General features: G+C 40.8%; 1 protein-coding gene across 5 annotated transcripts; it reads left to right on the forward strand.

Annotated features, from left to right (window-relative positions):
* Nucleotides 1–7,658: 7,658 nt before the first annotated feature.
* gabrg2 (gamma-aminobutyric acid type A receptor subunit gamma2) lies at nt 7,659–231,497 on the forward strand. Of its 5 annotated transcripts, none has more exons than XM_034178011.1 (10): nt 7,659–8,173; nt 71,522–71,658; nt 96,795–96,862; nt 104,992–105,212; nt 108,339–108,421; nt 118,804–118,941; nt 192,346–192,498; nt 199,177–199,382; nt 219,388–219,411; nt 230,519–231,497. In XM_034178011.1, exons 1-10 carry the CDS (start codon nt 8,037–8,039, stop codon nt 230,798–230,800), a joined length of 1,449 nt encoding a protein of 482 aa, XP_034033902.1. In that variant the 5' UTR covers nt 7,659–8,036; the 3' UTR covers nt 230,801–231,497. The 5 variants fall into 5 exon arrangements, with proteins under 5 accessions (XP_034033902.1, XP_034033903.1, XP_034033905.1 ...); XM_034178012.1 differs by having other exon boundaries at nt 230,522–231,497; XM_034178016.1 differs by lacking the exons at nt 7,659–8,173; nt 71,522–71,658 and adding exons at nt 78,455–78,459; nt 86,927–86,932 and having other exon boundaries at nt 96,794–96,862.
* The last annotated feature ends 56,861 nt before the right edge of the window (nt 231,498–288,358 follow it).

Here is a 288,358-nt window from a genome sequence, read left to right on the forward strand (position 1 = left end):
GATGTAAGCAAGATTTCACCTAAAACTGTTAATATCTTCAGGGATAATACTATTTTCCATTCATCACTTTTTTGTTTATTAGATTGTTTTGTTTATTTTCGGAATGTTTTAACCATTTATTATTTCATTACAAACAGTATGAACCCAAGCTATATATATATATATATATATATATATATATATATATATATATATATATATATATATATATATATATATATATATATATATATATATATATATATAATGTTGTTAGCGTCCGTCTGTCTCGGAAGACAGTGGAGTCTTTGCACCTGGTAAAGTCAATCTGTGGTTAAGTGGCAGTGCCTGCTGTGGATGAACAGGCCGATTTGGGAGCGGCAGATCCTGTTGCAATTTCTGCAGGTGTATCTCGCATCAGCCTCTCCCGGTACTGCCACTGATGTTGCATTCTGTCATCTGCGTTGTCTTTTCTCCACCCACTTGTCCTCTCTTCTACTCTCGCACAGCTGAACGCTGCTCTTCACTGTGATCCTCCAGGCGTCTCGGTCAGCAGCTTTGGATTCGAGGTCGACGGGGCGGATGTTGCCAAGTTTCAGGTCTCTCTTACAGACATCCTTAAACCTGAGAAACGGTCTGCCGGTTGGTCTGGTGCTAGTAGCTAGCTCGCCATACAGAATGTCTTTTGGAATTTGGCCATCCTGCATGCGTACGACATGACCGAGCCAATGTAGACGTCTCAGGGAAAGGAGGGCAAACATGCTTGGGATTTTTGCTCTGAAAGCACGTCCTTGTTAGGGACACGGTCCTGTCAGGTGATGCCCAGAATCTTTCTGATACTGCACAGGTGGAAGGCATTCAGTCTGCCCTCTTGGCGCGAGTACAGGGCCCATGACTCACTGCTGTAGAGGAGCGTACCCAGAACGCAGGCCTGATACACTCATCTTGGTGTTAGTGGTCAGCATGGTGTTGTTCACACCCTCTTTGACAGGCGGGCCGTTGCTGTGCTGCTTTGCCGACACTCAGCTCAGTGTCCAGTGAGAGGATGCTGGTTATGGTGGAGCCCAGGTAGGTGAAGTCCTCCACCACTTCCAGTGTGTGGTCACCAATTGATATGCAGGGGATGCTGCTGACGTCTTGGCCCATGATGTTAGTTTTCTTGAGGCTTATAGTTAGTCCAAACTCATTACATGTGTGAGCGAAGCGATCTATGAGTTGCTGAAGGGCTTCCTCAGAATGTGCGGCAAGGGCAGCGTTGTCTGCGAGCAGCATCTCCCTGAGGAGGACCTTGCAAACTTTGGTCTTGGCACGCAGGCGGGCCAGATTGAAGAGGCTCCCATCACTCCGAGTGTGGAGGTAAATGCCGTCTTCACTCTGGTCGAAGGCGTTTTGCAGCAGGATAGAGAAGAAGGTGCCGAAGAGCATCGGGGCAAGGACACATCCTTGTTTCACGCCGCTGAGGATGGGGAAGGGTTCTGAAGATGAGCAGTCGTACTTGACAGTACCTCTCATGTCTTGGTGGAAGGAGACTATCTTCCTCAGAAGCTTGGGGGGGATCCAATCCTTTGTAGCGCGAAGAGGCCACTCCTGCTGACCGGGTCGAACGCCTTCGTCAGGTCAATGAAGGCGAGGTAGAATGGTTGTCTCTGCTCACGACACTTCTCCTGCAGCTGTCGTAGTGAAAATACCATGTCTACAGTTGACCTTCCTGCTCTGAAGCCGCATTGCGCCTCTGGGTAAACGCGTTCCGCGAGCGGCTGGAATCTATCCAGCAGAAGCACACGTGCAAAGACCTTGCCGACGATGCTGAGCAGGGAGATACCATGGTAGTTATTACAGCCACTGCGGTCTCCTTTGTTTTTGTACAGCGTTGTGATGTTGGCATCACGCATGTCCTGTGGGACTGACCCTTCCTCCCAGCACTGGAGCAGAAGTTCATGGAGGTGGTCGAGGAGAACAGTCTTTTTGCCGGCCTTGATGACTTCAGGTTGAATGCCATCACTACCTGGAGCTTTGCCACTGGCGAGTGTGTTGATGGCTTTGCTGAGTTCCTCAAAAGAGGGTGGGGTGTCAAGTTTATCCATGACTGGCAGGGGGGTGATGCACTCGACTGCTGTATCAGTGACGATGTTCTCCCGTGAGTACAGTTGCTGGTAGTGCTCCGCCCATCTCTCCATCTGTTTGCCGTGGTCCGTGATGATATCTCCTGAGGCAGACTTCAGCGGTGCGATCTTAACGGTGCTTGGACCAAACACCTTCTTCAGTCCCTCGTACATCCCATGGATGTTGCCGCAGTTGGCGGAGAGTTGGATGCCGCGGCATAGGTTCAGCCAGTAGTCGTTGGCGCAGCGTCGGGCGATCCTCTGGCTGTCACTTCTGGCCTTTCTAAGTGCAGCAAGTGTCTTCTCAGAGGGGTCTCTCTTGTACTCAAGCAGTATATATGTATATATATATATATATATATATATATATATATATATATATATACACTCAACAAAAATATAAACGCAACACTTTTGGTTTTGCTCCCATTTTGTATGAGATGAACTCAAACATCTAAAACGTTTTCCACATACACAATATCACCATTTCCCTCAAATATTGTTCACAAACCACTCTAAATCTGTGATAGTGAGCACTTCTCCTTTGCTGAGATAATCCATCCCACCTCACAGGTGTGCCATATCAAGATGCTGATTAGACACCATGATTAGTGCACAGGTGTGCCTTACACTGCCCACAATAAAAGGCCACTCTGAAAGGTGCACTTTTATCACACAGCACAATGCCACAGATGTCGCAAGATTTGAGGGAGCGTGCAATTGGCATGCTGACAGCAGGAATGTCAACCAGAGGTGTTGCTCATGTATTGAATGTTCACTTCTCTACCATAAGCCATTTCTAAAGGCATTTCAGAGAATTTGGCAGTACATCCAACCAGCCTCACAACCGCAGACCACGTGTAACCACACCAGCCCAGGACCTTCACATCCAGCATGTTCACCTCCAAGATCGTCTGAGACCAGCCACTTGGACAGCTGCTGAAACAATCGGTTTGCATAACCAAAGAATTTCTGCACAAACTGTCAGAAACTGTCTCAGGGAAGCTCATCTGCATGCTCGTCGTCCTCATCGGGGTCTCGACCTGACTCCAGTTCGTCGTCGTAATCGACTTGAGTGGGCAAATGCTCACATTCGCTGGCGTTTGGCATGTTGGAGAGGTGTTCTCTTCACGGATGAATCCCGGTTCACACTGTTCAGGGCAGATGGCAGATAGTGTGTGTGGCATCGTGTGGGTGAGCGGTTTTCTGATGTTGTGGATCGAGTGGCCCATGGTGGCGGTGGGGTTATGGTATGGGCAGGCATCTGTTATGGATGAAGAACACAGGTGCATTTTATTGATGGCATTTTGAATGCACAGAGATACCGTGACGAGATCCTGAGGCCCATTGTTGTGCCATACATCCAAGAACATCACCTCATGTTGCAGCAGGATAATGCATGGCCCCATGTTGCAAGGATCTGTACACAATTCTTGGAAGCTGAAAATGTCCCAGTTCTTGCATGGCCGGCATACTCACCGGACATGTCACCCATTGAGCATGTTTGGGATGCTCTGGACCGGCGTATACGACAGCGTGTACCAGTTCCTGCCAATATCCAGCAACTTCGCACATCCATTGAAGAGGAGTGGACCAACACTCCACAGGTCACAATTGACAACCTGATCAACTCTATGCGAAGGAGATGTGTTGCACTGCATGTGGCAAATGGTGGTCACACCATATACTGACTGGTATCCCCCCCCCCCCCCCCCCAATAAAACAAAACTGCACCTTTCAGAGTGGCCTTTTATTGTGGGCAGTCTAAGGCACACCTGTGCACTAATCATGGTGTCTAATCAGCATCTTGATATGGCACACCTGTGAGGTGGGATGGATTATCTCAGCAAAGGAGAAGTGCTCACATATATATATATATATATATATATATATATATATATATATATATATATATATATATATATATGCAAAAATTAAAAAAAGCTTTTCATATTGTCATTATGGGTTATTGTGAATTTTGGGAGGGAAAAATGAATTTCATCCTTTTAGGGAAAAGGCTGTAACACAACAAAATATAGAAAAAGTGAAGTGCAGCAAATACTTTCTGAATACTTTCTGAATTCTAGAAATGACAAAGTATGGTTGTGTCCACAGTTGCTAGCAGCCACTGTTAACAGTGACCATCTGGACCCAACACCCACTAGCTGTCACTCAAAATGTCTCATTTTATGGCCTAAAATTGGTTGAACTGATGAATTATATGAAATTTCACACCCTGTACAGTTGTCATGAACGGGCAAACTTGTAATAAAGACCAAAACTTCTATTTGATATTAATGAAAGGAATATTGCTTTTGTTGTCTTCTGCCACCATCTCTGTGCATGTTCAAAAAATTAAAAGCACCTGCTTAGGGCACAATCCAGAAAAAACAAGAAGTTTTGCATGTGTGCGACTGGGGACAGCTGACATTGGTCAAGAATGAACACTGTGAAAACAGAAAGCTGATAGGACTAATATTTTTTTTAGAAATTAGCAATTTTGTGCTGCAATGCTCCATGGGAGTTCGGGGTTTGGGGGTTTTAAATGTTGTTATTGTGGTTCATGTTATTTTAACAGTGTCATTTGTGTTATTGATTTTTTGTGTTTAAAAGCTCATTAAAAGTCTGCTAATGAGTCTTTCATTGGATTCAGGTGTGTTGGAGCAGGGAGACAACTAAGAGTGTCAGGAATGTGGCTCTCGAGGACCGAACTTGGCCACCCCTGCTGTAGTGGTTAAGCGTTGAGCTTGAAACCAGAGGATCCTCAGTATACAAGGATCCTCCTTGTATGGCAACACCCTCACATCAGGGTGAATGTGAGGCTTTACTTTAACGCTTTGAGCATCTGATGTAGATGGAAAAGAGTAATATAAATGCAGTTTATATTGACATTTGCTGTTTTGTATGCGTGTGCATTTTGGATCAAGGATGAACAGTGCCAAAGTAAAATGTTGACAGGACTAATATTCTTGGAGAAACTATGGATATTAGCAAACATTGCTATTAACATTCTGAACTAACATGCCATTCCAGCAGGGGCCAGTAAATCATGTTTTTATTAAAAATGTAACTGCGTGCGTGCGTGGTTTTATTTAGTAAGTTCAATGTATATAATTGTAAATATGTTAAATATACATTGTTGTGTGGGCCGCTGAAGAGGAGGTACTGCTGGCCCACCACCACAAGATGGCGCCCTGCTTGAAGTGCGGGCTTCAAGCACGAGAGGGCGTCGGAGCAACCAGGAGTGACAGCTGTCACTCATCATCCATACCAGCTGTCACTCATTCACTTCTCATCACCACCACCATAAAGGCCGGACTGCAACTCCACCTCCCCACCGAGAAATCAACTACCATTCAGGTAATTTCTCTGCTGACTGACACTGTGTGTGTTTAACCTGAACTTCTATTGCAGCCGTTTTCCTGGAGTGTTTCCTTATCTGGAGGATTGGCGTTTGGTGTGACAGTGACGGCTTCGCCTCACACCCCAACTCAGATAAGTGGTTGACCAGGAGCTGCATGAGTGTGTGTGATTGGAGGTGGAGGTTCTCCCTCCTTTACTTAAGACAGACTGTGGGATTACTGAGTGTGCGAACTCACACTCATCTGGACTGTCTCTGTTTTCTGCCAGCAGTACCGGGTCTGACTGCTGAAGACAGCGGCCACCTGGGGCGCAGGGCTTGGCGGCTCCGGTGTTCTTCAGCTCCGTTGGTGGTGGAAGCTGTGTGGGGATCCAGCTCTTCTCTCTCCAGGCGTCTTCTATCGTCGAGCCTGCCCACACGTCACCTGGTGTATGATTGACAGTCCACCATATTGTTATTGTCTGTACGTTGTTGTGCGATTCACAACATGAAATTGTTACTTTTGGCTTATCCATTGTCCGTTCATTAGCGCCCCCTGTTGTGGGTCCGTGTCACGTCACTTTCACAACATACATGTTCAAAAAAGGATTTTTAAATGAATTTTTAAAAAAGATATTCCTGCCACCTGTAATATATTCACATTCTTTGTGCAATTAGTTCAGTTACCAGCACCACACATCAACAAAAATGTCTTTGACAATTTCATTTTGCCCAAAAGATAATGTGTACTTAGCTCTACTGTGGTATAGGCTAAGTAGTAAATGACTCAAATTACTGACCTGATCTCATGAATGCACGATTTTCTCAAAGTAAGGTTTTATTTTATGTTGGGTCTTTCTGAATGCCTGATGTTTCTGAACGCAGCATCAAAGCAGACATGATGTCATTCACAAACTTGGTGAAAAGTGACTTTTGCTGTTGTTCATCAACTCAAATGGAATGAAAGTTGCCAAACTTGTAAAATGTTGCCAGATTTGTCACTAGTTGCTAGATTGCATTTTAATTTGCTCGGGGAGGTCAAAAGGCCGCTAAATGTAGTGACAAAGTCACTAATTTGACAACACTGACTGCAGGATTGGGATGTGTTTGGAATTCTTCGTTCTTCACATCCAGGTCATGCTGGTCCTGCCCATGCCCACCTCTTTTCCCAATGATGGCTTGCCCCAGTGTTAAGCCCAATTTATGCTACTCTGTATCTGCAGCTCCGTAGCCACACACAGCCCTCTGCATCGTTGCAAACCCTCTCTGAGCCACTCTCCGTAGCCTGACATGCACCTCCCAAAAACTGTAACTAAATATCAAGACAACAGAGACCGCATGGGGTGTGATTGGTCCACTAACTACACCATTTCTGGAATCGCACTTTTCCGGTTTCACACTCAGTGATTTTCACGACCATAGACATCATGGTAGACCCGTCTTCATGAAAAACGTCATGCTCCCCACTGTTCTGGCAGTGAATTGCAATGCAACACCCACCAAGGCCTTAACTCAGATGGAGAACTTCAAAAGGTTTAAGCCTGCCTTGAACCATTGCATGGCCACGGAGTTATGGAGTAGTAGATGCATGAAAAAGGCGTTTAGTTAAAGTTCAGCATTTGGAGCCACCTTATTTGAGCTTCAAATCCTTCAGAAAAATGATGAGTGACATCATGGAGAGCTTGTCCATCCAGCACAGATGGGCATGTGGGATCATGTCTTTGCTTTTTTTTTTTTTTCTACTTAACATTAAGATTAAAAAAAAATAAAAAAATAAAAAAAACTCTTAGGCTGATGGGTAGGGAGTGTTCTGTCCTTGTCCTCGCACGTCACTTTTCCATCATGTGCTCTGATCAAACAGATGACAGCTGTCCTTGGTGCTGGGCTGGAGCTCTGTCATGCAGACGGCACTAACGGAGCTGTCCACGGTGCTGAAAGTCTGACTACCTCCCATCGTGACATCAACAGAAGCAAAGGTGCGCGCTTCCGAAACGCAAAAGAATTATGATCCGTGTTCCCTCCATGCTGTTATGAACTTTTGTTTCTGTGTGTGCGCGTGTGAGAGAAAACGATCGCAAATCCTGCATGACATATTACAGCTCTCACGTTAGTTTGCAGTGCGCCACCCCCCCCCCCCCCCAAAAAAAAAACAATAACCTACATCTGTCATTCTTCACGTGACTGGAGCCTAACACATTTTCTCTGTGGCTCTAAGCTAAAAGACTGACCGATCTGATGCGCTTCCTGGTGAGAGCGCGCATGTGTGGATCGGTGCTGCGGCAGCGTGCGTGCGTGCGCGCGTTTCGCTCTGACCCCGCCGTTAATCTGCGCCCGACGCTTTCGTCAGTCGCAAAGACGCACCAGCGCCTTATTGTTACGAGGAGCATCGTCTTCACCGGAAGGATTCAGGGCCTGCCGATTCTTTAAGAGAGAGAGAGAGAGAGAGAGAGAGAGAGAGAGAGAGGCTTCGAACTCGCATCGATTTGTGCTCCGGCTGCTTTTCAGCGCGCGTCCACGTTGGGTCTCCAGATTCCCGCCACCGTGCGCGTAATGTGTGGCACAGAAGGAAGACAGTAAAAAAGAGGGACTCGTCCATCTGCCACACCAAGATTAAGATGATGATGATAAAGATGATGATGATGATGATGTCTTCATCAAATTCCGCGTCCAAATGCTCTGCAACAAAGGCGAAGCCATCTCTTCCCGTCAAGCTCTTTCTCTGGGTGTTTATTTTGGTTAATCTCCCCACAAGGTAAGACATTATAAAATATAGTCTTCCAACTGTCTTTATATTGATTTTTTTTTAATATATATATATATATATATATATATATATATATATATATATATATTAGATCATCAGATCTGTTCAGATGATATCAAGGATTTTTTTTTTATTATTATTCTTTTTTTTGGTGTATGTGCATCCTCATAGAATTGTTAAAAAGTGTGATATGAATTCACTCATGTTGCCTCTCTGTCTTGTTTAATTAATGTTGCTACATGTTACAATATTCTGTATAATGGAATAATGAAAGGCAAAAAAAAAAAAAAATGCTGTGGCTTGCATGAAATATCAGTACTATAAAATGAATATTTAGCATTTTGCAGCATGCCCTTCCTCCACTGTCTGCCAGTGTAGCCTGTGTTAGAAATAGCAGCCATGCTAAGTTGATAGAAGCTAAAGCTACAATGCTAATCTGCCTTCAAGGATCAGGTCTATTCTAAGAGTTAAAATCCTCGTGTTTGTTGGATCTGGCTCAAATATCCTGTCTTTTTAAAATTTCTCTTTCAATCAGAACAGCTCTTGCATGAATTCATCCAAAAGTAACAGTGCTTTCAAAATGGCAGACCCCCACGTCAGGGAGCGTAAATGCACAGTAAGGGTAACACATCTGGGCTGAGCCTTTGCCTGGCTGCCATTTCGGCTCTGATCTGAGTGCCTGCAAAAGAAGCCGTTTAGTTGTTGTCCTCGGCGAGTCATTATTCCCTTGTATCGAGACATGCAGAGCCGAGCAAACGGTAGGTGCCCTCGCCGCTTTCGCCTGGAGCTGCCGAGCGGAGGGTGAAAAATGGAGGCAGATAAATCAACAGACGTTCAATCACCATCATGCTGATCACAAAGCTCCAGGCTCTCCGCCAAGCCTGCATTTGTCAGCCCTGTGCTTTTGGAATGCTGTGTGAACATGTCACACCCGGTCCTTGGTTCCACACATCTATGGCTAGCTGATAAGTTCTGCATGAACAGCTGAAATATGACTGCAACACAATGTGCTTCTTAAATCATGAGAAGCCTGTTTAATATCGATGGATCAGAACTGAAATAGCATTCTGTCAAATGTAGCTGTCCAGCTAAATGGTAGCTAATGTCCTGCAGCTTCCAGTGGAAGTTGGATGTGTGATGACATCTAACAACCTGTTTTTAGAAAACTGCACACTTTTAGTCACTTGGGCAAAGCTAACCAAAAAGCTAGCTTCAATACCTCCTCATATGCTAACTGAAAATTTCACTGTGATGATGTGGCAAAGCTAACCAATGAGGTAGCTTCACTAGCTGCTAATATGCTAACTTGAAAAGTTCACTGTGATGATGCATGAACAAGAGTTGTCATACTCAACACAACTTTCTTTTTATTATTATTATTGTTTTTATTTTATGATCAAACTGATTTTTTTCAATTATTTATTTATTTTTGCTACGTTCTTGGCATTTTGATTAAGGTGTCTGTGCGTGTGTGTCTGTGTGCATGTGTGTGTGACTGAGTGAGAGGGAGAGAGAGGTTGTTCTAAGACTGTTTATTTTATTTATTTACATGTGTGAACTTGGTGATTCATGCAAACATCCAGTGATGGCAAACAGGGAAATAATATTGTTCACTGTATTCTTCTCAAAAGCACCACATTCAGTACGAGCAAAGTTTTCCAACTGACTTCATATCACCACCAGCCAGCAAACAAACAAAAAGAAAAAAAAAAAAGACTGGAGTGGAGGCACTGACCGACACAACACGAGCTGTTTTCAGCTCTGTCTTGTCAAATGCACTGCGTACGTTACAAAACAAGTTCACCAAGTAACTTTAAATACCATACAAACCAAAACAGAGTAAAATTGAAGAAACATTAAGGAGTACTGACACAGCAACATGAGCTAGAGTCAAGCCAAGGAAGGTCTGGGTGCAGAGATGTGTGTGTGTAGGGAGGGGCAGGCACTGTGGCCAATCACAGAGCATGAATACAGTCAGTTAGCCAATCAGGATTTTCCTTCAGCACAAGCACAGATATTGATGAGTTTTACTTGGATCATGCTCATGCTCGTCAAAAATGCTTTATCAGTACCGGATACTCGTCTGAAACGAGTATCCGGCTCAACCCTAATACTCAGCATCACTCATCTGGTGGTTTCCCCTTTACACGCTGCTAATTCCAAGAAGGTCATGGGATTGATTCCCACCTGTCGCCTTTCTGTATGGAGTTTGCATGTTCTCCCTGTGTTTATGTGGGTCTCCCACATCCAAAGACATGCAAGTTAGGTGAAATGGAAACAATAAAAATTGCCCGTAGGTGTGTGTGCAGGTGTGAATGCATTTTGTCTCTGTCAATATGTGGCCCGGAGACAGACTGGCATCCTGTTTGGGGTGTGCTCCTCACACCCTATGACTGCTGGGATCAGCTCCAGTTCGCCCCTCCCCGTGACCCGCAGTTGAAGATGAGTGAGTGGGAGTAGATCATCCTGTTGAAAACTTTGCAACAGATTCTTAACACTGTAAATACTGATACAGCAGATTTCTGTTAACATTACATGGCATAATTTTTTAGATCCCAGTTATGACCCCAGCCAAATCCATTCACAAGATTGAAAGTGCAACATAAATGAGGGAACAATTTTCCTTTAAAATGGAAATATTTAAATCCCTCAGTGCACTGGGCTCATTGAAGCTGTATATGCCACTTGTCATCACTGGCAATGGGCTTTGAAACATAACTTATTCTGTTATGAACACATATTTGTTTTATTCTGTATCACCAAGTAACCACTGGAATATAGCTGTTTTCAACTTAGGCACATTAAAATTATTTTACATATCAGTGGAATGTGACAGCTGTCCTTTAGAGCATTGTATTCTTCACACATGAGGTATTAAGGTCAGAGAGATTTTAGGTTTTAGGGATAGTATTAAACATGTTTGGACAAATCAGAATTGTGATTAGTTACATCTCATGAATACCACAATGAAGGATTATGTGTATTATGTGAGTTTTTTTTCCATGGTATTGTTGAGAGTGCGTTGTGTTTACTCGTAAGAGCAAACCATGAAAACACTGAGGCGACGGGCAGGCATGAACGATGTGGTCGCTGTGACAGTTTCGTGCACACGGAAACGCAGTGCAAGCAGCTGCACGATGTGTAATCACATTGCGCAACTGCTGTGAAAAAAAACATAAAAAAGTACATGCTGCGAGGGTTTCGTGCATGTGGGAACACAGTGCAAGCACCTGCGCAATGTGTAATCACATCGTACAGCTGAGGGGAAAATAAAAAAATAAAAAATACATTCCACCCACAGGACTCGAACCTGCGCTCTGATTGCCAGCCAGAAACTTTACCACTGAGCTACCATCGCTGTCCTGTAAAAGGTGTGGGAAAATGCCTGTTATCAAGAAGGACATGGACGTATTTAAGAAAAAAAAACACACACACACACACCATATGAAAACACTACATTTTACTGAATCTCTCTTATCACAGACGTACAGTCATGAAATGACATGAATGAGAAGCAGGACACTCTCATCATATCCACATCTGCTGGCGGCGTGTCCAGCTGGCCCGCGCACGTGTTCTGCCTGACACACGTGTCTTGTGGACGGTGCGCCACAGGACAGACACTGCGTCATGTGGAATAGAGCTCATGTGGGTGACGTAACATTCAGATTGCTGACTACATGTTATGATCTGACAGTCTGTTTCACCTGGGGTAGCCTGTCAATGTGCACATCGTGTGGGCGCTCAATGTAGCCCATTGCAACAATGATATGTTTTATGTCTGTCCATGTGAGGACAGCAAACAGACACGAGCGCCACAGTGGATAGTTGTTAGTTCATGTCTGTCCAAACACGTTATGTGTTCCCCAGCTGTGACATCCAGAACCACAGATCTCCACAGCTGTTCCTGTTGGCGGACACACCCCCTGTCAGTTCAGCACACACACCATTGTGTCACTGCATCTGTTTGCAAAGCCACACTCGTAGGGGCACTTATGCCACATTCACAACGAATGCCACGCAAGTGACTGCGGCGAGAGGTTGCCATGTAATCCGTATGGAAGGACGCATTGTGGCACCACAAAAGTCCAAGCCATAGCCATATCCATAGTCCAAGCCAAGTAATACGACACGATGGACTCGAATAAAGCGATTTTGAGCAATTGGCTTGTTTGTGGCGCGATATCACGTTGCATCACGTCGCGTTGCCCTCTTCACCAAGTTGAAAAATATGAACTTTTTCATCTTGTCATGCCACGATTACCAATCAGGGACTGGATATGTAGTGACGTGGAGATGTCTGGAGTTTATACTTGATGTGGACATGTCCTGTCTCTGGCAATCAGCCTGTGAGCAGTACTTATGTCCCTTTTGTCCTTTATTTATTTAATACAATTATGACAGAGTTGGAGAGGAGAGCAATGAACTGCAGCAGCAGCCACTTTTTTTTCACATGTGCGCGTGTGAATGAATCGTACGTGAAGATAATTTTATTAACTACACAGATGTATAATAAAACAAATGGTGACTGGTTTATAACACAGTTGGAGAGGAGAGCGAGGAACTGCAGCAGCAGCCAGTGTTTTTTTCTTTGTTCACATGTGCATGTGAACAGGACAGGAGGTCCTCAAACAGAATGACACACCGGGCGATGGTGGCACGTCCATTGCCAGGTGAGGGATGCGAATTTGTGGCGTCGCGTGGCGTCGCCATTAGACAAATTGTGGCATTAGACAAATTGCACATCCAGCTCAACAGTAATCGTCTGCTGACTGTTGTCGTGCTAATAGCGTGAATGGCCACACATTTTCTAAGTGCCAAGTGAGCTGTTCATGTGTGTCAGCTGGAATGTGGCCGATACCTGCTGCGAGAGGGTTTGATAGGCTCTCACAGTGCACACTCTGTCTTTCAGGCGCTGGTGTGCACAAATAGTTGTAGCAACAGGTGCATGAGGTGCTGGAGGCAGCTAAGATTTTACATGTATTGCATACGATTCCTGCTTCATGCGCACTTCATGCACAATTCAACCAAATTTGTACTATGTGTGAAGGGGCCCTAAGCAAAGTTTCTATAATGAATTGGAATGGTGTGTGAGTCCGGAATGTTTTTAGAATGTTAGCTCTCAACAATTTTTAGACGGTGAACTCAACCCTTTTATTTCCTATTAATTATGTAATTTTTTTTTAAATGTTCATTTACTGTCTCAGTGTATTTATTAATTGTTTAGGTTGTTATCATATACACACAATTATTATTATCATTATCATTGCTGTTATTATCGGTATTATTGTTATTATTATATTTTATTATTATTTCTATTTTGTCATTTGATTTGATGCAGCATGGTGGATTTGTCGTTAGCACTGGTGCCTCACAGCAAAAATGTCATGGGAACACTTCGCACACTTTCTGTTTGGAGTTTCCATGTTCTCCCAGTGTCTGAGTGGGTTTCCTCTGGGCACTCCAGCTTCCTCCCACAATTAAAACATGCTTATTTAGGGTCTGCTCCTTTCTCTGCCGTTGACTAAGGCAGTGTCTCTACATCTGGAGTTGGTCCCTGGGCACCGGACTGTGGCAGTCCACTGCTCCTAGTGGTTAGATTGTGTCTAACTATAATTAGGATGGGTTAAATGCAGAGGACAAATTTTGTTGTATGTATGTATCAATTCAATTTCATTTCAATTTCAGTATAATTTAATTTATATAGCGCCAAATCACAACAGAGTTGCCTCAAGGCACTCCACACAAGTAAAGTCTAACCTTACCAACACCCAGAGTATCAAGTATCAAGTAAACTTTATTAGCCCCCCAGGAGCAATTTGTTGTGCAGCCAGCAGTAGAACACATTCGGACATACATAGACATAACATGATCTAAAATATAGCATAAAAACTCACCATGAAAACTCACCACACAGTAAACAAAATAACTCAATAATAAGAAAACCTAGTTAAAAACCACTCATGTGATAGTGTTTAAAAATCTAATATCAATAGGATCAAAGGAGTTCTTATACCTATTGGTCTTACATTTCTTAGACATAAATCTACGACCAGATGGAAGCATTGCGAACTCAGGGTACAGGGGGTGACTGGAATCGTCCATGATCAACCTCGCCTTCTTAATTAATCTGTTTTTATATATAGATGGCAGGTCGTTTAAGGAAACGCCAGCAATCTTGTTGCACTCATTTACAATACGATCCAGACGGTTTTTGTTTTTCAAATTTAAAAACCCATACCAACAGATAAAAGAAAAGGTAAGAACTGATTCAATAAAACAGGAATAAAACTGTTATGTGTCGGATGCAGCTCGGAGAACCGACCAGCGTTTGAAGGACCCAGTATGAAATAAGCAGAGCACGGTACAAAGGCTAACTGAATTTAATACATAACAGTGATACAAAAATAACAGAAAGTGCGGTCTGGCGTGGTGCGCTCCCAGCAGCGCTAACGGTCCGGAGCCAGAAGCTGTTTGGACCCAAGGACCCCGCCGACACCCCCCAGGTGGCCGCAACAAACCGAGTCTGTGAAAGAAGGAACCATTATGTGAGTCCACACTCTACACACAGAGAGAACACTTAAAGGTGTACAAACAGCAAACACTTCCTGGCTTGATTACTAATCAGCTTCCCAACCTGCAGGCATGGAACATCCAGTTCACAAAACTCCACTGCAGTGGAAGCCGATACATGACTAACATACAGCTCAATATAATAAAAGTGTGAGGGACACCACATTTACTGACTGTATAAATGTTAGTGACAAAATCTAACGTACCTCAGGAAGTGTGCTGACGAGTGTGAGACCTCACCCCCTCCTCTTTCACAGACCGTGCATCAAACCCTGGACGTTCTCTGCATCCACTGATGATGAGATGGCTCCCGAGACGACGATCTCACCCGTCTGGTCACAAGGTAGAGTCTCTGGCAAATACACACTGTATACTCCAGTCTTAAATGCCACCATGTTCCAATCCATATAGATGCACCTCAGCTGTGAGTCCTGACGAGCCGCAGGTGATCAGGGTGAGGTCCTGATAACCTCAGCAACACAGCCACTCAGTCCCAAATGCAAGCCACCTGGAAGGAAAAACAAAAGACAGAAACAAAAAGGCAGCCAGGCCCCCCAGCCATACAACAGTACCCCACCCTCACGGGAAGCCTCCCGGCGACCACACAAACCTGGCCCAGGAGAAACACCCCCCTCCAGGGACCATGGCTGGAAACTGCATCTGCATTTGTCTTCCAACAGAATGGTTGATGTCCTCTCCTCTGGCTGCATCCTTGCCTTTGTTTCAGTCAGTCACTTAGCACAGGTGTGGCCAGGAGTTCTTAAACCTGTGCGGTCAGCCTTTATCCAACCATGTTCGGTCTTTAGTCATAAAACAAAAAAGACAAACACAAACAACCAAACCACCCCCCCTCCCCAGGGGACCGTCCCATCAAACCTCGGGAAGAGGAGAAAAGAAAAACCCCAAACTTAAGCTTACAAATAAAAGTGCTAAAACACCCCCCCCCCCCAAACGACATGTAGGGACCAACACCCCCCAGAGGACTTCCCGCCAGCTCCAGGAGTAATAACCACAGCCGAGGTCCCTCTGGGATCCAACGTCACCCACGGGGACTCCCAGCGCCTCCCAGAGGACCACTCGTCAACCCCAGGAGACGCCTCCCCTCACGACCAACGGACCCAGCCCCGGCCGTCTATGGCTAGATGGACCCACAGCCCTTTCCCCCCCAGAGGACACCACAGTCAAACCCTGAGGGCGGAAACTGGGGGGAAACACCCCCCCCCCCCCCAGGTGCAGAGGTTACCAGGGAAACGCCCAGCATAACCACACTGCACCACTCCAGCAACGCCGACACTACGGCTCACACGGCTGGAGCCAGAGGAGAAGAGAGGGAACAAAAAGAAAATACCCAAACCCCCCCCTCCCCTCCCGGGTGCAGAGGTTACCTGGGAAACGCCCAGCATAACCACACTGCACCACTCCAGCAACGCCGACACTACGGCTCACACGGCTGGAGCCAGAGGAGAAGAGAGGGAACAAAAAGAAAATACCCCAAACCCCCCCCTCCCCTCCCGGGTGCAGAGGTTACCTGGGAAACGCCCAGCACAACCTAACTGCACCACTCCAGCAACGCCGACACTACGGCTCACCCAGCTGGAGTCAGAGGAGAAGAGAGGGCATAACAAAACAAACAAAAAAAAAGAAAAAAAAACCCAAGTACCACCCCATCACCCCCCAGGGGACCGTCCCATCAAACCCTGGGGAGGTGAAACAAAAAGAAATAAAAAGAAAGACTAACAGACCAACATACAGTTGTTTGGGTCTTTTTTTTTTTTTTTTTTTTGGCAGAACTGCAGGGTCACGACCCCAGACACTAAATAGTGAAAAACAAAAAATAAAATCCCACACAAAAACCAACTCAAAAAACACCCACACAAAATGAACTAACACAAAACAAATAAGTGATTTATACCGTCAAGCTCCAACAAATGGAACACACCTGTTCCAACTTAAGAGCTTGACGGTAATGTGACTCAGTCACCAAAAGAGGGAGCCAAAGTGCTAAAAATGAACAACCCCCTTTGATGACAAAAACAAACGAGCTGCATCTCCGTGCGCAGCTGTGTGCAACACACAACCAAAATGTGCTCAACTAAATAACGCCGGAGCTGATACAACAGACGCAGTAGTTATCTTTATCCGGGGAAACGGGGCTACAACTGTAACACAGGAAGCTCAGCGACCCGTGCCACAGAGCTCCGCCGTGCGCGTGCACCCATTACAGACACACTCTTGCAGCTCCCGTTTAAACCTCTTATCCGGGTCGGAGCGTGACGCGAAGCCGTCGCCAGTCACACTCCACCACGACCCACGGATAAGGCACAAACACAGGAACACGGCTGCAAGAGAGCACAAATCAGTATTCAGTAATGGGTCTCAAACACGCACCATCCGGGCGGAGAGCACCCGCAACTGATCCGGATAACTACTGAACGTCTGCTGCCGCCTTCCCCGGCGCGTTACCGTCTCTGCTACCGCTGGGTCCGTGATGTTTGGCCAGAGACTACTGTTATGTGTCGGACGCAGCTCGGAGAACCGACCAGCGTTTGAAGGACCCAGTATGAAATAAGCAGAGCACGGTACAAAGGCTAACTGAATTTAATACATAACAGTGATACAAAATAACAGAAAGTGCGGTCTGGCGTGGTGCGCTCCCAGCAGCGCTAACGGTCCGGAGCAGAAGCTGTTCGGACCCAGAGACCCCGCCGACACCCCCCAGGTGGCCGCAACAAACCGAGTCTGTGAAAGAAGGAACCATTATGTGAGTCCACACTCTACACACAGAGAGAAACACTTAAAGGTGTACAAACAGCAAACACTTCCTGGCTTGATTACTAATCAGCTTCCCAACCTGCAGGCATGGAACATCCAGTCACAAAACTCCACTGCAGTGGAAGCCGATACATGACTAACATACAGCTCAATATAATAAAGGTGTGAGGGACACCACATTTACTGACTGTATAAATGTTAGTCACAAAATCTAACGTACCTCAGGAAGTGTGCTGACGAGCGTGAGACCTCACCCCCTCCTCTTTCACAGACCGTGCATCAAACCCTGGACGTTCTCTGCATCCACTGATGATGAGATGGCTCCCGAGACGACGATCTCACCCGTCTGGTCACAAGGTCGAGTCTCTGGCAAATACACACTGTATACTCCAGTCTTAAATGCCACCATGTTCCAATCCATATAGATGCACCTCAGCTGTGAGTCCTGACGAGCCGCAGGTGATCAGGGTGAGGTCCTGATAACCTCAGCAACACAGCCACTCAGTCCCAAATGCAAGCCACCTGGAAGGAAAAACAAAAGACAGAAACAAAAAGGCAGCCAGGCCCCCCAGCCATACAACAAAACATCTTCATAAATGTACTGTCCACATTAAAATGCCTGAGTTTACGGTAAAAATGCATGTGCTGGTGAGCTTTCTTACATACCTGGTCAATCTGGTGCTCAAAGGTTAATCCACTGTCAATAAAGGTTCCAAGGTACTTATAGTTCTGTACAACTTCCACAGCCAGTCCATTATAACTACAGGAGAAATGTCATCCTGCTTTTTCTTAAAATCAATTAACATCTCTTTAGTTTTGTTCACGTTGATATCTAAAAAGGATGACTTACACCAGCTGATAAATCTGACACCACAGGGCCATGGTCATGATCATCTGAATTTAAAAGAGACACAATGACAGAATCATCAGCAAATTTAAGGATAAGTCGACCTTGATGTTGACTTTGACACATGTTTGTATATAGAACAAATAAAGAGGTGAAAGGACACAACCCTGTGGAGAACCAGTGGAAGAAATTAGAGCATCAGATAAAATGTCATTGACTCTAACACACAAGCCTAGGCTAAGCATTACCTGGTCAAATTGATGTCGATATCTCACTGGACCATGAACCATCATTTCAGTCTTATCAGAGTTTAAAATTAGGAAGTTTCTAGACATCCAACTTCTCACTGATGCAAGGCAATCTTCTAAGGATTTTATATGAACGAGATTACCAGCAGTTATCGGCATGTACAGTATAAATGAGTATCATCAGCATAGCAGTGAAAGGTAATCCCAAAATGCCGCAATATGTGCCCAAGGGGAGCTACAATATATAAAGGGAGAAAAGCAGGGCATGTATATATTTACAATGACAAAAAGGCTCTTCTTTTAAATGGACCACAATGGAAATAAGTGTTTGTTTTTTTTTATTTGCTTCTCTCATCCATGTATTTTTAACTTATTTACAATTATAATATCTACTTACATTGAACTTGATAAATAATATCACACACACATGCAGCAACGCACCCACCCACACACGCAAGGTCAAACCCTACGTTCCAGCGTGGTTCTTGCGTTCGCAAGGACCCTTGTGTGTTCCAAGGGTGAATAAAAAGTCTGTGGGGTATAGAGCTTTCTCTTACTTAATTTATTATGTTTTTATATGTTTGCTTTGTAATTTGTTTTTATTCTACTATGTTTTTACCTTTTTACTGTGCCCTTTTTGATTTAATTCACTTTGTGCTGCTATGAATTGTGTGTTGTGTGAAGCGCCTTGAGGCGACTGTGTCGTGAGATGGCGCTACAAAGATTAATAAAATTGAAATTGAGGACAGTTCTCTTTGGTTTACATCAAATCAAGATTTTAATGGAGATTTTCCAACAGTAGTGACAGCTCATTTTTCTCCTGTTGTTAGAGCGCTCATGTCTTGATTGTTATATATGCAGCAGATGAACTCAATCCCGTTTCTCTGTGATGGCATTAAATCTGACAAGTACAATGTATGAAACAATACTACATGCATGTACACAGAATTCACAAATAGTCATGCGCAAAAAAACAGACATGAATACAATTAAACACGTCAAACACTTTCATGCAAAATTCACATGCAAAAGCCAGCACACTTCTCTCTGCAGACCTTCAGGTACTGAATTAGCAGGCAAAGCCTCAGATCTCCCTGCAGTGGCGAACACATGGCTCTTCCTTTGATCTGCTCCTCTTTGGAGCATTTCCATACAGAGAGCGGATTCGCGAGATGAATATAGATGATAAAACTGCAGCAGCATCTAAAAAAAAAAAGAAAAGAAAAATGCCAGAGGTTTTCAAGGATGTGTTTCAAGCATTTTTGGCTCTGTTATATATCTGTAGGTCTCTGTCTGTCCGTCTGTCCAGCCATACTCACATTAATGCGGTCCTCTGAGTCACCCAAATGATTAGAGAGGTGATATTGTGGATATTCAGCTTTTATCTACGTACCTATTCAGATTAATATGCTTTGGGCTTCATGCTAAAAATCCTGAAACACAGAAAATGAGCTTCAAGGTTTCAGATAGTATTCCTGGGCTTTCAAAAAGTCTCAGCATGATAGATCAGATCAGATAGATAGATAGATTAACACAATAACTCAAAACAATATGTTGTAGTTTGCCCCTGTTAGTGCCCCATTAAGTGTTATCGTGTTTGGTATATTTGCAGAATGGTTTTGTGTGCTAATCTTCTGTTGCACTCCCTCACTGGTTTGACTTCTTCTCTAGTTTTTGGTTAATGAACTTCCTTGTGGTCATTGTTTAGTTTTGTTGCATTGTGTATTGTACAGTGGTGGGCGCAGCTAACTAAAAGGTTAGCTTTGATAACTTTTCAGTTATTGGATTAATGGTTATCTTTTATGATGATAAACTGCTAAAAAAAAATATATCTTTATTACATTTAACCGATAACTTTTATCCGGGCGCGGCCACATCAGATTGCACTGTCGGCTTCTGATAAACCAGTTTCACTTTAAGTGCCGCAGGGGCTTCTGGGCAAATTCAAGAATCACAAACACAAAAAGAACACACAAAAAAATTAATGAATAAAAAAATAAAACCTTAAACACTGTCATCATCTTTTAAAAGCAGTAAACACAGTATTAGAATTTCAATTTCAATTTTTTGATTTATATAGCGCCAAATCACAACAAAGTTGCCACACAAGTAAGGTCTAACCTTAGCAACAGTGGTAAGGAAAAGTCCCTCTGAGGAAGAAACCTCAAGCTGACCAGACTCAAAGAGGTGACCCTCTGCTTGGGCCATGCTACAGACACAAATTACAAAACAATTCACAAAACAAACATACAGGAAAAATTAGATGTCACAGTTTATCTCGGCATTATATACACCATTATTTACAAACTAAAAGATGCTGCATTTCACACGCTTTGAACCCTGCAGCTTAAACAACTGAAATACATCCATTAATGCTAGATTGGCAGAGTAAAAGACACATAGTAAATATAAATTCTTATCTGTTAGTTCAGTGGGGTTCAATCAATTCTGAAGAAAATATTCCACCTAAAGCGTCCTGATTATCCAAAACAGTGTGTAAACAGTGAAGAGAAGTCCTTGCAGCTGTGCCATGAGAGCTCCTCTCTCCCACAGTCTTGCCGATTAAATTATCCCGTGCCACAAAGAAATAAAATTAGTCAGTTTTGTTTGTGTCGAGTGGACGGTAACAGTTTAACGTCCACAGTTAACCTGAACTACACTACCCACAATGCTCACTGTGTCGACTGGCCAATCATGTCTTGTGCTTAATGATGATGTCATCAACAAGTGACAGCCAGTCTGCCATAAACCACTGATCTACACATGACAGGGATTCAAATGTTTGATTTTAGAGTTTACAAACTTTTGACTGTTAAACTTTGCTGACTCTACCAGCAAAAAATGGTAGCGGACTGAAAGTTATCGGAACTACATTTATCGGGAGATAATTGGTCCAATGATGGTTTTAAAACTTATCTGAAAAGCTAATCTGCTAACAAAAAACATTAGCTTTGATAATTATCAGTTATCAGATTAGCTGAACTGTGCCCACCACTGGTATTGTAGCACTCTTATTTCTATTCTGAGCCCCATGTTGCTTTTCTGTTAGATACCTTCACTTAGTACCTTTTGATCACCTTTTTAGGTGTTTGTTGGCTACACCTTTAAGTTCCATGGGTTCTGGGTACGTGTAGTATTTGTATTTTGGTTCTTCAGAGTTTGATATTTTTTCTTGTAAGTTCCTTGTTTGTTTGTTTTTTCCTTTCCTCACCCATCCATATATTTTGAGTTTTTTTTACCACCTTCCTGTTTGCCACATGACCTTTGACCATGTCACACATCAGTCCTCCATTTTAATCAGTCTTTTCCTCATGTGCACTTCCTCTTTCCACTGATTTCCACATGCACCTGTTGTTCCTGCCTCCTCAGTTATGCACCTGTGCTGAGTTAATAGTTTGCTATTTAAGCCCTCACTTGTTCACCCCCACCCCTTGCTGGTTTATTCATTCACATTTGTTTGTGTTGCCTGGATGTGAGTATTTGTTTTTTTCCCCTTATCCATGTTCCAGGATTTACCCCATGTTAAATTGTTTCTCAGTGAGTTAGTATTTTTCTTTTGTGTGAGTTGCCTTCTTGTGTGCTGCCACCTGCTCCCTGTTGTTAGTCTCCTGTTAGTTTTTGCACCCCTAGGAGTTTTGTTTGTACTTTGATTGTGGATTATCACCTTTGGTTTTGAACCGTGTTTTCTCTATGGTTTGGATTAAATAAATCACTTGTTTTATTCCCCTACCATCCATCATGTTTTCTGCCATGCATTTTGGGTTCCATCAGTCTTGTGTTAAACCATAACACAATAAATACTACCATTGTTTATATGACCAAATAAAAAGGGTATAGAATGAGGAAAGACTCATTGAAATGGGGAAGAATGATGCACCTGTTTAGTTAAAAAACTGAACCTTGGTTTACAAGTGCCATATCCCACAGACATCTCTGCCACCTGCTGGATGTTTAGTAGTTGCTGGATTGATGAGAGAAAGACATTCAGAGAGAAAGACACTGTTTACACACAGAGGTGTACTAAATCAGAAAAACACATAATACAAAAATGTGTAAACTGTTATTTTCTGTTTATTGCACAATTGTTATGTTGCAAAACTCAAGTGATGCCTCCACACAGTCCTGTGGAAAAGATTTAGCATGAATTCAACCACAAAAGAAAAAGCAAGCAAGGGAAGTGGTTGAGAGAGCATTTCAGTATTATTCTTTTGTGAGGGCTTGCCACCCATGTGACTGATCCCAGGAACCACTGTAACCTCTCATGATGCACTGTGTGGAAAACAAAGATTGCAGTATCTGTGTAGAGGCTGATTGGTCACACTGAAGTGTTTTCTGTTAGTAAGGCTCTTTTTGTACAAACTTGCCTTATTTTGCTTTGAAATGCAGTAAAAGCAATACATTGTTCTTGTGTGGTAATACTAATTTTAAATGTCACATTTTATACTGTTGCTACCTATTATTTTATTTATTGTAATGACGTATGTTCTAATTGTATATATGATTAGGGATGTCCTTTTTTTTTGTTCTTTCTGGTCCAAGCCATTTAATACTGAATATACAGTAGTGTTCAGAATAATAGTAGTGCCATGTGACTAAAAAGATTAATCCAGGTTTTGGATGGATGGCGTCTTGCTCCGCGGTGTGCCTCAGGTCGCTTCCTCCTGGGTTGTCGGCACTGCGGATCCAGTACAGCAGGGAGTTTCTTCTTCAATGGAGGGATTCATCTTCTGCCGACCCTCCCTTGGATTTGTTTTTGCCGGGTGTTGATCCAGCGGATTATGGAAAAAGCCGGCTGAATTCCTTTGCGTGGAAACTAGGAAGCGGGGGAAAAGGGGCGGGGCATGTCAGAGACTTCGGAGACAGAGCCTAAACCGTATCCCATTGCCCTCTATGATGTTAATAAATGCACAGTCACTCAGAAATAAGGTGGACGAGTTGCAAGCACACGTCAGATTTCAACATGAATACAGAGATGCATGCCTTCTGGCTATTACAGAATCTTGGCTTACAGACCATGATGTGGATGCGGATCTGGATATAGACGGTTTTGGAGTGCCTTTCCGCCTCGACTGGGATGCTGGGGTTACTGGCAAATCACTGGGAGGGGGTATGTGCCTTTACGTGAATGAGCGCTGGTGCAAAAATGTTCTTGTCAGAGATAGTTGATGTACAAAGGACGTTGAGTTGCTGGCTGTCTCCCTTCACCCCCATTACCTGCCCCGGGAATTCCCACAAATATTTGTCATGGTGGTATATGCGGAGCAAATGTGGATAAAGCATCCGAGGCTATATTGAATGAGACTCAGAAGCTGCAGTCTAAATGTCCTGATGCGCCCATTTTTGTCCTTGGTGATTTTAATAAATGCTCTCTTAAACAAGTGCTGAGGAATTTTTACCAGTATGTGACATGTTCAACCAGACATAACAAAATACTGGACATGTGCTATGGCTCAGTGAAAGGAGCATATAGATCTCTCTCTCTTCCCCCGTTGGGCGGGGCTGATCATAACTGCGTGCAGCTCATCCCGGTGTATTGCACCATGTTGAGGAGAGGCAGTGTCCTGACCAGGCAGATAAAGCAATGGACAGAGGACTCTGTTGTGCGTCTGCAAGGTTGCTATGATTGCACGGACTGGGAAATATTTAAGGAGTCGTCTACTGATATCAATGAACTGACTGATGTTGTCAGCAGTTATGTTACTTTTTGTGAAGATTTTGTGATTCCCAAAAAGACGGTTAAAATCTACCCAAACGCTAAACCTTGGGTCTCAAGAGCACTGAAAGTCCTATTCAACAAAAGAAAAAAGGCATTTCGTGAGTGAGATCTCCCAGAGTTAAACAGATTAAAATTAGGACAGCAAAATACAACTACATAGCCAGGATCAAGAAACAATTTACCCAAAATAAGTTAGGCTCTGCTTGGGATGGCCTAAATACCATTCTAGGGAAAAATAGTAAAAAATCTAAAGTCATCCTGGCTGGGGCTAAATCGGACAAACAACTCGCCCAGGATTTTAATCAGTTTTATAGTAGATTTGATACACTAAATTTTAGTGATGAATTATTTAAACTAAAAAATGATTTGCGCTGTCCTGGTTCTCCACCTTTTGATGAACGTTCCTTGATCAGCTTCTTTAAATGTACTAAAGTTAAAAAAAGTCCAGGACCCGATAATATTTGTGGTCGTTTGCTGTCTTCTTGTGCGGAGCAACTAGGCCCCATTTTCTTTTATATTTTTAAACTGTTGCTTGCTCAACAAAAGGTTCCAAAGAATTGGAAACAGAGCATAGTAATACCTGTGGCTAAAAACAAGCATCCCAAAGTTTTAAATGACTTTAGACCAGTAGCCCTAACACCTCTTGTTATGAAGGCATTTGAAAGACTTATGAAACATGAATTGCTTTCACATGTAGAGTCATTACTAGATCCCTTCCAGTTTGCCTATAGGGCTGGCTGTGGAGTGGAGGATGCTACTGCCACACTTTTAAATCTTGTTTTTAAACACCTTGAGGGCAACAAAGCACATGCCAAACTTTTATTTCTTGACTTTTCATCTGCTTTTAATACTATCCAACCTCACATTTTAATTGACAAGCTTGTGAATAATTTTTCTGTAGATTTTAATATTGCTGGTTGGATTTTAGATTTTTTAACAGACCGATCACAGTGTCAGAGTAAATGGGTGCATGTCAGACACCCTTTTGTCCTCAACAGGATCTCCTCAGGGCTGTGTCCTTTCACCACTTCTGTACATATTGTACACTGATTGTCAAAGCCATCACGAAAATCGTTTTATTTTGAAATTTGCAAACGATACTGTCATTGTTAGTCTCTTACATAATCATGAGAATAATCATGGCCCGGTGGTGGAAGATTTTGTAAAGTGGTGTGATAAGTCATATTTACAATTAAACGTGGCTAAAACAAAAGATATGTCTGTGGACGTCCGACGACAGCTCACACCAGCTCAGGCTACCTTCATTAAGGGCCAGCAGGTGGAGTCTGTGGAAACGTATAAGTATCTGGGGACTATAATTGATCACAAGCTAAACTTTAATGTTAATACTGACATGTTGTGTAAAAAGGGTCAACAATATTTGTTCTGTCTTTGTAAATTGTCTTATTTTCAAGTGGATAAGACTATTATGATTCTTTTTTACAAATCTTGTATTGAGTCTGTTTTAACCTTTTCTATGTTGTGCTGGTATGGGAATCTCAGTCTTAAGACTAAAAATTCACTGGTTAAAATAGTGAAGGCCTGTGGAAAGGTACTGGGAGTACCACAGAGTACATTGTCTGACCTATACCATAGACAAGTAAAGAGGAAAGCATTGAGTATATTGTCGAACTCTGCTCACCCTCTTTTTAGTGATTTTCAATATTTACCTTCTGGCTCACAGCTCAGGTTTCCCTCTGTGAAGGGTAACAGATTTAAGTTCTCTTTTGTTCCTGCAGCCATTGCTGCTTTGAACGCAGGCCAAGGAAGGAGTTAAAACTGGAATCATTTTAATGGACTGTATTTTAATGTTTGGACTGTAATTGTTTGTGATGCTGCACCATGGTAATGGTACTGGTGTGTGTTCTGTGTGTCATGTGCTTTTGATGTATTCTCAGGCTGCAGAACTGGTTGCCCCATGGGGGACACAAATAAAGTGAAAGTGAGTATATTTCTTATTGTTACATGGGAAACAAGGTACCAGTAGATTCTCACAAATCCAACAAGTCCAAGCATTCATAATATGCACACTCTTAAGGCTATGAAATTGGGCTATTAGTAAAACAAAGTAGAAAAGGGGGTGTTCACAATAATAGTAGTGTAGCATTCAGTCAGTGAGTTCATCAATTTTGTGGAACAAACAGGTGTGAATCAGGTGTCCCCTATTTAAGGATGAAGCCAGCACCTGTTGAACATGCTTTTCTCTTTGAAAGCCTGAGGAAAATGAGATGTTCAAGACATTGTTCAGAAGAACAGCGTAGTTTGATTAAAAAGTTGATTGGAGAGGGGAAAACTTATACGATTATATGATCTCCAATGCTTTAAAATGGACAAAAAAAAAAAAAAAAAAAAAACAGAGACGCGTGGAAGAAAATGGAAAAAAACATCAAAATGGATAGAAGAATAACCAGAATGGCAAAGGCTCACCCATTGATCAGCTCCAGGATGATCAAAGACAGTCTGGAGTTACCTCTAAGTGCTGTGACAGTTAGAAGACGCCTGTGTGAAGCTAATTTATTTGCAAGAATCCCCCACAAAGTCCCTCTGTTAAATAAAAGACATGTGCAGAAGAGGTTACAATTTGCCAAAGAACACTTCAACTGGCCTAAAGAGAAATGGAGGAATATTTTGTGGACTGATGAGAGTAAAATTGTTCTTTTGGGGTCCAAGGGCCATGGACAGTTTGTGAGATGACCCCTAAACTCTGAATTCAAGCCACAGTTCACAGTGAAGACAGTGAAGCATGGTGGTGCAAGCATCATGATATGGGCATGTTTCTCCTACTGTGGTGTTGGGCCTATATATCGCATACCAGGTATCGTCGATCAGTTTGCATATGTCAGAATACTTGAAGAGGTCATGTTGCCTTATGTTGAAGAGGACATGCCCTTGATTGAAATGGGTGTTTCAACAAGACAATGACCCCACGCACACTAGTAAACTTGCAAAATCTTGGTTCCAAACCAACAAAATTGTTTTGGAGTGGCCTGCCCAATCCCCGGACCTAAATCTATTTCAGAACTTTTGGGGTGACATCAAAAAAGCTGTTTCTGAAGCAAAACCAAGAAATGTGAATGAATTGTGGAATGTTAAAGAATCTTGGAGTGGAATAACAGCTGAAAGGTGCCACAAGTTGGTTGACTCCATGCCTTGCAGATGTGAAGAAATCATGAAAATTGTGGTTATACAACTAAATACTAGTTTAGTGATTCACAGGATTGCTGAAAAAGCAGTTTGAACATAATAGTTTTGAGTTTGTAGGGTCAACAGCAGATGCTACTATTATTGTGAACACCCCCTTTTCTACTTTTTTTTACTAATAGCCCAATTTCATAGCCTTAAGAGTGTGCATATCATGAACGCTTGGTCGTGTTGGATTTGTGAGAATCTACTGAATCTACTGGTACCTTGTTTCCCATGTAACAATAAGAAATATACTCAAATCCTGGATTAATCGTTTTAGCCACATAGCACTTCTATTATTCTGAACACTGCTGTATGTCAATAGCAATCTGATACTTGTATTTTCCTCAATAATATTACATTTGCATAAAGAACACTGCAAGAACATTAAAGTCAATCCAATATATATGCTGAACCGCTGAAGAAAGAAAGCTATCTTCATTCAAAGCTGCTTAATGTTATACATTCATATATCTTTGTATTTTAATCTAATAACAAAATAAATACACTGAATTTATTGCATGGCTCATCAATTCCACTCTGTACAGCACTGCATTAGTGTGACTACAACAATCATTGTAAGACTGATTGTACAACTTTAATGGCCCATTCACACATAACATGAATGAAGCTGGCTTGCACATGAAGGAGGACTCGCATGCCCAGCCCAGTCTTATGTTTGTTTGTTTGTTTTTGTGCTCCCGTCATGAAATGAGTCAAATTTTCGTGACAGGATTTTATTACTAAACTACTACCCTAACAACCCTAACCTTAACCATAACCACCCTGACCCCCCGCTTCACTTTTAATTTCGTGCAGCCATCACGGAATGGATTAGAATAAATTTGTGATGCTGTGACGAAAATGAGGCGCTTTTCATCACAATATCACGAACCAATAGATTAATGTATATTTCATGCGGCTGAATCACGATGCGCCATGAGACTGGGTTGCATATGCTACTTGTGAAAAATTGGAGCCTTCTCAAATGCCACATATAGCAGTCGCCACAACCATTCGGGCACGACACATGCTCTCTACAGTCGCATGGTGATCACGGAGGAAACCCATTCAAATGGTGTGCAAGATGAGGACGCACTGCTATCTGATTGTGTTCACAGTATTTGCATGCCGTGTGGAACATAGGTTGGACATATCGTGCCACAGCCGAGATGCTGAACGAAATCATCGGCCATATCGCACTGTGGCTGAATGGCGCGATCAGGCAGCCTTCACACCTGTCGGCAAATCCCAGACAAATGGCTATTTGACCCACTCTCGGCTGGAGTTGGCCAAAGTCCAGGCACCACTCACGAACATCCAACGACATTCACCAACACATAGAAAAGGCGGAGCTATTCGCATAGCCAGCACGAGAGTAGAGTGCAGGCGACAACTTTCAACCTGGCGTGAGGAGTGTGTTGTTGCCCCCCCACACATACACACACACACACATACACAATGATCCAACATTGTCAGGTGCGGCTGAGGTCACCAGAGTGTGATCGCTGTCCAGCACTGCATGCATGTGGATGGTTGTAATGTTCAGCTGGAACAACTGACCTCTGTGCACTCAAAACTCTGCTGGAGATCATATGTCATGCCATCAACAACAGGCCACGCAATGTACATATGACATGCTAATAATTATGTACAGACAACATCACATGGGGACCGGTCAGCCACATATGAGCACGCACAGCATGGTGTGAACTTCGGCCAGGCTCATGACCCTTCCACCATGTAAATTGTAGTCTACATAACAGACAGAGTGGAAAATAAATAAAACATGGGGAACTCATTCATGTGTAATCACTTTGCTCATAGCGCTGTGGACACACAGGGCCTTTCAGCTGGTTGCTGGCCAGCAACTCATCTGTCAGCTGGAACTGACAACGGCTCAGTGCACATGACATGTTAAATTACAAACACAGAGAACACAGTCAGGACAAATGAAAATAAATACATACAATAATAACTACATACATAATTACATAACAAATACATAAAATAAATAATCACAGAACAAAGGAACGGAGAGCTGAGATGATCCGCAGAGGTGGGCGTGTCTGCACCATTCGCTGCTGTTGAGATCTGTCACAGGTCACAGCTGGAGAACACATACCATGCCATGAAGAATATCACCTGACAACACTTCACTGTGAGGCATGTGCATGGGCATGCTGGCCTCACGTGGAAATGCATACAAACACATATCACCTTTGCAACAGTGACCGCATCAGCATGCACATCAGGCTCCCCCATGTGCAAGGACCCATCTGATTATGTGAACACTCATCTGGCAATCTGAATGTCATGCCCACCACATGAGCTATGGTCTACATGACGCCGTGTCATTCAGCGGGCTGCTCGCTGGACACACGGCGCTGGCTGGACACGCAGGGCAGGCAGATGTTGACATGATAAATTGTCCACATAAAACTGGTCTTTTTTTGTGGCCTGTCTAATGCACATTTGGGCAATAATCATGCTTTTTAATCAGCATTTTGGTATGCAACAACTTGCCAGGTGTCTTGGCAAAGATGAAATGTCCAGACCCAGAATTTAATACATTTGTAGAAAAAAAAAAATTAAGAGAAATAAGCATTTTGCTTGCACAGAAGGAACTGTAGATGGTTTGCTTCAACTTGTGAAAATGGTAGCATAAACAAAACTTTTATGATTTTTGCTGTGCTGAGCACACAGACATACACATACACACATCTATATGAGCTCTCTGAAAAATTGTACAATATGACATCTTTAATGGAAATTCATAATTCACAGAATGGGTTTCTCTGGAATTTTTCCCTCAGTCGTTTCAGTAAGGCACTTCTAAGAGGTTGTACCTGGAAAACATAATGGAGTTTTAATGTGTTCAGCGCATGTGTTAAGGTGGGGATGGATTGCACTTAAAGGCACTTAATGCATTCTGGGAAAGAGCATGAGTGAAAGCATAAAGTCTGCATCCAGAGAATGCTGGCAAGGCTTTTGTCCTTCCTGTAGAAACTATACCCTTTTGGGTCTTTTATGACTTGATTCAGAAGTTTTTTTTTTTTTTTTTTTTTTTCCTACTCTAAAGCTTTGCTTAAACCTGGAAACTTTTTTCAAGCTTGATGTTTTGTGCTGTCGCCCATCTCCATCATCTGAATCCATGGTTACTGGAGTTGCACCTGTGATACAGACCTGTGAGTGCTTCAGAAGACATTGGTTTTGCACTTATGCACACAGACATGGAGATTACAAAAACAGGACAAGGCTTTTTTAGTTCATTAGAAAAGAAAAACATCAAGCGAGAAAAAGAGATAGTCGAAATAAGAACAGTTCACGTCTGTGTGGAGGCTGGTCTTTCTATGTAACGTGGCTGTAATGAGTGAGGAGTGCCTCTTCTTCATAATGATATATTTATAAGATTCTCTGATAATGTGGTTGATTGTCTATTCTGTTGGATATTGCCACAGCTCACGCATTCTGTAGTCTCTTTTAACATAGGAAATGGCTTTTTTCTGAAGATGAGGCACAAATTTGTAAGGACTGTGCAAAGGTCGTATATGCATCAAATGCACTTAATTCTTAAAAAAAAATGAAGACAAGGTGCTTAGTATGTACCATTTACTAATATAAACATGAAAAATGTATGACCATGTTTCATCTTTAATAATACCTGGAGAGGCTAATATATACAGTACCAGTCAAACGTTTGGACACCCTTTCCCATTCAGTTAAATGGGAAAGGGTGTGCAGTAGAGGTGTCAAATTGCATGTGTTTCTGTTGAATCATGCGGTACACACAATGGTTCAGTGCCAAGAACTGTACACACAATACACGGTATGACTCTGCACAGTATGATTATACACTCTTGCATTTTTGTTTCCAGTCACCCACATTTCAGTGAGTAGTGCTACTTATGTCCACAGACTGTATCCCGCTTGTCTAGTGTTTTTCCTCTCATGTGTGAGCCGATGAGACAGAACAGAGCCAGCTGTTTCAAGGAAGCAATGGCATTATTCCACCCAGAAACTTTGGAAACATAAATGGAATTGGCTAATTTACCTTTTTCACATCCCAACAGCCAGAGGCTGTGAGTGCGGACCACAGAATCTCATTTCTGCTGTTTGCGGATGATGTGGTCCTGTTGGCTTCGTCAAACCAGGACCTTCAGCATGCACTGGGGCAGTTTGCAGCTGAGTGTGAAGCATCCGGGATGAAGATCAGCACCTCCAAATCCGAGGCCATGGTTCTCGACCGGAAAAAGGTGCCTTGCCCTCTTCAGGTCGGTAGGGTGTCCTTGCTTTAGGTGGAGGAGTTTAAGTATCTCAGGGTCTTGTTCACGAGTGAGGGACAGATGGAACGTGAGATCGTTTAGACGGATCGGTGCAGCATCTGCAGTGATGCGGTCGCTGTATCGGACCGTCGTGGTGAAGAGAGAGCTGAGCAGGGGGCAAAGCTCTCGATTTACCGATCGATGTATGTTCCGACCCTCACCTATGGTCATGAGATTTGGCTCATGACCGAAAGAACAAGATCGCAAGTACAAGCGGCCGCGATGAGTTTCCTCCGCAGGGTGGCTGGGCACTCCCTTAGAGACAGGGTGAGGAGCTCTGTCACTCAGGAGGAGCTCGGAGTCAAACGGAGCCAGCTGAGGTGGCTCGGGCATCTTTTCCGGATGCCCCTGGACGCCTTGCTGCTCACAGATTAAAACTACTATCTATAAGTTTTAAACAAGGGAGCAAATGCTACATCCATGCAATATGAATGTATTTTAAACCTTTTAGACATTATTTATGACCTATGCATAACAAAGGCATGGTGAGTGATTTTATTTTACATTTATTTGCATTGGTAACCCCATTTTGAGGACTAAAACAGCTCTTCCGCATTAGTAAAGGTGTATTATGAATAAAGATTTGAAGAATTTTCAAAAAACACACTCGTACTGAACTGTGATTCTAAATTGAGGTGTGCACAAACTGTTAGTTCTGTGTATCATTAATGGACTGCATTCATATACACTTTTCTATCTGCATCAGCTGCTCAAAGGGATTTACAACTATGCCTCACATTGACCCATTCACACAAACACACCCATACACCGATGTCACCAAGGGCCCTTAGTGATTTTCCGGTCAGGCCCGGGTTTGAATCGAGGATCCTCTGGTCTCAAGCCCAATGCTTAACCGCTAGACCATCACCTCCCCTGAATTAGTGGGAATATAACAAAATATTTACTCCAAGATGTATTTAATTTACCTTCCCCCCCATCCCGATTAATCATAATTCCTTTTGTTTGTTTTGTCTGTCCCCTTTTTTTTTCTTGGGCCACCAGGACATATTCTCTTGTGTTGGTGGAAGATATACACAGTGGTGGGCACAGTGCCGATAATCCGATAACAGACAATTATCGAAGATAATGTTTCATTATCGGATTATCTTTTAGCTAACTTTTAAAACCATTATCGGACTATTATCTTCCGAAAAAAATTTTTAAACTGATACGTAGTAAACAAAGCTGAACAGCGACAACATTTTTAAAGTTTAAAATCTGTTGACCACCTACCTGTTAAAAGTTTCAGAACAGATGTATAGTTCTATTCTCTGCAAACAGAAGAGAGCTGCTTCCAGGGGACACACACACACACACACACACACACACACACACACACACACACACACACACAGAGAGGCATACATTTACAACTTATGGTTCAAATTTTAACCAAACTAATTTCGGACAAATTATTTAAAATTACTGTCATGTCTGAAGTTTTATAAAGTGAAAATATCACATAAATGTTGTAGTTTTAAAGTAATGCACCAATTTTTAAGGTTTTAGTGAGCACATGCTGTGCCCAGCAGTGCATTATGGGTAGGATAGGGTAATCTCAGTACGTTCACGACAGTACAAATGCATTTAAGACACTCTGTTCAGGCTCCATGGACAACAACATTAAACTCTAGTGCCTAAAACTCTCATGAATATATTATTTGGCTTTATAGACGTTGTTGTTGTATTTGCGTTTGTTAAATTCCACGCATCTTAAATGTAGCAGACACAGCTTATCTGGAATTTTGTTTTTGCAAGTTTTCACAGTCTGTACTGCCATCTACTGGCCAGTAGTGTTCATGGCAGTATTCGTCCTGAAGCTGGGCAGACATTGTATGATATTTTAATCACTGTACTCGGTTTCAGTTCAAACTGTACCACAGAACCGCACGGTGTAAAAGTTCAGTGCGCCCAATTTATGTTCTCCCACACATTGTACGTTCAGAAACCACACGTTGAACTCGTGTTTCCAGAAGCGAAACGTAAGCTTTTTTCAAACTTAATTTACAAAAACTCTCGATGGGAGACATCAAAGTTTAAAAACAAAACAACAACAACAAAAAAACATTACAAGACAGGTCTGCGTGTTTTGCACAGGCACAGTGCAAGCAGTTGGATGCTTGTAGCTCTTCAGCAGCAGGATACCCTCATGACGGCTGACCAGAATAATATCAAACAGGTTTGATTTTCATTCGACCATACGATCGGCGATCAGGAGGTGGTTGTGAGATGTTAAAGACAGCTTGTTACTCCATGTACACTACACAATGCAGGACTTGTGATTAACCTGAAACTTGGTCCAAAAAATTCTCACATGAATGAAAAATCATCTGAAAAAGGGCCAAAACTCACACAGTGTAAAGCCACCATTTATGTGTCAAGACAATATTGAGTGCACGTTTTACAGGTATAATAAAACTTGTGCACAACATCATAAAAACATGCGCACATTCTCTCCACATGCAAACATTTTGCAATTAACCTTCCAGGGCTCCATAAAAATGCCTATTTTACAATAAAAAATGGAATATTTTACAAGCACATTTATCTGTAAACCACCAACACTGACACACGTCACATTAATGTGTTGGGTTTACATAATGAATGACTGAACCAATCAGTGTTTAGCAGAGGCACGTTTACCCAGAATCCTTTGCGATCTGTGTGTTTGTTACAAAACCTCAGAATTAGTGCATTATTCAACATACAAATGACAGAATTGACATTAATGGAGTCATTCTATCGGTATTAATGTTATTTATAAATCAAAACCATAAGTCAGCACTGCTTTATTTTCCAAGATCTCCGCCTGACCGGAGCGTTGTGATTGGGTAGAGAGCTGGCTTTGTGGCTGCTCTCAGGTCGCATCTGTGCTGGAAGCTGTGTAGTAAACAAGAGCTTCCAGCAGGGGCAAAATGCTCAAAGACAGAAGTGTGGGCTCATTGTTTGGGTCTGTTGTTGCTTTTGATGCTACCAGAAGCGATCATGGTGTTAAAACTCAAATTCAGTTTATTAGTAGTTGCTGATGTACCAGAGACAATCCTGGAATTTATCGGTTATCTGTAACTCCCAATACATTTTGGGGTGGTTTATGTTTTATCTTTATCAAAGATAACTTTTCAGTTATCTGATTATCTGTTATTGAAGTTAATTTTTTGGTTATCTGTGCCCACCACTGGATATACACATAGGTGTTATAACAATAAATATGAACAATGACAATGAGCATAACAGATTCCAAGGTCAGAAACTGATGTCACATCTTTCCAAAGGGTCTTTAACAGTCAGTTGACTTTGTTAAATATGACCTTAAATATGTTGTATTCATCTTTCCTTTTCATGTGGAAGACTTTATCTTTTGCTCCAAAGGAGTTTCTATAATTCACTGCCTGGCTTGGTAAATTCAAAGTGCTGCTGGGTGAAAAATGCCTAAAACATTCTTCAGTGGAAGCAAGGTTTTTTTTTTTTTCTCTCTCTCTCTCTCTCTCTCTCTCTCTCTCTCTCTCTCTCTCTCTCTCTCTCTCTCGTTCTCTCTCTCTCTCTTTTGAGCTTGTTTCCCCTTTGGCAGCAGACAAAAAGCAGAATGTTCATTCTGCAGAGCAAACTACACACACTCTTACAGCTGTCCCAGATTCATTTTCTCTGTTGTTACAATCATGATTCATCCTGGGTGATGGCCATCAGTCTTGGGACTCTTAAGACACATATTAGTTTCAAATTACAAGCTGTGATTTAAAAATTCTAAAGTCAGTAATTGACCACATTCATTGAAAAATGGTCACCTAAAAATTTTGGAAGAAATCATCTGTAGTTTTCTTGAAAATCATGTTGACAGACAAAATTCTTTATAAAGAAATTTAATACACATTTAAATAATTAGGATAGAAAATATGCAGTGTTAAACTTGGTGTCCACCACGCCTAGGCTTTGGAAATGAAACAAAATGACAAACAAGATTGTTTTAAACTACACATAACTTCATTCACTCCTGTTCCTAATTTCCATGATTCATGTGATGAAATATGATTATCCCCTACAAGCCCTGGTATAAAGTATTCAGTAAGTGGAACACAGGTATATGTCATGGAAACAAGCTTGCTTCTGCAATCGAGCTGGTGCCACATTGTTCATGGGATTTTAATCAGTTACCCCTCATTGCTTTCCTTTAAATATGCAGATAAACAAGATACTTGCATTTCTTGTTTTTGAGCTATTGTGTTACAATAACTAACTGGAGGTGATTGATTATCTATTTATTCACTTACTGCAATTTAGGACCTTGGTTACCTTGGGAATCACTTTGTGTTAAATGAGCGGTTACTTAGGGAGATGATGATGATGAGTATCACTTGCATTGTGAGGGAGTAGTAGGGAGTAGTGCATGTCCCCAGACTTGAGATGACTGCATTTTATAGAGTGTATGCTTAAACGTTTGCCAAAGCCTCAGGAAAAAAAAAGAAAAGCAAACAAAACTACAGGGTGCTAAACAAAGCACATACTATACCTCTGCCGAAATCCAGCAAGGTTCTTTTTGTCTCTATTCAACCAAGATATAGTGCAAATGCAGGCACTATTTTAGCAAAGTACAAGTACTATCGATATTTGGGAGTCATCATGAAAAAGGAAGGAAAAATATCTCAGAACCACATCTTGTTCTCATTGAATCAATTTTCTTCTTTGACCCAATGCCAACCTCTCCAACAAATTTTATTGAAATCCCTTCATGTATTTTTAAGATATCCTGCAAACATATTGATTGGTGTGACATGGCTCTCACACCGTGTGTGCTTCTGTGCCCAAATCCATCATATATACATACATGGCCAGTCAATGCCCAAGCTTTTGATTGTATTTTCATTTAAATAGATTAGAATAGATTTTCATTTCGAATAGATTGGTGAAAATGTCAAAAACATCCTATCTTATGATAAATAAAGGGAAAAATAATTCCAATGTGTTTTATCCAGACCCACTGTAAAACTTTCTTGAGAAAAATGCCCTTCCCGTGCCACTACCACTTCACTACATTTCATGAAAATTGGAGCAATAGTTTGTGAACAATTGAAAATGTAAAAAAAAAACTTTGAATGCTAAAGGGACAAAAATAGGGAAAAAATATTTTGGAGCTGCTCCAAAATGCAGTGGCTTCATTCCAGGCCGATGCCCCATCGCTTTTTCAAGTTTAATGAAGATTGTTTGTGCTTTCAGAATAATACTGCAAACACACAAGCCAAACAGAGCCAAAAACAGTACCAACTTGGTGGAAAGAAAGGAAATGCGTGCAAGATATACTGGGCTTTTACAATGATGACAGTGCCCTCACAAATCATGTAATAATACACACTAAAAACTGTAGAATGTCTCACTCAAAAAATGTACCAAAGTCGAGAATCCCTCAGAGGATGTTATATAGGGGAGGGGTGGTTGTAGAGGTAAGAGGAGCAGACTTCACATTAAAAGACACTTGGTTGTTTCCCCTTAAGACAGGTGCTGCAAGGTCCTGAATCTCCAGTTTTGCTCTTTGTGTGCAGTGGCACAACTTGCATGGCAGCATGCTGACACAGTTATATGAGTTATGGATGGATCTGAGTCATCACTGTAAAACACTTTGAGTGTTTGCATCAGGGAGGAAAGTGCTATTTACCAGAGTATACCGTAGATTAAAATCCCCTCAGATACACTGTAATTTCTATTAGCTAGAAGCTCTATATATTTATTTTTTTACATGGGTCTGAGGCTTGTGCATCATGAATTTGCATTTCATGTTGTGAAACAGAAATAAAAAAGATATTATCCAGTCATATAAAATGTAAAGCAGAAGCAGATTGCTATTATTGTTTTGGATATTTTTTCAAACATCAAATCTGTTGCTAATGGTCTTGAATAGCGGACACATTACCAAGCAACCTCAGTGGTCCGAAAACGTTCATAATATCTGACAGGAATGTGAAAGTCGTGCTGTTGGTTTTACATTATGACAAATGTATGAGATGAAATATCTGCAAGAGGAAAAAAAGCCTACTTTTTGCTAAAATCAGACAAGAAAGGGACTTGGATGGATGGAAAAACAGACAAACCATCAGCTGTCTCTCTGACATGAGATTAAATTTTCATAAGGCTTCCTTTGCTGTCTCCAAATGTACCTTAATAAGGAAGAGAGGAGAAAGGGAATCACTCACTCTCCATTAAAAGGAAATTATTGATTGGTTGAATTTCTTCTCTCCACAGCTCTTTCCAGACTGATGAGGACGACGTGGCCAATAAGACCCTGGGTGCTGACTCCCAAAGTGTATGAGAGTGACGTCACACATATCCTAAACAGCCTACTCGATGGATACGACAACAAGCTCAGACCTGACATCGGAGGTTGGGTGCCGATTTTTCACATATACATACAATCAGTCATATATTGTACATATACATATTTTCTTAAAAGTAGACTCTGCGTTGAAATAAATGCAGTCAGATCTTGGACCAAAAATTACATATTTACACATAAGATCCTTCTGAATGTAGTTAAAGTAAATCTGCAAGCCCAGATCTGTCATTCAATGGAGGAAATCTTCATTTAAAATGACAAATTTACCACTAAAATTTAGCCCTCCGCAAAACTGTCATCACATCCGGGACGCTGCCGAGACGTCAGGGAGAAGACCCTATCCCAGCATGCATTGCGCATGCCAACTGTAATTTGTGGATTTACGTCAGTTTGCATCTGCACCTTTTTCTTGTCTTATACAGAAGGATCTACTTTTTTAAAACTTCATATTGTCTTGCGTCACGTTTGGTGAGTACACATTTGTTTTATTTGTGCTTGAAAATTATTTTGGGAGACTTTTTCATACGCCCGTTTGATTGAGTGGTGTCGCATTGAAAATCTACTGTCTTTCGCCTCCGGTGTTACTGTCGCGGGGTACGGAGGCGAGACCCGCAAAGAATCCAAGACATTAAAAAGATATAAACCTCTACGCAGCGGCCACGGAGCTCTGCAGTTCCGATACCAAGATGTGCAGCGCTGCGGAAAGTCTGTCCTTGCAGCAACAGGTGTCACCGGCCGCTCCGCATCAAAACAGCGAGCGTAGTCTCTGGACTTTTGCCAAGTTGCCAACCTCCATTCAGTAGACAGGAACGTGGTGCCGGCTGCACAGCAGACACGGGGGTGATGTGAGTGGCCCGCTTTGACATTTACCAAGCACGCAGACTCAGTAAGCACAGCAGAGGCAGAGAGCGAGGCGTCGGGGTAGAACGTCGCCCGCTGTCGATGTCGCTCGCCACTGATCTGAGCATGCAGAGCTGTATCTCACATTCATTGCAGCTTACTTTTGGATGCTGAAACCAGGATGTGTATAAACAGTAACATTAGTAACAGATAAAATCAATTTCAGTGCAGGATCGGACCTGAAGGCGGGAGTGCTCTGTCTTCTGCCAGACGTCACTGCAATGACCCGGATGTACAAACAGTTTTCGCTGAGGGCCAAATTTTAGCTGCAAATTGTCATTTTTAATGAAGACTTCTCCGCTGAATTACAAAGTTGGGCTTGCAGATTTACTTTACTGCATTCATTAGGGTCTTATAAATATGAGGTCTATTAGAAAAGTATCTGACCTTATTTTTTTTTCAAAAACCATATGGATTTGAATCACGTGTGATTGCGTCAGACAAGCATGAACACTCGTGCGCATGTGTGAGTTTTTTCCACGCCTGTCGGTTGCGTCATTCGCCTGTGAGCAGGCTTTGAGTGAGGAGTGGTCCACCCCCTCAGCAGAATTTCATTGTCAGGAAATGGCGGAATGATTTGGGCTTTTTTTCCATCAGAATTTTTTCAGAAACTGTTAGAGACTGGCAGCTGGAAACCATTCAAAAAAATTATCTGGCTTTCGGTGAAAATGTTTCAGGCTTCACAGAGAATAGGACTGTTACTACAGCTTTAAGGACAGCTTTAAGGGACAGCCTTAAGGACGCTCGGCGCGCCGCGCTCTGTGCCGCCATCGGAGAGCCCCAAACCACCGGATCATTTCTAAACGGATGGCGCTGTGGAGCCGGGACCGGTCGTGTGCCATTCTCTGGTTATCACAAGAGCTGGACATTAGCCATTTTTCCGGCAGATTTCACTTTACAAGAGATTTGTCATGGAAAGCCAGGCGGAGGCTTCGCAGCGTCACGACCGATTTGCGGATGGAACAAGACAAAACCTCCTCCGTTTTGGTCTCACAGGACGGCTTTGAGATGGCGTTCAGACAGCTGTTGGTGGTTTTTCCATCGAGTGATTATCCGAGAATTGTGGATGTGCCTGGACATGCCAGAACATGTCCCGTGAGGCTTCATCATGGCGTACTGTGCGCCATGCGGCACCGCCACGACGCGTGAAGCCTCCACTCCTCTTTCATGACAAAAACTCCTGTAACAGTGGAAGGTGTCGTTCATTTCCAAACTGGACGCTGTGTTTTATCCGGGACGTCATCTGACTAGCACAGGATTGTGAAAAGACGTGGACATCAGCACTTTTTTCGGCACATTGAGGACAGACGTGCGGAGGAATTATGCGCGTCACGGCGGTGCCGCATGGTGCAAGCAACACCGTGATGAAGCCTCACTGGACATGTTCTGGCATGTCCAGGCACATCCACAATTTCTCGGATAATCACTCGATGGAAAACCACCGACAGCTGTCTGAACGCCATCTCAAAGCCGTGCTGTGAGACCAAAACGGAGGTGTTCCTTTGTCTCGCCTCCATCAGCAAATCGGTCGTGACGCACGAAGCCTCCGCTCGGCTTTCCATGACAAAATCTCTTGTTAAAGTGAAATCTGCCGGAAAATGGTTGCTGTCCAGCTCTTGTGATAACCAGGGAAAGTGCACACGACGATCCCGGCTCCACAGAGCCATCCGTTTAGAAATGATCCGGTGGTTTGTGGCTCTCGATGGCGGCACGGAGCGTGGCTCGCCGAGCGTCCTTAAAGCCGTCCTTAAAGCTGTAGTAACAGTCCTTATTCTATGTGAAGCCTGTAAAATTTTCACCGAAAAGCCAGATAAAGTTTTCGAATGGTTTCCAGCTGCCAGTCTCTAACAGTTTCTGAAAAATTCTGATGGAAAAAAAAGCCAAATCATTCCGCCATTTCCTGACAATGAAAATCCGCCGGGGGGGTGGACCACTCCTCACTCAATGCCTGCTCACAGGCGATGACGCAACCGACATGCGTGGAAAAACTCACGCATGCGCACGAGGGTTCAAGCTTGTCTGACGTAATCACATGATTCAAATCCATATGGTTTTTGAAAAAAATAATAAGGTCGGATACTTTTCTAATAGACCTCGTACATATCAGCTATTTCTTTCTGAGATCTGACCACATTTATTTCAATGCAGGTCTACTTAAAACAAAAACAGTAGATCTTTTTTATTAACAGTTCATTTTGTACAACTAGGAGAATGTGATTGCTCAGTAAGCCACGCCCACTGCGACTGTGGTCTCCGTGGTCACTACTGGTGGGCACAGCTAACTGAAAAGTTAACTTCAATAACCATTAAAGCGCGAACCTAAAAGTAATTTTTGTATAACACTAGACCAATAAACCGCTAAAACATTTAGCCGAAGTTACCGCAACTGCAAACTTTTAGCATTGACTGTATGCCTTTGGAAGTGGGAGGAACCCGGAAAGGGGAGGAATGTGGCACAAACCCTCACAGACATAGGAGAGAACATGAAAACTCCAGCCAACACCCTCCAAATCACATGGCACATACAGCGGACAAATCCGAGGAACTTAAACACAAAGCAGTGAGAAAAACAAAACATTCAGGGTTGGTGCTTATCCCCAGATATTTTAATGTGAAGCAGATAAGAGTCTACAATTTTCCATGGGCAGGACTCCAGTCCATCACACATACTTCCCCAGCCATCATTGGTAACAATTTACAACTGAGTGGAGTGGGAAAATGCAGAAGAAAAGTCACGTTAGATTAGATAGAACTTTATTTATCTTTTGGGAAGACTCCCTCAGATAAACTGAGGTTCCAGCAGCATTGTATAGCAGCATGCAGGGTAAGAAGCACACAGAGTATCAAAAGTGAGAGTAAAAAATATAATAAATAAAAAAAAAAACAGTTTGCAAATAGTTTGTGTTCAAGGACACAAACAGAACCACACCTCAGTCTATAAACTTCTTGCTCTGCTTTAATGGTCATACATCAGATTACATAAATGTTCACTGAGTGCAGCACACTGTCATTCTATGCAGCATTTGTATCCACGCTATATGTCTCCATGTTGTCTGTTAGCCAGTGGTGGGCACAGGTAATACAAAACTTAGCTTTAATAACTGGTAATCAGCTAACTGAAAAGTTATCTTTTTTAACGCTAAACTGATAAACTGCCTAAAAACTTAACGGAAGCTACAAATAACTGATAACTTTCAATTTTGTCTCAAATACACTCTCAGCTACTAAAAAGCTGATTTTGAGTTTAAACACCATCAAAGCTTCTAACACAACCAAAGGCGATCACAAACCCAAACAGCCAATGAGCCAGCACTTGTCTTTGTGTGCTCTGCCCCCTGCTGTAGGAAAGCATCATTTACCCTGATAGGATACAGTGGTCCAGCGATGAGGCAGAGGTCTTAAAATGGAAAGCAGGTTTGAATTATGGTTATGCTTTATGAATAAAATTATTCCGGATAGAATAACTACATTAATGTAAACTCTTAAAATGTACAAAGTGATATATAATACATATATGTTAATTTTAAAATAATGCATTAATTCTGAAGATTTTAACATTAACACATAGAAGCCCAAAGGGATTATGGGTAAACTAAGCCTCCACTCATACTGATTGGTTGATTCATTCATTCTATGTGAAAACCAACACAAGTGAATCAATGTAACATATGTTGGTGTTTACAAATAAATGTGCTTTTGTAAAATGTCATTTTTCTCATGTGTATAAAAAAAGAAAGAAATTTTAAAGATCCCGCTAGACAGTGCCTAAGGGCCCTGTCCCACTGGGGAGAGGATTAATTGCGCATGAATTGAGTACACAAATTATGGGCGTTCGTTGTCGTCCGCAACAAAAATGGCCAAAAATGACAAATGTCCCAGTATGAATTACGGATATATTAAATATATAGTGAATATATGATGAACAATCACGGTTATATAACGCATGTAGTGAGGAAACTGATACGAGACATTGAAATTATCACAGCAGTATTACGGGTGTATTATGAATGCATCACGCACATGTTGCGCGTGCACGGCATCTGCATTGCAGTCATACAATAAGCGCACTCGGGCCGTCGGCATCACTATTCACACCAACAATACAGCCTCTGGAGCATTTGCTGGACTTGGACAAGTTGATCACAGAGTTTGTTCTTGTTGTCATGCGAGGGTTAACTGTTCATGAGTTTGGGCGGGTGTGAGATGGTGTTTCTTTTTTTTTTTTTTGAGAGTGTCACAGACAGCGTGAGTTGTGGCTACACAGCAACTCTTCCTTTGTTGGTGTTAAATAAAAGTCCTGGATTGCAGCAGCTACGTCTTTGTGGATTTACAAAGCCGGATCGGCACTGACTGGCAGGTATGTCGCTTTCTGCCACACTTTGGGTTTACGTGACGTGTTTGTTATGCATTCACAGATTGTCCGCAAATCAGCTGCAAAGCAGATGTAATAAAAATGCTTTATTTGTGGCCAATCTGTGATGGAAAATGGTTGATGTCCAGCTCTTGTGACATGATGGGCATGCAATATATCTGTTTTACACACTGTCCCGGTCCACTGCCAAGCCGCAAATCCCCGTCAGTTGCGGATATCAGCGGTTAATGGCAGGTACACAGCGCATAGAGTGAGTATGTATTGTGTATGAATTGAGTATATATGGAGTATGTAAGGCGGATATTATCCACATCCATTTTTGAACAGCTCAAAAATCCTGGCTGCGGACATGCGTGCCTCTGTGGATGATCAAGGGCGTGTTCGGATGACGGCCGACTCATACAGGCATGTTACATGGATATTGCGGGTGTTTCGCGAATATGGGCCAATTCTGTGTGCAATCCATACGCAAATCCTCCTAAACACCAGTGGGACAGGGCCCTAAGCGCACGCATGATGACATCACAACTCTATCTGTTTAGGGAGACAAGGTTTCTTTCAATAACAAGAACTGTCAAAAAACTTTCTCGTGTGTGGTTGGAGTTGTGTGGCGATAGGAATCACCTTTTGAATGCTTGAATAATGATGTCAGTCACACAAAGAAATCGAATAATAGTGAAAACATGTTCGGTGCGGTGCTATAACGCATCAATCAGTCGCTCCGTGAGGTGTCATAATATCCGATCGATTAGCGGCTCTGTGCCGTGTTATAACAAATCAATCAGTCGCTCCGTGAGGCATCAAGCCTGGTTCACATGGAAAGATAATTAGGCCGATATCGGACCTGATCTTCCCTTTCCGACAATCTTAAGGACGCCCCAACAATCGTGATGATGCTAAATATAATCTTATCAGATATTCCTGCCGTGTGTGGTGTGTTAAGAAGGACGTGAGGAGCTAAATGTGACATGCAGCCAATCAGAAAGCGAGGTGTCTGATCTTGAATGTTTGTGTGTGAACTCTCTTTGTGTATGTTGTTTTTACCGTGAGGCTGACACCACACACTGTACAACTAAACCTGTCAGATCTATAATTTTATTATTTTTTTCTATCCCCACATGTGTGGTCTCTCAGGTTTTGGAAACCTAAAGATATTTTTAAATCCTGCGTTCGACAACACTGTGATATAACCGGTCGCCAGTAGATGGCAGTGTTCTATGCATTTTGATGCCGGTTATATCGTTATAACGTTTCAGCTTTGAGAAGCAACTTGGGCTTCTTCTGGCACTTTTACATCAAACAAACACAATAACAATGTCTATAAACCCAGAGAATATATTCACGAGAGTTTAGGCACAATATACAAAGAGTTTAATGCTGCTGTCCGTGTGGAGCCTGATCAGAGCATCTCGAATGCATTTCTTCTGTCGTGAATGTACTTAGATACCCATAATGCACCTGGACACAGCATGTCCACACTAAAACCTTCAAAATTATTGCATTACTTTAAAACTAAAACATATTGCTGATATTTTCACTTTATAAAACTTCAGACGTGACGTTAATTTAAATAACTTGTCCAAAATTTGTTTGGTTAAAATTTTAACCATAAGTTAAAAGTATATGCCTCTGGATGACTTGGATGATATTGCCAGTGTATTACTATGCGGTCAAATAAATGAGCTATTTCTTTTCTGTAACCAGTTCTCCTTTGCCTGCAGAGGATAGAGTGGTTTCTTCTAGAACCAGCTCTCCTCTGTTTGTAGAGGATAGAACTGTGCATCTACAACAAAAAGCTGTGTATGCAAAAATGTTCGCGGTCTAAAAATGATCAGACCGAACTTATCAGAAGATAATTGGTCTGATGATGGTTTTCAAAATTATCTGAAAAGCTAATCTGATAACAAAAACATTATCTTTGATAATTAGCGGTTAGCGGATTATCGGGACTGTGCCCACCACTGCTGTTAGCAAGCAGGATGACTGCTCATACATGTGTTATGGTCAGAGCAGTCTTTCATGATCCTGTCAGTGTGTAATGTTGGCCAGAATCTTGTTCCCTTAACTTTGATGAACAGTTGGAGGGAGTGCCATTATCTACACAAGTGGACATACATGTGAAAGCCTGTCATGTCCATTTGCAACAGCAGAATATTATATTCACTTTCCTTGAATAGTTGATTCATGTCTCCAGGGAATCGTTTTGAAGTCTAGATATGCTTCACACTCTAAAAGAATGATTAAAGATGCACTCACCAGGCCCACTTTGTACGCCAGTGTGAATTGTGGCTCAGTCTACAACATAAGAATGTGGGACACTCACTGATACAGTGCTACAGCTGTGTGTGCCACTGCACTCACTGCAGAGGTTCTTGTAGTATATTCTGCACGTCTGCACCAAAACCTATATTATGCCATATGTCGGGAACTTCTTAATTTGTGGTCGTAATTTTGGTGACAGAAACTGAAGCATTAACCTCATAATGGCCAAAATCATGTTTTATATGGATTAAATCTATTGAATACATTATCAGCAATGAATATGGATATACATATATTTTCAGTGAAAAAATTAGAAGTATTTTTTGGACGACGGATTACAACTCGTGTCAGTTGTGTGTGCATAAAAAATGTAAAAACAAAAAACAAAAATTGAATTACAAATTTATTAATTTGCCATAATAGTCTGAGTAACAATGTGCCTCAATTGATTTTTCCAAGCAGTTTTCACCTGGTGACATTATTTGATAGATTTTTTTGCTTTGTTTTCTGTGCAAGGCACATCTGGGCACCACGGTGTCACTGACTGCCTTGTTTCATCATGTGCATGGCTCGTGAAGGCCCAATGCATCCTTGTTTCCATCTTTTGTGTCCAGGCAGTCTTCTTGATGAGTTTTTGTGTGGGTGGCAATAAATTTGGACACAGAGTTGTGCATAACTGTGGCTACCGGGCCTTTGGGCCCATTGAATACCAGTACAATCAAAGTGCTGTTTCACATACAAATAAAGACTCCCCACCATCATTTATTTGTGTACTCTGGTTGACACTTCTGACACATGACAGTTTGATCTCCTGGGAAATCCCTGGTATGAAGGATTAAATATAATTTGCCTTATATGCACAAATAATGTCTGTGTGTGGCAGACTGCTGGGGCTTCCCATACATCAAGATGTCAGTCAGCCATTGGCAACGCCTACCCAGAGCACACCTCGTGAACAAAGTGAACAGTTTTCACCTTATCATTAACAGTGCTTTAAGTGATGTGTCTTGGAGTGGACTTGTCCTTAATATTTCCATTAATCCCATTCCATTATGGCTAGCATTCAGGCATGCAACCTCCTTTCTGCATATACTGAAACAAGACAGTATAAGTTGTTGACACAGTATATGACTAAAGCCAGTGTCCCTCCCATTCATGGGTGCAATTTGGTGAGGGATAGGGGGACATGTCCCCCTCACCTTTTCAACCAGAGGGGACAGAATATGGTTTGTCCCCCCACCTTCTGACATATATGTGTGGTACTTGAAACATTCTATGCCAGTCTTACGAGTGTAGGCTGAAAAGTTCTAAGGCTCCCCATGAAGGAGTAATGTATTAACTGCATTATAGTGAGCCTTAGAACTTTTCAGCCTACCCTCGTATGTGCAAACCATGTCAGTCTTATGTGCAAAACCATGTCAGAATAGTATCTTTGTTTCTGCAAGTTTGTATTTTTAGCAGCATTGACATGTTTACAACACCTGTTTCTTGTTTGTCACATTCGGAATTTTCTGGGACTGCATTTGCCCAGATTTGAAACCAAAAATAGTTACCTCTAGGGACTAGTGTTTACACATAAGTATCAATGGACCATATGCTAATTTACTAAATTCTGAAAGTTAGAAAAGGAAATCAGAAAAGCTATCTGGGACCTCAGAAAGCCCATCTGCAATTATTGCTTGATCTCCAAAATCAGTCTATACATGTGAAATTATGTTCAGTATGAGTGTTGTCATTAGTGCCATAAGTCAAATGGTGTCCACTTTATGGTCTTCTCAAAACATTAAAATTACTGTTCTGGATGCTCAGAATGCATCTGAGCTTATCTACAAACCGTTGGCTTCTGTGGGCCTAAAGCGGCCCCCAGACCCCCGGCCTATCAGCTTCAGCCCTGCAGGCCTCGCACTTTGTCTCCCCCAATTTATAGTTCTAAATTGCGCCCTTGCTCCCTTTGGTGATTACCTTCCTGATTCCAAAAATATGGAATTTGGTTGTGATTCATTACAAAAGCAGTCTACATTAATGTGTTGTACAGTTGTGTATGATGACAGGTGTTTAATGCAAACTACACCCAAATACAGAAGCGGCCCTTATCAGTAAGTATCTGTGGACACAAGCACTTGTGTCCACAAGATGGAAACAGGCACAGAAATACTCTGTACAACATATACGTTAACTTGGTGGTCATTACCACACTATTACACAAAGCAAATTGTTAATGTCTCAAAACTGCCTTCTGCTGAAGAGTACAACATGTGTTTCTTGGGATTTATCTTACAGAGGAGAATCAGAAGGCAACTTTTGCTCAGGGAGAGGTCAGTCCCTGTCTTTGCATTTTCTACCCTCATCTCTGCACTCACAGAGAGTGTTGTGTGTCTGATGGAGCTGTGCTAATCTACCCCTGCTCCTCTGTGCACAGCCACTACACACTGCTGCACACAATTGCTGCCTGCTCTGTTCAATGAAATCACTCACTGCTCACTGCTACAATCTGCATTGTACTTTAAATTTAGCTTTTAATTGTAGCCTAACATGTGCAATTGTAGCCTGACAAGTAACTTATCAGTCAAACCCACATTCAAACAGCAATGATATATTTCAAGATGCCCTGAGGAAATAAAATCTAAAGCCATCTGTAAAATTAAAGTCAAAGATGAATATTACCACTTATCTACACAATTTCTGATATATAATTGTAAACGTTTTGTGGATCACAAATTTTTGGAATATTCTTGAATCCTTCCCAGTTTGTCACAGCTTTCTACAATGGGACTGTTATCACAGATTACCCTGTTTGGGTATCTGATTGTTTTTCTTTTTTGCTCCAGAAAAGTACAGAATTAGCTGTCAAAAATCAGTAATGGGAGACAGGTATGTTGGTCAAATTTAGATTTTATGGATGATAAATGAATTGACTCAATGTAAAACAGATGAATAAAACAGATGTGCATTGTCACACTCTCAACTTTTTCCAAGCACACCACAAGAACCAGCATAAAAAATTACAGAATACATTTAAAAAATTATCAATTTCAGTTCCTCCAGACTCCTTTGTGCTGCTGTGAAGACAGCTACTGCTCCTGGCACAAAGCAAATTGTTTAAGTCCTACAATCTTATTTTCACAAATGGCCCAGCCTTCTTTACCATCTTCAGAGTGCATAGCAGACTGCAGATGCTACTTCACAATGCTTAAAGCCCAAGCATATAGAGCCAGCTGGGTGGGAATGACCCTATTTTGTTTGTCAGGCGTTAGTTATTTGACGGTGGCCATTAAAACAGTGATTTGTATTAACCCTCTGGGGCCGATGCCGTCGTATACGGCTAAGACCAGTCTTTACTAAATTATAAAAAACCTTTTAATGATATGAGATAGAAACTTACTTTTTTTTTTTGCTGAAAGTTAACTCCGCGGACTTTCAGCCAGCCATCGGCCATCTTTGTGCTCCTCATAGAAGCTGTGTGATGATGTGCGCAATGTGAGTGTCCAATCGGAATTGGTTCACCGTCACATGGTTTTCCAAAATCCAATCGTAGGCAGATTTACCTCACGTGAAAAGCCAAATATTGTTTTCAGGAGTGATATTTTACTAGCTGGCCCATTTGAATAGGCCCCTGGGTGCTCCATGATTACATACTATTAGTACATACTCAGTGTGCCCTGTGCCATTACGCACAGCGAAAGTGAACAGACGGAGAGCCTCTGATGACAATCTCATGTGCTCAAAGAATGTATAACTATCAGGATTGCTCCACTAGTTTGCATGTGAATGTTACTGGATAACTCTGTTGCTTTTCTGCGTAAAGCACTGTTTACCATATCAATGGACAACAAAACGCATAGACCATTTTGTATATATTGTTCAAAATGTGCATTTGTGTTTATTGTTTGAACCTTTTGTTGTACGGCTTTCACACAATACCTCAAATTACCTTTATAAAGTGTCAAACAGTTGTTTATTATAGTTTGCTGTGTTTTGAATAAATGTGTTTGGAAAATTTTTTTCGTTTTATTTTTCCTTTCCTATTTTTGATTGTAAACCTTTATTACAGTTAAAAACAACAAAAAACTACATATTCTGAAAGCACAGGTTGTCCACACTACGGCTCACCCAGCTGGAGTCAGAGGAGAAGAGAGGGCATAACAAAAACAAACAAAAAAAAAAAAAAAAACCCAAGTACCACCCCATCACCCCCCAGGGGACCGTCCCATCAAACCCTGGGGAGGTGAAACAAAAAGAAATAAAAAGAAAGACTAACAGACCAACATACAGTTGTTTGGGTCTTTTTTTTTTTTTTTTTTTGGCAGAACTGCAGGGTCACGACCCCAGACACTAAATAGTGAAAAACAAAAATAAAATCCCACACAAAAACCAACTCAAAAAACCCCACACAAAATGAACTAACACAAAACAAATAAGTGATTTATACCGTCAAGCTCCAACAAATGGAACACACCTGTTCCAACTTAAGAGCTTGACGGTAATGTGACTCAGTCACCAAAAGAGGGAGCCAAAGTGCTAAAAATGAAAAACCCCCTTTGACAAAAAACAAACGAGCTGCATCTCCGTGCGCAGCTGTGTGCAACACACCCAAAATGTGCTCAACTAAATAACGCCGGAGCTGATACAACAGACGCAGTAGTTATCTTTATCCGGGGAAACGGGGCTACAACTGTAACACAGGAAGCTCAGCGACCCGTGCCACAGAGCTCCGCCGTGCGCGTGCACCCATTACAGACACACTCTTGCAGCTCCCGTTTAAACCTCTTATCCGGTCGGAGCGTGACGCGAAGCCGTCGCCAGTCACACTCCACCACGACCCACGGATAAGGCACAAACACAGGAACACGGCTGCAAGAGAGCACAAATCAGTATTCAGTAATGGGTCTCAAACACGCACCATCCGGGCGGAGAGCACCCGCAACTGATCCGGATAACTACTGAACGTCTGCTGCCGCCTTCCCGGCGCGTTACCGTCTCTGCTACCGCTGGGTCCGTGATGTTTGGCCAGAGACTACTGTTATGTGTCGGACGCAGCTCGGAGAACCGACCAGCGTTTGAAGGACCCAGTATGAAATAAGCAGAGCACGGTACAAAGGCTAACTGAATTTAATACATAACAGTGATACAAAAATAACAGAAAGTGCGGTCTGGCGTGGTGCGCTCCCAGCAGCGCTAACGGTCCGGAGCCAGAAGCTGTTCGGACCCAGAGACCCCGCCGACACCCCCCAGGTGGCCGCAACAAACCGAGTCTGTGAAAGAAGGAACCATTATGTGAGTCCACACTCTACACACAGAGAGAACACTTAAAGGTGTACAAACAGCAAACACTTCCTGGCTTGATTACTAATCAGCTTCCCAACCTGCAGGCATGGAACATCCAGTTCACAAAACTCCACTGCAGTGGAAGCCGATACATGACTAACATACAGCTCAATATAATAAAGGTGTGAGGGACACCACATTTACTGACTGTATAAATGTTAGTCACAAAATCTAACGTACCTCAGGAAGTGTGCTGACGAGCGTGAGACCTCACCCCCTCCTCTTTCACAGACCGTGCATCAAACCCTGGACGTTCTCTGCATCCACTGATGATGAGATGGCTCCCGAGACGACGATCTCACCCGTCTGGTCACAAGGTCGAGTCTCTGGCAAATACACACTGTATACTCCAGTCTTAAATGCCACCATGTTCCAATCCATATAGATGCACCTCAGCTGTGAGTCCTGACGAGCCGCAGGTGATCAGGGTGAGGTCCTGATAACCTCAGCAACACAGCCACTCAGTCCCAAATGCAAGCCACCTGGAAGGAAAACAAAAGACAGAAACAAAAAGGCAGCCAGGCCCCCCAGCCATACAACAAAAACATCTTCATAAATGTACTGTCCACATTAAAATGCCTGAGTTTACGGTAAAAATGCATGTGCTGGTGAGCTTTCTTACATACCTGGTCAATCTGGTGCTCAAAGGTTAATCCACTGTCAATAAAGGTTCCAAGGTACTTATAGTTCTGTACAACTTCCACAGCCAGTCCATTAATAACTACAGGAGAAATGTCATCCTGCTTTTTCTTAAAATCAATTAACATCTCTTTAGTTTTGTTCACGTTGATATCTAAAAAGGATGACTTACACCAGCTGATAAAATCTGACACCACAGGGCCATGGTCATGATCATCTGAATTTAAAAGAGACACAATGACAGAATCATCAGCAAATTTAAGGATAAGTCGACCTTGATGTTGACTTTGACACATGTTTGTATATAGAACAAATAAAAGAGGTGAAAGGACACAACCCTGTGGAGAACCAGTGGAAGAAATTAGAGCATCAGATAAAATGTCATTGACTCTAACACACAAGCCTAGGCTAAGCATTACCTGGTCAAATTGATGTCGATATCTCACTGGACCATGAACCATCATTTCAGTCTTATCAGAGTTTAAAATTAGGAAGTTTCTAGACATCCAACTTCTCACTGATGCAAGGCAATCTTCTAAGGATTTTATATGAACGAGATTACCAGCAGTTATCGGCATGTACAGTATAAATGAGTATCATCAGCATAGCAGTGAAAGGTAATCCCAAAATGCCGCAATATGTGCCCAAGGGGAGCTACAATATATAAAGGGAGAAAAGCAGGGCATGTATATATTTACAATGACAAAAGGCTCTTCTTTTAAATGGACCACAATGGAAATAAGTGTTTGTTTTTTTTTATTTGCTTCTCTCATCCATGTATTTTTAACTTATTTACAATTATAATATCTACTTACATTGAACTTGATAAATATCACACACACATGCAGCAACGCACCCACCCACACACACGCAAGGTCAAACCCTACGTTCCAGCGTGGTTCTTGCGTTCGCAAGGACCCTTGTGTGTTCCAAGGGTGAATAAAAGTCTGTGGGGTATAGAGCTTTCTCTTACTTAATTTATTATGTTTTTATATGTTTGCTTTGTAATTTGTTTTTATTCTACTATGTTTTTACCTTTTTACTGTGCCCTTTTTGATTTTAATTCACTTTGTGCTGCTATGAATTGTGTGTTGTGTGAAGCGCCTTGAGGCGACTGTGTCGTGAGATGGCGCTACAAAGATTAATAAAATTGAAATTGAGGACAGTTCTCTTTGGTTTACATCAAATCAAGATTTTAATGGAGATTTTCCAACAGTAGTGACAGCTCATTTTTCTCCTGTTGTTAGAGCGCTCATGTCTTGATTGTTATATATGCAGCAGATGAACTCAATCCCGTTTCTCTGTGATGGCATTAAATCTGACAAGTACAATGTATGAAACAATACTACATGCATGTACACAGAATTCACAAATAGTCATGCGCAAAAAAACAGACATGAATACAATTAAACACGTCAAACACTTTCATGCAAAATTCACATGCAAAAGCCAGCACACTTCTCTCTGCAGACCTTCAGGTACTGAATTAGCAGGCAAAGCCTCAGATCTCCCTGCAGTGGCGAACACATGGCTCTTCCTTTGATCTGCTCCTCTTTGGAGCATTTCCATACAGAGAGCGGATTCGCGAGATGAATAGATGATAAAACTGCAGCAGCATCTAAAAAAAAAAAGAAAAGAAAAATGCCAGAGGTTTTCAAGGATGTGTTTCAAGCATTTTTGGCTCTGTTATATATCTGTAGGTCTCTGTCTGTCCGTCTGTCCAGCCATACTCACATTAATGCGGTCCTCTGAGTCACCCAAATGATTAGAGAGGTGATATTGTGGATATTCAGCTTTTATCTACGTACCTATTCAGATTAATATGCTTTGGGCTTCATGCTAAAAATCCTGAAACACAGAAAATGAGCTTCAAGGTTTCAGATAGTATTCCTGGGCTTTCAAAAAGTCTCAGCATGATAGATCAGATCAGATAGATAGATAGATTAACACAATAACTCAAAACAATATGTTGTAGTTTGCCCCTGTTAGTGCCCCATTAAGTGTTATCGTGTTTGGTATATTTGCAGAATGGTTTTGTGTGCTAATCTTCTGTTGCACTCCCTCACTGGTTTGACTTCTTCTCTAGTTTTTGGTTAATGAACTTCCTTGTGGTCATTGTTTAGTTTTTGTTGCATTGTGTATTGTACAGTGGTGGGCACAGCTAACCAAAAAGTTAGCTTTGATAACTTTTCAGTTATCGGATTAATGGTTATCTTTTATGATGCTAAACCGATAAACTGCGAAAAAATGTATCTTTATTACAGATAACCGATAACTTTTATCCGGGCGCGGCCACATCAGATTGCACTGTCGGCTTCTGATAAACCAGTTTCACTTTAAGTGCCGCAGGGGCTTCTGGGCAAATTCAAGAATCACAAACACAAAAAGAACACACAAAAAAATTAATGAATAAAAAAATAAAACCTTAAACACTGTCATCATCTTTTAAAAGCAGTAAAACACAGTATTAGAATTTCAATTTCAATTTTTTTGATTTATATAGCGCCAAATCACAACAAAGTTGCCACACAAGTAAGGTCTAACCTTAGCAACAGTGGTAAGGAAAAAGTCCCTCTGAGGAAGAAACCTCAAGCTGACCAGACTCAAAGAGGTGACCCTCTGCTTGGGCCATGCTACAGACACAAATTACAAAACAATTCACAAAACAAACATACAGGAAAAATTAGATGTCACAGTTTATCTCGGCATTATATACACCATTATTTACAAACTAAAAGATGCTGCATTTTCACACGCTTTGAACCCTGCAGCTTAAACAACTGAAATACATCCATTAATGCTTGATTGGCAGAGTAAAAGACACATAGTAAATATAAATTCTTATCTGTTAGTTTCAGTGGGGTTCAATCAATTCTGAAGAAAATATTCCACCTAAAGCGTCCTGATTATCCAAAACAGTGTGTAAACAGTGAAGAGAAGTCCTTGCAGCTGTGCCATGAGAGCTCCTCTCTCCCACAGTCTTGCCGATTAAATTATCCCGTGCCACAAAGAAATAAAATTAGTCAGTTTTGTTTGTGTCGAGTGGACGGTAACAGTTTAACGTCCACAGTTAACCTGAACTACACTACCCACAATGCTCACTGTGTCGACTGGCCAATCATGTCTTGTGCTTAATGATGATGTCATCAACAAGTGACAGCCAGTCTGCCATAAACCACTGATCTACACATGACAGGGATTCAAATGTTTGATTTTAGAGTTTACAAACTTTTGACTGTTAAACTTTGCTGACTCTACCAGCAAAAAATGGTAGCGGACTGAAAGTTATCGGAACTACATTTATCGGGAGATAATTGGTCCAATGATGGTTTTAAAACTTATCTGAAAAGCTAATCTGCTAACAAAAAACATTAGCTTTGATAATTATCAGTTATCAGATTAGCTGAACTGTGCCCACCACTGGTATTGTAGCACTCTTATTTCTATTCTGAGCCCCATGTTGCTTTTCTGTTAGATACCTTCACTTAGTACCTTTTGATCACCTTTTTAGGTGTTTGTTGGCTACACCTTTAAGTTCCATGGGTTCTGGGTACGTGTAGTATTTGTATTTTGGTTCTTCAGAGTTTGATATTTTTTCTTGTAAGTTCCTTGTTTGTTTGTTTTTTCTTTTCGTCACCCATCCATATATTTTGAGTTTTTTTTACCACCTTCCTGTTTGCCACATGACCTTTGACCATGTCACACATCAGTCCTCCATTTTAATCAGTCTTTTCCTCATGTGCACTTCCTCTTTCCACTGATTTCCACATGCACCTGTTGTTCCTGCCTCCTCAGTTATGCACCTGTGCTGAGTTAATAGTTTGCTATTTAAGCCCTCACTTGTTCACCCCCACCCCTTGCTGGTTTATTCATTCACATTTGTTTGTGTTGCCTGGATGTGAGTATTTGTTTTTTTCCCCTTATCCATGTTCCAGGATTTACCCCATGTTAAATTGTTTCTCAGTGAGTTAGTATTTTTCTTTTGTGTGAGTTGCCTTCTTGTGTGCTGCCACCTGCTCCCTGTTGTTAGTCTCCTGTTAGTTTTTGCACCCCTAGGAGTTTTGTTTGTACTTTGATTGTGGATTATCACCTTTGGTTTTGAACCGTGTTTTCTCTATGGTTTGGATTAAATAAATCACTTGTTTTATTCCCCTACCATCCATCATGTTTTCTGCCATGCATTTTGGGTTCCATCAGTCTTGTGTTAAACCATAACACAATAAATACTACCATTGTTTATATGACCAAATAAAAAGGGTATAGAATGAGGAAAGACTCATTGAAATGGGGAAGAATGATGCACCTGTTTAGTTAAAAAACTGAACCTTGGTTTACAAGTGCCATATCCCACAGACATCTCTGCCACCTGCTGGATGTTTAGTAGTTGCTGGATTGATGAGAGAAGACATTCAGAGAGAAAGACACTGTTTACACACAGAGGTGTACTAAATCAGAAAAACACATAATACAAAAATGTGTAAACTGTTATTTTCTGTTTATTGCACTTGTTATGTTGCAAAACTCAAGTGATGCCTCCACACAGTCCTGTGGAAAAGATTTAGCATGAATTCAACCACAAAAGAAAAAGCAAGCAAGGGAAGTGGTTGAGAGAGCATTTCAGTATTATTCTTTTGTGAGGGCTTGCCACCCATGTGACTGATCCCAGGAACCACTGTAACCTCTCATGATGCACTGTGTGGAAAACAAAGATTGCAGTATCTGTGTAGAGGCTGATTGGTCACACTGAAGTGTTTTCTGTTAGTAAGGCTCTTTTTGTACAAACTTGCCTTATTTTGCTTTGAAATGCAGTAAAAGCAATACATTGTTCTTGTGTGGTAATACTAATTTTAAATGTCACATTTTATACTGTTGCTACCTATTATTTTATTTATTTGTAATGACGTATGTTCTAATTGTATATATGATTAGGGATGTCCTTTTTTTTTGTTCTTTCTGGTCCAAGCCATTTAATACTGAATATACAGTAGTGTTCAGAATAATAGTAGTGCCATGTGACTAAAAAGATTAATCCAGGTTTTGGATGGATGGCGTCTTGCTCCGCGGTGTGCCTCAGGTCGCTTCCTCCTGGGTTGTCGGCACTGCGGATCCAGTACAGCAGGGAGTTTCTTCTTCAATGGAGGGATTCATCTTCTGCCGACCCTCCCTTGGATTTGTTTTTGCCGGGTGTTGATCCAGCGGATTATGGAAAAAGCCGGCTGAATTCCTTTGCGTGGAAAACTAGGAAGCGGGGGAAAAGGGGCGGGGCATGTCAGAGACTTCGGAGACAGAGCCTAAACCGTATCCCATTGCCCTCTATGATGTTAATAAATGCACAGTCACTCAGAAATAAGGTGGACGAGTTGCAAGCACACGTCAGATTTCAACATGAATACAGAGATGCATGCCTTCTGGCTATTACAGAATCTTGGCTTACAGACCATGATGTGGATGCGGATCTGGATATAGACGGTTTTGGAGTGCCTTTCCGCCTCGACTGGGATGCTGGGGTTACTGGCAAATCACTGGGAGGGGGTATGTGCCTTTACGTGAATGAGCGCTGGTGCAAAAATGTTCTTGTCAGAGATAGTTGATGTACAAACGTTGAGTTGCTGGCTGTCTCCCTTCACCCCCATTACCTGCCCCGGGAATTCCCCAAATATTTGTCATGGTGGTATATGCGGAGCAAATGTGGATAAAGCATCCGAGGCTATATTGAATGAGACTCAGAAGCTGCAGTCTAAATGTCCTGATGCGCCCATTTTTGTCCTTGGTGATTTTAATAAATGCTCTCTTAAACAAGTGCTGAGGAATTTTTACCAGTATGTGACATGTTCAACCAGACATAACAAAATACTGGACATGTGCTATGGCTCAGTGAAAGGAGCATATAGATCTCTCTCTCTTCCCCCGTTGGGCGGGGCTGATCATAACTGCGTGCAGCTCATCCCGGTGTATTGCACCATGTTGAGGAGAGGCAGTGTCCTGACCAGGCAGATAAAGCAATGGACAGAGGACTCTGTTGTGCGTCTGCAAGGTTGCTATGATTGCACGGACTGGGAAATATTTAAGGAGTCGTCTACTGATAATGAACTGACTGTTGTCAGCAGTTATGTTACTTTTTGTGAAGATTTTGTGATTAAAAGACGGTTAAAATCTACCCAAACGCTAAACCTTGGGTCTCAAGAGCACTGAAAGTCCTATTCAACAAAAGAAAAAAGGCATTCGTGAGGGAGATCTCCCAGAGTTAAACAGATTAAAATTAGGACAGCAAAATACAACTACATAGCCAGGATCAAGAAACAATTTACCCAAAATAAGTTAGGCTCTGCTTGTGATGGCCTAAATACCATTCTAGGGAAAAATAGTAAAAAATCTTAAGTCATCCTGGCTGGGGCTAAATCGGACAAACAACTCGTCCAGGATTTTAATCAGTTTTATAGTAGATTTGATACACTAAATTTTAGTGATGAATTATTTAAACTAAAAAATGATTTGCGCTGTCCTGGTTCTCCACCTTTTGATGAACGTTCCTTGATCAGCTTCTTTAAACGTACTAAAGTTAAAAAAAGTCCAGGACCCGATAATATTTGTGGTCGTTTGCTGTCTTTTTGTGCGGAGCAACTAGGCCCTATTTTCTTTTATATTTTTAAACTGCTTGCTCAACAAAAGGTTCCAAAGAATTGGAAACAGAGCATAGTAATACCTGTGGCTAAAAACAAGCATCCCAAAGTTTTAAATGACTTTAGACCAGTAGCCCTAACATCTCTTGTTATGAAGGCATTTGAAAGACTTATGAAACATGAATTGCTTTCACATGTAGAGTCATTACTAGATCCCTTCCAGTTTGCCTATAGGGCTGGCTGTGGAGTGGAGGATGCTACTGCCACACTTTTAAATCTTGTTTTTAAACACCTTGAGGGCAACAAAGCACATGCCAAACTTTTATTTCTTGACTTTTCATCTGCTTTTAATACTATCCAACCTCACATTTTAATTGACAACTTGTGAATAATTTTTCTGTAGATTTTAATATTGCTGGTTGGATTTTAGATTTTTTAACAGACCGATCACAGAGTCAGAGTAAATGGGTGCATGTCAGACACCCTTTTGTCCTCAACAGGATCTCCTCAGGGCTGTGTCCTTTCACCACTTCTGTACATATTGTACATGATTGTCAAAGCCATCACGAAAATTTTATTTTGAAATTTGCAACGATACTGTCATTGTTAGTCTCTTACATAATCATGAGAATAATCATGGCCCGGTGGTGGAAGATTTTGTAAAGTGGTGTGATAAGTCATATTTACAATTAAACGTGGCTAAAACAAAAGATATGTCTGTGGACGTCCGACGACAGCTCACACCAGCTCAGGCTACCTTCATTAAGGGCCAGCAGGTGGAGTCTGTGGAAACGTATAAGTATCTGGGGACTATAATTGATCACAAGCTAAACTTTAATGTTAATACTGACATGTTGTGTAAAAAGGGTCAACAATATTTGTTCTGTCTTTAAATTGTCTTATTTTCAAGTGGATAAGACTATTATGATTCTTTTTTACAAATCTTGTATTGAGTCTGTTTTAACCTTTTCTATTTTTGTGCTGGTATCTTCTCAGTCTTAAGAAAAATTCACGTTTTAAAATAGTGAAGGCCTGTGGAAAGGTACTGGGAGTACCACAGAGTACATTGTCTGACCTATACCATAGACAAGTAAAGAGGAAAGCATTGAGTATATTGTCGAACTCTGCTCACCCTCTTTTTAGTGATTTTCAATATTTACCTTCTGGCTCACGCTCAGGTTTCCCTCTGTGAAGGGTAACAGATTTAAGTTCTCTTTTGTTCCTGCAGCCATTGCTGCTTTGAACGCAGGCCAAGGAAGGAGTTAAAACTGGAATCATTTTAATGGACTGTATTTTAATGTTTGGACTGTAATTGTTTGTGATGCTGCACTATGGTAATGGTACTGGTGTGTGTTCTGTGTGTCATGTGCTTTTGATGTATTCTCAGGCTGCAGAACTGGTTGCCCCATGGGGGACACAAATAAAGTGAAAGTGAGTATATTTCTTATTGTTACATGGGAAACAAGGTACCAGTAGATTCTCACAAATCCAACAAGTCCAAGCATTCATAATATGCACACTCTTAAGGCTATGAAATTGGGCTATTAGTAAAACAAAGTAGAAAAGGGGGTGTTCACAATAATAGTAGTGTAGCATTCAGTCAGTGAGTTCATCAATTTTGTGGAACAAACAGGTGTGAATCAGGTGTCCCCTATTTAAGGATGAAGCCAGCACCTGTTGAACATGCTTTTCTCTTTGAAAGCCTGAGGAAAATGAGATGTTCAAGACATTGTTCAGAAGAACAGCGTAGTTTGATTAAAAAGTTGATTGGAGAGGGGAAAACTTATACGATTATGATCTCCAATGCTTTAAAATGGACAAAAAAAAAAAAAAAAAAACAGAGACGCGTGGAAGAAAATGGAAAAAACCATCAAAATGGATAGAAGAATAACCAGAATGGCAAAGGCTCACCCATTGATCAGCTCCAGGATGATCAAAGACAGTCTGGAGTTACCTCTAAGTGCTGTGACAGTTAGAAGACGCCTGTGTGAAGCTAATTTATTTGCAAGAATCCCCCGCAAAGTCCCTCTGTTAAATAAAAGACGTGCAGAAGAGGTTACAATTTGCCAAAGAACACTTCAACTGGCCTAAAGAGAAATGGAGGAATATTTTGTGGACTGATGAGAGTAAAATTGTTCTTTTGGGGTCCAAGGGCCATGGACAGTTTGTGAGATGACCCCTAAACTCTGAATTCAAGCCACAGTTCACAGTGAAGACAGTGAAGCATGGTGGTGCAAGCATCATGATATGGGCATGTTTCTCCTACTGTGGTGTTGGGCCTATATATCGCATACCAGGTATCGTCGATCAGTTTGCATATGTCAGAATACTTGAAGAGGTCATGTTGCCTTATGTTGAAGAGGACATGCCCTTGAAATGGGTGTTTCAACAAGACAATGACCCCACGCACACTAGTAAACTTGCAAAATCTTGGTTCCAAACCAACAAAATTGTTTTGGAGTGGCCTGCCCAATCCCCGGACCTAAATCTATTTCAGAACTTTTGGGGTGACATCAAAAAAGCTGTTTCTGAAGCAAAACCAAGAAATGTGAATGAATTGTGGAATGTTAAAGAATCTTGGAGTGGAATAACAGCTGAAAGGTGCCACAAGTTGGTTGACTCCATGCCTTGCAGATGTGAAGAAATCATGAAAAATTGTGGTTATACAACTAAATACTAGTTTAGTGATTCACAGGATTGCTGAAAAAGCAGTTTGAACATAATAGTTTTGAGTTTGTAGGGTCAACAGCAGATGCTACTATTATTGTGAACACCCCCTTTTCTACTTTTTTTTACTAATAGCCCAATTTCATAGCCTTAAGAGTGTGCATATCATGAACGCTTGGTCGTGTTGGATTTGTGAGAATCTACTGAATCTACTGGTACCTTGTTTCCCATGTAACAATAAGAAATATACTCAAATCCTGGATTAATCGTTTTAGCCACATAGCACTTCTATTATTCTGAACACTGCTGTATGTCAATAGCAATCTGATACTTGTATTTTCCTCAATAATATTACATTTGCATAAAGAACACTGCAAGAACATTAAAGTCAATCCAATATATATGCTGAACCGCTGAAGAAAGAAAGCTATCTTCATTCAAAGCTGCTTAATGTTATACATTCATATATCTTTGTATTTTAATCTAATAACAAAATAAATACACTGAATTTATTGCATGGCTCATCAATTCCACTCTGTACAGCACTGCATTAGTGTGACTACAACAATCATTGTAAGACTGATTGTACAACTTTAATGGCCCATTCACACATAACATGAATGAAGCTGGCTTGCACATGAAGGAGGACTCGCATGCCCAGCCCAGTCTTATGTTTGTTTGTTTGTTTTTGTGCTCCCTCATGAAAGTCAAATTTTCGTGACAGGATTTTATTACTAAACTACTACCCTAACAACCCTAACCTTAACCATAACCACCCTGACCCCCCCTTCACTTTTAATTTCGTGCAGCCATCACGGAATGGATTAGAATAAATTTGTGATGCTGTGACGAAAATGAGGCGCTTTTCATCACAATATCACGAACCAATAGATTAATGTATATTTCATGCGGCTGAATCACGATGCGCCATGAGACTGGGTTGCATATGCTACTTGTGAAAAATTGGAGCCTTCTCAAATGCCACATATAGCAGTCGCCACAACCATTCAGGCACGACACATGCTCTCTACAGTCGCATGGTGATCACGGAGGAAACCCATTCAAATGGTGTGCAAGATGAGGACGCACTGCTATCTGATTGTGTTCACAGTATTTGCATGCCGTGTGGAACATAGGTTGGACATATCGTGCCACAGCCGAGATGCTGAACGAAATCATCGGCCATATCGCACTGTGGCTGAATGGCGCGATCAGGCAGCCTTCACACCTGTCGGCAAATCCCAGACAAATGGCTATTTGACCCACTCTCGGCTGGAGTTGGCCAAAGTCCAGGCACCACTCACGAACATCCAACGACATTCACCAACACATAGAAAAGGCGGAGCTATTCGCATAGCCAGCACGAGAGTAGAGTGCAGGCGACAACTTTCAACCTGGCGTGAGGAGTGTGTTGTTGCCCCCCCCACACATACACACACACACACATACACAATGATCCAACATTGTCAGGTGCGGCTGAGGTCACCAGAGTGTGATCGCTGTCCAGCACTGCATGCATGTGGATGGTTGTAATGTTCAGCTGGAACAACTGACCTCTGTGCACTCAAAACTCTGCTGGAGATCATATGTCATGCCATCAACAACAGGCCACGCAATGTACATATGACATGCTAATAATTATGTACAGACAACATCACATGGGGACCGGTCAGCCACATATGAGCACGCACAGCATGGTGTGAACTTCGGCCAGGCTCATGACCCTTCACCATGTAAATTGTAGTCTACATAACAGACAGAGTGGAAAATAAATAAAACATGGGGAACTCATTCATGTGTAATCACTTTGCTCATAGCGCTGTGGACACACAGGGCCTTTCAGCTGGTTGCTGGCCAGCAACTCATCTGTCAGCTGGAACTGACAACGGCTCAGTGCACATGACATGTTAAATTACAAACACAGAGAACACAGTCAGGACAAATGAAAATAAATACATACAATAATAACTACATACATAATTACATAACAAATACATAAAATAAATAATCACAGAACAAAGGAACGGAGAGCTGAGATGATCCGCAGAGGTGGGCGTGTCTGCACCATTCGCTGCTGTTGAGATCTGTCACAGGTCACAGCTGGAGAACACATACCATGCCATGAAGAATATCACCTGACAACACTTCACTGTGAGGCATGTGCATGGGCATGCTGGCCTCACGTGGAAATGCATACAAACACATATCACCTTTGCAACAGTGACCGCATCAGCATGCACATCAGGCTCCCCCATGTGCAAGGACCCATCTGATTATGTGAACACTCATCTGGCAATCTGAATGTCATGCCCACCACATGAGCTATGGTCTACATGACGCCGTGTCATTCAGCGGGCTGCTCGCTGGACACACGGCGCTGGCTGGACACGCAGGGCAGGCAGATGTTGACATGATAAATTGTCCACATAAAACTGGTCTTTTTTTGTGGCCTGTCTAATGCACATTTGGGCAATAATCATGCTTTTTAATCAGCATTTGGTATGCAACAACTTGCCAGGTGTCTTGGCAAAGATGAAATGTCCAGACCCAGAATTTAATACATTTGTAGAAAAAAAAAAATTAAGAGAAATAAGCATTTTGCTTGCACAGAAGGAACTGTAGATGGTTTGCTTCAACTTGTGAAAATGGTAGCATAAACAAAACTTTTATGATTTTTGCTGTGCTGAGCACACAGACATACACATACACACATCTATATGAGCTCTCTGAAAAATTGTACAATATGACATCTTTAATGGAAATTCATAATTCACAGAATGGGTTTCTCTGGAATTTTTCCCTCAGTCGTTTCAGTAAGGCACTTCTAAGAGGTTGTACCTGGAAAACATAATGGAGTTTTAATGTGTTCAGCGCATGTGTTAAGGTGGGGATGGATTGCACTTAAAGGCACTTAATGCATTCTGGGAAAGAGCATGAGTGAAAGCATAAAGTCTGCATCCAGAGAATGCTGGCAAGGCTTTTGTCCTTCCTGTAGAAACTATACCCTTTTGGGTCTTTTATGACTTGATTCAGAAGTTTTTTTTTTTTTTTTTTTTTCCTACTCTAAAGCTTTGCTTAAACCTGGAAACTTTTTTCAAGCTTGATGTTTTGTGCTGTCGCCCATCTCCATCATCTGAATCCATGGTTACTGGAGTTGCACCTGTGATACAGACCTGTGAGTGCTTCAGAAGACATTGGTTTTGCACTTATGCACACAGACATGGAGATTACAAAAACAGGACAAGGCTTTTTTAGTTCATTAGAAAAAGGAAAAACATCAAGCGAGAAAAAGAGATAGTCGAAATAAGAACAGTTCACGTCTGTGTGGAGGCTGGTCTTTCTATGTAACGTGGCTGTAATGAGTGAGGAGTGCCTCTTCTTCATAATGATATATTTATAAGATTCTCTGATAATGTGGTTGATTGTCTATTCTGTTGGATATTGCCACAGCTCACGCATTCTGTAGTCTCTTTTAACATAGGAAATGGCTTTTTTCTGAAGATGAGGCACAAATTTGTAAGGACTGTGCAAAGGTCGTATATGCATCAAATGCACTTAATTCTTAAAAAAAAATGAAGACAAGGTGCTTAGTATGTACCATTTACTAATATAAACATGAAAAATGTATGACCATGTTTCATCTTTAATAATACCTGGAGAGGCTAATATATACAGTACCAGTCAAACGTTTGGACACCCTTTCCCATTCAGTTAAATGGGAAAGGGTGTGCAGTAGAGGTGTCAAATTGCATGTGTTTCTGTTGAATCATGCGGTACACACAATGGTTCAGTGCACAGAACTGTACACACAATACACGGTATGACTCTGCACAGTATGATTATACACTCTTGCATTTTTGTTTCCAGTCACCCACATTTCAGTGAGTAGTGCTACTTATGTCCACAGACTGTATCCCGCTTGTCTAGTGTTTTTCCTCTCATGTGTGAGCCGATGAGACAGAACAGAGCCAGCTGTTTCAAGGAAGCAATGGCATTATTCCACCCAGAAACTTTGGAAACATAAATGGAATTGGCTAATTTACCTTTTTCACATCCCAACAGCCAGAGGCTGTGAGTGCGGACCACAGAATCTCATTTCTGCTGTTTGCGGATGATGTGGTCCTGTTGGCTTCGTCAAACCAGGACCTTCAGCATGCACTGGGGCAGTTTGCAGCTGAGTGTGAAGCATCCGGGATGAAGATCAGCACCTCCAAATCCGAGGCCATGGTTCTCGACCGGAAAAAGGTGCCTTGCCCTCTTCAGGTCGGTAGGGTGTCCTTGCTTTAGGTGGAGGAGTTTAAGTATCTCAGGGTCTTGTTCACGAGTGAGGGACAGATGGAACGTGAGATCGTTTAGAACGGATCGGTGCAGATCTGCAGTGATGCGGTCGCTGTATATCGGACCGTCGTGGTGAAGAGAGAGCTGAGCAGGGGGCAAAGCTCTCGATTTACCGATCGATGTATGTTCCGACCCTCACCTATGGTCATGAGATTTGGCTCATGACCGAAAGAACAAGATCGCAAGTACAAGCGGCCGCGATGAGTTTCCTCCGCAGGGTGGCTGGGCACTCCCTTAGAGACAGGGTGAGGAGCTCTGTCACTCAGGAGGAGCTCGGAGTCAAACGGAGCCAGCTGAGGTGGCTCGGGCATCTTTTCCGGATGCCCCTGGACGCCTTGCTGCTCACAGATTAAAACTACTATCTATAAGTTTTTAAACAAGGGAGCAAATGCTACAATCCATGCAATATGAATGTATTTTAAACCTTTTAGACATTATTTATGACCTATGCATAACAAAGGCATGGTGAGTGATTTTATTTTACATTTATTTGCATTGGTAACCCCATTTTGAGGACTAAAACAGCTCTTCCGCATTAGTAAAGGTGTATTATGAATAAAGATTTGAAGAATTTTCAAAAAACACACTCGTACTGAACTGTGATTCTAAATTGAGGTGTGCACAAACTGTTAGTTCTGTGTATCATTAAATGGACTGCATTCATATAACACTTTTCTATCTGCATCAGCTGCTCAAAGGGATTTACAACTATGCCTCACATTGACCCATTCACACAAACACACCCATACACCGATGTCACCAAGGGCCCTTAGTGATTTTCCGGTCAGGCCCGGGTTTGAATCGAGGATCCTCTGGTCTCAAGCCCAATGCTTAACCGCTAGACCATCACCTCCCCTGAATTAGTGGGAATATAACAAAATATTTTACTCCAAGATGTATTTAATTTACCTTCCCCCCCATCCCGATTAATCATAATTCCTTTTTGTTTGTTTTGTCTGTCCCCTTTTTTTTTCTTGGGCCACCAGACATATTCTCTTGTGTTGGTGGAAGATATACACAGTGGTGGGCACAGTGCCGATAATCCGATAACAGACAATTATCGAAGATAATGTTTTCATTATCGGATTATCTTTTTAGCTAACTTTTAAAACCATTATCGGACTAATTATCTTCCGAAAAAATTTTTAAACTGATAACGTAGTAAACAAAGCTGAACAGCGACAAACATTTTTAAAGTTTAAAATCTGTTGACCACCTACCTGTTAAAAGTTTCAGAACAGATGTATAGTTCTATTCTCTGCAAACAGAAGAGAGCTGCTTCCAGGGGACACACACACACACACACACACACACACACACACACACACACACACACACAACACACAGAGAGGCATACATTTACAACTTATGGTTCAAATTTTAACCAAAACTAATTTCGGACAAATTATTTAAATTACTGTCATGTCTGAAGTTTTTATAAAGTGAAAATATCACATAAATGTTGTAGTTTTAAAGTAATGCACCAATTTTTAAGGTTTTAGTGAGCACATGCTGTGCCCAGCAGTGCATTATGGGTAGGATAGGGTAATCTCAGTACGTTCACGACAGTACAAATGCATTTAAGACACTCTGTTCAGGCTCCATGGACAACAACATTAAACTCTAGTGCCTAAAACTCTCATGAATATATTATTTGGCTTTATAGACGTTGTTGTTGTATTTGCGTTTGTTAAATTCCACGCATCTTAAATGTAGCAGACACAGCTTATCTGGAATTTTGTTTTTGCAAGTTTTCACAGTCTGTACTGCCATCTACTGGCCAGTAGTGTTCATGGCAGTATTCGTCCTGAAGCTGGGCAGACATTGTATGATATTTTAATCACTGTACTCGGTTTCAGTTCAAACTGTACCACAGAACCGCACGGTGTAAAAGTTCAGTGCGCCCAATTTATGTTCTCCCACACATTGTACGTTCAGAAACCACACGTTGAACTCGTGTTTTCAGAAGCGAAACGTAAGCTTTTTTCAAACTTAATTTACAAAAACTCTCGATGGGAGACATCAAAGTTTAAAAACAAAACAACAACAACAAAAAAAACATTACAAGACAGGTCTGCGGTGTTTGCACAGGCACAGTGCAAGCAGTTGGATGCTTGTAGCTCTTCAGCAGCAGGATACCCTCATGACGGCTGACCAGAATAATATCAAACAGGTTTGATTTTCATTCGACCATACGATCGGCGATCAGGAGGTGGTTGTGAGATGTTAAAGACAGCTTGTTACTCCATGTACACTACACAATGCAGGACTTGTGATTAACCTGAAACTTGGTCCAAAAAATTCTCACATGAATGAAAAATCATCTGAAAAAGGGCCAAAACTCACACAGTGTAAAGCCACCATTTATGTGTCAAGACAATATTGAGTGCACGTTTTACAGTATAATAAAACTTGTGCACAACATCATAAAACATGCGCACATTCTCTCCACATGCAAAACATTTTGCAATTACACTTCCAGGGCTCCATAAAAATGCCTATTTTACAAATAAAAAATGGAATATTTTACAAGCACATTTATCTGTAAACACCAACACATGACACACGTCACATTAATGTGTTGGTTTACATAATGAATGACTGAACCAATCAGTGTTTAGCAGAGGCACGTTTACCCAGAATCCTTTGCGATCTGTGTGTTTGTTACAAAACCTCAGAATTAGTGCATTATTCAACATACAAATGACAGAATTGACATTAATGGAGTCATTCTATCGGTATTAATGTTATTTATAAATCAAAACATAAGTCAGCACTGCTTTATTTTCCAAGATCTCCGCCTGACCGGAGCGTTGTGATTGGGTAGAGAGCTGGCTTTGTGGCTGCTCTCAGGTCGCATCTGTGCTGGAAGCTGTGTAGTAAACAAGAGCTTCCAGCAGGGGCAAAATGCTCAAAGACAGAAGTGTGGGCTCATTGTTTGGGTCTGTTGTTGCTTTTGATGCTACCAGAAGCGATCATGGTGTTAAAACTCAAATTCAGTTTATTAGTAGTTGCTGATGTACCAGAGACAATCCTGGAATTTATCGGTTATCTGTAACTCCCAATACATTTTGGGGTGGTTTATTGTTTTATCTTTATCAAAGATAACTTTTCAGTTATCTGATTATCTGTTATTGAAGTTAATTTTTTGGTTATCTGTGCCCACCACTGGATATACACATAGGTGTTATAACAATAAATATGAACAATGACAATGAGCATAACAGATTCCAAGGTCAGAAACTGATGTCACATCTTTCCAAAGGGTCTTTAACAGTCAGTTGACTTTTGTTAAATATGACCTTAAATATTGTTGTATTCATCTTTCCCTTTTCATGTGGAAGACTTTATCTTTTGCTCCAAAGGAGTTTCTATAATTCACTGCCTGGCTTGGTAAATTCAAAGTGCTGCTGGGTGAAAATGCCTAAAACATTCTTCAGTGGAAGCAAGGTTTTTTTTTTTTTCTCTCTCTCTCTCTCTCTCTCTCTCTCTCTCTCTCTCTCTCTCTCTCTCTCTCTCTCTCGTTCTCTCTCTCTCTCTTTTGAGCTTGTTTCCCCTTTGGCAGCAGACAAAAAGCAGAATGTTCATTCTGCAGAGCAAACTACACACACTCTTACAGCTGTCCCAGATTCATTTTCTCTGTTGTTACAATCATGATTCATCCTGGGTGATGGCCATCAGTCTTGGGACTCTTAAGACACATATTAGTTTCAAATTACAAGCTGTGATTTAAAAATTCTAAAGTCAGTAATTGACCACATTCATTGAAAAATGGTCACCTAAAAATTTTGGAAGAAATCATCTGTAGTTTTCTTGAAAATCATGTTGACAGACAAAATTCTTTATAAAGAAATTAATACACATTTAAATAATTAGGATAGAAAATATGCAGTGTTAAACTTGGTGTCCACCACGCCTAGGCTTTGGAAATGAAACAAAATGACAAACAAGATTGTTTTAAACTACACATAACTTCATTCACTCCTGTTCCTAATTTCCATGATTCATGTGATGAAATATGATTATCCCCTACAAGCCCTGGTATAAAGTATTCAGTAAGTGGAACACAGGTATATGTCATGGAAACAAGCTTGCTTCTGCAATCGAGCTGGTGCCACATTGTTCATGGGATTTTAATCAGTTACCCCTCATTGCTTTCCTTTAAATATGCAGATAAACAAGATACTTGCATTTCTTGTTTTTGAGCTATTGTGTTACAATAACTAACTGGAGGTGATTGATTATCTATTTATTCACTTACTGCAATTTAGGACCTTGGTTACCTTGGGAATCACTTTGTGTTAAATGAGCGGTTACTTAGGGAGATGATGATGATGAGTATCACTTGCATTGTGAGGGAGTAGCAGGGAGTAGTGCATGTCCCCAGACTTGAGATGACTGCATTTTATAGAGTGTATGCTTAAACGTTTGCCAAAGCCTCAGGAAAAAAAAAAGAAAAGCAAACAAAACTACAGGGTGCTAAACAAAGCACATACTATACCTCTGCCGAAATCCAGCAAGGTTCTTTTTGTCTCTATTCAACCAAGATATAGTGCAAATGCAGGCACTATTTTAGCAAAGTACAAGTACTATCGATATTTGGGAGTCATCATGAAAAAAGGAAGGAAAAAATATCTCAGAACCACATCTTGTTCTCATTGAATCAATTTTCTTCTTTGACCCAATGCCAACCTCTCCAACAAATTTTATTGAAATCCCTTCATGTATTTTTAAGATATCCTGCAAACATATTGATTGGTGTGACATGGCTCTCACACCGTGTGTGCTTCTGTGCCCAAATCCATCATATATACATACATGGCCAGTCAATGCCCAAGCTTTTGATTGGTATTTTCATTTAAATAGATTAGAATAGATTTTCATTTCGAATAGATTGGTGAAAATGTCAAAACATCCTATCTTATGATAAATAAGGGAAAAATTAATTCCAAATGTGTTTTATCCAGACCCACTGTAAAACTTTCCTTGAGAAAAATGCCCTTCCCGTGCCCTACCACTTCACTACATTTCATGAAAATTGGAGCAATAGTTTGTGAACAATTGAAAATGTAAAAAAAAACTTTGAAATGCTAAAGGGACAAAAATAGGGAAAAAATATTTTGGAGCTGCTCCAAAATGCAGTGGCTTCATTCCAGGCCGATGCCCCATCGCTTTTTCAAGTTTAATGAAGATTGTTTGTGCTTTCAGAATAATACTGCAAACACACAAGCCAAACAGAGCCAAAAACATTACCAACTTGGTGGAAAGAAAGGAAATGCGTGCAAGATATACTGGGCTTTTCAATGATGACAGTGCCTCACAAATCATGTAATAATACACACTAAAAACTGTAGAATGTCTCACTCAAAAATGTAACAAAGTCGAGAATCCCTCAGAGGATGTTATATAGGGGAGGTGGTGGTGTAGAGGTAAGAGGAGCAGACTTCACATTAAAAGACACTTGGTTTGTTTCCCCTTAAGACAGGTGCTGCAAGGTCCTGAATCTCCAGTTTGCTCTTTGTGTGCAGTGGCACAACTTGCATGGCAGCATGCTGACACAGTTATATGAGTTTATGGATGGATCTGAGTCATCACTGTAAAACACTTTGAGTGTTTGCATCAGGGAGGAAAGTGCTATTTACCAGAGTATACCGTAGATTAAACATCCCCTCAGATACACTGTAATTTCTATTAGCTAGAAGCTCTATATATTTATTTTTTTACATGGGTCTGAGGCTTGTGCATCATGAATTTGCATTTCATGTTGTGAAACAGAAATAAAAAAGATATTATCCAGTCATATAAAATGTAAAGCAGAAGCAGATTGCTATTATTGTTTTGGATATTTTTTCAAACATCAAATCTGTTGCTAATGGTCTTGAATAGCGGACACATTACCAAGCAACCTCAGTGGTCCGAAAACGTTCATAATATCTGACAGGAATGTGAAAGTCGTGCCTGTTGGTTTTACATTATGACAAATGTATGAGATGAAATATCTGCAAGAGGAAAAAAAGCCTACTTTTTGCTAAAATCAGACAAGAAAAGGGACTTGGATGGATGGAAAAACAGACAAACCATCAGCTGTCTCTCTGACATGAGATTAAAATTTTCATAAGGCTTCCTTTGCTGTCTCCAAATGTACCTTAATAAGGAAGAGAGGAGAAAGGGAATCACTCACTCTCCATTAAAAGGAAATTATTGATTGGTTGAATTTCTTCTCTCCACAGCTCTTTCCAGACTGATGAGGACGACGTGGCCAATAAGACCTGGGTGCTGACTCCCAAAGTGTATGAGAGTGACGTCACACATATCCTAAACAGCCTACTCGATGGATACGACAACAAGCTCAGACCTGACATCGGAGGTGGGTGCCGATTTTTCACATATACATACAATCAGTCATATATTGTACATATACATATTTTCTTAAAAGTAGACCTGCGTTGAAATAAATGCAGTCAGATCTTTGGACCAAAAAATTACATATTTACACATAAGATCCTTCTGAATGTAGTAAAGTAAATCTGCAAGCCCAGATCTGTCATTCAATGGAGAAATCTTCATTTAAAAATGACAAATTTACCACTAAAATTTAGCCCTCCGCAAAACTGTCATCACATCCGGGACGCTGCCGAGACGTCAGGGAGAAGACCCTATCCCAGCATGCATTGCGCATGCCAACTGTAATTTGTGGATTTACGTCAGTTTGCATCTGCACCTTTTTCTTGTCTTATACAGAAGGATCTACTTTTTTAAAACTTCATATTGTCTTGCGTCACGTTTGGTGAGTACACATTTGTTTTATTTGTGCTTGAAAATTATTTTGGGAGACTTTTTCATACGCCCGTTTGATTGAGTGGTGTCGCATTGAAAATCTACTGTCTTTCGCCTCCGGTGTTACTGTCGCGGGGTACGGAGGCGAGACCCGCAAAGAATCCAAGACATTAAAAAGATATAAACCTCTACGCAGCGGCCACGGAGCTCTGCAGTTCCGATTACCAAGATGTGCAGCGCTGCGGAAAGTCTGTCCTTGCAGCAACAGGTGTCACCGGCCGCTCCGCATCAAAACAGCGAGCGTAGTCTCTGGACTTTTGCCAAGTTGCCAACCTCCATTCAGTAGACAGGAACGTGGTGCCGGCTGCACAGCAGACACGGGGGTGATGTGAGTGGCCCGCTTTGACATTTACCAAGCACGCAGACTCAGTAAGCACAGCAGAGGCAGAGAGCGAGGCGTCGGGGTAGAACGTCGCCCGCTGTCGATGTCGCTCGCCACTGATCTGAGCATGCAGAGCTGTATCTCACATTCATTGCAGCTTACTTTTGGATGCTGAAACCAGGATGTGTATAACAGTAACATTAGTAACAGATAAAATCAATTTCAGTGCAGGATCGGACTGAAGGCGGGAGTGCTCTGTCTTCTGCCAGACGTCACTGCAATGACCCGGATGTACAAACAGTTTTCGCTGAGGGCCAAATTTTAGCTGCAAATTTGTCATTTTTAAATGAAGACTTCTCCGCTGAATTACAAATTTGGGCTTGCAGATTTACTTTACTGCATTCATTAGGGTCTTATAAATATGAGGTCTATTAGAAAAGTATCTGACCTTATTTTTTTTTTCAAAAACCATATGGATTTGAATCACGTGTGATTGCGTCAGACAAGCATGAACACTCGTGCGCATGTGTGAGTTTTTCCACGCCTGTCGGTTGCGTCATTCGCCTGTGAGCAGGCTTTGAGTGAGGAGTGGTCCACCCCCTCAGCAGAATTTCATTGTCAGGAAATGGCGGAATGATTTGGGCTTTTTTTCCATCAGAATTTTTTCAGAAACTGTTAGAGACTGGCAGCTGGAAACCATTCAAAAAAATTATCTGGCTTTCGGTGAAAATGTTTCAGGCTTCACAGAGAATAAGGACTGTTACTACAGCTTTAAGGACAGCTTTAAGGACAGCCTTAAGGACGCTCGGCGCGCCGCGCTCTGTGCCGCCATCGAGAGCCACAAACCACCGGATCATTTCTAAACGGATGGCTCTGTGGAGCCGGGACCGTCGTGTGCCATTTCTCTGGTTATCACAAGAGCTGGACATCAGCCATTTTCCGGCAGATTTCACTTTTAACAAGAGATTTTGTCATGGAAAGCCGAGCGGAGGCTTCGCGCGTCACGACCGATTTGCTGATGGAACAAGACAAAACCTCCTCCGTTTTGGTCTCACAGGACGGCTTTGAGATGGCGTTCAGACAGCTGTTGGTGGTTTTTCCATCGAGTGATTATCCGAGAAATTGTGGATGTGCCTGGACATGCCAGAACATGTCCCGTGAGGCTTCATCATGGCGTTACTGTGCGCCATGCGGCACCGCCACGACGCGTGAAGCCTCCACTCCTCTTTCCATGACAAAAACTCCTGTAACAGTGGAATGTGTCGTTCATTTCCAAACTGGACGCTGTGTTTTATCCGGGACGTCATCTGACTAGCACAGGAATTGTGAAAAGACGTGGACATCAGCACTTTTTCGGCACATTGAGACAGACGTGCGGAGGAATTATGCGCGTCACGGCGGTGCCGCATGGTGCAAAGCAACACCGTGATGAAGCCTCACTGGACATGTTCTGGCATGTCCAGGCACATCCACAATTTCTCGGATAATCACTCGATGGAAAAACCACCGACAGCTGTCTGAACGCCATCTCAAAGCCGTGCTGTGAGACCAAAACGGAGGTGTTCCTTTGTCTCGCTCCATCAGCAAATCGGTCGTGACGCACGAAGCCTCCGCTCGGCTTTCCATGACAAAATCTCTTGTTAAAAGTGAAATCTGCCGGAAAATGGTTGATGTCCAGCTCTTGTGATAACCAGGGAAAGTGCACACGACGATCCCGGCTCCACAGAGCCATCCGTTTAGAAATGATCCGGTGGTTTGTGGCTCTCGATGGCGGCACGGAGCGTGGCTCGCCGAGCGTCCTTAAAGCCGTCCTTAAAGCTGTAGTAACAGTCCTTATTCTATGTGAAGCCTGTAAAATTTTCACCGAAAGCCAGATAAAGTTTTCGAATGGTTTCCAGCTGCCAGTCTCTAACAGTTTCTGAAAAAATTCTGATGGAAAAAAAAGCCCAAATCATTCCGCCATTTCCTGACAATGAAAATCCGCCGGGGGGGTGGACCACTCCTCACTCAATGCCTGCTCACAGGCGAATGACGCAACCGACATGCGTGGAAAAACTCACGCATGCGCACGAGGGTTCAAGCTTGTCTGACGTAATCACATGATTCAAATCCATATGGTTTTTGAAAAAAATAATAAGGTTGGATACTTTTCTAATAGACCTCGTACATATCAGCTATTTCTTTCTGAGATCTGACCACATTTATTTCAATGCAGGTCTACTTAAAACAAAAACAGTAGATCTTTTGTTATTAACAGTTCATATTTGTACAACTAGGAGAATGTGATTGCTCAGTAAGCCACGCCCACTGCGACTGTGGTCTCCGTGGTCACTACTGGTGGGCACAGCTAACTGAAAAGTTAACTTCAATAACCATTAAAGCGCGAACCTAAAAGTAATTTTTGTATAACACTAGACCAATAAACCGCTAAAACATTTAGCCGAAGTTACCGCAACTGCAAACTTTTAGCATTGACTGCATGCCTTTGGAAGTGGGAGGAACCCGGAAAGGGGAGGAATGTGGCACAAACCCTCACAGACATAGGAGAGAACATGAAAACTCCAGCCAACACCCTCCAAATCACATGGCACATACAGCGGACAAATCCGAGGAACTTAAACACAAAGCAGTGAGAAAAACAAAACATTCAGGGTTGGTGCTTATCCCCAGATATTTTAATGTGAAGCAGATAAGAGTCTACAATTTTCCATGGGCAGGACTCCAGTCCATCACACATACTTCCCCAGCCATCATTGGTAACAATTTACAACTGAGTGGAGTGGGAAAATGCAGAAGAAAAGTCACGTTAGATTAGATAGAACTTTATTTATCTTTTGGGAAGACTCCCTCAGATAAACTGAGGTTCCAGCAGCATTGTATAGCAGCATGCAGGGTAAGAAGCACACAGAGTATCAAAAGTGAGAGTAAAAATATAATAAATAAAAAAAAAAAACAGTTTGCAAATAGTTTGTGTTCAAGGACACAAACAGAACCACACCTCAGTCTATAAACTTCTTGCTCTGCTTTAATGGTCATACATCAGATTACATAAATGTTCACTGAGTGCAGCACACTGTCATTCTATGCAGCATTTGTATCCACGCTATATGTCTCCATGTTGTCTGTTAGCCAGTGGTGGGCACAGGTAATACAAAACTTAGCTTTAATAACTGGTAATCAGCTAACTGAAAAGTTATCTTTTTTAACGCTAAACTGATAAACTGCCTAAAAACTTAACGGAAGCTACAAATAACTGATAACTTTCAATTTTGTCTCAAATACACTCTCAGCTACTAAAAAGCTGATTTTGAGTTTAAACACCATCAAAGCTTCTAACACAACCAAAGGCGATCACAAACCCAAACAGCCAATGAGCCAGCACTTGTCTTTGTGTGCTCTGCCCCCTGCTGTAGGAAAGCATCATTTACCCTGATAGGATACAGTGGTCCAGCGATGAGGCAGAGGTCTTAAAATGGAAAGCAGGTTTGAATTATGGTTATGCTTTATGAATAAAATTATTCCGGATAGAATAACTACATTAATGTAAACTCTTAAAATGTACAAAGTGATATATAATACATATATGTTAATTTTAAAATAATGCATTAATTCTGAAGATTTTAACATTAACACATAGAAGCCCAAAGGGATTATGGGTAAACTAAGCCTCCACTCATACTGATTGGTTGATTCATTCATTCTATGTGAAAACCAACACAAGTGAATCAATGTAACATATGTTGGTGTTTACAAATAAATGTGCTTTTGTAAAATGTCATTTTTCTCATGTGTATAAAAAAGAAAGAAATTTTAAAGATCCCGCTAGACAGTGCCTAAGGGCCCTGTCCCACTGGGGAGAGGATTAATTGCGCATGAATTGAGTACACAAATTATGGGCGTTCGTTGTCGTCCGCAACAAAAATGGCCAAAAATGACAAATGTCCCAGTATGAATTACGGATATATTAATAATATATAGTGAATATATGATGAACAATCACGGTTATATAACGCATGTAGTGAGGAAACTGATACGAGACATTGAAATTATCACAGCAGTATTACGGGTGTATTATGAATGCATCACGCACATGTTGCGCGTGCACGGCATCTGCATTGCAGTCATACAATAAGCGCACTCGGGCCGTCGGCATCACTATTCACACCAACAATACAGCCTCTGGAGCATTTGCTGGACTTGGACAAGTTGATCACAGAGTTTGTTCTTGTTGTCATGCGAGGGTTAACTGTTCATGAGTTTGGGCGGGTGTGAGATGGTGTTTCTTTTTTTTTTTTTTGAGAGTGTCACAGACAGCGTGAGTTGTGGCTACACAGCAACTCTTCCTTTTGTTGGTGTTAAATAAAAGTCCTGGATTGCAGCAGCTACGTCTTTGTGGATTTACAAAGCCGGATCGGCACTGACTGGCAGGTATGTCGCTTTCTGCCACACTTTGGGTTTACGTGACGTGTTTGTTATGCATTCACAGATTGTCCGCAAATCAGCTGCAAAGCAGATGTAATAAAAATGCTTTATTTGTGGCCAATCTGATGTGATGGAAAATGGTTGATGTCCAGCTCTTGTGACATGATGGGCATGCAATATATCTGTTTTACACACTGTCCCGGTCCACTGCCAAGCCGCAAATCCCCGTCAGTTGCGGATATCAGCGGTTAATGGCAGGTACACAGCGCATAGAGTGAGTATGTATTGTGTATGAATTGAGTATATATGGAGTATGTAAGGCGGATATTATCCACATCCATATTTTTGAACAGCTCAAAAATCCTGGCTGCGGACATGCGTGCCTCTGTGGATGATCAAGGGCGTGTTCGGATGACGGCCGACTCATACAGGCATGTTACATGGATATTGCGGGTGTTTCGCGAATATGGGCCAATTCTGTGTGCAATCCATACGCAAATCCTCCTAAACACCAGTGGGACAGGGCCCTAAGCGCACGCATGATGACATCACAACTCTATCTGTTTAGGGAGACAAGGTTTCTTTCAATAACAAGAACTGTCAAAAAACTTTCTCGTGTGTGGTTGGAGTTGTGTGGCGATAGGAATCACCTTTTGAATGCTTGAATAATGATGTCAGTCACACAAAGAAATCGAATAATAGTGAAAACATGTTCGGTGCGGTGCTATAACGCATCAATCAGTCGCTCCGTGAGGTGTCATAATATCCGATCGATTAGCGGCTCTGTGCCGTGTTATAACAAATCAATCAGTCGCTCCGTGAGGCATCAAGCCTGGTTCACATGGAAAGATAATTAGGCCGATATCGGACCTGATCTTCCCTTTCCGACAATCTTAAGGACGCCCCAACAATCGTGATGATGCTAAATATAATCTTATCAGATATTCCTGCCGTGTGTGGTGTGTTAAGAAGGACGTGAGGAGCTAAATGTGACATGCAGCCAATCAGAAAGCGAGGTGTCTGATCTTGAATGTTCGTGTGTGAACTCTCTTTGTGTATGTTGTTTTTACCGTGAGGCTGACACCACACACTGTACAACTAAACCTGTCAGATCTATAATTTTATTTATTTTTTTCTATCCCCACATGTGTGGTCTCTCAGGTTTTGGAAACCTAAAGATATTTTTAAATCCTGCGTTCGACAACACTGTGATATAACCGGTCGCCAGTAGATGGCAGTGTTCTATGCATTTTGATGCCGGTTATATCGTTATAACGTTTCAGCTTTGAGAAGCAACTTGGGCTTCTTCTGGCACTTTTACATCAAACAAACACAATAACAATGTCTATAAACCCAGAGAATATATTCACGAGAGTTTAGGCACAATATACAAAGAGTTTAATGCTGCTGTCCGTGTGGAGCCTGATCAGAGCATCTCGAATGCATTTCTTCTGTCGTGAATGTACTTAGATACCCATAATGCACCTGGACACAGCATGTCCACACTAAAACCTTCAAAATTATTGCATTACTTTAAAACTAAAACATATTGCTGATATTTTCACTTTATAAAACTTCAGACGTGACGTTAATTTAAATAACTTGTCCAAAATTTGTTTGGTTAAAATTTTAACCATAAGTTAAAAGTATATGCCTCTGGATGACTTGGATGATATTGCCAGTGTATTACTATGCGGTCAAAATAAATGAGCTATTTCTTTTCTGTAACCAGTTCTCCTTTGCCTGCAGAGGATAGAGTGGTTTCTTCTAGAACCAGCTCTCCTCTGTTTGTAGAGGATAGAACTGTGCATCTACAACAAAAAGCTGTGTATGCAAAAATGTTCGCGGTCTAAAAATGATCAGACCGAACTTATCAGAAGATAATTGGTCTGATGATGGTTTTCAAAATTATCTGAAAAGCTAATCTGATAACAAAAACATTATCTTTGATAATTAGCGGTTAGCGGATTATCGGGACTGTGCCCACCACTGCTGTTAGCAAGCAGGATGACTGCTCATACATGTGTTATGGTCAGAGGAGCAGTCTTTCATGATCCTGTCAGTGTGTAATGTTGGCCAGAATCTTGTTCCCTTAACTTTGATGAACAGTTGGAGGGAGTGCCATTATCTACACAAGTGGACATACATGTGAAAGCCTGTCATGTCCATTTGCAACAGCAGAATATTATATTCACTTTCCTTGAATAGTTGATTCATGTCTCCAGGGAATCGTTTTGAAGTCTAGATATGCTTCACACTCTAAAAGAATGATTAAAGATGCACTCACCAGGCCCACTTTGTACGCCAGTGTGAATTGTGGCTCAGTCTACAACATAAGAATGTGGGACACTCACTGATACAGTGCTACAGCTGTGTGTGCCACTGCACTCACTGCAGAGGTTCTTGTAGTATATTCTGCACGTCTGCACCAAAACCTATATTATGCCATATGTCGGGAACTTCTTAATTTGTGGTCGTAATTTTGGTGACAGAAACTGAAGCATTAACCTCATAATGGCCAAAAATCATGTTTTATATGGATTAAATCTATTGAATACATTATCAGCAATGAATATGGATATACATATATTTTCAGTGAAAAAAATTAGAAGTATTTTTTGGACGACGGATTACAACTCGTGTCAGTTGTGATGTGTGCATAAAAAAATGTAAAAACAAAAAACAAAAATTGAATTACAAATTTATTAATTTGCCATAATAGTCTGAGTAACAATGTGCCTCAATTGATTTTTCCAAGCAGTTTTCACCTGGTGACATTATTTGATAGATTTTTTTTGCTTTGTTTTCTGTGCAAGGCACATCTGGGCACCACGGTGTCACTGACTGCCTTGTTTCATCATGTGCATGGCTCGTGAAGGCCCAATGCATCCTTGTTTCCATCTTTTGTGTCCAGGCAGTCTTCTTGATGAGTTTTTTGTGTGGGTGGCAATAAAATTGGACACAGAGTTGTGCATAACTGTGGCTACCGGGCCTTTGGGCCCATTGAATACCAGTACAATCAAAGTGCTGTTTCACATACAAATAAAGACTCCCCACCATCATTTATTTGTGTACTCTGGTTGACACTTCTGACACATGACAGTTTGATCTCCTGGGAAATCCCTGGTATGAAGGATTAAATATATATTTGCCTTATATGCACAACATAATGTCTGTGTGTGGCAGACTGCTGGGGCTTCCCATACATCAAGATGTCAGTCAGCCATTGGCAACGCCTACCCAGAGCACACCTCGTGAACAAAGTGAACAGTTTTCACCTTATCATTAACAGTGCTTTAAGTGATGTGTCTTGGAGTGGACTTGTCCTTAATATTTCCATTAATCCCATTCCATTATGGCTAGCATTCAGGCATGCAACCTCCTTTCTGCATATACTGAAACAAGACAGTATAAGTTGTTGACACAGTATATGACTAAAGCCAGTGTCCCTCCCATTCATGGGCGCAATTTGGTGGGGGATAGGGGGGACATGTCCCCCTCATCTTTTCAACCAGGGGGGACAGAATATGGTATCTCTCCCCACCTTCTGACATATATGTGTGTGTACTTGAAACATTCTATGCCAGTCTTACGAGTGTAGGCTGAAAAGTTCTAAGGCTCCCCATGAAGGAGTAATGTATTAACTGCATTATAGTGAGCCTTAGAACTTTTCAGCCTACCCTCGTATGTGCAAACCATGTCAGTCTTATGTGCAAAACCATGTCAGAATAGTATCTTTGTTTCTGCAAGTTTGTATTTTTAGCAGCATTGACATGTTTACAACACCTGTTTCTTGTTTGTCACATTCGGAATTTTCTGGGACTGCATTTGCCCAGATTTGAAACCAAAAATAGTTACCTCTAGGGACTAGTGTTTACACATAAGTATCAATGGACCATATGCTAATTTACTAAATTCTGAAAGTTAGAAAAGGAAATCAGAAAAGCTATCTGGGACCTCAGAAAGCCCATCTGCAATTATTGCTTGATCTCCAAAATCAGTCTATACATGTGAAATTATGTTCAGTATGAGTGTTGTCATTAGTGCCATAAGTCAAATGGTGTCCACTTTATGGTCTTCTCAAAACATTAAAATTACTGTTCTGGATGCTCAGAATGCATCTGAGCTTATCTACAAACCGTTGGCTTCTGTGGGCCTAAAGCGGCCCCCAGACCCCCGGCCTATCAGCTTCAGCCCTGCAGGCCTCGCACTTTGTCTCCCCCAATTTATAGTTCTAAATTGCGCCCTTGCTCCCTTTGGTGATTACCTTCCTGATTCCAAAAATATGGAATTTGGTTGTGATTCATTACAAAAGCAGTCTACATTAATGTGTTGTACAGTTGTGTATGATGACAGGTGTTTAATGCAAACTACACCCAAATACAGAAGCGGCCCTTATCAGTAAGTATCTGTGGACACAAGCACTTGTGTCCACAAGATGGAAACAGGCACAGAAATACTCTGTACAACATATACGTTAACTTGGTGGTCATTACCACACTATTACACAAAGCCAAATTGTTAATGTCTCAAAACTGCCTTCTGCTGAAGAGTACAACATGTGTTTCTTGGGATTTATCTTACAGAGGAGAATCAGAAGGCAACTTTTGCTCAGGGAGAGGTCAGTCCCTGTCTTTGCATTTTCTACCCTCATCTCTGCACCTCACAGAGAGTGTTGTGTGTCTGATGGAGCTGTGCTAATCTACCCCTGCTCCTCTGTGCACAGCCACTACACACTGCTGCACACAATTGCTGCCTGCTCTGTTCAATGAAATCACTCACTGCTCACTGCTACAATCTGCATTGTACTTTAAATTTAGCTTTTAATTGTAGCCTAACATGTGCAATTGTAGCCTGACAAGTAACTTATCAGTCAAACCCACATTCAAACAGCAATGATATATTTCAAGATGCCCTGAGGAAATAAAATCTAAAGCCATCTGTAAAATTAAAGTCAAAGATGAATATTACCACTTATCTACACAATTTCTGATATATAATTGTAAACGTTTTGTGGATCACAAATTTTTGGAATATTCTTGAATCCTTCCCAGTTTGTCACAGCTTTCTACAATGGGACTGTTATCACAGATTACCCTGTTTGGGTATCTGATTGTTTTTCTTTTTTGCTCCAGAAAAGTACAGAATTAGCTGTCAAAAATCAGTAATGGGAGACAGGTATGTTGGTCAAATTTAGATTTTATGGATGATAAATGAATTGACTCAATGTAAAACAGATGAATAAAACAGATGTGCATTGTCACACTCTCAACTTTTTCCAAGCACACCACAAGAACCAGCATAAAAAAATTACAGAATACATTTAAAAAATTATCAATTTCAGTTCCTCCAGACTCCTTTGTGCTGCTGTGAAGACAGCTACTGCTCCTGGCACAAAGCAAATTGTTTAAGTCCTACAATCTTATTTTCACAAATGGCCCAGCCTTCTTTACCATCTTCAGAGTGCATAGCAGACTGCAGATGCTACTTCACAATGCTTAAAGCCCAAGCATATAGAGCCAGCTGGGTGGGAATGACCCTATTTTGTTTGTCAGGCGTTAGTTATTTGACGGTGGCCATTAAAACAGTGATTTGTATTAACCCTCTGGGGCCGATGCCGTCGTATACGGCTAAGACCAGTCTTTACTAAATTATAAATAACCTTTTAATGATATGAGATAGAGCCAGCCATCGGCCATCTTTGTGCTCCTCATAGAAGCTGTGTGATGATGTGCGCAATGTGAGTGTCCAATCGGAATTGGTTCACCGTCACATGGTTTTCCAAAATCCAATCGTAGGGCAGATTTACCTCACGTGAAAAGCCAAATATTGTTTTCAGGAGTGATATTTTACTAGCTGGCCCATTTGAATAGGCCCCTGGGTGCTCCAATGATTACATACTATTAGTACATACTCAGTGTGCCCTGTGCCATTACGCACAGCGAAAGTGAACAGACGGAGAGCCTCTGATGACAATCTCATGTGCTCAAAGAATGTATAACTATCAGGATTGCTCCACTAGTTTGCATGTGAATGTTACTGGATAACTCTGTTGCTTTCTCTGCGTAAAGCACTGTTTACCATATCAATGGACAACAAAACGCATAGACCATTTTGTATATATTGTTCAAAATGTGCATTTGTGTTTATTGTTTGAACCTTTTTGTTGTACAGGCTTTCACACAATACCTCAAATTACCTTTATAAAGTGTCAAAACAGTTGTTTATTATAGTTTGCTGTGTTTTGAATAAATGTGTTTGGAAAATTATTTTTCGTTTTATTTTTTCCTTTCCTATTTTTGATTGTAAACCTTTATTACAGTTATAAAACACAACAAAAACATACATATTCTGAAAGCACAGGTTGTCCTGAAAAAAGAGACATAAAACTTGATTGTGGGATGCAGGGATAGCTGATAACAGCAATAATAAAACATTTATGCCAGGCGAGTGAACTGTCCAAAAAATGCCCTCAGACCCCAGAGGGTTAATTAAACTCTTTAAAATCCCAATAATTTCTTTACTCATCACTCCATAAGAATCTCTGAGGAGGTTTTGGGATTTACCTATTTAAAAAGTCCTGCATGTGCAGAAAGCATCGAAGGAGACACATTTCGCCAGTTTGCACAGTTTGTTCCACCAGAAATAAAAAAAAAATATTTTCCATTAAAATCACTATATATATATATATATATATATATATATGCCAACTCACATTTCCATGTTAGTGGTACGAAATTAGTACTCAGGTCCCGGTTATTTAAAAAAAAAAAACTATAAATATAACGTAATAAAATAAAAGCCAAAATGAGCCATATTTAATACCAAATATAAGTGTGAACAGCAGTAGACTGTAATACTGCACTGGGAATACAGTGAAAACCAATATTGCACATATGTTGCACACAGCAGGTTTTTGCACATGGGCAATTAAAGTGGTTTTAGTGCAGTCTGTATGTGATGGTGTAAGTTGTATGGAGCACGGCTCGAGTTCAACAATCTGACAGCCTCAGGGAAGAAGCTGAGCCTGGTAGTTCTACTCTGAATGCTCCTGAGCCACCTGCCTGAGGGAAGGGGCTGAAACAGACTGTGTGCGGGAAAGGAGGACTCTCTCAGAATGCGGAGAGCCCTTCCTCTGCACCGTGATGAGTAGAGAGCTGAGGTGGTGGGAAGGCTGCTCCCTACAATCCCCTACCTATCATTTACCCACCCTGCAGCTCCCCTATATATATATATATATATATATATATATATATATATATATATATATATATATATATATATATATATATATATATATATATATATATATATATATATATATATATATATATATATATATATATATATATATATATATATATATATATATATATATATATATATATACGAGGTATCTTATAAAACTAACCGGCAGTTTTATAAAAAAAAAAAAAAACTATATGGATTTGATTGACATGCGATTACACCAATCATGCTTGAACCCTCGTGCGCATGCGTGAGTTTCTTCACGCGTGTCGGTGACATCATTTCCCTGTGGGCAGGCCTTGAGTGAGATGTGGTCCCGCCCTCTCGGCTGAATTCCTTTGTTTCACACGCTGCTCGAGACGGTGTGCGTTGCTTTATCAAACTTTTTTCTGGACCTGTGAGGAATATCCAAGTGGACACTATTCGAGAAATTAAGCTGATTGTCGGTGAAAAGTTTAACGGCTGATGAGAGATTATGGGGTGTTTCTGTCGCTGTAAAGACTTCCCACGGACCGGGACGTCACGCAGCGCTTCCAGGCGCCGTCGTCGGCCTGTTTCAAGCTGAAAACATCCTAATTTAAGGCTTAATTCACCCAGGACGTCGTGAGAGAACAGAGAAGATTCAGAAGAGGCCGGCATGAGGACTTTATGCGGACATTCCACTGTTTAAGGACATTTTTGAATGAAAGACGTGCGCGCAAATTCACCGAGTCGTTTCCGTGACGACTCGGCGAATCTGTGTGCGCCACAACAGGAAAAACACCTCCGTGTTGAAAACCATTTGTAAAATTCAGGCGGCTTTTGATGGCTTTCAACAAGAGAGTAACTGAGAAATTGTTTAACAGCTTGGGCATGTTCCAACTTGCCCATTAAGGTTTCCAACGGAGGTGTTTTTCCTGTCGTGACCCCCCGCATGTCCGGCCAGACATGCGACTCTGCCCGCACGTTCTTTCATTACAAAATGTCCGTTAACAATGGAATGTCCGAATAAACTCCTCATGCCGACTTCTTCTGAAAGTTCTCTGTTCTCTGACGACTTCCTGGGTCAACAGAGCCTGAAATGTGAAAGTTTTCAACTTGAAACGGTGAGACGCTGCCGCCTCGAAGCGCAGATCGAAGTCAGGCGCCGTGGGCCGTCCTTAAAGTGACACTACCAGACCAAAATCTCTCATCAGCCGTTAAAATTTTTACCGAAAACCAGCTGAATTTATCGAATGGTGTCCACTCAGTTGTGCCTTATAGTTTTGAAAAAATTTTGATCAAACAAAGCAGCAGTCTCTGAGCCATTCCTAAACAATGAAAAAATCGACGAGAGTGGGCCACTCAATCAATCAACTCAATCAACTTTTTTCTTGTATAGCGCCAAATCACAACAAACAGTTGCCCCAAGGCGCTCCACATTGCAAGGCAAGGCCATACAATAATTATGAAACACAGTCTACGTCTAAAGCAACATAACCAAGGGATGGTCCAGGGTCACCCGATCCAGCCCTAACTATAAGCCTTAGCGAAAAGGAAAGTTTTAAGCCTAATCTTAAAAGTAGAGAGGGTATCTGTCTCCCTGATCTGAATTGGGAGCTGGTTCCACAGGAGAGGAGCCTGAAAGCTGAAGGCTCTGCCTCCCATTCTACTCTTACAAACCCTAGGAACTACAAGTAAGCCCGCAGTCTGAGAGCGAAGCGCTCTAATGGGGTAATATGGTACTACGAGGTCCCTAAGATAAGATGGGACCTGATTATTCAAAACCTTATAAGTAAGAAGAAGAATTTTAAATTCTATTCTAGCATTAACAGGAAGCCAATGAAGGGAGGCCAACACGGGTGAGATATGCTCTCTCCTGCTAGTCCCCGTCAGTACTCTAGCTGCAGCATTCTGAACCAACTGAAGGCTTTTTAGGGAACTTTTAGGACAACCTGATAATAATGAATTACAATAGTCCAGCCTAGAGGAAACAAATGCATGAATTAGTTTTTCAGCATCACTCTGAGACAAGACCTTTCTGATTTTAGAGATATTGCGTAAATGCAAAAAGGCAGTCCTACATATTTGTTTAATATGCGCTTTGAATGACATATCCTGATCAAAAATAACTCCAAGATTTCTCACAGTATTACTAGAGATCAGGGAAATGCCATCCAGAGTAACGATCTGGTTAGACACCATGCTTCTAAGATTTGTGGGGCCAAGTACAATAACTTCAGTTTTATCTGAGTTTAAAAGCAGGAAATTAGAGGTCATCCATGTCTTTATGTCTGTAAGACAATCCTGCAGTTTAGCTAATTGGTGCGTATCCTCTGGCTTCATGGATAGATAAAGCTGGGTATCATCTGCGTAACAATGAAAATTTAAGCAATACCGTCTAATAATACTGCCCAAGGGAAGCATGTATAAAGTGAATAAAATTGGTCCTAGCACAGAACCTTGTGGAACTCCATAATTAACTTTAGTCTGTGAAGAAGATTCCCCATTTACATGAACAAACTGTAATCTATTAGACAAATATGATTCAAACCACCGCAGCGCAATGCCTTTAATACCTATGACATGCTCTAATCTCTGTAATAAAATTTTATGGTCAACAGTATCAAAAGCAGCACTGAGGTCCAACAGAACAAGCACAGAGATAAGTCCACTGTCCGAAGCCATAAGAAGATCATTTGTAACCTTCACTAATGCTGTTTCTGTACTATGATGAATTCTAAAACCTGACTGAAACTCTTCAAATAGACCATTCCTCTGCAGGTGATCAGTTAGCTGTTTTACAACTACCCTCTCAAGAATCTTTGAGAGAAAAGGAAGGTTGGAGATTGGCCTATAAATAGCTAAGATAGCTGGGTCAAGTGATGGCTTTTTAAGTAATGGTTTAATTACTGCCACCTTAAAGGCCTGTGGTACATAACCAACTAACAAAGATAGATTGATCATATTTAAGATTGAAGCATTAAATAATGGTAGGACTTCCTTGAGCAGCCTGGCAGGAATGGGGTCTAATAAGCATGTTGATGGTTTGGATAAAGTAACTAATGAAAATAACTCAGACAGAACAATCGGAGAGAAAGAGTCTAACCAAATACCGGCATCACTGAAAGCAGCCAACGATAACGATACATCTTTGGGATGGTTATGAGTAATTTTTTCTCTAATAGTCAAAATTTTGTTAGCAAAGAAAGTCATGAAGTCATTACTAGTTAAAGTTAATGGAATACTCAGCTCAATAGAGCTCTGACTCTTTGTCAGCCTGGCTACAGTGCTGAAAAGAAACCTGGGGTTGTTCTTATTTTCTTCAATTAGTGATGAGTAGAAAGATGTCCTAGCTTCACGAAGGGCTTTCTTATAGAGCAACAAACTCTTTTTCCAGGCTAAGTGAAGATCTTCTAAATTAGTGAGACGCCATTTCCTCTCCAACTTACGGGTTATCTGCTTTAAGCTACGAGTTTGTGAGTTATACCACGGAGTCAGACACTTCTGATTTAAAGCTCTCTTTTTCAGAGGAGCTACAGCATCCAAAGTTGTCTTCAATGAGGATGTAAAACTATTGACAAGATACTCTAACTCCCTTACAGAGTTTAGGTAGCTACTCTGCTCTGTGTTGGTATATGACATTAGAGAACATAAAGAAGGAATCATATCCTTAAACCTAGTTACAGCGCTTTCTGAAAGACTTCTAGTGTAATGAAACTTATTCCCCACTGCAGGGTAGTCCATCAGGGTAAATGTAAATGTTATTAAAAAATGATCAGACAAAAGGGAGTTTTCAGGGAATACTGTTAAGTCTTCTATTTCCATACCATAAGTCAGAACAAGATCTAAAATATGATTAAAGTGGTGGGTGGACTCATTTACTTTTTGAGCAAAGCCGATAGAGTCTAATAATAGATTAAATGCAGTGTTGAGGCTGTCATTCTCAGCATCTGTGTGGATGTTAAAATCGCCCACTATAATTATCTTATCTGAGCTAAGCACTAAGTCAGACAAAAGGTCTGAAAATTCACAGAGAAACTCACAGTAACGACCAGGTGGACGATAGATAATAACAAATAAAACTGGTTTTTGGGACTTCCAATTTGGATGGACAAGACTAAGAGACAAGCTTTCAAATGAATTAAAGCTCACTCCTCACTCAAAGACTGCCCACAGGCGAATGACGTAACCGACAGGCGTGAAAAAACTCTTGCATGCCCACAAGGGTTCAAGCATGTCTGATGTAATCACACGTGATTCAAATCCATATGGTTTTTGAAAAAAATAATAAGGTCGGATACTTTTCTAATAGACCTCGTGTGTGTGTATATATATATATATATATATATATATATATATATATATAGAGAGAGAGAGAGAGAGAGAGAGAGAGAGAGAGAGACTCAAGATGGTATTACAGTTTTCAACAGACAGTTGAATGACATATTAGCTTTGGTCTGTGGCACAAAATATGCATTTGACTTTCAAAGTTAAACCCTTAAAATGGCAAAATTTAAGTTTAATTTGGTCATAAATTGCATATTTGTTTAATTCCCCCTACCAGATGTAGTCACATCTGGGCTACTGTAGGGGGCGCATTATTATTATTTGCCTTATATTGAAGAGATTTACAGCCAGCCATTCTTCTGGTTGTGCTCTAACTGGAGCAGCCAGTGTTAAAAATATATCCAACAAATGTAGCCCGGACTGGACAAACTAAGTAAGAAATAATAAATGCATACCTTACTACGCAACTCCATCTGATTTTACTTCTTAAGCAGCACACAGCAGTTACAAAGAATACAACCCCTGGCAATAATTATGGAATCACCGGCCTCGGAGGATGTTCATTCACTTGTTTAATTTTGTAGAAAAAAGCAGATCACAGACATGACACAAAACTAAAGTCATTTCTAATGGTAACTTTCTGGCCTTAAGAAACACTATAAGAAATCAGGATAAAAAATTGTGGCAGTCAGTAACGGTTACTTTTTAGACCAAGCAGAGGGGAAAAAAATATGGATTCACTCAATTCTGAGGAATAAATTATGTAATCACCCTGTAAATTTTCATCCCCAAAACTAACACCTGCATCAAATCAGATCTGCTCGTTAGTCTGCATCTAAAAAGGAGTGATCACACCTTGGAGAGCTGTTGCACCAAGTGGACTGACATGAGTCATGGCTCCAACACGAGAGATGTCAATTGAAACAAGGTTGTTAAAGGCAAACATACTGGTAGACCAAGGAAGACATCAAAGCGTCAAGACAGAAAACTTAAAGCAATATGTCTCAAAAATCCAAAATGCACAACAAAACAAATGAGGAACGAATGGGAGGAAACTGGAGTCAACGTCTGTGACCGAAATGTAAGAAACCACCTAAAGGAAATGGGATTTACATACAGAAAACCTAAACGAAAGCCATCATTAACACCTAAACAGAAAAAAACAAGGTTACAATGGGCTAAGGAAAAGCAATCGTGGACTGTGGATGACTGGATGAAAGTCATATTCAGTGATGAATCTCGAATCTGCATTGGGCAAGGTGATGATGCTGGAACTTCTGTTTGGTGCCGTTCCGAGATTTATAAAGATGACTGCCTGAAAAGAACATGTAAATTTCCACAGTCATTGATGATATGGGGCTGCATGTCAGGTAAAGGCACTGGGGAGATGGCTGTCATTACATCATCAATAAATGCACAAGTTTACGTTGATATTTTGGACACTTTTCTTATCCCATCATTTGATGGATGTTTGGGGATGATGAAATCATTTTTCAAGATGATAATGCATGTTGCCATAGAGCAAAAACTGTGAAAACATTCCTTGCAAAAAGACACATAGGGTCAATGTCATAGCCTGCAAATATTCCGGATCTTAGTCCAATTGAAAATCTTTGGTGGAAGTTGAAGAAAATGGTCCATGACAAGGCTCCAACCTGCAAAGCTGATCTGGCAACAGCAATCAGAGAAAGTTGGAGCCAGATTGATGAAGAGTACTGTTTGTCACTCATTAAGTCCATGCCTCAGAGACTGCAAGCTGTTATAAAAGCCAGAGGTGGTGCAACAAAATACTAGTGATGTGTTAGAGCGTTCTTTTGTTTTTCATGATTCCATAATTTTTTTCCTCAGAATTGAGTGATTCCATATTTTTTTTTCCCTCTGAGTTTAACATGAGGGCCATTAAATATCCGATAGCCATCATCACCTTTGTGCTTATTAATTCTTTCAATTGTCCAGGCACAGTCAATAAGCCAGTAAGCATAAACATCTTGAAGGCCTAGCACTGCTAACTGCTTTAAAGTCCAATGTCCACACCACAGCTGTTCTGTTGAAATTGCTAACCATATGTCACTTCCTGTCCAAGTCTTCATGGTGACACTCTTGCAAAATTACATAAACTTCAAATGCTTTCTCATAGATGGATGTCAAATTAAAATGTGGATGTCAAGCACTCTAAACAATGGGACTGGAAAATCGGCTGTGAAAAAAAAAATGGATGCTAACAAAGCAATGCATTCTGGATCAATTTTTCCTACATGCGATGGGTAGAATTATGTAGTCCATTCAAACTGTGATCTACAAATTGTATTTGGCCAAATGCCATTCATAATGGAGCCCTCCTCATTCATCTGGGCTTGGGACTGGGACTGTTACTACTTGTCCAGTTGTACACCCCAGTGGCCATGGACATGTTTTGACAATGGAAACAGTATTGATTGAGATGTTGATTTACCACATTTTAATTCCAGATATCCTTCCAGATGCAACACCAGAGGTACATGGAGAATGACTATAGTGGGACTTGAACACAGGCATGAGTGTGAAACACTGCCCCACCATGCTAAAATGTCTTTTTGCAACACTTATTAGACTATGTTTAGCTTTCTAGAACTAGAGTTAGAGCTGAAAAAAAACTTTAAAATGAAATACAATTTCACAACAAACAGCAGTACACTTGGTGACCACAAGGACCTGACAATTAGCAACAATATTTCACAAGCCAATTGATAGGTCTGTCTGCCTATACGTTGACCCAAATAATTGGCCCTGTTGACCCAAAATAACTAAAATATAACCCCAAAAGTTTATTTACAAATATAGCCCAAAATAGGAGGTTCACTTGTCATCACTTGTGTGTCTGATCAAAACCGAATGATTGACCATCCATCTTGATGCTTGCCCTACAATTTGCAAGGAATAGCTTTCAGAATTTGAAATTATTTTAATTTTCCTTAACAGTGGTCATGGTCAAGTTTGGGTATGGTAACAAAGAATTTGGAGCACATTTAATCTTGCAGGTAATGCACATTCAGCTTACATACGATGAATGAATGGCTGACCACCCCTGCTTTGCTGCCCTTCTGCTTTTGCCATAAAATGTTCTTGTCTTAAGCTGCTCTTTCAAACTGCCTTGTGCAGTGCACTTCATTAACCCTTGTATGGTTTTCAGGTAGGTGGGACCCGTTTTCAATTTTTATTATGAGAAAATTTTTTTTTTTTTTTTCAAACTCTGATTCACTGGTCTTGGCTCATTTTCTGTGAAGAACATTAAACAAAAAAACTTTTTCAGTGAACACTCACTTCACCTCCATCACCACCACTCATTTTTATCACACATGGATTCTTTTGGTCCGTTGGGCCCAGGGTCATAAAAAATATAGAAATAGCTGTTTGTGTGTTTGAGTGTGAATGTGTGTGTTTGGGGAAGGGGGGGGGGGGGCATGCATCAGTGTGTGTGTTTGTGTGAGGTGTCAGAGAGACAGAAAGTGTGACAGAAAGACAGACAGAGAGACATAGAGAGGGAGAAGTAACACCCAATCAACATGCTTTCATCATTCTCGGTTGCAGCAAAAACACGTGTTGGTGATGTGTATTCCTGCATCAAGTGCAAGAAATACATTTGCAACACACACAGTGAAACTCTGCCCCCCATGTGTTTTGCATTCTCAAGTGAAAAGGCTGTGTTCAATGAGGCTGACTGTTGTTTATTGGTAGATAACATAAATGTTACCCTTAATTAGCTAATGTTACTCAGTTAAGCTGTAACTTAAGGCAAAAGAAACTCGCTAATGTAAGCATTCATTTTTAGATTCTTGACATGCTGTAATTAAGAACCTCTGAAGATAAGAATGCAGTGTGTATTAAACAAGCTAGATAGCTGCTTACCTTTGGATTGTGCCACTTAATGGACCATAGACATCAATGAAATGGGTGTAAACTGTAAAAGTATCATGCTTATGTACATCTATATGTATATATTTGTTCATACATGTGCACATATAGCCTGCAGAGGCCAGTGTCTCTCTGTCACACTCCAGCTTTCCATCCCTGTATGTCTCACATCAAGCCTGAAAGTGGTTGACTTTTAACCTGACACTCCACTGGTCCACTCATCCATAAACATGCACATGAGATAGTGTGGAAGTTGATGCAGGCTGACTCAGAGGATCTGACAGAGCACGGATGTCTGTTTGACACCAAGCTGTCCAGCTTCTTCAACTGTACTTTGTGTGATGGATAAACCAGCGTAGGAAGTAGACACGCAGAGCTGTCACACTCAGAGATGGACACAAGTAGAGAGAATCAGTTCACTTACATAAAGGCTTTTTTCTTGAACCTGCTGCACTAATATTGAAAAAAAAAATGTGATTTCCTCTGTTGGGGTGTAAATTGCTATTTTGTTTCGAAATAATATTCAAAACATTTATTTCTGGGATGCTTATTTTTGTTCCAAGATGTTAAAATGTGTGACATCGTCAGAAATGAGGATCTTTGGCATGGGTATAGTAACATGAGATTTTCTGCAAGTTTGGGTATGATGTTTTTAATACCATTGTAGTCAGACACTCTGTTGTGTTTGAGATGAGATGAGATATACTTTATTGATCTCACAGTGGAAAAATTATGTTTACACTCCAGTTACCTCCGACAGCAATTAGTCCACATAAAAGCAGGACAATTTGTCCTTCAGGCTGTTGTGGTTGAGCAGTGAAAAACACTTGTTAAAGCTTCACTTGAACAACCAAATCCCAATTATGAATTAAAAATATTCCCAATTATGAATTAAGAATATTCCCCGGCCTCCGAAATCTTCATCTGCAAGGCACGTATCTGCTCCAAGATGTCATCCAATTTGCGTCTTTGAGTATTTGAGTTCAAGAGTCATCGCAGTGTGAGAATGCATTGCCTTGCCCACCTTGTTAATCATGATGGACAAGCGAGGGGCCGTGGTTCTTGATGCCGCCGTCTTGCCAATTATCTGGTAGATCAGGGCAGCACATAAGCCAGAAAGTACCAGCCCTGCTACCATAAGACCAAATATGAATAAATCCTCGACGTCCTCCACAGAGAATGGCACAAAGCACGCAAACATGCCACAACCCCCAGGAGTTGAGAACATAGCCCGCAGGATACATTCCATCTGGGCAGGTAGGATTCCCCCGTCCTGATCGTCTTGTAGAAAAGATGTTGTCAATAGCGTTCAGAGACCAGCTGATCAATTCCATGGTTAATCCAATAGTAGTCCAATAGATCCAGTATCCAATATAATTTGAGGAATTCACAGTCTGGTGAAGTAGGGACTTGAAGGTTAAGGCAGAGAGCAGAGATAAGGGAGAGTGGAGGCCCCTTCACACATAGCACGAATAAGTAGGAATCGGGGCGAAACAGGCCAGACAAAAACATCGAGCCAACATCGGGAGGGACACACGGTCAGGCAGGTGTGAACGATTCCACTGCGATGGTTTTGTAAACGAGCGTGCATAAAACTGTTGCAGCAGGAACACAAAGCAGCTGGAGCGTGTGGAACGACATTGTGCAACTTCTGTGGAAAAAAATACATGCCACACATGGGATTCAAACCTGCAATATAGAAAAGCTCTCATTGACAAACAGAAACTTTACCACTGCACTACCATCACTGTCCTATAAAAGGTGTGTAAAATGTCTGAAATCAATAAGGAGATAAATGTATTTAGAAAAAAAAACACACACCATAAAAAACACTGCATTTTATTGAATATCTCTTATCAAGCGGATGATACAAGTATGAACTGTCTGTTCCTCTGTAGATGACCCATGGTCACAGACGTACAGTTATGAAATGACATGAATGAAGCAGTTGATGCGCTCTTATCATGTCCACATCTGCTGGCCCGGCATCTCTAGCCAGCCCGGCCCGTGTGTCTGGCCCGACACGCGTGTCCTGTGGATGGTGCGCCGCAGGACAGACACCACATCATGTGGAACAGAGCTCACGTGGGTGACGTGACATTCAGGTCACCTGCTGTGTGTTATGATCTGACAGTCTGTTTCACCTGGGGCAGCCTGTCAGTGTGCGTGACATGTGCTCCCTCGCTGCAGCCTGTGACAACAGCGATATATGAGGTCTGTGAGAAAAGTATTCAACCTTTTTATTTTATGCAGAAAATATATGGATTTGATTCATATGTTTTTACGTCAGCCAAGCTTGAACCTTCGTGCGCATGCGTGAGTTTTTCCACGCCTGTTGGTTGCGTCATTCGCCTGTGGGCAGGCTTTGAGTGAGCACTGCTCCACCCCTCTCATCGTTGTTTCATTGCGAGCAAATGGTGGAATGATTTGGGCTTTTTTTCCATCAGATTTTTTTCAGAAACTGTTAGAGACAGGCAGCTGGAAACCATTTGAAAAATTTATCTGGTTTTTGGTGAAAATTTTACGGGCTTCACAGAGAAGGAGTGTTACTACAGCTTTAAGGACAGCCCACAATGGCGCTCGGCACGCCGTGCTCTGAGCCACCATCAAGAGGCAGAAACCACCACATCATTTCTAAATGGATCGTTGTGTGGAGCCGGGACCGTCGTGTGCAATTTCTCTGGTTATCACAAGAGCTGGACATCAGCCATTTTCCGTCAGATTTCACTTTTAACAAGAGATTTTGTCATGGAAATCCGTGCGGAGGCTTCGCACTTCATGACGGAGCCGCTGATGGAGCAAGACAAAGAACGCCTCAGTTTTGGAGTGTTAGAAGACAAGTTTGGACAAGCCTATCTCGGCTTTCAGTGCTTACCAGTCGAGTGAGTATAAGAGAAATTGTGGAGAGCTGGACATGTCCCAACTTGTCCTCTAACACTCCGAAACAGAGGTGTTCCTTTGTCTCGCTTCATCAGTGAATCCGTCGTGACGCGCAAAGCCTCTGCGCGGCTTTCCATGACAAAATCTCTTGTTAAAAGTGAAATCTGCCGGAAAATGGCTGATGTCCAGCTCTTGTGATAACCAGAGAAATTGCACATGAGGGTCCCGGCTCCACACAGCGATCCGTTTAGAAATGATGTGGTGGTTTCTGCCTCTCAATGGCGGCTCGGAACGTGGCGTGCCGAGCACCATTGTGGGCCGTCCTTAAAGCTGTAGTAACACTCCTTATTCTCTGTGAAGCCCGTAAAATTTTCACTGACAGCCAGATAAATTTTTCGAATGGTTTCCAGGTGCCTGTCTCTAACAGTTTCTGAAAAAATTCTGATGGAAAAAAAGCCCAAATCATTCCGCCATTTCCTCGCAATGAAACAACGACGAGGGGGTGGACCAGTGCTCACTCAGCCTGCCCACAGGCGAATGACGCAACCGGCAGGCATGGAAAAACTCACGCATGCACATGAAGGTTCAAGCTTGGCTGACGTAAAAACATATGAATCAAATCCATATATTTTTTGCATAAAATAAAAAGGTCAGATACTTTTCTCACAGACCTTGTATGTTTTTATGTATGTCCACGTGAGGACAGCAAGCAGACACACGTGTGTCACAGTGGACAGTTGTTAGGTCATGTCCTTCAAAACACAGTATGTGTTTCCTAGCTGCACTGTTCAGAACCAGAGATCTCAACAGCTGCTGCTGTTGGCGGACAAGCCCCCTGTCAGTTCAGCATACACACCAACGTGTCACACAACAGTGTTCTTAACCCTATAAAGCCCACCCCATGAAATAATTGTCAAAAAATTCTAATTTTTTGAAACAGGAGTCTTTACTGGACCTTTTAACAACTCCATCAAAAAAAGAAAAAATACTTTTTGCACATATGAATTATTATTTGTATCACATTTGCTACATTGGGTGTTCTAGGATTAAAAAAAAAAAACAAAAAAAAAAACATCCATTTTAAATCCAGTGCAAACATAACATTTCAAACCTATAAAATGCTGGACTTTCTTAGGGAAATTGCTGAGGATCACTTGTTGCAGGCAGACATTTTGAATGTCTCAACTGAAGGCCCTTTGATGCATAAGGTACTGACACCTGGTGGTTTGCCTGTGCACTACAAGTGTGTCATTGTATATGATGGGTTTTTTTGGGGGGGGGGAAATATAAGATAATTATAATGATTATTATTACCATTTTTAGTAGTAGTGCCATCTAGCGGACTGAGGAAAAAAACATGAAATCCTTCATGAGGCCTCAGTTGGCCATCACTCATACCAGCTGTATTAACTGCTGTTGCACAAAAGAGCATTTTTCTCCTCACTGGACATTTGAATGAGACAGAACATATTTTTTGTCTGTAAAATGATAGACATTTAAATATTTCAAAACACCCAGTTTTTTGTATACACCCATCTCTCATTTTTCTACATAAATATTGATAATTGCAATCATGAGTGATTTAAAAAATATAAAAGCTGTTTCTCCAAGTGTGTATGTTCATTTCTAAAATGAATGTTCTCTCTCTTTTGCAGTTAAGCCAACAGTGATCCATACAGACATGTTTGTCAACAGCATTGGTCCAGTAAATGCCATCAATATGGTGAGTAATATTGGAACATGTTATTTTTGTCATTTTTATTAATCATCTGTCATAATCATGCAAGGACAAATCAGTCTAATCAATAAATAAACACTAGAATTATAAATAAAAAAATAACTTTTGGAGAATCTTCATTTTACCAATTTTTACAATTTTTTTAAGCATGATATTTTTTATTTGTGATTTATTTCTGTATTGACTTATTTTTGGAAATTGCATTTATCTGATTTGACAAATGGACTTTTCATTGCTTCCATGATGTGTGCTTAGCCTGCTTCCATATTCATATTTAGACAGCATAATAATCCAAAGAAGGCAGCATCTTTAGGAACTGGCAGTCATTCAGTGTATTGTCTAAAGCACTTTGAGCAGGACAGATGCTTACTGTCATGAAAGGGTGGTTGGTCCCACTAATCACTCTAAAATCCCACAGTGCAAGTGTCAGTCAGCTACATAAAACTGAATTGGCCTTTGCACTGCAGTAGATAAAGGCTGAAGATTTAAAACATCAGACTGCAGACTCATCGTAACAGGAGTTGCATTGCAACACAACCTGTAATGCACAAACCAACACCTTTGATGCACCTAGCTGCCTCCAAAAAAAATTCAGAAGCTCCAACATAAGGTGTAACCTGCTGAAGCACTTTCTCAGCTATTTAACTACATACACAAAATTGTTATTACTTGCCTCAGATATGACATTTGGGGAGGGGGAGTAATCCTTTTAGTCTGTTTTTACAGATTGAGTATCACATAAAATGGTACCCCAGCTATATTAAATATTAAATGGTAAATGGACTGCATTTATATAGCACTTTTCCATCTGTATCAGACGCTCAAAGCGCTTTACAATAATGCCTCACATTCACTCCGATGTGAGGGTGCTGCCATACAAGGTACTCACTACACACTGGGAGCAACTAGGGGATTAAGGACCTTGCCCAATGGGCCTTAGTGATATACCGGTCAGGCTGGGATTTGAACCGAGAGACCATCACTGAGAGACCAAACCAGTAGACCATCACCTCCCCTATCCCTAAATCTGTTGTTTTCTATAAAGGTTCCATTAATATGTGCATACTGTACAAACAACAACTACACCACATGCACCAGTACTTTTACATCATGTTGCTGGCTGTTGAAATTTTATCAAGTATTTACCATCTGCTTTGTGCTGTTCTGTGCTGGCATGGTTTGTTTGTTTGTTTGTTTGTTTAAATCCTAACATTCCATGGCTTTTGACAATTTTGACATCATAATTGGCATGCATATATATTTTCATCTACTAACTAATTCATGTTCATTGGTAATTTGGTTAATGGTAATGGCAAATGGGAACTTTTCTGTTTCCTTATATATGATGTGAGGTGAAATTATTTGTGCGACTTATCATATAGAGAAAGCATGCCATTGTCATGTGACCAACAGGGTGAAAATAAGCCTATCACATGACTTTTACTGAAATCATATATGATAAGGACATATACTTATCCCAGGACGTATACCGGCTCAGGACTAGGAAGTGAGCTGGTAACATCTTTGCAGACCCCTACCACCCTGGACACATACTTCTTAAAGTCCTCCCCTCTGGTTGACGTTACAGAGCTCTGTATGTCAAAACAGTCAGACACAGGAACAGTTTCTTTCCACAGGTCATAACACTGATGAGCAATTTAACCTGCCAAAAAAACTCACTAATTCAAATACCTCATGTACAAGGTCAATCTGTTTGTCTGTTTCTCCTTTGCACACATTTTTTATTGCACATTTTATTTAATTTGCACATTTTTACTGTGAATCATTCAGTATTTACTGTATACTTATACATGCCCATAAAGAGAGAGGGTAACTCAAACCAGAGTCATATTCCTTGTGTTCTTGTAGATACTTGGCAAATAAAGGCAACTCTGATTCTGATTCTTCTGATAAGTGACAGGACAAATACATGTGTAATTACAACCCCAATTCCAATGAAGCTGGGATGTTGTGTGAAATGTAAATAAAAACAGAATACAATGATTTGCAAATCCTCTTCAACCTATATTCAATTGAATACACCACAAAGACAAGATATTTAATGTTCAATCTGATAAACGTTATTGTTTTTGTACAAATATTTGCTAATTTTGAAATGGATGACTGCATCACATTTCAAAAAAGCTGGGACAGTGGTATGTTTACCACTGTGTTACATCACTTTTCCTTCTAACAACACTCAATAAGCGTTTTTTGAACTGAGGACACTAATTGTTGAAGCTTTGTAGGTGGAATTCCTTTCCATTCTTGCTTGATGTACGACTTCAGTTTTTCAACAGTCTGGGGTCTCCGTTGTCATATTTTGCGCTTTATAATGCACCACACATTTTCAATGGGTGACAGGTCTGGACTACAGGCAGGCCAGTCTAGTACCCACACTCTTTTACTAAGCAACACTGTTGTAACACATGCAGAATAATCTGTGGAAAATATAATTTTGTTCTCTACAGTTATTTCATGAAAGGTTTTAAGTAAAATTAAACTCTACATAGAGGCCTATGTAGCATGCAATTTACAGATGTAGCTATAGGTTTTATGTTAACAGACTTAACGGACGAGATAATGGTGGTGGGAACATTACTGAGCAGCACTCATATCACCCTCATTACCATCATTAAAGTTGCCTTGCTCCCAGTGAGCAGCTGTGCACCTTGCATACATTGCATAGTGCTTTGGGAACCTGTGTTAGGTGTAAAACTGCTGTAAAAAATCACTCCAATTATTTGTGAGAGTGTAAACAAAGTTGCAATATTGGGGAGACTGTGGTAAGCAGTGCCAGACAGACTGTGGCAATACACCTCTGGAGACAGTGGTGGGGCATCAGGGCCAGCAATGCCTTCTGTGCTGACCTAGAAATGGTCAGTATCAGAAAAATTATATTCATATTTCCAAAGAAGTTCATATCAAAGCATCTAGATCAGCTCCTATAAATCAGATTTTCCCGTGCCATCTCTGGGTGGAAAATCTTCTCTGAGGCCTTCAGAATTTGACTGAGTCCCTCTGCTGTTAAAACAAATGGGGTTGTTGTTGATTGTCATATTCTTTAATCTATCAGACTTTGAGTTCACTATGTTGAGCATGTTCTTTGACAGTCTGTAGCCTTCTAGCTGTCTTACAACTATGCCAACAGTGTGGACTGGTCAGAAAGCCTGTTACTGAAATGTACATAATAGGAAAGTTCTAATTCAACTCTCTTTCTTGGCATTTAGATTTTAAATGTAGTGGGACCTTTTGTCACATTTGAATTAATTTCTCTTCTTTAACCCTCTGGGGCCGACGCCGTCATATACAACGGCTGAGACCAAGTTTTACTAAATTATAAATAACTTTTTAATGATATGAGATAGAAACTTACTTTTTTTTTTTTGCTAAAAAGTTAACTCCGCGGACTTTCGAGCCAGCCATCCACCATCTTTGTACTCCTCATAGAAGCTGTGTGATGATGTGCGCAATGTGAGTGTCCAATCAGAATTGGTTCACCGTCACATGGTTTTCCAAAATCCAATCGTAGGGCAGATTTAACTCGCGTGATAAACCAAAGATTGTTTTTAGATTCAATATTCAATTCAAGATTCAAGATTCAATACTTTATTGCCATGCAACCAATGCAAGTTGCTAGGGATTTGTTTCAGTGTGCTCGTAAACAAGAGACTTAAAAAGCATAAGCATACACACAATACTCCAATACAATACAATTAGGAGTGATGTGTTACTACTTGGCCCATTTGAATAGCCCCCTGGCTGATAGCTCCAATGCGCCCTGCGCCATTATGCACAGTGATCAGTGAAAGTGAGCAGACGAAGCAGACAGAGGGCCTCTCATATAATCCCACATGCTCAAACAAAGAGTGTGTGATTATCAGGATTGCTCCTCTAGTTTGCCTGTGAATGTTATTGAATAAGCCTGTGGCAAGCTCTCTTACTCCAGCGTAAAGCACCGTTTACCATATCAATAGAGTGAGGGGGCAGGGGCCGCTCCTCAAAGTGTGAATGGGCTTCGAAGTGTGAAAGCTGTTTTCAGAGCAGCAGAGAACAAACACACAGTCATCTTCAGAGAAGTAGAAGTTTGTGATGTAACCTTTGTGTAATAGCATGACAGAAATTGCTTAGAGATGAAGACAAACAAAACGCATAGGCCATTTCATATATATTGTTCAAAATGTGAATTTGTGTTTATTGTTTGAACCTTTTTGTTGTACAGTCTTTCACACAAGACCTCAAATGACCTTTATAAAGTGTCAAAACAGTTGTTTATTATAGTTTGCTGTGTGTTTTGAATAAATGTGTGTGGAAAATTATTTTTCCGCTTTACTTTTTGCTTTCTTATTTTGAATTGTAAACCTTTATTACACTTATAAAACACCACTGTAGCATATATATTCTGAAATGCAAATTGACTGAAGGAAGACAATAAACAGAAATGGTGGTGTTAAGAGGAACTGAAGATTAATGATGTTCTATATGACAGTGTCACTGAATCCTTCAGTCAATTCAGTCAATCAATTTTATTTATATAGCGCCAAATCACAACAAACAGTTGCCCCAAGGCACTTTATATTGTAAGGCAAAAGCCATACAATAATTACAGAAAACCCCAACGGTCAAAACGACCCCCTGTGAGCAAGCACTTGGTGACAGTGGGAAGGAAAAACTCCCTTTTAACAGGAAGAAACCTCCAGCAGAACCAGGATCAGGGAGGAGCAGTCTTCTGCTGGGACTGGTTGGGGCTGACGGGAGAGAATCAAGAAAAAGACATGCTGTAGAAGAGAGCAGAGATCAGTCACTAATGATTAAATGCAGAATGGTGCATACAGAGCAAAAAGAGAAAGAAACACTCAGTGCATCATGGGAACCCCCCAGCAGTCTAAGTCTATAGCAGCATAACTAAGGGATGGTTCAGGGTCACCTGATCCAGCCCTAACTATAAGCTTTAGCAAAAAGGAAAGTTTTAAGCCTAATCTTAAAAGTAGAGAGGGTGTCTGTCTCCCTGATCTGAATTGGGAGCTGGTTCCACAGGAGAGGAGCCTGAAAGCTGAAGGCTCTGCCTCCCATTCTACTCTTAAAAACCCTAGGAACTACAAGTAAGCCTGCAGTCTGAGAGCGAAGCGCTCTATTGGGGTGATATGGTACTATGAGGTCCCTAAGATAAGATGGGACCTGATTATTCAAAACCTTATAAGTAAGAAGAAGAATTTTAAATTCTTTTCTGGAATTAACAGGAAGCCAATGAAGAGAGGCCAGTATGGGTGAAATATGCTCTCTCCTTCTAGTCCCCGTCAGTACTCTAGCTGCAGCATTTTGAATTAACTGAAGGCTTTTCAGGGAACTTTTAGGACAACCTGATAATAATGAATTACAATAGTCCAGCCTAGAGGAAATAAAGGCATGGATTAGTTTTTCAGCATCACTCTGAAACAAGACCTTTCTAATTTTAGAGATACTGCGCAAATGCAAAAAAGCAGTCCTACATATTTGCTTAATATGCATATTGAAGGACATATCCTGATCAAAAATGACTCCAAGATTTCTCACAGTATTACTAGAGGTCAGGGTAATGCCATCCAGAGTAAGGATCTGGTTAGACACCATGTTTCTAAGATTTATGGGGCAAAGTACAATAACTTCAGTTTTATCTGAATTTAAAAGCAGGAAATTAGAGGTCATCCATGTCTTTATGTCTGTAAGACATTCCTGCAGTTTAACTAATTGGTGTGTGTCCTCTGGCTTCATGGATAGATAAAGCTGGGTATCATCTGCGTAACAATGAAAATTTAGGCAATGCTTTCTAATAATACTGCCTAAGGGAAGCATGTATAAAGTGAATAAAATTGGTCCTAGCACAGAACCTTGTGGAACTCCATAATTAACCTTAGTCTGTGAAGAAGACTCCCCATTTACATGAACAAATTGTAATCTATTAGATAAATATGATTCAAACCATTTTTTATGAATCCTTCATAAAAAAGAAAGAAGGATGGAATTTGGTCTTCCAGTATTGAGCAGGTTTGTTTATAAATGATTTTTTTTTTTTACCTATTTGTACTTACTATTGCTTGTTATTTGCTTCAGATCATTCTTGCTGGTGCAAATGATATATTTGGCCTGGCTGAACTGGTATATGAGAGGTTGTTGCACATATACAGAGCAGTTTGGTCAGAATCTATTGAATTTTGACTGTTATTTGTGTTATTGGCATTTTTGCTTGCTTGGTGGTCGAATGAGTAAATGTGGCTGGGTGTTTTGAGTTTTCCTTTTGACTTTCGTAATGACAGTGATTTTGGGATATGTGATGCTGTGAAATGTCCCACTGTATTTCACTGCAGGAGGACAACTGTGAAGGACTAGGTCTAAAATGCATAGCCCACCACTTCCTGTATCTTACTTTATTTTATTTTTTACATCACCAGATATTACATAGGTACAGGATATATTATTTGAGTTTTTGCTGTGAGAAATACACAATAAAACATGAACCAAATAATAAAAATCCTGTCATCACAGTAGTGCATGGTGGTGACAAATGTGCTTACTGGGATAGAAAAATAAAAATGCAGTGTGTTGCAGTATTCACTTTGGCATATTACCATTGTTTTAGTTACACATCTCTGTTTGGGACCAGCTCCTGCTGTAATTTGGCAGAGCACTGTGCATGACGGGGTTCTGTTTGAGTTCTCCTCAACTAAAACTCTCATCGACAGTGCCGGTGTATTTGCAGGAGCAGCTGTGTTAAGGTATGTGTATGTGAATGTGTGTATGTCTGTGGAATAACAAGTTCTGCTGACATGAAAGGTTGACTGATTGCTTTTGCATTCATGTGTAATCAGCGCGGCTGGACCGTTGCCTTCATACGATGACATGACAAATGCGGCGAGGTTAGTTGATTCTTCTGAAGAGTGGAGAACAGACCGATGGTGCGGGGGTGTGCATCTGAGCATTAACACAATTATGAATTCTTAATTACGCATTATGGCAAACGTGCAAACTATGTGAGCATTACAGAGGAGGACAAAACAGAGAAGAGCAGAGAGAAGGAGCGACAGATTGAAGATGAAAAAGATTAATAAATTCAAGCCCCCCACCAGGGCAGAACCGTTCTTTGCTGTAAACGTATGCAGCTGTTTGAATCCAAAGTGGTGTGATTCTGCAGTCGCACAGTAAATAGGTTAACAGGAAAAGAAAAATGTTTATCCCACTCAGCAAGCCCAGATATACATCCTGAGGCATTCAAACTTCCTCTCGTCATTCGATTTGAGTTGCCTGTCATTCTTTTTCAGGGGTTGAGGAGGATGTTGAAAAGATGGGAATGCTGCCTGGTGAAAATGCTTTTCAAATCTCCTTTGGGTCTCTGGCGTGGATTTAGGCTTTATTGTTGTCAGGAAGTCAATACCTTGTTGCTGTTTTGCACCAAAATCCCCAGATTTCTTTTCTTTTTTTTTTTTTTTTACTTGAACCTCAGGGCTTAACCAATGCAAGTAGCAAAATAAATAACAGGACTGATAGGTTGGACTCACCCCACTCTGCTCCCTCTCATATCCTTCACAGATTGGAGCACATCATGCCTTTTCTACTTTTGTCCATGCCTCTATCCCCGATTCATCCCGTATATCCTCATCATAGCTCTGCTCTCACAAGGGCAGAACATGAGATAGACGGCACTGCCAGGCTCAGGTCACACCGCTGCCAAGGCAGTGGGTTATGATGGTAGATAATACTTGAGCCAAACAATGGGAACTATTAATTGCCCAGCTGAACATTTAATTTTCAGGTTGAGGGCGTCAAGATGTTCTTTTTCTACACTGGTCTTCAATAGGTGCCAAAAGATTTTGCAGTCAGTGCACACACAGTCTTGTCTGAGGAAAAGTGTTTTTCTTGGCATTGCAAAGTCATCTTCAGGCAACCAGCAGAGAGCTTTTCCATCCCAGATTTAGATTTGATCTCACCATGTCTCAATGAAAAAAGGGGAACACAGAGTATCCGGTGTTGAATATTAACAGTTTTCTTGGCAGAATTTTCCCTGCAGAAACCTTTTTCTCACATGATACAGCATTTACAAAAGTATTTTAACATAATGTATGTGTTTTGTTTGTCAACAGGAATACACTATTGACATCTTTTTTGCCCAGACCTGGTATGACAGAAGGTTAAAATTCAACAGCACAATGAAGGTTCTGCGCCTCAACAGCAACATGGTAGGGAAGATCTGGATCCCGGACACATTTTTCCGTAACTCAAAGAAAGCCGATGCTCACTGGATCACCACACCCAATCGGATGCTTCGGATTTGGAATGACGGGAGAATTCTTTACACCCTCAGGTACAAATCTGAAATGCCTGAGATGATAATTAATGTGAGGGTTTTTTTTAGAGATTGTTTTAGCATTTCCCTCAGGAATTTCTCATTTGTAAACAACAAATGTTTGGTTATGTAACTCTGGGAGGTTAAAGGCTATCATTATCGCTGAGAATTAGTATTCTGTTTTTCATGTTTAAATCACAGACTAAGTACCGTGCCTGCCTTGATGAAAATAATTATAATGGATAATTATAGCCATTTCCCACTCACTCTAATAAAGACACAGTTGCATTGAAATGTTAGTCATTTTCATGACTAAACACTATAAATTTATGACTGGGTTTGAATCATCTTGTTTTCTCTAACACTGGTTACCCCAAAGAGCCGTAAACCAGTTAGGTTGAGCCTCTTTGGGCTTTCTTATTATTTTACAGGCAGAAACCTCAAGCAGACCAAGCTCAATGTGGTGACCATCTGTGACCGCTTTCAAACAATTCAGTTCAATTTATTCATATAGCACTAAATCACAAAAATCACCCCAAGGGGCTTCATTTTAACTTTACCAACCCACCTGAGGAAACACACAGGCAGCAGTGGAAAGGAAAAACTCCCTCAGGTGTTTTTGAGGAAGCAACCTCAAGCAGACTAGACTCAGAGAGTTGGAACAAGACAAAACATAAAGCAGAACAGAAGATTGACAGAACATGCAATAACAGAAATGTTGCAACTAAACACCCATATATAAAATCATTGTTTTCAAAACAGTTACAGTGCACATACACCTTGCTGGCCTGCACATACTGTATCATCACCAGATATGGTGCATTAGAATGAGGGCATATTTTTGCCACACACACAAAACACACTTCATCATGAACATACAATAAAAATATGGCAATGTTAAGCCACATTTAAAGCTGTTACATGGCACTAATGGCACTTTTCATATCTATCCACACACATAGATATGGAAAATTCATGATATGGGTGATTCTTTAACTACGGGCACTATTGGCCATGTAAATGTAATTTCCACCACACCATTGCCTTACAATATAAAGCGCCTTGGGGCAACTGTTTGTTGTGATTTGGCACTATATACATGTGCTCTGATGTCACTGTTTATCTCCATAGAAACTACCCAAACAATCTTTCATACAAACTGTTTAAAGGGACATTACAGTGTTGTGGTGGAAATTACGGCAATAGTGTGGGACAACTACATTTTGTTTAAAAAAAATCACAACAGTTGTATGACATTGAATACCCCAATTATGTTTTGATTATTTTACTGGTATTTTATTCAGAGATATTTTAAAACATTAGAAAAAAAACGTTTGAAGATCAAAAGTCTGGGTGTGGGACAAGCACAAAACGGCAATATTTGCATATAATGATGCTGAAAAAAGGTGAAAAAGTCATCATAGACTACTAGAACAAATTTCTTAACACACTTTCATTGTAAAGATAACTATAAAAGTGTGAAATTTCCCCTTTTTTCTGTTTTTCATACAATATGATCAAAGGACATAATAAGTGCCCGTAGTCTAAGAATCACCCATATATTCTTTGCTTCTTCACCTCATGGAGCCTTGCATCTGCTTTCTCAGTACCACGGAGCTGTGCACCTTGCACTTTTCATCAGTATGTGTCATGATACTTATTAATCAGTACACTTCGGGTCCATATGGACCCCACCAGAACTTCTTTTTTATTTATACCATTCTTGCAGGTATCTGCAATGTGACTTGATAGGGTGACTTTGCAGCTATTTTCAAAAAATAATTTTGAGTATATGGCTGTCAAAATGCATTTCATTTTGAAAGACTTTTTAAAATGTTTTTCCTTTTTGAGCATTCCTTTTCAATAAAAAAGGAAAAAAAAAATCCACACCAACCCCTGTTCCTTGCAGTTGCTCTGATAGAAATAACTGGAATAACAACTGCTCTGATAGTTCAGTAGTTTGGATAAAATTGACATAAAGCTCAAAATTTTGCTATGGAGTCTGATGAGATACCACTGTATAAAACTGGCTGTATAAAACAATTATGGAGCCAAAGTATTTAATCAAACTGGCTTAAAATAAATATGATTGAAGATAACTGTATAGGTGACAATTACATAAAATTTCAGTTGAATAAGTATAACGGTTCAGAAAATACAGCACTTCCTTAGTAAACATACCTGTGGGGTTTGCTTGGACCGCAGGTGTACTAAATAAAGTCAAAGGGATGGACATGGACTGGTTGATATTACGTTTGGACTACAACATGCCCTTGTCTAAAGAAGATGGTAAAGCCAATTCCTTTGTGTCCTTTCCCCTGGTTTGTGCTGTTATGACTTGCTGCTTAATAGTAATGTGCACTGGGACATGCCACAGTGGATTTGCACTGTCTGCGCAACAGTCATTTTTTTTATTTCCGCCATGAAGATAGAGCACTTAAGGTGTGATATGTAAAACAGGATAGATGGAGACAGGGGAAAATTAATTTTGCTTATTATGATGTAGACATACTGGTGTCCTGTCCTGGGTGTACCCCGCCTCGCGCTCTATGACTGCTGGGATAGGCTCCAGCCCCCTGCGACCCTTGATTGGACTAAGCGGTTGAAGATGAGTGTGAGTGAGTGTGTGTATTATGATGTACAGTATTGTGTGCTTTAATAAATATAGCAGACATTACTCTGACACTGCAATGCATCATTGGTGATAATAAGAGAGACAGTGAACTCTGGACTCAGTCAAGCCATGATGGATGTTCCACTATGCAGAAGACTACTTCTCCACTTCATTAATTTGTTAAGGAACTCTGAATATAACCACTAGTTAATTAGGATGACCGCTGTGATACCGAGGACAATGACACATAACAATGGCAAGTGCATGGACATTTAAAGTCAGTGAAGGTCATTATCTCATTAAGATGATATTTAATGACTTTTCCTTCAAACTCTTTCAAGAGTGAAAGGACGAAGGGCTGGTGTGATGCAGCGAGAGATTTTGTTTCAATTTTGAGAAAGTTTAACGACAACTATATCCTGGAACTGTTTGTGTCCTATTTGAAGTCATGCTCCACTACAAAGTTGCATTTTATAATCAGCTGGCATGCAATTTAAGTATACGTTTGCACATATTGTGTCTCTCTGCAGGTTGACCATTGATGCCGAGTGCCAGCTTAAACTGAACAACTTCCCAATGGATGAGCACTCATGTCCCCTGGAGTTTTCAAGCTGTAAGTTTGGCCATATGCTGATACCCGACTCTCTCATCCTCCCCCCTCATACACACACACTCAGACAATGAACATATGAGCCCAGTAAGGAGAGCATTAAAGGCATCATTATACCCCCAGGACACCGAGCTGCAGAAGTCATTGGATTTCTTTCAGTGCTAACCAAGGACCTTCTTCTGTCGCACCAAAAACCTGCATGCCTACCATCACCACATCCATAAATCTCCTGTTTGAGTTTCATCTTCTCCACCTCTTTGGCAGCTCCACCCTCAGCATCTTTCTCTGGATATACCTAATATCACCCATCTGTACATTCACATCTCATTATCACCATTCACTCTTTGTTTCCAAACCATTGTACCATCCATCAGACTCAGTCCTAATTGCAGTATCTTCTGCAGTGCCCCTTCAGCAACACCTTGCGTTTGTCAGTACCACCATCTCCAAGCAACACAACAAACATTCCCTTTCACAGATGTACTTCTATCAGAAATAACCCCTGCCACTCTTCTGTGGGGAAGAGTGGCAGTGACTCTTTTCTTCACTTATCTATCACACACTCCATGACTTTGAACACTAGACCCCAAGTATATAGTCGTCTGACATCTCCACCTCTACTCCTTACAATCTCACTATTCCACCAAGCTCCCTCTCATTCACACAGTGTTTTGCTCCTACAGACTTTTATTCTCCATCTTTCTGATGCCTGCCATCTACCTACTGTCACTAGAAATCAGTATGCCACAGTTGTCATCACAAACATCATAGTCCATGGAGACTCCGGACTGATCTCTTCTGTCAACCTGTCCATCACAAAGGGCACCTTCACACATCGAATTGCACATGAAGCAGGAATCGTATGCAAAATGTGTAAAATTGTACCTGCCTCTAACACCTTGTACACCTGTTGCTACAACTATTTGCACACACCAGCGGCTGAAAGACAGTGTGCCCTTTGCGAGCCCATCGAACCCACTCGCGGCAAGTGTCGGCCAAATTCCAGCTGACACACATGAACATCTAACACCGCTCGCTTAGCACTTATAAAATGTTTGGCTATTCGTACTATCATCACGAAAACAGTCAGCAGACAATCACTGTCAAGCTGGATGTGAAATCTGTCTAAGTGCCCCACGACTGTGGAGATACCAAGTGCAAATGTGATGTGCCAGAGTGTCGGCTCCCCCCACAACACATGTGCGTGTGTCGCGGGCTTCCCCCCCCGCTCTCCCCCATAACACGTGCATGTGTGTGGTTCGCTCCTCCCCCCCCCCCCCCCCCCACAGGCGAGGCACCTCTCATCTGATCAGAGTGACATCTTGGTCTGTGCACTGAACGGACGGGGGTGTGGGAGCTGTTGACAACTCTGGATCTGGACATCAGAGCTGCAGAACATGCACGGTGTTTTGACTGACATGCGCATGCGTGTGTGCTTGCTGTCCTCACATCGAAATACATAAAAAAACACATATCACTTCTGTGAAGGGCTTTTTTTTGAAAATACGTTTATCTGCTTGTTGATTTCAGCCATTTTATGCTCCCGTTATAAGACAGTGATTGTAGTGCAGTGGTAAAGTTTCTGTCTGGTAATCAGAGCATGCAGGTTCAAATCCTGTGAGTGGCATTTTTTTTTTAACCAGGGTTATTTAACCACTGGGTTCTGTATTGGGTCCCCTTTTATGTATTATTTATATCAACCCAGCTTATATAGCTGTTTTGCATTTTATTTCCCTCCACATCAGTGGTATGATGTGGTGCAACTTGCCCCAGCTGCAGCTGCTCGCACTGTTCCTGCTCAAAAGACAATTAAATACACCACAAAGACAAGATATTTACTGCTCAAACTGATAAACTTTACTGTTTTTATTTACATTTCACACAATGTCTCAACTTCATTGGAATTGGGGTTGTAAATAATCTAATCAAAAACATCACTGTCATTTCTACTAAACATCTCCCTGTTTACACCAGTATGTTATATCTGGCCCAATGGCTTTTTTCTCCTGTTCTGTGAGACAGATGGTGTGCACAAGGTAGTATGCAATTTGGATGCTATTCAAGCTCAAGGTCATACTCCAGGGTTTTGACTTGTTTTTTATTGGTCAAAGGTCACACATTTGCAAAATTCACCTTCTTCTTTGTCTTTCGGCTGTTCACCATTTTCAAATTCTCATGATGGAGCATGACAGAATTAATTAGCATGTTATTCAAGCTCAAGGTCATACTGCTGGATTTCACAGTGTGGTGTTGATGATGATTCATGACTATCCAGTTATGAATGATATGACTCATACCATGTCATTATGCATTTGTTATACTTTTGTTTTTGCAAGTTACAACAGCATATATGTGATAAAACTGTAGAAACAGAGTTGTGCTCTATGAGTCACCCTCTTGAGTAAACGCCATAGAATACTCTGTCAGTCAAAGCATTGCTCTGTAACAGAATTGTAAAAAAAAAAAAAAAAGGTTCATATGTTGAAGACAAAACATTTGTTAAATCTTTTATTCATTGAAGATTTTGTCACGGCCTAGTAATGAATGTTTGACTGCCAGCTCGATCAAACCCAAAGGATCAATGGATTTGCTTGCAGTTTGTCAATATTTTACTTTGAAGACATTTCAAATGGTGACACAAATCCTCTGTGCAGGGACAAGACGGGGGCAAGTTATGCTAATCACACTGCTAGGGATCTGCAGAAAGATGCACCATGGGATATTCCCCTGAGAGAATGCCTCCAAAATAGCTCTGTGTGTGTGTGTGTGTGTGTGTGTGTGTGTGTGTGTGTGTGTGTGTGTGTGTGTGTGTGTGTGTGTGTGCGGGGGGATGGGGGACTTTAGACCTAAAAGCAGCAGAGCATTCATTTAAATTTGATGAAAGCCCTGGATCTTTTCAGAAGTTTGAAAATTGCTTGATGTACAGTGCCTGAGCTCAAATCTCCAATGCGACAGCCAGTGCCGTGTGTAGCAATTTGTCACGTGTTATATTTTCTCAGCACGTGCCACAAGAACCAATCCCCACTCCCCAACAAAGTGGTGCATTTTTACACTTTTATCAGCAGTCAGATTTAATCATACAGTTTTTATTTTAAGAATAGTGTGACAATGCTGTATTTCACATGTAATAGATTAATATTTTGCATGAATATTGCTAGAATTTGCTCAAACATAGGGAGGAAAGGGAGGTAATCATCAACAGGTTAGAGAGGTGGGCTTGTGACTAGAAGATCCTCAGTTCAATTTCCTGTCAGTCAGGAAAAGGATTATAGTCCCTTGGGTAAGGTCCTTAATCCCCAGGTTACTCCCCATGTGCAGCTGAATGCTCTGCGTGGCAGCACACTGACATCATTGTGTTAAAGTACTTTGTGCATCTGCATCAGATGGAAAAGCACTATAGAAATCCAATCTATTTATCACTGAAACACACAGTGCTTGTACATTTCAAAGTATAACAACCACTAAGACTCAACAAACATCACAGCTAAAGTGAAATTGCGACTTTAAGTTCCATAACCATTGTTCTAGCTTATTCCTGCTTTCCAAATGGACACTGAATCCATAATTTGTCTTGGAAGCAGTGGCAGTGACGGTGCAAAGAGCCGGTCTGGCTATCTGCAATGTGCCAAATGAGCCGGTCCTTTCATCCCGTTCCTCTGCGGTTAGCGCTCAGCATTACTGGATGTCTGAAAGCACTTTACTTATAAAACCATTTAAAGTTTCAACTGAAGAAAGTTCATGTGCATAATTTAAGCCCCTCCTTCCTCGGCTGATTTGTGCTCTGTCTAGACTGAAATATAAAGAGAATTAGCTGGAGATCATTAAGAGAGGGAATTCAACACAGGGGAAAGAGCATTTATTCACAGCATAACGAGTTTAATTCCCATTTTATCTGCAACCAGATTTATGAGAGGCTGTGCCATTTTTCAGATTTGGACACCAGACTGATTCAATCCATCAGACTTCGATGATTAGATTATGGTAATGCATGTGTGCGTCTTAAGTGAATCAGTGTCAGATAGCTGAGATTACTGTTACCACTTTTACAGTCCTGTGTATCCTGTTGATTGCAAAATCGGTAAAATACAAGTAATAGCTAGACATCCATTTGCCCATATTTGATTTTTAGGATGGCATAAAATAGAGGAAAAAAATTTATCTTCACAGATGGACTGGATACTTTTTATTTTCTCAACATGTTATGCAAGAGCCCATTATATAATCGTCTTTTTTTGGCCTGAAAAAGCACATTTTTAATTTAGTTTTCTTTGTCGATGACAATTTCTCTAAAATAATATCTTTATAAATATACTGTATGCAAAAAAGGAGGAGGGGAGTTGGCAGGATACATCTCCTACAAAGTCATAATTATTCTACTACTATCCCAGCCACTCATCAAGGTGACTTTTCAGTTTAGCTTTTGTGATCCTCTATTTGGTAAAGTCATTCTTCAATCTTGCCAAAAAAGGAAGATATTGTAAACACCAGATGTTTTTGTGCACATACTGGTGAATCTTCACACCACTTTCTTCTACTGCTGTTATTTAGCCCAATCCTTGATTTCCACATGGTTTCAACCTCATATGTATCCAAGCGAACGGCCCCAAAATACTTTGGTGGTGCTGCTCTGATTTTGCTGTAATTCTTCCTGCTCTTTGTCTTGGGGGTTCCACTATTGTAGATCAGAAGATGATGAATAACTCTACAACTTGTACACCACTTGGAATTCAATTTTCATCAAACTTCAACCAAATTCACATTTGATCATGGTGCCATTGAGCCTTCATACGAGGTCTGTTAGAAAAGTACCCGACCTTTTTATTTTTTGCAAAAACCATATGGATTTGAATCACGTGTGATTTCATCAGCCAATCTTGAACCTTCATGCGCATGCGTGAGTTTTTTCCCACCTGTTGGCTGCGTGATTCGCATGTGAGCATGCTTTGTGGGAGGAGTGGTCCAGCCCCCTTGGCGGATTTTCATTGTCAGGAGAATGGCTGAGCAAACTCTGAGAGACAGCCAGGTGGAAACCATTCAGAAAATTCAGATGGCTTTTGGTGAAGATCTTATGGGCATCATACAGATTAAGGAGCATTACAACCAGATTAAAGACAGCCCACAGCGGCTGAGGGCACGCCGCGCTTCGAGCAGCCATCGACAGGCTGAAACGACCAGATCATTTCCAAAGTGAAGGCTGTGTTGATCCGGGACATCATCTGACTACCAGAGAAATGGCAAGAGAGGTGGACATAGCACTTTTTCGGCACATTACACTGTTACAGGAGATTTTGTAATGAAAGACGTGCAGCGGAATTCACGCATCAGGACGGAGCCGCGTAATGGCGCAGAACAAATAGAACAGATGAAATTATCAGGAATGGGATCTTGATGACAGATGTTAGCGATCATTTACCAGTTTTTTCAATATTTAAATATAAAAATAGGTACAAGAAAAAAACTGTTATAAACTTTAAAAGAGATAAGTCAGTAAAAGCCTTAGAGGCATTAAAATATGATCTTAAAAATCAAAATTGGGAAGAAGTTTATGTCAGTGATGTTAATGTAGCATATAACTCATTTATGAAAATATTGATGAAATCATATAATAAAAACTGTAAATTAATAGAAATTAGTAATAAAAGAGTAAATAAACTATGGCTGACAAAGGGGATTATTACAGTGAACAATTAAATAAGAGTAAAGATAATATGAGGGCAACATGGGGAATTATAAAAAGTGTGATTGAAAGTGATGGAGCGGAAGAAACTTTTCCAAATTACTTTGTCAAAGAAAATAAAGAGATATATGACAAAAGAGAAGTGGCAAATGGGTTTAATGATTATTTTTCAAATGTAGGATCAAGTCTGGTGGGAAATAAACTAATAGTAGAAGATACATTACATACACTTGTAAATATGGTCAATAGTATTTTCCTGGACAATGTGGAAAAAGATGAAATAAGAAATATTGTAAAAAACTGTGTAAGCAAAAGATCATCTGACCATGAAGATTTAGACATGATTACTGTAAAAAGTATAATAGAAACTGTTATTGAACCATTCACTTATATTTGCAATCTGTCTCTGTCAACAGGGATTTTTCCAGATGAAATGAAAATTGCCAAGGTAGTCCCATTATATAAAAATGGAGACAAACATAATTTCTCTAATTACAGGCCAGTATCATTGCTTCCAGTTTTCGAAAATTATGGAAAAAGTTTTTGTGACAAGGTTGGATAAATTTATTGAGACACATCATATTTTAAATAATGCTCAGTATGGATTCAGAACAAAACATTCGACAGCTATGGCAATTATGGAATTAATAGAGAAAATATCAACAACAATAGAAAATAAGGATTATTTTGTAAGTATTTTTAATGACTTGAAAAAGGCTTTTAATGTTATTGACCACTCAAGATTGCTTCACAAGTTACAACAATATGGAATAAGAGGTATTGCACATCAGTGGGTAAAAAGCTACTTAGAAAACAGAAAGCAGTTTGTTCAGATAAATAATACCAAATCAGAATTGTGTAATATTACTTATGGAGTACCAGAAGGATCGGTACTTGTACCCAAACTGTTTATTTTGTATATCAATGATTTTGTGAATGTATCTAATGTGCTTGGTAGCATTTTATTTGCTGATGATACGATGCTGTTTTTACTGGATCAGATATACAGGAAGTAGCACAAGTGATAAATACAGAATTGGAAAGGGTTAAACATTGGTTTGATATAAACAGACTGTGACTATATTAATAAGACAAATTTCATATTGTTTAATGACAGAGCAAAAAATAACGTGTCATTACAAATAGATGGAATGGATGTACAAAGGGTAAAAGAAATGAAATTTTTAGGAGTCATGATTGATGAAGATCTTACATGGAAGTCACACATAAATTACATAAAAGGAAAAATAGCGAAAGCCATTGCTGTTTTGCATAAAGTAAAATATTCATTAAATAGTTATGGTTTATTAACATTGCACAATTCATTGATTTTCCCATATTTAACTTATTGTGTAGAAATCTGGGGATCAACATATACAACTTATATACAACCTTTGTTTATTCTGTAGAAAAGGGCTTTAAGGGTGATTAGCAACAGTGGTTTTACAGATCCATCTAATCCATTGTTCATTAAGTATAGGGTACTTAAATTTTGTGATTTGGTCGATTTGAAAATATTACAAACAATGTACCAAGCTAATAAAAATGCTTTACCAACAAACATTCAAAATATGTTTGAGAAAAGAGTAAGTAGTTATAAATTGAAAGGAATAGAAGTCTTTAGAAAACCAAGATTTAGAACCAAAGTAAAGGAACGGAGTATTGCAGTAAATGGTGTAAAATTATGGAACAATCTCAACAAAGAAATTAAAGAATTAAGGTTGCTTAAATTATTTAAAAAACATATTAAACTAGATGTATTAAGTAAGTATGAAACTATGAAATAAGTCAGTGGGCTGTAAGGAAGTCAAAAAGGTAATTTGTTAATAATGTTTAAAATGTTTTAAGTTTAAAAATGTAACCTGTCAGAGATGTAATCTATTAAATAATGGTCATAATTATGAAATAAGTCAGTGGTATGTGACAAGTTAAAGAAATACAATCTGTTAAATGATGTCGAATAATGACGCTGGATATTGAAAGATTGTATTGTAAAAAGGGGCAGAAAATATAACACTTGTTCTTCTCTCTGCTCTTTTTCATTCTGGTAATTGAGATGCTTTATTTCTGCTTTTCTGTTTTGTTTTTTTTTCTTTTAAATGAATGAAATAAATATTGAAGAAAGAAAGAAAAGAAAGAAAGAACAAAAAGCACCTCCGTGTTGGAAGTCTCACGGACATGCCCAGTTCTTCCACCATTCGGAAGATTCAGACGGCTTTGGGTGGCTTTTCAGTCGAGTGAGTATCCGAGAAATTGTCGAAGAGTTGGGCATGCCACAATATGTCCTGTGAGACCAACACAGAGGTGCTTTCGTTCTGCGCTATTAGCGGCTCCGTGGCAAATTCCTCCGCTCCTGTTTTCATGACAAAATCTCCTTTAACAGTGGAATGTGCCGGAAAAGTGCTGATGTCCGCCTTTTCTGCCATTTCTCTGGTAGTCAGACGACGTCCCGGATCAACACAGCATTCAGTTTGGAAATGATCTGGTCGTTTCAGCCTGTTGATCGCCGCTCGGAGTGCGGCGCGCCCTCCGCCATTGTGCGCCGGCTGTAACACTCCTTAATCTGTGTGATACCCATAAAATCGTCCCTGAAGCCATCTAAATTTTCCAAATGGTGGTCCACCTGGCTGTCTCTCACAGTTTCTGGAAAAATTTGATGCAGCGCTGCTCCAGCTGTTCAGACATTTTCCTCACAATGAAAATCCGACGAAGGGGGAGGACCAGTGCTCACTTAAAGTCTGCTCACAGGTGAATGACGCAACCGACAGGCGTGAAAAAACTCACGCATGCGCACGAAGGTTCAAGCTTGGCTGATGCAGTCACACGTGATTCAAATCCATAAGGTTATTGAAAAAAATAAAAAGGTCGGATACTTTTCTAACACACCTCGTATAACAGCCAGTTTACGCAAACAAATGTTTATCACATAAACCAAAAGCAAAGAACAAGATCAAAAATAATACTAGCTTTATTTGTATAACACATAAATGTTAGGTGCTTCACAGCAACATTACAGCAAGACAACAATGGAACATGGACAAAACAATATGGAATTAATCAATCAAAGATACATCAATTAAAAATTCATTGTAATATTATGAATGCGTAATTATTAACCATAATTTAGGGGAAATATGGCATAAAGTGTAGAATAAGCAGAATAATAAGCAGAACAAGCAGCAGAAATTTGATTGCATGAAAAAATGTTGGACATGAATTCTGTTTTAAACTGATAAATGTTCCATGTAATTCTTGAAGGCAGCATATTTTGCTGTAAAATCTCAGTGTACGTTTCTGAATGCTCCCATCATAGAAGTATGAATTATCTTTGCTAGGTACACTGACACCATCCCATACCATGACAGACCAACCTGGTCTCACGGCAAGTCATGATTCAGCAGCACAAAATATACATTAATCTATTGGTTTGTGATATTGTGACGAAAAGCACCTCATTTTCATCACGGCAGGACAAATTAATTCTAATTCATTCTGTGATGGCTGTACGAAATTAAAAGTGAAGTGGGGGGGGGGGTCAGGGTGGTTATGGTTAGGGTGGGGGGAAAGAGTAATATTGGGTTAAGGTTAGGGTCGGGGGTAGGAGTAGGGTTAGGAATAGTGAATTAAAAAAAGTCACGAAAATTTGACTAATTTGGTCAGGGGACCACGAAAAAAAAAAAACCTGAGACTGGGCTGGACAGACCCTGGCTTTTGCACATGTCTGGATTGTCCTTTTCATCTTTGGTCTGAAGCACATTTCTTCCAAAAAACATCTAGAATACTGATTTGTCTGATCACAATTTGTATTTCAACTGCATGATGGTCCATCCCAGATGGCTCTAATCCCAGAGAAGTCAAAACCACTTCTGGAGAAGGTGACCATAAAGCTTGTATTTTGCACAGTGAGACTTTTCGTGGCATTTCTGAATGTAATTCCATCAAGTACTGCTTGACAAAGGTTTTTCAAACTCACCTCTTGCCCATGTGGTTATATCAGCTATTGATGAATGGAGGTTCTTGTGCGATCTGAAGAATTGGAGCTCATGAGCGTTCAGCTTCAGCTTGCTCCCTTGCCCTTTACACAATGAAATTCCTCCATCTTTCTTGAATTAATTAATGGTTTTATTTAGTGTAGAAGGTGAAACTAGCAAATCTCTTCAAGTACCTCATTACTAGCCCTAAATTGCCCCTGTCCTAATTTTTTTGGAATGTGTTATAGGCCTTAAATGCAGAAAAGATGTATTTATACAATTGACAACACAAAACATGAAATATCTTGGGTTTATACTGTCTACAATGAAACAGAAGTCAAAGTAATTGTAAATATCACTTTTTTTTTTTTGTTTCATTCTCTAAATTGTCCCAACATTGTCTGATTTGGGGTTGTGTATCATTTAAGAACTATTTTGTGTGAGAATATCTGAAACATTTTAGTCTGGAAATAAAGAATAACACAACAATTTCTGAGTTATACTAGAGGACTTTAGCTGTCTTATTAACTTGGTTATTAATTACATCAACAAAGAAAGATGCCAGTGGTCAAAGTCACTGCATTTTCCCTTAATTTGGCCATATTATGCGGTAATGGGGCCATGGCCTCCAGTGCACTCCATATGCCCTAAACAGAATATTAATTAGCCTTTGCTAACATTTTTTTATGATCTTTGTGATCTAAATTAACTCTGAACTGTCTTGCTTGATATTTCAGATGGATACCCCAGGGAGGAGATTGTGTACAAGTGGAAGCGGAGCTCTGTGGAGGTTGGGGACATTCGCTCCTGGAGGCTTTACCAGTTCTCGTTTGTGGGACTGAGGAACACCACCGAGGTTGTCAGGACTGTCTCAGGTAAGGAAACCAAGCAATGTCTATCTGGTTCTGTGCAAATGTTGTTTTAGCCTTTATTTGAACATTGGAATCTCACTGAACATACTGCACAGCTGTGAAATGTGTGCATTTTGAACAAAATTATTACTAACCAGTAAACCAGACGTCGCTACATATGATGCCATATGCCTCTCCCGATGTCACTCTCTTATTTACATTCTCTGTCTGTTTCTCTCTGTCTCAAAATTGCCATACCGTATCCAATTTTGATCGATTAACGATAACTGTATCACTAGAGAACATTGCTGAAAAAGGGACAACAACAGTAAATGTCAGATCAACAGGAACACAACTAAGAAGATTTTTATCTGTTTTTGTTCTGCCTCAAGGAAAATCCATACAGACTACACAAAATTCATTTTTGCAGTATACAGGTCAGAGAGATTTTTCCACAGAAATATATAATTGCTGAAAAGAGTGGAATGCTGCATTTATGAAATCAATTGATGTATTATAAGAGCTGGATCCAGTTTTGAATGAAGAAGTAAGTCCTATATAGGCCTTTATCAGAGGTGGTTAATCCTGACATCAGTGAGTAAAAGTACTCTTTATATTTGTTCTATCCACCCAGCTAAACCAGCTAATTTTAATCAGTTCAACTCTTCAGGCAGGTGGACAAGCTAATCAGTGAAATCACATGTCTTTGGAGCACAGGTAGAAACAATACATGGTCTGACTTTTACTCATTGAATCGTGGTTACCCCCTTGTGGCCTTTATCAAGCACATGCAGTGGCTGAGGGACTAGATAGGACTTGCTTCTTTCTTAAATTTTGACGTTGACATTTTGCTTGGCCTATATATGCCAATCCACAAGGACATTTTAGAAGGTATACTACGTACATGTGTAGTGTTACAGTTGATAAATGAAGAAATGGAATATTGCTTACCAGTACGGGGATGAGAGAAGCACTTGGTGGAATTAGAACATTGTGCACAATTACTGCATCTAAAGAAACCTTTCGCTGGGCTGGAGAGCCAAATAGTCGAGACAGGAGTGGTCATATTTGAAAGAACCAGTCGAATCATGAATATTACGTGCACGTCTGAATATAAATTCGGGCAGCTCAGCACAGATGTCTGTAAGTGTCGGATCACTCTTAAGAACGTGCCAATATTTGAAAATTATGTTTTTTATTCTCCCCACCAGTGGAGTATAGCAGGTAGAAAAAAAACAATTTAGATGTTGAAGAAGATTTAGATTTCTTCTTAAGTAAAGAGGCAAGATCAGTATTTAGAGCTCTGTCCCATGCTTTGATAATATCAGTTTTATCATAACCACATTGTTCAAACCGATGTGCTAAAAGAGCTGCTTTTGACATAAAATCAGTAACAGTACTACAGTTTCTTCTAACTCACAAAAACTGACCCACTGGTATGTTACGCACTAAATGAGGTGGATGATTACTGTCTGCTCTCAATAAAGTATTTCTACTAAGGGATTTACGATTGCAAAAAATTATTACCATCCTCATAAATAGTGAGATCTAAGAAGTCAATGGAGTGAAAATTATAATTCATAGTAAAAGAAAAGATAATCTGTGGTGGAATTAAAATAATTCAGAAATTGATGTAACTCAGTAAAACTCCCTATTGCAGAAACAATAGGCCGTAAAGGGGGATAATCCAATTGTTTATGAATTTTGGGTAAACCGTAGAATACTGGACAAGGAGGGTATTCACAAAAGAAAAGTCTTCTCTTTTTCTGTAATCCAGCCTTTCTTATAAGATGCATCAATAAATTCATGAATCATACTGTTGATATTAGAAGTGGGATTAGAAGATGGAGGTTGATAGTGTTTTACGTTATTTAGCAGTTTCAAAATACCACATTCATAATTCTCTAACTCCATGACAACACCACAACCCCCATTGTCGGCGGGGCGAATGATGATATCCCGTCTGGATTCCAAAGGTCGCAACATGTCCGATTCACTATTTGTCATATTTTTATCTTTAGATGGGCATAAAGCAACAAACTTGGAAAAATCCCACTCAAGTAACTGGCTGAAGGTCACTATAGTAGGATTTAAATTTGAAGAAGGCAAGAACCTCAATTTCTTTTTAAAAGGGGTCATTTCTCTTAAAGACTCACTGATATTAGAGTCCAGATCATTACTTGCAGTGTTATTATTAGACAAAACATTAAATTTAGAGAAAAAATGTTTCAAATGAAGCTGTTTGAAAAATTTAAAAGAATCAACTTCAAGAGAAAAAGAATCAAAGTAGTTAGAAGGCGCAAAGGAGAGTAGCTGTGAGGACAGAATCAGAGATGTTAATCACAGTCTCCTCGGGTGTGTCCGCAGGGACCAACGAGTGGGCAGCGGGGGTTCTCTTCTTTTTCCCCCTTGTGCCCTACCTTGTCTTAGTCTTTGAGTGTGACCTTGATCCAAAAAAAAAAAAAAAAAAAACTACTGCTGGATTGGGAAAAGCCGCGACCTCTGACGTCAGCTCATCAGAGGAATTTCTCTCACTCACGGTGGAAAGAGACATGTGCCTGTGCGTATTGAGGAGGGGCAGGCAATTGTTCCTTAAAAAAACTTCCTCTTTTTCCCCATGCCAATCATAAACTGATCCATCTATATAGTCTTTTGTGTCCTGTTCATATTTTGTTATCTTATTTGCCTGTAGGTCTTTCACAAAGGACGACACAGTAATGGAGGTTTTCTCTATAACCTCAGCAAATGCATCAGCATTAACTTTGCTCTTCATTTCTTCTTCCACCCGCAACACTCTTGTTCAGACTTAGTCTTCACAGTTATCAAAAGCATAAGATCAAGAGAGCATTTGTTTAAAATTTGCTCCCATTTCAGCATGAAGAGTTCATCATTCAAACCAAATGATGAAGTTTTATTAATGCACAAGCCACGCAGAATGCGATTAGCTCTCCAATATTCAGACAGAGTTATAGAATGCCACAAAAATCTGGATTCTGATTTCTTCAGATCTTCTCGTTTTTTTGGTCAGGGACGGTATATTGGACTTTGAAGACTTAAATGTATCCTTAAATAAGGAGTGCGGCAAAACAATGCCCATGACAATGCACCAGCAGTGTATGAATACACATCATTTTCAGATTAACATGATACATAAGTGCAAGTACACTAACTATTTAAATAATATCAACCCGGTGTATGAAGATAACAACTGCCACAAATGTATCACATCAGTGACATCATGCCAAGTGGAAGAGTGAACACAGGGCCCCACACATTCTTTACAAAATGGTGGTGGTTTTAGACCCTGGTTTCCCATGAAAGCCATGTTATGTCTAACCTAATGCTGGAAAGCACAGTTTAGCACAAACAGTGATGTAACAACAATCAGCATAAAATATGTCTTAAAATTGTCTGCACATACGTACTTTAGTAGCATCATCCAGAAATAACTTCACAAGTTGATGTTGCCAGATTAACTGGCGCCTTGCAGTTATGCTACTGAATATGCCTCCTCACACATTTAGCCATACATCTGTGAATGGTTGCAATTCAAAGGACAATGAGATTCTTTCATACTTCCATGAAAATGTATTGTTTTTTACAGACATTTTGACCACAAATCATATCCACAAACTATTTCACAACAGAAAATCAAATATGTTAACAAAGAAATGCTTATAAAACAATACAGTTGCATGATCATATTTGTTTTTAATTTCTTGCCTTTAATGTTTGCGCTATGCATTTGCGCAAATGAGGTTTTTACTGTTCATGCAATAATCCTGCATGTGAAATTAATGACCTCACCACAATGTCTAATACAATAAACGATGCCTTCTGTAGCCTCTCTTGTAAACTGATGAGGTGCAGCCAAGAAGCGTCCATTCCACTCTGATCGATACTCACCTAAATGGGACGAGTGGAATTAATTGATTATCTCATAAAAATAATTCACAGTTATGCCCAGCGAGGAAGAAAAGATCACCACATTTATAATAAATGGGCATACATATGCCAGGCTTTGTAATAGTAGCAACAGAAGGTAGAACTTTAGCTGTAGTAACTACAACATGAAATGTCTGTACCTTCTAATTAAACTGAGTTGATGAAATAGTGTGGGATTTATGAGGTGCTCTTTTAGTCCAGTTAGAAGAACCTAATTGAAAAAATTGAGTCACTTCCTGCAGCTCATCTAATGAGGATAAATTCCACACGGGTAGCACTCTTGGATAGATTTCCTTCGATTCACACCACAGACAAAGCCCAGGTCTCATTAGGTATACATTCTATTTCGTAGCAATGCATACCTTATATAAATGAACTGCATGTGAAAAACTAGACAATGCAGGCAAAACAATACTGGTTATTCTCTAACACATTACTGTCAGAGGAATTAAGCATCCATCTCTAATGCATAGTGTTGTATCCAGACATTATTCCTGAATTTAATGCATTCAGCACACAATGAGTACTGCATGTCAGGATTTGGGTTTTGTTTACTTTTATTTCTATGTTTTATTTTGTTCTGTTACTTTCTGTTATGTTTAGTCTCTTGCTGGGGTTTTTCCTGCTTGAGTCTGTCTGTCCCTTTCTCTCGTCTGTCTCTGCTAACTCGTGGTGGTGGTGAGTGTTTCCCTCTCTCTGACCACATCCTCTTTCTGGAGCGTTCCACGCACACCTGTTGCTAATCTGCACCTCATCACCTGGGTGTTTTTAAGATCCTCATTTTGCCTTGCTCCCTTGCCAGATTGATGCATCTAGTGCCTTCTCTCCAGCTCTGTTTTGTGTATTCTCGACCTGCTTGCCTCACATGTGTTACGAGTACCTCCCTATATCCTCGACCACATCTTTGTGTGATGTTCTTGGTTTTGTTACTCTTGTTGGACCGCCTCACTGTGTACCAGACTCCATTTACTGTTTCAGTAAACTGTTTGTACCTACAGAGCTTGTTGTCTGAGTCCTGCATTTGTGTCCAGCCTAACCTGTTACCCAGACCTGATACTGCATAAATGAATGAAATATACCCTCTTTTTGCTGTTATCCAGTACAGACTATTTACAACATGTACATCACCCTTTGATACAAAGTGACATAGAGGACAGCTGACCTGGGCATAATGAACTGATGTAGAAGCAAAACAGGAAAGAAACTGAAGTCAGTCTGTAGAACGAAAAACAGCTGGTGCAACACAGAAGTAGGTGCTAAAAAGTTTATTAAGGTGCTAAAGACACAGAAAAACACATCTTCATCAGAGTCCTGGAAAGACCTGGATGGTTCAGCCTAAATACTAACAGGAGCCAGGTGTCATGATGCGTAAAGGGGGCGTGACCATCTGTCAATCAAGGCACTCACTCAATTTATAATTAGTTCATAATTAGAGACACACCGTCCCAATTAAAAAGAACAAACATGACAGTAACCCAGAGTAAAAAACATAAATGTTAATGTTAAAGAAAACAAGTAAAGTTCAATTCTTCATTCAGATCAAACAGTTCCAAAGTGCCCAAAGTATAAATCCAAAATGCTTCTCTACATAAAAAAATTTTTAATGATGTCACCTCCTCTGGGTGGAAGTGTAATTTTCTCAATCCCCCAGAATTTTAAAGACAGGCAGCAGAACGCAACTGCACCATCATATATATATATATATATACACTCAACAAAAATGTAAACACAACATTTTTGGTTTTGCTCCCATTTTGTATGAGATGAACTCAAAGATCTAAAACTTTTTCCACATACACAATATCACCATTTCCCTCAAATATTGTTCACAAACCAGTCTAAATCTGTGATAGTGAGCACTTCTCCTTTGTTGAGACAATCCATCCCACCTCACAGGTGTGCCATACGAAGATACTGATTAGACACCATGATTAGTGCGCAGGTGTGCCTTAGACTGTCCACAATAAAAGGCCACTCTGAAAGATGCAGTTTTATCACACAGCACAATGCCACAGATGTTGCAAGATTTGAGGGAGCGTGCAATTGGCATGCTGACAGAAAGAATGTCAACCAGAGCTGTTGCTCGTGTATTGAATGTTCATTTCTCTACCATAAGCCATCTGCAAAGGCGTTTCAGAGAATTTGGCAGTGCATCCAACCAGCCTCACAACCGCAGACCACGTGTAACCACACCAGCCCAGGACCTCCACATCCAGCATGTTCACCTCCAAGATCGTCTGAGACCAGCCACTTGGACAGCTGCTGAAACAATCGGTTTGCATAACCAAAGAATTTCTGCACAAACTGTCAGAAACCGTCTCAGGGAAGCTCATCTGCATGCTCGTCGTCCTCATCGGGGTCTCGACCTGACTCCAGTTCGTCGTCGTAACCGACTTGAGTGGGCAAATGCTCACATTTGCTGCCGTTTGGCACATTGGAGAGGTGTTCTCTTCACGGATGATGCGAAGGAGATGTGTTGCACTGCATGAGGCAAATGGTGGTCACACCAGATACTGACTGGTATCCCCCCCCAATAAAACAAAACTGCACCTTTCAGAGTGGCCTTTTATTGTGGGCAGTCTAAGGCACCCCTGTGCACTAATCATGGTGTCTAATCAGCATCTTGATATGGCACACCTGTGAGGTGGGATGGATTATCTCAGCAAAGGAGAAGTGCTCAATATCACAGATTTAGACTGGTTTGTGCACAGTATTTGAGGGAAATGGTGATATTGTGTATGTGGAAAAAGTTTTAGATCGTTGAGTTAATCTCATACAAAATGGGAGCAAAACCAAAAGTGTTGCATTTATATTTTTGTTGAGTATATAAATATGTCATTATTATATAAGTGAACTAATACTTGACCACTGAGTTAGTGTAGTGCAACAAGACAAATATAACACTAGGAATAGCTATAAAACAAAACAAACATTTCAATGTAAGATAATACAAAATAATAATGAGAGTACAGCGGTGCCTCGTTTATCGCTGGAGTTATCTTCTAAAAATAGCCCGCGATAGGCGAAATCCGCGAAGTGGCCAGCGTTATTTTTTACAATTATTATAGACGTTTTAAAGCTGTAAAACCCCTCACTACACACTTTATACACTTTTCTCAATCAGGCATGAACATTTTCTCACTTTTCTCTCGTGTGTAAACACTCTCAAAGTTCAAACCTGAGTAGAAAAATAAGACCAACCTGTTTTCAGGCCCAAACATTTGTTTGAGAAATAAAAATAGAACGTTTTCCTGTAAATAATTATGATGGCTTTTAGAACTAACAAATTTAATTTTAACGATCAACGTACGAGGTTGGACACATAAGAAATTATTAATAGTGACTGACCAGTATTTCACAGTTCCTCTGATTGTGCCTCTTTGTCCTGGTGCCACGCCTCTGTTGCATCTTTTTCCACTGACTCACACCTCGCTGCAGGTGTATTTTTCCGAGTGAGCGACAATATCACCTCAAAATCTCTCATCAGCCATTAAAATTTTCACCGAAAACCAGCTTAATTTTTCGAACCGTGTCCACTTCGATGTGCCTCACAGGTTTAGAAAAAATTTTGATCAAACAAAGGCCAGTCTCTCAGCAACTTCAGACAAAGGGATTCCGACGAGGGGCTGGATGACTCCTCCCACAAGGAGTGCTCACAGGTGAATGACGTCACCGACAGGCGTGGAAAAACTCACGCATGCGCACGAGGGTTCAAGCATGTCTGACGTAAAAACATATGAATGAAATCCATATAGTTTTTGAAAAAAATTAAAAGGACCTATACTTTATTGACAGTCCTCGTATGTATGTATGTATGTATGTATGTATATATATATATATATATATACGAGGTCTATTAGAAAAGTATCCGACCTTATTATTTTTTTCAAAAACCATATGGATTTGAATCACGTGTGATTACATCAGACATGCTTGAACCCTCGTGGGCATGCGAGAGTTTTTTCACGCCTGTCGGTTACGTCATTCGCCTGTGGGCAGTCTTTGAGTGAGGAGTCGTCCACCCGCTCGTCGATTTTTTTCATTGTTTAGGAATGGCTCAGAGACTGTTGCTTTGTTTGATAAAAATTTTTTCAAAACTGTAAGGCACAACTGAGTGGACACCATTCAATAAATTCAGCTGGTTTTCGGTAAAAATTTTAACGGCTGATGAGAGATTTTGGTCTGGTAGTGTCGCTTTAAGGACGGTCCACGGCGCCTGACGGCGATCTGCGCTTCGAGGCGGCAGCGTCTCGCCGTTTCAAGTTGAAAACTTCCACATTTCAGGCTCTGTTGATGCAGTAAGTCGTCAGAGAACAGAGAACTTTCAGAAGAAGTCGGCATGAGGAGTTTATTCGGACATTCCATTGTTAACGGTCATTTTGTAATGAAAGAACGTGCGGGCAGAGTCGCATGTCGGGCTGGACCCGACCGCGGGGGGTCGCGGCAGGAAAAACACCTCCGTTGGAAATCTTAACGGGCAAGTTGGAACATGCCCAAGCTGTTAAACAATTTCTCAGTTACTCACTTGTTGAAAGCCATTAAAAGCCGCCTGAATTCTACAAATGGTTTTCAACACGGAGGTGTTTTTCCTGTCGCGGCGCACACAGATTTGCCGAGTCGTCACGGAAACGACTCTGCGAATTTGCGCGTACGTCTTTCATTAAAAAAATGTCCTTAAACAGTGGAATGTCCGCATAAATTCCTCATGCCGGCCTCTTCTGAATCTTCGCTGTTCTCTCACGATGTCCTGGGTGAATTAAGCCTTAAATTAGGATGTTTTCAGCTCGAAACAGGCCGACGACAGCGCCTGGAAGCGCTGCAGGACGTCCCGCTCCGTGGGAAGTCCTTACACCGACAGAAACACCCCATAATCTCTCATCAGCCGTTAAACTTTTCACAGAAAACCAGCTTAATTTCTCGAATAGTGTCCACTCGGATATTCCTCACAGGTCCAGAAAAAATTTTGATAAAGCAACGCGCGCCGTCTCGAGCAGCGTGTGAAACAAAGGAATTCAGCCGAGAGGGCGGGACCACATCTCACTCAAGGCCTGCCCACAGGGAAATGACGTCACCGACACGCGTGAAAAAACTCACGCATGCGCACGAGGGTTCAAGCATGATTGGTGTAATCGCATGTCATTCAAATCCATATAGTTAAAAAAAAAAATAAAAGGGTCGGTTTATTATCTAAGAGACCTCGTATATATATATATATATTTTTTTTTTTTTTTTTTTTTTTCCTGAAATATTGCATAACTGTGTCACTATAAATGACTGTTCTCCACCCTTCCCTGTTGGCCAGTCAGATATCTGTGCCTAATTTCATCAGCAGTTTTACCAGCTCCAGGTTCCCATCAATGACAGACCGGTGGATCGCTGTCTGTCCTTCTGGGCTGAAGGAGTTGTTAAATTTGCAGTTTTTCATGTTCTGCAGCAACGACTGCAGCTCCTTGATGTTGTCTTTCTTCGCCGCTTCTTGGAAAACCCTCTGTGTGTGTAACAAGTTGACATGTCTGCCTGGCTCATGATTGCAGCTCGGGTGAAAGGTGTTGGACAAAGTAATACTGCCTGCATCCTGAAGCTGATAATAATCATCTTCCCCTGTTGAGCATCACAGGTGGGTTCAGAGCAGTCTTTAATATCTTTAATATGATGCAAGCGCGCAAAGCACATGAGTCAAAACTTTTTTGAGTAGCACAGTTCCTGCAAGTATCTAATTTTACTTTCACCCCTGCTGGTAATAACGGCTGTGGGTGTGCATGTCGGAGATCACATGCCTGTAATAATCTGATGACACATGCACTCCACTGATGCAATGGTCAGGGAAACCTGGTTTACATGTAATCAGTCCATGGGTTGCATATCATTCGACACCCAGCAGTGTGACATGACAGGACTTCAAAAGAGCAGATCACAGCACTCGCCCTGCCATGCCCCCCCCACCAGCTTGCTTTCCACCCATACCTTGGGTGGCATGTATGGCATTGGATGAGCATTTTGGATATTCCTGCTGTATTGTGGAATTTTGTGCTGTGTTGTTTTTATTATTTGTCCTTTTTATTTTATTCAGTTTTTTTTCATAGGGGAAGGTTTATGTCCACATTAGACTTGCATTCTGGGTAGCTGATCTCGATTCTGGAGCTGCTGCAGTCGGAACTGTGCAAATCATTCGAGCCAGTTTCATGCTACATTCTGGGTATTCATACGGCATTCGTACAAGGCTGTACAAATGTCTGTCCCATACGAATGTAGCTTGAATTGTTTGTTTTTACAATTTGTGTGATTTGTATGGCATTCGTGCGCTAGTGTGATAGGGCTCTTAACATTGATGCACCACATCACCACGCTTAATATCTCACAGGCTGCCACCTGCTGGACATGCCTGGGTGTGTTCCAGGTCATCGTCTTACACCATATGCCTGCTGGACAGGTCAAAGGAAAGTTATCTCATCACCTGCATGATGAACATATGGAGCAGGAGTGCATTAAGTTACTCGTACAAGGAGCTTGAAATGAGCTTGTTTGTCAGTTTCTTTTACTTCCAAAGCCTCAATGTGGTGGTATAGAACTTGCTGAAGAACAGCCATATGCACACATGCACACACACTCACACAGAGGCCACTTGGTTATTATAATAGAAATTGTGCCATCCTTTCTTGGAACCATCAACTTATCATGGTGCAGAAGTTTGTGTGTCCCAATGATTTTTAAAGCTGTGTTGTCTGGAGCATTCATGCTCTAGGTAGGGTCTGTCATGGAAAATTGGTCTCAGGCTTACGGCCGGCCAGGCTAAGAATAGCGCATAAAGACTCCATGGGCAAACAAGGCAGAGGGAATGTAACCCAGCTTGGAGGAAGGTCGTGGCCCATGTCAGGAGCCAGGCCTGGAGAGTTGGTCCATCAGCGAGCACATGGTGGCCGCGCTTGCCACAGAGCCTGGCTGGGCTCAGCCCAAAGAGGCAATGTGGCCTTTCCATCAACACCCTGTGGGTATTTATTTTTTTTCAGTTCAAACCCCACCCCTGCTACCTTGTCTATGTAATGTGGATTTTCATAAGGGAAGGGCACCGGGCCTAAAACCTGTGTCAGTGCAACATGCAGAGTGACCTTGGGTTTGCTGTGGCAACCCTGAGAGCAAACAAGGGAGCAGGCAAAAGGACTTACTTTATTACTTCCGCCAAGGAGGTTATGTTTTCGGTCGTGTCCGTTTGTTGGTTGGTTGGTTGGTTTGTTAGCAGGATTACTCAAAAATCCTCAATGGATTTCAATGAAATTTTTACCAGGGGTGTATCTTGGCCTAACTTAGAAGTCATAAAATTTTGGTAATGATCCGGAACACGATCTGGATCCAGTAATTTTTTTAAGGATTCCTTATCATTGCAGGTTAGGGCCAATTTCAACATTTTTGCATCTAACTTCATGAAGACGGGTCACAAAGGCTGAACAAAAATTAAGGTACGACACCACAATAATTTAGCATTTGTTTCTCCTCTCCTAGTTCATGCAGTTTCTCTTTATAAATACATTTGCTGAAGATCTAAGGGTTTATGTTGTGAAAGTGTAGTGACACGGACCCACAACAGGGGGCGCAAATGAACGGCCAATAGATGAGCCAAAAAGTAACAATTTAATGTTGTGAAACGTGCACAACGAATATACAGACAATCTCAGAATATAATTACAGTCAAATCACAAAGGTGATGTGTGGGCAGGCTCGAGGATAGAAGACGTCTGTCCTGAGATGAAGCGGAACCACAAGATTTCCTCCGCCACCGAACCCAGAGAATACTGGAGCCGCCAAGTCCCGAATTCCCAGGTGATCACCGTCCCCGACTGTCGGATCTGGTACTGCTGGCGAGAACAAAGACAGTCAAGTGTGGGTGTGTGTACACCCAGTAACAACAGCGGTGGGAATGCCACTTCCACCTCTCACTCAATATGCTGATGTGTTTGCAGTGATCCCTCAGAGAAAAAGAGTGCCGTCCTGCACTCACTCAGCTTCCACAAAACAAGGGACCGGTACGCCTGCAAACACTCACAATGTACAGATTACAGATAAACACAAAAAGGCTGAGGATATTACCTACAATGAAGTACGATATCTCGGCAACGAGGTGGAGATGACGTCTGGTCTTTATGGAGTGTGATGATGAAGAATGTGTGACAGCTGTCAGGAATTGAGTGACAGCTGTCACTCCCGGCTGTGTCCGTGGCGGCAGCGCCCTCTCGTGCCTGAAGCCCGCACTTCAGGCAGGGCGCCCTTTGGTGGCTCCAGCTCCAGCTCCCGGCTTCACTGCGGATCCACCCGGTGTTCCATGTTTCACTGCGGCAGGGCTGAGGACTTTTAGGATTTTGAAGGGTCCAATGAACCTGTCCATCAGTTTTGGTGACTGTACTTGTAGAGGGATGTCCTTCGTCGACAACCACACCTCCTGCCCGGGCTGGTATGCAGGGGCCGGGGACCGCCGGCGGTCTGCATGGGTCTTGGCCCTCGTCCGGGCCTTCAACAAGGCAGAACGGACGGTGCGCCACACCCGACGGCACCTCCGAAGGTGGGCCCGGACCGAGGGCACACCGACCTCTCCCTCCACCACGGGAAATAATGGGGGCTGGTACCCCAAACACACCTCAAATGGGGAGAGGCCGGTGGCAGAAGACACCTGGCTGTTATGCGCATACTCGATCCAGGCCAGATGGTTACTCCAGGCCGTCGGGTGCGCGGATGTTACGCAGCGGAGGGTCTGTTCCAGTTCCTGGTTGGCCCGCTCTGCCTGTCCGTTCGTCTGTGGATGGTACCCGGACGAGAGGCTCACGGTGGCCCCCAGTTCCCTGCAGAAGCTCCTCCAGACGTGTGAGGAGAACTGGGGACCACGATCTGAGACGATGTCGGTGGATATCCCATGCAGATGGACGACATGGTGGACCAGGAGGTCTGCTGTCTCCTGGGCTGTTGGGAGCTTCGGGAGGGCCACGAAGTGGGCCGCCTTGGAGAATTGGTCCACTATCTTGAAGATGGTGGTGTTGCCCTGGGACGGCGGGAGGCCCGTGACGAAATTCAGGCTGATGTGGGACCAGGGGCGATGAGGCACGGGTAACGGCTGAAGAAGTCCTTGGGACCTTTTATGGTCTGCCTTGCCCCTGGCACAGGTGGTGCAGGCCTGGATATATTCCCGGACGTCGGCCTCCATAGACGCCCACCAGAAGCGCTGCCGGACAACTGCCACGGTCCTTTGCACCCCTGGATGACAGGAGAGCTTGGAACCGTGACAGAAGTCCAAGACTGCAGCTCTGGCCTCTGGTGGGACGTACAAACGGTTCTTCGGACCGGTTCCGGGGTCCGGGCTCTGTGCCAGGGCCTCCCGGACGGTCTTCTCCACGTCCCAGGTGAGGGTGGCCACGATAGCGGACTCCGGGATGATGGGCACCGGTGGATCCGACAGCACCGTTTTGACTTCGTCTTCGTGTACTCGGGACAAGGCATCCGATCTCTGGTTCTTGGTCCCAGGGCGATAGGTGATCCGGAAGTCAAAACGTCCGAAGAACAGTGACCAGCGGGCTTGCCTGGGGTTCAGCCGCCTGGCGGTCCTGATATACTCCAGGTTCCGATGGTCAGTCAAAACCGTGAATGGCACAGACGCTCCCTCCAACAGGTGTCTCCACTCCTCAAGAGTCTCTTTCACTACAAGGAGTTCTCGATTGCCGACGTCATAGTTCCATTCAGCTGGGGTCAACCTGCGAGAAAAGTAGGCACACGGGTGAAGAACCTTATCGGTCTCTCCGCTGTGGGATAGCACGGCTCCTATCCCTGAGTCAGAGGCGTCCACTTCAACCACGAACTGGCGGCTAGGGTCGGGCTGCACCAAAACTGGCGCAGTAGAGAACCGTCATTTCAACTCCTTGAACGCGGCTTCGCACCGATCCGACCAGGTGAAGGGGACTTTTGGAGAGGTCAGGGCTGTCAGGGGGCTAACTACCTGACTGTAGCCCTTAATGAACCTCCTATAGAAATTAGCGAAGCCGAGGAACTGTTGCAGCATCCTACGGCTTGTTGGTTGGGGCCAATCTCTCACCGCCGCAACCTTGGCCGGATCAGGGGCGACGGAGTTAGAGGTGATGATAAACCCCAGGAAGGACAAAGACGTGCGGTGAAACTCGCACTTCTCGCCCTTCACAAACAGTCGGTTCTCTAATAACCGCTGCAGGACCTGATGTACATGCTGGACATGGGTCTCAGGATCCGGAGAAAAGATGAGAATATCGTCCAGATATACGAAGACGAATCGGTGCAGGAAGTCCCGCAAGACATCGTTAACCAAGGCTTGGAACGTCGCGGGGGCGTTGGTGAGGCCGAACAGCATGACCAGGTACTCAAAGTGACCTAACGGGGTGTTAAATGCCGTCTTCCATTTGTCTCCCTTCCGGATCCGAACCAGGTGATACGCATTTCTAAGATCCAGCTTAGTAAAGATTTTGGCTCCATGCAGGGGGGTGAACACGGAATCCAACAATGGCAACGGGTATCGGTTGCGAACCGTAATCTCATTCAGCCCCCTGAAATCAATGCATGGATGGAGTCCGCCATCTTTCTTGCCCACAAAAAAGAAACCTGCCCCCATCGGGGAGGTGGAGTTCCGGATCAGCCCGGCAGCTAATGAGTCCCGGATGTAGGTCTCCATTGATTCTCGCTCAGGTCGTGAGAGGTTGTACAGCCTGCTGGATGGAAACTCAGCTCCTGGAACCAAATCAATGGCACAATCGTACGGACGGTGCAGGGGAAGGGTGAGTGCCAGATCCTTGCTGAAGACGTCAGCAAGATCGTGGTACTCAACCGGCACTGCCGTCAGATTGGGAGGGACTTTGACCTCCTCCTTAGCCTGTAAACCGGGGGGAACCGAGGATCCTAAACACACCCGATAGCAGGTTTCGCTCCACTGAACCACCACCCCAGACGGTCAATCAATCTGGGGATTGTGCTCCAACATCCATGGGAAGCCCAAAATCACGCGGGAGGTAGAAGGAGTTACAAAAAACTCAATCTCCTCCCGATGGTTTCCAGACACCACCAGAGTTACTGGTTGTGTCTTGTGTGTGATTAAAGGGAGGAGGGTGCCATCTAGTGCCCGCACCTGCACTGGCGAAGGAAGCGCCACCAGAGGGAGCCCTACCTCCCTTGCCCATCTGCTGTCTAGCAGACTCCCTTCTGACCCCGTGTCCACCAGTGCTGGGGCTTGAAGGATTAAATCCCCGCTCAGGATTGTAACTGGGAGTCGTGTGGCAATCTGTGTGTGTCTCACTTGAATGTTTTGACCCCCCCTTAGCCCAGTCTCTAAGGGCGAGTGTTGTTGTTTTGGCCGTTTGGGGCAGTTTTTCTGTGTGTGCTCAGTTGAGCTGCAGAGAAAACACTCTCCATGGATCAGCCTCCTCATTTTGGCCCTGTGCGTTTCTCTAACAACATCAGCAGGGGGAGCTGTTGCCCCACGGAGCGCTGTGGCTGTGGAGCGTGGGGAGGGCGGCGCCTTTTCGAACCTGGAAGGGAGAGGGGCGGCGCATATCCGGTCACGTCCTTCGCCTCGCTCCCGACGGCGTTCCTCCAACCGATTGTCTAACCGTATAACGAGATCGATAAGCCCATCTAAATCCCGCGGTTCCTCCTTAGCTACCAGCTGCTCCTTCAGAACCAACGACAGTCCGTTTATGAAGGCGGCGCGGAGCGCAACGTTATTCCAGCCGGACCTCGCAGCCGCGATGCAGAAGTTGACTGCATAAGCGGCTGCGCTCTCGCGTCCCTGTCTCATTGACAGCAGCACTGTTGAAGCGGTCTCTCCTCTGTTAGGGTGATCAAACACTGTTCTGAACTCCCCCACAAACCCAGTGTATGCTGATAACAACCGTGAGTTCTGTTCCCAGAGCGCCGTAGCCCAGGCGCATGCTTTACCCCGAAGCAGAGCAATCACATAAGCTATTTTACTAGCATCTGACGCGTACATGACGGGACATTGTGCGAAGACGAGCGAACACTGCATAAGAAAGTCCGCGCACGTCTCCACACAACCTCTGTACGGCTCAGGAGGGCTTATGTATGCTTCAGGGGATGGTGGGAGGGGTTGTTGAACCACCACTGGAACATTTATATCCTGCACAGGGTCGGCAGGAGGACGAGCTGCAGCAGCGCCCTGAGTGCTCGCTGCCATCTGTGCAGAGAGAGCCTCCACCCTGCGGTTCAGGAGGATGTTTTGCTCAGTCATCTGATCTAACCGAGCTGTAAAGGCGGTGAGAATGTGCTGCAGCTCACCAATCACGTCTCCTGCAGACGCCTGCGCTCCCTGCTCTCCCATTGGTTGTTCAACAACCGGGTGACACCCCTCGGAGTCCATGACGCTGGTCGAGATATCCTGTTGTGAAAGTGTAGTGACACGAACCCACAACAGGGGGCGCAAATGAACGGCCAATAGATGAGCCAAAAAGTAACAATTTAATGTTGTGAAACGTGCACAACGAATATACAGACAATCTCAGAATATAATTACAGTCAAATCACAAAGGTGATGTGTGGGCAGGCTCGAGGATAGAAGACGTCTGTCCTGAGATGAACCGGAACCACACGATTTCCTCCGCCACCGAACCCAGAGAATACTGGAGCCGCCAAGTCCCGAATTCCCAGGTGATCACCGTCCCCGACTGTCGGATCTGGTACTGCTGGCGAGAACAAAGACAGTCAAGTGTGGGTGTGTGTACACCCAGTAACAACAGCGGTGGGAATGCCACCTCCACCTCTCACTCAATATGCTGATGTGTTTGCAGTGATCCCTCAGAGAAAAAGAGTGCCATCCTGCACTCACTCAGCTTCCACAAAACAAGGGACCGGTACGCCTGCAAACACTCACAATGTACAGATTACAGATAAACACAAAAAGGCTGAGAATATTACCTACAATGAAGTACGATATCTCGGAAAATAGGTGGAGATGACGTCTGGTCTTTATGGAGTGTGATGATGAAGAATGTGTGACAGCTGTCAGGAATTAATGAGTGACAGCTGTCACTCCCAGCTGTGTCCGTGGTGGCAGCGCCCTCTCGTGCCTGAAGCCCGCACTTCAGGCAGGGCGCCCTTTGGTGGTGGGCCAGCAGTACCTCTTCTGGCGGCCCACACAACAGTTTAATCTTCTGGGGCCAATGCCGGCGTATACGATGGCTGAGACCAAGCTTTACTAAATTATAAATAACTTTTTAATGCTATGAGATAGAAACTTACTTTTTTGGCTGAAAAGTTAACTCCGCGGACTTTCGAGCCACCGTCAACCATCTTTGTACTCCTCATGAAGCTGAGTGATGACGTGAGCAATGTGAGTGTCCATTCGGAATTTGTTCACCATGACATGGTTTTCCAAAATCCAATCGTAGGGCAGAGTCACCTCACGTGATACACCAAAGATTGTTTTTAGGAATGATGTGTTACCAGTTGGACCATTTGAATAGGCCCCTCCCTGGCTGCTCAAATGCGCCCTGTGCCATTACGTACAGCAAAAGTGAAAGTGAGTAGACAGAGCAAATAGAGAGCCTCTCATACAATCTCACATGCTCACACAGAGTGGGTGAGTATCAGGATTGCTCGACTAGTTTTCCTGTGAATGTTACTAGATAAGCCTGTGGCAAGCTTTCTCGCTCCAGCATAAAGCACTGTTTCCCATATCAATGGAGTGAGGGGAGAGGGGTCGCTCCTCAAACTGAATGAGCCTCAAAGTGTGAATCTTGTTTTCAGAGCAGGAGAGAACAAACACACAGTCAACTTCATAGTAGAAGTTTGTGATGTGACCTTTGTGTAATAGCAGACAGAAATTGCTTTGAGATGAAGACAAACAAAACATATAAACCATTTTGTTTATATTGTTCAAAATGTGCATTTGTGTTTATTATTTGAACTTTTTGTTGTACAGACTTTCACACAAGAGCCCAAATTACCTTTATAAAGTGTCAAAACAGTTGTTTATTATAGTTTGCTGTGTGTTTTGAATAAATGTGTGTGGAAAAAAATTGCCGCTTTACTTTTTCCTTTCTTATTTCTGATTGTAAACCTTTATTACACTTATAAAACACAGCTATAGCATGTATATTTTGAAAGCACAGGTTGTCCTGAAAAAAAGGACATAAAACTTTATTGTGGGATGCATGGAGCTGTTAACAGCAATAATAAAACATTTATGCCAGGCGAGTGAACTGTCCAAAAAATGCCCTCAGACCCCAGAGAGTTAACCACTGAATCTGAAACATGACGGTAGATGCGTGAAACGATGTGGAACAAGTGTCTTTGCAAAAGGGTATTCCATGTGACGTCAGTGACCCTATGGCCTTGGTGGAGGTTTGTGCTCTCCAAGTGCTTCTAGTTAAAAATAAAAAAACTAAGAAATCACATGTACGTAAGTATTCACGGCCTTTGCTATAAAGCTTGAAATTGAGCTCAGGTGCATTCTGCTTCCACTGATCATCCTTGAGATGTTTCTACAGCTTAACTGGAGTCCGTCTGGCATAAATTCAGTTGATTGGACATGATTTGGAAAGGCCCACATCTGTCTACATATGAGGTCCCACAGTTGACAGTGCATGTCAGAGCACAAACCAAGCCTGAAGTCAAAGGAATTGTCTGTAAACCTCCAAGACAGGATTGTCTTGAGGCACAAATCTGGCAAAGGGGACAGAATAATTTCTGATGCTTTGAAGGTCCCAGTGAGCAGAGTGGCCACCGTCATCCATAAATGGAAGAAGTTTGGATCCACCAGGATTCTTCCTAGAGCTGGCTGCTCATCTAAACTGAACAATTGATGGAGAAGGACCTTAGTCAGGGAGGTGACCAACAACATGATGGTCACTCTGTTACAGCTCCAGCATTTCTCTGTGGAGCGAAAAGTTCCAGAAGTCAACCATCTCTGCAGTAATCCACCAATCGGACCTGTATGGTAGAGTGGCCACATGGCAGCCTGCACCTGAAGGACTGTCAGACCATGGCAAATAAAATTCTCTTGTCTGATGAGACAGTGAAGTATGATGTTGGTAGCATCATGCTGTGGGAATGTTTTTCAGTGTCAGGAACTGGTTGAGTAGTCAGGATTGAGGGAAACATGAATGCAGCAATGTACAGACACATCCTGGATGAAAACCTGCTTCAGAGCATTCATGACCGCAGACTGGTGTGACAGTTCATCTTTTAGGACAATGACTGTAAGCAAACACCCAAGATATCAAATTTGTGGTTTCAGGACAACTCTGTGAATATCCTTGAGTGGCCACCCAGAGCCCAGACCTGAATTCAAACAAACATCTCTGGAGAGATCTGAAAATGACTGTGCACTGACACTCCCCATCCAACCTGCTGGAGCTTGAGAGGTGCTTCAATGAGGAATTTGCAAACTGCCCAAAGATAGGGGTGCCAAGGTAGAAATTTTATAGTCACTTAGTTGTAAAACTCTAATAGCATGGTCATACCGCTATACAAAACCTGTTGAGAGACCGCTGCATTAGACTTCAGCCCCCATTACCCTTAAGTAGAAAATGCAGGTTGAGAAAGGATGGATGGAAATATAGATTATTTATACTGCCAAAACAAGAAAAATTGAAATTAGTTACATCCAGGATCATGTGATTAGTAACAAGGTTTCATAAATCACATGCAAAAAAAGTCGTACTTTCCATGTAACTGTCTAAAGATGCCCAGACATGTACCATGCTGCTAATATTACAATTTAAATATAATAAATGTTGAATAATGGTCACAAGCAGGAGGCTTGCTGATCCTCGCCTGCATCTATCAAAATATTTTAAAGCTGATTATGTGTAAGCTTTTTTTTTTTTTTTTTTTTTTTTTTTTTTTTTAATAGAGTTATGGACATAAATGTTATGGATCCACTCAGTGACTCAATGACTCCAAGATGCCTATTGTTGAGCAAAACACAAGGAATTAATTATAAAATACTTCAGACTGCTTTTAAAAAAACAGCCCAAACATCACAAAATGTAATACATCAAACACCCCAACACAAGTATGACAATAGTTAGCTCACAGGACTCAAAATATGACATTCTTGAGTGCAAAATTACACAGAGGAGCATATTGTGCTGCAATTATTATTTTTTTTTAAATAGACAAGTCCAGAAGAAAGCAAATAAAAAAGGAAAAAATGAAAAACAAAACATGTTTAAGCTATGCAGTAATAACAACAGCATACAGTGCATCCAGAAAGTATGCACAGCTCTTCACTTTTCCACATTTTGTTCCAGCTTTATTCCAGTTTGGAGTAAAATTCATTTTTTCCCCCTCAAAATTGTACTCACAACACCCCATAATAAAATGAAAAAAAAAAATTGCAAATGTATAAAAAAAACACCAAGAGGCCACATGTACATAATAAGTATTCACACCCTTTGTTCCATGCTTTGTTGATGCACCTTTGGCAGCAATTACAGCCTCAAGTCTTCTTGAATATGATACCAGAAGCTTAGCATAGACAAGACTATCAAACAATGGGATAGTAATGGTTTACTTTTAGTTTACGAAATAGTACATTGTTTTGTGGAAGTGGTCTATCACAATGACAACCACACCTGCTCCTAATTCATCCTTAATCTAGCATCGTTTTGACTATGTTAAATGCGTGGTCTGCAGAGTAAAAGGTCAAGCAATGTCAATGCCCATTGGATTCTATGACATGTGACATATATTACCCTTTAACGTGATAACTAAGTATGGCACATGGTGCAAACTATTCTTTTTCCCTGTTAACTCAACCAATAATTTGCATCACTTTTTACCAAAATTGAAGCAACTTTAACTTTGACCCCTGTACAAACCGGCATTGAACTTTGTCACCATTCTTGCTGTTTTTACCCCGCAACTCCATAACATTTAGTCATACATAGTCCAAACTATACCTTTTTGAAATCTTTATGTTCAGACAAATAATGTGCTTTAGTTTTCAATATGAGTGGAGCATTTTTAAAATTGACCCTTGTGCAAGTGACCCCTACGTGGCCGACTGTTGAAAATTCAGATACCCAATTCATTTTTGTTTTTTTAAAGAGTAATGTCTAAGGAGTATTTGTGCTGAAATCGGTGCTTACCTCACCATTTGAAGGATTCCTCTGTAAATATTCTGTTATCTGTGTTGGGAAAGTGTAGGAACACGGACCCACAACAGGGGGCGCAAATGAACGGACAATGGAACAGGTCAAATAACAACACTTTACTGTTGCGAACGTGCACAACAAAAACAACAAATTACAACAATGGACAAAGTTCAATTCACAAAGGTGTCGTGTGGGCAGGCTCGAAGATAGGAGACGCCTCTCCAAAGTAGAACCGGAACCACACGGTTTCCTCCGCCACAGGACCCCGGGAATACTGGAGCCGCCAAGTTCCGAACTCCCAGGTGGCCACTGCCTCCGCGTGTCGGACCTGGTACTGCTGGCGAGGAACAAGAACACAATTAAACGTGGGCGCGTTTGCACCCAGCAACCTGCACGGCAGGGAAGCTACCTCCACCTCTCGTTGGAGAAAAAAAGTCTGCAATCACTCACAAAAATCACAAAGGTTACTGTCAAGCAGTCAGCTGAGATTATTACCTTCCAGGTAGAACGATATCTCGGCGATGAGGTGGAGATGCCGTCCTGCTGATATACCCCAGTGATAATTGCCGTCAGCTGTCTCAGGTGATGGGTGACAGCTGTTACCGAGGCAGCTCCTGTGGGGCGGCGGCGCCCTCTGGTGGTGGTGGGCCAGCAGTACCTCCTCTTCAGCGGCCCACACAACAATCTGTTGCACTAATCTGTGAAACTTCCATCCATACATCCATCCATTTTCTTCTGCTTTATCTGGAGTCGGGTCACAGGGGCAGCAGCTCAAGCAAAGCTGCCCAGACCTCCCGATCCACACACACCTCCCCCAGCTCCTCCGGGGGAACCCCAAGGCGTTCCCAAGCCGGCCGAGAGACGTAGACCCTCCATCGTGTCCTGGGTTTTCCCCGGGGCCTCTTCCCGATGAGATGTGCCCGGAACACCTCTCCAGCGAGAGCAAGAAACAAAGTAAATAAACATAACCATACACAACCAAACAAAATAGTAAATATAAAGAAACACTATACAGTTTATATATAAAAAAGGGGAAAAAAAATGGGAAAAAATTATGGAAAAAAAACGCCCGAAAAAATAAGTTATTTAAAGTTAAGCTTTTGTGGTGTCTGAAAAAAGCTGTAGCTTTATTTGGTAGAAAAAAAAAAAAACAAAAAAAAAAACAACCATTTACAAATTAAAGCGTTCACTCAGATCAACTGTGTTAAAAAGGCTAAGCTGAGGTTAGCCGATCATTAAACCTTCACAGCAGTTCAGTAAACGTCACATTTTATTTTTACAATATTCTCACCTCGATAAAGCTGCAGAACTAAACTCCGTTGGGCAAACTGGGACTTTGCATATATCCAAAAAGTGGGAGATTTCGGACTGAGTGGGTTTGCTCCATCACCCCGGCTGCCTGCCTCGCTCTGCCCAGGAATGATGTCTGAAGGCCGGCTTCTCCGTGCGGATTGGCTCGCTGTCACGGTTCGATCGATATCCCACCAAGTCTTCAGTCCTCCCTCAGTCGGCGTCACTCCGAAAAGTAGCTGAAAAAAAAGCTTCTCCCAGCAGGGTAATGGGACAATCATTCTACTGCTGTTTTTTAAAGCTTTTTTGTGGTTCAGGTGACGCAAATTCAAGAAGGCGATCGCTGAACTTTTTTCAGGTTGTGGAAACAGCCAGAGTGTGACGTAGCAATCCCGCCCCCTTGCCACTTCTGAAGCGACGCATCTGACATCATGCGTCTTGGGACACGTTGACGGATTGGCCTGATCAAAGGTCCTTAAATCATTTCACTCGATTATACAAGTTTGGAGATTGTTTGATACAAATATCGATATCGCGATCGAAATTCGGTTAATTGCACAGCCCTATCCTCACCCTATCTCTAAGGGAGCACCCAGCCACCCTGCGGAGGAAATTCATCTCGGCCGCTTGTACTCGCAATCTCGTTCTTTCAGTCATGAGCCTTTATATAGTGAAACTTTATATAGACAAAACAAATCTAGGTCATAAAAGCTGACCAAATTTGAATGTTTGTTCACATTATTTATAGCATTTTGTTTATCTATCTATCAATCTATCGATCTGGATCCGGATCTTCTCTCGCCAGACGTCTTCTATCTTCGAGCCTGCCCACACGTCACCTTGTGTATAATTTACAATCCACATTATTGTTATTGTCTGTATTTCATTGTGCGATTCACAACATTAAAATGTTACTTTTGGCTTATCCATTGTCCGTTCATTAACGCCCCTGTTGTGCGTCCGTGTCACTCCGTGACACCTTCCCAACAGTTTATCCTTCAGAAAGTGCCTGTGGTCAAATGATCTTTTTTGGGATCTGCTGGTATGTACTTCACTGATGTCTTTATAAGTGAGATTCGGAAACTTTGCCAGCTCCAGGTTCCTATAGCTGACTTTTATGTGTTTGACCTTTCTGTGTAAGAAGACAAGTGGGAAATATTGTGATAAATAGAATTATTCTTGAAAACAGAAAGTTGTAAGGCCTTTCCAGTTCAAGCACTGTGTTAACGTGCATTGCAATAGGTCAACAGAGGGACACGTTATGGTAAGCGAGGCCGACATGTAGCTAGGTGAAATAGCCCAAGCAAGACAATGATGACTGCAGTAAATAGCTGGAGGAAGAGATTCCCATTCATTCTATGAGACAAGCCTGCCTCTCTCTCTCTTCTTCTCTCTGGCTCAGTTAGTCACACGACTGCTCTTCGACATTTATGTCTTTGCGCTTGTATGCAGAGATGAATAGCAAAGCATGATTAAAGAAAGACTGAGCGTTATAGCGTCGAAGAGGGGGTTGGAGTGACATGCCATCTGCTTTTGTGTTTCAGCATTTTTTGAAGCCTGTGTCCATTTTACTTGGCTTCACTTAATACCTCCACCAATATCCAAAGGCTTCATCTGTTGACTTGTCACCTCAAATTAGGGGTGCCTGGAAGACCCAGAAGCCTGTACCTGGATTTACAAACACTGATGTGCACATTTTCAGGAAGCACACGAGAACAATAAGAGTGTGGAAAAAGTTGTGACAGATTTCAAAAGGGATGCAGATTTCACTGTTAGACAGCCAAGGGATGAGATTAGCAGTTAAAGTTGTTGTTGACCTCAAAGTTAACCCCTAGGTGACTGGGTTAAGATAATTGCTGTGAGCCATGCTCTCAGCCATCTGCCAGATTGGAGTTCAGGAAAGATTAGAGACAGAGAGATAAAAGAGGAAACAGGAGACAACAGGAAATAGAATGTCACATTTTATTCACAGTGCAAAGCAAAATCTGCAGAGCAGAAAACTGAAAAAAAAGGATAAACTATCTGATCCATATAATTCCAAGTTATGTGGTTTGCTTTGTCATCAGTAGACACTACAAAATGTGTTGAGGGTTGATGCAGTGCTTCACTCAAGTTAGCTCAAAACAACACAAATGTGTTACCTCACAAGCGCTTATAAATTACTTCATCAAGTCTTCAGCAAACTATGGACAGAGAAGCAGCACAATGTCACACTAAAGAAAAAATACACTGGAATGAAACCAGTCAAGGCAAGCAAAGCTCTGACATTACCACTTTGGTTGAATAGGCTCCTACAGTAGTTGCATAAACACAGACCTTTTGTCCAATGATAGAATGGCTTGCTCACATAGTGTTTTCACATGTTTAAGTCCACTTATAAGTACTAGCGCCTGTGGTCATGAAAACAATTGTAGTAATCTGAGATTTGAAACCAGTGTCCTTGACCTGCACCTAAATGATTGACCTTTAAACTTCCGAACACAATTGTACATCACCCTGTGTTCCTCCTTCTTCTTAAAATAAATACTTACCACTGCCATTTCTGTCTTTTTTTTGGGGGGGGGGGGGGGGGGATTCTACCACCATCTTCCCATCCAAGTTCATCTCCTTGATCCCATATCTAGTACACCTTACCTTCTCATCACGTCTATTACTTTCACTGACATATCCATTGAAGTCCACCCCAGTGTCTACTCTTTAATCCTTGGGTTCACTCTCTTTCATATCATCTACCAGCAGTCTTTCACTCACTCCACAAATGTTGTTTCTCCTTCATCTCACAACTGACCCGTGGGGCATATGTGCTGATGACATTCTTCATCACCTCATTAAATTTCTAACTTCACCATCAAAGGTAGTAATGAGTTGCCATAATAACTGTTAATTGTTATTGATATTCACTCTCTAGTTGTTCTGTTGACATCATGTAACATGCACTATTTGATAGCATGGCATCTTGTAATTTTAGTGTACTTACCACAGTGTGTGTTTGACATATTTGTTGTGTTTGAAATACATAAAATATGAAATCTCTCTCCCAGCTTTTATCCAACAACAGAGAGCTTGCACAGGCATTAATACATTATAAATGTGAGGGTTTGATCAATGCAAAGTAAAGCAAAGCTTAAAGAACAGACGTTGTGGCAGAGCTGAGAAAAGTGGGTGATATATTTCATGCAGAAATGAGCAATATCTGTTTATGTACAAAATCACTGATTAATGTAGTCCATTTGTGGCATCACATGCTATCACAGGGATCTCTGTGTTGCAGTACATTAGTGGAATGGAAATGAGCTACAAAAATCATTGCTTAGTTGGGGAGGCGGCTTCTGCCCAAGCATAAAAAGAATCAATGACGTTTGCTGTGTTTTATGTTTTGTTTTGCCCTATCCTTGCTTTTCTCAGCAGTGAATCATGGCACCAAGAGAAGGTTACTCACTTTCCTTTTAGCCAAATGTTTGTGTATCAGCCAGCAGTGAATCTCTGTTTCTGTAGCATATCAGAGTGGTTTGGTTGGGTGTGTGAATTAATGTTTGGTGAATTAGGGTTTGTATGTGTTCATTTTCGTGTATGCAGTGACTGTAACTGAAAACTGTTCTTGGTGTGACCTTCCAAACGTCATGGCATGCATCTCCATTGTCTGTGTGCATCCGCCTATGTGATTCAGTGTGAGTGGAGAAAGCCCAGGGACACTCTCTTCCGATTACTAAGCGCTGCAGTTCACAGATGATTCTTTGATAGGGCAAATAAGGAGCTGTGGTGGAAAGGAAGTGGACCAGTAATGGGGAAAAAAGTTCAAAACAAATGAATAAATATCTGTGTGAAGCAGATTTGAAGCTTGTTTATGTAAGAGCCATCTGTGACTTACATGAAATTTTTTTTTAAAAAACATGGCAGCGTTCATCACTTTTTGATGCAGTGAAATAAAACAAGATGGAATGGTGAAATCGAAATGGAAACTAGTGTTGGCGGAGGTTTGCGCTCTATGAGCACGGTGCTCTAGTTTAACACATTTATGATTAGCAGTCTGTCTTCTTCATGACACTATATCAATTAAATAATGTAGGTGTTGCTCACAGGTAGTGGTTGAACAGAGGTACATGGGTTTACAACATAATTTGTAGTTTTAAATAATAATCTTGGATGATGAGAGCCGCTCAAAATAATGAGATTTTAATTATTTTGAGGTTTTGCCTCCTTTACAGCCTTCTGGTAGTTTGTTAGACTGTCCCTGAGAGATACATTTTTGTCCTTCTTCCACCTTTGTTCAGCATGTCTCCAGCATTGCCTGAGGGCATGGGCCATAGCATTTAACCAGGCATCAGTTCTTGATTTGGTGGATTGGCATAGAAAACAGGTAACACAGTCCAGAATCACAGAGCATGTGGAGTGGAAGAGAGAATGTTATCTGGGAGTAAGGGAGAAACCAGTCAATTCTTTGGAATAAGACTGAGTGTCCATGGAAGCAGCAGTAAATTCCCCCAGCCATTGAGGAGGTGACCAAGTGGCAGCAAAACGCAGGAATAAGAGGTTTACTAGCAGATGGAGTAGTAAATTCAAAAGTAATAGGAAGGTTAACTGAATTAACATTGTCAGATATTTCTCGAAGGGAAAGTGAGAGCCCATGGGAGATAACAAATATCCGAAGTTGTTATCCATCCTGAGATGATGTATTGGTCCATCCACTGCTGAGGTTGGACCAAAAGAGCTCAAAAGGCTTTTAAAATTATCAGCCAATTGATTTAGTGCAGCAGATAAGAGAATATTTAGAGGGGAATCCTGCAAATGGTGATAAAAGCATCAAATTTGGCAGAAATACTCCTCAGACAATCCTCTTTTGAAAAAAAAAAAACAAAAAAAAAACGATTGGCCACTTGACTTTTCAAACGATGGTCAGGTAGGGGTCAACTGAAGAATTACACAGAGGTCAAAATTAAAAGATGCTCCAAACATATTGAAAAATATTCCACATTATTTGCCTGATCATAAAGATTCCAAAAAGCTATAGTTTGGACTATCTGTGACTGAATTCTATGGAGTTACTGGAAAAAAAACAGCAAGAATGGTGACCAAATTTCACAGCCAGCTCGAAAGTGGTGGCCGGGTCACTGTTTTTTTGTGCTGACAGCGTGAATGGCCAGACATTTCCTAAGTGCTCCGTGAGCAGTATTAGATGTTCATGTGTGTCACCTGGAATTTGGCCGACACCTGCTTCAAGAGGGATCGAATGGGCTCTCACAGGGCACTCTGTCTTTCTGCCGCTTGTGTGCGTGAATAGTTGTAGAGACAGGTGTACGAGGCGTTGGAGGCGGCTCCAATTTTTCACGACTGGCATGCAATTCCTCCTTCATGCATTTGCCGACTTCAGTTATGTGTGAATGCCCACCCCTTATACCAAAAAAGTATGTATATATATATATATATATATATATATATATATATATATATATATATATATATATATATATATACTCATAACAACAAAGGCCAAAGATATATGCACAAACAATATAACTTAATCAATGCACTAAAATTCCCAAACACAACCAAACAAGCAATAGTGTGCAATCCCACAAACAATAACTAAATCAGTAAACCTAATTATTCAAACTATAACAAGTAATTTTAATTTTTTGTAAAGCTTTTTAAAACCAACTAAGGTATCAAGTAATTTAACATTTGATAATTATGCCATATTAAATAATAATAATAATAATAGAATCCTTGATTGCATGTCAACCTGCAGTATCTGTAAAATAATATTAAGTTAATTTGCAGCCTTATTGTTTTCCCTTTAGTGGGAATCAAGATGATGTTGAGGTGTAAACCTTTTTAAAACTACAAATGGGGAAGGAAGGTTCAGTTTAATGAAACTGAATTATTTTTCCCCCCCTTCCTAGTAGTGTGGGTCTGTGTATGTTTTGTGAGATGTGTGTTAAGAGCATGTTGTGTAATGCTGGGTTTTATCATAGCTTTGTTGCGAGTTATTGCTGCACAGCCAACCAGAAGAAGCTGTTCCTTCAGGAAATCCACTTAAAGTGAAATGGGACAGACATCTAGTAATATTGTCTCAGCATCAGGAGGACTTGTGAAATCCCCCACCAGAAACACTGCTGCAATGGGTGTAGCACACACAGGCTGAAAAGCAAGAATGTAAAGCATATTTAGGAGAAACTTTTATCAGATTCCTTGAAAAAAATAATGCCAAGGACAAAAGGACACTTGTCACAGCATGGTTTACTCGTAATCAAGAAAAGTTAAGTCGAGACAAAAAGCAATAAACCAGCATGTCAGTAGTTTTATTGTGACTGAGCCATTGCATCCCTGATCAAATAAAACATCTCTAACAAGTCAACCTTACTGGATGAAATTATTCTGCTGTTCCCACACAAGAAATTGCCTTGATGAGTAACACTTTGTTCTCAGAATAATGAGAGAGAAGAGATACGGAATGAGAACACATTGAGATATTATTCTGCAGATGCATTGCTGTTATGCTTGTTGAGTATAATTCTTTTGTACCCTGCGTACAAACATGATACACTAATAAAATGTACATAAAACTTAGAGGAAATGCTCAGCTGTGTTCACAATGTTAGTCTTTTGATCAGTGTGACTTATTTGTCTTGGCAGGTCTTTAGCAATGCTGAAAAATCTGTGTTACCATCCATTTTTTCTCCTTTGCTTCTGCTATGATTATTTAACTGTTTTCAGACAGTGACAAAATTTGTGTTACTGTTCATTGTACCTCTCACTATAAGGTCCTTAGAGTTGTCAGTACAACCGAAGAAGGCTAAAAGTAGGCTGAGATAAATACATAAATAAGTAAATGTATCAGACAGTTAGCAGAAACCTTCAGAGTTTCCAAATTAACAACTGGATGCCGTCTTAAAAACGGAAGCAATGTACCAGTGAGCTATGCAACCTTAAACTGCCTGTAAATCCATGGAACCATGGTCAAGTATAGTCTGTCATTATAGTATTCTTGGTAACACTTTACATGAAGGTATCATCATAATAGTGTTATGTCACTGTCATAAATGTTACATGACACAGTCATGAAGGTGTCATAAAGCTTATGTCAATGTCATAAACATTTATGACTGCTGCCATTAAGTGCCATTCAGTTTTCGTAGTGACAAGTTGACAAATTGGCACACAACTGAAGACAAAAAGGCCAAAGACAACTTCTGGTCATGTCTCTTTGATTAAAGTTAAGCTTCATGACTGTGTCATGTAACAGTTATGACAGTATCATGTCACTATTACGACAATACCTTCAAGTAAAGTGTTATCAAATTCCTTCCGTTTTGAAGAAAAACCCTACCCCTGATGAACTCAAGAACACTCTGGAGGAGGTAGGTGTGTCATTGTCAAAGTCTACAATGAAGAGACACCTTCATGAATCTACATACAGTGAATTTGCAGCACAGTGCAAACCACTGGAGAAGGTATCTTGACACTTTAACAAATTTGCAATCTGGTGTGCTAATGAGTAAACTCCTCGTCAACTGCTGTAAACTGTGTGAACAGTTTACAGCAAAGAAAATTTTGAAATGTTCAAAACTTCTGGCATGCATTAATTTTGTGAACTAGTCGTGAACATTATGCAACCTATTCAAAAACACCGCGTATCAATGAATGTCAATGTGCGCAGGGCATCTGAATGATTGTGATGAGATGTTACATCTATAATAAACATAATTTTAGAGATACATTATCTAACTCATAAGAAGGAATGTACCAATCCATTACAATATATATATATTATAAATAATTACCTTTGAAACAAGATTCCAAATGCATTCTCCACCACACGACATGCAGGAGACAACCTGCAGCTGTAGATAATTTCTCTGTGATTCTGAGGACGATGAACGAATGGTTTAGTCAGCCAAGTTCTGAGAACAAGTGCATCATTGGATAGGAAATTATTATTTTATATAGCGTGGCATCCAGCATTGTCACGACAAACTGCATGGCAGTATGGGGATCAAATTCATGCAAGTGTCAAGGTGCCTTAACACTCAAGATCAGCAAGGCCATGCTAGACTTTTCAAGAAACATCAATAAATAAAAGACCTTCTCAGTTCTGGAACAAGAGTCTTTGGACAGATGAGATAAAGATTAATTTGAACCAGAATGATGGGAAGAGAAGATAAGGAAATATACTACACCATCTGTCAAAAATGGTAGCGGCAGTGGCTGCCAGTGGATATGGCTCACTGGTGTTTATTAATGAGGGCCGACACGGTGCAGGTTTTTATTGTAGGAACTGACACCAGCATGCAATTTCATTGATTAACATCTCAGCAAATCAATTTGTGATTTCAGTTTGTCACTGAAATCATATGGTGGAGTCAGTATTCCAGAGAAACCTGCATCCTCTTGGCCCTTTGTGGAATCTCTTTGGACACCATTGGTATAACGTAATAATATATGTTCATATTCACTCAAATGGTGCAAAACTGATGGCAGAGTGCTTTACAATGCAAATGGATAATGACCCAAACATGCTGCTAAAGCAATCCAAGAGCTTATCACATTAAACAATGGAATATTCTTCAGTGGATAAGTCAGTCTCCTGACCTCAACCCGACAGAGCAGATTTAATTAATGAATAAAAACCTGTAGGTAGGAAGACCTAAATTAAACAGCATACGAAGGATGCTGTGGTACTGGCCTGGCAAAGCATCTCATGGGAGGAAATTAACAATACTACATTACTCACAATAACCCTGATGTTTTGATTTGTCCCAGACTGGCTGTAACACTGGTCTACAACAAAAATGCTTCAGAAAATAAATGCATTGAAACTTCACTAATTTTGAGCCACTGAGAAGAAATTGTTGATTAGCTCTAGTTTTTACATAAGCTATGTTGTTACTATGCTACTATGTTATCCATTTGCTGATTTCCAAAGTGTTACAAAAAGAGAACAAGTGAAAAATTATTTTATAAACAATTAGAAAAACATGAAAAGACCTATGTTAATGACTTATCATGGAAACTATATTATGAACACAATATAATCATGCAGATGCCAAATGTAAAAAATATTCATTTGTTTGTTTTTTGTTTGTTTGTTTTTTTGTCATTAATAGCACAGTTTTATTTCTGAAGCAGACAACTTCAGAGCTTCTGTGTGTGTGTGTGTGTGTGCGTGTAACCTCAATCACTGAGAAACTGTGGAGATCTGATATTTGCTATTTGGTATGCTTATTTATTTTGGGTCAAGGATGAATGCTGCCAAAATGGAATGTTGATAGGACTAATATTTTTAGAGAAGCTACGGCTATTAGATGACAACACTGAACAATGGATGTTGCTAGCTACATTGTGGACTCAATTCAAGCAGTGGATGGTAAATCATCTTTATATTAAAGCGTGAGTGCGTGTGTGCATGTGTGATTTTATTTAGTAAGCTTAGTGTAAGTACATAATATAATTGTAAATATGTTAAAATGCATGGATGACACAAGAAAATGAAAACACTTATTTCCACTGTGGTCCATTTAAAAATCAAATGACAAAATAGAAGTAATAATTAAATAATAATAATAACAATAATAATAATAGTAATAATAACAGCAATAATAATGTGTATATGATAACAACAACCTAAACAATTTATAAATACCTTCACAGACTTGTAACATATATCAACTAGTGATGCATCCTGGACACATCAACAGTGATGTTACCTGGGATCACAGAGTGTTTCGGGTCTTTCAAACATCATACACTCTCCTCCGGGCGACCCAGCCAGGGGTGATCAATCCCCCAGCTTGTGTCCAGGAAGCGCTACCCTACCCACGGATCTCCTTGCCTGATCCACAGCCACCTTGAGGCAACCTCTGCCGCCTCTGTGGCTTCCTTAATGGCTCTACGCTTATTGACCCCAGTGATGCCCAGGATGTTGTACACCCTGCAGAGGGACTGGCCTGCGAACCCTCTGCATCCCACCTCAATGGGCTCACATCTTTCTCGCCATCCGTTGCGACGACACTCCTCCAGCAGATCCTGGTATTTGGCCCTCTTCTGCTCATTGGCCTCCTCGATACGATCTTCCCAGGGGATCGTAAGTTCTAGGAGCACCACCTGCTTGGAGCTCACTGAGGTCAGCACCACATCTGGCCTTAGAGATGTTTTGGCTACATTCTCTGGGAACCTTAATTGCTTTCCTAGGTCCACTTTCAGTTCCCAGTCTTGTGCTGATGCTAGAAGGCCAGCAGAAGAGGTCCTGGCGGCAGCTGTTGGTTCTTCCCCAGCTCTGACGAAGCTTGCACTGCGTAATCCCCATGCAGATGGTGTTTTCTACGGCCTTCAAGACCTGGTCATGCCGCCAATGGTAGCGCCCCTCGCTCAGGCCTCTCGGACAGCAGCTCAAGATGTGCTCCAGGGTCCCTTTCTTCTGGCACAGAGCACATGCTGGAGACTCCACCTTCCCCCACAAAAACAGGTTGGACGGGCTTGGCAGTACGTCATAGACAGCCTGGATCAGAAATTTTATGCGCTGGGGCTCGGCTCTCCACAGCTCGGTCAAGTGACTTTACGCTCCACTGCCTGTTCCCATCGCGTCCAGGCTCCCTGCTGCCGCATTCCCACCATCCTGCCTGCTCTCTCTTCTTCAGCTGCCGTTCGCACTTCCTCCAGGATCAGTGCTCTCTTATCTTTCCCCTTTGCCTTGTCGTAGCGAGGTGTTGTCCTGCAGCCCAGGCCTGCTCTTCCCCGCACCACTGTCCCCACCAGAGCTCTGTGCTACAGCCGTGATTCGGCGACATCTACGGCCTCTGCTGCCCTCCATTTCCACCCGGTCCTGAGTTCAATCCCAGCCTGAGAGATTTTTGGGTCACATGACTCTCTGTATTGCAGCACCTGCCTAGTGCGGCTCACCTTGAATTCCTCATTCAGGCTGCTGATGGGGAGCTTCAGCATGTTGTTTTTCCCATACAGGGCGATGCTGCTCAGACTTCGCAGCAGACCCAGCCACTTCCGCAGGAAGCTACTGACCCTCTTCTCAAAGCCTTCGACTGTGGAAATCAGTACCTCATACACTAAAAGGGGCCAGAGAATTCTTGGGAGGATACCATGCTGGTACACCCAGGCCTTGAACTTGCCCGCGAGACCTGACTTGTCCATGGTGGTTAACCAAGCATCTAACTCCTGGTTGGTCAACTGGATGGCTGCTGTATCTCTCAGGCTGCAGTCAAAAACCTTCCCCAGGCTCTTCACTGGCTTGTTGGTGATGGATGGAATCTGGGTGCCTCCAAGTGTAAAGTGGAACTTGTTGGTAACATAGTATGAATGTGGTCGAATTGCACATGAATTGCACATGAATCAGGAATCGTATGTAATATGTGTAAAATTGTAGCTGCCTCCAATGCCTTGTACACCTGTTGCTACAACTATTTGCACACACCAGCGACTGAAAGACAGAGTGTACCCTGTGAGAGCCCATTCGTTCCCTCTCGCGGCAGGTGTCGGCCAAATTCCAGGTGACACACATGATCATCTAGCACCGCTCGCTTGGCACTTAGAAAATGTGTGGGCATTTGTGTTGTTAGCATGACAACAGTCAGCAGACGATCATTTTGATCTGGATGTGAAATTTGTCTAAGTGCCCCACAAGTGTGGCATTGCAAAAAGCAACACACATTTGGTGCATGTGTCTCGCATGTGTGCACGCGTCACACACCCCCGCTCCCTCTAACATGTGTGGTGGGGGGAGTGGGGTGGGGTGGGGTGCCGGGGGGAGCACACTTGCATAAAATGCTTATGTATGTACAGATCTGATCACATGGGGGCCAGACAGCCAGGTCTGATCGCACACAGCATGGGGAGTTGCCTGTCAGCTGATCACAGCACACTGACAGCTGGATGACGGCTCAGTGCACACATTACAAACACAGAAACCACCACCAGGACAGTTATATAAATAATTACAACAATGCCTACATACACAATTACATAACAAGTAATGGAAATGAATGACAACATAACACAGAATGACACGTTAGTCTGGGTACTGAACAGACAGGAGGCGTATCCACCCACAGCCGCTGCTGTTGAGATCTGTGCTCCTGGACGTCCCAGCTGATGAAACTAATGAAGCTAATGAAACTTATTCCCCACTGCAGGGTAGTCCATCAGGGTAAATGTAAATGTTATTAAAAAATGATCAGACAGAAGGGAGTTTTCAGGGAATACTGTTAAGTCTTCTATTTCCATACCATAAGTCAGAACAAGATCTAAAATATGATTAAAGTGGTGGGTGGACTCATTTACTTTTTGAGCAAAGCCGATAGAGTCTAATAATAGATTAAATGCAGTGTTGAGGCTGTCATTCTCAGCATCTGTGTGGATGTTAAAATCACCCACTATAATTATCTTATCTGAGCTAAGCACTAAGTCAGACAAAAGGTCTGAAAATTCACAGAGAAACTCACAGTAACGACCAGGTGGACGATAGATAATAACAAATAAAACTGGTTTTTGGGACTTCCAATTTGGATGGACAAGACTAATGGTCCAGCTGGAGAACACGTACCATGTTTTGAAGGACATGAACTTGCAACATTCCTCCGTGAAGCACGTGTCTCTGCCTGCTGTCTGTCATGTTCACGTTTGAAGGACAAAGGATGAGGCTTTTTTGTATTTGCAGAAAAAGAAAAAGGCAGCCAGATTTAATCACAGAACCTGCAGCTGCAGCCATCACACACATTGCTGTTCACCTCTTCTACTGCTCACATTACCAACACAGTATTCAGTAGCAGCGCCCTTGTGTGGGAACACATGTAACTACAACTGATCATTACATCCCCCTTTCTTTGAAGATAAATACTGTGCATTAAACAAAGTTATCATTATTTTACAGCTTATTACCACATTGTTTTTTGTGTGTGCATGTGTTGTTTTTTTTTTTTTATAAAAAAAGCATTAACCAATTAATATCTAGCAACAAACCAAGTCAACACAGGAACATGCTGACAACAAATATTGTCCAATAAGTGCATTGAACAACTTTATCTCCTTCTGTGTTTATTCTTATAAGTTAGTCTGTCAGGTCTCTTTATTTCTCAAGTTGACCTTCTTAGATCAGGTTGTTGTGGTAAAGTTTCTGTTTTACAGCCTGTCGGGGAGTCGTAACAGGCAATCCTTTGTGACCTCCAGTGGGCACATTGGTGGTTGGTGGTGTTTTTAGGAGACTGTGTCTGTTACGCCTGACAGTTTGACTATCCTCAGTCTGCACTGTGAAGGATCGCAGTGCCACTTCCTGTAACATGGTACATTTTGTATTCCAATCCGTTGGTGTCCTCAGTTCGCACTGAGTCAGTGCTTGCCAGTGGAGAGAGAATTTTGTATGAAATATGATAGAACGCCTTTTGTCTCATTGTAACTATGGTGCCATTGACCAGTAAAGGAGCTATCCATTTGTCATCTTTGGCACTGCTGTTCACTTTTTGTGGCTCATCTTCACAGTTGACAATGCCTACAAAGAAAGTGTCACTTAAGTCTGTATCCTCAATCACATTTACAGACTTGCCTTTCTTTCCTTCCTTTGCTTTTGAAAAGCATTGTTTGGCAAAATGTTTTGTTTGTTTTTTCATGACATTTGGAGCATACTTTGCCAAAGGCTGCCCACTGTTGTGGTTTGTGCTGTGACCCACAGCATTTGCAGATGAATATTGCGTTGTCGGTCCGCTGTGCAGTACTGGTCTGGTTGTGGCGCCTCCCGTGGAATGACAATGTACCAACCGCCGTAGCTGCTCTGTCACTTGTGTGCGCCAATGCAGTCTATACATCTCCAAATGTCCTCATATGCTTTTGGGATATTTCATTTGCTTGGCATATTTTTATGGCCCCATCAATCAATCAATCAATCAACTTTTTTCTTATATAGCGCCAAATCACAACAAACAGTTGCCCCAAGGCGCTCCATATTGTAAGGCAAGGCCATACAATAATTATGAAAAACCCCAATGGTCAAAACGACCCCCTATGAGCAAGCACTTGGCCACAGTGGGAAGGAAAAACTCCCTTTTAACAGGAAGAAACCTCCAGCAGAACCAGGCTCAGGGAGGGGCAGTCTTCTGCTGAGACTGGTTGGGGCTGAGGGAAAGAACCAGGAAAAAGACATGCCGAGAAGGGGGGCAGAGATCGATCACTAATGATTAAATGCAGAGTGATGCATACGGAGCAAAAAGAGAAAGAAACAGTGCATCATGGGAACCCCCCCACAGTCTACGTCTAAAGCAACATAACCAAGGGATGGTCCAGGGTCACCCGATCCAGCCCTAACTATAAGCCTTAGCGAAAAGGAAAGTTTTAAGCCTAATCTTAAAAGTAGAGAGGGTATCTGTCTCCCTGATCTGAATTGGGAGCTGGTTCCACAGGAGAGGAGCCTGAAAGCTGAAGGCTCTGCCTCCCATTCTACTCTTACAAACCCTAGGAACTACAAGTAAGCCCGCAGTCTGAGAGCGAAGCGCTCTAATGGGGTAATATGGTACTACGAGGTCCCTAAGATAAGATGGGACCTGATTATTCAAAACCTTATAAGTAAGAAGAAGAATTTTAAATTCTATTCTAGAATTAACAGGAAGCCAATGAAGAGAGGCCAACACAGGTGAGATATGCTCTCTCCTGCTAGTCCCCGTCAGTACTCTAGCTGCAGCATTCTGAACCAACTGAAGGCTTTTTAAGGAACTTTTAGGACAACCTGATAATAATGAATTACAATAGTCCAGCCTAGAGGAAATAAATGCATGAATTAGTTTTTCAGCATCACTCTGAGACAAGACCTTTCTGATTTTAGAGATATTGCGTAAATGCAAAAAGGCAGTCCTACATATTTGTTTAATATGCGCTTTGAATGACATATCCTGATCAAAAATGACTCCAAGATTTCTCACAGTATTACTAGAGATCAGGGAAATGCCATCCAGAGTAACGATCTGGTTAGACACCATGCTTCTAAGATTTGTGGGGCCAAGTACAATAACTTCAGTTTTATCTGAGTTTAAAAGCAGGAAATTAGAGGTCATCCATGTCTTTGTCTGTAAGACAATCCTGCAGTTTAGCTAATTGGTGTGTATCCTCTGGCTTCATGGATAGATAAAGCTGGGTATCATCTGCGTAACCATGAAAATTTAAGCAATACCGTCTAATAATACTGCCTAAGGGAAGCATGTATAAAGTGAATAAAATTGGTCCTAGCACAGAACCTTGTGGAACTCCATAATTAACTTTAGTCTGTGAAGAAGATTCCCCATTTACATGAACAAACTGTAATCTATTAGACAAATATGATTCAAACCACCGCAGCGCAGTGCCTTTAATACCTATGACATGCTCTAATCTCTGTAAGAAAATTTTATGGTCAACAGTATCAAAAGCAGCACTGAGGTCCAACAGAACAAGCACAGAGATAAGTCCACTGTCCAAAGCCATAAGAAGATCATTTGTAACCTTCACTAATGCTGTTTCTGTACTATGATGAATTCTAAAACCTGACTGAAACTCTTCAAATAGACCATTCCTCTGCAGGTGATCAGTTAGCTGTTTTACAACTACCCTTTCAAGAATTTTTGAGAGAAAAGGAAGGTTGGAGATTGGCCTATAATTAGCTAAGATAGCTGGGTCAAGTGATGGCTTTTTAAGTAATGGTTTAATTACTGCCACCTTAAAGGCCTGTGGTACATAACCAACTAACAAAGATAGATTGATCATATTTAAGATTGAAGCATTAAATAATGGTAGGACTTCCTTGAGCAGCCTGGCAGGAATGGGGTCTAATAAACATGTTGATGGTTTGGATGAAGTAACTAATGAAAATAACTCAGACAGAACAATCGGAGAGAAAGAGTCTAACCAAATACCGGCATCACTGAAAGCAGCCAAAGATAACGATACATCTTTGGAATGGTTATGAGTAATTTTTTCTCTAATAGTCAAAATTTTGTTAGCAAAGAAAGTCATGAAGTCATTACTAGTTAAAGTTAATGGAATACTCAGCTCAATAGAGCTCTGACTCTTTGTCAGCCTGGCTACAGTGCTGAAAAGAAACCTGGGGTTGTTCTTATTTTCTTCAATTAGTGATGAGTAGAAAGATGTCCTAGCTTTACGGAGGGCTTTTTTATAGAGCAACAAACTCTTTTTCCAGGCTAAGTGAAGATCTTCTAAATTAGTGAGACGCCATTTCCTCTCCAACTTACGGGTTATCTGCTTTAAGCTACGAGTTTGTGAGTTATACCACGGAGTCAGACACTTCTGATTTAAAGCTCTCTTTTTCAGAGGAGCTACAGCATCCAAAGTTGTCTTCAATGAGGATGTAAAACTATTGACGAGATACTCTAACTCCCTTACAGAGTTTAGGTAGCTACTCTGCTCTGTGTTGGTATATGACATTAGAGAACATAAAGAAGGAATCATATCCTTAAACCTAGTTACAGCGCTTTCTGAAAGACTTCTAGTGTAATGAAACTTATTCCCCACTGCAGGGTAGTCCATCAGGGTAAATGTAAATGTTATTAAGAAATGATCAGACAGAAGGGAGTTTTCAGGGAATACTGTTAAGTCTTCTATTTCCATACCATAAGTCAGAACAAGATCTAAAATATGATTAAAGTGGTGGGTGGACTCATTTACTTTTTGAGCAAAGCCGATAGAGTCTAATAATAGATTAAATGCAGTGTTGAGGCTGTCATTCTCAGCATCTGTGTGGATGTTAAAATCGCCCACTATAATTATCTTATCTGAGCTAAGCACTAAGTCAGACAAAAGGTCTGAAAATTCACAGAGAAACTCACAGTAACGACCAGGTGGACGATAGATAATAACAAATAAAACTGGTTTTTGGGACTTCCAATTTGGATGGACAAGACTAAGAGACAAGCTTTCAAATGAATTAAAGCTCTGTCTAGGTTTTTGATTAATTAATAAGCTGGAATGGAAGATTGCTGCTAATCCTCCGCCCCGGCCCGTGCTACGAGCATTCTGACAGTTAGTGTGACTCGGGGGTGTTGACTCATTTAAACTAACATATTCATCCTGCTGTAACCAGGTTTCTGTTAGGCAGAATAAGTCAATACGTTGATCAATTATTATATCATTTACCAACAGGGACTTAGAAGAGAGAGACCTAATGTTTAATAGACCACATTTAACTGTTTTAGTCTGTGGTGCAATTGAAGGTGCTATATTATTTTTTCTTTTTGAATTTTTATGCTTAAATAGATTTTTGCTGGTTATTGGTGGTCTGGGAGCAGGCACCGTCTCTACGGGGATGGGGTAATGAGGGGATGGCAGGGGGAGAGAAGGTGCAGAGAGGTGTATAAGACCACAGCTCTGCCTCCTGGTCCCAACGCTAGACAGTCACAGTTTGGAGGATCCAAAAAAAATTGGCCAGATTTCTAGAAATGAGAGCTGCTCCCTCTATAGTGGGATGGATGCCGTCTCTCCTAACAAGACCAGGTTTTCCCCAGAAGCTTTGCCAATTATCAATGAAGCCCACCTCATTTTTTGGACACCACTCAGACAGCCAGCAATTCAAGGAGAACATGCGGCTAAACATGTCACTCCCGGTCTGATTGGGGAGGGGCCCAGAGAAAACAACAGAGTCCGACATTGTTTTTGCAAAGTTACACACCGATTTAATGTTAATCTTAGTGACCTCCGATTGGCGTAACCGAGTGTCATTACTGCCGACGTGAATTACAATCTTACCAAATTTACGCTTAGCCTTAGCCAGCAATTTCAAATGTCCTTCGATGTCGCCTGCTCTGGCCCCCGGAAGACAATTGACAATGGTTGCTGGTGTCGCTAACTTCACATTTCTCAAAACAGAGTCGCCAATAACCAGAGTTTGATCCTCGGCGAGTGTATCGTCGAGTGGGGAAAAACGGTTAGAGATGTGAACGGGTTGACGGTGTACACGGGGCTTCTGTTTAGGGCTACGCTTCCTCCTCACAGTCACCCAGTCAGCCTGCTTTCCCGACTGCACGGGATCTGCCAGGGGGGAACTAACGGCGGCTAAGCTACCTTGGTCCGCACCGACTACAGGGGCCTGGCCATCAAGCGTCAGGTCTGACTCACGTAATGGTCTTTCACACAGCTTCTTATCATAAGTGCCAAAAACTATTTGGTCTCTCACCAATGAGTCTTTAAGTGTCCCAAAATTGCAACTCTGAGCCTTTAGACGTAAGGCTGTCAGGAAGCTATCAAACGCTTCACTCTGTAGCTGCACACCAGATCTAAACATATATCTTTCATATGTCTCGTTCTTCGGTGTCCAGTGGGCATCAAATTTATGAAGCACAACATCCAACTTATCTTTATCGTCTGGTGAGTCAAACATAAACGTATTAAACACTTCGATGGCCTGTGGCCCTGCTAATGTTAGCAATAGTGCTACTTTCCTCGTGCCCAGACCCATGGCGTGACATACAGATTGTAGTACTGCTTGAAGGTACACCAATTTACAATAGCTTTTTAATAACTAGCTAACTATCGGTTTCATTTGAGTACTGAATTTCCCCATGCACATTATTATTATTATTATTATTATAATACATGGTGAATGTTGCATTCCTCCTTGCTCTACTGTTGCAGTACACCACATATATAATAATGCATGTGCATAATATACAAATAGTGACTGGTTTGGAGGCCTTGGGCAACAATGATCCTGAAGGGTGACACCATCACTATCCATGGACGCAAACCATCTGCTCCCCAGTTCATGGTCGAGTGTGGCAGTGGGAAGCTTCTCGAACTCGTCGGGTGAAACACCATGCAAATCTTTCCCGTTGTCCTTTGCTAAAAACTTCATGAACAGTACGGACGCAAACCTTCTGCTCTCCGTACGATGTCGTCTGCAACGCTTCACCCCTGCGCATGTGCGAAACATTGTCGCCCCGTTATGACAAAATCGGTCCGCAATCACTCATAATGTTGCCCGAAATGGTGCAGAATCAATCAGTAATGTGGCTATTGTTAACTTTGGATGATTTATTGTGAAAAGTATTGCAATTATTACATGCAAATCAGCCAATCAGAACAAAGGATTTCAGTCAGATGTATAATAATATGAATTATTACAGTAATGTGAGCACAGCTTTACAATGTCTTTATATCATTAGAGAAATTTAGAAAGTGGAAACAATTATTCAATGTCTAGCTTTAAAAGTCAACAATCACGTGTGTTCAAGCCACACTGCATAAACTGTAAATACAGTTGGTTGCTCACAGTAATAACATGTTTCAGCTATTCATAGCTTTTCTCCACCTTGACTGAATGAAAAAGGTTAAGAAGCACCGAAACAATCCATTAACTGCGGTACATCTGTGGTATTATCGTCATTGTGCTTTCTAATGTCTCGCCTCCTTCATCCCTCTCTTTGTATACTCTCCCTCATGCTTCTGGCTGATGTTGCAATGGCCAAGAGTGGGAAGAAGAATGTTCTGACTCAGGCAGAATCCTCCTTTTGCTGAGTCTAATATCAATTTATACTCATCACCATTCCAGTACACACAAACAAAAGTCTGCATGCTCACTCTGTCTCCCTTTATCTAACTTGTGCTCACCTGTGCATGTTTGTGTTTTCTGCCCTCCTGTACAATCATACACACAAAAAAGATTTCTGTTTTGCCAACGATTTATTTCTGTGTCCTATTTGATGAGACCCATTCCATCAAAATCCTCCCTACTCTCTTGGCTGACAAGTTAATAAGTTGATAATTAACATCTGCAGATGGTGAGTGATCATTGGCCATAGCAAGAGATTGCTTTGGGAAAATATGATTCTCAATTTCCTTGCAGTTGACGTCCACCTGCTTATTAAGGAGTGCCAGTGGTGTCAATCCATTTATCCATAGTAAGTCCCTTCGGCTGCTCCCTTGTTTGCACTCGGGGTCGCCACAGCAAATCCAAGGTGGATCTGCATGTTGAATTGGCACAGGTTTTACGCCGGATGCCCTTCCTGACGCAACTCCACATTACATGGAGAAATGTGGCAGGGGTGGGATTTGAACCCGGAGCCTTCTGAACTGAAACCAAGCGCATTAACCACTTGGCCACCACCCCTGCTCAATCCATTTATCCATATGGATGCTTATTTTTTGCTGTTAGAAATATTACTTAGTTATGCATGTGCTAATGTTTCCTGAGAACTGTCTCGGAAGGTCAGCCAATAGACCAGCTACTTGTTAGTCTACATACTATTTTCTTTCTATCCCCATCGGTCACACAAAGTCTTTTTCCAAAGCAAAGGTGTTACTTCAATAGGGGTGTGTCATGTGTCTGCGATGTAAAGTCGGACACTTGAATACCTTTACTCCAAAATGAAATTTGTTCAATTTTCAAGAGGGGAAGAGAAGGAAAAGCAAGTGGATCCTTGTAGTGGAGAAGATTTTTCATTGCTGTCTTTCTTGTGGATGCCCTTAGGAAAAGATAGAGGGCATGAGGGGAAGGATGTAATAAGAAATAAGTTGTGCCTTTTTTAAGTTTGTGCCATTTTGCCAGTTGCTGAAAGATTCTTCAGGATGGTCAAATTGGAGTTGTTGGAAAATTGAATTAGGTTGTGACTAGAGGATATTTTTAGACGTTTCTGTGAAATTAAAGAACCCATCACATATTTATGCTGTGGGGTTAATTGTGCATTTGAATGTTTACTGTCAAAAAACCCATCATATGTACCTGTCATCTGTCAGTGGCAGATGGGCGATAATGTCAGTCACTGTAATTTTTCAGTATTAACATGACAGACAATAATTTCCTTAAATGAAATATACGACAGAATTTTAGCATTTTGCACAGCTTTACTATATTTCCCAGGGTATTAGTCACACTGGAGTATAAATCGTATGGGTTTTTCTTTATTATCAACTCTTTAAATTGGGATTCATGCATTGTTGTAGTGTAATTTTATTATTAACATTTATTATTTTATTGTTAGAATATATTTTGTTTAGTTCTTTAATTCCTGGAAAAGCCCTACATAAATATTTAATATTATTAGTAGTAGCAGTAGAAGTAATGACTGGGAGATTGTTGTTGAATACGAATCACACCATAGCATAAGTCCCAGGATCACCCAAACTACCATATTTTCTGCACCATAAGGCACACCGGATTATAAGGCGCGGCCTCAATTAGCGGGTACTTAACCCTTACAAAAGGCACACGCTAAAACATATAGTCTACAAAAAAAAAAAAAAAAAAAGTCACAGAAGCAAAACGGTGAGTTTATTTGAACTTTTTAACAACTTTGAACTACCAGTATTTAACAATATGGTACTCACATTATTTTTTATTATGGTTCTGTCACAAATCCATCGAAGTCTTCATCTTCTGTGTCTGAATTGAACAGTTGGTCTTCTAGCTGTGGCCACCTCGCTTTGTTTCTGCGGAAACGCCGTTTGGTCTTTTTAACTTGGTGCAGTTCATTTTCTTGTTTCCTCTCGCAGCTGCTCTATTCCCATGAACAACCACGTAACTGATAGCCTGCAGTTTGAATTGTGCCTCATAAGCATGTCTCTTCGCTGGCGCCATTTTTGGGGGGTCCTTAGACAAACAAATGTTGTTTTGCAGGATACCTGTAGTATACGGTAACTACCGGCGGAGTGGCGGAGGTAAGTGTACATACCACGGACTCACGGACTCTTCTCTGATTGGTTTATCGCTGGCAGCGTACGTACTCTATGCTACCAGCGTACGTACTTTACATATCACGTAATGTTCTCCAATTGGTTTATCGCTGCCAGGGTACGTACTCTACGCTGCTAGCGTACGTACTTTACGTATTACGTCCTTGTGTCAGCGGGAAATGGTCCGATATTCCGACGGTCAAAGACAACGTCGGTTGTTTTTACAGATTTTGGAATTCAGTGCGCACATAAGGCGCACCGGATTATAGGGCCTTATGGTGCAGAAAATACGGTAATAAAAAAAAAAAACCCTACAACTTGTACTTCAAAAAATATGATATATTAAAACAGGAAGTTTTAGCTCTGATGTTTGTTCCAAAAGTCAACTTTTGTTGAGGATACAGATTAATTTTCTGGAAATCACAGAAAATGTTCTCAGTTGCCTCATAAAGAATAATAAGAAGAATAACAAATAACTTTATTAATCCTGAATGAAATTATTTTGCCAGAGAGCTATATAGTAAACGGTAAGCATTGCTTTTTTTTATAATGAGAACAATGCGTACAACATGTTTATGCAAAATGACTGAAAGACATTTACACAAGATGTTTGACAATATTGCACATAGCTTTCAAAAAATTTCAAATCAAATTTATTAATTTATATAGCACCAATTCACAACTGGGTCACCTCAAGGCACTTCACACAACACAACTTACAAAAGCAAAACAAAATTAATTAAAAGATAAAAAACAGAGCTCTGAGTAACTGAAAACTCTGTTATGTATTCATCCTGCAGAAGGGGGAGTAATTATACAGTCTGAATGCCACAGGCAGGAAGGACCTCCTGTGGCATTCTGTGGTGCACCTCAGTGGTTTCAGTCTTTGTCTGAAGGTGCTCTGACAGGACATCAGTGTGGCATGCAGGGGGTGAGAGGTGTTGTCACGGATGGTGAGCAGTTTTCTGAACATCCTCCTGTCTGACACTTCCACCACAGAGTCCAGTTCCACCTCCTGGACAGAGCCAGCTCTCCACTACACTACAGCGTAGAAGATGACGCTGGGGACCACTGAGTGATAGAACATCTGCAACATGTTTCTGCAGACATTGAAGGATCTGAGCCTCCTGAGGAAGTACAGTCGGCAGTCTGTACTTCTTCTGGATGACTGGGAATACTGTGTGACTAGTCTGTGGCAGGCTGGAGAAGTTGTTCATTTTTAATTGTTGATGAAGATGCACGGTTGCTACCCACACAGCCAGAGGTGGTGTAATTTTCCATCATCCTCTTATGGATAACAGTGGAACATCTGACTCTCCATCTGTCGCTTGCAGCCAACGTGTGAATGCAGCATAAATGTTTGGGTTTTTCAATCACTATAACTTTCATCATAATATATTTGTTATGATAGCAAAAGAAATAGTAGTTGATACTGGTACCAGTGAAATTACAAGATTATTGATGATAACAAACTCAACCCCAGAAGAAAAAAGAGGTCAATGAGCCTAGACAGCAAAAATATCTATTCTTTTAAGCTGTAATTAAACATTCACAAATGCTATTCACGACATTAATGTAATAAAAATGTGTGATCCAGACATAAAGAAAACTCGACAGCAATGAATTAAACCAAGTGCAAGTTGATTTGGATATGTTTTCTACATCTGGTCAATGATGATTAGAATATTACTTGAAGAAGCGAAAAGAAAGAAGTTTTAATATTATCAAATTGTATTACAAATTATTGGACTGTGTCCTCTGTACCTATCATATTTTCAGAATTTGTTATTGATTTGGCACCTAAGAATTGGTTCTCATGACATCCCAACATAGTAAAAGCCGTAAGCTGTACTTTGCCCTTGAGGCCCATTGGTACTGGTATTTATCTCCAGATTTTGCACTGTGAAGTGGATGAGAGAATCCCTCTGGATCGGATGCCAGTCTGATGGAGGTTACTTCCCCAGCCATGGCTGGTATCCATTTAAAGCTAGGTGGACTGAGACAATGCAGATTTTGACCCAATCTCAATACTCTCCCTTTGTCCTACAACGTTGCCCACATTCATGTAATCCTACACTGTGTTGTGTTTGGTTATGTACCACCCACTCACTCACTCATCTGCAACCATTTACTCCACTTAAGGGTCACGGGGAGCTGGAGCCTGTCACAGCAGTCACAGGGCATGAGGTGAGGTACAAACGCATTCACACCTGCACACACACCTATGGACAAATTTAAAGTTTCCAGTCCACCGAACCTGTATGTATTTGGATCTGGGAGGAAGCCAGAGCACCCGGAGGAAACTAACGCTAACATAGAGAGAACATGCAAACCACACAGAATGGTTATAGGTGTTAATTGTTCCCATGACCTTGTTGCTGTGAGACAACAGTGCTAAACACTAATCCACTGTGCAGCCTATGTACCTCCCATCCAAGTTAATTTTGGAATTTGCTGATTTTTTTAATATGGATAATTGTTCTAATCAATATTCACATTTGTTGATGATAAGGGCCCCTCCACACAGTGCATGTTTGGTCGAATTGCGCATGAAGTGCACATGAAGCAGGAATCGTATGCACTATGTGTAAAATCGTAGCTGCCTCCAATGCCTCGTACACCTGTTGCTACAACTATTTGCACACACCAATGGCTGAAAGACAGAGTGCCTTGTGAGAGCCCATCGAACCCTCTCGCGGCAAGTGCCGGCCAAATTCCAGTTAACACATGCAAACATCTAACACCGCTCGCTTGGCAATTAGAAAATGTGTGGCTATTCACACTATTAGCATGACAACAGTCAGCAGACATTCACTGTTGAGCTGGATGTGAAATATGTCTAAGTGTCCCCACAAGTGTGGCTTTGTAAACAGACACAGTGACACGTTGGTGTGTGCACTGAACTGACAGGAGGTGTGTCCGCTGACAGGACCAGCTGTGGAGATCTGTGGTTCTGGACGTCACAGCTGGGGAACACATACCGTTTTTGGACGGACATGAACTAACAACTGGCCACTGTGACATGTGTGTGTCTGCTTGCTCATGTGGACATGCATAAAACATATATCACTGTTGCGACGGGCTGTTGTGATGGGCTGTTGCGAAGGGCTGTTGTGGCGTGGCACATTGACAGGCTACCCCAGGTGAAACGGACCATCAGATCATAACACGTAGCGGGCGATCTGAATGTCACATCATCCATGTGAGCTCTGTTACACGTGATGCACTGTCTGTCCTGTGGCGCGCTGTTCACAAGACACGCGTGCCAGGCAGGACATGCACACAGGGCTGGCTGGACATACCACCAGTAGATGTGGACATAAGAGTGCCCTGCTTCTCATTCATGTCATTTCATAACTGTATGTCTGTGACCATGGGTCATCTACAGAGGAACAGACAGATCATACTTGTATTGCCCGCTTGATGAGAGGGATTCAATAAAATGCGGTGTTTTCTTATGGTGTGTGGTTTCTTTTTTTAAATACATCAATGTCCTTCTTGATATCAGGCATTTTCCTGCACATTTTACATTACAGTGATGGTAGCTCAGTGGTAAAGTTTCTGGCTGGCAATTAGAGCTTTTGGAAATTGCAGGTTCGAATCCTGTGGTTGGCATGTATTGTTTTTTTTACAGCAGCTGCGCGATGTGTTCCCGCATGCACGAAACTGTCACAGCATGTATTTTTGATTTTTTTTTTTTTTTCACAGCAGCTGCGTGATGTGTAACCACATCACGCAGCTGCTCGTACTGTGTTCCCACGTGCACAACACCGTTGCACCGGGATCATGCACGAGTGCCCATTGGCTCGATGTTTGCATGGTTCACTCATACAAGTTGTTCCACCGTGATTCGCCCTGATTTGTACTTATTCGCACTATGTGTGAAGGAGCCCTAAGCTACTCTCTAGATACTTTTATGCCAGACTTTTTTTTTTGTATCTTTCTTAATTTGAGACTGTGGCAGTACATGACAGGGCACAAAATATTGTCTCTGATTCTTGTGTTGCAGTCATTGAACTATGTTTTATTTGTCATCCAGCTGTTAATTTTGTCCTAGAGCTGTAGATGACCTCAGTTCCAGGCTATATAATCTTCTTGAGAAGGGGGTTTGGGGAGGTTATTTCAGCTGACAGACTTGCTGATAATTTTCTTGCATTGCTTCATGGCCTGATGGAGACAGGAGATGGTGTTTGTCAAGGCTTAGGATAGCATGAATATCAAGGGGTAAGGTCAGCTGTCTGGTTAGTTTGTTATTCTAATTTAATTAATACAAATAAGCATATTTAACTTCATTTGACACAGTAGCAATGCTAACTCAGGGTGGGTTCTAGCCAGAATACATTTTGCATGTGTGCAAATACACACAGGGAAACATGTACTTACACAAAAGTGAACTTTGAATACTTTTTTTTTCATTTTATGGCTTGTCTCTTGAGAGCACAGGATAAAGTCAGTTCACAGTTGTTGCCACTCCATGGAGCAATTTTATGAAGGCTCCATCTCAATTGTTCAATAAGTTGGTATAAAATTCCACACCAGGGTCTTAGATGCTGTTCTCAGTCTGTTATTGGCCTTATGTAATAATCTGTCTGTAACCCATGGTTTCAAAGTAATTTGCTGTTAGAAATAATGAGACTGTAGGTGTAGAACATTTATAATGTGCTTGTGTAATACTGAAGTGCAAAGTAGATAATTCTCAGAATTACAGGGAAGGGGAAAGAGTAATTTAAGGTTTCCCACCAAGCTTGATTGACATTCAATTGTGCAATTTTTTAAAGTAAGGAAGTGGTTGTAAAAGTCCTGTTCTTCTTTTCCTATTGATCTGAGCACCAAATTCATCCAAATTTGAATTGTTTTATCAGCATTACATGTCTATTGATATGGAGACATACAAGATGGAAGGTTTTTTGTTGTACAAACTGAATGGATTGGCTCCTTTATTGCTTTACCTATTCATTCACTCACATAATTTTATACATGATACATGCTTTGCGTTTTGTCAGTGCCAAGGAATAATGATCTTGTGTTAAACTGGGTACAGTGATAGTAAGTGTACTGTGGCCCAGGTCTGTGTCATAGCATCCATAGGTTGTGGCCCAGTTCCATGAAAGGACCAAGGCTTGTCACACAATAGTATTGATTTTGATATCTCCATGAGAACTGGTCCAGCTGATTGATAAAACCTGAACTGATTGATAAAACCTTTACTGCATACAAAACAAAATATGGCATACATCTACATTAACTCTTACTGGCGCCAGTGATGTCTAGGAGATATCACTTGATTTTGAGTGTCCACAGCCAACAGCCCCTTCTCTCTAAATGGAAATGCATGTACATGGTCAAACATACCTTGCAGAGCATTGCTTTCTTTTAGGCCTGTTGCACCTTGATGATTTAGTTAATGTATGGCAACTTGTGAAAAATGTGGTGAATACACTGGCTATGTCAAATAAGTTATGCAGCTGCCACACCACGACAGTTTAGCTAGTGTATGCCAGCAGCCCGTTTCTACCGAGATGTCTGGGTCAGTATGGCATGGTATGATACAATTTAGGACCATTAAGTCTGGCTTGGCTTGTGTTTCCACGCCAACAGTATTTTTGACTTGGTGGATAACGGGATTTATTTTCATCATGTGCAGAATGTTGAAGAGCCGATGCATGGCTGTGGTAAATGCTGACATGAATGAATGAGGGACTGTGGCTTTTTCAACTTTTAAAATAAGTTAATTTTCTTGTTATTGCACAAAGTACCAGCATTCTCTAGTTCAGACTGGAAATTGCACTGGGAGCAAACAAACAGAGAGACTGCTTTTAAAACACTGTGTTTCTTCAGCCACAACAAACAAATAAAGTATTTTCAGACATTGTTTTCCAAAATAAGGATGTGATGGCTGTGATGATGATTTTGACTGAAACTGTGACAGGCAAAAATAGAACTTTATATTTGCTCACTGTGTGAATGGTTTTAATGTTTTAACACTGGGATTACCAGCATTTTTACACTACTCCTCTATCTACCAAGCGCTGCCAAATGGCAGCACTGGGGTACTTTACATCTCATTAGGCCACATTTTGTTATGTACATGGGGGCCATTAGATCAGAATGTGCAAGTGCTGGAAAGCCAGCTCACAACACATACTCACTCTGTTGACTGAGAGACGCAGAGATGGCTAAGCTTTATAGCACAGAGCATATAAGATATTTTGGACATCCAGTGTGGGCAGCAAAGTACTGTGCATATGACAATAAAGCTTTGAATCTTGGATCTAAATTTCTTCTACTAAGTGTTGTGTTTTTTGTAACAAGTTCACAGAAAGGAGATGTGGCAGTGCCAGGTGCGTTCAAACAAACTAGGTCAAATGTCACCTGGTAACAATAGAAATAATAAGAATATAGAAATAACAAAACATTAGCATAATAACTATTGAAGTAATAGTGGTACAAATATCATTCCTAAAGCTATGGGTATGTCTTTATGGTCAAAGAATCTGATAAAGTTGAAAAGTTTATTTTATTCTTTATAACTAAACATCTGTTTTTTCTTATGTATTTGGGTTCTGTCTTTAGAGTTACTTCTTACAAATGCAACTGAAACTATTTTTTATTTTGCTGACACAAAGAGGACAAATGCGCAAGCTGAATAAGGTGCTACTGTGTATTAGCTCATGAAAGGGGGTCGTTGAGATGTAAATCCAGGGAGTGCCATTTGGCAGCGCCTTGGGATTTAAAGGTATAACTGCCATTTGGCAGGTCCTTGGGATTTAAAGGTATAACTGCCATTTGGCAGCGCCTCGGGATTTAAAGGTATAACTGCCATTTGGCAGGTCCTTGGGAGTTCCAGTGTTAAACAGTCTGAATCGTTTGCATGACTGCAGCTTTCTGTTGTTGAGCCAATCACTGAACAGCAGCACTTTATGGCCCAGTCACACGGCATACGACAATTCCTGAATGAAGGGAAAAAAGCAAAAAAAAAGTCACAATTCATTAAGAAAAGGTGGATGAAAGAGCTTTATCACCGAATAGCCTGCGAAGCAACAGTGCAAAATGGACGAAAGAGGAACTTAACAAAACCGAAGCTACCGATCTTGACGCTTTAAATGAAATGCGCCTGCAGCCACAGCTGGATCAGTGTGTGTCTGCATCTCAGAGTTCCAGGACTCGGCGCTGGGACAGAGCTCAGAGCGCCTGAGTCCTGGCGAAACTGCAAACAGAAGCTGTGGAGATCTGTGTGCACGTCGGTGGACCCACCTTCTCTGTTTCCTCGTCCAGAACAAAAGAGCTATCATCTCCTTCATCATCAGAATCCTCACTGTCTGATGACACGCTGTGAGTGTCAGTCGGACGGCTCCCCTGACCACCGGTGTCCACCACGGTGTTCGAGGTTTGCTGCCCCTTGAGGCACCTAAGACCTTCAGGCCACAGCTCCCCACTGCAGCTTCAGCAATGGAAGCTTTGAACATTGCCCATTCTGGATCAATACCCCCAACCTCCACAGGGATGCTAGAAAAGCTCCACCGGAGGGGTGAGTTGAAGATCTGTTGGACTCCTCTAGACGTTCCCAGTTCACCCACACTATCCATTTGAGCTTACCAGGTCTGTCCAAACTCCTCCACACCTTCTGATCCAACTCACCACCAGATGACAGCTCTGCCCCTCTCTTCACCCGAGTGTCCAGAACATCCGGCCTCAGATCTGATGATACAATCACAAAATCAATCATCGATGTGATGGGGTCACAAAAATTGATTTAATGTATTAGTTTGTGATGCCATGGCAATAATTTCCAAGTTATTTGCATAAACCTTAATACATAGCTAAATGAGTAGATACATGTAAACAGAATAGAAAAATATGAGGTATCTTATAAAACTAACCGGCAGTTTTATAAAAAAAAAAAAACTATATGGATTTGATTGACATGCGATTACACCAATCATGCTTGAACCCTCGTGCACATGCGTGAGTTTTTTCACACGTGTCGGTGACGTCATTTCCCTGTGGGCAGGCCTTGAGTGAGATGTGGTCCCGCCCTCTCGGCTGAATTCCTTTGTTTCACACGCTGCTCGAGACGGCGCGTGTTGCTTTATCAAACTTTTTTCTGGACCTGTGAGGAATATCCGAGTGGACACTATTCGAGAAATTCAGCTGGTTTTCGGTGAAAAGTTTAACGGCTGATGAGAGATTATGGGGTGTTTCTGTCGCTGTAAGGACTTCACATGGAGCGGGACGTCATGCAGCGCTTCCAGGCGCCGTCGTCAGCCTGTTTCGACCTGAAATCATCCTAATTTAAGGCTTAATTCACCCAGGACGTCGTGAGAGAACAGAGAAGATTCAGAAGAGGCTGGCATGAGGAGTTTATGCGGACATTCCACTGTTTAAGGACATTTTGTAATGAAAGACGTGCGCGCAAATTCTGTGTGCGCCGCGACAGGAAAAACACCTCCGTGTTGAAAACCATTTGTAAAATTCAGGCAGCTTTTGATGGCTTTCAACAAGTGAGTAACTGAGAAATTGTTTAACAGCTTGGGCATGTTCCAACTTGCCCGTTAAGGTTTCCAACGGAGGTGTTTTTCCTGTCGTGACCCCCCGCGGTCGGGTCCGGCCCGACATGCGACTCTGCCCGCACGTTCTTTCATTACAAAATGTCCGTTAACAATGGAATGTCTGAATAAACTCCTCATGCCGACTTCTTCTGAAAGTTCTCTGTTCTCTGACGACTTACTGGGTCAACAGAGCCTGAAATGTGGAAGTTTTCAACTTGAAACGGTGAGACGCTGCCACCTTGAAGCGCAGATCGCCGTCAGGCCCCGTGGGCCGTCCTTACGGCTACACTACCAGACCAAAATCTCTCATCAACCGTTAAAATTTTTACCAAAAACCAAGTTATGTGTCGACGCGGGTTGAGGAGCGGACCTGCGTCTGACAGAACCCAGCGGTAAAGATAACCAGAAGGCGGTTCCCAACAGAAACAATTTATTTTTCACCTGTGCTTACAAATGTAAAACATAAAAAGCGTCCCTCTGGTGGAGTGATAAGTGGCACGTTCTCCAGCGCCCGCAAAGATTAAAGCCCGGCGCTCCTGGACTCACTACCACCGCCAAACACCCCCCAGGTGGACACGACGAACCGATTCTCTGTGGAGCAAAGAGAAGGTGAGGTGAGTCAGCAGATACAACTCTATCTTTCGCATAACACACGCTATCAGCAACACACTTAGGTCAATGTTTCTTTTTAACTTTATGCAAATGAGCAGCCTCTCACAACAAGTGGAGGATCACTTATCCTGCACGCCACCGCAGTGAGAAGCAAGCTGCACAATTCTCTTCACAGTCTCAGTTTACTGTGTAACAAAACACCAAGATACTATCAACAATTACTTAATCACTTAATTACCTTTAGCGTGTGCTGACAGCATGTGTCCTCACCCTTCCCTGCTTCACAGGCTCAATATGTCAAACCCAGGCGCGGTCCTCAGCGTCTCACAAACGAAGGTCACAAGGTCGAGTTCCCGGCAGTTCTGCTCAAATCACACATGACTTATATGCAGAACGCCATCCAATTATCTGCTCCAGCTGCAAGTCTTCAAGGCCGCACGTGAGCCCCTGCCACAGGTGTTCCACATGACGCTAATAAGGGTGAGGACTCTTCAGCCAGCACTTTCTCCACAGACAAATCAGCCCTCATGCCACCTGGAGAGCAAAGAAAAGAAAAGAACACCAACAGAGCCAGCCACGCCCCCCCAACACACAACAAACCAGCTGAATTTATCGAATGGTGTCCACTCAGTTGTGCCTTACAGTTTTGAAAAAATTTTGATCAAACAAAGCAGCAGTCTCTGAGCCATTCCTAAACAATGAAAAAACGACGAGAGGGTGGGCGACTCCTCACTCAAAGACTGTCCACAGGCGAATGACGTAACCGACAGGCGTGAAAAAACTCTCACATGCCCACGATGGTTCAAGCATGTCTGATGTAATCACACGTGATTTAAATCCATATGGTTTTTGAAAAAAATAATAAGGTCGGATACTTTTCTAACAGACCTCGTATATATTATTTATTTAAACATAAATCTAAACATTTAAACAAATATGTAGAGAGCTGTTGAACTAAATATTTAAAAAAAAAATTTATGTATTTATTTAAACTACACAATTACCATTTACATTAATGCTGAGCAAAACATTTCATGAAATAATTTGACATACATTTAACTCAAAATTATAGTATGTATATGCATGTTACCATATATTCATTACAGCTCGTTGAAAAAAAAAAAAATCCAAGTAATAAACTATAATTGAGAATGGACAGACTCATATGTGTTCATACTTCACACAGGAATGTTCAAAACCAGTTTGCCTCGTGCTCCAAGACCATAGTTAGAATTCAAAGTGGCAAAATTAAAATCTTTTGACCAATCAAACCCACTCAAATCTGAACTGAGGGGACAGAAAATATGATTTCAGAGCCCAATATTATTCACCCATGGATCATTCATTACCTAATTTACTCAAACTACATTTATTTACACCTTTTTCAAAAGCCCTATCTTTCATTTTTAAATGAAAAGCTAATTGGATTTCAATGAGCAAGAACATTTATTTTGCTAATATTTTATTAATAGTGTACCTTGTGTTAATAGTGTACCTTGTGTTTCAGTGTGAAAATTAAGTCATAATTGAAATACTGTTGAATTGAAAACATTTTCACTAAATTGTATCAATCGGGACCTCTTCAAATTTTAATATGAATACTCCTGGTGTAACATACTGAATAATCAAAAAAAAAAAAAAAAGAATTCTATAACACCTGGTTAGTCTGAGAGTAAATCTAAGTAAAAATATCTATTTATTTTTTTTACTTTGTACAGAACCATGTAAACACGATCAAAATTGTATCCAAAATCAAGTAGTTTTGCAAAGCACCAATCACTATTGTATATCTAAGTCACATGATGCATAAGATGTCTGTGCTCAAGATTGCTGTACTATTTGTGCTCTGAATTCACATTCCCTGTGATTTACTGATGTTAATCATGGAAACATTTTATGAAATCGATGGACCTATTCTAGTATCGCCTACAGGGAAGTGTAAACAACATCAGCCTAGCCAGTCTGTCTGTGTCGAGTCTTGTCGCCTGCTCCTGTGGGGAATGACTGATAACTTGTTTTACATGCCAACGTAAAAATGCACTGTGCACCACCAGATGTCACACATTCATTGTTGAAGTTTCCAATGGAGCTTCACTAATTGTGCAACAGTTCAAAATTACTGAGTTTGCAGAGGTGGATTGACTGGGTTTTACAAACAAACCAAAGGGTTGCTCTGGGTTTTGCAGATAAATCAATGAAACGTTTGTATATATATATATTTTTTTTTTTTTTTGGGGGGGGGGTGGCGGGGGGATTTTTAACATTGTGATATTTTATTCAGTGCCCTATAACAATTTCAGAAGAAGAAAAAAAGAAGCTAGTGAGACTTACAACTTCCATGAGATAAAAAAAAATGTTTTTTACAACAAATCTAATTATGGGGACTTACTGGGATTTCCGTCTGAACTCTTCATATACATTATAAATGGCGTTCCATATTTTCAAGTACTTTTTTGTTTTGTTTGCTGCCAAGAGCCCTGGTTGTTTCATCCTTGCTTTACCCATTTTAATTGTCTCAGTTTGAATTTGCAGCTTTTCCACAAATGTATTTTATTTATGCAAAACTGAGACAAATAATGGAATATATTAGTGTTGATTCAGTGAGGATGAGTGCTTTCACCCAACTCTTAACCAAATGGTTAAACCAGAAAATAAAATTAAACTAAAACATGATGTATTAAACATGAGGAGCAGGCAGAGTGCGAGCTGAATTTTAGAACTTGGAGCTTATGTAATATGTGTGAATCTCATCCCTCCTCTGTGTGAGAATAAAAAATAATGAAGCCATTTTTAGACAGGGGAACTTGGAAGACAAATGAAGCACGTAGCATGAAATGTGACAGAAGCTGCTTCTGAATGTGCCAGCCTTGTTTTTGGATATTTGAAGGTATGGTAATAAACTCATCAATGGTGTTAAGATTGTTGAAAAGATATAAAAAAAAAAAAAAAAAACAGGTGCAGACCCTCACCCCTGCTGATCTGAAGAAACATGTACGAGGTCTGTTAGAAAAGTATCGTACCTTTTTATTTTTTGCAAAAACTATATGGATTTGATTCATATGTTTTTATATCAGCCAAGCTTCAACCTTCGTGCGCATGCGTGAGTTTTTCAATGCCTGTCGGTTGCATCATTCGCCTGTGGGCAGGCTTTGAGTGAGCACTGCTCCACCCCTCCTGTCGTTGTTTCATTGCGAGGAACTGGCAGATTGATTTGGGCTTTTTTTTCCATCAGAATGTTTTCAGAAACTGTTAGAGACAGGCAGCTGGAAACCATTCGAAAAATTTATCTGGCTTTCGGTGAAAATTTTACGGGCTTCACAGAGAATAAGGAGTGTTACTACAGCTTTAAGGACGGCCCACAATGGCGCACGGCGCGCCACGCTCTGAGCCACCATCGAGAGTTGGGACATGCCTATCTCGGCTTTCAGTGCTTACCAGTCGAGTGAGTATAAGAGAAATTGTGGAGAGCTGGGTCATGTCCCAACTTGTCCTCTAACACTCTGAAACGGAGGTGTTCCTTTGTCTCGCTTCATCAGCGAAATTTGTATTAACATCCATTCATTTTAAAGTCTATTTAAAGTGCCTACTATTGTATTTTCTGGAGTATATAGTGCATCTGGAGAGTATTCACAGTGCTTCACATTTTCCATATTTTGATATGTTACAGCCTTTTTCCAAAAAGGATGAAATTCTTTTTTTTTTTTTTTTTTTTCCTTGAAATCGACACACAATACCCCATAATGTCAATGGGAAAAATGTGGGTTTTTTGTTGTTTGTTTGTTTAGATTTTTGCACATTTATTAAAAATAATAATAATAAAAAATAAACAAAAAAAAATCATGTACATAAGGATTCATGGCCTTTGATATAAGCACAAAATTAGCTCAGGTGCATCCTGTTTCCACTGATCATCCTTGAGATGTTTCTACAGCTTAACTGGATTCCACCTGGGGTAAATTCATTTGACTGGACATGACTTGGAAAGGCACACACCTGTCTACATGCAGTATAAGGTCCCACAGTTGACAGTGTATGTCAGAACAGAAACCAAGCATGAAGTCAAACAAATTGTCTCTAGACCTCTGAGACAGGATTGTCTCCAGGCAAAAAACTGGGAAAATGTACAGAAACATTTCTGCTGCTTTGAAGGTCCCAATGAGCACAGTGATCTCCACCATCTGTAAATGGAAGATCAGATCCACCAGGACTGTTCATCTTTCAGTAGGACAGTGCCTCTAAGCACATGGCCAAGATATCAAAGGAGTGGCTTCTGGACAACTCTGTGAATGTCCTTGAGTGGCCCAGACAGAGCCTAGACCTGAATCAAACTGAACATATCTGGAGAGATCTGAAAATGACTGTGCACCGACACTCCCCATCCAACCTGATGGGGCTTGAGAGGTGCTGCAAAGAGGAATGGGCAAAACTGCCAAAAGATAGGTGCACCAAGCTTGTGACATCACATTCAAAAGGTTGTAATTGCTGCCAAAGGTGCATCAACAAAGTATTGAGCAAAATTCAGCAGAATTCAGTTGGATGAAGTCAAAGATTCTCCTCCCGTTCCACACAACCTGCAGGATACAATGCAGTTGACTTACTGGATGTGATGACAGTTTGCTCCGGTAGCTGAACTGCAATAGCCGGATAGTGAATCATGTTGTTGTACTTATCTTAAAAAGTTTAAAGTGAATAATGACATTATGCACACAGCCACATACAGACTGTCCAGTGCATAACTGCATCCCAATCTTCAGTGAATCAATGGATCACCCCTCTGAGTCTGGTCTGCTTGAGATTTCTTCCTAAAAAAACAAACAAACAAACACAAACAAACAAACAAAAATAAAAAACAATGCCAGATGGAATTTTTCCTTACCACTGTTGGCTATGTGCTTGCTTAGGAGTTGGTAATGTTAGACCTTACACATGTGACGCCCTGGGATGACTTTGTTGTGATTTGGCACAACATAAATTGTACTGAATTTTATTGAATTTGGGGGTGGGGAGGTGAGGGATTGGCAGGAGCAATGATCTTGGTGTGGAGAAGAAGCAAACATATTTTTCCTGAAATAAAATACCACATTAAAAATATATTGCAGTAAATACTGAAAGTGTTCCTATTTTTAGACAACAGTCATTGATGTCATCAACAAAACAGCACAGTTTAATCACAAATTCTGGCTCATGACCTTGTTTCCTCATCTCTGTCGCAAGCTTTCTTTCTGATAATGGTTAGGAAAACTGTGTTTTAGTACATGTCATAAATCCCATAAACATCCCTGCTCTCCATAATTCGAGGGCTGTTAGTGCATCTGAGAAAGGAATAATCATCTGTCCCTGTCGAAACAAATACAATGAAAACAACAAGGCAATCAAACTCTGTAGACTCCTGTGTGGTGTTTAATCATGCTGCTGTGTTGCCACAGTTACTCACAATGACAGCGTTCTACATTTCTCACAGTGACATCATCTTGCCACCCACAGTTGGGTAGAAATAGCTGCAATAGCCTGCAGATATAAATGCAAAGCCACAGTAGCCAGTAATCACTCTCATATAGCCTCAAGTCATGTCACAGAAAGTGATGACTTTACATTGTGCAACCTGGCAACTAGCCATGGCATAACTCCAGTTATTAGCAAAGGCCTGGACCTTCTGCCAAACACCTATGTGCACGAAATAGCCTCCAGTTTCACCTCTGATACAGATGACCATTGACACCAGTATGACAGCCCATCATTGGCTGGTCAGCATGTGCATAGGGTATCCTCAAGCACAACCATATACACATCAATTTAAAGTCTGACTGTCAGTGTACTCATATTACTATGACAGGTTTCTTCTTATCTTTTCCTTATGGTCAGCAATCCCAAATTATTATTTTTCCATTCTTATACACTCCAGTGTGGTTATTCTGCAGTAAGGTACAGCCACATTGGAGCCATCATTCCTGCTGAGTTCAATAGTGTCATCAAACATGAAATATTACAGCAATTTCTTATTGGATTCAGCAACAGAAGGTGTCCTAGTTCACATTTCTGTTGACTCATTAATTGTGAGTCTACTAAATTTCTACATTTCACTTTCAATTTCCAGTTTCCTCACCATAAATCCTCTCCAAGCATTTCCATTGCATCTGTCCAATATCACAGCACTGTATATCTTGTGTTCATGTTTAAAGGGGATGACAGATGAAACTAGAGCACCACACTAGTGGAGCGCAAACCTCCGCCTACACTAGTTTCCAATTCCACATATTTTTACCTTGGAAAAATGTTTCAATGTCAAGGTTCTGTTAGAAGTGGCTTTTCATAAGCTAAAGTAAATGTGATCACATAGGGGAGGTGATGGTCTAGTGCAGGGGTGGGCAACGTCTTCCAGAAAGGGCCAAGAGGGTGCAGGTTTTCTTTGCAGCCACTGACTCCACCAGGTGATTTCACTGATTAATATCACTTTGAGCAGATGAAATCAGTTAATCAGTGAAATCACCTGGTGGAGTCAGTGGCTGCAAAGAAAACCTGCACCCTCTTGGCCCTTTCTGGAACAAGTTGCCCACCTCTGGTCTAGTGGTTAAAGCATTGGGCTTGAGACCAGAGGATCCTCGGTTCAAATCCCAGCCTGACTGGAAAAAAACACTAAAGTCCTTAATCCCCTAGTTGCTCCTGGTGTATAGTGGGGCCTGCCTTGCATGGCAGCAGCCTCACTTCAATCTAAGTTTTTTGTGGTGTTGTCAGGTATTTTTTCCAACTTTTTCTGTTTCTGAAATGTATTTCAGATCATTTTCACAGAACATTGGTTATCTCTGCTATGCACAATTTGTCATTGCTTTTTGGCATTTGGTTTCTGATTGATAACTGGAAGATAGACAAACGGGCATAAAATTGGAACCTCCATTCGATTTTGGTGTTGTAGATAAATCGATAACAAGAAAATGAGTGACTGAGGCACTTTTGATTGAGATATAATGTAAAATGTACACCAAAATGAGCTTTTCAATATTAAATTCAAATGACCACAGAATCCACAATCCTGATCAGATCTGGATGATAGTGAGTGCCAGTCTGCACCTTACTTTCAAACATGAGAGTGATTTGAGCACATTTGATTAAGATATAATGTAAAATATACAATAACAGAGAATGCATCTTAATACATTAAATGTTCTTCGAATGTAATACTGAAATAGATTCTGCCAGCACTCGAGATGCATTCTGGTTCATTCATGGCACATTCCCGACATTCTGGCAGGATTTTTAAGATTAAGCTTAAAACTTTCCTTTTTGAAAAAGCTTATAGTTAGGGCTGGATCAGGTGACCCTGAACCATCCCTTAGTTATGCTGCTATAGACTTAGACTGCTGGGGGTTTCCCATGATGCACCCAGTGTTTCTTTTTATTCACCTCTTTTTGCTCTGTATGCACCACTCTGCTTTTAATCACTAGTGACTGATCTCTGCTCTCTTCCACAGCATGTCTTTTTCCTGATTCTCTCCCCTCAGCCCCAACCAGTCCCAGCAGAAGACTGCCCCTCCCTGAGCCTGGTTCTGCTGGAGGTTTCTTTCTGTTAAAAGGGAGTTTTTCCTTCCCATTGTCGCCAAGTGCTTGCTCATAGGGGGGTCGTTTTGACCGTTGGGGTATTTCTGTAATTATTATATGGCTTTTGCCTTACAGTATAAAGTGCCTTGGGGCGACTGTTTGTTGTGTTTTGGCGCTATATAAATAAAATTGATTTGATTTGATTTTAAGTGGCCGACCATTTCGATTCTCCCTTCAAACGTTATCAGAATGTTTTGAATGCTGTTGGGATGCCGTGGGAATAGTTAGGAGTGCAGTTAGAATACACTTCATATACAGTTCGATACATCTCCACTTCGACTGTACCTTGAATGTTTTGAGCATGAGCAGAACATTCATGTTGGCCACAGGAATGGGTCTGACTGTTTGGAATGCACACAGAATTCAGTTAGAGGTTTTAGAATGCACTTTGAGTATTCCGGAATATACGATGGATTTTCAGTCTGGCAACATTCAAGCTCATTACGCCTCTAGTGTGATGGGGGTACTAGTATCACAGCTGTGAGGGGAAACAAGGGAAATCAATTAGACAGACATCAAAACATCTGAAAAAAGTGTAACCCCTCATCGATACCTACCTATACTGCAAAAAACTGTGCCATAAAGGTGACAAGTGTCAGTTTTTTTTTGTTTTTTTTACAAAATCATGAATTTGATTCAGAAACAGTAAGAATCAGGATGCAATTATTATTTTTTTCAATTGTTTGAGGGTGTAATAACTATGCAACCAGGCATACAAGTAGACTAAAAACAAAACTGTGTAATAGAATGCAATAACCAAGTCCACTAATTGTTTTGGGATCATTTATCCTTTGAGCACAAAACAGTTTGCTACTCCATAAGGTAATGTTGCAGAATCCTGGCCAAACACTTAAGCCACTGACAAACCTGGAAACCTTTTTGTTAAAACAGAATCAGGAAGTCATTAACTACCTGATGCATTGCTAGTAAACCATAATGGCAGCATAGCTGATGCACATATATCAGCCTATGAGACTGGAGGGCATTGGTCGATAACATGCCCTCTAAGTGTCTTCCTGGCAATTGCTGTCATCCGTAATGAAACTGGCAACCACGAGGCATTCCGCAGGATGCCTTGTTCCAGCCCGGACAGCAAAAAGTCCATTATCATTAAGAGTCTGAAGAAATCTGAAGGAGGCTTTGTGCTGCTGACTGAGCTGAAATAAGCATAGTCAGCGGCAGTTTCTCAGCTGTCAGGGGTCCTGGTTTTGGGCCCCTCCTAATGTGATGTTAATAAAAACAAAATGGTGGGCTATGGGACCCTCGAGAGGAGGCTTCGCATGTCTGCTGTACTTCTAAACATCGAGGTGTAATATACTGTGCACCTGCCTCCATCAGCAAAAAAAAAAAAAAAAGTGGTGTTATGAGCAGTTATGGTTTGGCTGCAGAAGTTATTGCACATGGTTTGTTTAATGATGCTGTCAATCGGTGGGTGAACACAGGTGCATGCTGGGATAAATAACACATGGTTAGACATGCTGAGAGATTCCCTCAGCATTGCAAACACACTCACCAGCAACTTTATGAGGTACACCTTGCTAGTACTGGGTTGGCTCGCGTTTTTGCCTTCAGAACTGCTCTGTTAAACCGAACACTCCATTTTAATACAATAATTAAGTTAATGTAACTCAAACTTTGAAAAAAGTTATAGTCACCCATTTCCATTAATTTAACTCAAAAATTAATTGTTGCGATAACAACTCATTTCCTTTAAGTGCATTTAAAGTTTTGGGGCATTTAAGTGTTGGTGATGCATGTCCAGTGCATTCCATTCACTCATTTTAATTGAGTTTATGTAACGGAGGCCAGCAGGTGTCGCTGTGCATATATAGTTAGTAAACCTCACTCCCAACAGCTCAAAAGAATTACCTGGTCACAAGGTCAGAGCCCTGGGTTTTAAGCCTTCTGGTTAGAGAGTCCGACTTCCATGCTTGAGATCGTGAGTTTGCGTCCCGAGGGGAGCGAATGGGCAGGGTCATAACAACACAACACAGATTCAACAAGCAAACCAAAGAATGCATAAAAAAAAAATCTAATCCAAAATCTAATGCAACTTTTTTAGGCAGAAATGTGTCACATTTTTTATTGAAAAACATAAACTAGGTTTACACAAGTTTAATTAACTATAAATTAAGTTACTAAAACTTTAACCATTACATTTTTTGAAAATTATTTTATTTAAGTTGGCAAACTCAAATGGTTCAAGGCAATTGGCTTCCTCATATGGTTTCAGTTCAACTAACTCATTGAGTTTTACAGTGTGCCTTAATTCTTTGTGGCATAGATTCAACAAGGTGTTGGTAACAGTCCTCAGAGATGTTGGTCCATATTGACATAACACTACGCAGTTGCCCATTCAACCAGTCTGCCCAGTCTCTTCTGACCACTGACATCAACAAGGCATTTTCATCCACACAACTGCCTCCCACTGCTTCTCTTTTTCGGAACATTCTCTGTAAACCCTAGAGATGATTGTGTGTGAAAATCACAGTTGATCAGCACTTTCTGGAATACTCAGACCAGCCTGTCTGACACCAACAACCATGCCATGTTCAAAGTCACTAAAATCCCTTTTCTTCACCATTCTGATGCTTGGTTTGAACTTTAGCAAATCATCTTCACCACATCTAGATCTAAATGCATTGAGTTGCTGCCATGGGATTGAGTGATTATGTAATTGTGTTAACAAGCGATTGGGCCTACGCTCTGCAGGGTTGACAGTCTACCCCTGTTCCCTAACCTAACAAGCAGTTGGATGTGTGTACTTTTAAAGTGTCCAGTGAGTGTATTGTGAAACATGTGGTTATAATTGAAATGAAGGAAGAAGCAACAAACACCCGTAGAGCTGATAACACAGCAGCTGTTTGCGTGCAGTGCTAATAAGTGGAATTCTTGCCCATTCCAACAGCATCTCATTTGACCATGTTATCCAAAATGAACTTATCGTATCTGATCAAAATTTCACTTACAATGAAACAGTTGGTCTTTTCGGCTAAATTAGCCTTGTCATTGTAAATTCGGGCAGGTGATACAGGTTATCCTCATGAAAAATACATAGTTAAACATAAGACAAAATAATCTACAAAAACTCATAAAAGCTGCACATATTCATTGGCTGGCCGGTAGGTGCTGAACACGTCACAAAAGCAAGATAGTGAGTTTACTTTAAAAAATAAATAAATAAAAAGTGGAAATTTCTCTTTCACTTGTTATTGTTATTCTCACCCTAATTCTAACAAAATGCCCATTTCTGATCATTAAATGTGAAATGAGTGTTGCACATGTGCAGGAATTTGTGCAAAACTTGCATGAAATATTGTGCTTCACCATCGTATGATATACAAGACTTTGTGTGACCTTTGGTCTTTTTACTCTAAAGGTCAAGCGACAAGTGCCTGGCACAAAGTCAACCACTGTGCCAAGTGGGGACATCATTATCACATTTGTTTTCTTGGCTTGTGATGCCTTAAAAATATTGGGTGAAATAAGGTCATCAGACATGTCAGTTTCCCAGGATAATCCCCCATTTTAGGTCCTTTTTTATTAGTTCCAAGCTCTTTTTTTATAGCATGATTAGCATGATTTTTCTCAGTGATTTGGTTTGAGCAGTTCATTTAATGCCATTCATTGTGTGTGTGTGGGTGTGGGTGTGTGTACAAGAGCTTTGCAGAGAAGAGCTTCACTGGAGTGACAGCGGCTGCAATTGCCGGTTATATTTGTGGTGGAAGCCAAACAAACAGCTGTGTGCCAAACTAAGCTAGACATGCTTATGGGATTTTCTGTCTGGAACATCTCCCCCTGATGAGTGAATGTTCTCACTAATAAATACAGCATGTCCACCAGAATAATTCCCTGTTCACCATAAAAGAAATGATATTTCTTTGTGAGGTGCTGCTCTTACACCAGACAGACATTGGCACTGTTTTGTGCCGCAACAGGCCGAGCTGCAACTCAGTGGGAGCTCCTCCGATTGCCTTAGCGTAGCTCTTGCCTGGCAGTGTTTGGTGTCAAATCCTTGTGCCTAGGCACATCACTCAGCAAAGGGACCTGCCTTGGGATTGCACAGCACACTCTCCATCCTCTACTCCTGACACATCAGAGTGATTCTTTCTATGCTTTATATGAAAATTTGACAGTGACATGCAACTATCCTGCACCAACCCAAACGCAAAGTGGTTGAAGCAGCCTGGAAGTCTGTCCGACTTGTGGAGCACACAGATCTCCCTTGCAAAACACAATCATGCCATGCTAAGGTGCTGTTCAGGAAAACTCAGCAATGAACTCGTTAAGCTGTAAGAGCTGCTTTAAAGCCCCTGTCCACATGCATCCTGTTACAGCAAGGTTTATTAATCCAAGACTAAGTTGAATTAGAATAAAGGGAAGAGAAGAGTATGGAGAAGGAAAGGAAGGGCTCATGATCTCAAATGTGCCACATCATCTGTCAAATATGGTGGAGGGATTGTTGTGGCATAGACTTGTGTGGCGTCCAATGAGATAATGACCCAAATCTTACCCAAACAAGCAGCAACTGAAGGAGAATTGCACAGCCACAATACGTAAATCATCCCACCATGTAAAACTCCAACCTGGTCTCACGGCAAGTCGTGCTTCAGCAGCACGAAATATACATTAATCTATTGGTTTGTGATACTGTGACGAAAAGCACCTCATTTTCTTCACGGCAGCACAAATTCATTCTCATTCATTCCATGATGGCTGCACGAAATTAAAAGTGAAACAGGTGTGGGGGTCAGGGTGGTTATGGTTAGGGTTGGGGGAAGGAGTAAGATTAGGTTATGGTTAAGGTTAGGGTTGGGGGTGGGAGTAGTGTTAGTAATAGTGAGTTAAAAAAGCTCCATCATGAAAATTTGACTCATTTCGTCACGGGAACACGAAAAAAAAATGTGAGACTGGGCTGAAAACTCCTACCGTAAAATGTAAAACCACTATGACAAAATGTTAAAGAAACATAAAAGGATGATTTTCACAGCAACCACAAAATATAAACTGTAAAACTGCTGCACAAATGTATAGCCAAAGAGTTTTTATCATCATTTCTGTGTTTGTGTTTTGTGTCATGTAAAACCGCAAACACAAAAACATGGACTGAGGGGAAAAACCAGGAGGTGCAAAAGGGGATGATTAAACAAAACACATTTGACAATTCGGGGCGTGATAACAAAAGTGGTACTTAGACAACAGATACAACAGATCAGAGATTAATCAGGAGCAGGTCAATGTCACAATAATTGTCCGGCAAAAAGAAAAGACAAACAGGTGAGGTTTTTAAACAGTAGAACTAATGAGTGACAGGTGCAATAAACCACAGACAGGAAATACTGAGACACAAAAGCCAATAAGGCACACCAGGAAATAAACAAAACAGACATCACGAGGATAGAGAAAAATAAACCTGATCAATAATTACCAATCAAAACATAAGAACATAAAACGCCAAAAACAAACAACGACAAAACCATGAATCAATCACTAAACAAACAAATATAGGGAGCCACAAGAACCACGGATGGAGGAGACAGGCAAGGAGAGACACGCCCACACACACTGAACGACACTAGACACACGCAAGTGATAGAAGGAGAAGCACTCACACACACACCCACACGAGACCACACGACAGAGAGCCCCACTCAGACAAAAGTCAGACATGGATGGCAAAGGAGCAGGATGGCAAACACGATCACATCCACAGCTGATGGAGAGAACACACCCACACATACACTGACACAACAGGACCACACAAACATGCAGGGGGAGCATGCCCACAGAGGACAGACATGATGCAATGATCAATAAAAACATATGAATGGATGGCAAGAACTCAACGCAGCAAAAAAAAAAAAAAAAAAACAAACTGACAGGAACCTAACGGGCAAGCCCACAACAATTTTGGATTTGTCTGATAACATTTTGCAAGGAGGGACTGTTTCTATACATGGTTGTGATGTAATATTTTTATTAAACTCCTTGAATTGAAGCTGAATGTCCCCACTACATCAATATCTTAATTGCTTCATATCTGAACCATTGTGGTGGTGTACAGAAGCAAAATTAGAAAAATTGTCATTGTCCAAATTCTTATGTTCCATAATGTGCCTGCAATTCAAAACTATTCAACTTTAATGAATTCAAATTAAAACCACAATTGCATAAAATATGACCGGACTCAGTATTTAATCACAACCATTGAATCTGCTTTGAATGACATTGTATTTTGTACAATTATTAGCCATTATTTTAAGGCTATTGCTTGCACTTATGTTACCACCAGGAACTGTCAAAGGATATTTACAATATTGGCTTTTCACAATTCTTCAGAGGATGGTGTAATTAAAATTAAAATTCTTTAACAACTGTAGATGTTAATTGGTGCATTGTACATTAAATTAAAAATTTTAATAGATTAACTTTGTCACATGGATCCATTTACAGCGTGAGTGAGCAAGCATGTTTTTGATGACACAACACACAGCGTTTATGGCATGTTGCATTTTGCATGATACTGAGTGCTTGATTGTGCATTATTCATTGTCATGAGTGGGCAAAGCAGCTGCAGACAGTTTTTGGGCCTCTTCAATATACTTTAAAAAATACCAAGTGGTCCAATATTATCCTATTCAGACAGGAGTCTAAACTGCTAAGGATTTTTAATCATTAAGAAATTATTTCCTGATGTCATCAACATTAATTCAGTCCATATTGCAGTTTTGCTATGTTCAGCCTCACTGTTGTTGTGCTCAGTTACATGACTGTAACTCAGATAAGAATTAGCATTTTAAAATATTAGATTAGTTCAGCAGCATATTAAATATGTTACAGTTAATTTGAGAAAAAAAAACATGCAGAATGACCAATATGCATTATGATTGCTGAGTGGGTTTACAGTAAATCCATTCAGCTTCTTTGTTTCACTTGGGGTCACCATAGAAGATTTCAGTTGGATCCACGTGTTTTATGCCGAATGCCCTTCCTGATGCAACTCCACATTATATGGAGAGTGGGTGGGGTGGTCTTGGACTGGCCTTGGACCCATAATTCTGCAAAATGCACCCCCTCCCCCCCCCAAAAAAAAATCAATAAAATAAAATTAATAAATAAATACATTTTAGCTACTCAAAACAGTGGTTTGGGTGGCCAGAATTAAATGATTTGCCAGGGTGCCTTTTTAAATTTTAAATATAGGTAACCATTGACTGTATACTGCATCAGACAGTGTATTAAAAACTTATTATGAATTAGTAATATTATTCATTATTATTATCACATTCCTTGAAAACGTGTGTAGTTATTGAAATTGAAATGTAGGGATGGGTATTGATAAGATTTTATCGATCAATGCCATTTTCGATTCCGCTTATCAATCCAATTCCTTAGTGATTCCCTTATCGATACCTCTTGTGAATTTTCTGTGTACTAAAAGTAGGCTGCACGGGTTTTCTATGTCAATAACATTTTATTGAGTCTTAAAGTAAATGAATATGAAATTGGTCACTGGATCCTTGATCTCTGGACATAAATAAAAATAAACAAAATCTGTAGTTTTTGTCTTTTCTCTTGTGTTTTGTTTCATCAGGTTCTTTTTGTCTCTTTCTCTAAAATTGTATTGTAGCATTATTAGTTATTATGAGTTATTACTATTATTATTGTTGTTGTTGCTATTATTAATATATGAATAAAAATAAATAATTCGAAATAAAGAAATATTTGCACAAAAACAATACAGTTTATCAGTTTAAACATTAGATATCTTGTCTTTGTGGTGTATTCAAATGAATATAGGTCGAAGAGGATTTGCAAAATATTGTACGTATTCTGTTTTTATTTGCATTTTACACAACGTCCCAACTTCATTGGAATTGGGGTTGTACATGCACACATATGCAGACACGTAGTTCACAGTGAATAGTCTTGTGTCCTGCAAGACACAGAAATAGGCCGGGCGACTTTTATTTATTTATTTATTTTTACACTACTAACAGTTCGACTGTCATCAATTATCTGGCAACTTACTGAGCTGGAGAGCAGGACATGATGTGCCAATAAAACCCACAGACATGGACGCCTGCACATGTACGTTGATAGCTGGAAAAGACACTAGCTACTGTCAAGAATCACCACAGTCAGTCTGGCAGAATCTTTCCCTCTCTGTTTGAGCTTTATTCTGTTCTGTGTCTTGATGTGTGGGCATCCTGATCAGTTGCACAGATGTGTGCCAAGATTGCTTTAAACGGGTGTTTTGAGGCTCAAGTGACCTCAGTGCATCCCTCAGCTAGTGTCAGGCAGGTAGCTGACAAATGGACAGCGGTGTTTACGTACAAAACAATTTTATTGTTCACTGTAGTGGAACTTTATCTTTGAATGTATCTGCTAGAACATGGAAAACAATCAATAATACAATAAAAAGAACAGATAAGAGGCCAAAATTGACTCAAGCATATTAGTGTAGAGTGCATAAGCTGCAATCAAATCCATAAATATGTGTACAGTGACATAATTTGTGATTTTTTGCCAGTGGACACCACCCTTTGTGGCGATGAGATGAAACAATCAAGATGTGCTCATCATGTAGACTTTCAGTTGGAATTCAAAAGATATAACAAAAATATTGTGTTCATCATTTAGTATTTAGAGGCATTTTCATACACAGTCTCTCATACATACATAAAATCCACTACTGAGATAAGTCATGATATACCTTTTTTTTTTTTTGGATGGGCTCGTGAGAAAGCTCCAGAGTGCTATTTTTGGTGGCTATCCTGTTGTTAAGCTCTAATGTAACGCATCATGTGATAAATCTGTTTCCAGGTCCAAACAAAACAATGTTGATAATTGTAGTGGAACCTCAATGTACGAGGTTTTTGAAATACGAGCCGTCACTCTGTCCATATTTTTGTATGGAATACGAGTGGAAATCTGAGTTACAGGTCGCGCTTCAGAGAGAAGAAGGGGGAGAAGCCTCTAGTGCGGACGGTAAGGCAGCATATTTTGCTGCACTTGTTGGAAAGGAAGGCTTTGTCCTACAACAAGTCTTGAACTGTGACAAAACTGGATTATTCTGGAAAAAAAAAAATGCCATGGGGGATGTATATAACAGAGGAGAAGAAGCTGTTTCATTGATGGGTCGTGCTTCAGCACTTTTTAATGACACTTGTCCGTCACATTTCCGCAACATTTTGAAAGGCAGGCAGAAGAAAACCTCCTTGGATAGGTTTTAATCCAAAAGACCTGCAAGTTCACAATAAAAGTTACATCTGTATGATCCTTTTAAGGATCTACAGTTTAAGTTTAGTTTGAGTTTACAGTTTACATCCTTCCCTTCTCCGCCTCCACCTCCGTTAACCACATTCATCTGTTTCTAAGGTAAGAACACTTAATAAAACTTTTTTCTTCTACTTTATATATTTTATTATGCACAGATAAAATATACATGTCTATCTGTTAATAAAAAAAAAATATTTTTCATAATTTAGAGTAATTTGGGGATGTTTTACAAGGCTGAAACAGATTAAAATTATTTTAGTTATTTTCAATGAGGGAAATTCGTTTGAAATATGAGCAGATTGGCGAACGAGCTTGGTCACGGAACAAATTAAACTCGTAAATCAAGGTTCCACTGTACTACTAAAATGTAATTTTTTATGCTTTTCATCACGTTAATAAGAGACTGCATCCATGAGACCCTGAAAACTTGCTAAAACAAATATTCCAAATAATCCATGTCTGCTACGTTTAACATGCATGGAATTTAATAAATGCAAACCAAATTTCAGACATCTTATATATATTACTCTGGAACAAAGAGGACAAACAGTGTTGTAAAGGACAATAAGCAGGACGTTAAAGTGCAAACTTCACTTTCCCCCCCGAGTGACATGAACAGGAAGCGATCACAGCTCACAGCAACTCCCATTGAAAATAATGAAGAGACAACCTGTGCTTCTGGCATTTTTACATAAAACAAACGCAATAACAATGTCTAAAAACCCAGTTAATATATCCAGGAGAGTTTTAGGCACAGTATACAAAGAGTTTTATGTTGCAATGTTAATGCTGTTGTCCGGGTGCAACGGTTTAAGTGCAGCCTGATCAGAGCATCTCAGTGCAGTTCTCAATGACAGCGCACCTTTTTTGTTTGGACCCGGAAGTTGAAAATCACGATGCGTTACATCACACTTAACAACCAGATATTCGGACTGGAACGTAACTGGTCAAACCGGGATGCAAAACAAACATAAATCAAATAATTGATGACTGTTGCTTTATTGTTCGGCTTCATTCAATCTGCTCCTGGGTTTCAGGGTATCAAGAGTGGTGTTTTCAAACAACATAACTGGAGTTTTATTTATTGAATAAATTAGCAGTTTAGGAACATGGGTTTTAAATGTAACAGAGCGGGACACTACGGGTTACATTCAGCACCACATTTTTGACATGCTCTCCGAGTGAAGACACTGGTCTATGGGGAGAAATTAATTTTACCATGTGCCCATCAAATCAGAAGTAAATTCTGATTAATTAGTTTAAGTATTTTTTGTTTATTTTTACCAAAATAATGCTTAGGTGCTGTATGTCACAAATTTGAAAAAGAAAATTTCCAAAATAATTATGTCCTATGTTATCACAGTTATTTAATCAATATATAGAGACAATCTTTTTTTTGTTTTCCCTTTACACAGGGCTGTTCTGTTTTTACTGATCAATAATGTTGTTTAATGGTGACCCCTTTTCATGAAGTGACCCAAATGCAAATTCAAATATTTTAAATAAAAGCATTAAATCATCACTTTTGCAGCCAGGGGGTGGATACATGAACATTTCCAATTCATTGAATATGTCATTCATTTTACTAAGCATTTGCATATTTCTATTCAAAATAATAATAATATATAATAATAATAATATAAGTGTCAACTAACATAAATTTTCATTATCATCAAGATAAAAATTACAAAATAAACTAAATATTGTGAGGAACAAAACTCCATTGTTCTCCCAAAATGCTGTATCTTTAAAATAATTCTTTGTTATACTGTATACTCTTACACCCCTATGCCACAGGGTGCTGTTTTGCTATGATCATCCATGATCCAAACATAGTGCAACAACGGGATGAAAGGACTTACTCCGACTTGCCTCTGAATAGGCTAGCATATAAAGTGCAGACCTGGCAACCGGGCGGCTCATAAAGGAACAACACAATGAATGATGCTTCTGCAACAAATTTTTAACCCGATGGAGCATGATCAAACATGTTTCAAACTGTACTCAGTTGAAATACCCAGAATAAAATACAAGCTACAAACACCCAGAGGTTACCATGTACTAGGAATGATTTGGTGAATCGGGATCAAATTTTTGAACGTTCAAAATTTTCACCTCAATTTCAAAACTGCTGCTGATGATGTCCTTAACTACTACGTATACTATGTTTATTCAAGATTGACTAGATGGCTCAAGTTACTATGATGCTTCAAAATATACCCGGTTTGTTATTTGGGATGAAACAGGAAGGAACGGCGCACTGTGGGGTCACCTCATTAAACTGATTTATTGTTTCACTTTCTCTTACTCGTATATCTAAAGTATTCCACACCTTTACAACATAAACTGTGTAGTGTCATAAATATCTTTTAAAATGGCTTTTTTCTTTCATTTTGAAATATCAGGTTTTTGAGTGGATAAGAGCTGGCCTGCCAATATAAAGACCTTTATTTAAATCCCACTCATGGTACCTGTCTATCAAGACATTTATTCTAAGTATATTATCCCATTCCACTCAGCTGTAAATGGGTACTGGCTTCAGCTGGGAAAGTAACAAGCATCAGACTGGCATCCCATACAGGGTCAATTGTATACTTTCACCTGCTTCTTATGGAATCCACACATAAACAATGGGCCTGTGGGCCTATGCATGACTGACTTCTTTGTAATAATATCCTTTCACATGTTAGAGTAAAACCTTGTAGATTTTTTGAAAAAATATGTGTTTAACAAACTATATAGTTATTCTTCAGTTTTAAAAATAACTAAATGTTAATCTTGAGTGTCTTATTATTGTAATGAAGGAGATACATATATGCATTGTATACAGTTTCAATGGCCTTTTTCTGTCATATCTGTAATGAATCATTCATTCATTCATTCATTCATTCATTCATTCATCCAGGTTTGGATTGTCGTAGCAGCAGATAAAGCAGCTCAGATGTTTTGTTTTTTTAATGCTATACCCCTAAAATGTTATACCTATCGGACTGGCCTCACATACAGGGTGAATTGTAGACTTTCACTTGCTTGATGTTATGGAATCTGCACATAAGCAATGGGCCTCTTGGTCTATGCATGACGTACATCTTTGTAATATCCTTTTTTCATACCTCAATACAACAACAGTGACTTACATCTTCAGCAACTTGTAACCGCTATGCCAAGTTATACTCAATATGTCAGCATATCATGTTCACAAAGATCACATTAGAGGTCTGCATTGGAATTTTTCCTTTGTATACATTGTAAGCAAGACAAATGTAATATCTGTATATTTGTGTTTGTGTATTTTGGTCATTCTATTTTCTTACAAACCATGAGATCTCTGACGGTTTATATGACACTATATGACTCCTTTGTTGTTTGTTTTTTTCTTCCCTTTTATCTCTAAATAGGAGACTACGTGGTGCTGACTGTTTTCTTCGACTTGAGCAGGAGAATGGGCTACTTCACTATCCAGACCTATATCCCATGCACCCTGATTGTTGTCCTGTCCTGGGTCTCATTCTGGATCAATAAGGATGCAGTGCCTGCCAGGACATCACTGGGTAAATTTAAATAAATACATAAATAAATAAGATTTTATGTAAATTATGTAATTGCAATTTGGTGTTTTATTCATACTTTAAAAACTATATCATGATTTTAACAAGACATTTTCCTGACATTCTCTGTCTGTCTTTCTGTCATTGCCTTCAATGTATTTAATACAAAAAAGCTGACTGAACAATTCCAATTTTTCCTACTGAGTAGGGGCCAGATTAGAATCAAAGACACTTGATTTTGTGGAACCGAAAGGCAAATACTGGAGGTATTTTTAAAACAACAAAATTTTCCTCCTGCACATACCCATTAGTTATTATATAGTATATAATATTTTGTGTATTATCTGAAGCCAATCTTGAAGAAAAATAGTGGCTGGAACCTTTTTTTTGGTTGTAAATTTATCTATAAATGCAATAATTCAACTGTACAAATGAGTTTTTTTTTAGCAAACTTGATATGTATTTTACAGTGCTGGGATGATACACTTGACTCAACAATACAATACGTATCCTGATACATGGGTGCCTATATAATACGTATTGTGATACGTGAGGAATGTCACTTCACACATATTGCCATTTCATGTTACAATATATATATATATATATATATATATATATATATATATATATATATATATATATGGTGAAAGATGGAATGGTTAGGGAACCTTGCGCTCGTGTGTTTGGCAACATTAGAAACAACAGAGTGGCTAACTGATCGGATTTTATGACACCTCACAGAGCGGCTGACCAATCGGATGTTATGACGCCTCATGGAGCGCCTAACCGATCGGATGTTATGACGCCTCACGGAGCGCCTAACCGATCGGATGTTATGATGCCTCACGGAGCGGCTGACCGATTGAAGCTGGACGCTGGTTAAACAATGTCTCCGGAAGTCAACTTGAGTTCAGATTTCTTGTTTCTTTTTGGCATTGTTGTCCTTCATTAGTGCCATGTGACCGGGTCTTTACATTTCTTGCTAGGAATGTTCAGCAACCAAAATATCAACATGTGAACAAATTAACATGTTTTCACTATTATTTGATTTCTTTGTGTGACTGACATCATTATTTAAGCATTCAAAATGCTATTCCTACCGCCACACAACTTCAACCACACATGAGAAAGTTTGTTGACAGTTCTTGCTGTTGAACGAAACCGTATCTCCCTAACCGGACAGAGTTGCAACGTCACTGCTCTGTCGCAACTTGAAAATCATCCATTTTCCATTCAAACAGGTGCAGCCATGTTGAATGGAACATTTCATGAAATATTCTTTCTATTGCATGAATGAAGAAAAAAAAAAAAACATTATTTGTTCCATATAATGCCTCAAATTGATTCTTGTCATATATTTTATTAATTTATAAAAAGAAAAAAGGGACTTACATTTTGGTGTGGTCTCAAACAGTCCAACACAAACATTAAATAGAAATCCAATCCAGTCCAAAATTGTTCTGTCAACTTGCAAAAACTGTCAGATAGTTAAAAAACAATCCTGATGATGTTGACCATAGCTGATGGCGTGCACTGACTTATTCACGTACAGACTCCTGTCTGCTTTCCTCAGTCCAGCAAAAAATTGCGACAAAAATTTGTTTAGCTCTTCATCCTACAGTGCTTGTAGCTAAAGGCATCCCAGCGAATATTGTCAGATGGCTTATGATGTAGTAGATTTGATTTTGTGTTAGAAGAATGAGCTCGTGTGAGCTCACGGTGATCAGAAGTATTGGTACAAAAAGTATGGAACCAAAAATGGGAAAAAAATGGCAAATGGGATGAATTATCCATATCATGTGACATACAAACCACCAATCAAATGACAAGGATCTACTTAGGCATTTTATATATACGAGGTCTCTTAGAAAAGTATCCGACCTTTTTATTTTTTGCAAAAACCATATGGATTTGAATCACGTGTGATTGCATCAGCCAAGCTTGAACCTTCGTGCGCATGCGTGAGTTTTTTCACGCTTGTCGGTTGCATCATTCACCTGTGACCAGGCTTTGTGTGAGCAGTGGTCCACCCCTCTCGTCGGATTTTTATTGCGAATAAATGTCTGAATGATTTGGAGCTTTGCTGCATCAAATTTTTCCAGAAACTGTGAGAGACCTCCAGGTGAACACCATTTGGAAAATTCAGATGGCTTTCAGGGATGATTTTATGGGGATTACACAGATTAAGGAGTGCTCCAGCCAGTTTAAAGACCGCCCACAGCGTCTGAGAGCGCAGATACATGCAGATACATTTCTGATGGCCAAGTCCAGGGAGTTACTGATAGCCCAGCTTTGTCAGCTACCCATATTTACCAACTGGGTGGACTTGGCATTTCCACTATTTATTTAACATCCATAATTTTGTGTGGTACAATTGCTAAGTAAGTGTAATATGCCACAGCTTTTTGTTGCCTGTCTCCACTCTCCTTGTCCATCCTTTCTCATCTCATCTGTTCTCCTCAGAGACAGGGCAGCTGTTATAGAATCTAGTCTTGATTAGAAGAGCCTATCCTGGCACATATGTTTCCATGCATGTCTTAATGAGGCATTAATTACGCAGTACAGCAGGGAAGTTGCTGAGCTGCAGCCTCAGCACAATAATAATGCAGGTGGCCTTTTCACTTTTAAAATATCGACAAGGAATGATAAAAGGGGCAAATGGGAGGATGTCAAGGAAATGTTTTGAAGTTGCCCTTGGCCTCCTGTGCACATCTTTGGAACATCTGAGATGCAGCTGTGTACATATTGCTTTGTCAGCTTTTATTTTAGCCCTTACGGCTCCAAATCCTGACCTCAAGTCCTCACGATGTGATCATTAGCAAGAAGAATTGAATGTTAGAGGAGAAAAAAAGCCTCTAGGCAGAAATTCTGAATTATTTTATACTCTCATCATTCTGCCATTAATCTCTCTAAAAATAGGTTGTTTTGTTTCCTTGTGCATCTGTGGCTCCAGTCAGGATTTGCAGTTGAAATAACATTAATTCCATACTAAAATTGTACCAACAGTCAAACATCTTAATTTCCTCTTTTAAAGATAAAGTGGGAGGTACCGGGTGGTTAGGGAGTGGATAAAGCAGATGTCATAATGCTTAATCCTTCATTGCATCCACAAAAATATGAATTCACTCACAATATTGCAGTGTTAATGCTGAAGCAGGCTTTTGTCTCTCAATACGCTTTAAAGTCATTAACAATGCCACATATTTTATTGTGTGTTTAATGTGAGGAGGTGATATTTGTTGTTTGCTTGTTTGTGTTTAGCATCAATGTGTTGATCAGTTGTTATCCTGTGCTTCATTGGTGCAATCAGAAACCATGTGAGTTAAACAAAAAAATTGGGATGGTCTCTAGATGGAGGAAACTGGGTATAGCAGTCAAGTATGCAATCTGGATCAATGCGTCTGTAAAGTAATTGCAGTCCCTCACTAATATGAATATACAGACTAGGATCTTACACTCACCGGCCTGTGTATTGGGTACACCTGTTCAACTGCCTGTTAACACAAATAACTAATCAGCCAATCACATGGCAGCAACTCAATGCATTTAGGCATCTAGACATCTTGAAGGTGACTTGCTGAAGTTTAAACTGAGCATCAGAATGGGGAAGAAAGGGGACTTGAGTGACTTTGAACATAGCATTGTTGTAAGGTCTGAATGGGCTGGTCTGAGTGTTTCAGAAACTGCAAAACTATTGGCACACACACAGCCATCTCTAGGGTTTACAGAGAATGGTCCAAAAAAGAGAAGATAACTAGTGAGCAGCAGTTATGTGGGTGAAACTGTCTTCTTGATGTCAGAGGTCAGAAGAGTATGGGCAGGCTGGTTGAATGGGTGGCATTGTCATGTTATTATTGTTATATTGGCCTAAAGAGTGAGCCACCCCCTTGAGTCTGGTCTGCTTGAGGTTTCTTCCTCAATATCATCAGAGGAAGTTTTTCCTTACCACTGTAACCTGTGTGCTTGCTCTAGGAGTTGGTCAGGTTAGACCAGGGATGCCCAAGTTCGGTTCTCGAGATCTATCTTCCTGACACTCTTAGTTGTCTCCCTGTTTCAACACACCTGAATCCAATGAAAAACTTGTTAGCGGGCTTTTAATGAGCCTTTCACTGGATTCAGGTGTGTTGGAGCAGGGAGACAACTAAGACTGTCAGGAAGGTAGATCCCAAGGACCGAACTTGGGCACCCCTGGGTTAGACCTTACTTGTGTAAAGTGCCTTGAGGCACCTTTGTTGTGATTTGGCACTGTATTAAAAAAATAAAAATAAATAAATAAATAGAAAATTGTCATGTCAATATGGACCAACTTCTCTGAGGACTGTTTTCAACACCTTTTTGAATCTATGCCATATAAGAATTAAGGCTGTTCTAAAGGAAAAAGGGGGGTCCAACCCAGTACTAGCAATATATATACCTAAAAAAGTGGCTGCTGAGTGTAAAATTAAACGCTAAGCCTTCATTCCAGACGCTAAGTTAGTTGGAAAGCAATAAACTAAGCAGAATATGATATTTTTAAAACAAAAGGTGGCTCAGTTATAGGAGTTAAACATTATGCTGTGCTATTGTTGGAGTTATTAAATCTGAGACCTATCGCTCCCTTGTGTTCTCACAGACCAACATTGTAATGTGAAGCTGTATTACATATACCTTCACATATGCAGTCAACTGTGTTTGCATGAGGCTCAAATTGTTGGAGCACCTGAAGGTTGTTGGTATTTCCTCCATTATTGTGTTTGAATTTGACTGTCTAAAATTCTTACTAACATTTATTAAGTAATTTTCCACGTATAATTGTAGTTTTAAATTTTAATCATAAAGCCATGTGCAATTAAATTATGACAGAAAATTATTAAAAACACTTATCTGATGAGTTATAACAATATACTATGCATAGCTTCCACGAAAAAGGTCCTGCTACAAGACAAATATACATAGATGGTACAGTGTCAGGTGTGAAGAATAATAATAAAGCTGCATAAGCATGTGATATTCCACTTTATGCATGACATGCACATACTAATTAATATTACTGTGATTATTTCACTGTTCTACCTTTTCTCATAATAAAATACTGGAATAAAGCAACAGCAAAGTATACAGTATACATAAGTACCTGTTCAGTACCTGAGCTTTGGAAGAGATCAGTTATTATTCCAGTTTCCAAGAAATCATGCCCCCAAGTGAATAATGATTTTCGGCCAGTGGCCCTAACCTCTAATGTAATGAAAGCATTGGAGAAACTGTTAATTCAGGAGCTTACTGTAGAGGTGGAGCCACACTTGGATCAGTATCAGTTTGCGTATAAAAGGAAGCGGAGTACGAGTGATGCCATTTTAACTATAATGAACTTGGTTTTAAAGCATCTTGAGAGTTCCTCTGCATATGCCAAATTAGTTTTTATTGATTTTAGTTATGCTTTTAACTGTATCCGGTCACATATCCTTCTTCAAAAAATGATTCAGTTGAATGTGAACCCTTTTTTAATTAAGTGGTATCATTCTTTTTTGACAAACAGGTCACAGCAGGTGAAGGTCAATTCTGTCTGCTCTGATATTGCATTAAGTAGCACTGGTGCCCCTCAGGGCTGTGTTAGTTCACCTTTTTTATTTACACTGTATACCAATGACTGTATCAGCTATCAGCCAAACCAGTATGTTGTTAAATTTTCAGAAGACACGATAATAGTCTGCTGAACACTAGTACTAATTCGAGTTGTTACAAATCTGGAGTGGACAGGTTTGTGAACTGGTGTGATGTCCATCAATTGCAGATTAATGTTAATAAAACAGTGGAGATGTTGGTGGACCCTCGGGCTGTTGGAGACCGTAGTGTGGTCACCATACATGGACGTAACATTGAACAAGTGGATTCATATAAATATCTGGGGGTTTATATTGATAATAACTTAAGCTGGCACATGCAAGTGTCAAGTGTTTGTGCCCGAATCCACCAGCATTTGCACTTTCTCCGTCGACTCCGACTGTTTGGTGTATGTAGGAATATTATGCTGATTTTCTACAGAGCAACGATTGAGTCCGTGTTACGGTATGGTATTACTAGCTGGTTTTGTAATTTAACGGTTAAATCAAAAACTCAAATATTAAATCTGATTAAGATAGCTGGCAAAATCATGGGTATGGTGGTACCTGTAACTCCCCAAGAGTTGTTTGAACAGGCAGTTCTCAGATGTGCTGACAATATTTTAACAGATGAGTCTCATGTTCTGCACTCTGAATATACTTTACTTAACTCAGGAAGGAGGTACAGGGTTCCTCTTTGTAAATATAATCGATATAAATATTCATTTATTCCATTATCAGTGAAGCTCATAAATCTGCAGATAGTTCAGGGAAGATAGCTTAAGGGTATGAATTGCGGAATTTGCACAAGGATGTTAATAATGTTGTGTATTTATATTTTATCCTTTGACTTACTGTGTTGTTTTTAATGTATGGGTGCTATGTATTGGATGTGTTGTTGTGTAGCAGACTCTGTCCAAGGCAAATTTCTCCTTAGGGAGACAAATAAAGACACTTTGACTTTGACTTTGACTTTGACTTAAACAGCCACAAAGGGACAGCAATGTCATTGGCTATATATCATATCAACGAATTTATATGTTTGTTTGGTGAATTTATTGCACTTGTAAGGTTTTTTTCTTTTTGATCTTACCACCAGGCATCACTACTGTGCTGACCATGACAACACTGAGCACCATTGCCAGGAAATCTCTACCAAAGGTTTCCTATGTGACAGCCATGGACCTGTTTGTCTCTGTCTGCTTTATCTTCGTCTTTGCCGCACTCATAGAGTATGGCACGTTGCATTACTTTGTCAGCAACAGGAAGCCAAGTGCCAAAAAGGATAAGAAGAAGAAAAATCCGGTAAGAGTCATTCTACACCTTTCTTTGATTTTAGCTGTAATTTCAGTTATTGGCAAAGGGAAGGCACTCATCTTAATAATGTTATTCCAAGATTACATATTTATGTGTGACAATGTAAAATATCCTGTATGTGTTTAAAGAATCTTCTATTAGTTTAAAAACTCAGGAGGTCCCTACTCTCTGTCCAGACTGTTTCAGACATCACAATTCCTTCAATCTGGTGAACCCCATGGTGTAAAATATGAGGAGTAATACAAGTAACGTTTCTGTAACTGTTGTCCCAGCAGCTTTATTAGGTTGGCCAATTAACAATTCGAAGAAAAGGTTTTTCATAAATCAACTCTGCATAAATATGGTCAGTTGATGGTAAAGCCACATGTCAGATTTTGGCAAGATATTTTATTTAAACAATGTTGAAGATTGCAAAGTGATGCCTTGAATCCACTGACAAACAATAGAGTCACTGGTATTCCAAATTGTATCCATGTATACACCTATTTAACATTTCATTGGTCTAATGTAAAACTAGAAGCACTCAGAGAGCGCAAACCTCCGCCAAGGCCATAGGGTCACTGACATCACATGGAATACCCTTTGGCAAAAATACTTATTCCACGTCATTTCACACATCTATCGTTATGTTTCAGATTCAGTGGTTAACCCTCTGGGGTCCAAGGGCATTTTTTGGACAATTCACTCGCCTGGCATAAATGTTTTATTATTGCTGTTAACAGCTCTCCCTGCATCCCACAATCAAGTTTTATGTCTCTTTTTTCAGAACAACCTGTACTTTCAAAATATGTATGCTATAATTGTGTTTTATAAGTGTAATACAGGAAAAAGTAAAGCAGAAAATAATTTTACACACACATTTATTCAAAACACACAGCAAACTATTATAAACTACTGTTTTGACACTTTATAAAGGTAATTTGGGCTCTTGTGTGAAACACTGTATGACAAAAACATTCAAACAATGAACACAAATGCACATTTTGAACAATATATACAAATTGTTCTATGCGTTGTGTTTGTCTTCATCTCAAAGCAATTTCTGTCTGCTATTACACAAAGGTCACATCACAAACTTCTACTATGAAGTTGACTGTGTGTTTGTTCTCTCCTGCTCTGAAAGCAACATTCACACTTCGAGGCTCATTCAGTTTGAGGAGCGGCCCCTCCCCCCTCGCTCCAATAATATGGTAAACAGTGCTTTACACCGGAGCGAGAGAGCTTGCCACAGGCTTATCCAGTAACATTCACAGGAAAACTAGTTGAGCAATCCTGATACTCACACACTGTTTGAGCACGTGAGACTGTATGAGCGGCTCTCTATCTGCTCACTTTCACTTTTGCTGTGCGTAATGGCGCAGGGCGCATTGGAGCAGCCAGGGGGCTATTCAAACGGGCCAACTAGTAACACATCACTCCTAAAAACAATCTTTGGTGTGTCATGTGAGGAGAATCTGCCCTACGATTGGATTTTGGAAAACCATGTGATGGTGAACCAATTCCGATTAGACACTCACATTGCTCACGTCATCAAACAGCTTCTATGAGGAGTACAAAGATTTTGGATGGTGGCTCGACAGTCCCTGGAGTTAACGTTTCAGCAAAAAAAAAAAAAAAAACGTTTCTATCTCATATCATTAAAAAGTTATTTGTAATTTAGTAAAGCTTGGTCTCAGTCATCGTATACAACGGCGTCGGCCCCAGAGGGTTAAACCCTTATATCTTCAGCAAATGTATTTATAAAGAGAAACTGCACGAACTACACGTTTGTTTGTTTTTTTCCTAATAACAAGTTTATTCAATGAGGAGAAACAAATGCTAAATTATTGTTGTGACGTAACTTAATTTTTGTTCAGCCTTTGTGACCCGTCTTCATGATGTTAGACGCAAAAATGTTGAAATTGGCCCTATCTTGCAATGATAAAGAATCCTTAAAAAAATTACTGGATCTGGATCGTGTTCCAGATCATTACCAAAATGTCATAATTTCAAAGTTATGCCAAGATATACCCCTAGTAAAGATTTCATTGAAATCCGTTGAGGATTTTTGAGTAATCCTGCTAACCAACCAACCAACCAACGGACGCGACCGAAAACATAACCTCTTTGGTGGAGGTAATTAGAGCACTGATACCTGAGCACATAGCTCTGTCGGATTAGGTGTTTGGCTCCCGTTATGCAAACCAGGGCTTATAATGCTGATCACACTACTGGTCTGGCGACCCATCCTGTTGAGTTGTACCCTATCAGCACTGGTACCAGTGGGCCTCAGGGCCTATGTAGGACATACTTCTCCATGGCAATGATTATTTAACAAGGAATTTGAATGGAACTTATGTATATGTGTGATGCATTACAAATAACATCCTATATAGAATTGTATCACCTATGAAATATTATACAAATAATGAATGTTTTTTCATTTGTGCTGTGCTTCATTGAATGGAACATTCCAACTTTCACCTCAAGAAATGTCCATGCTATTGTCCAAATGAAAAAAAAAAAAAAAATTCATTATTTATTTTATATAATGCCTAAAATAGATCCTTGTCATCTGGTATTTTATTAATTTATAAACAAGAGAAAAGGGACTTATGCCCTTCCTGGTCCTACGGTGTCCACCAAATCTCGGTAGCCAGATTGAGATGCCCCGTCTCACTAAGCTGTCATCTGATGGAGCCTGCTGTGCCCCAGTGAAACCCTGAGCTGTGGCAGGGCCATCCAAGCCCGCCTGGGTCTGCCTATGGCAAACACTGCTTTCTCAGGACCCCCCACTCACTCTCGAGCCCCCTCGGCACATCCAGCCTTCCCGTCCATTGCCCAGCGAGTCTGGGCACTGTGTCGGGCCACTGTGTGTTTTTAAGCTACAGTAAGTGCTGTTGCTGTGAGCGTGCAGAGGCACGCAATAGCACAAAATGTATAGCACCAAAATTGCACGCAAAATAGAACCACAATCGCAGAGTAAATGGAACACAATGGTAATTGGTGTGAATAATCCATATCACATGACATACAAACCAGCAATCAAATGATAAGGATCTATTCAGGAATTATGTAATGTCAGATATTGCACAGTTCTCATTGGTCTTTTGATTTTAACAGATCTGAGACACCTGTTGGCATAAAGGATAACCTTGTATGAAAGTCTAAAGATAGTTAAGGTTGAAAGTCAAAACATAGTATGGTGAAAGAAACTATGTTTCTTTCTATGTTTATTTCACCAAAACATCAAATCTAGGCTTGCATCGCAGATGTACCTTCTGGCAAATTGTAGCTGAACTTGCAGGTCTTCTTTTTTTATTATTATAATAACTGTATCTTTATTTATATTATTGGCCTCTCTTCATTGGCTTCCTGTTAATTCTAGAATAGAATTTAAAATTCTTCTTCTTACTTATAAGGTTTTGAATAATCAGGTCCCATCTTATCTTAGGGACCTCATAGTACCATATCACCCCAATAGAGCGCTTCGCTCTCAGACTGCAGGCTTACTTGTAGTTCCTAGGGTTTTTAAGAGTAGAATGGGAGGCAGAGCCTTCAGCTTTCAGGCTCCTCTCCTGTGGAACCAGCTCCCAATTCGGATCAGGGAGACAGACACCTGCTCTACTTTTAAGATTAGGCTTAAAACTTTCCTTTTTGCTAAAGCTTATAGTTAGGGCTGGATCAGGTGACCCTGAACCATCCCTTAGTTATGCTGCTATAGACTTAGACTGCTGGGGGGTTCCCATGATGCACTGTTTCTTTCTCTTTTTGCTCTGTATGCACCACTCTGCATTTAATCATTAGTGATTGATCTCTGCTCCCCTCCACAGCATGTCTTTTTCTTGGTTCTCTCCCTCAGCCCCAACCAGTCCCAGCAGAAGACTGCCCCTCCCTGAGCCTGGTTCTGCTGGAGGTTTCTTCCTGTTAAAGGGAGTTTTTTCCTTCCCACTGTCGCCAAGTGCTTGCTCACAGGGGGTCGTTTTGACCGTTGGGGTTTTTACGTAATTATTGTATGGCCTTGCCTTACAATATAAAGCGCCTTGGGGCAACTGTTGTGATTTGGCACTATATAAATAAAATTGATGATGATGATTTAGAATAGACATGAAAAAGTCAACAAGGCATCATTACAAAACAAAACAACAATTGGACTTCCATTTTTATGCATTTTGTGTCTACAAAATAAGTGACACCATCCTCCAGTACATATAAGACCACTGAATGCACATTCACAGATCACAAATCAAACTTTGTCTGTCCCTTATGATGTCCACTACCCTCTAGTACCCAAGAAGTCATCAAACTCATGATAGGGCAGCACCCGCAGAAACACTACTGTCCTCCACCCCCCCTGCACCACCAATTTGTCTGGAGAAACCCAAGCCATATGAGCTCACAATTAACTTTTGCGGGAGCTCTGGTACAGCTCAGTGAAAGATGGAACAATTTACACACACAACTATGTACATAAACCGATGGGGGGGCTCCCCTGCTGCTGATGTTATAGAGATGATCATCAATAACCCATCAAAAATTAAATGGGTAGGTTACAGAGCAATATCACCAGTGAGATCAGATAAAGTCTACTCTTGTGGGGGCTATACATGTAATCCAGTTATTACAAATTTGATAAAAATTTGTCCTTTTGGATCTTTATTTTATAGGTCAATTTTTCCATTCTAAATATCTCCAGAGTGATTCCAATCCAGTCATCAAGAGTAGGCTGTACTGGACTTAACCATCTTCTTGTAATTGCTTTCTTGCTAGCCACCAAAAGTATTTACAGAAACTTTATCTCTCTCCTCTGTTACAAAAAAGGAACATCACCCAAATACAGAAGATCAAAATTCAAAAGTATTTGAGTGTTACATACTGTGCTTAATGAGGCCTGAAAACTTCCAGAAGTCAATGAAGTTGGATGTTGTCCTCTGGAAGGACCAGATCTTGCCCCAAGTCTCTTCAGAAATCTCGATCCTGGTTTCCTTTCCCATTTACCTTTAATATATAATTAATCACCTTCTGCCAAACGTGGAGCATGTTGGTCAACCAAAGATTCTCCACCTTTTCCAAGGAAGCGCAACACGTGTGATTCACATGCACGGAGTATGTGTTGCTGGGGGAGCGGACACTCTGGCACGTCACATGTACATTGCTGTTTTGCAATGCCGCAGTCGTGGGGACACTTAAACAAGTTTCACAGCCAGCTCGAAAGTCATCATCTGCTCACTATTTTCGTGCTAACAGCACAAATAGCCACACATTTTCTAAGTGCCAAGCGAGCGGTGTTAGATGTTCGTGGGTGTCACCTGTAATTTGTGTGAAGGAGCCCCAATATTCTAATTTTCCCAAATGATCTTAAAATCTTTACGTAAATCTGTATAATTGTCATCACCTGAGTTTTTGAAATGTTAACTTTGATATAAATTCCCCGAATGACCTCTCCAGCTCCCCTATGTGGTCCAACATGTCGTCTGCAAACATTGCTACCTTATGTTCACTTCCTAACAGTCCTACCCTAAATATTTTGATTTTGTCTTATTAATTGACCCAATGTCTCCATAAATAAAATTGCACAGCCCTTTCTACAGCCAGGATTCAGAAGAAGAGCCTCTGATAGGTCACCACTGACCTCGATATCGGTTGAAGGTCTATCATATAGCACCTGAATTATTCTAATAAATTTATCTTGAAATCCAAACTTCCCCAACACCTTGTATAGAAATGCCCATCTGACTGAGTCTAAAGCTTTCTCAGTATCCAGACTCCCTATAATTGCTTGAGTTTTGTCCTTTTGTATTTGTCTTAGGATGTGTAATATTCTTCTGTTGCTATCGGTTCTTTGTTTATGATGAATAAAACCAGTCTGGTCCAAGTTAATGAGGCTAGGCAACAACTTTTCCAGTCTGTGGGCAAAATAGAGGCGAGCAATTTGTAATCTAAGTTGAGAACACTAAACGGTCAATAATTCCCACATTATTGTTGATCTTTCCACTCTTGGAATAAATGAAATAGTTGCCTCCGTCTGGGGGTGGGGGGGGTCTACCTCCTGTAAGATGTTATTAAATGCCTTCAGTAATAATGAGACCAATTCTGTACTCATGCTGCAATACCATTGGGAATTGTAAGCATCCAGCCCTACTGCCTTCCCTGATTTTAGTCTGGTGATAGCTGTATTAATTTCCTCCGCAGAGAATGGTTTGATTAAATTTTCATTTTCAACATCTGAAAGTGATGGTAAGTCTAAATAGCTAAGAAAGGCATCTATGCAATCCTTCTCCAAAGCAGTAGGTTGTGAGTATAGAGCCCTGTTGAGAACCTCAAAACATTTCTGAATCCTTTCCAACTTGGTCTCCATTATATTAGTTTTTGGGTTCTTAATTTTGTATATAGTACATTCTTCCTGCTGCTTATGTAGTTTGTATGCCAGTTTTTTTTTTTTTCTATTTTGATTTTTTTGTTTGTTTGTTTTGTTTTTTTATTTTCCTCCTATCTCCTAATATTTTTGCCTCAGGAAAATTAAGTTCTTCTGAGCCTCCTGTATATATATATATATATATATATATATATATATATATATATATATATATATATATATACAGTAGTGTTCAGAATAATAGTAGTGCTATGTGAATAAAAAGATTAATCCAGGTTTTGAGTATATTTCTCATTGTTACATGTGAAACAAGGTACCAGTAGATTCAGTAGATTCTCACAAATCCAACAAGACCAAGCATTCATGATATGCACACTCTTAATGCTATGAAATTGGGCTATTAGAAAAAAAAGAAAAGTATAAAAGGGGGTGTTCACAATAATAGTAGTGTGGCATTCAGTCAGTGAGCTCGTCAGTTTTGTGGAACAAACAGGTGTGAATCAGGTGTCCCCTATTTAAGGATGAAGCCAGCACCTGTTGAACATGCTTTTCTCTTTGAAAGCCTGAGGAAAATGGGACATTCAAGACATTGTTCAGAAGAACAGCATAATTTGATTAAAAATGTGATTGGAGAGGTGAAAACCTATATGCAGGTGCAAAAAATTATAGGCTGTTCATCTACAATGATCTCCAATGCATTAAAATGGACAGAAAAAACCACAGACACGTGGAAGAAAATGGAAAACAACCATCAAAATGGATAGAAGAATAACCAGAATGGCAAAGGCTCACCCACTAATCAGCTCCAGGATGATCAAAGACAGTCACCTGTAAGTGCTGTGACTGTTAGAATACGCGTGTGTGAAGCTAATTTATTTGCAAGAATCCCCTGCAAAGTCCCTCTGTTAAATAAAGACACGTGCAGAAGAGGTTACAATTTGCCAAAGAACACATCAACTGGCCTAAAGAGACATGGAGGAATATTTTGTGGACTGATGAGAGTAAAATTGTTCTTTTTGGGTCCAAGGGCCGCAGACAGTTTGTGAGATGACTCACAAACTCTGAATTCAAGCCACAGTTCACAGTGAAGACAGTGAAGCATGGTGGTGCAAGCATCATGATATGGGCATGTTTCTACTACTATGGTGTTGGGCCTATATATATATATATACCAGGTATCATGGATCAGTTTGGATGTGTCAGAATACTTGAAGAGGTCATGTTACCTTATGCTGAAGAGGACATGCCCTTGAAATGAGTGTGTCAACAAGACAATGACCCCAAGCACACTAGTAAACAAGCATAATATTGGTTCCAATCCAACAAAATTAATGCCTCACAGATGTGACGAAATCACGAAAAACAGGGGTTATACAACTAAATACTAGTTTAGTGATTCACAGGATTGCTAAAAAAGCAGTTTGAACATAATAGTTTGAGTTTGTAGCTTCAACAGCAGATGCTACTATTATTGTGAACACCCCCTTTTCTACTTTTTTTACTAATAGCCCAATTTCATAGCCTTAAGAGTGTGCATATCATGAATGCTTGGTCTTGTTGGATTTGTGAGGATCTACTGAATCTACTGGTACCTTGTTTCCCATGTACCAATAAGAAATATACTCAGAACCTGGATTAATCTTTTGAGTCACATAGCACTACTATTATTCTGAACACTACTATATATATATATATATATATATATATATATATATATAATTAATATGAATGAATATTGACATCATTCCTCTTACATCAGTGGTCTCTGATCACTCACTTAAGTTTACAGTTTCGCTGCCATGTTTAGTGGGACAACAACCTTATTTATCACTGCAGCGATGCATCAACTCATCAACTAAGACTGAACTAGAAGCTAGACTGCCTGATGTCTTAGCCTCACTTTTGACAAATACCCAGTCAGTAGACAGACTTGTGGATAGTTTAAACTCAGTGCTCAAAACGACACTCGACATGATTGCACCACCTGTGTTGAAACCTCGCTCCCCCAAATAGCAGTCACCTTGGTTCAATGATTACCTGCGTGACCTCAAGCATAAAGCAAGAGGTCTAGAACAGAAATGGCGTTGTTCAAAATTAGAAGTATTTCACCTTGCGTGGTGTGATGCTATCTTAGACTATAAGCATGCATTATTGGCTACAAAGCGGACCTATTACTCTGATTTGATCAACAAAAACAAGCATAAATCAAAGTTCTTGTTCAACATGGTGGCATCACTTATTCATGGACAACCACCTGCAGCTCGCTCTCCTTTTACAGCACAAGATTTCCTAGATTACTTTGAGAAGACAATAGATGACATTAGGTTGAACATATCCCAGCATGCCTTAACCCAGCCACTACACGCTGCTATCGAGGTGGGCGCCACTACTGAGGTATTACCTAGATTTACAGAATTTGATAGTATCTCTCTAGACATGCTGACGAAACTCGTAACGTCAACAACAAGCACAACCTGTTTATTTGATCCTATACCAACAAAACTGTTTAAGGACCTGTGGCCCACTCTTGGGCCGATTGTGCTAGAAATTATTGATCTTTCTTTAACTTCTGGATCTGTTCCTAAATGTTTCCAATCTGCAGTGATTAAACCATTACTTAAGAAACCTAATCTTGACCCTAGTGTATTGAAAAACTATCGGCCGATATCAAATCTATCATTTTGTTCTAAAATTCTGGAAAAAGTGGTGTCACGACAGCTCGTAGACTATGTTACTGAGAATAATCTCTTTAAGCCAATGCAGTCTGCTTTTAGAAAATATCCTTCCACTGAGACAGCTCTCGCTAAAATGGTGAATGATCTTCTGCTTACAATGGACTCGGACACCACTACGGTTCTGCTGCTGTTAGATCTCAGTGCTGCATTTGACAGTGGATCATCATATTCTACTTGATAGGCTGGAGAATCATTTTGGGATTACTGGGAGTGCCCTTGCATGGCTGACATCATACTTGACCAGTCGTTCTCACTGTGTTTTGTACAGTAACACTACCTCTAACCTTAGTGACATGAAATTTGGGGTTCCTCAGGGGTCTGTCTTAGGCCCCCTGCTTTTTTCCCCTTATATAGCACCCCTTGGGCACATATTGCGGCGTTTTGGGATTACCTTTCACTGCTATGCAGATGATACTCAGTTATATATGCCGATAACTGCTGGTAATCTCGTTCACATAAAATCCTTAGAAGATTGCCTTGCAACAGTGAGAAGTTGGATGTCTAGAAACTCCCTACTTTTAAACTCTGAAAAGACTGAAATGATGGTTCTTGGTCCAGTGAGACATCGGCATCAATTTGACCAGTTAACACTCAGCCTAGGCTTGTGTGTCATACATCACACTGACAAAGTGAGGAACCTTGGGGTAATTTTTGATCCTTTGTTGTCCTTTGGCCTCCATATTAGAAATATTACTAGGACTGCTTTCTTCCACCTGCGAAATATAGCGAAGATTCGTCCCATCCTGTCTATGGCTGATGCTGAGACCCTGATCCATGCGTTCATCTCTTCTAGATTGGACTACTGCAATGTTCTATTTTCTGGTTTACTGCAGTCTAGCATTAGGGCTCTCCAGTTGGTTCAAAATGCTGCAGCCAGGCTTTACGTTCTCAGGGTGCAGGACTACTTTGTGTCCCTAAGGTGAATAAAAAGTCTGCAGGTCACAGTGCTTTCTCTTATCGTGCCCCTGTTCTGTGGAATGATCTCCCTGCATCAATAAAACAATCAGATTCTGTGGAGACTTTCAAGTCCAGACTTAAGACGCACTTATTTTCCCTTTCATATGGCTAGCATACTGGTACAGTTTTGTTTTACGCTTTTTGCTCTTTTAATTCATGTTATTAGTAATTGGAGCGGGCCGCGGCCTCAACTTCACCTAAATTCTGGGTCTTTCAGTGAAGCTTAGGGCTAGCGGCCAGCGATCACCTTAGTATTTCTTCTGTTTTTCTTGTTGATTAATGCTGGCATATTATACAGTATTTTTTATCTTTCTGATGCCTGATTCTGTTTTTTCTCTCTGTTTAAGGTGCAGCTCCATCCAGAGATGGGAGTTGTGTTTGTGTTGGCGATCCTCCTGTCCTGTGCACCAACAGCAATTCTTCTATATTCGTCCGTGAATTGTTCTGTGAATTATTTCTGTAATTTATGTTTGTAGCATGGCCCAAGCAGAGGGTCACCCCTTTGAGTCTGGTCTGCTTGAGGTTTCTTCCTCAGAGGGAGTTTTTCCTTACCACTGTTGCTCTGGGGGTTGGTAAGGTTAGACCTTACCTGTGTGAAGCGCCTTGAGGCAAATCTGTTGTGATTTGGCACTATATAAAGGAAAACAAATTGAAATTAATTTCTCCCTGTAATTTCCAAATTTTCTGCTTTACAATGGGGTTTGGGTTGTTTGTATTCCTGCTGTTTCATCTTTAAAATCATCTGTAGAGCCACTAGTTTTTACTCTTTGGTTCTCTTTACGTAGGAGGTAATGGAGATTAATTTACATCTCATTACCACTTTAAGTGTATCCCATAGAATGGTTGATGACACCTGACAATGGTTGTTAGTCTCTAGAAATTCTTTAATATCTTCCTTTATCTTGGATGCTATGGTCTGATCTTTAAATATGTTTGAATTCAATTTCCATATGATATTTTGTTTTTGTTTTTTTTCCTAGCTATCAGCAGAGACAACAAAATAGGCTTATGATTAGATAAATCCCTACTTAGTGTGTCACAGTCTCTAATCTTTAGTCTGTCTGCCTTAAACATAAAAAATAATCTAGTCCAGCATAAACTTTGGATGAACCACAATAGTGTGTGTAATCTCTATTAGATGGGTATAGCTCACGCCACACATCTATTATACACATATCTGCCAAATAAGAACCAACTTTTCTTATGAGTGAAGTAATCTGATTAGTTGGGTTAAAGGAGTCTAATTTGGTGTCACGCCTAAAATTAAAGTCCCCCCCACAAACAACTGTGCCCCGAGAGTCTGCCATTAAATCAAAAATAATCCTACAGAATACCCAGTCACTTCCAGGGGGCATAAACATTTAGAATTATAATTTCAGACCCCTCTATCATTCTTGTTACCTGACAAATCTGCATTCTTTATCACTGATTTCTGAGATATGTTGATAGTAGAGTGTGCCGGAGATAAGTGCTGTATATCCACCCCCCTCTTATGTTTAGATTTGACTGATGATGAAAAGACATAAAACCCTTTCTTTTCAGCCTCAAATGGTCTGCTTGTTTCATATGTGTCTCCTGGAGTAAGGTAATTTGGGCTCTTTCTCTTTTTAATTTTGATAATATCTTATTTATCTTAATCACATTCAAGACCCCATTTACATTAAAAGATATAATTTTCATTGGCTCATTACGTCCACCAAGGATGTAATAAAATCAATGGCATTTATTCATCTGTCTGACTGTTAGCAGGATTATGTCAAAACTACTGCACATATTTTGATGAAATTTTCACCACAGACACATACTAGGCCATGGAAGAGTCCATTAAATTTTGGAGGTGATCTGGACTTGGATTCTGGATCAAGTTTCACTTCATATAGACTTTGAAGGATTATGCTAAAACTACTTCACAGATTCTCACCAAATGTGCACCACAGATACATATTACACCATGGAAGACTCAATTGAACTTTGGAGGTGATCTTGACCTGGATTCTGGATCAAGTTTTACTTTGTAGGTTTTTAAGGATTACGTCAAATATACTTCACAAATTCTCACCAAATTTGCACCACAGATAGATATTAGGGCATGAAATGTTCCGCTTAATTTTGGAGGTGATCTGGATCTGGATTGTGGATCAAGATTTCACTTTATATTGGCTTTGAAGGATTATGTCAAAACTACTTCATGGATTCTCACCAAATGTGCACCACAGATACACTGAAAAAAAGTAGACTTTGGATCAACTTGAACAAAAATTGATGTAATTTGTTACAGCTATTTTTTTTAGTTTCTCACAATGTATATTTATGATTTTGTAAAGTGATTCCAGCAGATTTAAACTGGAAACCACAATTTTCCATTAGACCAATGTAAATAAGTACTTTGAATGAAGTGCACTGTGTTTCACTTTTTTTCAGTGTAGATATTATGCCATGGAAGATGTAATTAAATTTTGGAGGTGATCTGGACCTGGATTCTGGATCAAGTTTTACTTTGTAGGCTTTTAAGGATTACATCAAAATACTTCACAAATTCTTACCAAATTTGCACCACAGATAGATATTAGGGCATGAAATATTCTGCTTAATTTTGGAGGTGGTCCAGATCTGGATCTGGATTCTGGATCAAGCTTTCACTTTATACACTGAAAAAAGAGAATGTTTGAACCAACTTAATAAAGTGTTACAATTTGTAAAAACCTGAATGAATTAAGTTGTTTGAACTTACGTTTGTAAGTTAGAGTTGATTTAACTTTCAAACTTAAGTTCAGACAACTTAATTCATTCAGGTTTTTACAAATTATAACACTTTTTTTAAGTTGGTTCAAACATTCGCTTTTTTCAGTGTATAGGCTTTGAAGGATTATGTCAAAACTACATACTTCACAGATTCTCACCAAATTTGCACCACAGACAATTAGGGCATGGGAGACTCCACTGAATTTTGGAGGTGATCCAGATCTGGATTGGTGGATGTCAGAAATCTGTAATTGCTCTTGTGTTGCATGTGGTTATATTAATTGAATGTACATTATATCCAACAGCAGCAAGTAACCACCACCCCCCGAAACCCAACATAAACAACAACCAAAAAAAAAAAGAAAAACAACTAAATATAAGGTGTATAACTGATGCAAGACTGGTCCTGAACATGCTTGCAGCAGTGAGTTGTTGCCACTGCTTCCATTAGTCTTTGAAGGAAAATCCCTAAGTAATTCCCTGAATCAGGGGGCCATCCTCTGTAATGGTGCCCCAAGTAAGAAAAATCCCCACACATTTTAGTTAGACACTAATTAGAATTTTACCGTATCATCCATATCAACAATAACAATGTAATTCTCCTCCCATCTATATACTTGCAGCTTCTTGTATCCTGCAGCTCCTCGGTTCTGCCGGTTCTACCTCCGGCCCCTTGCAACGATTCCCATCTCTGTGATTTCTCTCTGGGAGTTACCGGTGGTTTAATCAGATCTGCCATCATCTCCTCCACCGTGTTGTAGATTTTTGCTCCTTCTTCATAAAACACTTTAAGGTGGACTGGATAGAGGGTCCAGAATCACAGGTTTTTGTCCTTCAGGATCCTCCATGCCTCCACATATTCTCTCTTCACAGCCACAACCTTTGGGGGTAATTGTAATCGAGATTTATCCTACTGTTGTTCCATGTGAAGCTTTTCTTCTGCCATCCCAGTCTGAGCACCTTGTCCTTATTGATGGAGGACAAAATTTTTTTTACCAGGATCAATCTGTTCTGGGAGTCTTCTGCTCGGGGAGATGGTAGAGCTCTATGCATCCTCTGTATCTGTAGAATGCTCAGATTCTCACAAACTACCTTCTCCACAAAATGGATCATAGATTGTGATCCTGACTCCACTCTCTCAGGGACCCCATATAGTCTGAGCATCTCTCTACTCGAGTAGGGCCTCCAACAATGTCAGTTTAAGTTGAAGCTTTTCTTGCATTGTTATCATCTCGGCTAATATTTCCTGTCTGTTTTGTAACTTATCTTCATGCCCAGCAACCCTGGTTTCCACTTTGTTAACCCTCATGTTGGTTTTGATCAGCTCTCCTGCGAATATTGTAGTTGTGTTTTGTGTCTTTTCAGAATTCTTTCACCTCTCTCCCTACGCCTCTTAGCTTTTTCAGTATCAACATCAAGTTTGCCAGTTCGTCCTCATTCTCTGTCTCGGCGCCATCATGGGTAGGAGCGCAGCTAGCCCCACGAGAGCTAATATTAGCTTCTTCTGCTAGCTGCATCTCATCCTCTTTCACTTGTTCAGAAGTTTATTACCTCTCCTGTTCTCTCTGGACATCACCTGTGCCCCTTCTCCCTTGTTTTTGTACAGTTCTCTGGTTAGATAATTCACTTTGGGTTAGGTTTAATTAATTCTTATCTAGACCTCTCTCACTAAGTTGCCAACCCCTCTACCCCGGAACCAGAAGTCCAAGTCTTCTTTTTAAGAAAATCCTCCTCTGTACCACTTCATCGTGAAGCTGTATAACTGAGGATATTAAAATGCAAAACATGCATTAATGCACAAATTCTCCTAATCACAGTCACAGAAGCCTAAAACTTTTTCTTGTTTGCCTGGGTGTCTTGGTGGCTTTCATCACTGTTCCCCTTCTAGCACATACAATTTTTGAGAACTGACTATTCCAACTAGATTTACCATAGAGTACCATACTGTTTGTATTTCTTCATAACTGATGTAAATAAAGTTCAAGACATATTCATTGGCTTGGAAATGTTCATGTATCCATCCCCCTAAGTTGTCTGAAGAAAACTGGAAATAAAACTGATTTTTTACAGGTATTATACCAAAGGGGCTGATTACTGATGTAACCCATCACCTTGGCTTTTATATTTTTAATTCATTTATATCAAGTTGTAGAGATTTGCCTTAAGTTTGAGTTTAAGTAAGATATATATATAGAGAGAGAGAGAGAGAGAGAGAGAGAGAGAGAGAGAGAGAGAGAGAGAGAGAGAGAGAGAGAGAGAGAGAGAGAGAGAGAGAGAGAGAGAGAGAGAGAGAGAAGCCTGATATACTTTTTGTATTTGAAATGGCGTAATAAATTAAAATTTGTGAAATACCAAGGGGTCGAATACTTTTTCAATGCACTTTAGCTATACAGCTATGGCATGTTTCAGTGCTCAACTTGAATGGTCTAATATTGTGACTTCAGTACTTTTAGCACTCAAGTCCTCAATTTTACAGCCAGTGATTGAAAACTTATTCTATCACTACTGCTCCCTTGCATGACAGTATTCATCAGAAGAAAACTATGAACTGTAAAGGAATGCCACCCAGGGGCTGCTACCTCAAAGGCTGAAGCAGTCAACTTGAAACACACAGCTGTCATAGTTATAATTTAGACCCATGCCACTTGAAGTGCCACCATCTTTCTCCAAATATATGAATATTTAGGGAGCCCAGAATTTTTATCCTTTGCCTTTTTCCCAACATCAACTAGAATTGCTTTGTGGTTCTGTAGCTTATAATATTTTAATATTTTGAAAAAGATCAAATGATTGGCAATGTTCTTTCAATTCACTTCAATTCACTTAATTTATAGCACCAAATCACAACAAAGCTGCCTCAGGGCACTTCATACAAGTAAGGTCTAACCTTACCTTCCAACCCCCTTCTTTGAATGGAGATCTATAATGGTCAATGAGGCAAAAGGAAGAACTTCATTAAAGGTGCCCTAAATGAAATTCAACATATTGATAATGCACAGGAATTAAGGTTTTCCATCGCAATCATGGTTTTCTGTTAGATGTACTCCAGAAAAGTCAGATATTAAGATCAAAGTGGATGAAAATAAATTAATTAATTAAGTAGGGGGGCAGCACAGTGGCTTATTTGTTAGCACTGTTGCCTCACAGCAAGAAGGCCATGGGATCGATTCCCACTTGTGGCCTTTCTGTGTAGAGTTTGCATATTCTCCCCATGTCTGTGTGGATGCACTCCTGGTGCTCCTGCTTCCTCCCACATCCAAAAGGCATGCAGGCTAGGTGGATTGGAAGCTTTAAATTGCCAGTAGGTGTGTGTGTGTGTGCGGGTGTGAATGTGTTTGTTTGTCTATATGTGACCAAGCGACAGACTGGCATTCTGTCAAGGGTGTACACCACCTCATGCCCTATGACTGCTGGGACAGGCTCCAGCCCTCCGTGACCATTAAGTGGAGTAAGCGGTTGAAGATGAGTGTGTGTATTAAGTTCCGGAGAGGGGTTTCACAGTTTCCCTAAAAGGTGATGTGGGAATTAGGCATGACTGCATATTTAACGAAACTTTCAGCATCATGCCGCAAGCCTAAAAACAATGATTTGGGTGATTAGGTTGACAGGGATTACCAATAATTTTTAGGCTTTTGTTTTCTTTGGTTTGTTTATTTGTTTGTTTGTTTTTTTAGGAGAACAAACTTGGCTGCAACACCTAGTGTCTCCTTGCCCAAATCTTTGTGGAGAAGCGACCAAACTCAGCTGGAGTTAGTGACAATAACATAGTGTCACTAACCCGAACACTGGCAGGGGTCGCATGCCCACAGTGAACAAATGTGACCTACATACACACCGCAGAAAGGCTGAACACATGCTCACATACACATACTACAGACACATGAGTGATGGCAGGAGGGGTCGTGCATAACACTTAGACCACAAACAAACATGGAATACATAAAGTGTACAGGAGGACACAACCAGACTGACAGGTGAGGACACCGAGGTAAAACACGGGGGACAGACCTGCGCACTCACCTAAACATACAACCAGGAGGCAGACAGGTGACAAGATTCACATAAAAGACACAGGAACAACTCAAAAACCTGGCCAATGAGCAAACCCCAACATTGAGACCTGAAAGGTAAACTGCTGAGATCAGCTCCAGGCTCTTCATGACCCTTAACTGAAATAAGCAAGTTTAGAAAATGAAAGATCGGTGGGATGGATGCAGATCAAAGACTTTCTGCAATACTATGATAGATGTATTGGAAAACCTCAGCGATACTTTGTTGTAGAGTGGTAGGTCTACTGAAATATCCATATATTCATTCTTAGACTGTGAGTTTTGCCCTGTAAAATTGTTGACCCAGTAGTGCTCATTAGTCACCACCTAGCTGTAATTTTATTGTATTTTATTTTATTTTTACCAATATTGTTAGACAGCACCTAATTTATATAAACATGTCCAAAACTGCATTTAGAGGCTAAAAATGCCTCTGACCAAGAATGTCGCAGACAGTAATCCACATATGTCGTACTGTTTCCAAATATAGTTAGACCTGTTAAAATTTGGTTTGGTATCTCAGCTGAGTTTTTCATCGTTCTTCACAGGACTTGACAAATTCAGGAAGTACAGTATGCACACACAGATATATGTATCTTCACAAACACGTAAAAATATTAAAATAGTAGGGTATATTCATAAATTACATAAGAAAAAAATCTCACTTTTGTTAATTTGCTAGCCTTTTTACGTTAACTCTTGCTCTTCTTGTTAATGTGCAGTGGGACTTTCCCACATCAGTTCTAGGATCTTGTGTTCACATGCACGACATATTCACATACCATTTGTACAATTTTTAGCACACTGGTTTTGGAAGGTGGACTAGACACTAATAATATCTCATCTTGGGATCACCACTTCTGCCTCTCCCAGGCTCCATCTCTGTCATGTTTCTGCTGAAACATTATGACCCAGCAAAAATGAAATCTAATGATGGCTATTTATTATTGTCCATTTTAAAAATCACTAGGGCTGCAACAACCATATTATCACTAACATTTATGTATTGATTCAGATCTATTATCCCCAACATATTTTCCAATCCTTTGACCGTATGTATTTTTTTAATTTGGGGTGAATGCTAACTATGGACTGGTATACGATTTTGAAGGAAGAATAAACACAGGCAAAAATATTTAGAAAACATTAACATGATTGCATACCTCCATAGGAAGATTGTTTCTGTGTTGAAGTGTGCACTCTGTCTTACCCCATCACTGTCTCTTTCTGTCTGAATAGAATCAGAATGTATTGCCAAGTAAGTTCTCACATACAAGGAATTTGTTCTGGTGTCATTGGTGCATAAACAGCAATAAAAAAGAAATGGAGAATAATACTTCCATAAGAAGTAATTGGTGTGTAAACAATAAAAATAACTGAAAAAATACTTCTGTAAGAAGTTAAGGAGTCAATAGACAAAATGGGCAAAACGATGTTCACTGTCAAATAAATATTACTTAGTGGAATGGGGCTGTGCAAGGCATGCAGATGTACAGTACCTGTCAGTGCAGGGATGATAGCCACAGAATACCCACAGTTTATGATTCTTATGGAAGTTATCCTTTTGATTGTTTTTGCATTGATAACACAGAGTCACAGATTTAAGCCAGAAAATGGATCATTCCAAGCCCATGCTTTGATGACAAAGCAACTTGTAGCCCCCAATGAAAAGAACTGAAGCATTCATGTATAAGTTACACTTATAATCAGGAAAACAAAGTCATGAATATTTATTTGTTATACATCTGACTGAAATCCTTTGTTCTGATTGGCTGATTCACATGTAATAATTGCAATACTTTTCACAATAAATCATCCAGCGTTAACAATAGCCACATTATTGACTGATTCTGCACCATTTCGGGCAACATTATGAGTGATTGCGGACCGATTTTGTCATAATGGGGCAACAATGTTTCGTACATGCACAGGGGTGATGCGTCGCAGACGACATCATGGTGGAGAGCAGAAGGTTTGCGTCCGTGGATACTGATAGGATAAACGCTCTTCTATCCAAGAAAGACAGTGACAGTACTGCGAAAAGTATCAAGAAAAGTTCTGCACTGTTCAAGGAGTTTTTAGTAAAGGATGACAGGAAACATTTGCATGGTGTTTCACCCGACGAGTTCGAGAAGCTTCCCACTGCTGCGCTCTAAGTCTGGCCAGAGGCTGAAACACAGTACCATGAACTTACTACGGTACGGGATATCCAGGTACCTTAAGGATAAGGGTATTGACATTATGGGGAATCCAGAGTTTGAACAGGAAATGACTTAGCAAATTTTTCACACAATTACATACATACATTTACATTTATTAACTACACAGATGTATAATAAAACAAATGGTGACTGGTTTATTGGGCTGCCCTCCAAACCAGTCACTATTTGTATATTGTTAAACTCCAACATAGAAACATCAAGCAGCCTATGTACACTGCAGCAGAAACATCAACAGTTTTGAACCATGGCATATAGTATGTGTACTGTACATTTAGCACTTATAGTCCACAGTGTTAGAAGTGGTTCTGTTGGCCCAAACATTCATAGGGTGAGGCAACCTAGGATATTATTATGCGTATCTGTTTTGGAACAAAATGGATAAGGTGTTCATAAGATATAGTGTTGAAAGAGAAACATGATGGACGGATGGATACACGCACACATATATAGTTGGAGTGTGAATCTGTGTCCCCTATTCAAGTCGATTATCAGGCAGGAGATGAAAATGAAGAAAAATGTCCAACACTGAAATTATAATGTAAGATAAAATGGCTTCTTTACCAAGTTATACTAAAGTCTTTGTTGGCCACTTCTTCACCAGCTTTCAAGAAAATCTCACAAATATACTTTGTTGAATTAGCCACCACTACTGTGAAACAGTCATTCTCACTGGGACTATTTGAAGGATAATGTATGCTTAAAATCTCTCAGTGCTTTGCCTGAGTAGAATGTGAAAAATATCCTACTCGCCTCTCTGTGTCTGAAACATGTATATGCTGTATGTCCTTTCTACTTTGACTTAGTGATTTCCAAGCATTATCTTTGTGTATCTTCTTATTTGTTTACATATGCCCCCTGTTTTTTTGTTTGTTTTTTTTTCCTGTTACTCTCTTCAAATTGCCCATATGCATTGTTTCCTGTCTGGACAAAAAGCTCCTCCGGCTCTTTTCCTCAAAGGTATATTGCCTGTCTGACTGCATGTCTCTGCTGCATTTTGGCTCTCTGAGCCCAAAGCACCTCACTGTCTTTCATCTGTTATACAGCACATTCCTCACTATTTCCCGTATTTATCTGCCTGCATTCTTGCGACATTTCTCCTCAGTTACTAAAAGAGTAACAGAGGTAAAATTAACAAAAAGAAGTGGAAGGAAATTTGCAAATGCACAGTGCGGAGGCAGCCAGCCAGATGTACTTTTGCAGTTCTTTTTTAATTATTATTATTTAATTATTTATTCTTTTTTTTTTTTCAGTCAAACAAATATCCCATGCATTCTGTGTCCAGATGAATGTATCAGTCCTAGGTTATTTCTGGCTCCCTCTGTCCTGTATCACTATTTGTCATTATTGTAACTACAGTGACCTCGTAGCTCCTGCAACAGCTTCCTCATCCTTTCTTTCTTCTGCCCATAAAAAAAAAGAAAAAGAAAAAAGCCCTCTGTGTTTGTTGGGCGCTTCTTCTCAACCTGGCGTTTCCTTACAGGGTCGGCAGAGCTTTAACAGACTGAAACAGACAACCCGTAGCACTGCGTTGAGCCCTAATTAGAGTTTACGGCCCATTGAGAAGATTAGTGTATAATCTTTAAATGCCCAGGAATCGTTTAGGGTGGCTAGGAGCTAGCAAAGGTCTAATTTTAACCTAGCACTCAATTTAAGAACACATGATCCACTTCTCTTCATATAGGTCCACATCAGTTTTGCTCAAGGAGGAATATTTTCTATCCTAAATGCATTTCTTACAAGTTAAAGACTATTACTGAACCACCTTGTAGTACTAGGGCACCCATCCTTATCGGTGCCCTAGTATGTCCAACTATTTTCTTCTCCAAGAGGTTGTCTACTTTCAGCCCGTTAACGCTGCCAATGCCACTGTGTTGTTGTAGTTTTTCTTTTCCTAACACCAGCTTGGCACAGCCCAGCTTGACATGGCAGGACGCTGTTAATGCTCTTTCTGCTTGAGCTTCCACTGTGTTTCCTCCGGTGCAACCTATCCCCTTTGAGAGCAGTCATAACCTTTTTTGGCTAATCCCTTCATTAACACAACACATTGTCCATTAATCATGATTTTTGAAAAATGCACAAACTAACCCGTGTGCTTCCCCCCTTATGGTTATGTGCTGTTTTCAAAGGGAAAGCAGGTTTGTACAGCAGTGCAGGACAAACAAGCGAATGGACACTTCAGTCTTGAGTATTTTGAGTTTGTGTGAGAATGCATGCTGCTTTCAGCAGATGTGTTCAAACCAAAACTGCAGTGACCTATTTTTGCTGTTCATTTATTAATTTCTGCAGCAAGCATGGCCGTGATAGTGTGAATTACAACTATGAATGAAATTACTGTCTGATTAAAGCTTAAATTTCCACCCTATGCAATACACACTATAAATCTTATTTGCTGTGATATTTGATCTTTTTTGTTATATATATTGGATATTAGAAAGACAAAGTAAGTCAGTGGCACTTTCGTGAAGAAGCATTGGGATAAAATTCTTAGAAATTTCTAGTGTGCTCATTTGTCTTTATCCCTTCTTTTTTTTAATGATGAGATTGACACCCAAGTTTATCACTGAGGTCAAAAGACAAGAAACATTTGCAGTTCTGCCGTGTTTAATCTGCCAAACAGCCAGAATTCCAATTTGTGTAAATTTGTCACAGCACTTTGAGATAAAAGCTGATGAAAACAGCCAATTTGATTACTAATTGTGTTCCTTTCAAATGACAGGGGCACACACTTGCTGAATTCAATGTTCTATTTTAAACCAAAACACCTTTTCCCTTCAGCATTGATCACAATTTCAAAAGGACGTTAATTTTAACCCATTTTGTGACAGGCTGAGCCGTGTGCTGCACGTTTTCCAACAGAGGGTCCTCCACAAGCTTTATTGTGCATCAAAGCTAATTACATCAAAGAGTTCATCATAAGATCAGTAAGAATGATCACAATCAAGAATGGTTCACAATCAGGGTTGGAGTCAGTTCAATTCCAGTAATTTACAGTGTTGGTATTTGACCCACTGTCAATTTTGCAGGTTTTTCCACCTACAAAGAATGGAGAGGTCTGTATATTTTATCGTAGGTACACTTCAACGGTGAGAGACAGAATAAAAAACAAATAAAATAATAAAAATCCAGAAAATCACATTGTATGATTTTTAAATAATTAATTAGCATTTTATTGCATGAAATAAGTATTTGATCCCCAAGAAAAAACAGACCTTAACAATTGGTACAGAAATATTTGTCTGCCATTACAGAGGTCAGACGTTTCCTGTAGTTCTTGACCAAGTTTGCACACGCAGCAGGGACTTTGGTCGACTCCTCCATACAGATCTTCTCCAGATATTTCAGGTTTGGAGTTTCAGCTCCCTGCAAAGATTTTCTATTGAGTTCAGGTCTGGAGACTGGCCAGGTCACTCCAGGATCTTGAAATGCTTCTTACGGAGCCCCTCCTTAGTTACCCTGGCTGTGTGTTTTTGGGGTCATTGTCATGCTGGAAGACACAGCCACGACCCATCTTCAATATTTTTACTGAGGGAAGGAGGTTGTTTACCAAAATCTCACAATACATGACCCCATCCATCCTCCCTTCAGTACGGTGCAGTCGTCCTGTCCCCTTTGCAGAAGAGCACCACCAGAGTATAATGTTTCCACACCCATGCTTCACGGTTGGGACGGTTTTCTTGTGGTTGTTCTCATCCTCTAAACACAGCAAGTGGAGTTTATTCCAAAAAGCTCTATTTTGGTCTCATCTGACCACATGAACTTCTCCCATGCCTCCTCTGGATCATCCAGATCATCACTGGTGAACTTCAAACAGGTCTGGACTTGTGCTGGCTTGAACAGGGGGACCTTGCTGCCCTGCAGGATTTTAAACCATGACAGCATCGTGTCTTACTAATGTAATCTTTGTGACTGTGGTCCCAGCTCTCTTCAGCTCATTGACCAGGTTCTCCTGTGTTGTTCTGAGCTTTCTCAGAATCATCCTTACCCCACAAAGTGAGATCTTGCATGGAATTCCAAACCGAGGGAGATTGACAATCATCTTGTGTTTCTCCACCCATCCATCCATCCATCCATCCATCCATTTTCGTCTGCTTTACCCGGAGTCGGGTCGGGGGGCAGCAGCTCAAGCAAAGCCGCCCAGACCTCCTGATCCACATACACCTCCCCCAGCTCCTTCGGGGAAACCCAAGGCGTTCCCAAGCCAGCTGAGAGACATTGTCTCTCCAGCTTTTCCTGGGTCTGCCCCAGGGCCTCCTCCCAATGGGATGTAGCCGGAATACCTCTCCAGCGAGGGGTCCAGGGGGCATCCAGAAAAGATGCCCGAGCCCCCTCAGCTTTCGATGTGGAGGAGCAGCGGCTCGGCTCAGAGCCCCTCCCGAGTGACCGAGCACCTCACCCTATTTCTAAGGGAGCGCTCAGCCACCCTGCGGAGGAAACTCATCTTGGCTGCTTGTACTCGCAATCTCATTCTTTCGGTCATGAGCCAAATCTCATGACCACAGGTAAGGGTCGGAATGTAGATCAATCGGTAAATCAAGAGCTTTGCTCCCCTGCTCAGCTCTCTCTTCACCACGATGGTCCAATACAGTGACCGCATCATTGCAGATGCTGCACCGATCCGTCTGTTGATCTCACGCTCCATCCGTCCCTCGCTCGTGAACAAGACCCCGAGATACTTAAACTCCTCCACTTGAGGCAGGGACACTCCACCAAATTGAAGAGGGCAAGGCACCTTTTTTCGGTCAAGAACTATGGCCTCGGATTTGGAGGTGCTGATTTTCATCCTGGATGTTTCACACTTTGCTGCAAACCACCCCAGTGCACGCTGAAGGTCCTGATTTGAAGAAGCCAACAGAACCACATCTTCGGCAAACAGCAGAGATGAGATTCTGTGGGTCCCAAACCGGATCCCCTCTACACCCTGGCTGCACCTAGAAATTCTGTCCATAAAGGTAATGAACAGAACCGGTGACCAAGGACAGCCCTGGCGGAGGCCAACGTGCACTGGAAACAGGTTTGACTTGCAATGCGAATCAAGGTCCTGCTGCGGTCATACAGGGACTGGATAGCCCTTAGAAAAGGACCCTGTACTCCCGGAGCACCCCCCACAGGGTGTCCCAAGGGACATGGTCAAACGCCTTCACCAGATCCACAAAGCACGTGTGGACTGGTTGGGCAAACTCCCATGAACCCTCGAGCACCCAATGGAGGGTGTTGAGCTGGTCCAGTGTGCCACGACCAGGACGAAAACCACACTGCTCCTCCTGAATCCAAGGTTCGACTATCGGTAGAATTGTCCTCTCCAGTACTCCAAAATAGACCTTACCGGGAAGGCTGAGGAGTGTGATCCCCCTATAGTTGGAACACACTCCCCAGCCCCCCTTCTTAAACAGAGGGACCAACACCCCGGTCTGCCAATCCAGAGGCACTGTCGACCGTCACGCGATGTTGCAGAGGCGTGTCAACCAAGACAGTCTCGCAAAATCCAGGGACTTAAGGTACTCAGGACAGATTTCATCCACCCCAGGAGCCTTGCCACCGAGGAGCTTTCTGACCACCTTGATGACTTCGGCCTAGGTGATGGATGAGTCCACCTCTGAGTCCCCAGTCTCTGCTTCCTCTTAGAAAAATGTGATGATGGGATTGAGGAGATCCTCGAAGTACTCCTTCCACTGCCCGAAAACATACCCAGTCAGGGTCAACAGCTTCCCACCCGCACCATAGACAGTGCCATTGGAGAGCTGCTTCCATTTCCTGAAGCGTCAGACGGTTTGCCAGAATTTCTTCGAGGGCGACTGATAGTCCTCCTCCATGGCCTACCCGAACTCCTCCCAGACCCAAGTTTTTGCCTCTGCAACCGCACGGGCTGCAGCATTCTTGGCCTGCCGGTACCTGTCAACTGCCTCCAGGGTCCCACTTACCAACAAAGACAAGTAGGACTCTTTCAGCTTGACAGCATCCCTTACTTCCGGCATCCATCAATGGGTTCGGGGATTGCCACCGCGACAGGCACCAGAGACCTTGCGACAACAGCTACGAGCAGCCACATCAACAATGGAGGTGGGTGGAGTACATGGTCCACTCAGACTCCATGTCTCCACCCCCCCCCCGGAGGGGGGAGTTGAAGACCTCACTGACACAGGTTTCCGCCAGTTGTTCCCAGCAGACCCTCACAATACGTTTGGGCATGCCAGGTCTGACCGGCTTCCTCCCCTCCCAGCGGATCCAACTGACCACCAGGTGGTGATCGGTCGACAGCTCAGCCCCTCTCTTCACCCAAGTGTCCGAGACACGTGGCCGAAGGTCAGATGATACAACTACATAGTCGATCATCGACCTCCGGCTCAGGGTGTCCTGGTGCCACATGCACTTATGGACACGCTTGTGCATGAACACGGTGTTCGTGATGGACATTCCCCCTTGAAATGCCACCTTATTGTGGTGCTGGAGTTTGCGTACCGAGATGATCCTAGGAGCTATGTTGTCAGGGGCTTTGTGCCCCTGGTAGGGTCTCCTAAGGCAAACAAGTCATAGGTGATGGGTCAGACTAAGGGCAGTTCAGAAGCTCCCATGACCAGTACAAAATCAAGGATCAAGATATTGCCCGGAATGGCGGAGCCGGGGCACCACCCTGGAGCCAGGCCTGGGGTTGGGGCTCACGTGCGAGCACCTGGTGGTCAGGCCTTAGCCCACGGGGCATTGCTGGGCTCAGCCCGAAAGAGCGATGCGGGCCCGCCCTCCTGTGGGTTCACCACCTGCAAGGGGCCATGGGGGTCACGTGCAGAGAAGATTGGGTGGCAGTCGAGGGCAGGTGGCCTGGCGGCCTGGTCCGCGCTCACAGCCCCTGGCTGTTGGGACGTGGAACGTCACCTCGCTGGGGGGGAAGGGCCTGAGCTTGTGCGGGAGGTTGAGAGATACCGACTAGAGATAGTCGAGCTCACCTCCATGCACAGCTTGGGCTCTGGATGCTCCACTTTTGTGGCGTTGCCCATGGGGAGAGGCGGAGAGCTGGGGTAACATTGCTTATTGCTCCCCAGCTCAGTCGCCATATGTTGGAGTTCTCCCTGGTGAACGAAAGAGTCGCGTCCCTACACCTTCAGGTCAAGGACAGGTCTCTCACTGTTGTCTCGGCCTACGGACCGAGCGGCAATGCAGTGTACCCGACCTTGGAGTCCCTGGGAGGGGTACTAGATAGTGCTCAGACTGGGAACTCCATTGTTCTCCTGGGGGATTTCAACACCCACGTGGGCTGCGACAGTGAGACCTGGAGGGTGGTGATCGGTAAACACGGCCTCCCCGATCTAAACCCAAGTGGTGTTCAGTTGTTGAACTTCTGTGTTAGTCATCTTGTGTTTCTTCCACTTTCTAATAAATAATCATAACCGTTGTTGTCTTCTCACCAAGCTTCTTGCCTGTTGTCCTGTAGCCCATCCCAGCCTTGTGCAGGTCTACTGTTTTGTCCTTGATGTCCGTAGACAGCTCTTTGGTCTTGGCAATGGTGGATAGGTTGGAGTGTGATTGATTGAGTGTTTGCTCAGGTCTTTTATACAGGTAACAAGTTCAAACAGGTGCAATTAATACAGGTAAAGAGTGCACAATAGGAGGGCTTCTTAAAGAAAAATTAACAGGTCTGTGAGAGCCAGAATTCTTGCTAGTTGGTAGGGGATCAAATACTTATTTCATGCAATAAAATGCAAATTAATTATTTTTAAATCATACTATGTGATTTTCTGGATTTTTTTATTTTTTATTTTTTGGGTCTCACAGTTGAAGTGTGCCTATGATAAAAATTACAGACCTATCCATTCTTTGTAGGTGGGAAAACCTGCAAAATTCACAGTGGATCAAATACTTATTTACCCCACTGTATATCTCGTGTCAGTTTTGCTTCCATAGGGTGGTTTGCCATTGCCGATTTTTGGCCCCAATTTCCTAAAGTAACAGCATCATGAATAAATAGATGGCATCATATGAGATAGATTGTACTTCTGCATATTTGGTTGTTCCTCAAGGTGTGTTTATCATAACATTTTAAATAACTTTAGTACACTGTATGTACTATCCATTGTACATGATGGCATTACATATATGCAGCACATAGTACATCATCTGTGATAGTGAGCACTTCTCCTTTGCCGATATAATCCACCCCACCTCACAAGCGTGGCATATCATTTTGCTGATTAGACAGCATGATTATTACCCAGGTGTGCCTTAGGCTGGCCACAATAAAAGGCCACTCTAAAATGGGCAGTTTTATGACACAGCACAATGCCACAGATGTCTCAGGTTTTGAGGGAGCGTGCATTTGGCATACTGACTGCAGGAATGTCCACCAGAGCTGTTGCCTGTGAATTGAATGTTCATTTCTCTACCATAAGCCATCTCCAAAGGTGCTTTAGAGAATTCGGCAGGGCATCCAACCAGCCTCACAACCACAGACACCAGCATGTTCACCTCCAAGATTGTCTGAAACCAGCCACCCGGACACCCTGACAGCTGCTGCAACAGTTGGCTTGCAGAACCAAAGAATTTCTGCACAAACCGTCAGAAACCATCTCAGGGAAGCTCCTCTGCATGCTTATTATCTTCACTGGGGTCTCGACCTGACTGCAGTTCGCCATCATTCGCCCCCCCCCCCCCCCCCCCCAATAAAGCAAAACTGCACATTTCGGAGTGGCCTTGTATTGTGGTCAGCCTTAAGGGCCCTTAGTCCCCTAGTTGCTCCCGGTGTGTAGTGGGTGCCTTGCATGGCAGCAGCCTGACATCGTTGTGAATGTGAAACATTGATGTGTAAAGCGCTTTGAGCGTCTGATGCGGATGGAAAAGTGCTATATAAATGCAGTCCATTTACCATTCACCCCTGTGCAATAATCATGCTGCCTAATCAGCATCTTGATATGTCACACCTGTGAGGTGGGATGGATTATCACGGCAAAGGAGAAGTGCTCACTAACACAGATTTAGACAGATTTGTGAACAATATTTGAGAAAAATAGGTCTTTTGTGTATATAGAAAATGCTTTAGGTCTTTGAGCTCATGAAAAATGGGAGGAAAAACAAAAGTGTTGCATTTATAATTTTTTTTCAGTGTATATATTAATCGGATGGCTAATTTACGTAGTGAATGCTATGATTACCCTGCGATAAGTATACCAGTGACTAGCTGCAATTTACTGTCAACATACAATCACTGAAATATAACTGCTAGGACAACTAGATGCAGACTAATTCTGTGATCAGTGGTTTTGACTGTCACTCCAGTTCCACAGAATGTGTAATTAATGACATTACTGAACTGCAAATAGTATTGCCTTTTTGTGTTTCATGGGCCTGTACACAGCATCATTAAATAGAAGCTTTTTCAAATTATATTTAATTCTGCATCAAGGCAGTTTAACAACATTCCTATTGACGGTTTATTGTTTTGGTATAATACATTTTATTTTGGTACAAGAATATGGGCAGCACGGTGGATTAGTGGTTAATACTAATGCATCACAGCAAGAAGATCATGGAATCGATATCCACCTGGGGCCTTTCTGTGTGGAGATTGCATATTCTCCCCATGTTTGTATGAGTTCTCTCCGAGTGCTCCGGCTTCCTCCCACATCCAAAGGACATGCAGGTTAGGTGGATTGGAAACTTTAAATTGTCCGTAGGTGTGTGGGCGGGTGTGAGAGTGTTTGTCTATATGTGGCCCTGCGACAAACTGGCGTCTTGTCCAGGGTGTACCCTGCCTCACGGCCTATGACTGCTGGGATATGCTCCAGCTCCCCCCCCCCCCCCCCCCCCATGACCCTTAATAGGGTAGCGCAGTTTCATTTGTACCCCTGCATGATATGGTGGGATTTGGCCACTTCTGGAGACCGTCTCTCTTTGTGCAATACGAACACTACATACCTTCATACGGATAAATGGTGTACTGTTTTCTTTTTGGCTGCAGTTGTGGAAAGTTTAGCTTTTTTCTATTCCCAGTGGAGAAGGAAAGACAAGGCAAATGGGAGAGGTTATGTTGGTAAGTGTTAGCCTACACAGCTAACCAGAGTAGCTGCGTTCTCTCGCCTGCACAACCACCTTGGCATGTTTGAGCTCCGGGACATAAACAAACCGTAACACATGTCCACTTTCCACCGCATCATTGCTTTGTCTTTGCTTTTTCATTTTGCAGTTTACAAATTGCTGTGTAATTTGCCCAATTACTCAAAGAGGGCTGTCCCCAGATGTAAGATTATTGTGTCATATGTGTCATATTTTAACCCTTTAGTGCCCGCCCTCAAATGAGACTGCGCTGCCCAATTGGAGTAAGCAGGTATAGAAAATGGATGGAAGGATGGATGGGACAAGACTGTGAAGGGTGTTGCATTGGTTTTATTCACTCCATTGTAAATCTGATGCATACGAGGTCTGTAAGAAAAGTATCCGACCTTATTTTTTTATTTCAAAAACCTGATGGATTTGAATCGAGCGTGCTTGCATGAGCCAACCTTGAACCTTCGTGCTCATGCGTGAATTTTTTCACGCCTGTCGATTGCGTCAGTTGCTGGCAAGCAGCATTTGTGTGAGGTCATGTGTTGTGCTCTCTGTGGTTTTTCATTGCAAGGAAAATCACGGAACGACTGAAGCAGCGCTACTGGATCAAATTTTGCCAGAAACTGGGCGACTTCCAGGTGGAAACCATTCGGAAGATTCAGACGGCTTTCGGTGGCTTTTCAGTCGTGTGACTATCCGAGAAATTGTGGAAGAGGTGGGCATCATTTTTCGGACTCCAGCATGTCCTGTGAGACTTCAACACAAAGGTGGTTTCGCTCTGCTGTCAGCAGCTTCGGCACGAATTTCACCACCACTCTTTTCATGGCCAAATCTTCTGTCACAGTGGAATGTGCAGAAAAAGTGTTGATGTCCACCTCTTCCACAATTTCTCGGATAGTCACACGATGGTCCCGCATCACCACAGCGTTCACTTTGGCAATGACCTGGTCATTTTGGCATGTTGATGGCCGACCGGAGCGTGGCTCGCTCTCCACCATTGTGTGGGCATCTTTAAACCGGTTGTACTGCTCCTTAATCTGTGTGATGCCCATAGCATTGTCACCAAAAGTCGTCTGAATCTTCCGAATGGTTTCCACCTGGCTGTCACCTAGTTTCTGGCAAAATTTGATGCAGTAGCGCTGCTCCAGTTGTTCTGTCATTTTCCTTGCAATGAGAAACCACAGAGAGCACTACACACAACCTCACACAAATGCTGCTTGCCAGCAAATGACGCAATTGACAGGCGTGACAAAATTCACGCATGCGCACGAAGGTTCAAGGTTGGCTCATGCAAGCACACTTGATTCAAATCCATCAGGTTTTTGCAAAAAAAAAAATAAGGTCGGATACTTTTCTAACAGACCTCGTATTTTGTGACTTTGACTAGAATAACAGATATTAATATTTACGAGGAGGAATACCAAGTTGCTAATTATTATTCCATGCAGCCTGTTGAAATTCTGGTTATATGTGTTTTTTAAACGTCTCTGAATGTGACAACTCTAAATCACATCATCTGAACATCAAACTTGCAATGAGAGATTTCTCAATTAAAACAGATAAATTGTCAATGGAAAGCTGAAAACAAAAAATACCCATTTTCAAATTTGTATTTATAAAAAAGTCTTACATTCCAATCATGCTTTTGTTTGTGCTTGAAAATGACCTCAACCCTGTCTGCACTTTTGTTGTAGAATCAAAATGTTATCACTTTTAGCAACTGCTTACATGATTAGTAGCAAAGAACTGCTAAAACAAAGTAATGTGCACCACTCTCATAAGAAAAATAACTATCAGCTGTACCTCAAATGGAGCTCATGGAGGACCCCTTGTCACTATAAACCTCACTGATTAAAACCACAGGTGGTCATCATTGCCACTTTTTGTATGTTCTTGACATTAAAAGGGTTTATTGGCAATTTGAAGGTAAAAATTACTTTTTTCTGACTCATGACAAAAAAAAAAACTGTAGCTTTAATTTGCTTCCCATTATAGTGCTCTAGACGCTAACTGTGTCATTTTGTCCTGTTAAAAGCAGACACCCACGGTAGACATCCGCCCTCGCTCAGCCACAGCCATTCAGATGAACAACGCCACGCACATGCAGGAGCGAGACGAGGAGTACGGCTACGAATGTCTGGACGGAAAGGACTGCACCAGTTTCTTCTGTTGTTTTGAAGACTGCCGCTCAGGAGCATGGCGGCACGGCAGGTTGCACATCCGCATCGCCAAGATTGACTCATATGCACGTATCTTCTTCCCTACTGCGTTTGGCCTCTTCAACCTGGTCTACTGGGTCTCCTATCTGTATCTCTAGGCCTGGTTGGGTAACCCAGCCTTATTGTCCACTTCATTATGTTCTACGCATGCTCTGCACCGGTGAGGGACATTTCCAAGGCAGGACCAACTGAAATACCCCAATTTTAAGTATTTACAATATATTAGTTCTTTTTTTTTTTCTTTCCAGCATTAATGTTCTTATTGGATAACATGAGTGACTTTGCAATTGCTGTAGCATCAAATTTAACTGGTATCAGGAGGTTTTAATGTTTTTTGAAAGCACTGAAAAATCTAAATGGTTATTCAAAGATTTTTATATACAGTATATAGCTTGATATTTGGCACATTGAATGGAATTTGCCTTTAATTTCTGCTTCATGTATTTTACTTTCACAAAAATGCATTCATGTTAATATAGTAAATATATTATAAACCACATTCATTAAAACTTCTGATTGACATTATCTCGTTTTTTTTTTTTTTTCATAAAGTACCTACACAAAATCTGAAGCACTTTAATAGAGCTATGTTTGTTAAACTGAGATCCATTTTAGGTAGGTTTTATTCAGTAAAATATTTATTTAACAGGTTGTCACCATTAAATATTGCATTCTTTTTATGTGCGGTCAGAGAGAGAGAACCAATGTTTATGGACAATGCTTAACTGTACAGACGATGTATATATTTTAGCATTACATAGTGGTTTACATTTATTGCATGCACCTTTCAGGCCAGAATATCTGCATTTTATGCTCTTCTGTTTTTGGCTGTGGAGAAAAAAAAAAAAATCAGTATTGTTGGTTACCATTCAGGATTTAACTATATTTTTTGTAGGAAAATTGGAATATTCTATTCTAAAAAGTGTGCCCACTTTTATTCATTTAATTTATGAATCAACTTTACATACCACTGGGATTTTAGCCCAGAATTTCAGGGCAGATGACCATTTAATCATTTTTCTGTCAGCCATTAACATAAGCTATACACTGACCTCTCATCATGTCTGTCTGGTATTTAAAAGATTTTTTTTTTTTTTTTTAATGATGGGAAATTACTCATTCATTCTCTAAAATGTATTCATTAATTTGTCTGAGTGATACTGTTTGGCCTCACTCTTACCACAGAAGTTCAGGTGAAACTGAAAATCAGTTAGGACCCTGGTGTTACGATCTATAGTGCACATTTTTGTCTAAAGTGTATCGTGCAAGTGTTGCTTACACTCATGTAATTTAATTTAGTCTCATAATTAACCATGGGTGTGTTCAGAATGTCATGTATCTTACCTTATGAGCTGACCTCACTGGATCCTGGCACACTACTATTTAGATGGTGGATTCAAATGAGAGGTTTTCTGGCAAGGGAAAAGATGAGTGCATAAAGCATCAAGCAATCATTTACAGGAGCAGCCACCACTGTTCTATCAAGCAGTAAGATAAACTTTCATAGTTTTACTTTAAGACTTACTTTTATTATTTTTTAATCAATTTTATTGTTTGATGCACTAATAAGCATCCCTATGTGTACAAGTAGAGTGTATGTGTTTCATGAACCCTCGTATGTAAGTTGTATCTGAATATTAGAAACATTCACATGCACACACATTCGGGATCCAACAGTACACTTCCTACACACTTCAGTACAAATCAGTGTCAAGGTCACAGTACAGTTTAAATCATGGCACGTTCCTCTTAGGGTTCCTCAAACAGATATAGAACAAAAGACCTCCATAAAATTAAAAATATGGACTAATATCACTTGAAATGTTCAACAGTTGGCTTTAAAATCTAGTTTCCACATCCCAAATATTCTGTCCGAAGTTTTTACATTGCAGATTCTCATTAAAAACAACCCCAAGTGTGATAATATAATTCATAGTCAATGCTGCTAACCTCACTTTTATTCAATCTACGCAGCCCAAAAACTGTGTAAGGTTTTTTGTTTATCTACTGTGGAGCTCAGTTGTGTTGTGCACCTGACCACACTGTATATTAAGACTTTTTTTTTCCAACTACACTCACATTTCAAAGTTTGGCATGTAGAGAAAATTTTCTGGGTTCTTTCTGTGTGGAGTTTGCTCTGGCTTTGGCTTCCTTCCATATCCAAAGATATGCAGGTTAGGTGGGTTGGAAACTTTAAATTGTCCATGGGTGTGTATGTGTTTGTTTGTCTATATGTGGCCCTGCGACAAACTGGTGTCCCGTCCAGGGTGTACCCCACCTCATGCCCTATGACTGCTGTTATAGGCTCCAGCCCCCTATGAGCCTTAGAGTGAGTTGCTGCAGATGAGTGTCTGTATATTGCAAAAATACACTGTGAGGACAACAGCCAAATATAATCAAATGTATTCTTTTATTTCTTGACAAATTATTCTGAATAAGTGCAATATATTTGAAGATAAGTAATTATTATACTTTATATATAACTTTATTTAGCACAAATCAAGTTTATTTTACCTAATTAAAATATCATTTACACTTGAATTGAAATAACAATTTAAATATCATTGATGGTTGAACTGAATTTGATTAAGGTCATCAGGTTCCTGAAATTGTTGGAAAACTTTACAGGTTGTGCAGTGCAAGTCCCTGTCAAATACATGTTCATTAAAAAAGTACACTCGACTTTTTTCTAGAAATGAAGAGTTCAGGCGCAAAACCCCGTAAATGCCACACCCACAGAAAATGAGACAGCCATTGCAAGTGAAAGCTTACCGAGGCTCGTATCTGATAACAAAATCAATTCTGCTGCAACACCCCATAAATCCTATGGTAAATGCAAGTCAAGATGCGGCTTGTATGCAGAACCTTGTAAGCGCCATCCCAGTTTGTGTGCAAGACCACATAGTGAACAGTGCACTACTCACCAGTGTTGCCACAGCTACTTTGAAAAAGTAATCCAATTACTGATTACTGATTACTTCTTGAAAAAGTAACTTAGTTACTTTACTGATTACTCAATTGTAAAAGTAACTAAGTTAGATTACTAGTTACTTTTTTAGTTACTTTCCCCAGCTGCCGACAACAACCCACGTCAACATGACAATGATACCTGTTTTGCCAAAACTCACTTTATAGTCACCCTTTCTTGACTTCAATGAAAATAAATACTTGTTTTATAAAAAGTAAAATAAAGACCTCTTTCTTGACCTCATATTTAACTGTTGACAGCACTGTAACAGTAAAACTTGCCATTTCTAACCTACATTGTTTATAAATGTAACTATTAAATTCTAACATTTAAATTCTCTCTAAACATTTTACTTGTCGAAATTATTATTATTTTAAGCAATATTAGTAGTTGTAGTAAAAAACGGCTTCAAAACTGGACCTTTAATCTAGGGGTGTTGTGGGGGGGGCACATCATTGCTCCATGCCCCCATTCCATCTGGATTCGCCCCTGCTTTGGCGTTTGAGCACCAGTGATGCCGGTAATGTGTTACTTAGTAACGCGTTACTCTAATCTGATCACTTTTTTTAGTAACGAGTAATCTAACGTGTTAATCTTTCCAAATCAGTAATCAGACTAAAGTTACTTCTCCAAGTCACTGTGCGTTACTATTATTTTTGCATTGTGGGTCGATAACAGCATTAAACTTGGTCCGTGGGAAGGAGGTCGGGGTTCGACTGAACTGCCCACTTTAAACGAGCTGTGAGCTTTTCAGCCGCGGTTTTCTACAGCAGCTACAACTCGTCCGCACCTCTTAAAGCGCAGTGATAACAGCACACCTGCACTGAGATTTACAAAGACATTTTTATGCTTTTTTTTCTCATTTTTTTAGAATTCTGAGCTGAGCCGCTCTGTATCTGCTGCTAAAAACAGCTGATCCTCCGCAACACATCAACAACTAACACTATTTTCCACTCAAATGCACTTAAACTCTCTTTCTGAGGACCACATGATGTGAAAACGCAATAAAACTTTCTTACCTGTAAATCTGGTCATGTTTTCTGCATAAATAAATGTTATCCATTCTTTGTGCTCAGACGCCAAAGCAGGGGCGAATCCAGATGGAATGGGGGCGTGGGGCAAGGATGTGCCCCCCCATAACACCCCTAGATTAAAGGTCCAGTTTTGAAGCCATTTTTGTTTACTACAACTACTAATACTACTTATAATAATAATTTGGACAAGTAAAATGTTTAGAGAGAATTTAAATGTTAGAAAAATGTTAGAAAGAATTCAATAGTTACATTTATAAACAATGTAGGTTAGAAATGGCACGTTTTACTGTTAAAGTGCTGTCAACAGTTAAATATGAGGTCAAGAAAGACGTCTTTATTTTACTTTTTATAAAACAAGTATTTATTTTCATTGAAGTCAAGAAAGGGTGACTATAAAGTGAGTTTTGGCAAAACAGGTATCATTGTCATGTTGAGGTGGCAGAGGGTTGTTGTCAGCAGCTGGGAAAAGTAACTAAAAAAGTAACTAGTAATCTAACTTAGTTACTTTTCCAATTGAGTAATCAGTAAAGTAACTAAGTTACTTTTTCAAGGAGTAATCAGTAATCAGTAATTGGATTACTTTTTAAAAGTAACTGTGGCAACACTGTTGAGCACAAAGAATGGATAACATTTATTTATGCAGAAAACATGACCAGATTTACAGGTAAGAAAGTTTTATTGCGTTTTCACATCATGTGGTCCTCAGAAAGAGAGTTTAGGTGCATTTGAGTGGAAAATAGTGTTACTTGTTGACATGTCGCGGAGGATCAGCTGTTTTTAACGAGACAATACGGAGAAGCTCAGCTCAGAATTCTAAATAAAGGAGGGAAAAAAGTATAAAAATGTCTTTGTAAAGCTCAGTGCAGGTGTGCTGATCATCGCGCATTAAGAGGTGAGGACGAGTCGAGCAGCTGCAAAAAAACGTGGATGAAAAGCTCACAGCTTGCTGAAAGTGGGCAGTTCAGTCGAACCCCAACCCCCTGCCCACAGACCAAGTTTAATGCTGCTATCGACCCACAATGAAAAATAATAGTAACGCACAGTGACATGGAGAAGTAACTTTAATCTGATTACTGATTTGGAAAGATTAACACGTTAGATTACTCGTTACTAAAAAAAGTGGTCAGATTAGAGTAACGCGTTATCACTGCTACTCACTGGCATGTATCTCAGTCACGTAACGCAAAGATTGCGGTGCCCACGAGAGCTTCTTTAATGCTGCCTTTACAGATAACGACGGCATGTCAAGAATGCCATGAAGTATACACTCTTGGCTGCTGATCACAAATGTGATGATTTGAAGCAGAGACATCAGGTGTCCTCAGGAACTGCTGCAACCTGTTACCAGGCCTTATGATTAATGTAACGTGTTGGTGGAGCATTATCAGGAACCATTACGCACGGTCAAGAATAATGTTCTGTTAAGTTCTGACACGTTGTGTATGAGGCACACACATCCATACACATCCATATTCACACACATCCATATTCATCCATCAGCTGATGAACAATTCAGATCATTCCAGTCTGCTCCTTTAAATCCACACCAGAAGAACTTTGTGACTACATGCTTAGTTGGGATCTGTGTCATGGAGTGGCGCAGAGAGGACGAGGAGACGGAGAGAGCCAGATGTGTGGCTTCACATGGCTCTCATCTTGCTCATTTTCCCAAACATCAGGCGCAGCAGCAGGTGGAACACCTGCAGGAGCATGCTGAGGAGCACTGAAATTAAACTTTTAGTCGAATTGGCATCACTGTCCTTCAGCATACTGCAGCAATGAAACTGAATGCGGAGCAGCAGGGTTTAATTGTGTGCACGTCAGAGAAGCGCGCTGTCACGCTCTATTAAGGATCACCACTAATCAAGATGGATCAACACACTCAATTGCGACCTCCACGACATGAAGTGAAATGAGGGTGGTGCATGACATTCGTGGAAGATTTTTTTTGACAGCAAAAAACATGCTCCACAAAAATCACGCACCAACATGCACTATTAAGAAACCTATTCAGATGCATTAAGTCACATTAAGAATGTCAGGAATGTGCCAAGAATGATGCAAATATGACATTCATAACGCGTACTGCCAATGAGTAAATGCAGCATTAGCGTACATTAAAGTGATGGACTTACTGAGTTTTGCAAACTGAAGGTGGAGATACCAGGTTTTGCAGCCAAATCTATTAAAGGTTGCTAATTAACACATTTCTGAATAAAGGTTGATTTTTGAGATCCTGCTATTTTGTGGCGTGCACCTTAGCCATTTCATAACAAGAAAGAATGATTCATGGAGATGTACAACTTCCATCAGGTAAATATCCTTATTTAAAACAAGAGTGGTCTGGTGGAGATACAGGGTTTTGTGCCTGAACTCTTCAAATATTAAAATATTTCTGGTGACTCATCCTGCAATCATGGGCATATGTAATGAATCCAACCAAATGTGATGTGGGCGGTCATCTAACCTTTCTAGTCATCTAAAATCATCCATTTTCATTACTGCATTGGTAGCACTAGCTGGTGGAGAAATATCGTGTGTCATAAGTGTACGGCTGGATGTAAGCTGACATTGCTGCTAAAATGACTGAATTTGTTCAGATGAAGAAGACTGATCCACTAATGGTGATGGAAGTGTGGGTAGAGGAAAGTAAAGATGAATATATTTCTCTATTCCTGCTAAATCCTACTAACTTCCAGTTGAATCAGCTCCGATGTGAACTCCAGTGAGAAATCTCACTTCATCACTAAATACTTCAAATCACAGAGGCTAAATGACTTTTGATGGAAATACTTTTTTTTATATAAAAAAAAAATACAAAAATATGTGGTCGTTATGGGATGTCCCCCCACAAAAGAAAAAAATCTGCCATTTTTACAGGGTTGCTGGCAAATGCTGCCAATGTAACCAAACTTTCAATACTTTGAGAAATATTAATATCTTAGTTGTCTTGTTATTGTTGTCTTGTGTTAGCCCATAATGAACATTCTTTCAATCAATATCACCATCTTAACAGGTTCCAAATTTTAGGTTTATTCTTCAACGGTGAAGCAAAACTTTTGTGTATATTTGTATCAATGACTTTGTGATACAGCTGTGTACAAAGTATTTTAAAACCCCTGTATTAGAAAACAGTTCATTCTGTGATGTTCTTTTAATATAACTTGTTGAAAAAAATACAATTATCAAAAATGAGTGCTCCATCATGGTGTACATTAATATCACCTGGGATGCTCAAGCAAACACACTCGAAATGCATAAGATCTCATTGTTGAAAGCGGTTCACTGGTGAGCAGGGCAGAATTTCTTGAATGTTTATTATTATTTCATTTTTTTTTCACAGTTTCAAATGTTCACATTTGAGTCTGTAGAGTTGTGTGAAAAGTGCAGAACAAAGAAAAAACTTCTGAATAAAATGTAAAGTTTGCAGTTTTGATAGGCAGTTATATGCAAAAAAAAAAATGCTGACAGCCTGATTTCTCACAATTAACATGTAAATCACATTGCTTATATACATATATTGTTAAATGAAAAAACCCACTTGATCTGCCTTTGAGGTATCATAAAGGGTATATAATTTGTAATTTCAGCATTGCTATTATATATCATATTACACTTACTGTAATATACTGAATTGAACTGGAAGGTATATATATTTATTCAGTCATTCATATGTACTGTATTTATTTATTTTAATATAATGTATTTTGTGTTCATTTACCCCAGAATGTGTCAATGGCTTACTTATCTTGTGTTTTCTATGTTGTGATTGACGTACAATATTCTCACAAAAGCCTGTCAAGCTATTCTATCTGTTGAGTAAGTGAGTTGCAATGTTACTTCTTGTGCAGCTTCTCAGTGCTATATTTCAATATTGTCTGGGGTGAGAGGGACAGACTGTTGCTAAGCAACAAGAAGGAGTACATGGGTTGTCTTTGTGACAATTACCATATTTTCTGGAGTATACGTTTTACTAGCTTGGGAGGTCCTACGACATACTCTGGTGCGACCTAGACTGTAAAATCACACATTTATTATTAATAATACTTACACACACTCATCTTCAACTGCTTATCCAAGATCAAGCTGCGGGATTAGTCTTACAATTTTTAAAAAATGATTAGTTATATCAAACATTCCTGGAAATCAAAACACTCATCAAAATCAATAATAATAAAATAATAATTGCCAATAATAAAAAGTAGAACACAACAATCCACAAAATTATTAAATTAAAGAACTGCTAATACAGAAACAAATGTGCAACTTATACATCAGTGCAACTTGTATATGTTTTTTTTCTCTCTCTCTCTCTCTCTCTCTCTCTCTTCAAAAGGTATTTTTTTAACAGGTGCAACTTATACTCTGGTTTGACTTGTACTCCAGAAAATATGGTAATTATTTCCTCTTTTTCCACTGTCCCAATGGATTTCACAGGGTTTGATATTTATCATCATTTAAAAAAGCATCAGTGATGACAAAAACATCTGTCTGTCTGACTGTCCTCTATTTCCTGAAGTTTCTTCTCATCATATTTCATGCAGGTCCTGTTGTATTGTAGCACTGATACTTGGTCACACTGACTTATCTTAACAGTGCTTCCCAAATATTTAAGTGCAAAACGGTGCTCCAAGAGCACCGTTCAATATTAAAGTAAGAAAAGGCACTCAGAAAGTGCAAAATCCATGTCTTGTATGTTTTACACAAATTCCACTGAATCATTTTATTCTTGGGTTAAAACAACTATCCCACAATGTTTAAGTTATACTGGTTCAAGACTGGGCAGCATGGGGGCTTAGTGGTTAGAAAAAGCTGGGTTTCAATTACAGATTTATGCAAATGTTTAGTAAAATTTCCAAAGTTCAATAAAGCAGAACAGCGAAATGATAGCATTTCCTTTAAAAATAGAATGTCACTGCTGTGTTCTGTTCTTTGCAGTAACTGTCATTCTTGTGAGGCTCTTGCGATTGCTCTAAATCCTATAGCCATGGCAACAGAATGATAAGTCCCACTAAATATTGCCATATCATTTTTTTTTTTTTTAATCCTACACTGCCGTAATGTCATCTTTTATATCGGTTGAGAATCTCTCTATCACTTACTCGGTCTAAGTGTACTGTGCTGTGCATGTTATAATGTTATAACATTATAACATAAAATGTTATAACATGTTTCCATTACTTTTCTTCATAAAAAGGCTTTTTCCAAATTGGCTGAAAAACCACCTAATGAGAGCATAACAATGTTTTTGCAATATTGGAGGTTGTTTTATTTTTAGTGATATATGCATTTCCATTAAGTGTATTTTTGGTTTTGCGACATTTGAGAGTTTTAAATACCCGCATTTACAATTTGGAGGGTAATGGAAACCTGCCTATGGTTGCTTCACAGTGACAATGTTCCAGTACTGCTTCCAACCTGGTCTTTTCCATGTGGAGTTTACATGTTCCTGCCATGTTTCCGTAAGTTCTTTCTGGCTGCTTTGGCTTCCTCCCACCTTCAAAGACATACAGGTCAGGAAAATTGGTGACTCTAAATTGACTGTAGGTGTGAGTGAAATTGTGTGTGTGGATGCGTGTCTGTACATGTCAGTCCCATAATAGACCGGCGGCATGTCCAGGATGTACCACGCCTCTCACTCAGTGACCACTGGGATAGACTGCAATACTACTCGAATAATAGAGGATTAGTCTTCAATAGGGTTTTCTACTTTAAAAAAAAAAAAAAAAAAAAAAATATATATATATATATATATATATATATATATATATAAATATAACCGAACGAGTACATGTTAGAAAGTGCCAAAAAATGCCAAACATGCAATGGAGGATATCAAAATATAATTTTGACTCCCTTTTTGCATTACTGCTACAAAAAACAAACAAAACAAAAAAAGAAAAAAAAAAAACAAATCTACACAGCAGATGTTAGCCACACTGATGTTTCCAACAGCACTGTGCAGATTTTTTTTTTTTTTTTGCACTTCATGCAAATGCAGTGTATTTAATGTGAAAAAAAAGATGCTTATATTTGTACTTGTGATGTTTATCTCAGATGACAACGCACACAAACAATAATCATATCATTTTACAGACTACTGATAGTACAGAAGTCGTCAGGCAATGTCTGATTTTACTGACATACCCACCATATTGATGAGCTACTACATGTTGTATGGGTTTAAACATAACAGTCTACAAATATACTTAACTTTTTATCACATGATTGTAAAAGTGGTTTTAATCTTTTTTCATGCACTCTACTGTAGATACAAAGACATAAATGCATTCTGTATGAGAGGAAACTGCAGTGTGGTTACACGCAGTGAAAGTGTGCATGTTGAAAGTGTTTCAGTAACATAGGGACAGTTTAAAGAAATGCAAAAACTGCAAGCATTGTTCCATCTAACCTCCCTCATTTGCCTGCACTGACAAGGACATTTATTGCACTGTATTTTTTTTCTTAGACAAACTGACTATATTATTTTTGATGCACAAATAGGACACGTGTGAACAGTATATTTGGACATGTTCTATTGTCATGTATTTGGTGAAAAAGGAGAAAACAAAATTATATGCACTGCAAATACAAGAACTCTGTAAAAGTGATCAAAATACCCATGTGATTCTAATACATACAGTATGTTAGAGTTTTGCCATCTGTGTGTACTTGTTGAGTACTGAATAAAATGGGCACTGATGACTTCTGTTAGGTTCTGCCTAATATTAGTATATATATGTAAGGGGGGAAAGAATCCATTTCATAAAGGAATAGCACATCGCTGTGGAATTTTGCAATAAAATTGCTGCATTAATGAGTGTGTAAAGATTAATTTGAACCCATACCAACAGATTGCCAAAACTTCGCCTGTGCATGTATTTGACCTTTTTTGTGTGCAAGTCAGCAAAGAAATAGTTGTAGCTATAATATGTATATGTCACGGACATGACGAGTGAAGCTCTCCAGGATCTCACCATGTCATTTAGGTCCTTCAGACTTTTTTTGAGTAAATGCTTCGGTGAAGCATGAGCATGGCTAAAGCCTTTCAGCTTCCAGGGGGGCTACAATATGGCCAAATTATCATTTTGCAATATTGTCATATCAATATGATACACGACATGACTATGATTTCACACAAAGTGCAGCATCAGTGAAAATTAAACATCCTTAAACAAAACAGTAATAATACCACACTCATTTTGCACTCATCATAAGCTTAGGATATAGTGCCCTCCAAAAGTATTGGAACACTTGGTATTTCACACATATTATGTTAGAAAGATTAAAAAAGATAATAAGATTATAAAATCAAACCTTCACTGTGCATTGTGATAGATGTCTATGGTCGTCTACCATCAGTTTGTGGCTTTTTACATTAACAGTTTGTGGCTTTTTCCCCACTGCGGAGATTTTTTTGTGCCCTTTCTAGTTTGGGCCTTCATCTATCATGGAATGAGCCTTTTAATAAAATAAATCCAAACCACTGGGTTCTTGGTATAGCTCTATATATATATATATATATATATATATATATATATATATATATATATATATATATATATATATATATATATATATATGATAAAATTAATAAACTGTATTCTATAATATAGTTTTGAAAAATGTATGTAAGAGGAGCATTCAGAAAGTATCCGACTTGAAGCATGTGACTTGTCTTTTGATGCCGAGCAGTCGGCCTTAGAGTGAATGTGTACTGAGCATGCATCAGATTCTCATTTGCTATAACATGAAAGAATGACTTGAGCAAAGGCACTGCATAAAATTTTTGTCAAAAGCTTTATGATACCCAAGTGGAACCCACTTGCAAGATTCAGCAGGTTTTTGACAAAAAATGGGTGCACATCGATAGAGAGCAAAGCACGTTCCGGAAAGCTATCCACAAGGTGAAATAATCAAGTGATTGACAGAATACGGACTTTGGTCAAGGATGACTGTTGTGTTGTAATCTAAGAACTTGGAGAAGAGGTGGGGATAAGCAAAGGTTCAGTACATTCCACTTTGATGGAGGATTTTGGCATGTGGAGAGTGTATGGAAAATATGTACCAAAAGTGCTTACAGTGGAGTAGCAACTACATCTGGAAGTATCACAGGACATGCTGGAATGCACAAACAGTGAGACCAACTTCCTGAACACCATATAACTGGTGATGAGACACGGGTTTATGGATACGACATGGAAAGCAAATTTCAGTTATTGCAATGGAAAACATCCAAGACCTGTGGCCAGCGAAAGGTTCACAGCTCCATCATGACAATGCACCCACCAATTCTGCCAGCTGATTCAGACTTTCCTTGCCAAACGCAACACTCCCAGGATTCATCAGGTTCCTGACTTAACTGACATGGCTCCCTCAGATTTTTGGCTGTTCCCCAAGATCAAAACATCACTAAAAGGGACTCAGTTTGAGTCATGAGACGACGCCCTGTAGAACACTACGGCACAGTTAGACAGCATTCCAAAAGAGGGCTTTCAGAAATGCTTCCAACAATGGCAGAACTGCAGGGAGAAGTGTGTGCCCCCTCAAGGAGACGACTTCAAAGGGTATTAAGATTTCAGAACACTAGATAAGTAATTGCATTTTTTTTTTTGCGGCCAAAGGTCGGATACTTTTTGAAACCCCTCTCACACACATATGTATGTGTGTGTGTATATATATATATATATATATATATATATATATATATATATCAAATAAAATCAAATCAAATCAATTTCATTTATATAGCGCCAAATCACAACAAACAGTTGCCCCAAGGCGCTTTATATTGTAAGGCAAAGACATACAATAATTACGGAAAAACCCCAACGGTCAAAACGACCCCCTGTGAGCAAGCACTTTGCGACAGTGGGAAGGAAAAACTCCCTTTTAACAGGAAGAAACCTCCAGCAGAACCAGGCTCAGGGAGGGGCAGTCTTCTGCTGGGACTGGTTGGGGCTGAGGAAGAGAACCAGGAAAAAGACATGCTGTGGAGGGGAGCAGAGATCAATCACTAATGATTAAATGCAGAGTGGTGCATACAGAGCAAAAAGAGAAAGAAATACTCAGTGCGTCATGGGAACCCCCCAGCAGTCTAAAATCTATAGCAGCATAACTAAGGGATGGTTTAGGGTCACCTGATCCAGCCCTAACTATAGGTTTTAGCAAAAAGGAAAGTTTTAAGCCTAATCTTAAAAGTAGAGAGGATGTCTGTCTCCCTGATTCGAATTGGGAGCTGGTTACAGAGGAGAGGAGCATGAAAGCTGAAGGCTCTGCCTCCCATTCTACTCTTACAAACCCTAGGAACTACAAGTAAGCCTGCAGTCTGAGAGCGAAGCGTTCTATTGGGGTGATATGGTACTATGAGGTCCCTAAGATAAGATGGGACCTGATTATTCAAAACCTTATAAGTAAGAAGAATAATTTTAAATTCTATTCTAGAATTAACAGGAAGCCAATGAAGAGAGGCCAATATGGGTGAGATATGCTCTCTCCTTCTAGTCCGTATCAGTACTCTAGCTGCAGCATTTTGAATTAACTGAAGGCTTTTCAGGGAAGTTTTAGGACAACCTGATAATAATGAATTACAATAGTCCAGCCTAGAGGAAATAAATGCATGAATTAGTTTTTCAGCATCACTCTGAGACAAGACCTTTCTAATTTTAGAGATATTGCGCAAATGCAAAAAAGCAGTCCTACATATTTGTTTAATATGCGCATTGAATGACATATCCTGATCAAAAATGACTCCAAGACTTCTCACAGTATTACTAGAGGTCAGGGTAATGCCATCCAGAGTAAGGATCTGGTTAGACACCATGTTTCTAACATTTGTGGGGCCAAGTACAATAACTTCAGTTTTATCTGAGTTTAAAAGCAGGAAATTAGAGGTCATCCATGTATTTATGTCTGTAAGACAATCCTGCAGTTTAGCTAATTGGTGTGTGTCCTCTGGCTTCATGGATAGATAAAGCTGGGTATCATCTGCGTAACAATGAAAATGTAAGCAATGCTGTCTAATAATACTGCCTAAGGGAAGCATGTATAAAGTGAATAAAATTGGTCCTAGCACAGAACCTTGTGGAACTCCATAATTAACCTTAGTCTGTGAAGAAGATTCCCCATTTACATGAACAAATTGTAATCTATTAGATAAAGATGATTCAAACCACCGCAGCGCAGTGCCTTTAATACCTATGGCATGCTCTAATCTCTGTAATAAAATTTTATGGTCAACAGTATCAAAAGCAGCGCTGAGGTCTAACAGAACAAGCACAGAGATGAGTCCACTGTCTGAGGCCATAAGAAGATCATTTATAACCTTCACTAATGCTGTTTCTGTACTATGATGAATTCTAAAACCTGACAGAAAACTCTTCAAATAGACCATTCCTCTGCAGATGATCACTTAGCTGTTTTACAACTACCCTTTCAAGAATTTTTGAGAGAAAAGGAAGGTTGAAGATTGGCCTATAATTAGCTAAGATTGCTGGGTCAAGTGATGGCTTTTTAAGTAATGGTTTAATTACTGCCACCTTAAAAGCCTGTGGTACATAGCCAACTAATAAAGATAGATTGATCATATTTAAGATCAAAGCATTAATTAATGGTATGGCTTCCTTTAGCAGCCTGGTAGGAATGGGGTCTAATAGACATGTTGATGGTTTGGAGGAAGTAACTAATGAAAATAACTCAGACAGAACAATCGGAGAGAAAGAGTCTAACCAAATACCGGCATCACTGAAAGCAGCCAAAGATAACGATATGTCTTTGGGATGGTTATGAGTAATTTTTTTCTCTAATAGTTAAAATTTTATTAGCAAAGAAAGTCATGAAGTCATTACTAGTTAAAGTTAAAGGAATACTCGGCTCAATAGAGCTCTGACTCTTTGTCAGCCTGGCTACAGTGCTGAAAAGAAACCTGGGGTTATTCTTATTTTCTTCAATTAGTGATGAGTAGTAAGATGTCCTAGCTTTATGGAGGGCTTTTTTTATAGAGCAACAGACTGTTTTTCCAGGCTAAGTGAAGGTCTTCTAAATTAGTAAGATGCCATTTCCTCTCCAACTTACGGGTTATCTGCTTTAAGCTGCGAGTTGTGAGTTATACCACGGAGTCAGGCACTTCTGATTTAAGGCTCTCTTTTTCAGAGGAGCTACAGCATCCAAGTTGTCCTCAATGAGGATGTAAAACTATTGATGAGATAAGCTATCTCTGCTAATCTATAATATATATATATATATATATATATATATATATATATATATATATATATATATATATATATCAAATCAAATCAAATCAAATCAATTTAATTTATATAGCGCCAAATCACGCCAATGGACGAGCGACAGCTGGTGTTGATGATGTGTGACAGCTGTCACTCCCAGTAGTTCCGACGCCCTCTCGTGCTTGAAGCCCGCACTCCAAGCAGGGCGCCATCTGGTGGTGGTGGGCCAGCAGTACCTCCTCTTCAGTGGCCCACACAACAGTATGCACCTACACACACATACACACACACACATGTGCCACATTTACATACACACAAACACCTTTTTAGGGACTGTAATCATGCATTCAGTATATCTGGCCTGTTTATTTATTTATATATATATATATATATATATATATATATATATATATATATATATATATATATATATATATATATATATATATATATATATATATTAAATTGCAGCTTCACCTTGTCTAGCATAACACCTCATACAACAATTTCAGACAAAGGACAAAAATATACATTCAACTATATACACAGAGAATACAGAAATGCAGCAGGAGATATCAAAAAGTGCTGTATGCATAGCCGCTCTATACATAAAATTGCTGTGTGCATGACAGTTCTATAAACAAAGTGCAATGTGCCAGGAGTTGCAGACCCTGTAAATAAATAACTACTGGGAGTGACAGCTGTCATACATCATCAACACCAGCTGTCGCTCGTCCACTCATCAACCACATCCTCCATAAAAGCCGGACTGCAACTCCACCTCCCCGCCGAGAAATCAGCTACCACTCAGGTAACCTTCTCTGTGGTGATTCTCTGTGACTAAACATTGTTCTGTGTGCAGCCGTTTTCCTGTGGCTACAGTCTGAAGCTGGATTAGCGGATAGTGTGAGCGCGACATCTTCGCCTCTCACTCCTTCCAGGGAAGTGACTGACAGGAGCTGCACGGGTGATTCTATGTCTGGAGCTGGAGGTTTTCCCTCCCGGAGGAATTAAGCACTGAAAGATTGCTGGGTGTGTATTCACACACCCACCATTAACTGTTTCTGTTTCTGCCAGCAGTACTGGGTCTGACTGCTGAAGACAGTGGCCATCTGGGGCACAGGACTTGGCGACTCCGGTGTTCTTCAGATCCGTTGGCGGTGGAAACTGTGTGGGATCCGGCTCTTCTCTGGCCAGACGTCTTCTATCTTCGAGCCTGCCCACACATCACCTTGTGTATGATTGACCATCCTCATCCTCTGTTATTGTCTGTATTTCGTTGTGCGATTCACAACATTAAATTGTTACTTTTTGGCTTATCCATTGTCCGTTCATTAACGCCCCCCTGTTGTGGGTCCGTGTCACTACACTTTCACAACAGGATTTCTTGGCCAGTGTCATGGATCCCGAGGGGCATCAACCATTGCTTGAACAGCCAATGGAAGAGCAAGGTGCACAGGCGTCAGCAGGAGGCGTGTTAGGTGAGCTGCAGCAAATCTTAACTGCTTTCACTGCTCGGTTGGACTTAGTCACCGAGCGGAATGTGATTCTCAATCGGAGGATGGAGGCCCTCACCGCCCAGGTGGAAGCGCAGGCTCAGGGCGCTGCTGCACCACCTCCTCCTGCTGACCGGAGGCCTGAAAGAGACATTCCGCTGGTCGTTCAACGAACCCCCCCACCGTCCCCTGAAGCATACATAACACGTGCGCGGACTTCTTAATGCAGTGCTCGCTCGTCTTTTCACAGCGTCCCGTCATTACGCATCAGACGCTAGCCGGGTGGCTTACGTTATAAATTTGCTTCGAGGAGAGGCACGCGCCTGGGCTACGGCGCTCTGGGAGCAGAATTCTAGGCTCCTAACGTCATACGCTGGGTTTGTGAGGGAGTTCAGACAAGTGTTCGACCACCCTCATAGACGCGAGACCGCTTCAAGCGTGCTGCTGTTGATAAGCTGCCGGAGCACAGCTAAGTATGCAGTCGACTTCCGCATTACGGCAGCGCGAGCCGGCTGGAATGCTGTTGCGCTCCGCGCCGCCTTTGTAAACAGACTGTCTCTGGTCCTTAAGGATCACCTGGTGGCGAAGGACGAGCTGCGGGATTTAGACGGACTTATTGACCTGGTTATACGGTTGGACAACAGATTAACAGAACACCGAAGGGAGCGGGACGAAGGGCGTGGTCAGGCACAAGCCGTCCCTCTTCCTCCCGGGTCCGAAAGGGAGCCGTCTTCCCCACGCTCCACAGCCAGGGCACTCCACGTGACGACAGCTCCCCCTGCTGCTGTTGCTATGGAAACGAGCAAGGCCAAAAGGCGATCAGATCAGAGACTCCGTGGGGAGTGTTTTCTCTGCAGCTCAACTGAGCACACGCAGGAAAAACTGCCCCAAACTGTCAAAACAGCAGCACTCGCCCTTAGAGACTGGGCTAAGGGTGGGTCATAATACCCACACGGGGAAACCCCGTAAATCTGCACGAATCCCAGTCACAATCCTAAGTGAGGATTTAACCCTTCATGCCCCAGCACTAGTAGACACGGGGTCGGAAGGGAATCTGCTGGACAGCAGATGGGCAAAGGAAGTAGGGCTCCCTCTGGTGGCTCTGCCTTCACCTTTGAAGGTACGGGCACTAGATGGCACCCTTCTTCCATTAATCACACACCAGACACAGCCCGTGACATTGTTTGTGTCTGGGAATCACAGGTAGGAGATTGTGTTTTATGTAACACATTCTACCTCCCGAGTGACTTTAGGGTTTCCATGGATGGTGAAGCACAATCCCCGGATTGATTGGCCGTCTGGGGTTGTGATGCAGTGGAGCGAAACCTGCCACCGGGAATGTTTAGGATCCTCGGTTCCACCCGGTGTGACAGCTAATGAGGAGGTCAAAGGCCCCCCCAATCTGACGGCGGTGCCGGAGGAGTACCACGATCTTGCTGACGTCTTCAACATAGATCTGGCACTCACTCTTCCCCCGCACCGACCGTATGATTGTGCCATCGATTTGATCCCGGGCGCTGAGTACCCGTCCAGCAGGCTGTACAACCTCTCACGTCCGGAACGAGAATCAATGGAGACCTATATCCGGGACTCCTTAGCTGGCGGTTGATCCGGAACTCCACCTCCCCGATGGGCGCGGGTTTCTTTTTTGTGGGTAAGAAGGACGGCGGACTCCGTCCATTCATCAATTACAGAGGGCTGAACGAGATTACGGTTCGCAATCGATACCCATTACCTCTGTTGGATTCGGTGTTCACGCCCCTGCATGGAGCCCAAATATTCACCAAACTCGATCTTAGGAATGAGTTCCACCTGGTTTGGATCCGGAAGGGAGACGAGTGGAAGACGGCATTTAACACCCCCTTAGGTCACTTTGAGTACCTGGTCATGCCGTTCGGCCTCACAAACGCCCCCGTGACATTCCAAGCATTGGTTAATGACGTCTTGCGGGACTTTCTGCATCGGTTTGTCTTCGTATATCTAGACGATATACTCATCTTCTCTCCGGACCCTGAGACTCATGTCCAGCATGTACATCAGGTCCTGCAGCGGTTGTTGGAGAACCGGCTGTTTGTGAAGGGCGAGAAGTGCGTGTTGTTCCACTAAACACTGCAACGAAACTGTAAACTTAATAAGTGAGTGACACCACTGATGTAAAAGTCATGATGTCAATATTCGTGACAGCAATACCACATGCGAGAACCAGATCCAGGGTATTTCCACTAATGTGCGTCGAATCCCGAATGCATTGCCGAAATCCTAATGCATCGACAATTTCCATAAATGATTTACAGAGGGGATCAGAAGGGTTATTCATCTGGGGTCAGGTCACGGGGGCAGCAGCTCAAGCAAAGCCGCCCAGACCTCCCGAGCCACACACACCTGCCCCAGCTCCTCCGGGGTGGAATCCCGAGGCATTCCCAAGCCAGCTGAGGGATGTAGTCCCTCCACTGTGTCCTGGGTCTTCCCCGGGGCCTCCTCCCAATGGGACATGCCCGGAACACCTCTCCAGCGAGGCGTCCAGGGGGCATCCGGAAAAGATGCCTGAGTCACCTCAGCTAGCTCCTTTTGATGTGGAGGAGCAGTGGCTCGACTCCGAGCTCCTCCTGAGTGACCAAGCTCCTCACCCTATCTCTAAGGGAGCACCCAGCCACCCTGCGGAGGAAACTCATCTCGGCCGCTTGTACTCGTGATCTTGTCCTTTCGGTCATGAGCCAAATCTCATGACCATAGGTGAGGGTCGGAACGTAGATCGATTGGTAAATCGAGAGCTTTGCCCCCCTGCTCAGCTCTCTCTTCACCACGACGGTCCAATACAGGAACCGCATCACTCCAGACACTGCACTGATCCATCTGTCAATCTCACGCTCCATCCGTCCCTCAGCTGTGAACAAGACCCTGAGATACTTAAACCCCTCCGATTGAGGCAAGAACACTCTACCAACCTGAAGAGGGCAAGGCACCTTTTTCCAGTCGAGAACCATGACCTCGTATTTGGAGGTGCTGATTTTCATCCCGGACACTTCACACTCGGCTGCAAACTGCCCCAGTGCATGCTGAAGGTCCTGATTTGACGAAGCCATCATCCGCAAACGGCAGAGATGAGATTCTGTGGTTCCCAAACCGGACCCCCTCTCCACCCTGGCTGCACCTAGAAATTCTGTCCATAAAGGTAATGAACAGAACCGGTGACAAAGGGCAGCCCTGGCGGAGGCCAACATGCACTGGAAACAGGTTTGATTTACTAGCTTATTATTAATTAAATTTTATTTTATCTTATTATTATTTACAGAGCTCTTCCTTACTGGGTACAGTTGGGGTTATTTCCACAGCCTCTATTCGCATAATAACAGGATAATAGTATTATAATACCAACTGAGCACTTTGTTCACAAGCATGTCATCATTTCAGCCAGGAGTGGTGTTCAACATCCGTAACAGTGCAGCACAGCATTTGCACGCAAATCAGCAGGTCCTTGCAACTGCAAAAGCTGTGTTCAACATTCACTAGAGTGCTGCTCAGCATTCCAGGAGCACTCACGCGATATGTCCATGCAATATTTGGCTGGCATTCATCCGACATTTTGGTGACATACTCTAACATGTTGTTCATCCCAGTTCAGTGAGATATCAAATGTGATTTGTCCTTCATTCGCTTGTTTGGTCACAAACTCGCTTCTCCAACTACGCTTTGACAGTCGCAGCCCAGTGGGATAGGACGATCACTCTGATTTTTTCGATCTCATTCACCGCTGCACTATCACAGGTGACTGGTGAAGATCTGTGCATGCAAGCAGAGTGTACATGCATTGTTAACTTGCTCAACCAAGGTGCATTATACTCTTTCACTTATTCTTCTGTTCTAAACAGTGCTGGTTTAACCTGTTTCTTGGTGTCTAAAGGGGCACACACTTTCTGGTGATAGACAATATCAATGTGCCAACTCTGTAAATTTCAATTGTCAATTTCAATTTATTTTCATTTATATAGTGCCAGTCACAACAAAGTTGCCTCAAGACACTTCACACAAGTAAGGTCTAACCTTACCAATCCCTAAAGCAACCACAGAGGTGACAGTGGTAATGGAAAAACTCCCTCTGATGATTTGAGGAAGAAACCGCAAGCAGACCAATCTCAATGGGATGACCCTCTGCTTGGGCCATGCTACCGACACAATTTACAAAATGAATATACAGGAAATTTTGGGTGTCCATGCCAGTGCACAGGATGGGAGGCTTGCAGAAGAAGACACCACCCCCATCTCTGGATGGAGCCGGACCTCAAACAGAAAGTAAAAACAGAATCAGGCATCAGAAAAACAACAAATACAATATAATTTGTCAGGATTAAGCAACAAGAAAAACAGAAGAAATAGTAAGCTTTACTAAAAGACCCAGACTTTAGATAAAGTTGAGGTCGCGGCCCGCTCTCTTTACAAATAAATTAATTTAAACGGGTAAAAATCAGTAATGTTGTGTGGGCCGCCAGAAGAGGAGGTACTGCTGGCCCACCACCAGAGGGCGCCCTCCCTGAAGTGCGGGCTTCAGGCACGAGAGGGCGCTGCCACCACGGACACAGCCAGGGGTGACAGCTGTCACTCATTATCTCTTGACAGCTGTCACCCATTCATGCTTCATCATCTCACTCCATAAAACCCGGATGTCATCTCCACCTCATTGCCGAGATATCGTCGAACCGTTCAGGTACTATTCTCAGCCTTAAAGTAAACTGTGTGTCAGTCTGAACTCTTTTTGCAGCCGCTTTCCTGTGGTTTTCCTTATCTGTGAGACCGGCGTTTGGTGTGATCAGCGACGGCTTCGCTTCACACCTCTACCAGATAAGTGGGTAGACAGGAGCTGCACGAGTGTATGTTAGAGGTGGAGGTGGAATTCCCACCGTTGTTGTTACTGGGTGTGCACACACCCATATCTTATTGTCTCTGCTCCCTGCCAGCAGTACCAGATCCGACCTTCGAAGACGGTGGCCACCTGGGGACTCGGGACTTGGCGGCTCCAGTATTCTCCGGGTTCGGTGGCGGAGGAAATCGTGTGGTTCCGGTTCATCTCAGGACAGACGTCTTCTATCCTCGAGCCTGCCCACACGTCACCCTTGTGATTGACTGTCTGTAAAATTTCACATTCCTCTGTGTTGTGCTCATTCACAACAGTAAAGTGTTCATATTCGACTCTTTCATTGTCCGTTCATTTACGCCCCCTGTTGTGGGTCCGTGTCACTACACTTTCACAACAAGTAACATAATATGCCAGTATGCTAGCCATATGAAAATAAGTGCATCTTAAGTCTGGACTTGAAAATGTCTGCAGAATCTGACTGTTTTATTGATGCAGCAAGATCATTCCACAAAACCGGGACACGATAAGAGAAAGATTTGTGACCCACAAACTTTTTATCCACCCTGGGGACACAAAGTAGTCCTGCACCCTGAGAACACAGAGCCTGGGACGGTACGTAGAGTTTAAGAAGGTCAGCTAAGTAGGGAGGTACTCATCTGTGAATAATTTTATAGGTTAGTAACAGAACCTTAAAATCTGATCTCACAGGGACAGGAAGCCAGTGAAGAGATGCCAAAATGGTTGCAATGTGGTCGAAGTTTCTGCTTCCTGTCAAAGGTCTTGCAGCAGCATTTTAAACCAATTGCAGATCCCTAATGCTGGACTGTGGTAAACCAGAAAATAGAACATTGCAGTAGTCCAGTCTAGAAGCAACAAATGCATGAATCAGAGTCTCAGCATCAGCCATAGACAGGATGGGACGAATCTTCGCTATATTTCACAGGTGGAAGAAAGCATTCCTCGTAATATCTCCAATGTGAAGGTCAAAGGACAACGTAGGATCAAAAATTACCCTGAGGTTCCTCACTTTGTCAGTGTGATGTATGACACATGAGCCTAGGCTAAGAGTTAGCTGGTCAAATTGTTGCCAATGTCTCACTGAACCAAGAACAACCATTTCAGTCTTATCAGAGTTTAAAAGTATGAAGTTGCTAGACATCCAGCTTTTCAATAATGCAAGAAAATCTTCTAAGGATTTTATGTGGATGAGATTATCCGCAGTTATTTTTTTTATTTTTTTTTATATTTATTTCATTCATTTAAAAGAAAAACAGAAAAGCAAAAAAAAACAAAAGCACCACAATACCAGAATGAAAAGGAGCAGAAAGAAGAACAAGTCTTATGATTTCTGCCCCTTTTAACAATACAATCTTTCAATATACAGCATCATAGTCAACATTATTAACAGATTGCATTTCTTTAACTTGTTACATACCACTGACCCATTTCATAATTATGACCATTAATTAATAGATTACATCACTGATAGGTTACATTTAAACTTAAGACACTCCAAACATTATTAAGTTTACTTTTTTTTTTGACTTTCTTGCAGCCCACTGACTTACTTCATAGTTTCATACTTACTTAATACATCTAATTTAATATGTTTTTTAAATAATTTAAGCGACCTTAATTTTTTAATTTCTTTATTAAGATTGTTCCATAATTTGACACCATTTACTGCAATACTCCTTTCCTTTACTTTGGTTCTAAATCTTGGTTTTTTTAAAGACTTCTATTCCTTTCAATTTATAACTACTTACTCTTTTTTCAAACATATTTTGAATGTTTGTTGGTAAAGTATTTTTATTAACTTGGTACATCATTTGTAATATTTTCAAATCGACTAAATCATGAAATTTAAGTACCCTATACTTAATAAACAATGGATTAGATGGATCTCTAAAACCACTGTTACTAATCACTTTTAAAGCTCTTTTCTGCAAAATAAATAAAGGTTGTAATATAGGTTGTATATGTTGATCCCCAGATTTCTACACAGTAAGTTAAATATGGGACAATCAATGAATTGTACAATGTTAATAAACCATAACTATTTAATGAATATTTTACTTTATGCAAAACAGCAATGGCTTTCGCTATTTTTCCTTTTATGTAATTTATGTGTGACTTCCATGTAAGATCTTCATCAATTATGACTCCTAAAAATTTCATTTCTTTTACCCTTTGTATATCCATTCCATCTATTTGTAATGACACATTATTTTTTTTCGCTCTATCATTAAACAATATGAAATTTGTCTTATTAATATTTAGTGACAATCTGTTTATATCAAACCAATGTTTAACTTTTTCCAACTCTGTATTTATCACTTGTGCTACTTCCTGTATATCTGATCCAGAGTAAAACAGCGTTGTATCATCAGCAAATAAAATGCTGACAAGCACATTGGATACATTCACAAAATCATTGATATACAAAATAAACAGTTTGGGTCCAAGTACCGATCCTTGTGGTACTCCATAAATAATGTTACACAATTCTGATTTGGTATTATTTATCTGAACAAACTGTTTTCTATTTTCTAAGTAGCTTTTTACCCACTGATGTGCAACACCTCTTATTCCATATTGTAACTTGTGGAGCAATCTTGAGTGGTCTATAACATCAAAAGCCTTTTTCAGGTCAATAAAAATACTTACAAAATAATCCTTATTATCTATTGTTGTTGATATTTTCTCTATTAGTTCCATAATTGCCATAGCTGTCGAATGTTTTGTTCTGAATCCATACTGAGCATTATTTAAAATATGATGTTTCTCAATAAATTTATCCAATCTTGTTACAAAAACTTTTTCCATAATTTTAGAAAACTGTGGAAGCAATGATACTGGCCTGTAATTAGAAAAATTATGTTTGTCTCCATTTTTATATAATGGGACTACCTTAGCAATTTTCATTTCATCTGGAAAAACCACAGTTGACAGAGACAGATTACAATTATAAGTAAATGGTTCAATAACAATTTCTATTATACTTTTTACAGTCACCATGTCTAAATCTTCATGGTCAGTTGATCTTTTGCTTACACAGTTTTTTACAATATTTCTTATTTCATCTTTTTCCACATTGTCCAGGAAAATACTATTGACCGTATTTACCAATGTACATAATTTATCTTCTATTATTGGTTTATTTCCCACCAGACTTGACGCTACATTTGAAAAATAATCATTAAACCCATTTGCAACTTCTTTTATATCATATATCTCTTTATTTTCCTTAACAAAGTAATTTGGAATAGTTTCTTTCGTTCCATCACTATCAATCACACTTTTTATAATTCCCCATGTTACCCTCATATTATCTTTAGTCTTATTTAGTTTTTCACTGTAATAATCTTTTTTTTGTTTCCTAATTATTGTTAATAGTTTATTTTTATATTTTTTGTATTTATGTTCTGATTCCTTTGTTTGCAATTTTAAAAAGCACCTGTATAAACAGTTTTTCTTTGCACAAGCATTTTTTATTCCCTTTGTCAGCCATGGTTTATTTACTCTTTTCTTACTAATTTCAATTAATTTACAATTTTTATTGTATGATTTCATCAATATTTTCATAAATGAGTTATATGCTACATTAACATCACTGACATAAACTTCTTCCCAGTTTTGATTTTTAAGGTCATATTTTAATGCCTCTAAGGCTTTTACTGACTTATCTCTTTTAAAGTTTATATCAGTTTTTTTGTTGTACCTATTTTTAGATTTAAATATTGAAAAAATTGGTAAATGGTCACTAATATCTGTCATGAAGATCCCATTCTTGATAATTTAATCTGTTCTGTTTGTAAATATATTATCAATTACCGTTGCATTGGCATGTATAACTGAGTATCATCAGCATAGCAATGAAAGGTAATCTCAAAACACAGGAATATGTGCTATTGTGCAAAACATAGTGAGAAGGACTGGTCAGGTATGATGCCAGCCATGCAAGGGCATTCCCAGTAATCCTAAAGTGATTCTCCAGCCTATCGACTAGAATATGGTGATCCACTGTATCAAACGCAGCACTAAGATCTAACAGCACCAGAATCATAGTGCTGTCCAAATCCATTGCAAGCAGAAGATCATTCACCTCTTTAGTATGAGCTGTCTCTGTGGAATGGTAAAAACCACACTTTTTAGAATACTCATTTTTTTTTAAACTTGGGCATTGAGAGTGAAAATAACAGTTGTGTTGGATGGAAGGTAGCAATGACACGCACTGGACTTTGCATCACATTGTTTTGGGTCAGAAAATTATGAGTTTCTCTGAGTTTTAACACTAATTTGGAAATGTCCTTTGTTCTCTCTGTCAAAGCTCTGGACGAATACCCTCAAGGAGGAGGTCCAGCCAGGTCCTTATTTGACAGTGACACTTTTATTTATTTGCTTTCATTATTTTATTATTTGTCTCTATGCACCACTGCAATGGAGCACAAATTAAACAATCAAGTCCGGGGTCCCAATAAGCCTGTCATGCACCTCACCCCCCCACCCCCACAGTTGAGCTAGACCCATATTTTATGTACCCCACATATGTCCAAAATATAGGTAATGAAGGTAAATAATTAAAGGTAACATTCCATAAACTCATTTGCGATACAATTTTCAGCCAATTTTGACAGACTATCTTCAGATTATTGCTTTTCACCCCAATTTATGTTCAAGCCATTTGCTATTTTATTGCATCAATTTGGAATTTCATTGTGGTGAAGGACAGTACCAGGGTGATTCTTTAACTACGGGCACTATTGGCCTTGTAAATGTAATTTCCACCACACCATTGCCTTACAATATAAAGTGCCTTGGGGCAACTGTTTGTTGTGATTTGGCGCTATATACATGTGCTCTGATGTCACTGTTTATCTCCATAGAAACTACCCAAACAATCTTTCATACAAACTGTTTAGGGACATTACAGTGTTGTGGTGGAAATTACGGCAATAGTGTGGGACAACTACATTTTGTTTAAAAAAAATCACAACAGTTGTATGACATTGAATACCCCAATTATGTTTTGATTATTTTACTGATATTTTATTCAGAGATATTTAAAACATTAGAAAAAACGTTTCTTTACCATTCATTTTTATCATTGAAGATCAAAAGTCTGGGTGTGGGACAAGCACAAAACGGCAATATTTGCATATAATGATGCTGAAAAAAGGTGAAAAAGTCATCATAGACTACTAGAACAAATTTCTCAACACACTTTCATTGTAAAGATAACTATAAAAGTGTGAAATTTCCCATTTTTTCTGTTTTTCATACAATATGATCAAAGGACATAATAAGTGCCCATAGTCTAAGAATCACCCACCAACACATGCTCACAAAGGACTTGATCATGAAGGCCCACCATGCATGTTGATGTTATGTGATTTCTGCCCATTGCTCTGAATGTCAAAATGAATTAATTCAGTGAAGTATGGGTAAACTGTGGAAGCAGTTGTGCCACTCTTCAGTTACTTATAGGCTGTAAAAATATACTATGCACTATGTATAAAAAATGTCAATAATTCCAAAATGGTTACTGTGATGTTTCTGATCAACTCCTTGATTTGGAGATGAAGTTCTATACAAGCACACCTTGGTTATTTAATTTACACTCCATTGTGGTGTAGAAGAAATAGGTCCTATAGGTCATCAAACTGTTGTATGGCTGGGGGGCCTGGCTACCTTTTTGTTTCTGTCTTTTGTTTTTCCTTCCAGGTGGCTTGCATTTGGAACTGAGTGGCTGTGTTGCTGAGTTTATCAGGACCTCACCCTGATCACCTGAGGCTGATCACCTGCGGCTCATCAGGACTCACAGCTGTGGTGCATCTGCATGGATTGGAACATGGTGGCATTTAAGACTGGAGTGCACAGTGTGTATTTGCCAGAGACTCGACCTTGTGACCAGACGGGTGAGATTGTCGTCTCGGGAGCCATCTCATCATCAGTGGATGCAGAGAACGTCCAGGTTTGATGCACGGTCTGTGAAAGAGGAGGGGGTGAGGTCTCACGCTCGTCAGCACACTTCCTGAGGTACGTTAGATTTTGTGACTAACATTTATACAGTCAGTAAATGTGGTGTCCCTCACACCTTTTTATATTGAGCTGTATGTTAGCCATGTATCGGCTTCCACTGCAGTGGAGTTTTGTGAACTGGATGTTCCATGCCTGCAGGTTGGGAAGCTGATTAGTAATCAAGCCAGGAAGTGTTTGCTGTTTGTACACCTTTAAGTGTTCTCTCTGTGTGTAGAGTGTGGACTCACATAATGGTTCCTTCTTTCACAGACTCGGTTTGTTGCGGCCACCTGGGGGGTGTCGGCGGGGTCCTTGGGTCCGAACAGCTTCTGGCTCCGGACCATTAGCGCTGCTGGGAGCGCACCACGCCAGACCGCACTTTCTTTTAGCCCAACTCTTATCTACTGATGTACTTGCTCATTGCACAGATTGAAAAGATACAAATGCTCTTGTCTAACAGAAACTGGTGGTTGATTGGATCAGGCGATGAACAGGAAGCCACACAGAATGCTGTTGGTGTTGTTGCTGTGCTTTGTGTCTGTTTCACAGTTTGCAATTTTATTATTTTATTTTTGTTCATTTTATGTTTATATTCTGCAGTCATTTGTAATTTACAAATGACTGGTGTTTTATTTAGATTTTTTTTTTTTTTTTTTACTATATTTGATATATTTGAGTTGGTACTTTTTATCTGTTATCTTTTGCTTTTCTGACATTGTGGAACAGTGGTTTATGAGATGCAACACAAATTTCTGAGAGATTAGATAATAAAGTTTGATTGTATCATAAAAGCTCAAGGATGTGATTTACTTTTTACAGGCACTTCAATGAGTTACATCTTGAATGAGTTCAAAAATGGAGGTCATAAGTTATTTCAAAATTCGACGGTGGAGCTTAGGGTGTGTTTATTAAAATGACCAAAACGCTGTTGAATGGAAATATACATATGTGTCTGTGTATATGACCTTTTTCTCATTAATATTGATAATGATGCATTTATGACTCACAGACGCAAAAGTGCTGGAATACACTGAGTGATACTTAGATTTTATTATTAGTACTTAACAGTGGCAACTGGTAGTCTTGAATTTTAAGAGGATGCACCTTTAAGGAGAATTTCTGCAGGGCTGTATTACTTTTCACTTGGTGTACCTAATAAGCGCTAGCAGCGTCATGACAGCGCTAGCAGCAATTAAGAGATTATCGCCCCGTTTGTGCTTAAACTGCGGTTTTACATTGTCATCTGACAGTTAATAATCACATTATTAGTGTGAAGTTCGCTGATCCACAGCAGGATTGTTTTCCACCGGCGCGGCTCCACCTGAAGCCCGAGGCGTCAGTGCAGTTCCACCGGCGCGGCTTTACCGAGGCCCGAGGCGCCAGCGCGGAGTTATCTGACCATGGGTCCGAAGAAGGCACTGACGGTGGAGGAGGGAGACGATATCAAGAAGTCCCTGGACTTTTTGTCTGAGGAAATCTCTGTTGTTAAAATGCAGCAGAAATCCATTATGGAGCTGGTGGAAGAAGTGAAGGCTCTCCGGATCCAGAATGCCGAGAAAGACCGGCGTCTGGTGTACCTGGAGAACCGTGTTGCGGAGTTGGAACAGTACACAAGAATGAACAACGTTATTATTACAGGAATTCATATTAAACCTCGATCCTACGCACGGGCGGTGTCAGAAGACAGCGGAGGGGAGGCCAGTGAGCAGGAGGCCAGCTCAGTGGAACAACAAGTGGCTGACTTCCTGCAATCTAAAGGTATTCAAATGGACTGTAATAACATTGAAGCGTGCCACCCCCTGCCCAGGAGAGAGGATGGAGACAAGCGAGCAGTTATAATGAGGTTTATCAACAGAAAACATAAAATGGCATTGTTAAAACAGGGACGGAAACTTAAAGGAACAAACGTATTCATCAATGAACATCTGACCAAAAGAAACGCAGACATCGCCAGGAAAGCTAGTTTCTTAAAAAAGCAGGGAAAAATTCAACAGACATGGACATCCAACTGCAAAACATTTATCAAATTGAATGGAACACCAGAACAAGCGAAGGTTATGGTAATCAGGAACATCGAGGAACTGGACAAATACGACCAATAAGGTATGAGGACACAAACACATCACAACACCATGACACAGACCAGAGGAACCTATTCATCTACTACATCATCTACATCTGGAGACAAGAAGGATATAACTCAAAGGATTGCTGATCATGGAAAAGTAGAACTGAGAACATTTAAATACACAGACCACAATGTACGCGAGCGCGATATAGACCCGGACAATAATTTCTTCTCAAATATCAATGACAGTTGTTGCTATTATACAGATGAACAGTTTAATCGGATCATTAAAACGGATAACAAATTATCAATAATCCATTTCAACAGCAGAAGTCTATATGCAAACTTTAACAACATTAAAGAATATTTAAGTCAATTTAAAAAAAATATTTAACATAATTGCTATATCAGAAACATGGATCAATGAAGATAAAGGAATGGATTTTGAACTGGATGGATATGAATTTAATTGTGTAAACAGAAAGAATAAGAGTGGAGGAGGAGTGGCTGTGTATGTGGATAAGAACATGGATTATAAAATAGTAGACAATATGACAACTGTGATTGATAACTTATTAGAATGTATAACTATTGAAATATGTGAAGAAAAAAGCAAAAATGTATTAGTCAGCTGTATATATAGAGCACCAGGATCTAGTATTGAAACTGACTGTATGGGAAAAATGTTCTCAAAAACTAATCAAAAAACTGTTCATTTGTGGTGACTTAAATATTGATCTGCTCAATCCAAATAAGCATAAAATAACAGATGAATTTATCAGTATAATGTACAGTATGAGTTTATATCCAAAAATCACCAGGCCAAGCAGAATTACATGCCATAGTGCTACCTTAATTGATAATATATTCAGCAATGATATTGAGAATAACACTGTGAGTGGATTATTAATCAATGACATTAGTGATCATCTACCAGTTTTCATCGTTTATAATAGAAACCATCGGCGGAATCAGCCAGAGGAGAAAATAAAATACAGGCGAGTGCGGACAGAGGAAAACATGAACACACTAAAGAAGGATTTACAGGAGCAAAACTGGGAAAAGGTATACAGTGAAAGTGATGTTGATAGTGCATATGAAACTTTTTTACAAATATTTACATCATTATATGATAAAAATTGTCCAATTAAAAAAGACTACAGAAAACAAAAAATCCAAGCTCGACCATGGATGACGAAAGGGTTACGAAATGCATGTAATAAGAAAAATACACTGTATAGAGAATTCATAAAACTAAAGACTAAAGAGGCAGAAAATAGATATAAGAAATACAAAAATAGATTAACTAATATTATACGGGTATGTAGGAAGGAATATTATAGTAACATATTATATAATAACAAAAACAATATTAAAGGAATATGGGATAGATTAAATAGCATTATCAAAAATGGTAATAAAAAACAGAGTTACCCTCAGTATTTCATTGATAATAATGTCAAGAAGGAAAATAAGGATGAGGTAGTCAACGGTTTTAATAATTATTTTGTAAATATTGGACCAAGCTTGGCAGAAAAAATTCCCGATTCCCAACCTGAGGATTGGGATAATAATCTCATAGAAAGAAATCCCTGTTCAATGTTCCTCACAGCAGTGGATGGAAAAGAAATTATAGACATTGTGAATAATTGTAAATATAAAACATCTACCGATTTAAATGAAATTGATATGGTGGTGGTAAAACAGGTCATTGAATGGATTATAGAACCATTAACATACATCTGTAACTTATCATTTCAAACCGGTAAATTTCCCAATCAAATGAAAATAGCTAAGGTTGTGCCGCTGTATAAGACTGGGGATAGACACCACTTCAAAAATTATAGACCTGTTTCTTTGCTTCCACAATTTTCCAAATTATTAGAAAAGTTATTCAATAATAGATTAGACAAAGTCATAAATAAACATAAATTACTTACTGATAGTCAATATGAATTCAGAGCACATAGTTCAACATCACTTGCATTAATAGAATCAGTTGAGGAGATTACAAACGCCATAGACCACAAATTACATTCAGTTGGAATATTTATAGACCTTAAAAAGGCTTTTGATACAATCAATCATGACATATTAATCAATAAACTTGAACAGTATGGGATTAGGGGGTTGGTGTTGCACTGGGTGAGAAGCTACTTAAGTAACAGAAAACAGTTTGTGAGGTTCTGCTGGAGCTTTCTTCCTGTTAAAAGGGAGTTTTTCCTTCCCACTGTCGCCAAGTGCTTGCTCACAGGGGGTCGTTTTGACCTTTGGGGTTTTTACGTAATTATTGTATGGCCTTGCCTTACAATATAAAGCGCCTTGGGGCAACTGTTTGTTGTGATTTGGCGCTATATAAATAAAATTGAATTGAATTGAATTGAATTGAAGTTGGGGGAATATACATCATCATGCTTGGACAATGCTTGTGGCATCCCACAGGGGTCAGGATTGGGTCCACAACTGTTTCTAATTTATATAAATGATATTGTAAATGTTTCCAAAATATTAAAATTAGTATTATTTGCAGATGACACAAGCATTTTTTGTTCAGGGGGGGATTTGCAGGAGTTACTGAGGAGGATCAGTATAGAAATGAGAAAATTGAAAATATGGTTTGACAGAAACAAATTATCATTAAACTTAAGTAAAACAAAATACATGTTATTTGGCTATTGTAATACAGACATACAGGTTCAGTTACAAGTCGAGGGGGTAGATATTGAAAGGGTACATGAAAATAAGTTTCTGGGGGTGATAATAGATGATAAGATAAACTGGAAGACTCATATAAAACATATACAAAGTAAACTGTCAAGAAGCATTTCAGTTCTAAACAAAGCAAAACATATTCTGGACCACAACTCACTCCGCATTCTTTACTGCTCACTGGTTTTACCATATTTACAGTACTGTGCAGAGGTATGGGGTAATACTTATAAAGGTACAACACAATCACTATCAGTAATGCAGAAAAGAGCTATAAGAATTATTCATAATACTGGCTATAGAGATCATACAAATCCGCTATTTTTACAATCCAAATTCTTAAAATTCACAGACTTGGTTCATTTTCAAACAGTACAAATTGTGTATAAAGCAATAAACAATTTACTTCCAGCAAATATTAAAAATATGTTTTTTTAACAGATCAGGGGATTGCAGTCTGAGGGGGAAATTTAATTTAAAGCATCAGTGGGCACGAACAACATTAAAAGGTTTCTGTATTTCTGTCTGTGGGGTGAGGATGTGGAACAGATTGGGAGTGGGGCTCAAGCAATGTCCAAGCATGAACCAGTTCAAACAGCGGTACAAAAATATGTTTTTTTCTAGGTATAGGGAGGAGGAAGGGTAATGAGGGTTAGGGTGTTTTTGTTTTTTGCTTCGGCTTGTAAATATATAGTATTTTGTATGTAAGTAGGTATGTGTAGGTGTATATATATATATATATTGATATCGGTTTAGGTGTGTAGGAATCTATGTGTATATGTGGCAAAGGGTATCACTGGTTGTGGGGAAGAAGGGGTAGGGAAAAATAAGCTGATGCTTCACCCTACCCCTTTTCAGACATGTTGGGTACACAGTAGGAACTTTTTTGTTGTTGTCTTCACTGATCTATCTTGTAATTGTTGTATCAAATGTTCAAAATAAACAGTTTTCATTCATTCATTCATTCATTCACTTGCAAGTGAGTGTATATGTACTTGTCAAAGTTTGATGATTTTGTTCAGCTGCATGCTGCTAACCCCTCTTGATTTGAATTCAGCCTGTGAGATGACCTTCGATTCAAAGCTTTAAATATTCCAATGCTTCGGCTGCACTCTTTGAGTCGAATTATGTGATGTTATGTGACATTACCTTGACATCTAACATTATCAATTACTGGGAATGCCCTTGCATGGTTGACATCATACCTGACCAATAATAATACCTTTGTACAATAACACTACCTCTAATCTTAGTGACATGAAATTTGGGGTTCCACAGGGGTCCGTCTTAGGCCCCCTGCTTTTCTTCCTTTATATAGCACCCCTTGGGGACATATTGCGGTGTTTTGGGATTACATTTCATTGCTATGCTGATAATACTCAGTTATACATGCCGATAACTGCTGGTAATCTAATCCACATAAAATCCTTAGAAGATTGCCTTGCATCAGTGAAAAGCTGGATGTCTAGCAACTTCCTACTTTTAAATTCTGATAAGACTGAAATGATGGTTCTTGGTCCAGTGAGACATTGGCATCAGTTTGACCAGCTAATGCTTAGCCTAGGTTTGTGTGTCATCCATCACACTGACAAAGTGAAGAACCTCAGGGTAATTTTTGATCCTACATTGTCCTTTGACCTCCACATTAGAGATATTACGAGGAATGCTTTGTTCCACCTGCGAAATATAGCGAAGATTCATCCCATCCTGTCTACTGGTGATGCCGAGACCCTGATTCATGCATTTGTCTCTTCTAGATTGGACTACTGCATTGCATTGTCAAGTGTACTTTGACTGCGCAGTGCCCAACACTTGAAAAGAGGTGTACCCACAGTTGAAGATTTGCATGGATTTACTCAGGCTGAAGCATTAAGTTTCTTTTCCTTTCCTTTCTTTATTAGGAGTTTGCTTCTTTTGCTTCATTTCCCAAAAAGCCGGATAAAAACCTTAAACACAGATACATGTACACATTATTTGCAGTGAAAATTATAAACCACAATAAATTCATCTCAAAATGGTAATTGATTTCTATGCATAATTTAAAATCTCAACCAGCACACTAACTCATTTAGCACAATTTGAATTCTAAAATTAGCTACATGATCAACAAATACTATTACTTAATTTACAAAGTCCAACTAATAATAACTCATTTTCAACAACTGCCACATTGCACTATGCCCAATAACCAAGATTATTTACCCTTTACTTTATTTAATCAAACAATGCATCCAAAGCAAACAATAAAGGCACTTCTCGAACCACTAAAAATGCATGGAGTCACCAAAACATTAATATTATTTTAAAAACGCCAAACAGTTCACATGCCACCAAGGCTCCACACCGCATATTTTAAAGTCCAAGCATCTCAGCCGGCATGCATTGGCTGTTTAATGTGCGCATCTAAACCACAGGCACTTAGACCGGTAGTAAAGGTCTTAGCACGATCTACCAAAGCCCACACATAACAATCCACCAGCATTAAGTAAATAAGTAAGCATTTCTTACCGGCTGCCTCTTCAAACTTGTTTGTGAGTACTTATCCCCGCAGTCACTTTGGAGCACGTCTCCTACATACTCTATACCTGGTGCAGCTGTGAGCCGGGTGCTAATATGCAGTCATTGTCCGTCAGTGAAAGCAGTCCAGGCAGGGGTGTGCATGTAAACAAAAGTTCCACTTGCTGATAATCAGCTGCTCAGCGCGACACCTCCCACTCGAGCTTCAAGCGTCCAGTGACGAAGATCGCACACCATCATCGATGCCTTGCTCTTCCACTGGAAGAAGGACAACGAGATGCCTCACGTCCCTGCAAAGTACTGTACCATTGAGCCTCCCCTTCTGGTCCTGGGGTACAGGGCTGTCAGGCATAGATCTTAATGGAACCGAGTGTCCCGGCGTGACCAGAACATCCACATCCCTCACAACTCCCTTACGATCTGGAACTGCAGTAACGACCCTCCCAAGCCGGAACTGACTATGCAGGGCATTCTGGTTGCACAGCCAAACCACGTCTCCAACAGCAATGTTCCTCTCCTCAGCATGCCACTTGTTTATTATAAAGAGGTTAGGCCCAGCAAGCTGCGACCAGGATCTCCAGAAAGCGTTAACTTGAGTCTGTATTTCTTGAAGTCTCTTATATTGGTAGTTTTCAAAACCGAATGTACTGAAGTCGCCTTCTCGAGATGCTCGCCCCATCAATAACAAATTTGGTGCAACATAATGGATGCAGTCTTCTTGGCGCTGGACCCTTGCATCAATGGGTCATTCGTTTGCCAAATTAGCCGCTAGTTGGAGTGTGGTGAGAAACTCATTGAAGGTAAGGTCAGCTGTTTGCCCAAGCTTTGCAGAGCTCTCTTTGCAATCCGCACCGCTGCTTCAGCTGCTCCATTGCGATGCGGTTAGTCAGCCGGTAGCACCTTCCAAGACCATCCAGTTCCACCCCTGGCTGCATACTCCTCCAGATCCGCAGTGTTTTGTGCCTCCAGGAACTTATAGAGATCCTGAAGCACTGGTTTGGCCCCAATGAAGTTGGTCCCGGGGTCAGACCATACCTTCTGGGGGTGACCTCATGGCTTACCAAACAAACCTTTGGTAAGCCATAAGAAAACTTTCAGAAGATATGCTGCTGACTAGTTCAATATGGAGCGCTCGGCTTGCCATACAACTAAATAGGAGTCCCCATACTTTCATAGTCACTCTTCTTTTGACATCCTTCCTGCATGTAATGCATGACTTTACAGCCTTTTCAGCAAGTCTTCGCCCTTGCACAATCCAAGCCCTTTTCCTCATCCTTAGCAATGTTCCAGCAGCCCTTTCATGCCCCCTCTGATGACTTTCACGTGCCAAGAGGACCCCAAGCCAGCAGCCAGAAGGTAAGAGCAGAACACCGACTTTATCCTCTTTAAAGTGTTGAATTTTGCCCCCACATACCAGCAGCCCACTATCTCCATCCTTATACACAACAAGCCTGTCCATTATGGTACTAGGAAAGATTACGCCCTTCTGTGCTGCCAGGCACAAGTCATGGAAGGTATCCTCTCGCTCCAGCTGAGTGGAGACACCTTGCGATGTGACCGCCTCCCACCTTGGTCTTCCTCCAGTCTTGGCATGAAGGAACGTCTTTGCTGCCCTCCAAACAAGAACAATTGTCCACAACAGCTTACTCAGGTCACTAAATCGTGTCACATCAATAGGCGCTTCTCCGACGCCTTCATGGGGAGGTCTGCATAGGCCCAGCTGGACAGGGGTTGAGGTCATCTTTAACTCATCTGTGCTGCCTCGAGTTGCAGCAGCTACAAACACTTTCTTCTGCAGATTGATAATACCATCTCTTGCTGCAGCAACATCCTTTGCAGATTTCACTGGCCACTCAGTCTCTGGAAGGCATAGGAACCTTGGCCCACTCTGCTACTCAGAGCCGAGATCCATGTCCTCACATCCAGTGCCTCTTGTGGTGATATCTGCGATGTTCAATGATCCAGGGATCCATCGCCAATCCTGATTGCTGGTGCTGCTCTGAATTTCACACAGCTTCTATGAGGAGTACAAAGATGGCCGATGGCTGGCTCGAAAGTCCGCGGAGTTAAGTTTTCAGCAAAAAAAGTAAGTTTCTATCTCATATCATTAAAAAGTTATTTATAATTTAGTAAAGCTTGATCTTAGCCGTCATATGCGACAACGTCTGCCCCAGAGGGTTAATAAATTACAAGAGATCTTCCCAGACATCTCTCTTGGAGAATTGGTGAGGCCCAGAAAGATAAAGTTACTCATCAGTCATAAAGAGGGCCAACTTGTGCCTCAAAAAGTGTGTTCAATTGGATATCTTATTTTGTGGGATGGGCCACTGGTGAAAACTGTGGCAGGTACCCACCCAGATCTCTTTGAAGAAGCCAGCATAACTGCTCATACTTCAAGAACGCACTTTGCCCGCTCCATGCAAGCAGATGCTGTGAGGTATCAAGAGTATACCTACAGACCTAAGGTGCCGAAGTGTGGGGGTGCCACAGTGGAAAGTGCCAGCCAGAAGGGAAAGAGATGACCCTCTCGGAAATGCAGGAGCTTGAGCAAGTGAGGAAGGGTTTGACTTATACCCTTGGAGACCATCACTGTAACGAGCCTCACTGGCATACTAGATATCCTTGGGATGAGGATCCTGTAACCTTGTTCAACAACCGCAGGGTAGTGGAGGCGACATTTTTGAGAAGAGAACGGCAGTTGTCCAAGGCCCCAGAATGGAAGTCAGCCTATATGGCTCAAGTGCATGAGATGGTTGAGCGGGGAGCTGCTGTCAAATTGTCAAAGAAAATACTGGAGAGTTGGACTGGTCCTGTTTGGTACATCAGCCACCTTATTGCCCCAAACCCTCATTCCATCACTACACCAGTATGGCTCATATGGAACAGTAGTCAGAATGTAAAGGGCAAAGTTTGAATGACCTTCTCATCAAAGGACCCGATGTGCTGAACAACATACGCGCCGTCCTCCTGAGATTTCAGCAAGGAGTTTTTGCTGCCCTTGGTGACATAACAAAAATGTATAACTCGGTCTGGCTTGAAGAGCATGAGGTGCATCTCCACTGCTTTTTATGGAGAGACTCTGAAGAGGACGAAATTGCTGAATATGCATCAACGCTTCTGATTAGAATCAAAGACATCACAAACCCAACACAACCAATGAGTCAGCACTTCTGTCTTTGTGCACCCTGCCCACTACTGTAAGAAAGAGTCATTTACATTCACAGCATACAGTGGTCCAGATGTGAGGCAGAAGTCCTGAAAAGGAAAGCAGGTTTGACTTATGGTTTTGATTTATAAACCAAATTAATCCAGATAGTTTAACTATATTAATGTCAACTCTGTCAAGTAAAAACATAACACCTATCTTTTAATTTTAAAATAATGCAATAATTATGAATGTTTGAACATTAACACCCACAGATACCAAAAGGCATTATGGGTGAAATGAGCCTCCACTCATCACTGATTTGTTGATTTATTATATGTAAAAGCCAACATACAAGTTACTGTAACGTGTATGTTGGTTTTTATAAATAAATGTGCATTTGTAAAATACGAGGTTTATTAGAAAAGTATCCTACCTTTTAATTAAAAAAAAAAAAACTATATGGATTTGATTCATATGTTTTTACGTCAACCAAGCTTGAACCTTCGTGCGCATGCGTGAGTTTTTCCACGCCTGTCGGTGACGTCATTCGCCTGTGAGCACGCCTTGTGGGAGGAGTGGTCCAGCCCCCTCATCGGAATTCCTTTGTCTGAGAAGTTGCTGAGAGACTGGCGCTGTGCTTCATCAAAATTTTTTCCAAAACTGTGAGGCACATCCGAGTGGATACCATTCGACAAATTAAGCTGGTTTTCGGTGAAAATTTTAACGGCTGATGAGAGATTTTGGATTGTTTCTATCGCTGTAAGCGCAGCGCTCCGAGGCGACGTCGTCATCCTGTTTCAAGCTGAAAACCTCCAAATTTAAGCCTCTGTTGACCCAGGACGTGTTTTTCCTGTGGCAGGCACTCTGCGCCGGCTGCGAGCTGACGCGCCAATCCGTTCGCACATCTTTCATTAAAAAAATCTCCTTTGACAGTGGAATGTCTGGATAAACTGCTGATCCCAACTTCTTCTGAAAGCTCTCTGTTCTCTCACGACGTCCTGGGTCAACAGAGGCTTAAATTTGGAGGTTTTCAGCTTGAAACAGGATGACGACGTCGCCTCGGAGCGCTGCGTGACGTCCCACTCCATGGGAAGTCCTTACAGCGATAGAAATAATCCAAAATCTCTCATCAGCCGTTAAAATTTTCACCGAAAACCATCTTAATTTGTTGAATAGTATCCACTCGGATGTGCCTCACAGTTTTTGAAAAAATTTTGATGAAGCACAGCGCCAGTCTCTCAGTAACTTCTCAGACAAAGGAATTCCGCCGAGGGGGCTGGACCACTCCTCCCACAAGGCGTGCTCACAGGCAAATGACGTCACCGATAGGCGTGAAAAATCTCTTGCATGCCCACGAGGGTTCAAGCTTGGCTGATGTAATCACACGTGATTCAAATCCATATGGTTTTTTAAAAAAATAATAAGGTCGGATACTTTTCTAATAGACTGTGTATATCTTTTTTTTTCATTCATAAGAAAAGGCATTTGCAAAACTGAAAATTCTGTTTGTTAAGTTGTGATTCAGCTCAACAACTGTGATTTTTAGGTGTGCACCATTCACACAGCCATCTGGTAGATGGGTCAAAATGCATAGAACACTGCCATCCAAATGTGATATTGTCAAACCCCAGAATTTTTCCAACACCAGTCGGAGACAGTGATCAATTTTTACAGGTTTATCTCACTCTCCAACACATATAATTCCACAAAACACTTTACACACTCAGTTATACAGATAAACAATTTCCAGGTATCACAATATTTTGTCCAGTGGAGGGCTGTTACAGTACCTTTTGTGGCTCAGAAAATTTCACATCAAGCTGGATTTTTAGTCAACTAAATTTTTTCCAAGTCTTGCAGGTCTGAATGAAATATGTTTTAGTTATTTTCTAGTCTACTATTTTACTGAAAATTAAAATATGGCACCAGCATACAACTGAGATCTCATACAAGTTGAAGTACCTTTGCTATTTTTCATGAGTGAATTTGTAAACTGCAATCACAAGTATCAATCAATCAACATTTATTTATAAAGCGCTTACAGCACCGACTGGTGTCCAAAGTGCTTAACATTAAAAACACAAATTCACAAAAATAAAACACATATAGAATAAAATTTTAAAACAGCACATAAAAACAGAACATGTCACCTCCCCACTAAGTGTTAAAAGCCAGTTTAAATAAATAAGTCTTTAACTTAGATTTAAAAAGTGCTAGGTCAGGAATAGTACCACGAAAGCATGATCACCCCAGCATTTATATCTTGACCTTGGAACATATAAGTAAAGCTGGCCAGACGCCCTTAATGTCCTACTGTAGGTGTGCAAAGTTAAAATTTCAGACAAGTAGGGAGGTGCAAGGCCATAAATAGCTTTAAAAACAAACATTCAAATTTTAAAATCAATTCTAAAATGAACTGGAAGCCAGTGGAGTGAGTCCAGGACGGGCGTAATATGCTCATGTCTAAAAGTGTTTGTTAAAAGATGAGCAGCAGCATTCTGCACAAGATGGAGACATGCAAGAGACGGCTGATTAATGCCCGAATAAAGTGCATTACAATAATCAAGTCTGGAGCTGATGAAAGCATGAATGGCTGTCTCAAGATCACGTCTACTGAGAAAGTGCTTTATTTTAGCCAAAAGGCGAAGTTGGAAAAAACTAGCTTTAACAACAGAGTTTATCTGTTGATCAAACCTCAAACAGCTGTCAAATATAACTCCCAAAATCTTGACAGCTGGTTTTACATAGTTAGCCAAAGCACCAACATTTGGTGTTACCACATTTGGTATGCCAGAGCGCTCAAACACCATGATCTCCGTTTTACCATCATTCGGGTAAAGGAAGTTTTGGGACAGCCACTGCTTTAGATCGTGAATACAATTAAATAATGATGACAAAGCATCACTTCCATTAGACCTCACAGACAAATAGAGATGCAGATCATCTGCATAACAATGAAAGGACAGATTGTGCTGGGTTATAATTGACCCCAATGGCAGAATGTACAAAGAAAATAGAATTGGCCCAAGGACAGAACCCTGCGGCACACCACAAGACAGACGAGCAGTTGATGAGGAGAGGTCCCCAATCATGACAGAAAAGCTCCTTTCAACCAAATATGATCTATACCACTTAGGTGCAGTACCCTGAATGCCAATAAAATGTTCTAACTGGGAAACAAGTACTGTGTGATCCACAGTATGAAAGGCTGCTGTGAGGTCCAACAGAACCAGCACAGCAGGATTCCCTGCATCCACCGACAAAGTAATGTCATTATGAACTTTTAAAACTGCTGACTTAGTGCTGCGTCGTGATCTAAACCCAGATTGGAATTTTTCAAGGATGAGATTGTCTTCTAAAAATGATTGTAAAAGACAACCTTTTTGAAAACCTTAGACAGAAATGGCAGATGAGACACAGGTCTAAAATTGGATAAAACTGATGAGTCCAGGTGAGGTTTTTAAGAAGAGGTTGAACCACAGCATGTTTAAAAGCAGCTGGAACAGATCCTGATGTAAGACGAGCATTGATAAAAGTTAGGAGACCCGCTCCAACAGTATTAAAAACCTCCTTCAGCACCTTAGCTGGAACAACATCTGAAGGACAACTTGTAGGTTTTATGTGTTTGACAACATCAGCAAGAGATGCAAAAGAAATGGGCTCAAACTGCTCGAGCACAGCAGAATGTGCACGAGGAGCAGACAACTCAACATTACAGCTCTGATCAGCGTTCTGTCTGACTGATGAAATCTTGTCAATAAAAACTGAAGAAACTCCTCACAGGTTGCGGTTGTAGCATCCATCAAAACAGAGGTGTGTGGATTTACAACTGAGTTTATAGTCTGAAATAACACACTGGGACGATGACAATTGCTAGAAATAATATGAGACAGATATTGTGCTTTTGCCTCCTTCACAGCCTTCTGATAGTCACTTAGACTGTCCCTCAGAAAACCCAGAGACACCTGTAGTTTGTCCTTTTTCCATTTTCTCTCTGCCTGTCTGCAGCGTTGCCTGAGGGCACAGGTTGTGGCATTTAACCAGGGGTCGGATTTTGTTGTCCTGGATTTGCAGCGCATTGGTGCAACAGAGTCCAAAATTACTGTGCATGTGGAGTGGAAAGAAGAGAGGATGTTATCTGGGAGTAATGTCCTTCTCATCAACCAGCTGATGAGAAGGACAACAGATATGAATATTAAAATCACCACAGTCCAAAAGTTTATTTTGGTCTGTGGGATAAAATCTTGGGATTAAAATCTGCCAGAAACTCAGAAAACTCCTGAATAAAATCCTTATGAAATTTTGGTGCACGATAAACAACAGCACAGAGCACAGGACAGTCAAACTCCATCACAAACAACTGAAGTTCAAAAGTGGAGTAGACATTAGAGAATAAAAATCAGCATTTAAAGCTCTCTTTAAAAACTGTGGCCACACCAACGCCTCGACCTGATGCTCGGGGGAGCTGAAAAACAAGCAGTCGGGGGGGAGGAGCTCAGAGAAGGTGCTATTTTCACCTGGTTTCAGCCAGGTCTCCGTTAACAGGAGAAAGTCCAGAGCACGACTGGAGAAAAAGTCATTCAAAATGTAAGTCTTACTTGTGAGTGACCTTGTGTTGACGAGCGCCACACGGACTGAGTGCACGTCAGTCTGCTGGGAGACACGACTGAGCGGGCGCAGGTTCTCCTGCACACAGCCACGACTGCAGCTCCTCACAAGACGGCGATGCGGAAGTGGAGACCCAGTATCCCGGACAACCGGCCGGAGCCACCGATAGCTAAAAGTCAGGGAATGCTGCACGTCGTAGCCGTCATATGGTGTGAAGAATCCGGCCATGAATTTGTCATGGAGCATGTTTGCAGGAAGCAGCCAGACACACTCTGAGCCGAACACGGACTCCTCCTCTCTTCCCGCGTCCTCTGCGGCACAGATGCTGAGGCAACACGCCAAGCGGCTGGCGTAGAAAGTCCCGTATGGATGCTAAGACAGGCGGCGGGGGCAGCCGCGTCCCTGGCCGTCCGCCTGAGCCAGACACAGCTAGATTCTCCAGCGAAGCCCAAACGCTGATAAGAGTCTGGTGATCATACAGCAAGAGCGGTGACACATTCCGTACAACAAAATGCAAAAACAATAAAAACGACAACAAAAGAAGTGAGTGCCGATGGCAGGCCACATACAACGGCGCCATCTTGCCATCCAAGTATATAAAATATTAGTATTAATATATTTTGGAAATGCGCAGCACGGTGGCCTAGTGGTTAGCACTGTTGCCTCACAGCGAGCGAGAAGGTCATGGGTTCAATTCTCGTGGCCTTTCTGTGTGGAGTTTGTATGTTCTCCCCGTGTTTGCGTGGGTTTCCTCCGGGTGCTTCGATTTCCTCCCACATCCAAAGACATGCGGGTTAGGTGGATTGGAATCTTTAAAATTGTCCTTAGGTGTGCGTGTGGGTGTGTCTGTTTGTTTGTCTATTTGTGGCCCTGCGACAGACTGGCGTCCTGTCCTGGGTGTACCCCACCTCACGCCCTATGACTGCTGGTATAGGCTCCAGCCCCCCACGACCCTTAAATGGACTAAGCGGTAGAAGATGGATGGATGGATGGATATTTTGGAAATGCTGTTGTACTTTTATCTACATGTCGGCCATCATTAAATGTGTCAGCTCAGTACAGAAAAGACTTGCTGTTGAATGAAATGAAAGAAAAAATCCCCATTGTTTATATATCAATGTTGACATCAGTAACCGGGATCAGTAACATCAAATCAAATCAAATCAATTATATTTATATAGCACCAAATCACAACAAACAGTTGCAGTTACAGAAAAACCCCAACGGTCAAAACGACCCCCTGTGAGCAAGCACTTGGCGACAGTGGGAAGGAAAAACTCCCTTTTAACAGGAAGAAACCTCCAGCAGAACCAGGCTCAGGGAGGGGCAGTCTTCTGCTGGTTGGGGCTGAGGGGAGAGAATCAGGAAAAAGACATACTGTGGAAGAGAGCAGAGATCAATCACTAATGATTAAATGCAGAGTGGTGCATACAGAGCAGAAAGAGAAAGAAACACTTAGTGCATCATGGGAACCCGCTGCAGTCTAAGTCTATAGCAGCATAACTAAGGGATGGTTCAGGGTCACCTGATCCAGCCCTAACTATAAGCTTTAGCAAAAAGGAAAGTTTTAAGCCTAATCTTAAAAGTAGAGAGGGTGTCTGTCTCCCTGATCTGAATTGGGAGCTGGTTCCACAGGAGAGGAGCCTGAAAGCTGAAGGCTCTGCCTCCCATTCTACTCTTAAAAACCCTAGGAACTACAAGTAAGCCTGCAGTCTGAGAGCGAAGCGCTCTATTGGGGTGATATGGTACTATGAGGTCCCTAAGATAAGATTGGACCTGATTATTCAAAATCTTATAAGTAAGAAGAAGAATTTTAAATTCTATTCTAGAATTAACAGGAAGACAATGAAGAGAGGCCAATATGGGTGAAATATGCTCTCTCCTTCTAGTCCCCGTTAGTACTCTAGCTGCAGCATTTTGAATTAACTGAAGGCTTTTCAGGGAACTTTTAGGACAACCTGATAATAATGAATTACAATAGTCCAGCCTAGTCCCAACATGGCTGGAATGAACCCAAATATTTCAGATATGCCAAGATAGCTAATTCTGGATGCATGACTTCAGTTGTTCAACAGTCCGAGGTCTCCATTGTCGTATTTTGCACTTCATAATATGCCACACATTTTCAATGGGTGACAGGTCTAGACTGCAGGCAGGCCAGTCTAGTAGCCCCACTGTTTTACTATGAAGCTACGCTGTTGTAACATGTGCAGAATGTGGCTTGGCATTTTCTTGCTGAAATAAGCAGGGAAGTCCCTGAAAAAGACACTGCTTGGATGGCAGCATGTGTTGCTCCAAAACCTGGATGTACCTTTCAGCACTGATGGTGCCATCACAGATGTGTAAGTTGCCCATGGGCACTAACACGCCCCCATACATCACAGTTGCTGGCTTTTGAACATTGCGCTGGTAACAATCCGGATGGTCTTTTTCCTTTTTTGTCCAGAGGATATGATGTCCATGATTTTCAAAAACAATTTAAAATGTGGACAACATTTGTCACAGTATTACTGGAGGTCAGGGGTAATGCCATCCAGAGTAAGGATCTGGTTAGACACCATGTTTCTAAGATTTGTTGGGCCAAGTACAATAACTTCACTTTTATCTGAATTTAAAATCAGGAAATTAGAGGTCATCCATGTCTTTATGTCTGAAAGACATTCCTGCAGTTTAACTAATTGGTGTGTGTCCTCTGGCTTCATGGATAGATACAGCTGGGTATCATCTGCATAACAATGAAAATTTAGCAATGCTTTCTAATAACACTGCCTAAGGGAAGCATGTATTAAGTGAATAAAATTGGTCCTAGCACAGAACCTTGTGGAACTCCATAATTAACCTTAGTCTGTGAAGAAGACTCCCCATTTACATGAACAAATTGTAATCTATTAGATAAATATGATTAAAACCACTGCAGCACAGTGCCTTTAATACCTATGGTATGCTCTAATCTCTGTAATAAATTTTTATGGTCAACAGTATCAAAGGTTGCACTGAGGTCTAACAGGACAAGCACAGAGATGAGTCCACTGTCTGAGGCCATAAGAAGATCATTTGTAACCTTCACTAATGCTGTTTCTGTACTATGATAAATTCTGAAACCTGACTGAAACTCTTCAAATAGACCATTCCTCTGCAGATGATCAGTTAGCTGTTTTACAACTACCCTTTGAAGAATTTTTGAGAGAAAAGGAAGGTTGGAGATTGGCCTATAATTAGCTAAGATACCTGGGTCAAGTGATGGCTTTTTAAGTAATGGTTTAATTACTGCAACCTTAAAAGCCTGTGGTACATAGCCAACTAATAAAGATAGATTCATCATATTTAAGATCGAAGCATTAACTAATGGTAGAGCTTCCTTGAGCAGCCTGGTAGGAATGGGATCTAATAGACATGTTGATGGTTTGGAGGAAGTAACTAATGAAAATAACTCAGACAGAACAATCGGAGAGAAAGAGTCTAGCCAAATACCAGCATTACTGAAGGCAACCGAACATAAAGATATGTCTTTGGGTGGTTATGAATAATTTTTTCTCTAATAGTTAAAATTTTATTTGAAAAGAAAGTCATGAAGTCATTACTAGTTAAAGTTAAAGGAATACTCGGCTCAATAGAGCTCTGACTCTTTGTCAGCGTGGCTACAGTGCTGAAAAGAAACCTGGGGTTGTTCTTATTTTCTTCAATTAGTGATGGATAGTAAGATGTCCTAGCTTTACGGAGGGCTTTTTTTATAGAGCAACACACTCTTTTTCCAGGCTAAATGAAGATCTTCTAAATTAGTGAGATGCCATTTCCTCTCCAGCTTACGGGTTATCTGCTTTAAGCTGTGAGTTTGTGGGTTATACCACGGAGTCAAGCATTTCTGATTTAAGACTCTCTTTTTCAGAGGAGCTACAGCATCCAAAGTTGTGCTCAGTGAGGATGTAAAGCTGTTGACGAGATAATCTATCTCGTCAATAGCTCGTCAGTAGCTACTCTGCACTGTACTGGTATATGGCATTTAAGAACATAACAAAGAAGAAATCATATCCTTAAACCTAGTTACAGCCCTTTCAGAAAGACTTCTACTGTAATGAAACTTATTCCCCACTGCTGTGTAGTCCATTAAAGTAAATGTAAATGTTATTAAGAAATGATCAGACAACAGGGGGTTTTCAGGGAATACTGTTAAGTCTTCAATTTCTACGCCATATGTCAGAACAAGATCTAAAGTGCGGTTAAAATGGTGGGTGGGCTCATTTACATTTTGAGCAAAGCCAACTGAATCTAATAATAGATTAAATTCAGTGTTGAGGCTGTCATTCTCAGCATCTATGTGGATGTTAAAATCACCCACTATAATTATCTTATCTGAGCTAAGCACTAAGTCAGACAAATGGTCTGAAAATTCACAGAGAAACTCACAGTAATGACCAGGTGGACGATAGATAATAACAAATAAAACTGGTTTTTGAGACTTCCAATTTGGATGGACAAAACTAAGAGTCAAGCTTTCAAATGAATTAAAGCTCTGTCTGCGTCTTTGATTAATTAATAAGCTGGAGTGGAAGATTGCTGCTAATCCTCCTCCTCGACCCATGCTTCGAGCATTCTGACAGTTAGTGTGACTCGGGGGTGTTGACTCATTTAAACTAACATAATCATCCTGCTGTAACCAGGTTTCTGTAAGGCAGAATAAATCAATTTGTTGATCAATTATTATATTTTTTTATATTTTTTATTATATTTACTAACAGGGACTTAGAAGAGAGAGACCTAATTTTTAATACACCACATTTAACTGTTTTAGTCTGAGGTGCAGTTGAAGGTGCTATATTATTTTTTTCTTTTTGAATTTTTATGCCTAAATAGATTTTTACTGGTTATTTGTGGTCTAGGAGCAGGCACCGTCTCTACGGGGATGGGGTATTGGGGGATGGCAGGGGGAGAGAAGCTGCAGAGAGGTGTGTAAGACTACAACTCTGCTTCCTGGTCCCAACCCTGGATAGTCACAATTTGGAGGTTTTAATAAAATTGGCCAGACTTCTAGAGATGAGAGCTGCTCCATCCAAAGTGGGATGGATGCCGTCTCTCCTAAGACCAGGTTTTCCCCAGAAACTTTGCCAATTATCTATGAAGCCCACCTCATTTTTTGGACACCACTCAGACAGCCAGCAATTCAGGGAGAACATGCAGCTAAACATGTCACTCCTGGTCCGATTGGGGAGGGGCCCAGAGAAAACTACAGAGTCCGACATTGTTTTTGCAAAGTTACACACCGATTCAATATTAAATTTAGTGACCTCCGATTGGCGTAACCGGGTGCCATTACTGCCGACGTGAATTACAGTCTTACCAAATTTATGCTTAGCCTTAGCCAGCAGTTTCAAATTTCCTTCAATGTCGCCTGCTCTGGCCCCCAGAAGACATTTGACTATGGTTGCTGTGTCACTAACTTCACATTTCTCACATTTCTCAAAACAGAGTCGCCAATAAACAGAGTTTGATCCTCGGCGGGTGTGTCGCCGAGTGGGGAAAAACGGTTAGAGATGTGAACGGGTTGGTGGTGTACAGGGGGCTTCTGTTTAGAACTACGCTTCTTCCTCACAGTCACCCAGCCGGCCTGCTTTCCCGGCTGCTCGGGATCTGCTGGGGGACAGCTAACGGTGGCTAAGCTACCTTGATCCACACCAACTACAGGGGCCTGGCTAGCTGTAGGATTTTCCAAGGTGTGGAGCCGAGTCTCCAATTCGCCCAGCCCAGCTACAAACAAGCTACACTTATTACAAGTACCGTTACTGCTAAAGGAGGCCGAGGAATAACTAAACATTTCATACCCAGCGCAGAAAAGTGTGGGAGCGACAGGAGAAGCCGCCATGCTTAACCGGCTAAGAGCTAATAGCTGCACTAAGCTAGCGGAATCCTAAAAACACACAAAGTGAATTAATGTGTGAATAATTTAGAGGTGATTCAGCAGAGAGAGTGCTTTAGTTAAGGCACATGAAGATTACACTGTGAAATAAATCATTATCTAGTTATCTAGATCAATCTAACTATGCAGATTAAACAGCTAACAGATACAGCAAAACATCAACAAAAACTCCAAGAAATTTAGTTTGAGATACAATTTCATTGTCATTCAACAATAATTTACTGCTTAGGTTTCTAGGCTTATTTCGAAATATAATGCACTTATTTTTACCAAAATGAAGTGATATTTTATTAGAGTCAAACCAATATTAAAATTTTTGCAATTCCCTCTCATGATGTTTTTCTATAAAATTGTTCAACCTCTACAAATATTTTTTTTCCAGAATTTTAGAAAACTGTGGTAATAACAAAGAGATTGCGCTATAATTTGAAAAACAAAGATTTAAACAATGGTATCACCTTAGCAATTTTTATAGCTGAAAATTGCTTATGAGATATTCTTAAACAGTCCTGAATTTTGGAGAAATTTGTAAGGAGACTTATTCTATTAAAATGTATAATAGAAACAGTCCATTTATTAAAGAATAATCCTTCAGTTTGTCTTCAGTGAAATGTTAACAATTTTGAGTAATACTTTCACGAACAAAACAATCTGGGTCAATATTATTTTGAAAATTATGAAAATATGCAAAATTATGTTCAGTATCAAAGATTTTTAAGCTAGACTCCTGAGCAAAAGATCCATCATCAAATCATGAAAAAACATCCATAAGGTTAGTCACTGATCATATTTGTGATTTTCACCATATTGTTTCATTGTTTACACCTTTCTTCAGTTGAACCTGCTCAAATCCAATTCATCTTTAAGGCACAGGGTTTTAGTGGGTTCTGGTGTCCCGTTTAGTTTAATATAAATTTTGCAATTTAATGTCCATGTGGCCTGTATTTTATTTTGCTTTTTAAGAGTCGAGCTTGTCTTGCAAGATCTGAATTCTTTTTGGTCAACTGTTCATTTATACGTATACACATTAGTTCCCTTAAGTTTTTTGCTTGCTTGAGAACCATAGTCTTCTGTTTTCTATTTATAAACCTCAATATTGTCACTTTAGATTGATTTTGACCTCTCCGGGGTAAAAAGTGACGGTTTTCAATGTCTCTTAGTTTATCGAAATGCCTTTAAGCATTCAGAAATGAGATCACCTGTTCCTCCACAGATTGGTTGTCCAACTCAGAGGAGCCACTGCTCTTGCATAACTCCAAGGTTTAATGTCCAAACCCATGATGAGGAGGTCATTTGACCTAGTCTGTTGCTCAAGGTCAACATGTAGAAAGTTCTCCAGATTCTCTGAATCTTCTGATTATATTATGTATTGACTGTAGATGATGGAATCCCTAAATTCCTTGCAATTGAATGTTGAGAAAAATTGTTCTTAAACTGTTGGATTATTTTTTCACACAGTTGTTCACAAAGTGGTGATCCTCTCCCCATCTTTGCTTGTGAATGGCTAAGCCTTTTGGGGATGCTCCTTTTATACCCAAGCATCCAGGTTTTGAAGTAACACATGCTGCCATCCAAGCAACGTCTTTTTCAGGGCGTCCCTGCTTATTTCAGCAAGACAATGCCAAGCCACATTCTGCATGTTACAACAGTGTGGCTTCATAGTAAAAGAGTGCAGGTACTAGACTGGCCTGCCTGCAGTCCAGACATGACCTACCATTGAAAATGTGTGGCGTATTATGAAGCACAAAATGCGACAAGGGAGACCCCGGAATCTGTTGATCAATGGTAATGAAATCGTATATCAAGCAAGAATGGGAAAAAATTCCACCTACAAAGCTTCAACAGTTAGTGTCCTCAGTTCCCAAATGCTTATTGAGTGTTGTTAGAAGGAAAGGTGATGTAACACAGTGGTAAACATACCACTGTCCCAGCTTTTTTGAAATGTGTTGCAGGCATCCATTGGGTAATTCTCTGGTAAGGGAATTACAATGACAGCAAAATCAGTCCATATTTTAGCTTACCATTGAAAATTTGCTCTCTAATTCCGTTACTGTTAAATTGCCCATATATATGTAAATATTGCGCTTTGACAAATCAGACACATTCCAAGCCACTGTGCTGTTGCAAGTGAAATGTCATTTATACAAAGAGACATGCTAAATGATCATGACTGGTTCTAAACCTTTCTTTTATGAATGAAAAAAACTGTTTGTTTTATGGGAAAACTGAGAAATTGAAACAAAGACAAACACCTGGCAGATACTGAAATAGATGTTATGATCAATGAAGTGGAAGAAAGACAAAGGTTTTTGTTTTTTTTTTCTGCTCACCCTCAGTAATGGCTTGACAAATAAGAGACAGGCAATGGTGGCTTAAGTTTTCATAATACCCCCCTTACACAGGGATGAAGATTGTTCAACATCATTTCTGTAAGCAAGGAAATCATGAAGAACAGTATAGGATGCCATAGAAATAACAGAACAGCACATTCCAGGACCTTACAAGTCACACTCTGGATTTGTGCAGTACATGCCATGGTCTCCTTGGCAGACAAAATGAGCTAAATAGTCCATGAATCCTTTTTCCACATTTCTGTACAATGCACAGTTAGTTTGGTTTAATCTTCTGCTTGTGCATATATATATATATATATATATATATATATTTGCACTGCTGTGTGGCTGGGAGCACCTGTATGAAAAAACCTTGTATGGAATGTTTTAATATATAACTAGTTACATTAGGTTTATGTGGACACACCTAAACACACACAGCTTTGTCTTTTTCCATGATTTGTATAATCCAGAATTTTTGTCACTCTATTAACCTTTATTTAACCAGACAAAAACCCCATTGAGATGGAAACCTGTTTTGCAAGGGTAACCTGGTCAAGAAGGGCAGCAGCACACATAATTAGAAACAAATTAGCAACATCAATATAACCATTAAAATAGATAAAATACAAGCAATTTACAAAAAACAAAAAAACAAAAAAAACTTGTAGACATAGTATCAATATATAAGTTAAGAAACATTTTAAAATCAATCTTGACCATTTCTATTCAGACTGGAGGACATTCCAAACCAAAGTAGCAGAAAAACTAAAAGCTTTCTTTTCTGTTTCAGTGCGAACACGAGGTACATGAAAGCACAATGTCATTTGAGTGCAGATCATATCAGCTTTCAGATCTCTGAAGTAAAGTGGATAAAGTCAGAACAACCCAATTAGAGCCTTGTAAACCAGAGTCAACATTGAAAGAAGCCATGCCACCATTTGCATACAACTCACAGTGGTGGGTGAGGCGGCTATAACCAGTGATGAAACTCAGACCACAAAGGTACACTGGAGTCAAGGACTGCAGACAAGTAGTTATAGCACATGTATACACAGCATCACCATAATCCAGCACAGGCAAGAAAGTAGCAGTTATCAGGAGCTTCCGAGCTCCTAAGGAAAAACATGACTTGTTTCTATAAAAGAAGCCTACTGTTTAAGTTGATGAACTTTTAAAAAAGCTTTGTATCAATAATTAATACCACATTTAATTTAACCAGATTAGTCCCACTGAGATTGAGATCTCTTTTGCAAGGGAGACCTGGGCAATTATAAAGTTTCCAATTCACCTAACCTGCATGTCTTTAAATGTGGAAGGAAAGCAGAGAACCCACAGAAAACCCACACAAACATGGGGAGAATGTTGTATGGCTGGGGGGGCCTGGCTGCCTTTTTGTTTCTGTCTTTTGTTTTTCCTTCCAGGTGGCTTGCATTTGGGACTGAGTGGCTGTGTTGCTGAGTTTATCAGGACCTCACCCTGATCACCTGAGGCTGATCACCTGCGGCTCGTCAGGACTCACAGCTGTGGTGCATCTACATGGATTGGAACATGGTGGCATTTAAGACTGGAGTACACAGTGTGTATTTGCCAGAGACTCGACCTTGTGACCAGACGGGTGAGATCGTCGTCTCGGGAGCCATCTCATCATCAGTGGATGCAGAGAACGTCCAGGTTTGATGCATGGTCTGTGAAAGAGGAGAGGGTGAGGTCTCACGTTCGTCAGCACACTTCCTGAGGTACGTTAGATTTTGTGACTAACATTTATACAGGCAGTAAATGTGGTGTCCCTCACACCTTATTATATTGAGCTGTATGTTGGTCGTTTAAATCAGCTTCCACTGCAGTGGAGTTTTGTGAACTGGATGTTCCATGCCTGCAGGGTGGGAAGCTGATTAGTAATTAAGCCAGGAAGTGTTTGCTGTTTGTGCACCTTTGAGCGTTCTCTCTGTGTGTTGAGTGTGGACTCACATAATGATTCCTTCTTTCACAGACTCGGTTTGTCATGGCCACCTGGGGGGTGTCGGCGGGGTCCTTGGGTCCGAACCAGTTCTGGCTCCGGACCGTTAGCGCTGCTGGGAGCGCACCGCAATCCACCACGCCAGACCGCGCACTTTTATATTTTTCACAGCACTGTTATGTTTATTAAACTCTGTTATCCTTTGTACCATGCTCTGCTTATTTTATACTGGGTCCTTCAAACGCTGGTCGGATCTCCGGGCTGCGTCCGACACATAACAGAGAACATGCGAACTCCACACAGAAAGTGGGAATCGACCTTCTTGCTGTGAGGTGCTGCCCACCATACTGCCCAAATAATTGTAGGTGGTGACAAGTACAAGCAAGAGTTTTACCCCAGGCAGTTTTAATTAACTGTATATTCTCAGATGAAACAGGTGACTTTGAAAAAAAACAACAACATTATTTTGGATTTTCAGCATTCAAGACCAGTTTGAATTTCTCCAGACTCCTGCACTACATTAAAGGTGGACTGCAAAAACTCAAATGCCTGTGTAATTGAGTTTGAACATCAATGAATTACAGTGTCAGCTGCATAAAGAAGATAGAAGACATTTGATAGGTTTGCACACAGATCAGTAATATAAATTGTGAACAGAATGGGTCCTAAAACTCAACCTTGAGGAACACCTTTTGTGACCTCAAGGAAGGTGGAACTAACACCAGCCATCTGAATGCAGTACGTCCTACTTGCCAAATAATATCCAAACCAAGAGTCAGCATGTGTGGAGATACCATTTTTGTAAAGATTTTCTAACAAGACACTGTGATCCACAGTATGAAATTGTGCAAAACAAAACTTTTTAGAATCCAGTGCTTCAAACACATCATTTAAAACTTTTACGATAGCAGTAACAGTGCTATGTTGCTTCCGAAAACCAGACCAAAGATGATTTAAAATATTGTTTGATTTTAAAATTCATATAATTGATCACAGACTAATTTTTCAAATACTTTAGCCAAAATGCATAATTTTGAGATATACACTCAAGAAAAATATAAATGCAACACTTTTGGTTTTGCTCCCATTTTGTATGAGATGAACTCAAAGATCTAAAACTTTTTCCACATACACAATATCACCATTTCCCTCAAATATTGTTCACAAACCAGTCTAAATCTGTGATAGTGAGCACTTCTCCTTTGCTGAGATAATCCATCCCACCTGACAGGTGTGCCATACCAAGATGCTGATTAGACACCATGATTAGTGCACAGGTGTGCCTTAGACTGCCCACAATAAAAGGCCACTCTGAAACGTGCAGTTTTATCACACAGCACAATGCCACAGATGTCGCAAAATTTGAGGGACCATGCAATTGGCATGCTGACAGCAGGAATGTCAACCAGAGCTGTTGCTCGTGTATTGAATGTTCATTTCTCTACCATAAGCCGTCTCCAAAGGCGTTTCAGAGAATTTGGCAGTACATCCAACCAGCCTCACAACTGCAGACCACGTGTAACCACACCAGCCCAGGACCTCCACCTCCAGCATGTTCACCTCCAAGATCGTCTGAGACCAGCCACTCAGACAGCTGCTGAAACAATCGGTTTGCATAACCAAAGAATTTCTGCACAAACTGTCAGAAACCGTCTCAGGGAAGCTCATCTGCATGCTCGTCGTCCTCATCAGGGTCTCGACCTGACTCCAGTTCGTCGTCGTAACCGACTTGAGTGGCAAATGCTTACATTCGCTGGTGTTTGGCACGTTGGAGAGGTGTTCTCTTCATGGATGAATGTTGTCCAGGGCAGATGGCAGACAGCGTGTGTGGCGTCGTGTGGGTGAGCGGTTTTCTGATGTCAATGTTGTGGATCGAGTGGCCCATGGTGGCGGTGGGGTTATGGTATGGGCAGGCGTCTGTTATGGATGAAGAACACAGGTGCATTTTATTGATGGCATTTTGAATGCACAGAGATACCGTGAGGAGATCCTGAGGCCCATTGTTGTGCCATACATCCAAGAACATCACCTCATGTTGCAGCAGGATAATGCACAGCCCCATGTTGCAAGGATCTGTACACAATTCTTGGAAGCTGAAAATGTCCCAGTTCTTGCATGGCCGGCATACTCACCGGACATGTCACTCATTGAGCATGTTTGGGATGCTCTGGACCGGCGTATACGACAGCGTGTACCAGTTCCTGCCAATATACAGCAACTTCGCACAGCCATTGAAGAGGAGTGGACCAACATTCCACAGGCCACAATTGACAACCTGATCAACTCTATGTGAAGGAGATGTGTTGCACTGCATGAGGCAAATGGTGGTCACACCAGATACTGACTGGTATCCCCCCCACCCCAATAAAACAAAACTGCACCTTTCAGAGTGGCCTTTTATTGTGGGCAGTCTAAGGCACACCTGTGCACTAATCATGGTGTCTAATCAGCATCTTGATATGGCACACCTGTGAGGTGGGATGGATTATCTCAGCAAAGGAGAAGTGCTCACTATCACAGATTTAGACTGGTTTGTGAACAATATTTGAGGGAAATGGTGATATTGTGTATGTGGAAAACGTTTTAGATCTTTGAGTTCATCTCATACAAAATGGGAGCAAAACCAAAAGTGATGCGTTTATATTTTTGTTGAGTGTATTTGTAATTATTCATATTTGAAGGTTTGCCTCCTTTTAGCAGTGGGAGGACAAAAGTGGATTTCCAAAATTTAGGGAGTTTGTTTGTGCTCAGATTAAAAATACAAGTTAGAGGCTCAGCAATCAGATCAGCAACAAACTTTTTTAAAATGGATCCAAACCATTTTTGTAATCCTACATATTCAACGCCCTACAGACCACAGAAACACACACAAGTTAAAAATGAAATAATAATAATAATAAAATAATGAAACAATCAACAGGAGGGCAGTTTATAACAGCAGATTCACTATTTAAAACTGTTTTTTAATCACTGTTGAGGGAATCAAACAAGTGCCCTGCTTTAATGAAACGTTCATTAAAATAATTTAACATGGATCAGTCAGATTTGTAGAATCTTTGATTAGAAAATTTGGAACTTTACTATAGGATACATAACACCAGAAGCAGATCTCACAACCTTCCAAAACTTCTTGGATTTTTTAAAATTTGCTGTGATTTTAGATAAATAAAATTCAGATGTAGCCTTCTTAACTAAGAAGGTGCATTTGTTACGGAGTTGACGAAAAGTTACCCACTCAGCCTCTGTTTTCATTTATTGAGCCTTGAACCAGACATGGTCCCTTTCTTTTAAAAGGTTTCCAATTTCAGTGGAAAACCAAGGATTTTTCTGGCCCTTTATTCTATATTTAGGTCATGGAGCAGGTTTATTAATTAAGTTCAAGCATTCATCATAAAAAAAAAAATGCCAGGCCAACTCAACATCAACAAAGAGAGACATTTGGTTCCACCTGAAAGTAGACAGGTCATACAAGAAATCCTGCTCATAAAAAAATGTTTAAAATCTCTTTTAAATAAAATGTGTGGTTTAGTTTTGGGAAGTTTGACATTTCTGACCACTGCAATTGTACAATGGTCACTCAAATCAATCCCTTAAACCCCAGCATCAGAGTACTTGTGGGGGGCATTTGTTATTATTAAATCGAGGACCGATGATCCAGAGGGATGTGGGCCAAGTTTGATTGTCTATTAACTAAGTTAGTTTCATTGAGTCATGTTCTTTTTAAATATTTTTTTATGTTACAGTCAGGAAGAAAATTTTTGCCTCAAAATTCTACAATACCCCACAATGATGATGTGAAAAAAGTTTTTTTTTAATATGTTTTTGAAAATGTATTAAAAAAATAAAATCATATGTACATAAGCATACACAGCCTTTGCCACGAAGCTCAAAATTGAGCTCAGGTGTATCCCGTTTCCACTGATCATCTTTGAGATGTTTCTACAGCTTAATTGGAGTCCACCTGGGGTAAATTCAGTTGATTGGACATGATTTGGAAAGGCTCTCACCTGTCTACATATAAGGTCCCACAGTTGACAGTGCATGTCAGAGCACAAACCAAGCATGAAGTCAAAGGAATTGTCTGTAGACCTCCAAGACAGGATTGTGTCAAAGCACAAATCTGGAGAAGGGTACAGAAACATTTCTGCTGCTTGCAAGGTTCCAATGATCACCGTAGCCTCCATCATCCAGAAATGGAAGACATTTGGATCCACCAGGACACTTCCTTGAGCTGGCCACCAGTCTAAACTGAGTGATCGGGGGAGAAGGGCCTTAGCCAGGGAGGTTAATAAGAACCTGATGGTCACTCTGTCAGAGCTCCAGTATTTCTCGGTGGAGAGAGGAGAACCTTTAAGAAGGACAACCATCTCCGCAGCAATCCACCAATCAGGCCTCTATGGTAGAGCGGCCAGACAGAAGCCACACTTTAGTAAAAGGCACATGGCAACCCTCCTGGACTTTGCCAAAAGGTACCCGAAGGACTCTCAGACCATGAGAAACAAAATTCTCTGGTCTGATTAGACAAATATTGTACTCTTTGGCATGAATGCCATGCATAATGTTTGGTGGATCAAGCTTGTGGCATCAGATTCAAAAAGACTTGAGGCTGTAATTGCTGCCAAAGGTGCACCAACAAAGCAAAACTGAGCAAAAGGTGTGAATACTTATGTACAAATAGCTTCTTAGTTTTTTTTTTTTTTTTATAAATTTGTAAAAAAAATAATCATGTTGCCATTATGGGGTGTTGTGAGTAAAATTTTGAGGGTAAAAATAATTTACCCCCTTTTGGAATAAGGCTGT

Source organism: Thalassophryne amazonica, chromosome 9 (genome assembly GCF_902500255.1).
Source record: "Thalassophryne amazonica chromosome 9, fThaAma1.1, whole genome shotgun sequence".
Classification (NCBI taxonomy): Eukaryota; Metazoa; Chordata; class Actinopteri; order Batrachoidiformes; family Batrachoididae; genus Thalassophryne; species Thalassophryne amazonica.

Bases quoted from the DNA above. Each gene is read 5' to 3' on its own strand.
- gabrg2 (XM_034178011.1), top strand. From the start codon at position 8,037: ATGATGATGATAAAGATGATGATGATGATGATGTCTTCATCAAATTCC. The intron at 8,174-71,521 runs GTAAGACATTAT...TTCTCTCCACAG, and splicing joins TTGGTTAATCTCCCCACAAG to CTCTTTCCAGACTGATGAGG. The intron at 71,659-96,794 runs GTGGGTGCCGAT...TCTCTTTTGCAG, and splicing joins GCTCAGACCTGACATCGGAG to TTAAGCCAACAGTGATCCAT.